Consider the following 288,358-nt stretch of genomic DNA (forward strand, 5'->3'; position numbering starts at 1 on the left):
TTTATCAGAATGCAATATTAATTTATCTTAGCAAGTTTAAATGAACATATAATAGACCCTTAGTAAATTTTAGAAAATTGATTTCAAATATATGGGGGGTAAATCTTTGTTTTATTTAAACAAATTCATGGGTTAACTATAAGGTAAACGAAAATCTTCTTAACTTGAAACTTACACTAGAACCAAAATGGAAACCATGAATTTAACCCAACCTTGTGATTTAAAACAAACCAAAACATGTACTTGCATCGTGTTTCTATATGTTATCTGTGTTTGGGGTTTTGGGGTTGACTACATTATTGACCAATTCTAGGACGTCTACTAGAGGCTTGGGAGTTTTGTGAGTGTGGTATCATGCTAACTCGATCTTGATTACTTTTACTTAACCATGTGTTGTGGTATTCACAATGCACGCCCCATTCCTCACTAGGAATAGGGACCCCCTACCTTTTTTACTCCCGGACTCACAATTCGAGAGTTGGAAGAAGAAAGAATTTGTTTAAAAGTTGCATCCCAAAAAATCCAAAAAAAAATCAAAAAAATCCAAAATTTGAAAAAACCTCCTGCATGCGCGCATTGAGGCGCGACACGCTTTACTTTTTAGAGAGAGAGACAAGGTTATCAAACCCTCCCTCCCCCTTTATCTTATTCATTTGTAACCAAAGAGCAAGGAGGGAGAGGTAAGAACACCCCCCAGTTTATCGCGCACCCTAATGGGCATGCGCGCGCTGTGCTTGAGTAGCGCACCACTACAGCACCACAAGCAGCACCCTTTTTGGGTGCGCACACGGCAACCTTACGATGCTCCCATGCAGTGCATCACAACCATTTGGGTGCGTGAGCGACACCTGTGCGGCCCTTTTTGGGCGTGCGCACGACACTTGCGTGGCACCCTCACGGTCGCACCGCTGCGCAAGAGCCCTTGCGGTATGCGAGCGGTGTTGCACGGCACGCCAAGCCTTTGCGCTGCCGCGTGAGCGCCCTTGCAGCACAGCATGCAACACCCACGCGGCTCCCTTCGAGGTGCCAAAGTGGCACGTGCGCACGCACGCCCACACCCTTGCATTGGCACTCACACCTACGCCTACTCCATAATTCAAATTTTAAAAAATAAATTAATAAATAAATAAAATAAAATAAAATTAAAAATATATTTTAAAAAAACAAAACAAATAAGTCCCTAAGGGGGACCTTTTTTTTCTTTCCTCTTACTTTTTTTTTCCTTTTTCGATATCCAATGATTAATCATGTTTTCTTTTTCCCATGATGTGCAGGTAATATAATCAGATGGTGTCCACATCCGGATCGACAGCAAAACCAGTTGTTTACAAGTTCCAAGGTGTAACCCCAAAATCATGGTTACACGATGAGTATGCTGAAATCAAAGACACAGACCTCGAACACACAGACATGGGAGAGTTCTTGAGATTTTGTAACAGTCCAACCGAAAGGTCATCCTTGAGGTCTGCCCTAATCTATTATGGATTAGTAAATGCAGCATCACATCCCGAGACCGTGCAGTCAGCTGAATTGATTATGACCCTATCTCAGCATTTTGTTACTGATGAAAGGGTGGTACTAGTGCATTTTACCCTAAATTGCGACCAAAAATTGTGACCAAGTATTTTAAATGGGTTGGTTGGTCGAGTTATAAAGCAATTTTTTGTCTTTTTTTTATAACATGCTCATGTTGGTCGCAATTGCGACACACACTACAACATAAAACAAAACAAAAAGGGCAAAAATATAACATATTTCATTTGGTGCGAGGGTTGTTGCGAGTCCGGAGAACAGAACAAAAGGGCGGGCTTTCGATGGTTCGCAATTGCCATATAATTCTAGGCATAGAATTGTATGGCAATCGCTAGAATACTTCTTGATGTGCCGGTGGTCAACCTCCATTGACCCACCATTTCAACTCATTCACTTCCAGCATTTCACTCACAGGAGGGCAATGATTTTCAAGGGCGAGTTCTGGAAGAGAGGACTTGGCATTGTGTAGGGACCATTGTAATAGTTAAGAGTTTAGCGCTATATGGTTTTCTTTACCACGGCATTGTGTAGGGTTGTAATATATAAAATTTTAGTTGATAAGGTTTTTTTCTAGCTAATTATGTATGAAATCCTTGTGTTTGAGGTGTAGGGTTAACCACTGATTACTTCCCATATATACCCAGGGTTGAACATAGAAACTTGTTATTAAAAGCCTTGCAGGCTTTCAAACCCTTAATAGGACTCTCATGTTTAACTATTGTTTTCTCATAAATGTGTGTACATTTGGAGTACTAATTATTAGATACATGTGTTCAAAGAGATCAGAGAAGGATTCTTCAAATGAGGATGGGAGTAATTTTTCCAAACGATCACCACTCAGTAGTGAAGAATGTTCTACCAAAAACATTTAGATTTTCTAAACCTATGTTATGATTGACTTCATTGACTTCAACTATTTCACTATTTTAAGCTTCATGCAATAATTTGGCTCACATTTTGTATCAGTTGTACAATGCAATTTCTTTTAGACACTCCAATGGTTTGAATCTACAGCCTGTGACCGTTTGTCTACCAATTACTTTGGTTATTGGTAAAACTGATGAATAATATTATGTATTTGGAGAAGTTATTATGGATTGAAGAAATCTTAGCTTGTTTAATAATATTTTATATAGTATCATGAGCTTTAGATTGGAACTTTTTATATTGGGAGCAACACAGTAATTATATTTGTTATTTGATATGGAAGTAGAATTCTTAGAGTGAAAATTTTTGGATTGACACTTGAGAATGATATTTTTTTTTTATTGGATATAAGAGTATGAGTTCTAGATTAATATTTCTTGGACAAATAATCAAGAATAATAATAATTTTTTATTGTTTGATATCAGAGCATGAGTCTTAGATTAGAGCTTCTTCAATTGTAAGCTAAGAGCAATAATTGTTTTTGTTCTAGTCTGTATGGGAGCAAGAGCCTTAAACTGAAACCTTTTCAGTTGAGTGCCAAGGACAATAATTATTTTTGCTACTTGGTATGGAAGCCTGCGACCTAGCTTGAAAAACCTCTTTGATAAGAACCAAGAACCATAATTGTTTTTGTTACTTGATATGAGAGCACAAACCTTAGATTGGGATATTCTTAATTGGTAGTAAAGAACACCAATCATCTTTGTTACTTGGTATGGGAGCGTGAGCCTTGTACTAAAACCTCTTAAACTGAGAGCCAAGAACAATAATTGTTTATGTTACATCACTAAGGGAATTTCCCTCTCATTTGCTTATAGGCCCTCCAGAACTGGTGGAAATCAAGAAACTAATATGCTGATTGGTTTGAGATTTGTTTTCTTCTACATTAAATGGAATATGCTTGAAACTTAATGGAAGTTTGGTGCTTTCGCTAATTGCATGTTATTCACAGGGTTACAAAATAGTGTTAGCAAAAAATTTCTAGTTGCATTTGAGATGCACAAATCTTAGCTTTTTCAGCTAGTTATGGGTATTTGTAAGGGTAATTAAAAATGTCACATTCATCACTTGTAGTGGTGCATTGACCGGCTGGATTTGGGGCATCATAGAAGTTCAATTCATTGACTTTATTTTAATGTTCTCCACAAGCAATTTAGTGTGCCTATTTAACAATTTTCTCCTATACTTCTTTCCTTCTCTTATGTGGCCTTATCTCACCAAGCTTTTCTTCTTAGCTTTTGCATTGATCTGTGTCTTATCAATACATCTGTATTTTATTGATGGAAACTTATGGCTTAGAATTAGTGTTTTGTGTTTTAGTGAGGAGATAATGGAAAATGTAGAAGTATCCTTTTGAATGGAAATGTTGAAAATATGCTTTGCATATATAAAGCTAAGCTAGTCTTGATACCAAGGATGTCTATGAGATAAGGTAATATCTTCCAAAACTCATAACACGTTTGTACATGATCCATAAATAAGCATTACAACAAGTGAACAATAAGGTAAAGGCCATGTGAGATAAATGTACATTTAATATATAGTAATTATTCTATTACAATTTGAAATGATTAGAACTCTTGAGTAGTAGTATATGAAATACTATACATCTCTAATGTAGTTTGTCTAGCATTTAGGAAAAACACTGGCATCATAGAATATCATTTCTTTAATATTTTGAGAGTTAAAAACTATGGTGAACTACTTATATATTTTTAATATTTCAGAAGTGTCATATAAATGTGGAACCAATTTTTGTTGTGTCTTATAAATGTGGAACCACGTTACAGTGCAAGTTTGGTATATCCCTACCTTACCTTCACCCATTCTGTTAATAGATTTTGACTGCAGTGAAAACAAAACCTTCCATAATTATTAATTATAAGTCAAGTAATATGTTGAATCATAACAATTCTGGGATTTATATACATAAGTTGTCTATTTTTATCTTTCAAATGTGCTTTACCTGCTGCAGTTATTTCTATAAATTATATTTTTTTGAATGTAATTTTTTGACATCTGTGTTAAAACTTAATCTTGTTTGGCATCCTCTTGGGTGATGGAGTTAAACAATCACAATATAGGAGTTATAAACTAGTATAGGAGTAGTTATGCATATAATTTCATACATTTGCACTGTAACTTTCAGAAATGTGGAAGCACAACACTACAATCACAATACCAAATCCAACTCCATAACTTAATATGTCAATTTCAACAGCATTTATCAAAGATGAGATAATTTCTCTATTAGATTTCAAGGGTGGCCTTTATCTTTCCTCAGGTCAGTTATCCTCTTGGTGTAGATTGAATTGTTGCAAGTGGGAGGGCGGTGGCTGTGATTATCATACATCGCATGTGATTACCCTTGATCTAAGCAATCAGTTGAGTGGTGAAATTCATCCATCGTTGTTTGATCTGCATCACCTACAACACTTGGATTTTAGCTGGAATTACTTTCAAGGTATTTCTATTCCTCCACAGTTCTCAAAACTGCAGAGGCTTTCATTTCTTAGCTTGTCAAATGTTGGATTTGGTGGTGAGGTTCCTCTAGTGTTGGGAAATATGTCAAGCTTGCATCATCTGGATCTTTCATATAATTAGGAATTTAAGGGTGGTAAGTTTGATATATGGACCAGAGGTCTAAGAAGCCTTGAATTCTTGGGAATGAATAAAGTGAACCTGACAATGGGCTCGGAGCGCTGGCGTGAGGCCCTCAGCGATCTTCACAATCTCACCCAGATTCAACTATCTAGTTGTGGGTTGTCGGGTCAGATTCCAGATCTATCAAATCTGACCTCTTTGTCCCATTTGCATTTATCATGGAATTCATTCCTGTCCGAACTACCCTCTTGGATTGAGAATGCATCTTCATTGGTTTCACTTGATCTTAGCTATAGTAATCTAAATGGCTTCATCCCTTCCAATTTCATGCCCCGTTCGAAATTAAGAAATCTTGACCTTAGTGGTAATAATGACTTGAAGGGAAACCTTTCTTTCATTTTAGGCCATTCCAACTCACTTGTTGCTCTATCTCTTTCTGGCTGCAATTTAAGTGGAGAGTTTCCCCACTCTACTGCAAACTATTCAAAACTTGAGACCATGGATCTGTCCCGTAATAATTTGGAGGGAACTATGTCGTCCTCTTTTGACAACCTTTTATCCCTTGCACATCTAGACCTCAGTAACAACCAGCTGTCAGGAAGAATCCCAGACTCCAATTCAAAGCTGGAAAGTTTAAGAGTATTGTTACTTAGCCATAATCATCTAACTGGCCAGATTCCACCCTCTCTATGTGAGCTTTCAACATTAAGTAAGCTGCATCTGGGTGATAACCAGCTATCAGGAATAATTCCAAATTCTCTTTTGAAGATGGCCAGTTTAAAAGTGTTGGTGCTTGCTTCCAACAGATTAAGAGGCAACATTTCATTTCAAATGCTCAAAAATCTGTCTCACTTACAAGGATTGGACCTTTCTAAAAATCAGTTATCTATTACTATATCTGCAAGTTGGATTCCATAGTTTGACCATTTGGAGTACTTGGCATTGAGGTCTTGCAATATAGAAGGTGCTTTCCCTGCATTTTTGTCCCAACAATATCAATTGAAGGAACTAGATCTTTCAAGTAACAACATTGTGGGAAATATTCCTTCATGTTTGTGGGATCTTCCTAATCTTGATATGCTCATTCTTTCAGATAACAATCTAGAAGGTTCTCTACCTTGGCAGATATCCCATTGGTTTTTTCTGGTGGATTTGCAAGGGAATAGATTGTATGGAACACTTCCTACTCTGGATTTTGTTTCATTCCTATTAGATCTATCAGATAATATTTTTAATGGCTCAATTCCAAACATTAGATCTCCATCAAATATTTGGGCATCAATCTTTCTATCATTGTCAAGAAATAACCTCTCTGGAGAAATTCCAAGTTCTACTTGCACAAATTCAGATAGAGTGGTTATTTTGGACTTGTCAAATAACAAGCTGATGGGCAAGATCCCTGCAACTATTAGGTTGTGTTCTCAATTAGTGGTTTTAAAATTGGCTCACAATGATTTGGAAGGGGAGATTCCAGAGGAGTTGAGAAATCTCATAGCTCTTCATGCACTAAATCTCAATGGCAATAGATTTCAAGGTAATATTCCTTCGTCCCTTTCAAATTGCATAGGTCTCAAAATATTTGATTTGGAAAATAATAAATTTGACGGTAAAATTCCTGTTTGGATTGAAAAGCTGAAAGATTTAAAAATTTTGAGCTTAACCTCTAATAATTTTGAAGGTAAAATTCCATCCCAACTTATGAGGTTGTAGAATCTCCAAATTCTAGATTTATCGAGTAATTGTTTATCAGAAAGTATCCCTCAAGATCTAAGTAATCTATATGCTATGGTCAATCAATCTCAAATTATTGATGAATGACTTACCTTCTCTTATTTCACTAATTTCCTTATGAATCAAAGTTCAAGGATGAAGTAACAATCTGGAATAAAGGAAGGGTTCAAACATACGAGAAGATAATCTATGCAGACAAGTTCATGGATCTCTCACATAACAACCTCTCAGGCAATATTCCTCCAGCATTAGGAGTCCTCCAAGGTTTAATTTCTCTCAACTTCTCAAATAATCAGCTATGTGGTTCAATTCCTAAATCCTTGGCAAACATGGCTCGTTTAGAGTCTCTAGATCTTTCAAAAAACAAGTTGTCAGGAAAAATTCCTTTCGAATTTTCAAATCTAACCTTCCTTGAAGTATTGAATCTTTCAAACAACATGTTGTCAGGATTAATACCACAGGGAAAACAATTCACAACATTTGAGGCTTCCTCCTTTTTAGGAAACCCCAACCTTCATGGGTTTCCCCTTGAAAATATGACACTGGGTTGTGGTTCAAGTTGCAGAGAGCATCAAGTAGAATGGAATAAGACTACAGTTGGTAGCAACAAAGATATAATGGAGAGTTGATGGTGGGCAGTGGGATTGGGATTAAGTTATGGAGTTGGATTTGGTATTGTGATTGCAGTGTTGTGCTTCCATAGTAGTTATAAACTAGTATAGGAGTAGTTATGCATATAATTTCATACATCTGCACTGTAATTTTATTTTTATGCATGGTTAGAACACTAGCTATAGTTTCTTAGTTTAGGAATTGAAGCATTATATAAACAAGTATGTACAATGTAAATAATATTGACAATTTTTTTGCAATAAAGCTTTATGCAATTGTTGCTTCACTCATGGTGTGAGAATGCTTATATCTATGTCATTTGTTTTTTTTCCACATCTTGCTCAAAACATATAATGCAATCTCATCTATAAAGCATATTAAAAGCTAAGGATTTAAAGTGACTCGTATACAATTCATTTTTTGTCATTTCATTATATGGTTTGAACAAGTGTTGAAAAAAATCAGATTTTTATTATGAATTTTATTTTCACCAATCTATGTTAAACTAATAAGCAAGGTCACTTTCCTAATACATTATGAATTGGATGTTATTCGCAAGGTCAGTTTCCTAATACTCTCTATAGTACTTGCTATTCAATTGAGATAGACACAGCTCATTAGTTTGTTTGTATTCTCTTTGGATTTTGTTAAAGAAGAATGCTAAATGCTATGTGAAAGGTATATTGTAGCAAAGGTATATTTGGTGTTCTTTTTTAAGTGAAAATGTGATTGGAAATTTTGTATATTGTCATATTTCACTTGCAGAAAGGTCAAATTGTAAATAGAGGTGAAGTTGTATGGATTTAAGTTTCTTCTTCATTATTTATAATGCTCTCGATTCCTCCTTTGTAGTTGTAAAATACTTGTTTATTTTCACCTTTCCAGATACCCTTTACCTAGTTCTTCAAGATTCCAAAATATCTTGGACTAACCCCACTCTAGCATGTCCTAACTCCTACTTGGTTCAGAGACCTAACTCCTTTTTATATGTGTCTTCCTCTTACTACTCCATCTGCAGGTTGCAAACAAATCATCCTTCTTCCACCAACGAGTCATTCCATTCAAGAAAGACCATGTCTGACAATATCAACGCACAAAAAAATAGGGAGACAATTGCTAGACTATGGTCTAACTTAAAAAGAAAAGGTGATGGAAAATGTTATTGTCCTTTCAAAATGTGTAAGGGCTTACAAACTCGAAGATATCTAATCGCAGTAACTAGGCAACATGGTCACATTGAAGGGAGAAATGAGTATCGCCCATTGGTATGTATTTTAATAGTTTATAAATTACATAAGACATGATTTGATGATGACATCATGGTCATGGTTAATATAAGGTCATTATTTTCATATAGGTCAACATCCCTGAGTTTCGTGTTATGGACCATGACAATTCGGAGAATGCGGATTTCCAAACAAGGGAACATTGAGGTGTGAATATTGAAGTAGAAGGTAATGATACCATGGAAGAAGACCAGGATGATGAAGATCACGATGATCAAAATAATGATGATGATGATGATGATGACACAAAGCTTGATGTACCTTTACTTGAGAAGGCACACTAGTCCCTATATGAAGGCTCCAAAACAACTCTTCTTGCCGTTGTATTGCTATTGGTAAACTTGAAGGTTATGAATGGTTTATCCAATGTAGCAATGACATGTATGTTAAGGTATGTCATCTTCTTTCATTATTTTACTCATAGTTCCCTTATAATTAACATTGGATTCATGTAGTAATTAATATTCTTTAAATTAAGAAATTATATTTTTGGTCGTAGGTTGATAGGTGAGTATTTTTTACCACCATCAAACATTCTACCTCGCTCGTACCGAGAATTATTTTCCATCATGAAAGATATTGGAATGGAGTATCAAACACTACATGCATGTTTGAACGATCATATTATATATCATAAACAGCATGAATTTACAACACAATGCCCTACTTGTCATATCAGTAGATATCAATCAAATCGACTAACAAAAAAGGTGCCTCGCAAGGTTCTTCGACATTTCCCATTATTCCACGTCTGCAACGATTATTCAAGTGCAATAGCTTGGCACAATTTATGGATTACCATGCATGCAATAGAAGTCAAGATGACATTATGCGAATGCCTGCAGATGGTTTAGCATTTAAGGAAATAGAGGAAAAATGGTCACACTTTAAAGAAGAACCTTGTAATCTCAAGCTTTCATTAGCAACAGATGGTGTCAATCCTTATAGAGAGATGAGATCTACTTACTCGATGTGGCCTGTTTTTGTTATCGACAATTACATACCTCCTTGGTTGTCCATAAAGAGAGAGCACATAATGTTGACACTGATTGTTCTAAGTAATTTTTGATTTAGTGGTCATCTAAATTAATTTATTATTACTAATCCATCAAATGGTCAAAATAATTATGTAATGTTTTTGCTCATTCAACTAGGTAAGTACCAAGTTAAAGATATCAACGTATATATTGAACCCCTTATCGACGAGTTGGTGGTGTTATGGAATGGGGTTACTATGTATGACATTTGTAGACCAATAGGACAAATACAATTTTAATTTCATGCAATGCTTGTATGGACAATACATGATGCCCTTGGGCTAACACATTTTTGTGGTATGTTCTCTTCTTGACACCTCTTTTTTGGTATGTCAAAGTTAATACATTTAATCCAATTATACACGATCTTGTAGGTCTTCAGACAAAAGGTAAATTTGCATGTCTAGTTTGTGGTCCAAAGATGAAATCTCATCATTCAAAATTTTTAAGAAAGCAGGTGTTTGATGAGAATAGACACTTTCTACATAGAAATCATAAGTACCAAATTATCGAAAAACATCTTTTCAATGGTCTAGAAGAGACTACGTCAAAGCCACAGAGAATGACACCTTGCCTATGGAAGTTGGCATACAATAAAATAAATCGTCAAGGTAATGTCATTCCATTTCATGTTTTTTTTTCAAATTTATATTTCGATATTGTGTTTTGTTTACTGATGATGTGATTGATGCTTGTGAAGGTCGTCAAGACATCAATGACCAACTTCTAAAAGGACTAAAAATTTATCCTACGCAATTTACTAGGTTGTCATACTATGAGCAACTCCCAATTGTGCATTTGTTTGATCCTATGCATATTGGAAAGAATGTAGCAGAGACATTATGGAAAATCATGGATGGAAGGCATGACAAAGATCAAATTGTCAAAACTTGTAGTGACATTGAAGAATCCAACCATGAAATGAAAAATGGCATTCGATCAAATAAAAATGGAGACCATATTGATATAAGTGCCCTTAGTTGGTTATTGCTAGAGCAGCAGAGCAATGCTATAAAAGAAGTCATAAAAAAAATATGATTTCCCACAGGATTTACTGCGAACATAAACAATGTCATATCAAATAAAAGTAAATTTGAGCCAGGGTTGAAAACACACGATTGGCATACATTTATTAAGGTAATTCATGTTATTTTTTATTCATTATATATTTATATACCGCATGTAGTTTCAATTGCATTCTTTTATAAAATATTGACAAGATCATTTTGCAAATATTGCAGTATGTTCTACCTCTATCTCTCCCATGCCACTTCACCAACAATGTCAAACAGGTTATATATGATCTTGGAAAATACATGAGGTGGTTGTCATCTAAAGAAATCAATAAAGAAGATATTAAATATTGGAAGAGAAAAATTCCTCTTCTGATGTGTGAAATGCAAAAGTGTCTACCTCCAAGTTTTTTCAATGCACAAGAACACTACCTCATACATCAAGTTGAGGAGATTGAATTGTGTGGACCTATACCAACTAGGTCAATGTGGATGGTTGAGATGCACTTGAAATTTTTGAAAAGCTTGGTTCGATAGAGAGCACATCTCGAGGGTTCTATGGTGGAGGGATATATGGTATACCAGACCATGGTGTACATTAGTGAATATCTTCCTAAGTTTGCAGCAAAGATCCATGTAGATCGTATTTGGGATCCCAACTCAATTAAAAAATTTGAAGGGGAGTACTTGATGGGAAAAGGTAGATCGAGGAAAGTGAGAGGTAAATCTAAGATGTTATTGTAGTTAATTAATTCTTATAAATCTTCAAAATAAGTTATTTTTAATTGGTGTATTTTTTTGAAACAGGTGGTCGAGAGTGGGATGTAATACATTTGTATATTGCAAACAATCTTGATTGGATGATGAAATGGATTGAACAATGTCAAAAAAATGGTTGCTCATTAACATGGGAAGGTGTTGCTTCATTGGTTACAGAAGCTCATTGTAATGGAGATTCCAATGTTATGTCAATGGTAGTTGATCTAGTAAAGGGTCTAAGAGGTGGAGAGGTACGTAGAAATTAATTAATGATCATAACTCACCATATGTTTCATATCAAATCACGATGCAAATAATTTACACACACTTCAAAAATTGCAGGTCAAGCACCACAATGCTATGTACTATCATGGCCACAAATTTCACATAAAAAGGTTGGATGACACAAAGAAAACTTGTGATTCTGGGATAACTACAGTTTTCGAGGTCACCAATATATCATCTAGAAATGACATACATCCTCAACAATATCAAAATCAATACTATGGCATCTTGGATGATATAATTGAGTGTGAATTTAACACCTTCAAAGTAGTTATATTCGTCGTCAAATGGTACAGGTTATGACTAAATCAAAATGATCCAGATAGAATAGTTATTCAACATGATAATAGATTTACAATGATCAATACAAGGTCGTTTGAGCTAGTTGGAGATGAGCCCTATGTTCTTCTAAGCCAATGTGAGAAAGTGTCTTACTCAGAAGTTCCACATAAATAGGGTTGGTCATTTGTTGTTAGACATGATCCAAGAGGAAGGCCGATAAAGTATAATGTTATGGAAGAAGAAGATATTGAAGATGATGAAGATCAAGATGATGGTGATGATGATGATGGTGATGGTGATGATGATGATGATGATGATGATGGTGATGATGATGATGATGGCAATGGTGATGATGGCGATGATGATGGTGATGATGGTGATGATGATGATGATGATGATGATGATGATGATGATGATGATGATGATGATGTTGATAATCAATGACTACAAACGTCGTCACCCCTTCTGTTGATGATCTTGCATTCCATATATAAGGTAAATTTGTTCATGTTTATGATGTTGCATATTATTCATGTTGTCTTCTAAGTTATTTGTAGCATACACGTATCATGTAATTTTTAGCTAACTTAAGATAAATGATTAACATATGCAGAAAATTTGATTAGATATCTATTGTGTTCATTTCTAATGATTACAACATATGTTATTTATAGTTACCAATGTTTATGTTGTGTCTAATTATGACCCTTTTTGCAAACAGTCAATTGACTACAGGTACATCATCACCCCTTCTATTGACGATCTTGCATTCCAGATATAAGGGAAATTTGTTCATGTTTGCGATGTTGCATATTGTTCATGTTGTCTTCTAATTTATTTGTAGCAAACGTGTATCATGTAATTTTTAGCTAACTCAAGGTATACTAATTAATATAGTCACAGTACATTTTTAAGTTTCAGAACATTAGCAACAAAACCTTGGTAGAGTTTGACTGGTTTTAGACATTTTAAATTTTTTTCCAAACTTCTTTTTTGGTCAATTTTGGTCAAGTTGATCCTCCAACCTTGAAATAGATCACTAAAAAGATGAAATGTATCTCATTTTATGTATTTGTTATTCACTATGAAAATTATTCTTCACATGATTCCATTTAATGGTTCTTACTATTAATTATCCCATGACATTTTTTACAAGAAACGATACATTTTATAGGAGGCTTTATGACCTCACGTTGTGAAGATTTGGGCCCACCATATGTAAAAGATGGAACATCATAACTAAACTAATTTTATCCCACTATTTTTTTTCATATCATTAATTGGTGCAACATTTTTCCTTTCATTCGGGTCTTTTCTTATACTAGCTATATCTAACAATTTTTGTTTTTTCTTAAAAGGTGGAACTACCAAGATCAAAAATTAAAAGATAAGCTCATCAAAGATATAGAGCATGAGTTTGGTAGTAATATTTTTTATCATAAGAAATTGTTACACAAAGCTTCTAGACATCTTAAGGTTGTGAGGGACACATATAGAAAGAGCCTCATCCTAAACCTGAAGTACAAGCATCCTCCCTTTGTTTCAGTGAGGGGCTGGAATGAGTTCATTTTGGATGCAAAGGAGAAAGGGGAATGTCCAAAAGAAAGTACACCAGCAAATCCAAAAAGGTATGCAATAGTATTAACTAGTAGTACATTAATGAGCAAATTTAGGGTTCAACTTTAGTATCAACAATTTAATCTATCTATTGATGAAAGGTATGTAATTCATATGCTGACACAATTGCTTATAAATCTCAATCTCAATCTGGGCATAAATCCTACATAAGATATAACTAACACAACTGCTTATAAATCCTAAATTCATATGCTGACACAATTGCTTATAAATCTCAATCTCAATGCTGACACAACTGTATATATCTCAATATGAGCATAAATCCTACATAAGATATAGATAGTGTGCTTATAACTTCACATGTAGCTATATTATGTCTTGAAAATATAGTAATGATCAACTACATGTACCATAGTTGTATGTGTTAGCAGTATAGGTGATGAATGATATTCAGTAATTGTAATGACAAGAACAATTTTTTTGAAAAACTTTGCAAGAATTTTACTAATGGTCATGTTCCTATCTTTGAGGACTGACAACAACCCTTGTAGATTTATATTTATTGGTATTGTGGAGAGATGATCCAGCCTACACTAGGTAAGACAAACTATTTGAGACTTCATTTGGATGACATGATGTATGTTACCTATAGACCATGGCTAAGCATAGAGCCATAAGATGATGTCTTCTCCTAGCTAGGATTCATGTTGGTATCTTAGCCACTAAATGGCCATTCTTCACTGAAGATAGAGAGATTTTTGCTAACCCATGTCTAGAGACAGTTTGACTATCAATACAGTATATCACAGGAGTATTGTAGTTACACCTGCTTCACCAAGGAGGTAAAGAAAGGTTGTTCTCCTAGATTGGACCCAATTAGATGTATGGAAGATGTTAGTGGCCTTACCATTTACAGGTGGGACTACTTTCTAGATGTAGTGAATGATGGTGTCACTCCCTAGTACATAGAGCATTTGGCCACACATTCATTTCCTCATATAATTGATCCTATAGGGGTAGTTAGTCAGGCACCACACCCTGATGTTCAACAACCACAAGAACATCCTTTGAGGGAGGAGAGACCATTATAATGGCCACTAGTAGTTCTTGTTACAATTCCTTCTCATACTATTAGATTGGATCTTAGATTGAGCAACAATGAATAGGCACATAGGCCTACTCATGTGAGAACTCACAAAGAGATGAGCACCATGGGTGTAGTAGGAGGTGATGCCAGGAGACATAGGGTAGAGGATCCACCACAATAGAATGTGGGTGGAGGAGGGGATGATGACATGCCAAATTAGCCTCCACAAGTTTCACCCATAGGAGATGTATTAGCACAGACTCAAGATTCTCTATGACATGTGAGGGAGAGATTGAGGACTTCTCAGAGGTAGGTGGGCAAGTTACAGGTGCAAGTTATAGTTAGAGATGCATGACTAGCTAGAAGAGGGGAACTATGAGATAGTAGATCTTGTAAGGAAACTCAAGTGCGGAAACAGCTTCCTACACTAACCTCTTAAGAGAAGTATGGTGCAAATCCTATTAAAATCTTTTACACTTATAGATTCAATATCATGTAAATAACAATATTACAGCAAACCAAGCATAAATAAAATAGACAAAGAAAGAAACACATAACACAAAGATTTGCCGATGGGGAAAAACCTTTCGATAAAAAAACCCACCCCTCCATAACCTACACAATGTATTATCTTCAATAGAAGGTTATAATACACTTGAAATGCAAGTTCAATAGTGACAACAGAAGACTCCAGTAGCAACTCACAGTACCAACAATACACTTTTTGCATTCCTCCTCTTTGCAACCCTAAAAATGCTTATATCATGCGCTTCACTTTAGGGCTACTCCCAAAGGTAATTGTATTAGGGTTTTACCATTCTCTGAGAAAATAGGAACCCTAAAAAAAAATTTGTCCACTATTTGGGTAGAGTGTACAGTACTCAAATTTATCAATTTCCACATGTCTTCACCTATCATTGAATCTTCCTAACATAGCTCTTATGTGTCATAGGAATTTTTCATAACCGTTTTAGCTATGATCTCCTTATACACAATTCAAGATGCCGACACATCAACATTATTTGCAAGAAATACATTTTACAAAACAAATAATAAGAATAGGAATTAGCCAAGGTTGAGACACCTTATTCCTAACATTCTCCCACTTGTTGAACACCTTGTAACAGCAACAACAACATAACATGAACTAACCGCTATAGGCCAAAAGGCCCATAGACTCTGAACACCATCTAAACTTCTCAGTGCCCACTGGTTTTTTTAATGCATCTACAACATTCTTCACAGTATCTACCTTCTCCAAATTTACCTTTCCATCTCCACCATATCTCTCACAAAGTGAAACTGCACATCAATGTGCTTCGTTCTGGCATGGAAAGTTGGATTCTTCGCAAGGCAAATAGCACTCTGACTATCACACCAAATAGTAATATCTTCTGCATCAATGCCAACATCAGAACACAATCTCTTAAGCCAAATGGCTTCCTTACAAGCATGAGTAGCAGCCATGTACTCAGCTTCTGTTGTGGATAAAGTAACCACAAGTTGTCGCTTGCTCATCCAACTAATGGCACCACCAAACATAGTAAACATATAAGCACTGGTGGATCTCCTACGGTCAATATCACCTGCCCAATCTGAATCCACAAACCCATGAATACAAACTAAATGCAGAGATCCAGAAGAGTTACCATGATAACATATGGAGTAATCTAATGTACCCCCCAAATATCTGAATACTCGCTTAACTGCATCCCAATGTACCCATCCAGGATTAGCCATAAACTAACTCAGGACTCCCATTGCTTGGGAAATGTCTGGTCTAGTACAGACCATAGCATACATAAGACTGCCAGCTGCACTAGCATAAGGTACTCTACTCATGTATTCCATCTCACTAGGAGATTTTGGACAATCATCTACAAGTAACTTTGTTCCCACAGAAATAGGAACACATAGTGGTCTACAATCTGCCATGCTGAACTTGTCCAACACAGACTTTACATACTTACTCTGACTCAACCAAAGTTTTCTGTTAGACCTATCTCTACTGATTTCCATACCCAAGATGAACCTAGCTGCCCTAAGATCTTTCATCTCAAACTGTGCTGACAACTGAGATTTAAAATCAGAAATCATACCCTTACCCTTCCCAAACAGCAACATATCATCAACATATAATGCAACAATAAGAAGATACAAAACCTTTCTAGTCACAGGATCCCAAAGCTTGTATCCTTTTACACCAGCACTGTATCCGATGAAAATACATTTAACAACTTTGTTTTCCAACTTAGATCTTTTCTCCTTTGGGACATGTGCATAAGCTTCACAACCAAAAACATGAAGATGTCTAATTGAAGGCTTCTTACCAGACCACACCTCCATGGGTGTCTTACCAACAAGGGCTGATGTAGGAGATCTATTAACCAGATAGCAAGTAGTGGCCACAGCTTCGGCCCAGAACCTTTGTTCTAAACCAGCTCCACTAAGCATACTCCTAGCCTTCTCCATCAGTGTCCTATTCATTCTCTCTTCAACTCCATTTTGTTGTAGGGTATAAGGAGTTGTCTTATGCCTCTCGATACCTTGTTCTTTACAGAATTGTTCAAACTCTGCTGAGCAAAACTCACCACCATTTTCAGTTCTCACACACTTAATCTTCTTACTAGTTTGATTCTCTACAAGGGCTTTAAATTCCTTGAATCGACTAAAGACTTGTGTCTTACTTTTAAGGAAATAAATCCATGTCCTTCTACTATAATCATCTATGAAAGATACAAAAAATACAAACTTGGAGATTGAAGGAACTTTTACAGGACCAAATACATCTGAATGAATAAGATCCAAAACATCAGAAGATTTGTGAGAACTAGAGTAAAATTGAACATGATTTTGTTTACCATAGACACAGTGTTCACAAAAGTCAAATTCGAGATTGCAATCATTTAACCCCTCAATGAGATTTTTATTTTGCAGGGTTCTGAGACCCTTTTCACCAATGTGACCAAATCTCAAATGCCACAACATTATCTTTTCTTTAGGAAGCTTACCTTCCAAAGTGTTTGCATTGCCATCAGAACCAATAACCACAGTATTCTTCACTGCTTGTTCAGATGGTGAGGATGAAGAACTATTAAATAGAGGAATACATGCATCTAGCTAAAATAAGGTACCTCTCCTAGTACCCCTTGCAAGCACTATCGATCCCCTCATCATCTTGCATCCTTCTTTCAAAAAAACAACTTGCACACATACATCATTCAGCATACTTACAGATAATAGGTTTCATGCCAAACCTGGAATGTGCATAACTCCATTGATTCCCTTTACTCATCCATCAGGAAATTTGATAGTGACCCTTCCATGTCCAACTATCTTTAGGTGAGAATCATCACCCAAGTACACCTTTCCACCATCGAACTCTTCATATTTTGAGAACCAATTTCAATGAGAGGTCATGTGAAAAGATGCACCTGAGTCAACCAACCACACATCATCAGATGCATGGGCTGCCAAAGCTACGATGAATGCATCACCATCTTCTTGAGATCTTTTTGAAGTTGAATCTGAACCTTTGTTCTTCTTTTTTGGCTCTTTGCAATCTTTACAAAAGTGCCCAAGTTTATCACAGTTCCAACATTTTTCCTTGGACTTATCGGAAGTCTTTGACTTCCCACAAGATTTGGATCTACCCTTATTGTCAGACTTATTGTCATTTTTCTTCCCTCTTTCTCTGGATCTCCCATGAATAGTAAGGGCTTCTTTTTTCGAAATGGAAGCCTTTCTCCACATCTCCTCTGATAGCAGCAAAGACACCACATCATCCATTTTGAAAGTGACTAACTTGATTTCAAGAGCCATCACAAGATGGTCCCATGAATCCGATAAAGAACACAAAAGTGTGTAGCAACGATCCTCCTCCTCTAACTTGACACCAATTGATGTCAACTGTGCAGCCAGCAGATTAAATGCATTTAAATGATCCGTTAAGGATCCACCTTCCTCCATTTACAAAGAGTACAACTTCTTCCTTAGGAACAACTTGTTCACCAAAGATTTGGCCTGATACACGGCCCCAAGTCTTTCCCACAAACTATATGTGATTTTCTCATCTAGAACATTCAAAAGGACTACATCGGTTAAACAAAGTCTTATGAGACCCTTAGCTTTACGATCTTTGATATCCCAATCTGCTTGAGCTACAGTTACTAGTCTTGTAGCATTTGAAGTTGCTTCCCATAGGTCACAATCTTCCAACATGTCTTCCATCTTGAGTTTCCACAACTCAAAATTAGTGCCATTAAATTTCTCCACCTCCATTCTTCCATATGATGAACTCGCCATCTCAATCTGAAAATAAGATTCAGGATGCTCTGCACAAGACTCCCACTCAACTTGAGATTAGCTCAAAAAACCCTACCCAACAACTAGGATTAAAAGTTGATCAGGCTCTGATACCACTTGTAAGGAAACTCGGGTGTGGAAATAGCTTCCTACACTAACCTCTTAAGAGAAGTATGGTGCAAATCCTATTAAAATCTTTTACACTTACAGATTCAATATCATGTAAATAACAATATTACAGCAAACCAAGCATAAAGAAAATAGACAGAGAAAGAAACACATAACACAAAGATTTTTCGGTGGGGAAAAACCTTTCGGTAAAACAACCCCACCCCTCCAGAACCTGCACAATGTATTATCTTCAACACAAGGTTACAATACACTTGCAATGCAAGTTCAACAGTGACAACAAAAGACTCTAGTAGCAACTCACATTACCAACAATACACTTTTTCACATTCCTCCTCTTTGCAACCCTAAAAACACTTATATCATGCACTTCACTTTAGGGCTACTCCCAAAGGTAACTGTATTAGGGTTTTACCATTCTCTGAGAAAATAGGAACCCTAAAAAAAAAATTTCCCACTATTTGGGTAGAGTGTACAGTACTCAAATTTATCAGTTGCCACATGTCTTCAACTTTCATTAAATCTTCCTAACTTAGCTCTTACATGTCATAGGAATCCATCATAACCGTTTTAGCTATGATCTCCTTATACATAATTCAAGATGCCAACACATCAACATTATTTGCAAGAAATACATTTTACAAAACAAATAATAAGAATAGGAATTATCCAAGGTTGAGACATCTTATTCCTAACTGGTCTATGGTCTGAGATCATAGAGCTAAAGAGATAGATAGAGTTAGAGTGAGATGAGACCTGTCATCATACCTCTCAGGCTGCTCATTATTATGTAGTATATGAAAATGTAGTACCTCTAGCTCAACATGTCTCAAGGTTCTTTGATTATGCTTGAGCTTTTGATGGTGTAGTGCCTCCTGCACGTGTAGATGTTACTCCTCCTCCTCCTCCTAGTGATGAGGGGGTGTCATGTCCCCTTTTCAAATAATTAAAAAATAATAATCTTTGCTAAGACAGGCAGGCCCAAGAAAGTGAAGTTTCGGAAAAAGGGAGTTAATCTTTGGAAACCGTTGGACTAATAAATGATAATTATTATTAAAATATGTTTCATTAACCTCTCTTGGACGTGAGTTACAGTTATTTCAAATAATTAAAAAATAATAATCTTTGCTAAGACAGGCAGGCCCAAGAAAGTGAAGTTTCGGAAAAAGGGAGTTAATCTTTGGAAATCGTTGGACTAATAAATGATAATTATTATTAAAATATGTTTCATTAACCTCTCTTGGACGTGAGTTACAGTTATGCCCTTTTTAAAGAGGTTTGGAGGCATTTTGGGGGGATTCCAGACTTGATTTTCACTCATTCTTTGTTATTCTTCAGAGGTTGCCAAACCTGTGGAGAAGGAGACCCAAGAACGGGAGTTTGCAGGTTTCCAGGGAGACCCAAGAATGGGAGTTTGCAGGTTTCCAGGAAGGCTAAGGACGGGAGTTTGAAGCCATTCCATGTGCATGCTCATACAGAGTTTGCCTTTGTGCTGAACAGTGCAGATTTGTGAGTTTCCGGGTGTATTTTTGTAAGAGTTTGGTGTTTCCGGTTGAGTATTTCATATCAGTTTTGGTTGCTGCTGTATTTTATAATTTAAGCTATTAAAATAGAGCTGAATATATATATTGGGACGTGATTAAACTTCTGAGATAGATTATTAGTGTTCTTGTGGTGTTTCCGAGCATATTTTGTGCTATTTTGGGAGCCCGATGAGCATAGTTTTGGTCCTACATTTTCGAGCTGTTGTGTAAAGGCTATACGGATCTGGAAATATCAATTTGTAGGCTGTTATGCTGCTGAAAGTTCTGTAAAAATTTCTATTTTCAGATTCATTAATAATTTGTGAAGTTGTGAAGCTTTTAGCACTATTTTCAACATACCCGATTTGGGGTTTCTTAAGGAATTTGGTGGATCTTTGTGATAGCAGTTGTTTGATTTTAAAGATCTGATTAGAGGTTGGAAATATCATGAAAAATTAGAAAAGGGACATTGCAGTGGTATCAGAGCCATGATCTTGCCAGCCTGAGGGTTTGTAGAAGTTTGCATGTCAGTTTTGACAACTACCCAGATCTTGCATGTCATAATTTGGTGGTTGCATGTTGCTTCTAATCAGTTGCATGTCCAAATCTATGGTTGCATGCTACTTCTAATCATTTGCATGTTAGTTCTTGGTGCTTGAAGAAGTTATATCCTATTGGGGTTACACTCTACTTTATCCAGAATGGACAGGTATAGTACAGAGTCTCAGAGGGAACGATCTTGGACAATTGATAGCCAGAGTCAAAATAGTAGAAAGGATGGTTATTTAGACATTCGAGATAAACTTATGAAAATAAGCCATGACATGTCTAAACAGTTGGTTGAGCACCACCGTATAAATGACATGTTATCTGACCCAGCTAAGGTGGATAAGTTGACTGGATTTCTATTTGGCAGATTTTCTCACAGGACAGATGACACAATTCCCAAGAACTTGCATGAGGAGTTTGAGAAACTAGCTGATAGCCAGGTAGTGGTCTCAGATTCTACTTTGCCACAGGAGGTGGTGGGAAAGGATATTACACAGATTGATAGTAACAGTCAACTTGATACTCAAATTGAGACAATTGTTTACAGGTTGTCAAAGGGTGATGCCACAGGTATTCAGGATGGTATAGTTACAACAGGCAGTGACTACAGTGTAGTGGGTTCAGATGATGATTATGAGGTTGTTGTTGTGCAGGATGGTGAGATACCTAGTAGAGATGAGCAGACATTGAGCATTCATGAATTTGCTGAGAAAGAGTACCAGGCGCAGTTAGATGCTTCATCACATGAGGTTGAGGCAGGTAGTATTTCACATGATTTATCCCGCCAGCTGAAGGTGAGTGAAGATAGTATTGTGACTTCATTACCTTATCATGACAGGTATGTGGAGTTAGTTGGTATTGGTCATATTACTCAGGTGAGGAGTTTGCTTGAGTTACCAGTTGATTCTAGTTTACGGATATGGACACGAGATTGTTATATTGGTGTTTGGGATTCAGTTGACTGGAGATCTTTAACACTTTTTGGTCGCAGTGTTTGTTTGGGTGCTATCATGGATTTGATTAGCAGATTACACGGTGTTGTCTTTTCTTGTGCCAGTATCTTGTCTGATGTTGGTATTAGTTTTTATACACCGGTGTTGGGCTTTGTTCATATATCCAGTCGACCATACTTGCTGGAATGTGTTGATGATCTTTCATATTTGGCAGTGTGTACAGATGAGTCCCAGGATCATATTGGCATCGATGACATCCAGGAGGATGTAGTGGGCAATTTTGAAGACTTAGTTTCTTTGGGTACAGAGGAGTTGGACAGCAGTGCTACAAATTTTGATACTCTGTATGTTGATATGAGCTTTAGAGCTGATTCACAGGACATGGATGGTAATACTCTAGAGACTAGTAACTTTGAGGATACTCCTTTAGACAGTGCATCAAAGGAGGTTTGTAGGAGACAGTCAAGCCAATGCCATCATGTGTCTAATCAGTTGAGAGTTAGTGACCGAGACATTGCTATCACTTGCCAACATTTTGATGCTGCTCGTCAATTATTAGCAGTTTATGGATGGGGTTCTCCTACTAGTGATGAGCAGGAAGGAAGTTATCTTTCCTTGACAGAGATCCACTCTTTATGGGAGGCTATTCAGATTTTGAGACAGAATTATATGCAGTTGGTAGCTGATAGAGATTATCTTATGGAGTGGGGTAGTACAACATATGATGCATTGTTGGCCAAGGAAGATGAGGTGAGTGAGCTTACTGAGCAGCTTGAGGTGACTTTTGAGATTCTTGAGAGTACACAGTTGGCTTTCAAGGAGTCACAGTTTCATTTGGCTAAGGTGACCATGGAGTTAGAGCGACTACAGTCTTTATCTGATTCTATACAGTCACAAGCTATGGTGTTTGGTGATTCGAGGATGTCCATGACTGAGATTGTCAGAGACAATGGAGATGGGGATGCATCCATCCTTGATACTAACATTGGCATATCAGGTTCATTCCCACTAGAGTCAGGTTTAGTTGAGTTGGGTATTGTAGCAGATTATTGTATGCCTGACAGGGTGGTGGCCTCTAGTACTGAAGGCACAGAGACTAGAGATGTATCAAAGGTCATGTGTGATGTTGGTGAGTCGACAGTTGGCATGGTTCCTGATAGTAATACTACTCCCTTGGTGATATCTTTGGAGGTAGTAGTCAGTTCCAACATGGTTGATGATCAATTGCAGTTAGTTTCATCTGGATTACAGTCTGAGCCACTGACTGAGATTGGCGCATTCTATCGGCATTACACTGTGAGGTACGCTCATCAATTTACCTTTGATGACCATGTTGATGAGATTATGATACAGAGATGTACTTTGGTTCCTAGTGCTTATCATCAATTATGGAATAGTTTGATGCCTCGAGATGAGAGTTGTGATGGGCACGACATGGCGACAGGTTTTGTAGTTGATAGCTTGATAATACATGACTTAGAGCAGGAGTTTTGGAGTGATGCTTCAGCAAGTGTTGTTATTGATTCTACTCCTTTGGCTATGACATCTCCTGACTTAGCTAGTGATCAGTCACAGTGGGTTGTATCACTTGTTCATGGTGAGTTGTTGACTGAGGTTGGTTTTTTTAATCAACATTATATTGCAAGGTATGTACATCAGTTAACAATTGATCCTTATGCTGAGGAGTTGATGGCAGGAAAATTTGGTTTGGGTTCCATTTCTTGTTGTTTATCTTGTGATGGCTTTTCACCATCAGGGGTGCATGGGAGCTATGGTTATGAGACAGTGGCCAATGATCTACAGAGTTGTGTTGACTGCAGGAGTTGTATAGTGTGTGGATTCTCCATACTTGGTATAGTTTCATTTGAGAGCATTCACCATTGTTGCAGAGTTGGATTGTACATTCCATATAGGCCAGTGGAATGCATTGATGGTATTTACTATGTTGGTAGTCCACTTTACTTGGGTTTTGATATTCTAAGAGTTTGTGTCTCATGGGTTTTTGACTGTGGTAATGGTGATTTTGGAGTTTGGTTGAGCTATAATTGCCAGTTTGATTATGGATTCCTCTTGGTCATATTGCAGAGGATCTTGCAGGAGTCTGTGTTAATTGGTAGTAGTATAGTTCATGACTACATTTGGGATCCAGGAGGATTGATTGGTTTATTGTTCAGCCATTGCTTGAGGACAAGCAATGTTTGGGGAGGGGAGGACTTGTCATGTCCCCTTTTCAAATAATTAAAAAATAATAATCTTTGCTAAGACAGGCAGGCCCAAGAAAGTGAAGTTTCGGAAAAAGGGAGTTAATCTTTGGAAACCGTTGGACTAATAAATGATAATTATTATTAAAATATGTTTCATTAACCTCTCTTGGACGTGAGTTACAGTTATTTCAAATAATTAAAAAATAATAATCTTTGCTAAGACAGGCAGGCCCAAGAAAGTGAAGTTTCGGAAAAAGGGAGTTAATCTTTGGAAACCGTTGGACTAATAAATGATAATTATTATTAAAATATGTTTCATTAACCTCTCTTGGACGTGAGTTACAGTTATGCCCTTTTTAAAGAGGTTTGGAGGCATTTTGGGGGGATTCCAGACTTGATTTTCACTCATTCTTTGTTATTCTTCAGAGGTTGCCAAACCTGTGGAGAAGGAGAACCAAGAACGGGAGTTTGCAGGTTTCCAGGGAGACCCAAGAACGGGAGTTTGCAGGTTTCCAGGAAGGCTAAGGACGGGAGTTTGAAGCCATTCCATGTGCATGCTCATACAGAGTTTGCCTTTGTGCTGAACAGTGCAGATTTGTGAGTTTCCGGGTGTATTTTTGTAAGAGTTTGGTGTTTCCGGTTGAGTATTTCATATCAGTTTTGGTTGCTGCTGTATTTTATACTTTAAGCTATTAAAATAGAGCTGAATATATATATTGGGATGTGATTAAACTTCTGAGATAGATTATTAGTGTTCTTGTGGTGTTTCCGAGCATATTTTGTGCTATTTTGGGAGCCCGATGAGCATAGTTTTGGTCCTACATTTTCGAGCTGTTGTGTAAAGGCTATACGGATCTGGAAATATCAATTTGTAGGCTGTTATGCTGCTGAAAGTTCTGTAAAAATTTCCATTTTCAGATTCATTAATAATTTGTGAAGTTGTGAAGCTTTTAGCACTATTTTCAACATACCCGATTTGGGGTTTCTTAAGGAATTTGGTGGATCTTTGTGATAGCAGTTGTTTGATTTTAAAGATCTGATTAGAGGTTGGAAATATCATGAAAAATTAGAAAAGGGACATTGCAGGGGGAAGGTTGTAGTTAGGTCCATGCTATCTTTTGTTCCTTTTTGTATCTTTATATTGTTCATAAGATTCATTGTATATTTGATGTATCATTTTGAGACTTGAGATATTAATAGTGCTCTGATTAGCACTTAGTTTTGATCTTTTGATTGTATCACCCCTCCGACATGTCAATGATATATATATAACACTAGATGCGAATTGTCCACTCTTAGAAAGCATTAGAATTATTGATTGCAGTTTGCCCCGTAAGATAATGGTGAGCTTTTGTTTACCTAAATGTCTCTATTTCGAAACTGACACTCAACTTCTAGAAAATTTTGCAAAAGTGAAATCGATCAGGAAAATCACCTATTCTAATGATGAAGATTTTGCTAATGTCAAAGTTCTACAATGCTTTCCTTTTTTGGAGGAGTTGTGCGTGCATTCTCCATTATTGGCCGTGTCCCCTACAAGTGTAAGCATTTATGTTATTTTAATCTACATGAAAGCATTTGTTTGCAAGCATTTAAAGTTATGAATTTTTTTTTTGGAAAACTCTAACCCAAATTTCATTCTTATAAATAATGCTGATAATTTCTGTTATTTCTTTCCACTCTATGAAATTTACTATTTCTTAAACTCGTATACCTTATTTATAGGATCAAAATTATGTGGCATTATTAAAGTGAATGGTTTAAACATGATCACATACTAATCTTCTTAATTTCTATAGTAAAAGTGTTAAATTTGACTTTTTACTTTTTTCTATCCTTAATTCTTCTTTTACTATGTGACTTTTAAGAATAGTTGAAGCTTATCTAAACAGTTTTCTATCCAATTGTCAGCTTTGAAATCATTTGTTGTGGATGTAGACTATACAAAACATCCTCCAAACTATGATGTAATGTTTCTGATCTTCTCAAACATTCTAAATGGTGCTCCACTACTAGAAGCAATGAAAATAAACATAGATTAAGACAAGTCTTAAGTCATGAGTCTTCTGTTGGAATAATGCTAGGTAGTTTCTGTTAGTTGCTAGTTATCTTAGCAAATCAGTGGGGATTTTGTTTCAGTTACAACCACCATTTATAAAATTAGTTCCATGTAGTGTGGAGGCTAAAGAAGCACTTGATGCACAAAGGTGATGTCTTCTAAATTGAAAGCAAAAAAATACTTACTTTTTAGCTATGGGTAAAAAGGAATGCTACTAAAATAATCTGAAATCTGACATTCACCCTCAAGTTTATACCTGTTGCAGCCTTGGGGATAAAAACACTTTGAGTGTGGAACCTATAGATACTCTGTAGGACATCAAGAACCAGCAGGTAATGATACCAAGGTAACGCTACCAAACTCATGCCTTTCCATTAAGCGTATAGACTCTAAACTGCAGTTTGAACCAGTGGTTCCTCCATGAAGGCACCCCCTCCCCCCCAAATTTACCAAATGTGTTCACATCCCATTCAACTAAATTGACTTATCTTTGATGGAAAAAAAATTTAATCTATAAAATCTACTAGCTGTTTGAACTTTTAGCTTATCATTTACTTTGTGTGACAATGGATAATATAGACTATCGAAATTGATGTGTAATTTTATGGAGAGGCATGTCAGAATATGGATAAATAGCATGAACTCCATGGATAAATAGCATGATTACACATGTCGATTAAAGGTATGATGCTATAATTTCTTCCCTTTTTTCATATTTTTGGTGGAACATGCTATTTTATGCTAAAACCTTCATACCAATATATAATAATCCACTATTTAGTACTGATCTTTATATCTATATCATCTAACATATTTCAAACTTTTCATATGTTGCAAGACACATCAAAGGCAACAAAGGCGAGGCTAGAAAAGGTTGGGCAGCACAAACTTGGCTCTGGGGGATATTCAAAAATCAAAGCACGTGTTGTAAGTAGCAATAAATGAATTGCAAAGAAAAATTATTTATAAAATGAAAATAATTTTGTTAATTAATAAAAAAATGTAGGGCGCTGATTTTAATCTGGAGGCCACAAAAGAACACAAAAAAATTGCCTTCAAGCAAGGCTATGCAGCGGTAGCTAAATGCCTACGAAAAACTTCCATTGCCCCAATTGAACAGTCTCTTGCATCATGTGCATAGGTAAATATGCTAAAATATATATTAGAAATTGAATACTTGAGCAACAATTTATTTGATAATAATGTGCATGACATTGCAATGCAGCCTGTTAATCGTGACACAGATCATAGGCAGCATCATGAAGCCCCTGATGTGCATTGTATTATCGATGGAGGTGCTCATTTGTTATTTAAAACTAATTATATAATTATTCATATAATTTAACATCTTTAATTGAACTTGGTGTAACTTTTTTGTGTTTAGGATATAGAATCATGTCGTGTTGAACGAGTGCCGGAGGATGTTCAGACTAATCAGCAGGTAGATCATGTCACACATTCAGGTAAAGAAAATCTATGTTTTTTTCTTTTAAATTAATTTTTTGATTTATAGTTCTTTTACTTAAATAAAAACTCATAATTCACTAATATAAAATGGTGTGAATTTAACTCATGAAGTACTTGTTATTGCAGTTGACCCCCCTTTGGTGCAACGGCCTCATGATGTTCCTAAACGGATGAGGAGGAGACATGTGTTAGAACTAGTAGAGGAGGTGCATGACAAGGACATTGATATTCCTCTTAGAAATTTTATGAAAAAAAGAAACGGCAAGAAAGTAAAAAAGATATGATTATTCATGAATGACTTACTCTTGAATATTGTTAATGAATATTGTGTTAATGAATATTGTTAATGAATATTATTCATTAATGTTGGGTGTTAATGAATATTGTGTTAATGAATTATTCATGAATGACTTGCTCTTGAATGTTGCATGTTAATGAATTTTGTGTTAATGAATTATTCATGAATGTCGTGTGTTTATGAATTTAATGTGTTAATGAATGTTATCATGTGATTATAATGATTGAATGTTATATTTCAAAAATGGATGAATTGAATGTTATTAAATGTTAATGGGGATGATGAGGACATCGATATTCCTCTTAGAAATTCTATGAAAAAAAGAAATGGCAAGAAAGCAAAAAAGATATGATTATTCATGAATGACTTACTCTTGAATATTGTTAATGAATATTATTCATTAATGTTGGGTGTTAATGAATATTGTGTTAATGAATTATTCATGAATGACTTACTCTTGAATTATTCATGAATGTTGTGTGTTTATGAATTTTATGTGTTAATGAATCTTATCATGTGATTATAATGATTGAATGTTATATTTCAAAAATGGATGAATTTAATGTTATTAAATGTTAATGGGGAATTTAGAGTGATGTTTGGTGGGGGGGGGGGGGAAGGGGCCAAATGAGCTTCCACCTTCATGTGGTTGGCCCTATTAAGTAGAGAATATTTAACTATTCTCAAAACCAAGTGAAGCTCAAACTTTAAAGATAAGCTTATAGTTAATAGTGACAACCAATTAGAAAGTCAAAATGAAGTTCTTCGTTTCAGGTACCTTTTTAGTTTTTAAAGCACAATATCATGTTTTAATATTGTATAGTTTTTTTTCTTAAGTTAAAGTATTCTTTTACTATAACAACATAATTTATGACCATTTTAGTAACTATTCTAACATCGCTTTATGACAAATCCTATTTTGGCAAAGATGGCGATACGTGGTGCTGTCTATTCCTTGGGAGATTGGATTGCACAAGTCTATATCTCAACATCAACATGGAAAATGGTTTGAAATTGCACTTTCCTTAGTCGTGGTTGCATACCTACTACACTCTTTTGTTTGAAAAATGAATAGAAATACCATATCTAGTAGCTTCTCTATGTTGTATTCATTTATTGGTAATGATTCAATGTCAAGCCATTTGATGGTAGCTTCTAGAGTTTCATTTAGTTGTAAGGTGTGTCTTATCTTTTCAAGTTTGTATACTCTATTTGGTAGTTTGGTATTAATTGATGATGTCTGGGATCTTCTACCTTCACTGTAGTCTTCATCATCATCCAACTTGTTGTTTGGTATTTTCCATGTTATCCTCTATTTCCATGGTCTTCAGCATGGTTGTGTATTTTATCTATCTAGTTCAAAGACTCTATATGCCTAAGGTGGAAGCCATTTAGAACTAATAGTTGTCGAGATCGTGTTTCCCCCCGTAAAACTAGAAAATGTCATGAGTTTAAGGTCAAGAAGGAAGAAGTCATAAAATATTGAGTAGAAAAATATGCTTAAAATTACATAATTAGTTGATTCTTTGGTGAAGTTTCTTATTTCAATTCAATTGATTTTGGTTGTCAACCAAATTCCTAACTCCAATGTATATTGTATTTCAGTGCTACATTTTCATAGGGATCTAAGTAAAATGATAGTTGACTATTATTTATATTTGAGAATTTGTGTTGTGCCTTACGATGATCCTCTGATAATAAAGGAGAAATCAATCTGAATTTGTTTCTCATGTCCCATTTTGGATGCTTCTTTTTGTGTAACTAACCACTTTTGATGTGGGTTATGAACTCTGATGCTAGTATGCTATTACACTACCAATTTATTATAGAGTAGATATAATAAGTATCTCTGAATATACTGTAAGGGTCTCTAAACATGAGTAAAGCAGTATTATATAATGTAGATATGAACTCAAAATTCATGATGTCTTCCACTCTGGAGAAAGAGGGAAACTTAATATACTCGTAACACACCCCATCAGAAGAGATCCATTGGATGGTTTTTGTTGGGGTTTGACTCTCCTAGTGTAGCACTAAGCTAGGCTTCTAGGTGCTAGGATATTTGCTCTTGTTGGTGGTTCTAGACCCACTGAATGCTCTAGATAATTGTCTATCAAATTTTGGTTGAAGGAGCTATGCTTGGGCTGTCAAGTGTTATGCAAAGTTTGTCCTATTTTGTGGTGATAACATGGACTTTTATCAGTGCAGAAGTATGGTCTATAAATTCTTAGAGTCTGTCTCTAGTGCCTCTAAGGTTTACACCGTTGGGTGACTAATTCTTTGAAGTCCCTAATGTTTGGTGACATTGAGCTATACCTATGTGAGTTATGTTTAGGTTTTCCTTCCTCATCTTCATTTCACTTTTGTGAGTTGTTTTGCCCGAGGCTATTGGAAATTCCCTTTGCTAGTTCCTAAAATTGGATGGATCTAGTACAATTTTGGGCTATTCTATGTTTGTATTCTAGTTGAAATAGAGATCTCTCCACTTCAATCATGGTTGATGAGAGGCCATGGGTGAAGCATTGAATATGAGGGTTTTCCATTTTGTTGTAGAGATTCCATCTCTATAGGATACATGCCTAATGATTGCCATTTTTTGTTGGATAGGTGTTGTCACTTGATGGAGGGCCATGAAAAATGACCATTTGACAATTAGAGCTTCTAATTTTGTTTTAGATTTCTCTTTTGAGGACTTGTTTTCTAATGAAGAAGAAACTTTTTTTTATTATATTGATGCTTCTCATGTTGTTGGTCTGAGCTAGACTTCTATCGCTTCCATTCTTGTCACAATTTTGGATGTTAGACTGTATTTCAGGCATGATGCCTGCTAGCCTTGTGGCCTATGTTGTTGAAGTTACTGCTTCCACTTCTATTTTGAAAAAAAAATCTACTGATAATGCTGACTCTTAAATAATCACTCTTGGGCCTTGTTGACAAGTTGTAGTGGGGTTTCCTTTGTTGCAATCCTAACAATAGCGTTTCTTAGACTTTTTTCCAAGTGCATAGGAAGAGGTTTTTTTTGTTGTGTTGTTGATGCCCTATGTTTATGCTTTCATCCCTTGTTTGTGTAAAGGTTAACAACCCCCTATTTTGGCTGTTATAGAAAAACACCATATCAATATCATCCTTTCAGATTGAACAATACTAGATGAGTAATGATACTATCTTGAAAAATACAAGAAGCCAAGACTACAATATACACTCGTTTGATGTAGCAAATAAAATCCTTCCAACAATAATTAGTCAGAACTATCAAAGTGAATTTTTAGGATTGTATAAGCACAATTGGAAAATGGATCAAGAAGATTTCATGTCTTTCTCATGGAAACTTTGGTTATTATGTGTAAAATTGGCCTCATTCTTTTAACAATTATTTTCATGTTATCCGTAGAATTTTTTTTATCATTTAAGTTTCTTGTTCTTGCAAGATGAACTACGAGATGTAGTGTTACTAGTGTTTGCAAATAAGTAGGATATTCCCAATGCAATGAATGCTGCAGAGATCATGATAAACTTGGGTTGCATTCTCTTAGGCAGTGACACTTGTGAGTATTACATTCTTTATAATTTTCTGTATTAAAAATTGTAGATACTAATCATCTATTATGCTGCGCTATTTCTACTTTGCATATAGTTTATCATCACTCTAGTAAACAAGAAAAAAAATGGAATGTTAAGTGTTGCTTGTGAAATAGCTTGTTTCATGTCCTAAGGTATATACAAAGCATCTATGATAGTTTGTTAGAAATAAATCCTTTTATTTTAGTTCTTATGGCTTTTGTTTTATTTTGCAGGTTTGAAAGATTACAGTGGAATAGGGTTCAAGAATTTTGTATTACAAAAATGTCTTATTTCTTTATTGATACAAATAGATTGAGGAGGTAAAAATTTAGTTTTGATGCATACTCATATGTAGGATGCAAACTTATTTTGATGTGACATTATGTGTGTTCTCTTTCACATTTTACTATCAATTTTCTATCCAATTTAATGACCCAAAAACTACTGAGAAAAATTGTGAAGGTCACAATTGCTATTAAAATCTTGTACTACCTTTTTATGTTTATAGCTTACCTATCTGCAACTCCACAATCGATATTGACAGTCTCTTTCCGTCACCATCCAACTGAACTACTTTAGTTTTATTGATGCAGCTGAACTACGAGTGTCATTTGTGTTCTGGACAAATCGTAAGCTTTCAAATTTTGTGAAGCCATTACAGATGCAAATGAACAACTGGTGAGGTGTCAATTTAAAGGCAATTTTTTGTTTCTATAATGTACAGTTCAATTGCTAGAAATATTTCATCTAGATTTTTAATTGATAAATTAATTAACTTTTCATGTCATTTTCTACTTTGGTTGGGTAGTTCTCCTTGCATTTGTAAATCGTAAATCTTGCTGCAGTCTTTAGCCTAATGACAGTTTGGTATTACATCCAGGGCGATAACATAGTTAACTTAAAACTTTGCATTAAAGAAAACATCAAGGGATAATATTTGAATTGTGGATATTTGTAAATTATATTGGTTTTAGACATAGTTATAGTTATAGTTATATATGCGCTCTTATGATGATGTGATTAGGACTGTAAGTTTTTTTGTCATGTTTATCTGTTTGAAAAATAGATGAAATTATTGGCTTTCATTCCTGATAAATAATTCTTTCCTAATTTTATTCTTCCTTGCAGGAACCAAAATTTAGACGTGTTGTGCCAATTATTGCAAAGGCTTTTCTCTCATAGGAGCCTTCTAATTAAACTCCACAAAATTTGAGTTGTAAAGCATAATTGCTCGGTGGAAACAAGATATCATGCACATTTCTTCCTCCTTCCCATTGTTTTTTATAAAATAAATCATTTGACGAATGAAAAAATGGTGTGGAGGTAGAAATGTGCATGATACCCTAACTCTCATGCATCAAGCAATTACGCTTTAGAATCAAGTTTTGTGCAGTTTTAAAGGCTCTTGTGAGAGAAAAGCTTTCAAAATAATTGGGACAGCGCATCAAAATTTCTACATATCTTGGTGTTAATTGTGACACCAAACTAGTCGCCTTTGACACTGTGGGTATGGCACCGGCGTAGAAAAGTAAGGGGTTTGGTTCAGAATTCAAACGCCAAATTGATGTAGGTTTACGTTGCAATTGCAACCACCTGTGCCCACAAATTAGAAATAACAGTTCAGGTTGACTAGAGAAATTTACGAAATTCGTGTCAGTAATTCCACCTTTATGAAGTCAAAATTGTGACTCAAAATGAATGTGGCAAAAAACTGACCAAAAAAGACCGACAACAAGTTTCATGGCTTTATCGACCTACTCTTGTCGAAATTGTGACCTTTTCGCATTGAAATTTAGCCCTAAATTTACTAGTGTAAAGAGTGTCACTAGGGAAGTGGTCTTGGATCTACAACCTGATAATATCGAGAGGGTTTTTCATCTACCCAAAGCCAATCAGTTCATTAGACTTTCATATGAAGCAATTGAGAGGTGGCATAAAGATCATTACCAAGAGGCCATCGACATCATATATTCCTTATACTTCATTGAGAAGCCACCTCGGTGGAAGACAATCAGCAAAGTGGATATGACTCGAGGATACATGAAGGATGACATCGGATATTCAATCATTCTCCTGAGCAGAGTTATGGGATTGCCTACACCAGGTCATCTTGCTCCATTCATGGTCAACTTCATTGAGACCATCAGACACACAAAGATGCCACTGGATTGGGCCACCACACTTAGTGAGAACTTGTGTGACCAGTTGTGGATAGTAAAAGACAAGAAGAAGTTCTATATGACTTATTATGTGGTGTATCTACTAGCCGCAAGGGCAATTGACTATCTTGGGTTGTACAAGAAGGGCAGTATGCAGGACCCTAATGCATGGTCGTATATAGTTTATCCTCATCTGGTGAAGAAGAAGCTCTCACCGTAGAGCAAGGAGTACAGAATTGTGAATGATGCCTTCATCTTTGCCATCATTTGATTCATTGAAGGGGATTATGGAAAGAGATTTTTCGATGAGGCCAAGACACATATCATAGCTCTCGATGCATATTTCATCCATTTTCAAACATTCACATACATTCGGGTAGGTGGTGCATCCATCAATCTGAAGAAACTCCCACCCAAGTGACAAGTTGGTCTTGATGGAAATATCTTGACAGATTGAGTCAGCTTATGAGAGGATCAAAAGACAATAGAGGCCTTATTGGGATTGGCCTTTTGTAATAGGAGCATACCAAGTAAAGAGAAAGTAAGATATCTTGACTTTTGAGTGGGAATGGGAGAATTATCCTCTTGAAGAATATAACTCTCCCCAGCCATTCTTCGACAATGTTGGTAAAGTGGAAAACCTAGCAGGAAAGGAGTTCTATCACAAAGACGCCATTGAAGATCATTGGATGAATGCCACAAATGACTATGATGTTCGTATCAGAGGCTATTGTAGAATGACTTTGTATTTAGCAGAGAAGGCTCTCCATTTGACCATCCCGGATGAGATAAGGCTACAAGACTCGCAAGAGCTACTGGACCCCCTATTCAATACAGATAAAGTTGGCAAGAGGCCCATTCTAAATGTAGAAGTTGATAGAGAGGAAGGAGATTATATTAATCATCGAGCAAGAAATTTCATTAGAATGACAAAGAATTGGATCAAGAAATCCTTTCCACTTGATCAAATTTTGGATACAGTGATCTTCCATGCACATGCTCACCCAGAAAGGGGAAAGGGAAAGAAAGTCACAGTTGATATCTTTGCGCTCCAGTCTCCTATCAGGCCAGAAATAGTCTACCAGCTTGATAGTCAAGTGGGATACTACCACCCTCCAAAGAAGAAGGGAAAGAGGAAGAGAGCCTCTCCTCAGAGGTTTCAGGCAGAGCATGTTGAAGAATAGGCCCCTTCCCAGCAATTGAGATCCAGTCCCCAAGAGCCCCGAGATGGTGGAGCTTCTCATATCCAAGTTGAATTTCCATTGCCTTCTATTTTGTCAAGTCAACAAGAAGAGGGAGAAATTCTAGAGACATCCATTCATCTGGTGCATGAAGAGCTCGCTTCTCCTATGGTTCCATAGAAACAAAAGAGGATCAAGGTTAGAATGAACAAGAGGCAAAGAGTTCATAAAAGATTAGTGCTTAATCCATCTATTCCTGAAACCATTCCCGAGGAAGAATCAGATGAGGAAGAAATAGAATCAGATGAAGAGGAGGAGCAAGTGCCTCTACAAAGGAGAACTCGGCTGGCCAAAGCCACAAAATTAGAAAGAAGGAAGAGTGTCACAAATACCCCACCACCCACCCAAGCTGAAATGCTAGAACTCTCTTCTTCGAAAGATGAAGTACAACAATGGGTGAATGAGAAAAGGCATTTAGGTGATGATGTTCTCTCCATCCCTTATTTTGATTTCATGCCTATGGGTACAAAGTTAGTTAGAGATAAGATCAGAGATACCCCTACAAGTGAACTTCAATAGCAAGATTGGATGTAGATGCCACTCGAGACTAAGGTCTTCATCTCACTCCCCCATCTTCACCTTAGGCTATGATGGTAGATCAGGTTTTAGTAACACCTCCACCTCTGAGTTTAGAAGAACATGTTCAGAAGGAACCGTCGTTACAAAGGCAACCAGAACCAATGGTTACTGATGAGCCATCAAAAGGGGCACATATAGTAGAATTTATACAACAACCTTCTCAAGAAGTTGAGGATCAAACTATGGGATCTACAGAAACCGAGACTATAGAAGAAGAATCCCCACAATAGGAGACTCCAAGCAAGAGCAATAGAGGGAAGGAGGTAGTTTAACACATCCCTTCATCATCTAGAGCCAAGGTTATAGAAAGAAATACTCCAAGATGGTTTTGGAAGGAAATAATGAGAAGTGCCAAGCATCAATTTCGTGCTTCAGAGGATGATATTTGTGACATTGCGAAGATTTTGAACAAGCCTGAGTCTCCATTACATGATGCAATGTCATTTGCATTCATTGCTACTACATGGAACCAGGACTTATTTGCACAAGTGGCTCACCCTCTGGAACGTACAGATGTAGAATCTGTTAGCCTTGAAGACTATGAAGTGAAAGATATCATGTTAGGAAAGCCTACACAGGATACATCCTAACAGATGATGACTATGGGAGTCAAGGAGGTTCTCAGCCACATGGAACAAGATGAGATTGAAATTAGAACACTTCAAAGGCAAGTTGAGATCTTAAAGGGATATCTCGCTGAAGTTATTGGTCCTCTTGATTCTGAACACCCTAAGGAGACTTTGAATACCATTCTTAGAGAAGGGGAAGGTGTACGGCTCAGTCCATTTTTGAGAGCTTATCAAGATTGGCGAGACAGCCTTGAGGATAAGGGTGTCACTATAATCATAGGAAGTCTAAAGTTATTGCATGCTACACAAGAGAATTTTGATAAGATCGTGGCAATTTTGAGGCACAACTTCAGTATCATGGATGAGGTATGGGCATGGAGCAAGGATTTACAAACTTTACAAGCCATAAAAGGGCAAAGGTACCGCATTCTGATTGATGTATATACCAGATAGGAGTTAGACATGATACATGATTGGATAGAAAATATTGCAAATGGAAATAAAGTGATGGAAACCTTGCATGATGAGATACATAGGCTCAAGGACCAAGCCTGAGGGTGAATTTTGGAAGTAGAAAAGTTGTACAGTGATGCATTCTTGGATATTTTTGAAGATGAAGAATGAGAGAAGCTGTTATCAGTTGAGGTAGTTATGGAAAATTTTAGAAAGACTTTAGAGGAAGCATCCAGTGATGAAGACATCAGACAAGCCTTCAGGACAGAGGAAGCACTATTAGAGTTGGATACCAAACTCAAAGATTTTGTAGAGACTCGAATTGAGGTGGATAACTACAGATAGAAGGTCAAAGACAAGTATGAGTCTTTGGATCTTCCATATGCTACTAAGATTACTGAGATTATAGAGAAATTCAAGAGCAAACATCTAAACATAGCTTTAGGATAAAGATGAACAAAACCCAGATGCCAAAATTTCAATTTTGACACTTAGTAAAATTTTGAGATTTTGACCCAGTCAAGGTCTGCAACCCCGTAGCTCCGTAGGTTCGTAGTTGTGTAGCTCCGCATATCCATAGCTCTGCAATTTAGAGGTGCACTGACAGTTGACTTCCAGTTCCAAAAATAGCACTTTCCATGCATTGGGAGCACATTCTGGTGACAAGTTAACCCCGACACACATCTAGTGAAGGGGCAGCTTCTATTTTTGGTGGCTGATGGCTTCCTCCTACTTTCTCTCTCATGCTTTCTTATTTTTAACATGTAAAGGACTCATGCATCCAATTAATAAATAAAATATGGATGGAGTCCCTCTAAGCACCAGTTAGATTGTCAATTTGTATATATTTAGTTTGTTTAAATGGTTTTAAAAGCATTTTATTGCATCAAGATATCTCTCACTCTCAACAAAAATTGAGGAGATAATTTCTTATAAATACCCCATTGTAAAATGTAAGAAGGGTTGTCGTTATTATGCAATAAAATTATGCTTTTGGTGCTACCATTCGGAGTGTAGTTATTCTTGCTTGAATGTGTCATTGTTTTGTGGATTTTATTCATGAGATTTTGATTGAGCCAAAGGTTTATTGCATTGTTTCTGGATATGAGATCTTTTAGTTCTAGTGTTTGCTACAGATATATGAATTTCACTAATGTAACGAGCTTGAGAAGAGATCACCCGATTGTGTCTACATAGCTTTTTGTCTCACATGAGCGCACTTTCAGTGGCCTTGTGATTTGATGAAGAGTGAAACATCATTCGATTTGTAAAAAATTCTCACCAATGATTGCATCAGTGGATTCTAGGAAGTGTTGCTCCTATTTTCATTGGTTCCCTACCAATTTCTTCGAAGGTTTAACTCACAGCGTGTTGTGTCCTGTGGCTTATGTTCATTTAGGAATCTCAATTGCAAGTCATTTGATTTCATGTTATTTTATTTCAATTTTTTTATTTGCTTTGCTAACCCCTTGTTAGAGTAGGACCTCATAGTAGCTGCATTGTTAGAGTTGTATGCATTGAAAAACAAAAAAATACAAAAATATTGTTCTTTTGGTGTGATATTTTGAGACAGCAAACAAATTTTACTTCAATTTCAAGGTAAAAGAGTTTTTTTAGAACCAGCGAAGGCCTCCTTGTGAATGCTCACATTTATCTTCTACTGAACAAATTTTGGTACGTCGCAAGACAAATATTAAACCTTGGAGTGGATCCTTTAAAAGATTTGCTTTTCAAGAGAGGGATTACGCAATGGATTCCTGTCGTTGACCTCGTGCAAAATGAACGCCCAACACCATGGTATGTGATGGTATGCTCTATGTTGAGTATGTTTATATTGCTAACTATTGTTTTTAGAGCCTTATGAGATCGCAAGATTTATGCTATGAGATATCTGACTTAACCATTTTTGAGTCCTCGATCAATTATATTTAGGTTGCTTTCTAGTCGCTTTGATAGGACTGAAGTGTTTGCTAAGTTCTTAATGATATCATGTTGTGACATGTTTGACTTAACCATTTTGAGTCAGTGATCAGTATTATTGGGATACTTTTTGGTTGCTCATTGAGAACCAATGGATATTGTGAATTATCTATGATGCATTCCAGTCACTTTATAGGACTAGGGTGAATTTTACTATGATTTTGTGATTTGTGATTTCATGAGCCTAGGATAGGAAATCTATATGTAGTGTGAGACAGTGGCTTGCAATGGGGGTCGGGGCCCTAAGTAGCTACCAGGATAACTCATTGTAAGTTGTTTAATAATTGAAAACATTATGCTAAATGAGATTAAAATGAACCTAATAAGAGTTTTTGTATCTTCTTTCCCATGTCTCGAGTGCTAATATAGACTAGGATGGGAGTAGAGAGAATGCTTGGTTGCGACCTTGCATTCCATAGTATGCCTTGTCAATACGAGAGGATACTAATGGCCGTATAGAGATCACTAGGGGGTCGGGGTCCTAAGAGACTACTAGGGTAACTCTAACATGATTCATGCAATGACACTTACCCGCTTACATAGTAGGTTTCCTATGTGTCTTGTGTGCCTCTGGGTATAGATGTCAACCTATCTTGGAACCCTTTGAGTTAGAATACTTTTAGGATTTCTTGGACTTAGACAGTACTTTTGATATGTGGATTGATATCTTGTTTGGGACTTGAGACTATCTCCTCAGCACAGTGGGAGTGGACCATTTAGGTTCCATGCAGTCGGGTGGTAGTGCTTTTTCACTCTTACCATTAAGATTTGCTTGTAGTCACTGTGGCGAAAACTTCCTTGTCTGCATTTACTTTCATTCTTTCTATGTATCATTATGATGGATGGTTATATTTTATGATGGATGGATATATCATGTATGGTGGATGGTTTCATTTATTTTTATTGTACTTTGTATCATGGATCTGAAGGGGGTGATGTATTTCTATTTCTACATATGTATATATTCTTTTAAGCCTTTCATACCCTGTGACATGTATAGTGGATGATTGAGCATTCTGAATTTAATTTGCCAAGAGGCATTTGGAACAAATGTATATTATTTAAATGGACATTGGACTATAATTATTCTTTCGTATGGATGTGGTATTGATGGGCTTAGTATTAGATTAAATTTATATGTGATTCAACATCTTGGGATCCTTAAGAAATGTAACCTGTTATGTATGCTTTAGTTGATTGTACGTTATTACTTCCACTACTATGTGTTTGATGTGTATGTTATTCTTTCTTGTATCAAAAAAAAATGCTACCAAACTTAGTAAAACTTTAGGTTATTTCTTTTGGATCCCTTGGCGGGGTGTTACATTGGCCACCATTATGCTCTTCATCTCAATCTCTACTGATTTTGTCTCACTCGGATTACACTGGCTTGCCTATTCTTCATTGCTCTCAGTCAATACTACAACTTTCTCTTCAACTAGCTCAGTAATTACTACTACTCAACTAATATTTTTCTACTTGGTCATTACTTAAGTTCCTTAATCTTATGCTTTAACTTCTTCATTGACCATGGGTTCTAGGTCAAACTTGTACTTTTCTCACCTCTTCCATACTTCATACAATGATCAAATAACATATTATTTTGTAAAATACTAACTGATGAAATGCCCATTGTCATTCTATCAAACTTAACTCTTCTTTTTATCTACAACTTTACTAGATCACCTTGTTATCTTCTCATTTCAAATCCTCTTCATCAATCAATTGATATGGCACTCTACATTGTTAGAAAATATCTTGCCAGTAAGGTTTGACATTAGTGACAACATAACAATTGTTCTAATTGTACTTTCCAACAATCTCCCTCTTTGGCATTGATGACAACTCCATTAGTTACCATGCAAATGCAAAAGACTTTCTCATGATATTCACTATTAGCTCCCTTTATGTTCTATAATAGAACTTTATTAATATCCTTAGGCACCTTAATGTATTCATTATCCAAGTAGTATAGTGAAGAGCCTCCAACTCTTGATAGATGCAATCTCATCAGAATTTCCATGTTGGGAAGTTCTCTTCATTCAACTTGGGTACCTCTTTCTTGTACATCTTGGTCTTTAGCTTAAGTCCCTTAAAAGTTTCCTTACAAGCACCAATGCTCTAATTCAAGTTTTTAGAATATTTAGAATAATTGAGGGGGTTGGGGGGGTGAATCGGTTATCCTCAAGTCTAGATGTACCAATTCAACATTTAACAACTCCAAACAGCTTATTCAAACTCATAAATTCACTTGACCATTTTATCAATTCATCTGGAATTCAACTTATTCATCTTGCACTAGCTCTCTCCTTAGTATATATTGAATAAAAAAATATAACAACAAATAGCACAAAACATGAAAATAACATTCACACATGTATGACACTAGGATTTAATGTGGAAAGCCAATTTGGGGAAAACTACCAAGTAACATGCTACCACTTTTCACTCTTTTGAAGTGAGCTCGGTTAAGAGCTAACCCTATTAAAGGTTATAAAACACATTGTTAGGTGTGACATTGTTAAATGATTTAATCACCCTATTAGGATGCCTTGTTATAGGACTTTAGATCATTCCATTAGAATGTCACTTAATTAAAGGATTTACAATATGACTATTAGGTCAACCTTGATTAAACAATTTTACTGCCACAATGGTTAGATAGTAACAGCTAGCTTTGATCTCATTAAACATAACTCACTTTACAAATTTAGATCTCTATTTGGCTTATTTCTAGTTCATTTATTAGACTTCATTGTACTCTCCATCTGTGATCTTCTTGGAAACCCTTTAAGTGATCACTCTTCACCAATTTCTCACTTTTCCTCTACTAATATGTTCTTCATAGGCTCTTCACAAATTCACCAATCAACAACCATAATTTATATCTTGTGCCTCCTAAAATAGGTATCTTTGATCTTTTGTTTCTTAAACATTACTGTAGATCTTAGGGTTTGATTAGATTTAATGAATCTATCCATCATTTTTTTCTACTCCTTCCTTGAAACTTCTAGAAACATCTCCTTGAATCCTTGCCTTAAATCACTTAACAAACTTAATTCATACATTAAATACACTAGGTCATCAATCCTTATCATTTATGTGTTTTCATTCATCTATAAATTCAACTGTGTCAACCTCAAATCTGATTCTTTTGTAAATTGTTAATTTTTTGACACTTGGTCATCACTATGTTCTTCAACTCAGTCTCTATTGATTCTCTCTTGCTCATGTTACACTGGATTTCTTAGTCTTCACTATGCTTGGTCAATACTACAACTTTCTCTTCAACTATCTTGGCCATTACTACTTAACTAATAAAGTTGTGCTCTGTCATTACATAAGTTCCTTAATCTTATGCTTCAACTTTTTCATTGATTATAGGTTACTAGGTCAAAGTGTTAGAAACTCATCTTGTTTTCATTTTCATTGAATTGTAAACCTTGCTTTTAATCCTAATGTGTTGGTTTTGAAGTTTAAAAGACACAGTAATCAATGATTTTTCAATTATTCCATGATCTTAATGCTATTGACTTGTCCCCAACTTTGCTCAACACTTCAAATTTTGAAATTCTATGATTTGAGTCTTGAATTGTGATAGGTTAATGAAATGAATCTAAACACATAATTTTGATGGAAACATTAACCTTTAATCTCTAAGAGATTAAGGTTCATGGTACAAAATGTGTGTTTCCTCTCCAAATCTTAACCTCTCCCCCTAAAAAGAGTTAAGAAAAACTTCTCAAACACGCGTTATGAACCTCAAACCTTAACTTCCAAAGACTAAAAAGGTTAAGTGTAAGGCCCAAAACATGCGTTTTGGAGCCAATGCTTAACCTCTTTACCCAAAATCTAGAGGTTAGAAATTGGGAGGTTAATAAACCTCATTTATATTTAGTTATCTCTAGAGGATTCTCCAAGAAATGTTATTTCATGCAGGAGACATGGGTGTATATTTGAGGATGCAGATTGAAGACAAAAATTTGAAATCATGTTGTGAAGAATTTGATTAAAGTCTCAGGGCCAGTGTGACTTCATTCCATCCTACATGCGGATGAAGTATGTTAAATTAGGCAGTCAATAATATGGTGTGATTCACTACAAGACATAACATCTTGGAGAAGAAACTCATAGCATATTGAATGTGGTTAATGGAAGAATCCAAAGAATGGATTTGTGAGAAGTTAATGATCCTTATCTATAGTGAACCTCACAAGGACAAAGAAATTTTTAGATGTTGGTATTATAAAGAGAATGTTACCCATGATCAATTGACAAAAGGTACCTATGTAGTTTGTGGTGACTGATCAGGGAAGTACTATACATACTCCATAATTCCTTGGTGGGGTTTGTGGCCGAGCCAAACCCTGATCAAGGGTTTAGGGGCAGAAGCCCCCAATACAGTCGGGGTTGTTAGGCCATGATTGTCAGGGGTTTGAGGGCGGAGCCCTTGAGAATGTTACCCATGATCAATTGACAAAAGGTGCCTATGTAGTTTGTGGTGACTAATCAGGGAAGTACTGTACATACTCCATAATTCCTTGGTGGGGTTTGTGGCCAGGACAAACCCTGAGCAAGGGTTTAGGGGCAGAAGCCCCCAATACAGTCAGGGTTGTTAGGCCACGATTGTCAGGGGTTTGAGGGCGGAGCCCTTGAGAAAAAAATTTTGGGGCTATTTTATTGGTATTTTATGGCTGACATGTTGTAACTAATTTTAACCCTAAAGCAGCAAAAATACTTGTATAAAAGGGCTTAGGGTTAGGGATTATTTCATTATGTGTGATGCAAAATTATTTCTTGTGATGGTATTGAGTTGTAAGGGATTATAGATTTTAATCAGGTTGTAATCACTAGATCATAAAAATATTAGACTTGTTGTTTGGTGGACGTAGGCCAGGGTTTGGGTGAACCACATTAAATCTTGGTGTCTTGTGTTCTCTTCTATGTGATCTATTATTTTTTGATATTGTTTATGTTTGCATGTAATTGTTATTTATGTCCATGGTTTCATCCTAACAGTGCCTAAGTGATGCTCACATCTTCCTTGCCTTGTGCACTGATGATATTTTCCTTAATCAGCGTGAGTCATAGAATGTTATATTTCTTAGCAATATCAATTGATTCATCAAGACATTAGCATCATATTAATGGAAATAGCTTCTATGAAGACCACGATAGTGATATGGAGTATTGGTGGGATATGGAATCGCTAATAGAAGAATTTTAAATCTAAATGCCACCAACATTGCCTTTGATATTGGGAGTATGAATAATATGCTTTTGAATTGTTTGATTGAATGCCTCTTAGGGATACCATAGTCAATACATAGTGATTAATAAATATTAAACATGGACAATATAGCCCACAACTCTACATGTTAAATGTGAAACAAAGAGAGAAGGTGGATGAATTATTTGAGAGGATAGTTTGAAATGGTAGTATTTCATGAAATATGATGGTTGCAAATAAGATGTAAATTGCATTGAACTCACAACCGATCTTTGTGCAAGCCACAATACACGTGCATTTAGAAAATGGGGAAACACAATTGAATCCTTTGGAGTATGAGGAGCATAGATAATGAATTATTGCTCAAATTGTCTGGAAAAACATCCAAGCCAAGTGTGCCACTCCACCATCTTGGTTATAATGCCTCATATCCATGGACTTTGTGAATGATGGAATCACTTTACAAGAGATAAGAGAGTTGTCATCCGAGGTTGAGTGATATTTGTTTAATAGAATACATGGTATTCAACATAAAGCCAAAGACAATGCACCCATATTTTTTCACAAGTTACTTCGAAGAAATGTGACCTTATTTTCTATTAGTAATTGTGAGTATACTTCAGCTATGTTCATTATTTGGGTGGATACTCCAATGAATGTCGATGCACATTGACTTAAAGATACATGCAATAACTCCAGTCGCAGAAACATATAAGTTCATACTTCTTGAGAGCCTCCAAGAAGATGAAAAGGGGTGTATAAAATTAGTTTATCAACCATTCACATCACTCTTCCCACTGCTACAATGAAGCAAAGACTTCACAACAAAGGTATCAAGAAGGTGTTTGACAAATGGTGTGACATTTAATGCAATCATAGAAACAAATATGTAATGCAAAAGGTTTGACACCATGGAGCACATCAAATAGGTAGTAAAGTATCACCTATTCCATTTGAATATGGGCCTAAAAATATCTTATGATAGAATATGTAACATAGAAAAGATGTGTGAACTATGTGACACAATGTAACGAAGGGAGAACTTCTTGGGCATTAAGATGATTAAAAAATTCACAACATCATTAATAGGGATAAAAGACAGTAGTGGAAATACAATTGCATATTATCAACTACCTCAATAGTATTAAAACCTACCTCAAAGCTAAATTATTGATGAGAAGATGATTCAAAATTTAGGCAAGCTTCTAATGCCCATATTAATGATCCAAGAATTTTTCCTCAAAGTTTGCAAGGTTTGAAAGTTTCAATTGCATAATAATGACTTTTGTCACTTTTGGTCAAAGGTTAAGGAGTTGACCAATTTTTGGTTAATTTTGTATAGGTTAATTAACCTCTCCCAAACACATAATTGGGAGGTAGTTATTAACCACAAAAGAGTAGTTCTTAACCTTAGGTCTATATATGAGACCTTATTGCTTTGTAAAGGGGACTTTTTGAAACTTGAAGAATTGAGAGGACAAATTTATTATAGAAGTAGTATTCCTTCATGTATTGAGAACCAAGTTAATTTGAAAGTATTTTCAATACCTTCAGTTTTTCAAATTCTTATCAGTTATATTCATCGTAGTAGGATATAACATTTTATTCTCTCTCTTTTGTAAAGGCAAGTAGTCAGTTGACAATCTATTCTATGCAATCAAGCATGTTTCTAGGTATCTTGAAAATGTGCCCATGATATATAAAGTTATAGTTACTTCATTTGATACATGTATGTGTAGTTCATTGGTATTTATGATGCAGTTTGAATCTTTATCAGTATGAGTTCTTTTTAGGATTTTTTATATTCTTTGAGCAAGAACAAAGTGTGGCAAATCTTAATACTTTTTTTTCCCTTTAAACATTTTAAAACTCAAAATTTACATCATATGAGGGAGTTGCCCCTCTTAACACAAAGGAAGGTCACATATCAAGGGCCTATCCAACTATTTGGAATAGTTTTCCACATACACTTCATTGAGACAAGTTAAATCATTTTCAAGTGACAAATATGTTTACCAACATATTTTTGGCAACACTATTGGGGACTTGAACAAGAAAGATTAACAATCACCTATGATGAAGAAGGATATTACTACTGTATGAGAACTTATTTCTAGTTCTCCAACCAAATTTGGGCTTTCAAAACACCCAAGAAGACATTATTTCATATTTAAACACACTTTCATGGAGGTGTGTAAGAAGTTTTCAATAATATCAAAAAGTGAGTTGGGTCTTAGAACAAGAAGAAGAATTTGGGGAAATCTTGTGAAGAGCTCCTATGGGTCAGAATGTTGTGGTTCTTGAAAGAATAGTTTTTCATTCGAAGAAGGAATAGGAAAAATATTGGTCACATCCAAGGTCAAGTAAACAATAATAATTAAGTTGGTTGATAAAAGGCACCTTCCTGTAATGAAGATTGGTGACTCTATTTAAAGGATTTTATATTGGTGATCTATTCAAATGTGTGAATTCAGAATTATGGTTTGGTACAAAAGAAAAGTTGAAAGTAATAGTGATAGCAACAGTCATGATGAATATTTTGCATGGAAGAAGAAGAAAGCTCGTGATAAGCCCATATAGGTTGATTTCTTGAAGGGTTTCTATGGTGGAATGAGGTTAGATCCTTGAATGGTCCATCCCCACTTACTTCAAGTTTTGCAAGAGATTGAAGAAGATGGAAAAGATTATGGTTTTCTTTCTTGTGATCAAGAATCCTTTTTGGAAAAAGGTTCAACATATAAAGATAAAGAAGGCCTTGTTGAAAAAATCCTTTCATCTAAATCAACAATGATGAATGATAAAAATGTCTCCCATACACTTATGTCTCAACAGAATGAGATTCCAAATGATCCTAAACAAGCAAGCTTCTTAAATAGTTTCTATGGTGGTTGAAAACTAGATAAAAAAAAGATTCATCCTTCTCTCCTTTTAACTTTGAGATATATTGAAAAGAAGATGGAGGAAAGAACCAGTTATTTTCTAATGATCATTCCATTAAACCAACAATCCTCAATAATGATGATGTTCCTTCTACTATACCTTCTTGTCAAGAAAATCAAGATTTGGATAATCCTAAGAAAGTGGATTTTTAAAAAGATTTTATGCCAATAGGAGTCTTGACCCTACAAAATTCCACCCATATTTCCTTTAGAAATTGTAGAAGATTAAATAAGAAGATAATGACAAGAATCATTTTCTTGTTGATGGAATATCTTGTGAGAAAATTGTTGAAAAAGATTCATCAGAATGTGCAGGTGTGAAAGAAAATGGGGATTCTATGTCTAATTAAGAAGATGGTTAAGAAATAGAATTTGTAGAAGAAGAAGAGATTGTTAATGTATTAGGACATCACCATGTAAAATTCAAAACTCAGGAGAAAGATTTCAATCACCTTGATCACAATGAAATTGAAAAAGAGACATCAGGTATTTCTCAAGAAAGCACACAAGAAGATGGAGTGTTAGATGATGAACCTCACTTAGTTGTCATTCCAACCTAGTGTTTGGATGCCTCAGATGATGAATTCCTCTATGGAGAAGACCTTCCTATTCATTCACCACTACATTGAAGATGACAACTCTGATGGTGAATTCAATTCTTTAAAATCTATTACACAATCTTGTACTATTATCATTAATAAAGAAACAACTTCAAGTGAAATCTTGTAGACATTGTCATTATCTATAGAAATGGAGGTTTTTACATTCAAAGATATTGAAGAATTTTCAGCCAATGACATGATCATCATAGGAGTAGAAGATCATCTTGAAGAGAATGGTGATGAGTTGTCAAGAAATCCTTTTCAAGGTTACATGCAAGTGGAATATGAAGCTTTCCAATTTTGTAAAGATGGTAACCAATAAGAACCAATTAACCAAATTTTTGCAAACATTGATAAATATTTGATGATAAGTACAATGGGCGTCGAGATTAAAGATAAGCTTCAAGTAAGGGAAGATGAAACATCAATTCCTCACTCTTTGTCTCTTATGTGACCTTAATTTGTAGTATTTGAGTTCACCAATGGAGGTTATGATGAGGAAGCATCAAGAAAATAAATATATAATTTTCTAACTCTTGAAGCTTTCTATTTTGAAGACATGTTTTTAAAAGATCCTAAAGTTACATCTTGATGTTCAAGGTCTTGTAATGTTGATTTCATGAAGGAGACAAATGAAGTGGACATAGAGGAATTTTCTTCTAAGGTGAACAACATGGTAAAAGATGGTAATGTGATTGGATCAAATAGGGAAAGTCATGCTTTATTGTCTCATTCATAATCTCAAGAAAACATTATGATAGCATCTCACACTACAAAAGCATTAGACCCTGAAAGGATGTGTTATAATCAGGAGATTAAAAATGCAAAGATGAGGGTTTTGATGATGATGCTCTTTTAAAAGCATTTCAATTGCATGAATTTCAACCTATGATCAATTCTCCCAATGAGATGGATTTATTAGAGGATATCTACACCAAATGGGAAAAAGTGATTGCTTCTTCTCATAAGTATGATCAAATGGATGTCTAAATGGGACAAAAGGAAGAAATGCATCATGAAAAAATCTAGTTTGACAAGGATGTCAATTCAAATTAGAATTATGATATAAAGAATTCAATCACAATCATGCCAATGGGAGAAAAAGACCATCTAGTCTTATAGAAGAGTCAAAGTCTCCATGATGACCAATCTCTAAAAATTCAAGTAGCGGGCTTGTCAAGTAGAGAAAAATATCATAAATGCATTCAATAACTTGAGAGTCTTATACTTAAACTCTTTCAAAATGAAGTCATCAATGACATGTGACAGGAAGAAGAGTTGATTCTAAAGTCAGATATTTTTAATGAGGCCTAGTTATTTTGATAAATTATCTTATCCAGAGATGTGGAGCATACTAGGAATCTCATATTTGGAATTCAAGGAGCGAGCTTATATTTGAGTCTATAGGAACCTAACAGTGACCATCTGATATCTCAACATGGAATATATTTTTCTCTATCAGTAAATGGATTTGTGTGATTCACCAAAGTCTCTTTAAGGTAGGGATACTTGCCTTGTACATAGTCCAGTTAGGAGTTTTTATTGTGTGTCTCATTTTTGGCTTGCCTCTAATTTCTCTTGTTAGTCCCTCTTTGTTGTTTCCTTTTTGAGTGACTCTATATCCCAATGGATAAGGCACTATTATAAGATATTATGGGTTTGAGCTTTGTCCCTACTAGTCCTCGTCCCTAGATAGAGAATATTGTTTCCATGTTTTCATTTTTATTTTTTTGTCAAACTTGTTTTTAATCCAAATGTGTTGGTTTTGAATTTTAAAAGACCTTGTGGTCAATGATGTTTCAAATTATTCCATGATCTTAATGCTACCAACTCGTCCTCAACTCCACCCAGTACTTCAAATTTTAAAAATCTAGCATCTCAATCTCAAATTGTGACAAGTTAATGAAATGTATCTAAACACGTGTTTTTGATGGCAACATTAACCTTTCATCTCTAAGAGGTTAAGGTTTGTGGTAGGAAATGTGTGTTTCCTCTCCAAATCTTAACCTCTCCACTTAAAAAGAGTTAAGGAAAACTTCTCAAGCATGCATTATGAACCTCAAACCTTAACCTCCAAAGACTAAAAAGGTTAAGCATAAGGCCCAAGATACATTTTTTGGAGCCAATTCTTGAACCTCATTACCCAAAATATAGAGGTTAAAAATTAGGAGGTTAATAAACCTCATTTAGAGTTAGTTATCTCTAGATGACTCTCCAAGAAATGTTATTTCATGCGGAGACATGGGTGTGTATTTAAGGATGCAGATTGAAGGCAAAAAAGTGTTTCAAATCATGTTGCAAAGAATTTGATTAAAGTCTTTAGGGACAGTGTGACTTAATTCCAGACCACGTGTGGATGAAGTATGTTAAGTTGGGTAGTAAATAATGTGGTGTGAGATGCTATAAGAGATAACATCTTGGAGTAGAAACTTGCAGCATATTGAATGTGGTTAATGGAAGAATCCAAAACATGAGTTTGTGAGAAGTCAATGATCCTTATCTATAGTGAATCCCACAAGGACAAAGAAATTTTTAGATGTTGGTATTTAAGGAGAACATTACCCATGACTTGTTTGACAAAAGGCACCTAAGTGATGCTCATGTTTGCCTTCCCTTATGTGTTGATGATATTTTTCTTAATCAACACAAGTCCTAGAATGGTTGGATGTTTAGCAAATATCGATAGATTCATCAAGCCACTAACATCATATCAACGGAAATAGCTTCTATAAAAACCACGATAGCAATATGGAGTATTGGTGGGATATGGAGTTGTTGATAGAAGAATGTTAAATCTAAATGACACCAATAGTTGCCTTTAATATTGGAAGCATGAATAATATGCTTTTGAAATATTTGATTCAATGCCTCTTGGGGATACCGCAGTCAATACATAGTGATGAATAAATATTGTTCATGAATAATATAGCCTATAGGTCTACATGTTGAATGTGAAATAGAGAGAGAAGGGGTGTGAATTGTTTGAGAGGACAATTTAAAATGGTGGTATTTCATGGAATGTGATAATTGCAAATAATATGTATAATGTGTTGAGCTCATAACCAATCTTTATACAAGCCACAAAATAGGTACATTTAGAAATATGGGGAAAGGGAGTTGAATCCTTTGGAGCACAGAGAGTGTAGATATTGAAGTATTGCTTGAATTGTCTAGTAAAACATCCAAGCAAAGTAAAGTGTGTTATTCCACTACCTTAGTTATCATGCTTCATATCCATGGACTTTGTGAATGATGGAATGAATTTACAAGTGATAAGAGAGTTGTCATCCAAGGTTGGGTGATAATTGTTTGATAGAATACATGTTATCCAACATAGAGCCAAAGATGACACACCCATATTGTCTCATAGGTTACTTCGAAGAAATGTGACCTCATTTGGTATTATTAATTTCAACTATGCTCATTATTTGGTTTGATACTCCAACGAATGGTGATGCATATTGACTCAAAGATACATGCAATAACTCTAGTTACAAAAATATATAAGTTCATACTTCTTAAGAGCCTTCAAGAAGATGAAAAGGGGTGTATAAAACCAGTTTATCAACCATTCACATCACTCATTCCATCGTATCAATGCAGAAAAGATTTCACAAGAAGAAGTTGTTTCACAATTGATATGGCATTCAATGCAATCATAGAAACAAATATGTAATTCAAAAGGTTTGACATCATGGAACACATAAAATGGATAGTAAAGTATAACCTATTACATTTGAATATGGGCCTACAAATCTCTTGTGAGGAAAGAAAAGTTTGTGAGTATCTTATAAAAATAAATGGGATCATTCGATTTAATCTATGAGCACCAACTGTCATGTAATATTAGCAAAAATGGCAATATAGAAAAGATGTGTGAACTATATGACACAATATAAGGAACAAATAACTTCTCAAACATCAAGATGATTGATGAAGAGGATTTTAGAAGAAGGACATACCAAAATGACCTAGAGGAAAGGTAGAGTTATAGTAAGTACAATGGGCACTTGATTAGTTAGACTTTGACATGATAAAGTGATTGTTTAATCCTAATCTAAGTGAAGAAGATAGTTGCATTGAAGCCTAGAAGAAGTGATCAAAGAATGACCAAATGTGTAGGCTTAACCAAGCAAAAGAGTAAAAGATTAAGGAACTTGAAGTTTATGCCAAGAGATTCTAGTATCGACCAAGCGCCAATATAAGCCAAGCAAATATAGTGTTGATTGAGCATCGATATCGACTAGTGGCAGTATAAGTGATGCAGGGTGCTCCTCTTAATACCATAAACTCATAACATAAACAAAGAAACAATAGAAAATGTGAGAAAAAAATATGGAATTCTTATTTGTACTGCAAATACAGAATTAAAAAATTAATAAGTATAATATGCTAACCCACATGGGCACCTTCATTACAATAATTTGCAAGACAAGTTGGGAACTATCACCTAGAGTTGTCCTAGAGAATGTTCGGGCCTTTCTTAAATAGGTACTTTTATGCCGCCTAGGAAGGTTCTAGATGCTCAAACTTAATACCTAGGGCCAACAGACCCTAACAATACACAGAGTCAGCCAAATACATCTTTTACAAATTATTTTAGAAATTTTGGTAGCCGAACTTCTGAAGGCCATAACTCATGAACCATTGCTCTGATTGGCTATTATGACCACTTTTTAAAAATGCAACTCCTAATCTACAGGCTTGGAACCATGCTAGCACCCTTTTGTTGAGTTTTTGGACTTCATATGGGCACTCTAAGGCCTCCAACGGTGAGCCTAAAGATTTTTCTACAAATTTTTCCACCAAAAATCTACAATAACTTCTTTGATACTAATGCTTGAGAAATGAGATTTTTATGGTACGCTTACAGCTCTAAAATGAACCATCCTGTGGAAAATGAGAACATTATGAGCTTGTATGACAAACTTACTAAAAATAGTAAGTTCCCATAAATAGTAACCACCCTATCTACTAGTCCTTATTAAAATAGAAAACGCTGAAAATAAAATATTTTTGGGTGATGCAAGATTGCCCTTGCACCCAAGATGCTCCTGCATCAATAAGTGTTAAATAGAAAAGTGGGTAGCAACTAAATAATACAATGATGACTGAGTGTTAGAACACAGCATTGACCAAGGGACAACATTTTATAGAATATGAGGAAATCATGATTTCCAGTTGACACTATTGATTTCTTAGAATACATTAAGTTTGTTCAAATAAGGATAGATGAGCTAGACCATTTAATTCAAGGGAACCATGTTTGAGTGTGTCTATGCAAAAATTCAAGGAGAAGTTTTGAGAAATTTCTAGAAGAGAAAAGAGGACATGAAATAATGGAAGGATTCAATGATTCTAATCAAACCCTAAGATCTGCGATGATGTTTAAGTGGCTAAAGACAAGAATTACCTATTTAAGGAAGTACAAGGGCTAAGACTAAAGAGGTACCCACTCTGACAGTACCCACTCTTCTAATATATCTTTGTAAAATACTGAGCTCCACTCAAAAAGTCCATAATATCATCCATCCTTGGCAAAGGAAATCCATACTTGATGGTGATCTTGTTGATAGCATGAGAATCTATGCACATCCTCCATTCTCCATTCTTCTTTGGTGCTAACACTATTGGTACAACACATGGACTCAAACTCTCTCAAACCAACCCCTTCTACAACAACTCATGAACTTTCCTGTTCAACTCTTCACTTTCTATTGGTGTCATTCTATGCGCTGCCTTGTTTGGAAAATTGGCTCCTAGAACCAAATCCATCTAATGACTAATCTTCCTCATTGGGGGTAATCCATCAGATACATTATCTAATACAATATCAGAAAACTCTTCCAACATATCTACAACTTCTGCAAGTACCTCCTCTACTTCTTCTTTACTGTCTTTAGGAATTATAGCACAACACATATGCTCATGTTTCATACCTTTTCTTCTTTATCCTTCAACAACTTCAACTTATGTTTCACTCCATCCTTAGTTAGAGTGTAGGTATTTTCTCACCCATCATATACAACATGCCTATAAAACTGCCACAACCTACCCAGCAACATATGACATATGTCCATAGGTATGATATCACATAGTATCTCATCTTGGTAGCTTCCAATCTTAAATTTCACTGAGCACTGCTCATTGACCATGACCTTGTGGTCATCTTGCATCCAATCAATATGGTATGGACGCGGGTGTTCCTACCTCTTCAACTTCAATTTGGTGACCATTATTTCTTACAACAAATTGTTAGTACTTCCATCATCAATGATCACATCACAACACTTATCTTCACATTTGTACCTTGTGCAAAACAAGCTCCTCCTTTGCTCAGGTTCATTCTCACCACTCAACAGGACTTTTTGATTAAATATGACTTCTCCTCTTTTAGTATCTTCAGAATGTGAGGATCTGGCATCTTTGTCAACATGTACAACTCTTGCCTGGCATTCTATTCTTTGACCTGTCCTTCCTTGGTGTTGGGTACATTAAAATGCTCTATGCCCTTCTTCTCTATAATGAAAACATTTCCCACAGAAGCCTCCTCTTCCAAATCCTTTTCCTCTACCTCTTCCTCTCTGATCTCTATTGTTCTGATCATGGAAATGATTGGCATTATTTCCCCTCTGGTTCTGATTGCTACTTCTAGCCTCATCCTTGTTCTTTTAATCATCATTACAACCACCATAAGATCGTCCACCAGATCTTCCACCACGACCTCTTCCACTATTCTTATTGTCAAAATTCTTGCTCAGTTTCTCCTTGACTCTTAGGGAAAACTAGTATGCCTCCTCAGTACTATTCATTCGAACCAGACTCAGCTCATCCTGAATGTTGGGCCTTAACCCATTAAGATAATGGGTGACTTTCTCCTTATCAACTTATGCATGGTTAGTTCTAATGAGAACTTGGTAGAACTCTTCGGTATACTCTTGAACAAATTTTCCTACTTTCTTCAACCCTTGCATCTTCTTTAATAGATCAAGCTCATAATCCATGGGAATGAATTGTCACTAAAATTTATCTTTCATCTGATCCCATCTAGTGATTTTGTCCTTTCCCTTTCTATTTCACTCCAACTGAACCTCCTACCACTAGATCTTCACATGTCCCTTCAGTTTTGCCTTTGCAAACTTGACCCTATCAGGATTATCAATATCTTCATACTCAAAGTACTCCTCTAGTTCATTGATCCAATCAATTAGCTCCTCTAAGTTAATATTTCCCAAAAAATGTGGGAACCTCAAACTTAGGTTTTTCTCCAATCTTGGAGATGGCCTTAAAAAGCCTCTCTTCCTCTAGATTTAGAATTGCCTTTGCTTCACCATTTTCTTCTACTTCATCCTTATCCTCATTTTTATCTCTTATAGGAAGATTTATTCCTCTTCACATTTTTTCTTCCTATGCTTGTGTTTGCCTTTGGAGGGCTCAGAAACCCTCAAGTGTAACACCTATATCTCTTCTACCATGCTCTCTTTGTGGAGGCATTTTTGTGCTTCCACTGAAACCCTAGTGCAACTACCTCACAATCGATGATCTATCTACACACTTAGCCCAAACCACAGTCTTGGTGCAAACTGCGTCATAGTCAGTGATTTGTCAACACACTCAAGAACTCTAGCTCTGATACCACTTGATGTAGGGTGCTCCCCTTAATACAATAAACTCATAACATAAACAAAGAAACAACATCAAATGCGAGAACAAAATATGCACTTCTTATTTGCACCACAAATACGGAATTACAGAATTCATAAGTACAATATGCTAACCCACATGGACACCTTCAGTACAATAATTTGCAAGACAAGCTGCGAACTATCACGCAAAGCTATCTTAGACAATGTTCGAGCCTTTCTTAAATAGGTAATTTTGTGCCGCCCGGAAAGGTTCTAGATGCTCAAACTTAATACCTAGAGCCGACAGACCCTAACAATACACATAGAGTCAGCCAAATACATCTTTTACAAATTATTTTAGAAATTTTGGTAGCCCAACTTTCGAAGGCCATAACTCACAAACCATTGCTCTGATTGGCTATTATAACCACTTTTTGGAAATGTCAGCTCCTAATCTACAGGCTTGGACCCATGCTAGCACCCTTTTGTTGAGTTTTCAGACCTCATACAGGCACTCTAAGGCCTCCAACGGTGAGCCTAAAGATTTTTCTACAAATTTTTCCACCGAAAATCCACAATAACCTCTTTGATACTAATGCTTGAGAAATAAGATTTTTATGGTAGGCTTACAACTCTAAAATGAACCATCCTGTAGAAAATGAGAACATTCTGAGCTCATATAACAAACTTACTAAAAATAGTAAGTTCCCATTAATAGTAACCACCCTATCTACTAGTCATTATTAAAATAGAAAAGACTAAAAATAAAATATTTTTGGGTGGTGCAAGATTTCCCTTGCACCCAGGATGCTCCTGCATCAATAAGTGTTAAATAGAAAAGTGAGTAGCAACTAAATAATCTAGTTATGACTAAGTGTTAGAACACAGTATTGACTGAGGAACAACATTTGATAGAATATGAGGAAATCATGATTTCCAGTTGACACTATTGATTTCTTGGAATACGTTAAGTGTGTTCAAATAAGGATAGATGAGCTAGACCATTTAATTCAAGGGAACCATGTTTGAGCATCTCTATGCAAAAATTCAAGGAGAAGTTTTGAGAAATTTCTAGAATAGAAAAGAGGACATGAAATAATGGAAGGATTCGATGAATCTAACCAAACCCTATGATCTGTGGTGATGTTTAAGAGGCTAAAGACAAGAATTGCCTATTTAAAGAGCTACAATGGCTAAGACTAAAGAAATTAGCATTGATGGTGAAGACAAAATCAAGGTTGGAACAATTGTTGATGCTATGGATTGGCAAACTTGAGCAAAAGACAAACAAGTATTGTGAAGAGGCAAAGAGTGATTGCTTGAAGAAGTGCAAAGGATATCAAATACAAAGATGTCAATTAAAGCCAATCAATGGATCAACATGTGAACCAGATTGTGATATTTGCATAGTGAATTGTTTTTGTCAAATCAAACCTATTGTTACTTTCTAACCATTGTATCAGTATTGAAATCCTTTAATAAAGGTTGACCTAGTAGTTATATGTAAATCCTTTAATAAAGGTGGCATTCTAATGAAGTGTTCTTAAGCCCTCTAACAAGGCCACTCCTAACAGGGCGATTAAATCATTTAACAATGTGTTTTGTAACTTTTAATAGGATTGGTTCCTAATAGAGCTCACTACAAAAGACTGAGAAATTAGTGACATGTTACTAGTGGTTTTCCTAAACTAGGTTTCCACACTAAATCATGTTGTCATACTTGTGTGGATGCCATTTGGTATGTTTTATTGTTAATGTTTAACATTCTCCAAGTTTGATAACTATTAGGATAGTGGACTGCCAATTTATGTTATTGATTGTTTACTATAGAGATCGAGCATTTGAATGTTTAGATTTGAAGTGATTAAAAGTTCAATTGGTACATCTGGACCTTGGAAAAACTTATTCAACACCCCCTGCCCCTCCTCTCTTATTTCTTCTAAATCATTTTAACAATTGGTATCAGATCATTTTTCCTTGTAAAGAAAAGTTTGAAGGTACTTGGAGCTAAAGATCAAGATGTACAAAATGGAGGTGCCAAAGTTGAACAAAGAGAACTTCCCTGCATGCAAGAGTTTGATGAATTTGCATTAAGTAAAAATTGGAGATGGTGCAATTTACTAAACAAAACATGTACATGTAACAATAATAGTTCCTCTAAAAGCTCAATAGATTAAAGAAAAGAAAAAACACAATCACACTGTGTTGGAGATTGCATTAGTCTTAAGCTATGCCAAGTTTGATGATATAAAGGATTGCATTGCTGCTAAGAAAATGTGGGATACAATGTAGACCATCTATCGAGGCAATACAAATGTTTTGAGGGCAAAATTAGAAAGATTGGAAAGATTGAGAGGTAAATTTGATTAAGTAAGAATGATGAAAGGTGAAAATATTGTTCAATTTTGTAGTAGAATCAAAGAGGCGGTAAATGCTATAAGATGAGAAAATGGGAAGATTAGTGATTAGACTATTATAAACAAGGTATTGAGAACTCTACTTCTATCTATGCTATTCAAGTTACTAGAATACAAGAATTGAGATGTACCCCTAGTAATAACCCAACTTTGGAAGGTGTAATTCGTAGGCTTGCTACTTTTGAAATGTCAAATTTTGATAATTTCACTCCAACTTATGTTGAATCTATTTTTAAATATCAATCGGTTATTAGTAAGAAAGGAAAAGGAAAGTGTGTGAATAATCATGGTAATGCATCTAATGACGAACTTAATGAGCTTGAAGTACTAATGGTTAGAAGACTTTCAAGAGGTAGTGTAATGCCCTGCCAAGGGATCCAAAAGAATTAACCTAAAGTCTTACTAAGTTTTCCAAGCATTTTTTTTTTAAACAAGAAAGATAAATCATACACATCGAATGCAAAGTAGCGGAAGAAATAACATACAATCAACTAAATCATACATAACAAGTTACATTTCTTAAGGATCCCATGACATTGAATCACATATAAATTTAATCTAATACTAAGTCTAACAACTACCACATCCATATGAAAGAATAGTGAAAGGTCCAATATCCATAATATACATTTGTTCCAAATGCCTCTTGGCAAATGAAATTCAGAATGCTCAATCATTCATTGTACATGTCACAGGGTATGAAAGGCTAAAAGAATATACATATGTAGAAATAGAATTACATCATCCTCTTTGGATCCGTGATACAAAGTACAATAAAAATAAATGAAACCATCCACCATACATGATACATCCATCCATCATAAAACACAACTAACTAAGTGCGCAGTTCCTCCCAACCATCAATAGCATCATAAGACCATCGTGGACCCAAGCCATCCCCCATGCATAACATCCCAAACAACCAATTAGATCATCAGTACTATAGTAATAGGGATGTCACTACTAAAATATGCTACAACATAAGCATAAGGAAATCTAACATGCAAGAATAAAGCATAAGATGATCCTACAAAGTAGATAAAATTACCTATCACATGCTAATCATCAATATAAGGAAATACATCAGTAAATAACATCATCTAAACATGATAAACAAGCATCCCAAGAAGCTCCAGCTACGGTGACTTCGAATGGATCTCAATTGTAAGAGTGAAAAAGCACTACCACCCAACCGCATAGAACCTAAATGGCCCAAATCTCAAATCTCAAATAGGATATCAAACCACATATCACAAGTACTCTCTAAGTCTAGGGAATTCTAAAATCATCTAACTCAAAGGTTCCAACATAGATCAACATCTAGACCCAGAGGCACACAAGACATGTAGGAAACCTACTATGTAAGCAGGCAAGTGTCATTGCACGAATCATGCTTGGAGTTACCCTAGCAGTTTCTTAGGACTCCAAGGTCCCTAGTGATCCCTATGCAGCCATTAGTATCCTCTCGTACTGACAAGGCATACTACAGAATGCAAGGTCGCAACCAAGCATTCACTCTACTCTCATCCTAATCTGTACTAGCACTCGAGGTATGGGCGAGAACATACAAAGACTCTTATTAAGTTCATTTTAATCCCCATTTAGTGTAATGTTTTCACTTATTAAACAACTTACAATGGGTTATCCTTGGAACCACTTAGGGCCCCCAACCCCCATTGCAAGCCACTTCTCGACACTACATATAGATAACCTACCCTATGCTCAATAAAAGCACAAATCAATAATCATATAAAAATCACCCTAGCTCTATACAAGCAACTGAAAAGCATCAAAAGATAATCCACAATATTCACATTAGATCTCCATGAGCAACTGGAAAGTACCAAAAGATAATCATAAAATAATCACAACAGTTCTCTACGAGCAACTAAAAGGTATCAAATGATAAATCACAATATCCATCGGTTCTCAATGAGCAACCGAAAAGTATCCCAATAATACTGATCAAAGACTCAAAATGGTCAAGTCAAACATGTCACAACATGACATCATCAAAATCAAAGAAAATACTTCAGTCCCATCAAGGCGACTGGAAAGTAACCCAAGTATAACTAATTGAAGACTCATAAATGGTTAGGTCAAATATCTCATAGCATAAATCTTGCCATCCCACAAGGCACTGAAAATAGTAATCAACAATAGAAACACACTCAACATAAAGCATACCATCATATACTATGGTTGAGTAAAAATAATCAAGATCGAAATCAACATCAGCATGCCATCACAAACACATAATCCCCAAGCCTCTAGTAACAACCTAAGACTAGTCAAAGCTAGATCAACCCCAAACCCAAAACAAACAAGACACATAAAACAGAGTGTAGGTATCAAAGTTTTGGTTTGATTTACAAACCCATGGTTGAGTTAAAGTAAGGTTTTAGGTTCTCCAGTTTTCATATATGTTTCCAAGCAATAAGTTTCACAATTAACCCTTACCACTAACCCATTTTATTTTTAAATAATTTGCATGATTATCCCAATTCGACTTTAAATCCATTTCTAAAATACTCCAAGAAAATTTATTTATTTAAATTATGTATTGATTTCCAATAAATCAATTTACAATTTATTTTTTAAACTCAATATTATCGATAGCAATAATTAAATAAATTAAAAAGTTCATTTTATAACATTCTTTATTAATTGACCTTAATTAAACTAAATTCAATTAAGTTAATTATTAATTTAAATGCAAAACTATATTAATATTTCAATAATTATCCGTCATTAATAATTAATAAAATTATCCATAATTCATTTTTTTAAAATTAACTAAATTCAATTGCATTAATGTTTAAACTAATAAACAATAATAAAACATATTAATATATCTTATTAAATAATAAAGTTAATATATTAAAATTTATTAATAAATTTATAAATAATATTTAAAACTTATATAAAATTATTATTAAATAATAATAAATATTAACTAATTTTTAATTTTTAAAACTTATAAAAAAATCATACATTGCACATATATTTAAAAGCCGCTTGGCTTAATATAGCTGTGCGGTCACAAACAAGCTCATGTTGCCAGTAGCAGTACTAACTATTGTCGCGTGCAACAACTGCCTACACACACCAGCATTAACTCAGCGATGGGAGGAGAAAAGGGGGGTGGGAGGGTGGTAGCCCTTGCCCACCCTAAATTATTTTTTTTATTATATATATTTTTTTTTAATTAAACTTTTAAAACAATCCCCATTGCATAAAAATATATTTTATTTTATTTAATAAGTCTTATCCTTTCAAAATCAATTTCACCTCCTCTAAAATAAATTTTATTTTATTTAATAAGTCTTATCCTTATATATATATATATATATATATATATAACATTTACAATATTAATCTGATAGGGAAAATAAGTTTAACCATTAAAATTTCTAATTAAAAATTTTCTTTTTATTTCAAAACCCTTCCTGAATCAAATTCTATTCTCTTTAATCTCTGAAACGAGGATTCTTTTATTACTTTTCCAATCTCTACGCATGTAGAAGATATTGGCTAGCATTTAACAATTTACAATACTAAAATGTTTAAGTATTCATCACAGAGAAATTTGAATTCACAATCCATAGGCACGAAGAAGACAGGGAAGGAAATTGCGTAATTAAATTGTGTGAATAATCACAAGCATCTACCTAGACACTGATGCTAATTTGCTACACCCAAGAATATTGAAGAGAAATCCCTCCTCTCAGAACCCTTTCATTTTCGAAAATTCCTTCCTCTTCCAAAATTACGCTCTCTAAATTTGCGTCCCTCAAAAATGAACCTTCAATTGGTGATAAGGAGTTCTCTCCTTAATTCGGGGCACTAATTGTGCGTTCACCTGGGAGAACTTTGTGCTTACCAGACTCGAACTCCTATTAACTTTTATTAATCTTTTCTTTTATCTTTTCTCATGCACGTTTAATGAATTATTAAATAATTTTATTAAATCTTCACTTGACTTCGCTTTTAATTTATTTATTAAATTTAATCCCATGCACACTTTAAATATCTTTATTAAATATACTCATTTTATCTTCTTCTTTTTGAAAAAAAAAATCTTATATTCTAGTCTCATGCACGCACCATGCGAACTTAAAACTTTTAATTAATTTATTTATTTTCATTTTTAAAAATTTATTTTCAAAACTTAATTGATAAAATATTTATTAACTTAAATAATAATAATTAGCATTTATTTAAAAATGAACTCTAAATATATTATTACTAAATTAAATAAATATTATCACATTCCAAATTTATTCTTATAACTTTTATCTTCAAATTTAATTCTTTTTATTTAATTAATTAAATATAATTAAATTTTAAAATATCATAATAATTTTCTATTAAATTAAATAATTAATTTAATCTTTTAATTAGACTTAATCAATAGAAAATTCACCAAAGACTCATAAAATAAAATATGAAAACCCATCATAGAAAAACACATACAAAATCAAGCTAAAGGGTTATAATCATGAATTAACATCATCTGACGCATTCAGAGGGTACACAACTCAAATACTTGTCCTAATTTTTAATTAGGACAAATGGCTTAAAGGTTTGGGATTTGGACTTAAGAATTTATCTCCCCTCTCTTAACATTGAGATAATGTGATAGGGTACGCTCATCCTGACAATTTAGGGAAGTCAATATCTGGTACTTGCAACCTGCATAAAATCCACACATGTACAAACACAATATTCTAAGTTAAACAGGCCATGGCAGGAAGTGATGCATCGTGTAGATCTCGACTAGCAGGTGACTACGACTCCCTTCCTTAACCACATTAGAAATTCCATACATAAAGAAAACAATGGGGTAAGTATCCCTAAGAAAACACATATGATAATCCATCTAGCTAATCATCATCAATAATTGAAAACATTGTATTAATCATCATGCATACATGGAATATAGAGTACCAAGTAATCTCATCATATAATCAACTGAATGTAAAACAATATCTGATAATCTCAAAACAATGCTGCTAAACATCAAGCATAAAACAAGCCTAAAAGAGTTTGGCAATGATAACAGAAATGCAAACTAGGAGCAGACACTACAAGTAGAGGAAAATAAAAATGTAAACTTCCTATAATCTATTTTTCATGTAACAGAGTTAGTCATATTGCTGCAAGATGTCATGACAACAAAGACAAGGATGAGGAAAGGGAAAGCAAGTACAAAGGAAGAAGAGATGACCAATAACATAGGGAAAAAAAGGACTACAAAGATAAATGTAAGAAAACTTAATTACATTATTGAAGAAGAAATTGATAATGAGTTTGAAAGTAATGATGTTGTCTATGGTGCTATGAAAGAAGATTCTAAGAAAACTAAATTAATCTCATATGTGAGTAAAGGTGATAGGTGGATACTTGATGGTGGTTGTTCACATCACATGGTTGGTGCTAAAAGTAAGTTTGAAACCATGGAACCATATAAAGATGGTTGTGTTAAGTTTGGTAATGATACATGTCTTGTGAAAGGTAAAGGATCAATACAATTGAGTGACAAGATAAAGTGTTATAATGCTTATTGGATTGAAGAACTTAACTATAACTTGTTGAGTGTTGCACTGTTGAAGAAATCAAGATACAAAGTTGAATTTCATCACAAGAAGGCCAAGATATTTGATGCTACTAGTGAACTGATTGGAAGTGTTATTAGACAAGAGGTAACTTATTATATCTAGATCTATCTATTAAGACATGTTTGTTTGCATAAAATAAAGATATATGGTTATGGCATAAGAGGTTGTGTCATGTGAACTTTGATGATTTGGTAAGCATCAGTAAGATGAAAAGAGTAAAAGGGTTACGAAGATTGAAGAAACCTGATAATATTATGTGTAAACAATGTCAATTGGGAAAATTAACAAAGTCTAGTTTCAAGAGCAAGGCCTATTAATCTAATGATATTTTAGAATTGGTTCATACTGACCTTTGTAGACCTATTGGAGTACAAAGCTCTTGTGTGTTGGAAATACAATAGGAAAAGCAAACTCTAAGGGGGGGGGGGGGAATGAATTAGTCCTTCAAAACTTTATCTCTTAAAACATTCACCACACATGCATCTCAAAATTTTCATGTAAATTGAAGTAGCTAGCTAAACATATTCATCCATAGCATGCAAGCAATAAACATTCAACACATATATGACACAACATATTTGGTTACCCAAAAACCCTCCAATGAGAGGGTAAAATTGGGGTGGGGATGATACGCACAAATCTTCACTATTGTAGTTGTAAAGTGTGTCTAATGAAGGTTACAATGTTTTATCATAAACTATGATCTACCCTGTGAAAGGTCTTCCCTATTAAAGGCTTACAAATATTGTTAGATCTTACCATGTTAAGGAATTTGAACACCCTGTTAGAAGTGTGTCTGGTTAGAGGACTTCAACTTACAATGAAGTAAGCACCATGTTAAAGGATTTACAAAAGCCTGTTAAGACTACTCGGTTAAGAGATTTTACTGATTTACCTATTAGAATGCTTGAGCCTTGATCCTTTGGTTAGCACTTCTTTGCTAGATGACAAATCACCTCTTTCTTGATGTGTACTTGATCCTTTCTGATCAAATGTATCACTTTTGTCCTCTCCTTTGCTTTGCTCTATTCTCTCTAACCGATTCTACAATACATATATCAATTTACAACTCCTTAGTCACCATGAATGCTCTATATGTACATGCAAACTTCTCTCTTCACTCTTTTTCATCTTTAGGGGTTGTCCTCCTTAGGAAGACCTAGGTGACTTAGGGTTAGGTAAGAACCAACGATTGTGATTCACCCATTTTGTTGCCTAGAACATCCCTCAATCTGATTGGTTGCATGTATTGCATAGGGATTCATAATATATCTATGCATATATCTTCTATAATCACAAAAAATCCTCAATTCAGCTCAAAAGTGAAATTTATATAGGAGTTTGTGTCATTACAAACAACTATGTCCAAAAATGTTTACTTGACACTTGAAGCCTCTAATGCTTGGCATCCACTATATCTTCAATGATGTAACTCAGCCTCTGAATAACTCGGCATCTGAATCATTCAACATATACTAACTTGCTTAACTCTGGATTGACTTGGCACTAACTGTCTGCTTGGCACTTACTGGTGCTCGACACTTACTATATATCTTGCTCAGCATGTACTATCTGACAACTTATGCTCACCATGCACTACTTACTCGGCATGCACTTTATGAACATGACTAAGTGTGTAGTCACTCATATGTCAAAATCAATATAAGATTAGCAATCTCCCCCTTTGACATGAGTGGCAAAAACACTTTCTCATGCATATATATACTTGACCTTAAGCATAACTCAAATAATCTAATAATTCTAATCAACTTGCAAATTTTCAAATTTTCAAAATTTTGCAAGACTTGATGACTCGTCAATCATACCTCAAAACTTCATAACTCCCCCTAAGTTTATTATTCTATATGGTATCTGAATTTGTTTCTATATTTACTCCCCCCTATGAGTAATCTCTTTATTTTTGTCTCAATTTTTCCCTTGTTCTTCACTATCCCCCTTATTTTCTCAATTACCCCTTTTTTGACACTTATGTCCTAGGTGGTACACAAATAGTGTTTTTGTCCATAGATGTTTGATGGACCTCTAGTATAATCTTTAGTGTTGCATCCCAATTGTTGCACACCACCTCTAGTGATTGAAATTGTACATTGAACTTGGCAATAAGGTCCACTAGGCCTTCATGAGTAAAAAGATGAGCATCTTTCTTCACCAATATTTCTACAAAGGCTAGTTCCTTGTGCAACACCTCCATGTGTGGGGCCAACATGGCTTGAATGTTTATCAAAGTAGCCCTGGTATTTGCATCTTATGCATGTAATGAACCTAGATGACCTTGAGTAGATAATAACCTTTGAAAGTGAGTTTGACTATGACTAAGAGACAACTTAAGAATATTACCTGTTGTCTTTAAGTCTCCCTACAACTGGTCAATAACGCTTTGTGCTTCTTGTGTGAACAAAGTTGCATCACAAAGCTTTCTGTATGGAGAAAATATATTCTCTAACACCTTTTTCACATCTTCCATTTTGGTTGCTAAGTCAACTTGTCTAAGTATAATGATGCTAGAAATATTTTCATCCAATTTTGTTAAAAATCTCTTCTTAGACCATTCCAAAAGTTTGGTGTTCGTGTCTAGGTCTGCATCACTAATTGTATCCACTAAATTCACTAGTTGCTCAAGAATAGGTTTACATGTATTGGGTTCTAGGAGGCTGAATGCATCAAGAAGTATGTATTTGATGTCATATAGCACTTGTCTTTGCTTGTGCTTCCTTCTAAGTAACTCATGATTCTTTTTCCTTGCTAGAGCATCCTGCAATATGCTCATCTGCTCTATGGTGATTGTTGTTAGATCAAACTTTGGAAGCTCAATCACCTCATCTAAGGTGACATCTCCATAAGTTGTACCTTCACCAACCTTAGATATAGTAGGACTAGGCCTTGATGACTACAATGGTGTAGCATCTACACTTGGCCTTTGAAGAGTTTGACTAGGAAGAGGAGATGTGGAGCTTGGTATGGTAACCAATGTCTAGATTACAATATGTTCCTCTAGCTTCCTAGTCAAAACTAACTCTTCAGTCCTATCTTTCTCCTCCACTATGTTGTCTTCACCTTGAATCTATGTTCTAGATGCAAGACTACCTTCTTGACCTATTTAGACTTGTGTCCCATCCTTCTCAACTATTAAAACTACTTGTATTGAAGCATTTGGCACCAATGTGCTGACATTTGGTGTTGTTGGGTCCTTTCTTTAGTATATCACAATGGGCATTGGAACACAAGTGTCAGTGGTGACACCCAATTGTTCTTCTAGACCTCTTGTCTCTATAAGTGAAAGGAGTACACTAGATGTTTCAGTGTATTGTTTCTCCCCTGTTGATACTTTGTTAATTTCATCAGTGCTAATTAATATAGGATTAGTGCAAAGTTTAGCAGCTAAATTTGAATCCTATAGAATCCTCTTCAAATCATCCTCTATCAAAGGATTGATGTTCTACATAGTATTATCAGAAACATCCTTTATCTTGATAATATCTTGTTGACTTCCTTGTTCCACATGAGGAGGACTAGCACTCAGCATGTGTACCTCAAGTACACTTTAATCTTGTGGTTGCTCTTCTTCAGTTGTTGCCTTTGCCTCTATTTCCTTTTATGTTCCTCCTTCATGACCATCCTTGATATTTCTATCCTTTGCAACCTCAACTACCTCTTGGTCATCTTTATCCTCACGTACCTCCTCAAGTGCTTGCTTAATAGTTGTTTATGTTTGAAACCAATAGATAACCTTTCATATCTAGGTGCTTTGTTTGAAAACTTCCTCAATGTTATTCTGCAAAATTTTGAAGGCTCTATGTTTGGGATCAAATCACCCCTTGTATTTATTAATGGCCTTAGTCATAGATGACTTTTCCAATTCTGGCATTACTCTAGCTAGAGTAGTCTCTCTTATATTCTTTTCAGTAGTTTAACTATATTGCTATCTTTGCTCAACTCTATCATATAGACTTTTGGGTAGAGAGTTGGCAAGCTCAATAGGAGTTTTCTTGAATATGGCCATCATATTGTATATGTATTAGTCAACCTTATTCATTTGTATCTTTCCTATTTTGTCAAACTCAACACATATAAACCCAAAAAAATCTACATTGTTCTTAATATTATCACACAAGTTGTCTAAATCAAAAGAGGGACTATGGCTTACCACTTGGAATTGACTATTTTCATCTGACTTGGTCATCTCCTCATCTGATTCATCTGGAGCTATATTTTTTCTCCTTTTAGGTTATTCTTGTTGACTCTGCTTTGTAGTAGTAGTTAATCTTTTGCCTCTAGGTTTATCATCTTCATATGTTTTCTTTGCAGCAACCCTTGTGCTAGCTCAGGTGACAAGTATTGTTGGCTTTTGTTGTGTTGGCTTCACAACCTTCTTTGGTTTCTTTATTGCTAGCTCCTTGTATTTTCTCTTCTTCTTCTCTACAGGCTTAGGTGCTTCATAGGCTTCTTCTCCCTCGACACCTTCATCATGTTCAACTTTCTCTTCTTCTTGGTCTTCTCCTTGACCTTGTGTTAGTGCAAGAGGAGTTGATCAAGTTGTTCATCTTCTTCATGCTCATCATCTTCTTCTTCTCCACCTTCACCAAATCTTCTTCAAGCTTCTTTATAATTTTGTTCTTCTTTCTCACTACAGAAGTTGTCTTCAAATCTATGGTAATTCTGGATTTGGCTTCCTCATAGTTTCCAAATGAGGTTGCACTCTTGTCCACTTCCTCTGCAAGTAAAGCTATGATGATTGTTGATGCCTCATCCACATTAATTTCATAGGGAAAAGGCCTAAGCCATCTAACCCTAGGAACAAATGCTTGTACATTTGTAAAATCAACATCCACTAGAAAACAAACATCATCATAATATTTTTATACTAGTGACATTGGTATCCTTAGTCTTAGTTTCATAGACTTCTTAAAGTCTTCAAAATAGCTTGTCACGACTGACTCAAAATTGTCTCTAAGTTTATCTATGAACTCTCCAATTTGAACTGCAATTGACTTATTGGTCTTCCAAGCAACTTTTCCAAAAGAAGGGAATGTGTTTTACACATAAAAGAATATGCACACTTGTAATGAACTGAATTTACATTGTGTACTTTTTGTCTTTCTTATGGCTCCCAATTTTTCTAATAACTGTTGTAGTTATAACTCAACAAGGCCATAAGAGTGATCCTTCTTTACTATCTTTTAGCCCAAATCCACAGCTATACAAGATACACTGTCTAGATTGAAAGAACTTGTGAGCAATAAATCTCCCTGCAAATGCAATTAGGGGATCTGAAATTGTATCAATTGTCATCCCTCTTTTGTTCCATACAACCCCTATATTCTTTTCAATTTCTTCCTTCACATCACTTCGCATGGTCTTGGGTCTGTCAAGTGTAGGATACCCTGTTACATGTTGAATGATCCTTTTAGTGATCTTGGTAGGGCCATTTTCCAACCATATAAAGTGATCATGTATTCTGCTTAATACTATCTTAATTCATTCTCTATTAAATACATCTAGAAAATGTAGGGCATGGGTTAACCCTTTTCTCTTTACAATCTTGTTTTCCTCCTTCACCACTCCATCAACGCATAGTTTTCCATACAATTCTCTAATTTCCATGTCTCCAATACTTCCAACTTTACAAGTGTAACAACATCTTACATCTTGTATCATCAAAACCTTTAGTAGTATCATAGATAACACACCAGTTGGATCTTCCTTGTATGCAATATTGGGAATAGCTTGGAAGGGTGGTTGTGAACCTCTTTGCTAATTAATTAAACATTTAAAACCTCTTTTCCTTCCTTTCTAACAACAGTAGAAGGACTAGATGCCATATCAAATAACTAGGGTTTGCGGTAATTTAGACAATGTGACTCGGCACACGATAAATACCTTATGAATTTTATGATTGGTGGCAAGTACAGCTGAATCTAGTTCACAAACACTTGAATCCTTCACTTCAATTCACCTTAAGCTCTTTGTGCTCTCTTTGATCTTGAATGAATGCAAATGAGTTGAAAATTGACCATATAGCCCTTAAAACATGGCAATAAATTCTTAGTGCTTACACAACTGTAAGCTCGACTATCTTAGTAATTTCAACTCACTCGGCTTACACGTGATTTCTTCTATGCTTGGATACTACAATGAGCTTGATCAATACTATCACTAATAATTACTCAACACCAACTATTTTTTTTTTATGCTCGGCAACAACATGAAAACTAACATAACTTATAGATTTCTTCTAGGTTCTAACCAATACATTACATCTTAACTCATGTATATGTGATCTTTTTACAACTTACATACTTGGAACTCATGTAAAAAATATCAATGCAATATCAGTCCCACGTACCTTTTGATTTCCTAGTTGGGGGTGATGTGATCACCTAATCCATTGGATGAAGTGACCTCATCTAAACTTGATGTGCTACAATATTTCTTTTTCTTCCATATCTTATTCTTTTGTTCTTTGATATTCTCAACATCAATCTTCTCTTTTCCTTTGTTGAATTCACTACTAGGTGCTTTTGACCTTGTTGGACAATTCTTGTTGATGTGACCAGTGTTCAAACAACTAAAACATGTAGTTTGACTCATTCATCTACTGTAATCACTTATGAAATGTGTTCTAATATAATTTTCGGCAACATGTCCATACTCTTGACAATAGTGACAATTATACCTTGTATTGTAATCCCAATTGTAGGGTTTTCCATTGTGTTGTACCTTTGTCAGCTTGTTTGTTGACCAATTAGGTTTAGATCTGCACTCATATACTCTATGTCCATACTTCTTACAATTATAGCAGTAAGCTTCAAAACTTTGTGTGATTATAGTCTTGGTCTTGCATTCATGTGCTCGATGTCCTTACTTGTTGCACTTATGACCACTACCCATGAATTTCTTCTTAGGGTTTTGATTTGCATTGTTGCTCCTGCAAACATTTGATGTATCACCTATCTTTCCACAATTATGACAAGTGGATTTGTAGTTCTTACCTTTGTTGTCTCTTTGTTCACCACTTTTAGATGATTATCCTTCCTCAGTACTGGTGTATCCCAATCTAGTAGTATCATTGTTAGATCTAGGAGATCTCATTAGTTTCTCGAAGTACTTGATGGCTTTACTAGGTTTGTTGAAACTTTTAGTAAATTTTTTCTCTCTTCTTAGATCATTTCTTGGTTGTTCATTCTGTAATTTCAGAGTTGTGATCTCAATGTCCTTACCATTCAATTCATGATTGGAAATCATCACTTGGTTCATTATTTCCAATTGCATGCTATCAATCCTCTGTACCTCTAATGTCTTCTCTTCCAATCAGTTGGCCAATATCCTTTTGTTATCTTCAATCATGACTTTGTCTTCCTCAACTTTCTTTTTCTACTATGTCACCTCACATAGAAATATTGATAGGACTTCATATTCGATCTTAAGGTTTCTAACCTCTTCAGTTAGGGATTCATTTGAGTTTCCATCTGCAAACAATTCAACAATGTCTTCCTCTTGATATTGTGTGGCATTCTCCTCAATAGCTATCTCTTTCCTTATCTTCAATGAATGCTTCAACTCATCTCTTGCTTCATTTAGTTGATGTAGTGCAAGCTCGACTTCAATCTTTTGATTACTTTTAGACTTCCATCTTCAAGATCTTTCCTCAAAGATGCAAAGCTTTCCTTTTCAGAGAACTAAAGCTCTAATACCAATTGTTGGAAATACAATAGGAAAAGTAAACTCTAAGGGGGGGAGTGAACCAGTCTTTCAAAACTTTATCCCTTAAAATATTCACCATACATCCATCTCACAATTTGCATGTAAACTGAAATAGCTAGCTAACAATATTCATCCATAGCATGAAAGTAATAAACATTGAACACATATATGACACAAGATATTTGGTTACCCAGAAACCCTCCAATAAGAAGGTAAAACTAGGGTGGGGATGACACCCAAAAATCTTTACTACTATAGTTGTAAAGTGTATTCAATGAAGGTTACAATTTTTTTTATCACAAACTATGATCTACCCTATGAAAGGTCTGCCCTGTTAAAGGCTCACAAAGATTGTTAGATATTACCTTGTTAAAGGTGTAAGAATTTGCCTTAGGGAAAAATGACACCAAGATCAAGAAGCTTAGGAACAACGTGCAATATGGACCAAAATATGTATGATCATAATAACACTATGAGAATGAATGCATGTACATGTACACTAGAAGTGCCTATATATAAAGGCCTTCAAAAAGTCTTGGAGTTAGCAAAGTGATAAGCCTCACAACTAAGCACATGTCTACCAAGAGTGGATTATCCTCCATTGAGCATAGGAGCTTGTGCGATGGTGAGAGGATAAGCTTACATAGGTGTATCACATAAAAAAGATGTTGAAGAGACCATGTGCTCAATTAGAGTACAAACAACTATGTTGTCTACATGACAACTCAGTTGAATATGCAAACTCTTGTGTTGTAGACACCATGTGCTAAAATGAGTTGCTAACTCTTGTGTTTTTAACAAGACAACTCATATGAGTATGCATACTCCTAACATGAAAACTAATAAAATAATTCATTTAACTTAAGTAAACTTAAGTAAAGTGTAAATAATAATTAATTATTTACACTAACACCCCCTCTTGAGTGCAACTTAGGGGAATGCACTTAAGCTCACAAAAGCTATGATGAAAATGCATGATGGCCCAATTACTAGGCCATGTTAGGTACCCATTTACAAATGCAATTCTCTACATATAATGCAATGCAATGCTCTATCTGAAAATGGAGAAAGAGGGAAAACCACATGGGAAGAACCCTCCCCCAAAAAGAGAGAAAAGTATAATAAAGAAGAGAAGAATCATGTGACCCCCTGGCGAAAGATCCCATGCCCCCAAGAGATCTCACAAATGAAGATACTTGACCTCAGTGAAGGGCTTGGTGAAGATGTTGACAATCTGCTACTTTATAGGACAATATTGCAATGCAATGACCTACTCATGAATCAACTCTCTAATGTAGTGCATATGAATCTCAATGTGTTTTGTGCATTGATGTTGTACTAGATGTTTTGAGATTTCAATGGCACTCTGATTATCACAATGTATGTCTGTGGGTCTAGGTAGATCAAAACCAAACTCCTTTAAGATTTTTTGTAACCAAATAGCTTATGTCACTACAGTCACAACTCCTCGATACTCAACCTTAGTCAATGAAAGAGCAATAGTGTTCTATTTTTAACTCTACCAACAAATAGGGCTGAAATCAAGATGAAACATATATGCTGAAGTGCATTTGTGAGAATCAATATCTCCTACATAGTATGAGTCTATATAACCCACTAATTGTAGTCCAGTACCAGCTACATAGCATATCCCATATGTATGTGTACCCTGGATATAGTGTAGGATGCATTTGGCTACCTTCTAGTGAAGTTCATGTGGCTCTTGCATGAAGCAAGAAACCATGCCAACTGCAAATAAAATGTCAGGGTGTGTATGTGTCAAGTAGATGAGGCTTCCAACCAACTGTCTATACAAAGTAGCATCAACAAGTGGAGTGGAACAATTTGCTTCTAACTTAACACTTGAAAGGAATGGAGTAGATGTAGCCTTGCAATCACTCATGAAAAATTGAGCAAGTAGATCAAGAGCATACTTGGGTTGTGATAATGTGATCCCTAATGAAGATTGATGTATTTTGGTACCAAGAAAATAATGAAGTAGACCCAAGTCTATCATCAAAAATCTGTCCTGCAAAGTAACCTTGACACTATCAATGATGGATGTTGTACTCGTTGTAATGATCAAGTCATCAACATAAAGCACAAGTAGCAAGTGAGAATCATCCCTCTGAAGAATGTAGACATTCAGATCAGAATGACATCTGGTGAACCTTGCTGAGAGAAGGAAAGAATCCATCTTGGCATACCAAGCTCTAGGAGCTTGTTTAAGTCCATTGATAGATTTTTTTCAGTTTTTAAACCAAGGTAGAATCGTAAAGGAATCTCTTTGGTTGCTCCATATAAATCTCCTCGTAAAGATCACCATTGAAGAATGCGCTTTCCACATCCATCTAATGAACAACCCATCTCTAAGTTGTTGTTATAGCTAGTGTCAAATGAATGGAGTTCATTTTTTGCAACTGGTGCAAAGGTCTCAATGTAGTCAATGCTAGTTACTTGAGAGAAACCTTTTGCAACAAGTCTAGACTTATGTTTATCCAAACTTCCATCCGCTATAAACTTGGTCCAATAGATCCACTTATGTCGAACTAATTTTCTTCCCTTAGGAAGAGAGACTAAGTCCGATGTGTCATTTCTCAAAAGAGAATTATATTCTTCCTCCATTGTTTTATCCCATTCTAGAATACCTAAAGCTTCTTTGAATAATTAAGGATCGGAAGCAACTGCAATATAAGCATGAGGGAGTGAGTTGTGTTGTGATCTTGTCCTCCTAGTATCTGAAGGATTCCCTGCCAGTGGTCTTGCTGCATCCAATGTCTGTTGAGCCCATTTAGGTCTAGTGGAAGAAGATGTAGAAGGTATATCCTCAACCTCATCTAGTTGATACCTATGTTTAGGTCGTGGATGAACATCTTCCAAGTCACTTTCATCATTGTCACTTTCTTCAATGAAGGAGGAAGAAGGAGGAGTTGAAGAAGTAAATTTGAGACAACTTTCTTCAAAATGTACACTCCTCTCATAGAAAATTTCATGTGTCTCTAGATCCATAAATTTGTAGGCTTTATGTGAGTCTACATAGCCAACAAAGATGCAAGGTTTACTTTGAGGTTCCAATGCCTTACATTTCTATGGAGGTTTTTATGCCCATGTTGGACAACCAAAGACTCTAAAGTGCTTTACAGAAGGTTTCTTGTCAGTCCAAGCTCAAAAGGAGTTACACCATCCAAAGCTTTATGAGGACTCATATTCTAGATGTAGTTAGCACAATTCATTGCTTCAACCCAAAAGACTTGATCAAGATACTTATGTAGTAACATGCAAGTGGTCATCTCCTTGAGGGTTTTTTTCTTCCTTTCTGCAATACCATTCTATTGTGGCATGTAGGGTACTGAATGTTGAAGGTCAATTCCCTCTTGAGTACAAAATTCTATAAGTCTTGAGTTCACATACTCCCCTCCATTATCTATTCAAAGGACTTTGATGGCTTTCTCTGACTGCTTTTCTACTTGAGCCTTGAAGCTAAGAAATCATTCAAACATTTACTCTTATGAGCCATGAAGAATACCCAAGTATAGCGAGAGTAGTCATCAATGAAGGTGAGTGCATAGCAAGACTTTCCAAATGATGGCATTGGAAATGGGCCCGCCACATCACTATGAAATAGTTCAAGAACACATTGTGCTCTCCAGACTTCCCCTTGTCAAAAAATTTTTCTAGATGCTTCCCAAGTGTGCAACCTGAACAAACACTTTCTAAAAACTAGACTTGAGGTAGACCATGAACCATGTTCTTGTTGCTAAGCTATTGAAGATACCTATAGTTGTGATGTCCAAACCTCTCATGCCATAGTTTGCTTTTTCTATTTGAATGCATTAACAAGCCTTGTGCATTAGATTTAGGAACAAAGGAAGAGAAAGTGTAAAGCCTTGAATCATGATTAGCTTCACCTATTTCAACCATAGAATCATCCTTGATGCTTTTCACCACAACTGAATCTGGAAGAAATTTAACCTTATTTCCACCTTCATAGTGAGTGATTTGGTAAACTAAAAAAAGGTAAGAGGTAAGATTAGGAACATATAGAACATCCTTGAATGCTCCATTTTCCATCTCAACTTCACCTTTTCCTTCAATTTCCACTTTGGTATCGTCTCCTACAAAGATTTGAGGTACCTCTGAAGGTGTCATGGAAGAAAAATATCTCTTTGAAGCACCTATGTGATGTGTGGCACCTAAGTCAATAATCCATTCTCCATGATTAATAATGTTTGTAAGTAAAGCTTGCCCTTTGTTTTTAGAATCTGAAGATGAAGACCCCTTTTCCTTCTAAGCAATAGGTAATGGAACATTGTGCTTCTTCATGATGTTTTTCAATTCATCAATCTGCTTGTGATAACACTGATGTTCATCATGACCAGTTCTCTTGCAATAGGCACACTTCTTCTTTTGTTGATTAGTGTCCCCCTTTTTATTGGTATTAGGAGAAGACTTGCCTTGTTGTTGATTTGACGTTGGAGTTGACTTTTCTGTGTTCCCTTGTTTGTTATCTTTCCACTTCTTCTTTTTCCCCCTACCTTTGTTTGAACTTTCACCAGTTGAATATTTAGAACTCTCTTTGTTAGCCACCAATGCCCTAGACTTCGAAGACTTGAGAATTCCCATTGTTGTCAACTTAGCTTGTTCATCCTCTAACAACTGAGCATAGTCATCAAAAGTAATTTTCTTATAGGAAGCCCCTAAGATATCCTTTGTGGTGTTGAAAGAAGAGAGAAATGTGGAGCATTCAGATGACAACTTATTGTGAATTAGATAAATCAACCTATCATCTTTAATGGGACTACCAAAATCATTAAGTTTTGTTCTCAACTCATTCATCTTAATGATAAAATCTTGGATAGAATCAAAGCTTTTAGAATCTAGGGAGATAAGCTCATCTTCAATTTTGTAGAAATCCTCCTCAGTCACTTTCCCATATAGGTTTTTAAGGGCATCCCAAGTTTTCTTGAATGTTTTATATTTTATGATTTGATAGAGGATTTTGTCACCAACCCCTAACCTAATGAGTCTTAGGGCTTTCCTATTTGTTGTTTACCAAGCATGAATTTTACTTTGATATATTTTATCACTTGTTGGTTTTGGAAAAGAGCCATTTGCATATTGAGAAACTTCTTCATTCATTAATTCACACCATTTTTTAACAGACCGTGTGGCATAGTTATGTGGTGTTAATTTTGGAAGCTTAAGGTTTCCCATAATGTAAGGAAAGAAAGATAACAACAAGACAAGAGGAACACAACACCAAGAGACATCCCCCAATTTTCCACTTAATCAAAAAAACTCCCCCCAAATGAATGAATTTGGCACTTTATACTTAGTGTGTTTACAATAGCCACTTGCTAATTTAGGCCTAAGTGGACTTCTGATTTTGTTGTTTACAACCTCCTCTTGGAGTTCAAATTTGGTACTCAGCAATGTAGCTCAAATATACAACAATTTTGAAGTTTGATCAGAGCAATACAATGCAAAAAAGGACCTATTTCTGAAGTTGGTATTTTTGTCCACACAAGCCTATAATCTAATTGTAGATTTGGAAAGTAGACAAAAAAATTGTGCACTCTCAAAAGAAATGGAACTTGAAAATGTGTCCAGATGAGCCTGTACGGAGCATTTGAAGTTGCAAAATGCAGGATTAGAAAGGTATAGTTGCCAAAAATTGAAATTTTTTGAAAAATTCATGCACTAAAACCAAAAAATAATAGCACCACTAAAAAATTTAGGAAATTCTAGCCAAAAAAAATAAAAAATTACACTCGATTTGAGTCTAGATGACTAAGATATGGCCTCCCGAAGTTGGATTGTCAAATCAAAACTGCATATGGTGAGGGTCTGCTCAGTAAAACACTATGTTAAATTTGATGTCCAAACAACTATTATGATTGTGCAATTTGGCCTGTTGTGATGGTCAAACAACCATCAAATTTAAGATAGTAAAAAGATGATGCCAACGAAAAAATCAGCCTCTTGGCTTACGTGGTAGTACAGATGATGATGTCAGATGTTGACGTATAGGTATAGATTGTCCAAAATTGTGACATGTCAGGGCTGACTGTGCAGGTATGGATTGATGTGGAGGCAAGTTATGTGTGAGCTGAAGGTTGTTGTCGTGTCACCTAATATGCTTGGACTAACTAGTTGGGGGGTTGATGTGGGTCCAAGGTGGAAAATAGCTAACATGTTCTTTTGGAAAGGTCGCCAATAGTGAGAATCTGGCCGATGAAGTAGATAATGGCCAGTGGGAGGTCAAAGGATAGCTTTTTTCATCAACAAGTGGCTTGAGCTATTGATGGTGGTGTGGGATTTGTCCCACATGCATCGAAGGAGAGAAATATGCCTTGTCTAAGAGCCATAGACACCGAGAGTTATTTCAGCTTGAAAGCTGCCATTATTGATCTGCCAAGTGTTATTGAAATGTGGTGCAGGTTTGTGCTAGTGGTTGAGCTAATTTGGTCGATCACTGTGATGAGCCAGTTATATTGAGAAGATCACTGATGTGTGATGAACACTGAGTATAATGTGCAGAAATATGGAATATTCTACAGGTGTCAGGATTTGATCACTCGGTTTCTTGCAATAAAAGACTTCTCCTATAGGCTTGATGGCCAATTTTTTTTCAAAAATACAAAATCAAAAAAATTGTAGAGAAATTACAAATCCGAAAAAAATATAGAGACACTAATTAAAATATGTAGATCTAAAAATCAAATTGCACATATCTAAAAAATCATACCAAATTTGCAAATTGGGCCTTTAGGTTTCAGTTTTCAAAAAAAATTGCCTCAAATTTGACTATAGCCTAGGGTAGGCAAATTCATAGTCAAAATTCACCAAATTGATGCTCCGAATGCAATGGTGAGGTTTGTTTGGCTCTAGACGCTCCCAGTAGTTGCAGATACTCTGGATCTAAATCGTGGTCCTTTGAGAGGTGTTGGTGAACAAATTGTCCTTTCAACCAATTTATCAAGTTTACTCTATGCCCAAAATTATGAAAAGTACAAAAATATTCAGAATAGTTAAGAAAGTTTCATATTGTTTAACTTTCTCTTTGAATTTCTAAAGGTACAAATCCCTTATTAGATTTGCAATGGATTTAAGGTTATCTTTACACTTTTACCTGAAAGTGCGTAAGGATCTCTCGACTACTCTTAGGCAGTGAGGTGAATATCAATACAATTTTCTCAAAGAAACATCCATTTGAGTTTACTCATACAAAAAATCTACTTCAAAGAATGAATTATACCACAAAATGTCATAATTCATTCTAACATCAGAACTGAAATAAACTTACAAAGTGAACAACAATCAAGATCCCAAATTGTCAAATCAACATTCACAAAGTAACAATGATTGAACACTCTGAACACCAAGTTCTAAAGTAGAATCCAAGGCGATTTATATATGTAAATTAAACCTTCCCATGCACACAGTCATTTCAAAGCCAAAAATCCATATATTATCCTTGATCACTGCTTAAAGTTATCTACTTTAACAGAGTTTTTCTATTATCTATCTTCTAGCTATCTATTGCTCGCCTTAAACCAATTCAATGCCCCAACATTTATAGTTTTTCCAAATCTGAAAGGCCTCCATCAAAACCCAGCTATTCTGGATTATACAAGAAACAGTTACAAAAAGAGAAAGCAATTATTTAGAAAAGGGCCCCAAAAAGTAACTAAAGCAACAGTCCGGTTCAGGTATCTTCACCAATTTTCTCCTCCTCACCAATGGTCTAACGTACCAACTTCCAACTTTGGAACATGCTCCTAAACTCCTACATCACTTGGGAGTGAGGGTTCTTTAGGCTCAGCAACCAAGCCCTACATGCATCTTTTTTCCACTTGTATTCCTTTACCTTCAAACTCTGACGTGGCATCAAGTTCTTATTGAGATGCAACATTGATTCAATACTTGCCAATGCAGTGAAGTCGTCGGCACTTGGCAATTCACTATCCCTGATTTGTCCCATGGCTTCATTGAAGCTCTTGATTAGTGTCTCAGTGTCCATGTTCCCTTCATCAAACTGCAATATCCCTGTGGGGTTCACAATCTTCATATCCTTCAAGAGCTCTTTGTGCATCTCTGCAATGCTGCTTTCAATACCCTACACTTCTTTGATTGTCTCCTTGTAGACTGATTCTTTCCAGCCCATATTGTTCTTTAGAATGAAGAAACATACAAGGATCCACATTTTTCATTGGATTCTCATTTAAGAACTTGAGGACCCTGAACCATTCAACTACGGTTACTTGAAAAATGACTGCTTGGCATCGACCTAGTTTTGTTTCCCAAATTGGAACCAAGGTTTGAATCTCTCCTAGCAATGTTTCTCCCTCAACGTAGACACTAGTAAATTAAGAGATGAATTTATTACCTTCCTTTATTATGATGTCCACCTAGCTCTTCACAGCATCGGCTAACAACTTTCCCCTCTGCATTTGCTTCATCAATTATTAACTTCCTGCTGAATTGGGATCAAATGGCTACAAAATCTGAACAATTGGTAAAGCTCCAAGGTTCATTAAGGAATCAATGTATGCAACCATTTTTATTACCATTCCCTTTAATTCCTTCTTCTCTTTACTATCTTTCTCAGATTGCATAAGCATATGGGCAGCAGAGAATTTAAAGAAATTGTTGTCAGTGCTTCTATTAATAGTTCGCAATTCAACAGAGGTAAACTTAAACCCTTCATCATCAATATCCCTAGACTCCTCCTTTTGCTTGTAGGTAGCTATTTCGGTAGTAATTTTTCCTATTACTGGATCCTTGGTAAAGTGAGCATTTGTTTTCAACTTCTTTACCTTCGAACCTCTGGCTGCATACCTAGTGACAATATCTTTCACCAGTGTGAATACTGGTTGCAAATTTCTTTTCTTGTTAATTTTGCTTGATAACCAAGAAGGAAAGACAGGGTTCATGGACAACACCTGGGCATCTCTGGTTGGAGTTAGGAATCTAGGTTGATCTACCTTGGGAGCTTCAATTAATTGAACATTACCATCTACACTGTCAGAGAAATTGAGGCCATCACCCTAATCTTGCCCCTGAGTAGACATTCTCTCTTTTTGAACTTTATGATGCTTCAGGGCTTCAGACTTAGATTGAGACCTTGTTCTTGGGGTCGTAGTTTACAAGTGAGGAGGCAACTTCTTTTGTTTATCTTGAACCAATATATTACTTGCAACAGGAGAAAGTGGGATGTCAGATGGAAGTGATTCGGGGAAATAAATCACCTCTGCAAAAGGTTCATTGATGATTTTCTTGTTCTTTCTCTATAACCAATCATCTGTGAAGGTCAATATGAACCTAGCCCTTAGATTAATATCATCCTCTTCATCCTTACTCCAGTCGACTGCTAAGGACTTCAATTCACTAGATTCCTCCCAGCCAAGTTCAACTATATCCAAGCCATCCTCAACCACTCCTTCTATTGTGAACTTCAACCTGAAGGAATCAATTTGCTACAAAGTCAGCCTTGAATGATCTTTCCTTAGAACTTCTCCTTCATTCCTAAAATCTTGCCATAGATCTTCCAACTGAGGGGTTGTTGGAGGTTGAACTTCAAGACCAAGAATTTGGACTACGTATCCTTTACTGTCAAAGTTTCTCCTGCTATGGTAGAAGCTGAGGTTGAACCCAAGTAAATTATTTCCAATGATGGAAGTGCTATCCATGTTATTACAAACCAATGAGCCCAACTTAATAGGGAAGGTTGTTTCCCAATCTTCTTGCGGTAGATTATATTTTATAATGGAGAAGAGTTGTCTACATATTTCGGCCAAAACAAAATAGTCTAAGGCATACCGAGGCAACTTCGTAGGTTCATCCTCAAACCCACCAATTCTCAAATATGTGAACCTGGGGAACTGTATAAAGTAGCTACCATATTGCTGAATTAACGTTTGAGCTTCAGGGGATAGTCTCAGCATGGGAACTTCCTTTAGGGACATATAAACCTTTTCTATCAGCAGGTCATGAACTTTCCTTGAATCTTCCAAGACTCTACCTTTCTGTAGCAGAGGGCAATATTGGAAAATTATCATTTCTTCACTTCACACTACATGAGGAAAAGTAAAGGCAATATAATAAGTTAAATAAGAAGCCATATAAAAGTCCTCTTGGAATTCCTTAGCATGTCTAAGTTGAGACCTCATTGAATTGGCAATAATCTCTGCCCAATCCATCCATTGTTCACCCTTCAAAATGATTTCTATATACCTATACTTCCATTCTTCAAAAAGAAGCACATCAGCTGAACCTTTTACCCTATGCAATAACACTACTAGATCATGAATATGGGGTTTTAGGTGATCTTTAATGATGACCTTGGGTAGCCTTGAACCTCCACCATACATGGTTTTAGTCCATTTCCTAGCCATGGTATTGTGGAATTGATTTGGGGTCTCTTGGTATTCAACCCAGGCTTGAACAAGAGAAAATGCAGCATAGGTATTTTCTGGAAAACACAACATAGAGGCAATAGTGTCTCTTGAAATTGTAAGTATCGCGTTGCCATTTTTACTTAAAATAGTCTTGCTTTTAACATCATAGTGATCAATACAGATTTATGGGAGTTCAAGACTCACAAAGGCCGAGGAGAAAGCGATAGCCTCAACCAACCCACTAGTTAAGACTTCCATACATCCATTCACTTCATTAGCATATTCAAGAAAATTTTCCTGTAAATTCTCCAACTTCACCCCTTGCAAATTTGTATCACAAATGACCGGTTTTCTACATTCTAGGCTTGAGACATTACCAAAGAAATGCAATATTGACCTCATTCTCAATCAAACAACAAGGCTTCGAACAGCTAAAGCTTGGAAAATACAGAGATTTGCAGAACAAAACAAGGATTGCTAAGTTCTCACCTATATTCCGCTAAGAAATCAACAATTTTCCCTATCTCCCTTAACAACTCCTTATCCACACTTTCAATTCTTTGCATGATAATTAAAAAGGAAATTGAATGAGTTTTTCTTAAAAGAAAGTATTTACATGCGAAAGTATAGGATGATTATTAGGCATTAATGACACATCACCTCTTGTTAACCTTCACACGTTTGAAAGCCTTGTTGCATGAGTTTCTATTTAATGATTTCTTTTTCGGATGTATTGATAATGATTAGCTTAATGCAACATCCAATCACTTTTTTGGTTGAAGATTTCCCACTTTCCCTGATAATGATGACTTCCTTCCTTGGAAATAAAAATGTCCTTTTTATCATTATTCTCTAACACGATCATTAATTGTCTCACGGGATGACGGCACACAGTGCTTCAGGATTTGAAATTGCCAAACATCTCCACCGTTGAACAACTTTGAACTACTTCGAACAGAGGTTCAAAGTGGTTCAAAGTGATTCAGAAGAAAGCTCCATCGGGTTGATGTATATCACCTACCAAAAAGATCATTAGTATAAAACCTTTGGTTGAACTGCTTTGAACTACTTCGAACCGAGGTTCAAAGTGGTTCAAGGGAAGGGACTGTGACTGCGGGCACTAGTTACTTCAACCATTCACTTTGGGAGACGACAAATACATGAGTGACAAGAGAAGGACTTCAATAATTGAATGGAAAAACATTTGAAGGAAAAACCTTTGGAAAATGGTGACTCTATATGCAACTAACAAGAGGTGAATAAAAAATGGTCTCCAATGGCTATGAAATGATGCTCCTATGGTTCTGATACCATGTAAGAATTTGCCTTAGGGAAAAATGACACCAAGATCAAGAAGCTCAAGAACAAAGCACAATATGGACCAAATGATGTATAATCATAATAATAATATGAGAATGAATGAATGTACATGTACATTAGTAGTGCCTATATGTAAAGTCCTCTAGAATGACTAGGAGTTAGCACAGTGATAAGCCTCACAACTAAGCACATGTCTACCAAGAGTGGATTATCCTCCATTGAGCATAGGAGTTTGTGCGATGATGAGGGGATGAGCTTACATAGGTGTATCACGTAAAAAGATGTTGTAGACACCATGTGCTCAATTAGAGTGTGAACAACTGTGTTGTCTACATGACAACTCAGTTGAATATACAAACTCCTATGTTGTAGACACCATGTGCTAAAATGATTTGCTAACTCCTGTGTTGTTAACAAGACAACTCATATGAGTACGCATACTCCTAGGTGTCTACATGACAACTAATAAAATAATGCATTTAACCTAAGTAAACTTAAGTAAAGTTACAATAATAATTGATTATTTACACTAACAAAAGGATTTCAACACCCTGTTAGAAGTGTTCTTGGTTAAAAGAATTCAACTTACAATGAAGTAAGCACCCTATTAAAGGATTTAAAAAAGACTATTAAGACTACTCAGTTAAGAGATTTTATTGATTCACCTATTAGAATGTCTCAGCCTTGATCCTTTGGTTAGAACTTCATTGCTAGATGACATATCACCTCCTTCCTGATGTGTACTTGATCCTTTATGATCAAATGTATCACTTCTATCCTCTTGTCTACTTTGCTTTATTCTCTCTAATTGATTCTACAATGCATATATCAATTTACAACTCCTTAGTCACCATAAATGCTCTGTCTACACATGCAAACTTCTCTCTTCACTCTTTTTCATCTTTAAAGTCTGTCCTCCTTAAGAAGACCTAGGTGACTTAGGGTTAGGTAAATCAACAATTGTGATTCACCCATTTTTCTGCTTAGAACATCCCTTAATCTAATTGGTTGCATGTACTGCATAGGGATTCATAATATACCTATACATATATCTTCTAGAATTTCAAAACAATCCTCAAGTTGGCCCAAAAATGATTTAGATAGGAGTTTGTGACATTACAAACAACTATGTCCAAAAAGCTTCTAATGCTCGAATCCACTATATCTTCAATGTTGTAACTTGGTGTCTGAATGACTTAGCATCCATTGTTCACCCGACATCTGAATCACTCAACATATACTAACTTGCTTGGCTCTAGAGTGACTTGGCACTAACTATCTGCTCGACACATACTGGTGCTCGACACTTACTATATATCTTGTTTGGCATGCATTTTCTAACAACTTAAAGCTTGGAATACACTAATTACTCGGCATGCACTTTATGAATATAGCTAAGTGCATAGTCACTCATATGTCAAAACCAATCTGAGATTAACACTATGGAGACAAATATTTCATTCTATTTGTTGATGACTATTCTAGAATTATGATTGTGATGTTTCTTAAAGAAAAATACGATGTCTTTTAGTTGTTTAAGTGGTATTTGGCTAGAGTTGAAAAGGAAACAGGTAAGAGTCTAAAGTGCTTGAGATCTAATAGAGGAGGTGAGTTCATCTCTAATGAATTCAACATATTTTGCAATGATTGAGGATTCTAAAGGTAGATGTTAGCACCTAGGACCCCTCCCAAAAATGGGTTAGCTGAAAGGAGAAACAAAACAATCATGGATTGTTCTAGAACACTGATAATGGAGAAGAATGTGTCACAAAAATATCAGAGGGAAGCTATAAGTACAACAGTCTATACTTTGATTGGGGTGGGGATGATACCCACAAGCTTTAGTACTATAGTATAAAGTTGGCTTGTTAAGGCTTATAATTGACCACTTATGGCGATCTGCCCTATTAGGAGCAATAAGGACTGTTAGGTCCACCTTGTTAAAGGATTTACAAGCATACAATGAAGTATGCAGTCTATTAGGAGATTTAGAATAAGATGGTTAAGTCCACCTAGTTAAAGGATTTGACTGATGCACCTATTAGAATGAATTGCTGGTTGAAGTCTGATCTACAACTTTGATTTGTTGAATGAGATTCTTTGAATTACAATGACTACCTTACAATGATAGATAAGTCTCTATTATCCCTTATACTAGTTGTAGTTTTCTTCAATTCACACTCATCTACTTCATCCTTCTTCACATACTCATACTTTATATCTTTCTAAATTGGATATGATATAATACATTACATATATACCAATCCACTTGATTACCTTCTAGAGTCAGCTACAATACCAAATTCATCATAATTCACAAAGTTGGCCCAATGCTATAACTTGGGTTCAGAAGACAAACTCAGTGATGTTTTGACACTCGACAAACACTATCAATGTTTGACATACTTTGGCACTTATTAGATGTTGAAGCTCCATCCATACTGATCACTTCGAGTATTATGAACTCGATTAGCATTGTATGACTCAATGAACATTGAGAAACTTGGTAGATACTAAATCACTAGGTTGACACTACATAAATCAGTCAACATTGATTTCTCTTTGTTAATATTGTAAGCTTGGTAGACACAAGATATGCTTGGCTAATAGAACTCGGTTAACACAATATACTACCTCTGAAGCTCGATATGCATTGTATAACTCAATAGTCACTATAATCTGTCTTAGATGCTTAATGGACACTCTGAAGCTCAACATGAACTAAAATCTAATTGTTTAGCTTAGTAGCAACTAAAACACTTGGTTAACATTGTTGGATGAATGATAAGCTTGGTAGTAACTGTAGAGCTCGTTAGCAATGTAACCATTTGACTAAGTGTTGAGTTACTAATAGACGAATTGACCTTAATGTCAACAATCTCCCCCTTTGGCATTAATGACAAAAACACTTATCATACCAAAAATCTAAGTATGCAAAATTATAAGTCAAAAATTCCTTTATTAATATTTTGTGTCTTCAACTCAATTTTGACTTACTACTATTGTAGCTCGATAAATTACTCCATTTTTTTATTTTTCAAAATTGCTTTTGTAAATATATTTTCTACTAATTTGTACATCTGCTTCATAGTACTGCTCCCCCATACATATCTCTCTCCACCATACATATATTTGGAGTATGATAAGATTTTCTATACAAATAATCTTCTCCCCCTTTATCAATAATATTCTCCCCCTTTTTGACATAAATGCCAAAGGTACAAACTATTTACATTGGATATGATATAATACATTACATATATATACCAATCCACTTGGTTACCCTCTGGAGTCGACTACAATGCCAAATTCATCATAATTCACAAAGTCGGCCCATTGCTGTAACTCAGGTTCAAAAGACAAAATCGGTGATGTTCTGACACTCAACAAAAATTGTTAATGCTTGACATAATCTGGTGCTCAATTGATGTCGAAGCTTTGTTCATACTAATCAGTTTGAGTAGCACAAACTTGGTTAGCAACTATAGAGCTTGGTAGCAATATAACCATTTGACTAAGTGTTAAGTCACTATAGGAAAATTGACCTTAATGTCAACAATCTTCCCCTTTGGAATTAGTGAATAAAACACTTATCATACCAAAAATTTGAATACTCAAAATTATAAGTAAAAAAATTCCTAGAGGAAGAGGTTGAAACCTCTAAGGTTGAGATTGATCTAGAGGACGATATTGTAATACCCGATTGGGATCTTTTCAATCTGACATCTGATCAAATGGATACCCTAGGAGAACTTTGGAAGAAGAGGGCTAAGAAACATGAGCTTAGAGAAGAAAGGAAAAAGAAAAATCAAGTCCTTGAGGACATCAAGATCATATTTGTAGATTCTTTGACCATTGAGGTTGATGAGAAACAACCCATTCTGGATTAGTTAGTTGAAATTGTCCACAAGTACAATGAAGAAATGAATGGACAAGAAAAACTATTGCAGAGAGAAGAGGGAAAATTTGAAAATAAAGTTTTGGAGCAAGTAGCATAGAAGATTGCTTTTGATCAAGTAGAGCTGTCTTTTATTCTTGCTCCTCTAGAAACATTTGTAAATAATGTTGTTTCTTTATTTATCAAGTTGAGTGACACATCTATCTTTACTAAGGAAATCAAGGATAAATTATCCAAGATAGATGAGGATATGAAGGCAAGTGCACTCAACTGTCACTTGATCTTAGTTGTAGCTTTGTCCACTTTACAAAGATCAGATACTTAACAGATCTACAGGCAGAGTTGTTAAGGGAAGAAGCCAAAATTAGGGCTACACTTGCAAAAAATCAAGGCATGATTCTTCTAAACATGGATGCACTGAAAAAGCACATTGCACATGCAAAGACACTCATCCATGACAATAACTTCTCCATAGTTGGCCACATGATGGAACTATCAATAAAGGTATAGATAGCCTTGCATGCATCCAAGGCATTGCAAGGGAATTGGGACAAGATGATGACAATCATTCTAAAGGTACATAGTGATTTCTTGTCACATTTTGGTATTCACTTGTGAATATTTTGCACCTTTGGCATTTATGTCAAAAAGGGGGAGAATATTATTGATAACAGGGGATAAGATTATTTCTATAGAAAATATTATCATACTCTAGATATATGTGTGGGGGAGAGATATATATGTATGGGTGATTAGTAATATGGAGACACATGTACAGATTAGCAGAAAATGAGTTTACAAAAGCAATTTTGGAAAAACAGAAAAACAAAGTAATTTACCGAGTTACAATTGCAGTAAGTGAAAACTAAGTTGAAGAAACATAATGTTGATAAAGGAAGTTTTTGACTTATAATTTTGAGTATTCGATTTTTTGGTATGATAAGTGTTTTTTTCACTAATGCCAAAGGGGGAGATTGTTGATATTAAGGTCAATTTGTCTATTAGTGACTCAACACTTAGTTAGATGGTTACATTGCTACTGAGCTCTAAAGTTGCTACCGAGTTAAACAGTCAGATTGCAATTCATGTCGAGCTTCACAGAATCACTTGCATGCAAACACTTGTCACAACAAGAGAGGAGCAAAAGCTATGGAGGCTAGAATTCCCAAATCCACAGATGAGACATTCTTGATGAGAAAATAAATAAATTGCTATTATCAAAAGTGAATGAAAGTATTACAAAGAGATCAATCCTTATAAAAGGAGATCAAAACCCTAATAGGTAAAACCTAGGTTACATGATAATAAATAATAAAAGAATTAATTATTATATGCCTAAAGTTTAGCTAAGTAAACTAGAGATAATAAGTAACTTAATAATTAAATCAATATGATTTAATTAAAAAGAAAATACTTTATGACTCTGACACACACACACACAAAATTTCTCATGTAACAATAACCTTGTATCTCAAATATAAAGAGCACATACATAATAGGTTTATCCGACAAAAGCTATCAAACATTAACAACTTTAATATTTGTACTATTGTCTCAATGTAGAGGGGACATAAAATTAAGATGAAATTTCATTTTATTTTTTAATAGTCCATATATCAATAGGTTGAAGTCTTTTTCTATTGTATATTGATGTTCTTTTCCATCTCTTATGAGTCACATCAAGTAATATTCTTTTGAGTTTAGGCTATATAGTATCAGGAGAATTCAATATTATTTGTGATGCCTTTACCAATGATACTTTGGAGAGCCCCCCAAGGAATTAGAGATTCTATGATACAAAAGATACCATTTGACCAATAGTCCTATTTAAAAGAAAGTTGGTAATGGATTTTGTCTCTTGAAAAATGAGTTTAATGCTTTATCTTGTCTAAATAAGCCATTATTCCATCCATCTACATTTTAAAATAACCATCTAAGGGTGTGATTTGCTAAGATGAAGTTAATTATAATAGAAGAGTCACTCAATCTCATTTAGACTTTTTTTCTCTAGATTTAAAACCCCTCCAAGTAATGCAAAGATTTCAACAACATTATTGGTATTGCTTGAAATTTTAATTAAGCTCACCCATAGGAACCTTATGAATATTATTCCTAATAATGTACCCACTCTTGGTGTACCTAGGCTGGCCTTAGATGTGCCATCAAAGTTCATTTTGATATTTTCAGTTGGAGATAATGTTTGATATTTTGTTTTTTTTTCGATCTTGGACTTGAAAAAAATGCCTTTTGATTGGATAAGATGCCTCCACACATTTATCATTTGATCATCCCATAAAGAAAGGAACTTTTATTTTTTGTTTATTACCTTTGTGTTTTCTTGCTTTCTTATCACTATTTCAATTTATTTATGATCATTTAAATTGACATCTCTATTTCTTTAAAAATTCTTGCAATTTTCTCTTTCCATGATTTCCAAATGATCATCGCTCAAGTAGTTGTCCATAGAATATTCAATAATGACACTTTCTAAATGACTAGTAAACTAGAAAATATGGCTATAATGGTATTAGGGAGTGGACCATGTCATCTTAACATTCCTTTTATTTTCTCAAATAGTCTTGAGTGAATTCAAATCTAACCAAAAGATGATGTTGGATACAATTGTTAATTGTGTATTATCTTTGATGTTACACAAATGTCATATTAGTCATTAGAAAAAGTCTACCAAGCTCAGATGATCAACAAAGCAATTTACAGTGTCTACCGAACTTTCCTAAACATTACACAGTAAAGTTAGTTCTTACTGAGCTCACTCGGGCATCAAAGGATTGTGTAGCAGAAAGCTAGTGTTAACCGAGCTCCCAAGGTTAATGAAGAAAAGTTAATGTCTACCGAGCTCACTCGAGCATCAAAGGATTTTGCAGTAGAAAGTTAGTGTTAACCGAGCTCCCAAGGTTAACGAAGAAAAGTTAATGTCTACCAAGCTCACTCGGTCATCAAAGAAAATGTGGCAGAAAGTTAGCTTCTACCGAGCTCACAAGGTCAACAAAAGAAGGTTAGTGCTAACTGAGTTCACTCGGTCTCCAAAGGATTTTTGCAAGGTTTGCAGTGTTTACCAAGATTTGCTTGGTTAACACTAGAAAACCATTCTAGAGCAGTGGTTACCAAACTGGGTTGGCCAACGAAAGATTTTATTGTTTTGATATTAAGTTTAATTGTTTCGTGCAATAAATGTAGCCGACTGATGTAATGATTTTTTCAGTTGTTGTAACTTATATTTGAGCCGACTTGATAATTTGAAAGGTATATATAGATGTTTAAGTTGTGAATTCAAGCGTAAGAGTGAATATATGGATGAGGATGGAATAAGCGAATATTGAGCGAATTTTGATGAAGGATTAGATATCCTGGAGGAGCTACAAAGTTGTATTCAATCAGTAAGGATCTAGTAAAGCATAAACAAGATCTGTAATTAGCAAAAGATAAGTTGCATATCATTTAGGTCACTTCATTGTTGCTTTCTAATCATTGTAACAGTGAATCCATAATCTCTTTACATAGTTGGTTTAACAGCTATTTTGTAAATCCTGTAACAAGGTGACAGTTCAGTTGAATTGTTCTAAAGACCTCTAACCAAGCCACTCCTAATAGGGTGATTAAATCCTCTAACAAGGTCACACCTAACAGTGTGTATTTGTAACATTTAACAGGGTTGGCTCCTAACAGGGCTCACTTCAGAAGAGTGAAAAATTGGTGAATAGTTACTTGGTGGTTTTTGCCATATTGGGTTTCCACGTTAAATCTGGTGTCACTTGTGTTCATGTTATTTCTTTTATTCATACATGTTAATCACTTTGAATGCTTAATAAGTTAACAACACATCTACAAGGTTTCAACATTTATCTACGTGGCTACCAAGTATCAACAATGATCAAATATTAAGACATCTCAAGGATCTATGGTTTTATTTTTGTGGTAACTGATTCACCCCTCCCCTCTCAGTTACTTCATCTATATTTTCAACAATTGGTATCAGAGCTTTTGGTGCTTACAGGATAAGATTTCAAGGATCTAAGCCAAAGATCAGGATGTCTTATAAGAGGGAAATTCCAAGACTTAATAGGGACAACTTCTCAGCATTGCAAGGGTTGATGAGACTTCATCTCGCTTCTATTGGAGATGCAGGACTAAAATACCTTGATGAAAAATATGCAGAACCAGCTGGTACACTATCTGTCAATGATATTGCTAAAAAGAAGACCCACAACATTATGATGATAGATATAGCATCTGCTCTAAGTTATGAAGAATTTGATGACATCAAGGACTGCAAATCTGCCTTTGAAATGTGGGAAAAGCTGAAAGAAATTCATGGAGGAGATGATAATGTAAGAAGAGCCAAAGCAAAAAGTCTGAGAGGACAGTTTGATCAAATGAAAATGACAGAGGATGAAAACATTGCCAAATATGTTGAAAGAGTCAAAGCATCTGTTAGTGCAATCAAAGCATCTGGAGGAGATATCAAGGATGAGACAATTATAAGTAAAGTTCTCAGAACATTACTACCCATTTATGCAATTAGAGTCTCTACAATTCAAGAAAGAAGATGTGAAGCAAATCATAAGATAATCTAGAGGCCATAGTTGGAAGATTAACTACATTTGAACTAGACAACTTTGACAACTATGTTCCAGCTTCCAAGAACATTGAATCGGCATTTGAAGCCAAGCTTTCACTCAAGGAGAAAAGAAAAAAGAAAAAGGAATCTCAGTCAGAAAGTGAAGATGAATAATACCAAAGTTCAGATAGTGATCTTGAGGTGATTGAAGCTCTACTAGCAAGGAAATATCCTAGAGGTAGAGGAAAATATAAAGGTAAAGTTCCTCTAATCTATTTTTCATGTGAAGAAGTTGGTCATATTGCTGCAAGGTGCCCAAACAAGCAAAACAAAGATGAGATGAAAGGTTGCAAGTACAATGGAAAGAAAGACTTCAAATCATTCGAGGATAAAGGTAAGAAAACATGTTTTATGGCTAAAGATTCTAATGATTATAATGATGATGAAGAAGATGAAATTGTCTACATTGCTATGAAAGATGATTCTGATAGTGACGAGGAAGATAAGATGGCACTTATTTCTCATGTAAGTAAAAATGATACATGGATTATAGATAGTGGTTGCTCTCATCATATGACCAGTGATAAAACTAAGTTTGAACATTTTGAAGACTATGATGGTGGTAGTGTAAGGTTTGGTAATAATGAACCTCGTTACATAAAAGGAAGAGGAAGAATCTCTCTAACCAAAGAACTTATATGTGATAATGCCTATTGGGTTGAAGGTCTCAAACATAATTTGTTAAGCGTGGCACAACTACTCAATATTGGATTCAAGGTGGAATTCATGCATGGAAAAGCAAGACTGTTGAATAACCAAGGAAAGCTGATTGGATCAGGCACTCAAACTAAAAGTAACTTGTTCTATCTTGAACTAGGTGAATGTTCATGTTTTATTGCTCAAGTTGAAGAAAGTTGGTTATGGCATAAAAGGTTGTGTCATGTCAATTTTGATAATTTGGTGAACATAAGCAAATTCAAGAAAGTAAGAGGCATTCCTAACATAAAGAAACCTAAGGTCGGTCTATGCAAGAATTGTTAGATTGGTAAAATGGGAAAGACTAGTTTTAAAAGTAAAAACTATCAGTCTTAAGATATATTAGAAATTGTGCATACTGATTTACGTGGACCCATTGGAATTGAAAGCTATACTGGAGAAAAGTTCTTCATTCTTTTTGTTGATGATTGTTCAAGAATGATGACTGTCATGTATCTAAGGAACAAATCAGAAACATTTGAGAAATTCAAATGGTATTTGGCCAGAGTAGAAAAGGAAACAGGGAAAAGATTGAAATGCTTGAGGTCAGACAGAGTTGGAGAATTCATTTCACATGAGTTCAATAACTTTTGCATTAAAAGAGGAATCAAAAGATAGGTATCAACCCTTGGAACTCCTGAGCAAAATGGAATAGCTGAAAGGAGGAACAAATCTATCATGGATTGTGCAAGAACCTTAATAATTGAAAAGAGCATTGTTATCAAATACTAGAAGGAAGCTATCAGCATTGCAGTTCATACCTTGAACCAAGTATAGCTAAAAAAGGACACATTCAAAACTCCCTATGAGCTATGGTATGGCTATAAACCTAATGTAAGTTATCTAAAAGTATTTGGAAGTAAATGTTACATTTCGAAAGACTCTAGAAAAGGCAAATTTGATGTGAAAAGTGATGAAGGAATATTTTTGGGATACTCTTGCAAAAGTAAAGAATATAGATGTTTGAACTTGTCTACTTAAAAAGTCATAGAAAGTGCACATGTGAAAGTTGATGAGTTTGCAGAAAGGACTGAAGAAGAAAGAAAAAGGGAACCAGAAGATTATAAAAGGTTTATTTTCATTGAACCTGATACAATACTAGTCAATCAGAAATCTTCTACTCTTGAGCCATCAGTAATCGAGCTACAAGAAGTTCAAACTGAGCTACAACAACCCGAGTTACATTCAGATGCTGCCAAGCAAGTGTCTACCGAGTCTGAAGGACCCAAACCAATATCTACCAAGCTAGAACAACCAGAACCTGAAGTTGAAGTGCAAGAGGATAACAATGAAATTCATTTAAAAGGCAAGGAACCTGTATTAGCAAAATATGTCAGGAGACATCATTCAGCAAATCAGATCATTGGAGACAAATCTGAAGGAACCATGACAAGAAGTAAGTTGAAAGGTACTTGTTTACTTGCTGATTTTGAACCTAGAAATATCAAAGATGCATTGGGAAATGATAGTTGGATTGAGGCTATGAATGAAGAGATAGAGCAGATAGAGAAAAACAAGACATGGACTCTTGTACCTAGGCCTGAAGATAAAAATGTGATTGGAACTAAGTGGGTATTTAGAAACAAGCTGACTGAAGATGGTAAGGTATCAAGAAACAAAGCTAGACTAGTATGCAAAGGATATGCTCAAGAAGAAGGAATAGACTATGGAGAAACTTTTGCTCTTGTTGCAAGATTGGAAGGAGTCAGAACCTTACTTGCATATGCTAATCACAAAGGATTCAAAGTTTATCGGATGGATGTCAAGTCAACATTCCTCAATGGTATACTAGATGAAGAGGTTTACATTGAACAACCTAAAGGTTTTGTTGATCCAGATAAGAAGAACATAGTTTGCAAATTACACAAGGCATTGTATGGTCTAAAACAAGCCCCTAGAGCATGGTATGAAAGATTGCATAACTATCTTATTCAGATTGGTTTTCAAAGAACTAATGATAATAGTAGCTTGTATATAAATGAAGGACCAGATAATAAGATTGTCTTGGCAGAAATATTTGTAGATGATACTGTTTTCACAGAGAATGATGATCTTTGCAAAGAATTTTCAGAGCAAATGAACAAAGAATTTGAAATGTCTACGTTTGGTGAGATCAAATTCTTTGTTGGTCTTCAAATTCAGTAGAATAAAAATGGTATCTACATCACTCAATCAAAATACATCAAGGAGATATTGAAAAAGTTTGGTATGGAAGACTGTAAACCAGTTGGGACTCCTATGTGTACTGGATTAAAACTTACCAAGGAAGATGAATCAAAAGAAGTAGATCAAACATTGTATAGATCTATGATTGGAAAGTTGCAGTATGTAGTTCATACCAAGCCAAATATTGGCCTTGCAGTTGGTATTGTAGCAAGATTTTCAGCAAAACCAAGAGAAAATCACATGATGGCAATCAAAAGTATAATGAGATATTTGAAAAGAACTAAAGGTTATGGTTTATGGTACAAATTTGGAGGTAATCTGGATTTGAAAGTGTTTACTAATGCTGATTGGACAGGAAACCTTGATGACAGAAAAAGTACAAGTGGAGGAGCATTCTTTCTTGGAAAGAGGTTGGTTTCTTGGACAAGCAAAAAGCAGAATTGTACATCCCAATCTACAGCAGAGGCAAAGTATGTTGCTGCAGCAGTAAATTGTTTTAATATTGTTTGGTTTAAACAGTTGTTGGAAGGCATGAAGGTGAAAATCAAAGAACCAGTTGTTATGTTCTGTGATAATACAAGTGCAATCAACATATCTAAGAATCCAGTGATGCATTCCAAAACCAAGCACATTGCAATAAAATATCATTTGGTTAGAGAATTGGTGCAAGATAAGGAGATCATATTGGAATATGTCCATACAAAGGAACAAATTGTTGACATATTCACAGAGCCATTATCTAAGGATGCATTCTTGTAGCTAAGAGGTAAGTTAGGGGTCACTCCCCTATCTGAAGTTCATTAAAATGAAGTTTTAGTGATGCATCAATGCATTCCAAGTTGAAGATCTATCAGTTGATGCAACATAATTAGGAAATATTGCATATGAATCAGTACTAAAGGTACATTAAAATTCATTTGAGTTGTGTTGTCTTTGGCATGTGTTGTCAAAGAGGGAGAGTTTTACTGTCATATCTTTCTGAAATTTGTTTGAGAGGAAGAGTTTGCTATGTAATTCCTTCACAGAGGGAGATTACTGAAAGAGGAAGAGTTTGCTATCTAATAGAGAAAATTATTCTAAAAAAAAAAAGACTTGTTTTCAAATTTCATTCTGCTATGACATGTTGTGTTGCCATCAATGCCAAAGAGGGAGATTGTTGGATACAATTGTTAATTGTGTATTGTCTTTGATGTTACACAAATGTCATATAAGTCATCAGACAAAGTCTACCAAGCTCAGATGATCAGCAAAGCAATTTACAGTGTCTACCGAACGTTTCTAAACATTACACAATAAAGTCAGTTCTTACCGAGCTCACTCGGGCATCAAAGGATTGTGTAGCAGAAAGTTAGTGTTAACCGAGCTCCCAAGGTCAACGAAGAAAAGTTAATGTCTACCGAGCTCACTCGGGCATCAAAGGATTTTGTAGCAGAAAGTTAGTGTTAACCGAGCTCCCAAGGTTAACGAAGAAAAGTTAATGTCTACCAAGATCACTCGGTCATCAAAGGAAATGTGGCAGAAAGTTATCTTCTACGGAGCTCACAAGGTCAACAAAGGAAGGTCAGTGCTACCTGAGTTCACTTGGTCTCCAAAGGATTTTTGTAGGGTTTGCAGTGTTTACCAAGCTTCACTTGGTTAACACTAGAAAACCATTCTAGAGCAGTGGTTACCGAACTGGGTCGGCCAACGAAGGATTTTATTGTTTTGATATTAAGTTCAATTGTTTCGTGCAATAAATGTAGCCGACTGATGTAATGATTTTTTCAGTTGTTGTAACTTATATTTGAGTTGACTTGATAATCTGAAAGGTATATATAGATGTTCAAGTTGTGAATTCAAGCGTGAGAGTGAATATATGGATGAGGATGGAATAAGTGAATATTGAGCAAATTTTGATGAAGGATTAGATATCCTGGAGGAGCTGCAAAGTTGTATTCGATCAGTAAGGATCCAGTAAAGCATAACAGAGATCTGTAATCAACAAAAGATAAGTTGCATATCATTCAGGTCACTTCATTGTTGCTTTCTAATCATTGTAACAGTGAATCCATAATCTCTTTACATAGTTGGTTTAATAGCTATTTTGTAAATCCTCTAACAAGGTGACAGTTTAGTTGAATTGTTCTAAAGACCTCTAACCAAGCCACTCCTAATAGGGTGATTAAATCCTCTAACAAGGTCACATCTAACAGTGTGTATTTGTAACCTTTAACAGGGTTGGCTCCTAACAGGGCTCACTTCAGAAGAGTGAAAAATTGGTGAATAGTTACTTGGTGGTTTTTGCCATATTGGGTTTTCACGTTAAATCTGGTGTCACTTGTGTTCATGTTATTTTTTTTATTCATACATGTTAATCACTTTGAATGCTTAATAAGTTAACAACACATCTACAAGGTTTCAACATTTATCTACGTGGCTACCAAGTATCAACAGTGATTAAATATTAAGACATCTCAAGGATCTGTGGTTTTATTTTTGTGGTAACTGATTCACCCCTCCCTTCTCAGTTACTTCATCTATATTTCCAACAGATGATCCATTGTCTCTTTGCATTTTTTGCACAAGGGACATCTGAAGAGGCCCAAAACCTCATTTGCATCAATCTATCCATTGTAACAACTCTTTTATGTAAAATTATCCACGAAAATCCACCTATCTTTCAGAGGATATTTTGATCCTAACACAATGAAATTGACCACCAACATCACTCTTCTTTCCTAGTGATCACTATACAACCAAGCTTAGTTGTGCGATCTCTTGTTTTTTCCATGCACTGAATGATTTCATCATCATCATTCAATAAAATAATAGGTCTTTCTTTCTATTCATCTCTAGAAATTGTCATTTGTTAGGTGGTGAAGGATTTCCAATTGAAAGAACAAACTCAATCTACCCAATATATAAGTAGCAATTATTCAATCAAATGAATATTAAACTAATAAAAAATTAGCTCATTAAAAAATCTTCCATTTTTCTAGAAATAATTTACATTGGAAAAAAAACCCAAGTTATTTTGGAAGAAACTTCAACCTAGAAAGAAGAAAAGTAAGAATAATATTATCGAGACATAATGATTTGATTATGCAAGACAATTCTATGAGTAGAATATAGAGGTTGTCCCTCTTCCTCTAGTCAACACTACAACAATGTTTCTCACTATGCAAGATGTGATATAGGTATTAAGAAGTTGGGAGTTGGAAAAGTCAAGGATTTGATTGATCTTCAAGCAAAGTATCTAAAGTGGGGATGAGATTTCTCGTATCTCACATACCAAAAATATTCAACAAAATCATTTAGCAAGAGTTTCGTAAGGAGTGGATAACTAGTCTAGTGATACCTCTTTTTAAGAGCGATGACATTTATAATCCTTCTAATGATATAACAATTATGATTAATCTGATGTTTACAAAGATATTTGGTAATATGATATAAAACATATTTAATATAAATGTAGAGAGGTCGAACTTTGGGATTGAAATGCTATCTAGGTTCTTTTTGGTCTTTTATTGCTCACAATTGTACTTTATAAATGTGAATGTGGAACAACAACACTTCTATTTCACAATGAAAACAAATTGGGGGATTATAAAAGCACTTGATTAATTATGATATTTTTTTGAGCGAAGTGGGTTACTTAGTCCCCATTGAAGCAATTGTTATGATGTGTCACACATGCTTTTTAAAAAGAATTCAAAGCATGGAAACAAGTAGACAACCAAACATTGTTTTCATTGATAGATTCAACAAAATAAATAAGACTAAGATACAATAAAATAATAGATGGATGTGCTAAAGGACTATACTTTTGAACACACACCCCTCTTAGACAACAAAGAGATATACACTTATGTTCTAGATAAAAAAAAATTCTAAATAAAAAAATAACAAATATTCTCAGGGTAAAGTGCTCGTGAGAGAAAAATTCACTATATTGAAGAGTTCAATCCCACTAGTGATCTTTTTACAAAAGTGTACATAAAGCCTATGTCTTGTGGAAATCCAAAATTCTCATTGGTCAATTAAGAACTAACTCTCATCAACTTTGATGTGAAATTGAGAAGTGGAAATAACTGATTTTTTTTGGAAAAAAAAGTGTGTGAGTACTTTCCACTTCTTGAGTAGTTTAATCTCAAAGACATTTCATTTTTTATTTTTTTTTAAATTAAATAATTGAGAGAACAAAAAAGAGGTACAGTATCAAAAGAGGGGAGGAGGCAAGCCTCAACCACCCAGATCAAAGTCCAACAATTAGCTAGAAATAGCCAACTAACACATTAAGTAGCAGTTCTAGTGAGATAACAAAAAGAGGAGATAGAAAAGCTATTCCAAAATATCATCATGATCATCGAACCAAGTTGTCCATCCCAGCTCTCCTTCCATCCACACGACTTTCTTCCGCTCGAAAGTGTGAACATTAGAATCAACTATTGTAATAGCTTGATAGTTAGATCATGATATAAAACACTATTGGAAAATTGGGAGAGCTCATTATGACCCTCCATTTGAAAATAATGGAACTAGTCAAAAATGAAGTTTGCAAAGATTAACCCTACCTTTCGTGTAGCCACATGAATGTTAAAAAGTAGTTGGTGTTCTTCTACTATAATACAATATTCTGATTTTTTCTTAAATATATTTTGTAAGAAAAATACATAATACGCATTCGCTATTATTGTTATTGTTAATGTGTTGCGCTCGCCATTTATAAGATACTTTTTTTTGATGAATAGTCTTTTTCAATTAATAAAATTTACTAAGATTACAATTAAAAAAAAGGCCGGGGTTACAGGATCACCCGTAATTTATAGGGTACGTTCAATACGTATTGCTCTCCCTACTTCGGAGTAAAAGAATCTGGTTGCCCACACGTCACGAACTGGAATTGCAGCGATGGATAGAGGGCCTAGGCCTGCTACTGCTGCGTCTACAGATGTCAACCTTGTACAGTTGCTGGTGTTCATCTGCACCATGCTTTCCGCGGTACTTTTTTAGCTTTTTTCATCCCTGCACTACAGGCAAACTACGCAAAATTGGATGCCTGAATGTTTGAGATTTTACTTTTGGATTTTTCAAATTTTTACTATCGAACTTAATTTTTCTACCTCGATCACATGTTTGGCAACTCTTTTTTCGTGGCTCTCTGAGAAATAGCTTTCTCCTATGAGCAAAATACATCATTGCTTTCAATTTTTTCTGGCCGATGTATTTACTTTTGAGTTTGAAGAATTGGTTAGGTTTTCCCAATCACATAGTTCTGTGAAATATTCGTGTTGGCATCTTTTGCAAAATGCTGCCGACAAATCACAGGGTTTGCGAATTAATGAGTATTGGGGACAAGATCAATTGCTTCTTTCATAAAAATCCCGAATACCACTTCTGTTCTAGGTTTTTTTAGCTTGCAGGAAGTGTTGAGGAAGCTGTGACTCTTTGCACAAGAATTAATTTTTGTTTTTTCCTGTCAGATACTAGTGCCATCTTTTTTATCACACTGGCTTCAAACTTTTCCCCGATGATTTGGCCCTCTAGAGGGAAACCGGAAAAATCGCTCAATACTAAAAGTTAGGCAGTTAATTTCAGAATTTTTATATTCTTTTATCAAGCATTGATGTCATCAACTATTTGAATTTGCTGTCTACTCGTAGATTGAAAATGTTTGGAATGGAACTGGTCTTTAATCGTTTCTTGTAGAATGCAATTTTCGTTGTTAAGTTATTTTTCAAATGTTAAGGCTGTACTTGCAGCTTCAGACTGATTCTTGTAGCTCACATACCGTATAGCACTCTCTTCTACGGATGATACTTTTATGGAAGTATTAGATAAGACCATTGGCGTCTGACAGTTCTTTCTATCATACGTAAATTTGAAGAATTTCCCACAAGTCACAGCCTGGCAGGAAAATTAGCTCTGATAATATCCGCAGTCAATATCTTTGGAAAATAACCTTCAATTATACAAGTTTTAACAATGCTCTGATACAGCTGTAGCGTCATTAGGTTAATCCAAATCGATAAAGATGGATTGGAGATTAGAATTTATAAATGTCTACTTGAATATAACAATTCCAGATTTAAACATTTTGACCACATGGAAATATTTTAATATTGCTCAAAAGTTAAGTATTCTAAGCAAATCTGTCCGAACCTAAAACTTTGTAACACAATTTACCAAAATAGCGATTAAATAGATTGTAAATTGGTCACACAACGGAAAATGATTACAGAAATTATACTTCCATTAAATAGTATTGAGGTACAATAACCAATGCTGCTATAGCAACACCTATAGCCTATAAATACAGTGTGAAATCCTTATTTGACTGAAATGGTAATATGCTAAAATACAATGCAATAACAATGGAAATAACATTGGAAGTATGTTCAAAAGACATTACAATTTCAACAAATACAACAGTAAATAGTAGAGTCACACCGAACAACAAATAGCAAATTATGTAATCTGTTGCAGCTGAAGATCATGATCATGAAGCTCATGTTTACAACCCTTGACTGAGATCGTCTGACCAATTAAATGGTTTTCATCCTCGTGCCTAATAAACAAAAGGATTTTATCCTTTGGATTCCTACAGATTTGCGAGCTTCCATTCCCAGATTTGCTTGTTCGAACGCTAGTGCTTAGAAGATTGTCGGTTTTTTTTTTGGAGAATAATGTACAATAGCAAAATAGTGTAAACATAGAAATATATCTTCTTTGGTGTATCTGAACAACATGGGGAAGAGATCTATCGCGGCTCGCTTTTGACATCATTAACATTTGTGGTGTCATTCATTTTTTGTGTGCAGATTGGAGAAGAGCCCACAAAGTCTTTGAAATGGCCACCAATCCTCAGTCATTAAATTAATTAAATGTGGCTATTATTATCCTCCAAGCTGCAAGTACATTTATTTTTTGTCCTTCATCATGAATAATTGTTTTTGGGCGGATGTAAATGTAGATTCAATTTTTATCAGATTATAGTATTGGATGTCTTTGTGCTTTCAGAATTGGTTGATAACTAATCTCTGATTACTTATTTGCACAATTACGACCAGCAAATGTAGTTCTTGCTCTTATGTCAACTATGAATGCGATACAAATGTTATGTTATTAAACACCGAATATTTGTAAGTTTGAATTATTTCTGGTAATGCCTGATCTGCTCTAGATAGAATATTAATTGATTTCAATATCTTCTAGGCAGATTGGGTCAGTCATATATATATTATTTTGAATGGTCATGTCCACGAATGGACAAGTCTCCACTCGGTGGGGACATGTCCATTCAGGACACACCTCTTTGAATGCACCGATTCATTTCCATAGCAAACCCGATCACTAATTGAGGTTATTTATTAATTGTTCTTAACAACAATAATAATGTATATGAGATCGCCAATCAGGGAGGAGATTAATCAGACTTAATCTGATATAATACCTGCACTCAGTCATCAAGAAGAATATGAAATGACCACCTTGAGTCAATTATAATCTGTACGTACATATTTGACAATATACTTGGTATTCGTTATGATACTTTGATCGAGTTTGTGAATGATAGATGATTTCAAGCAATATTTGAAAATATATATGTTGGAAATCTGGTCAGCGTTCCCTTGAGGATTCGTGACAAAGGCTTAACCATCTCTTGTTGAGTGGTTGTATTGGGCATTGATAGATCAGTCTTTTGGTGCAACGGTAACCCCACTCTAACAAGTGGTATCAGAGCTTGGTCATAGGTTCGAATCCTCAAACCCTCGAGTAATGCTAAGGGGGAGATTGTTGGAAATTTGGTTAGTGCTCCCCTCAAGATTCGTGACAAGGGCTTAACCGCCTATTGTGTACTATATGTTGAGTGGTTGTATCGGGCATTGACAGATCGGTCTTTTGGTGCAACGACAACCCCGCTCTCTCTCTCTCTCTCTCTCTCTATATATATATATATATATATATATATATATATATATATATATATATATATATATATCATACTTAAACATTCCCTCTTATCTAGGGAAGATATCTAACAAAGTATATATATGTATCACAATAGGCTTATCTATTGTACAAAGAATTATCATCTAACTCATGATATCAAAGGATATAATATGCTCAAGAATATCAAGTCTCACGACACTCTTCTTATATATCCATGTTACGGTATATGCATTGACATCATGTCCCATGATGACTACCACAACAAATCATGGCATAGCCATGGAAACACTTATCCACCACGATTATCTCATAACAGATCGAGTCTCATGATATTTATCAAAATGTCCAAGAGATACTATCATGACATGTCCACGAATATCAAGTCGCATGATATTCATCATGATAGAGAGCTAATCATTGTAAAGTCATCACCTAATAATGATAAATACAAGTGTTCATTATCTTAAAGATCATCACCTTTCAATAATGTACACAGGGGGCCCATAAAGTCACAAAGTCACACATATGACAAAAGAGTTTACACATTAGACATCTTTTATACACATATATTAGTACAAATAAACAATTTGAGACTTAGTTTCAACAAATTACAATTCAATCGTACCAAGTTTCTTCCTGAAGTGTTCAACTTTCATTCTGGAGGAGGCTTGGTGAGAATGTTTGTTGTTTGATCGCTTGTACTAATATACTCCTATTGGATCACATTCCTTTCTACCATGTCTCTCACATAATGTTAAGGAATCTCTTTGTGCTTTGATTAATGATGGAATATTGGATAAACTGAAAGCTTAATACAACTCTGATTATCGCAATGGATAGTAGTAGGTTTCAGGGGCTCTCCAAATAATCTCACAAGCAATTTCCAAAGCCATACTGCTTCTCTTGCTCCCATGGTGGCTGCAATGTATTCAACTTCTGTTAAACTTTGTGCCACTGAAGACTAATTCTTGCTTATCCAATAGATCGTATTTGATCCCAAATTGAAGCAACATCCTAATGTGCTTTTCCGATTAGTTACACTTCCAACCCAATTTGAATTGAAGTATTCATGTAGATCTAGGTCAATATTTTCATATTTAAGACCATATCCAATAGTACCTTGAAGATACCTCAATATATGCTTTGCAACAACAAGGTGCATCTCTCGTGATTTGCACATAAAATTGCTTAAAGCATTAACCACATACCAAACATATAGTCTAGTGTTAACCAGGTACATCAATGATCTAATTAGTTGTCTATAAAGAGTAGGATCTGCAAATCTAGATTCTACAACCGCTTCGTTAAACTTATGTAAGTTGGTTTCCATGGGTGTAGACATCGATGTACAATTTAACATCCCAAATCTCTTTAGAATATCATTAGTATATTTCCTTTGATTCAAAAGAATACCATCAGGTTTTTCCCATACTTCTGATCCAAGAAAGTGAAGTAAAATGCTCAAGTCCTTCATATTGATTTCAGAAACGAGTTCCTTCTTACATTGGACAATAAGGTGATCTTCCCCTGTAATTAGTAGGTCATTGACATATAGGATTAATATTAACATACCACCTTTAGCAACTTTAAAATAACATTATCAAATTTCCACAATCCATTTGTCATGAGTTTTTTTGTTTCTGGATTCAATTGTGTATGTTTTTTAATCATCAATATTTCGGATCACACTTCGTGATCCATCACCAGGATGAGAGAATGCAAGAATAAAATAGCAAAATATGTGATCCGAAACATTGATGTTTAAAAAAATACTCAATCTAACCTAGAAACAAAAAAACTCAAAACTTTAAAATAGAGATTTGGGTGTGCATCATTCTTTGAAAACCCTAGTTCCATAAGATAGTTGTCGATCCTTTCATAGTAGGCTCGGGGAGCTTGCTTGAGTCCTTATAGGTCTTTCGTCAATTTGCATACATGAAACTCTATCATGAATCACAAAACCTTCGGGTTGTATTAGATAGACTTCTTCAATAGTGCGATTCAAGAGTGCAATTTTCGCATCCATTTGGTGGATCTTCCAGCCTTTAGCTGCTGCAATAGCTATGACTGCTCTAACAAAAGTATATTGGGCAATAGGAGCAAATGTCTCTTCGTAATCATTACCTTCCTTTTGTGAGAACCCTCTGGCAGCAGAATGTGCTTTGTGTTTCTCTATACCGCCATCTGTAACATGTTTGATTTTGAAGAGCCATTTGGAAGAGACAACAGATTTGTCTTTAGGTCTAGGTGCTATTTCCCATACATCATTTTTCAAAATGAATTGATACTCCTCTATCACAGCATCTTTCCATACTTGATGCTTGAGAGCCTCTTTTACACTAGTAAGTTTTGAATTAATGATTTTTCTCATTAAGGCAACATTACCTGAGAATCTGTTGGGCCTCTAGCTTTCTTTGAAGGTTCCTTTTAGTGTTGAATAATTTTCAGCTTCCTCAATCATCCTTCTAGCCCAAAGTGGTCTCTTTTTGTTGTTGTTATTGGGATTCTCTTCTTCATACTCCCTCTAAATTTGAGGAGCAATTTGGTTTTCATTTAGGGTTTCTTTTGGATACTTCCTTAGAAACTTAGGAGCAACATCCTCCTCCATATTCTTAGATGAATCTTGAATTTTTATATCATTAGAGCTCTTTGCCCTCTTGAAGGCAATGTCCTCAAAGATGACATCCTTGCTTAGTTCTATTTGTCTTTGTCTAGGTATTTATATTCTGTAGGCCTTTGAAGTTTCACTATAGCCTACAAAAATTCCTTTCCTTCCAAAAAGTCCTAGTTTCAACCTCTTCTCTTTAGGCACATGGATGCAAACAGGGCAACCAAATATTCTTAGGTGACTTATGTCAAGTTTCACACCAGTAAAAGCCTCTTCAAGAGGTTTGCTATCAAGGTGTGAATGGGGCATTTGTTTTGATTGTAAACGTCTGTTCTAGATGCTTCTTCGCAAAATGAGGTTCTTTAAGTTTTGGTCATACAACATTGCTTTGGCAACCTTTACAATAGTTCTTTTTTCTCTCTCAGCGACACCATTTTGTTGTGGATTGAGTAATCCATGCATTAACACAAAATTCCTTAAAATTTTCTGAGGTGTATTCCTTCCCATTGTTGTCCTCAGTATTTTAATTTCCCATTTGGAAGAGTTTTTTGTTAGGTCTTTGAACTCCTTGAACCTTTTAAGGATTTCTTCCGACTCTTTACACTTAAGGAAATATATCTAGGCCTTTTTGGAGAAGTCATCAACAAAAATTACATAATATAGGAATCCTCCCACGGAGGGTACAAACATAGGTCCACATAAGCTAGATTGAACTAATTCCTGCACATTTTTGGTCCTACTCAAATTATTTTGGAAAGTCTCATTAGTGTTTTTTCTAAGGCACACCTTGCAAGCCCCAATTTGAGTTTGATTTAGTTTAGGTAGTCATGGTTAAGGCATGAAAATGAATGCATCCTAGTCTTTTATGTGTTGGTTAACAATTTGTCTTCCTTGATATTTTGGTTTATACTTTGACTCTTTACTTGCCCAATGGCTTATGGGAAACACAGAAGTTAACAACAGAATGGGTCAGTGTAGTAATCTATCAAAGACCCTTGAATTGAAAGGTACAACTCCCTTATGAGTGCAAGATATGCAATGAATTTATCTTTCGGGTTTTGGGGGTATGCTCTTAACCAGAGAGTAGAAGAGGCAAAAACCAAGTTGCTCAAAACTTTAAACAACCTAGGCAAAGAAGGGGGATTATCTCACAAGATGCAATCTACTCAGACTAACAATGCAGAGAAATGGAAACATGTAGGACTAACTACGATAGCGGGAAGAAAGGAAAGATAGCTAGATAAGTAATTCTCGGATTACAGAGTTAGCCAATGTTTTGACAACACCTAGATTGTCTATCCCTTAGCTGCTCCATGCACCAGTTTCCAGCTTCCTCATGCAAAGAACTAAACTAAACACATAGACCACGGCGAACAACAGAAGTAACAAAAGACATGCTTATGCTGAAGAGAGTAAAACATACAATCTATTGAACGAAGGAAACAAAGCCAAGTTTATTCACATTCATTCAACTTTCAGCGTTAACACATTCATTCCATAAACTCCACTTAAACTAAATGAACAACAAAACTTAAAATGAACTCAGAGTCTCACACAGTAGTCCCAGCTATAGGGGTTCGCCCAAAGTAAATTTTGCCGATCTTATTTACATCCTAAAAGGTTACATTTATAGGCCTTCTCAAAAATGGCCGATTACATTAGATGATTGCTCAGCAGAGCATCTCTAGACAAAATAATCTAAAAATAGGACAATCTTGAGTCATTGTCCGTTACAAAGACTTACGAAATGCCAATCAGTAGCTACAAAAAGAAAGAGACGGGAAGAATGACAAATGTCTTGTGAAGCATTAGAATCATTATGCCTTCGTAGAAGTAACTGATTTAGCCTTATATTCTTTCATGGCTTCAATTACTTTATCCAACTCTTCGACACCTGGAATGAGGATATTGTCGGCTTGGATCATCCAGTAATCATGCATCTTTGTAAGTTCATCGATTTTGACCACCCTTGATTGGATCTTCTCCATTTCTCTCTTTATAACTGCATCCGCTGCTGACAGTTCCTGGATCTTGGACACTTGGAAGTTGAACGGGTCAACGACTTTGTCAACAAATGCCAAGAACTTGGATTTCATTCTTTCGATGTCCACTAGCTTGATTAGTAGACACGAAGGACTTTGTGTGCAAGATCTTCAAATATTGAAACTTGTCAATGATTTTTTGCACTAAGTTGTGCACATCCTTGAGTTCGTTTGTAGATCTCACAGAGCTTTCTATGACAAACTCCAAGGATTGCTTCCAGTGGAAAACTCACTCTTTGCCAGTCTTTAGAATCCCGTGAGCAATGGCCACATTAGTCTTCGTGTCTATCACTTCTTGTAGAAGGGCCAATTGCTTTGTTAGATTATTTGCTGCCTTTTGTATGGTTGTTTGATGATTTGAGGCTGCCTCTCTGAGCTTGTGAGCATCCAACACTAGGCTTCCCAAGTTTTGAACTAATGGGGGCACTTGTGCCTTGATTTGATCTACCCATTCCCAGCCTACTTGCTCGAATTGTCTTTCTTTTTGTAGGTTGAGGAGTAAGTTCTTGTTCTCCTCTGCATTTGGGTCAAATTGACTAGAAGAAGTACTCCTAAGTGTGGACTTTATGTACTCCACTAGCTCTCTGTTTGAGGCCTTTAATATCTCCTTATCTGCTCTTAGCTCTTCCAACTTGTCCTCAATCTTCTCATTAGTTGACTTGCACCTGTTCACCATGGAGTCATGAACTGGAATGCCCAGATCCAATGTTTTGGTTTGGAAGTCATCTTTTGAGAGCTCATGAAATCTTCCTTCTTTTTGAGGCTCTACGATCTCAACTAGCATATGGTCAGTTGCTGAATCTATAGAGAGTGTTGCAATGGTCTTCTACTTCTTTGTCTTTTTTGATGGCTGAGAGGAGGTGACTTGTGTGATCAAGTCCTTTGATGGGGTTGCATCCTCGTATCTCCTCTTCTTCCTATCAATGGTCTGAATCTTCAGCTGTATATGAGGATGAAGAAGCATCATGTGAAGACAATGATGAGAGTTGTTGCTCGAGTCAAGAAGAGGATAATGATAGTACATGCTCGTCTTCATGTGAATTTGATGTGAATTGGGAAGAAGAAAGTAATGACAGAAGTAAGTACTCTTATGCTAGTAGAGGTATGAGTTCTTTTTCTAAATCTAAAAGTGAAGTTCCATTTCAGAGTTATACAAGTCAGCTTGAGGTTGAAAGTTGTGAAGAAGATTTGTCTACACAATATGAAGACAAAGAGATTATCTATAAGGATGGAGTACCTAATTGTGTAGATGAATGTCTTGAAGATGCATGCAGTAGTAACCAGCAGTATGCGAATGATTCTAAGGTTAGTGCATCAGCATCTATTGGTGAGATTAATGATGATTGGTTTGCAAGACATTTCAATCATCTTAATGAAGACAATGCAAGTAATATTGACTCATATTCTACATGCTTTGTTGATGGAGTGAAAGATGTGTCTTCTTGTGATGATTCTGATTTTTCGTCTTCATATGTTGAAGGTGTCCATGACAGTGATGTTAGAAGTGGTTTCAAGGTTTTTACGAACCTGTTGTATGGTGAAGAGTTTGATGTTGATCAGCACATTACTTGTCAAAATGTTCAAAGAGGATCATTACATGGGGTTATCAATCCGCTGTTTGAAGAAGACATGGAATGTTCAAATTTAGTTGAGGATGATCTTAATGATGATACATTACCCTACTGCCATAAGAGATTAGATTGTTCTTCTTCCGAGTATGACAGTGAAAATGATAATGATGTTGTATCTCATGAGATTGATAATAAGGTGTTTGATAAAGTTATTATTGAAGATCAGTGTGCACCTTGTACTAAGTTTTATGATGAATACACAGCTGAAGACTCTGAAGAGAACACATTGATAACAAGATTGTAGTGTTGTGGGGTCAAACAACTTCCTCGGAATCAATGGAGTTGGCCTGCTCTAAGAAGCAATAGGGAAGGTGGCTACCTTAGTTACCGAAAGGGCTAAGGTATCCCCTTGTTGAGATGCATCTTGGTCCTGGCCATCCATGGGATTAGTATCGCCATCCAAATTGATGACTTGAATAGGCGAGGATGGCTTAGCCATTGATTTCTCTTGTTCCTTCCCCTTATCCTTGTCATCTTCCTTCTCTCTAGTCTTCCCAATGTTCAGCAGAGGGCCAACTCTGCAGGTGGCAGTGAGTGGCACATTCTTTTCGGGAGGCTGGTCTCCTCCTTGGCCAATGGATTGAGATGGGCTTGCAGATGTTGATGTTGTGGCCATTGTGGTTGTTGCTGCAGCTGATTGGGCGGCTTCAATTGATACTCCATTGGTTGAAGTGGCAGTTTCAGTCTGATTCTTCCTCTCCCGAGTCCACTCCACCCATTTGTTTGTTCTCTTGATTATTCCTCGCATGAGAACCTCCATTGTGTTGATGATTGGCTTTGCAGGTGGGAAAGACAGAATTGGTATGTTGTTGATCTTCTCATAAGATTTGGGGTTTATGTAGGCTCCATCATTTGTAAGGTCAGAGACATCAATATAATCATTATACAATTCTATTTCATCAATAGTTAGTCTTGACCAAAATCTCTCCCGAGTTTGGTACTCATTGAGATACCCAGATCAAAAATCTTCAATATCCGAGATATGTTGATAGAATATCGGCATATCCCAACTTCAGATGATCCCTTACAAAATTCACTGGATCATATTGAGGCCTGAGCACCTCATAATCTAACAATTAAATCTTTCTTTTAAAACTCTATACCAGATTTCAAGCATATGATCTGGAGGCACATGGATACGGGCCTACCACTATGGGGAATGGAATCCTGACAATTTTCTTCGCATTTGAACACAGCGTGTTCACCTCTAGGATTTGTTGACACAGAGCTAGGACTACCTTGTCCTTCGGATATTTGGGCAATCTCTTGGGAAATCTATCATAGGCTCCTATTCGCAAACAGGAGAAGCTCGAGAACTGAATGAATGAGCAAACGAATTGGCTTACGGCTGAAATTGTCTCTGGTGAGAATCACCTTTCAGAGCACCCTTGTAATTCTCGGCACAACCTCATTGTAAAGGCATCATTGACAACTCCATACTCCTCATAGCTCCTTTGCAGTTGCAGATGCAGGTATAATTCATAGACCTTGGTGTGCTCATCATAATTTGGGATGCTAGGGAGACTAGGCCACAAATAGTGTGTTGCCAAAGCATAAATCAAATAAGAGGACATATAGAATTGTTTGAATCCTTTGGTAGAATTCAACCATGAAGCGAGCTCATCACAGATGATTTGTGCCCAATCGACGTTCATATCCTCAACACTTATCGTTTGTACTAGGAAGAAATGGTGCTCGATGAACTCCAAAATCTCCTCTTTTCCCTTCAACCTGAGGAGTGCGAGGATATCCATGCTCGCTTGCTTTTGATTTGTGCCAAACAAAGTCTTCGACATTTTTCTCTTCTTTGAGCGAGCAGTTTGGAACTAGGTCCTCTGCATGTCTTCCCGTCTGAGGGTCTTCTTCTCATTAAACATGGACGCGGAGGACCCAAAATCAATATCACAATACTACTCTTGCGCAAGGATACCAAATGCTGACTACATCAACGCCTTGTTAATTGACAAGAGAATGGACTGGTTTGGAAACAAAATATGCTTTGTTTTTGGATTGTATTTCTCTTTGCACTCTTTTACTAACTCAAGTGCATGAACTACCATTGGAAAGCCGGCTACTTCTATCAATCCACTCACTTTAAGCTTCTGAGTGATTGGGTGTATGGGTTGAGTGTTGAGCCTCCTATGAAGATCGCCAAGATCGTAGAACTTGAAGGATATATTTGTAAGCTCTTTTAAATCACTCTCCAAGCCAATTAATCTTTCGTAACCAGCAGCTCTGATTGCCATTTGCTATGATTGCACAAGATGCATTTCTCGATAAATAGCTGTTAAAACATACTTGTAGAAACCAATTGCATGCAATTTCGATGAAATAGCTTTAGGAATTAGAACATTGGCGCCACATGAAGCAAATCAAGGTTGGCCAATGATTATAACAGCCGGATTTGCATTCAATTCCATGAGTAACGACTATTTAAACTTTTTGTTCATTTGCACATAACATACTAAGTTCCTGAAAGCACTCTTACTTTACTCAAAGTAAAGTGATATGACTAAGAGTCACTTAACAGTACAAATACTTTGGCTTTACAGGAAGTGCCTTACTTTGCTTCAAAATCCGAAAAGCAGATATGCTTAACAATATTAACATATGTGGTAGAGAAAGAAACACTTAGCTTTTACGCAACGTTATTTTCCTTTTATTCAGAATCGTAGCATGGGGAGCAATCCTTTTGCTAGCTTGCGCACTCCGATCTTCCATTTTCCACCTAAGGCTTTTAACACTGCTTTTCCTTCGTAACGGGTTCGCATCTCCAACACTAACTTATCCGGAAGTATCCTTTGAGCATCTCCGAGGATATTCAAATTTTAGGGTAACTTGACTTTGTATCCTCAAAGCCCTGGAAAAAATAGCCCATTTTGTTACCTTTGGGCGGAAAACTCCTTTCTTAGCAACATTTTCCGGATTGAGGCACAACAAACAACATTCAACTTTTTACTTCAATTTGTTGCTTGAATGCAGATCTCGAGCATGCCTCACTTATTATGAGCATTTAAATAATTCTTTGAACACTATGCTGACTTTAATTGATCATTCGTACTGAGAATTGGCTCAGGTTCATACAGCCACAAAAACAGCATAAAACGGCTTCATTTCCATGAATATGCAGCAGCAAAACTATAAATTTGTATTTCCTAGCAGCACTTGATCTTCTTTTCATAGATTTGAATGAGACATACCCTGCCATCTATCCACAGCTTCGTAAATCCTTGGGCATTGACAAAATCATATTCATAGCCCTTTTAACCACTTCAAGCTTTAGATTCACGCTTGGTGTAGTTTGCTTGATGGGAAAATCAGCTCGAAAGCTCGAAAACCGTGAAATTTGATATGTTAAGGCAAAATTATAGATAGAAAATGCAGAACACTTACTTCTCATCAGGAGGATGCAAGATCACACCCCAACCATGCCCAAATCACCTAATCCCTGTGCGCACCGGAAAAATAGGAAACCCGCTTGGAAAGATTAGGTAAATGTATTGCAACAAGAGACCTGGAAAACAAAGTAAGTAGAGCACTTGGGAAAGATGAGAAGTAAGTGACCTAAACATACCTAGACACCACTCTCTTTCATACACATATTTACTTCTACCAGTGACCTCAAGCTTAAAAGTGGGAAGACTAAAACTTGGCAACACTATGCCAGATTTCATTTGAGTCAGAAGTCTCATGAATAAGGGCTTGATTTATCTTAGTACAAAGTTTGTATAGATACCTTTGTCTTATACCTATGGTTTGAACTTTCTTTATGGTGGATGAGCCTGATTTTAATTTGATGTTGCAAATTCCAACTCTTTTATTGGATGTGCAGAATCATCCCCAATCATTACTTCTTCATCAATTTCTTCTACCATAGTGTCTAGGTGTTCTCTGAATCCTGTGATGTGCTTTGATGAGCCACTATCAATCACCCAGGTGTTAAGATTGTTTGATACTTGGTTTGATAATGTTGAGTAGAAAACAAGTTTTTTAGAATCATGTTCTATATTTGTTTTTCAAACCTTAGCAAATGATCTTGTTGCTTTGTTCTGTCATGACATTTGATTGCATAGTATCAATACTGATCACATTTAAAACATTGAATTTGGGAAACATCTTTCCTCTCCTTGGACGAACCCTTTCCATGAAAATTTCTCTTTCTTTTGAAATTCCTCTTCTTACCTTTCTTATGAGAATTGGTGTTTAAAACATGAATATCCTCATCTATAGGTTTCTATTGTTTCCTTTTGTCATCTTTCTAGTTTCTTCTTGTAGGCAATCAGATCTCAACTGATCAAATTTTGGGTGTTTTGATCTTGCACTTATTCCTTGAACAAATGACTCGCATGAATTTGGTAGGCCATCTTAAGTTATCAGTGTTAACTCTTTGCTATCAATTTAATATCCAACTGTTGACAGTTGATCCCTTAGCTCAGCAATTGTCATGAAGTATGCATTGATGGATTCTCCCTTGTTCAAGCTTATATGATTAATTTGCCTCTTTAGAGCAAGGGTTCTGCAGGTGTTATTTGTTTCAATTGTGCTTTCAAGGGATTTAAACATAAGATATGCAGTCTCCTATTTTGCTAATATAGGTACTATACGATCCCTGACTGTATCTAATATAAGTTTCATGGCTTTTTCATTGTTCCCAATCCATTGAGTTTTCTCTGGGTCATTTTTAGGTTCCGTCTTCTTTTCTTTCACAAACGAGTCAACTAATTCTCTTTTAGTATCATCACAATTCTGAGCTACCATGATGTGAAGTTGTTTGCACCTTCAAGAGGATCCTCATATCTGATTATACTTGACATTATGAAGAATGAAATGTGACTGTAATATCAAGAGAGAGTAATCTGAGATATCAAGAGAGAGTAATCTCATATCTCAAATTTAATCGGATCTTCCCTAGCAAGGCTCTGACACCATGTAAATGTAGATTAAATTTATATGAGATTATAGTAATGGATGTCTTTGTGCTTTCAGAATTGGTTGATAACTAATCTCTGATTACTTATTTGCAGAATTACGGTCAGAAAATATAGATCTTGCTCTTATGTCAATTATGAGTGTCATACAAATTATTAATTAATTTCAATATCTTCTAGGCAGATCGGGTCATATATATATATATAATTTTCAATGGTCATGTCCATTCAGGACACACCTCTTTAAATGCACCAAATCAAGTCCATGGCAAACCTGATCACTAATCGGGGTTATTTACTAATTGTTCTAAACAACAATAATAATGTATATGATATCACTGATCAGGGAGGAGATTAATCAGACTTAATCTGATTTAATACCTGCATTCAATCATCAAGAAGAATATGAAATGATCACCATTGGTTAATTATAATCTGCAAATACATATTTGACAATATACTTGGTAATTGTTATGATACTCTGATCAAGTATGTGAATGATAGATGTATATGTATATACTCTGATCAAGCAATATTTAAAATATATATGTATATACTCTGATCAAGCAATATGTGTGTGTGAATTATCATTCACATATCTGACCATAGCTATCATACTTCAACAACAGGATAATCCATTATGGAGAATCCACATGATTAAGCTAGCCATTAATGGTGATCTTATTCATGCACGAGGAGGTTAGGTGAGCAGTGTAAAAAGGTGGGAAGGCTAAAGTTTGGTGGTTGGGGGTACTTTTTTGACTCTTACAGCTTTTTGGGTATTGAGGATGAGGCATATTGGTAGGAGGAACTGTGTCTCTTCGACAAGACAAGGGAAGGGAATTAGGGGCAAAGGTAAGGGATGTCATGATGGATAAGTCCCGTTCTTTCATAGGGATAGAGGAGAAGTGGAGTTGGGTGGAAAGGCATTCAAGCATTGTTAAGCTTGAAAATTCAACAAAAATCAAGCAAAAGTGTTACTTACATGGAAATGCATGCTTGTATGATCAAAAGTTTGACACTTGCAAACACTTATGACTAGGAACACTCCACACTTAGAATATTTGAATGCTTTTCCTCTTCTAAGACATTGGTAGCTATGCTCCATGGAGTTTCCGGGACGAGGACATTTTAGGGGACGGGAACGTGTTTCTGGTACGAGTACGGGTCGAAGCCAAAATTTAGGGGATGGGACCTCAAGGGACTGCTGTAAAATATAGGGGATTTTAAATTTTTTATATATGGAGAATTAGACTTCTTTAGATATATATTTCTGATATGCATACCATAACAATGATAAATCATAACATTGATAAACCATTCACCATAGAATACATGGAAATTGAAAACTATTAAGATTAAAATCAAAATGAGAATATAATATGATGATATATCCGAATATTGCATACAATTAGCAAAAATGCCCAAAGGCTCCAAGTATCAATCTATCATCATGATGCATGAAATGAAAATCAAAATGACATGATGAAAGTAAATACTAGAAGTGTAAATGAGATGTCCAACTCCATAATAATCAAAAGCAATAATGTATTTGAGTATCTGAAAAGCGGAAAGCCAAATATATGGCTGTCCTCTAGGAATCTAAATCTCTATCTAAATCAAGATCATCATCAATCTCATCCTCTGAATCACTGGCAGGGGTAGGCAAAGGGTCCTCATCCAATGGAACACCAAGCAGCCCTGGGGGTGTGTTATCCTCATCAATTTGCAATGCATCCTCAGGATTAACATCCCAACGCAGTGCTGGAGTCTGTCGATACTCAAGACTCTGTCGCTCTTGTAGTTGCAATACACTATGAACAGCCACAAGCTTCTCCGATCGTCTAGAGGTAAGGTTGTTCCTTTTGACCGATTGAATGAAGCTATATGTAGACCAATTCCTCTCTGCAGCAGAGGAACTCGCAACTTGTGAGAGAAGATGGGTGGCAAGGGCTTTCAGCTCAGGTGCGTCCCTACCATGCCATGTCCACCATCCAATCAGGTCCTTTTGAGCTAATGTAGCTCTATCAGTCCTCGCCTCTGGTCTACCAAATGTTGGATCATGAAGATTGGCAAAGACAAGCCATTGCCCTCGAATTTTTGCAGCATCCTTTGCACTATACATTTTTGAAAGGGCCTTGAAGAAGCCCTCCTTCACCTATATTGAACAAACAAAAACTAATAAGTGAGAACTTAGAGTTAATAAACTTTACAAATAAAATAAATTTTTTAAAAACGTGTAATGTCCCCTTTTGGACATTAATTGATTTTCCCTCTTATTTGTAGAAGTCTTGTCGTATTCTGTATGATCTCCCTTCCAGCATTTGATATTCTATATTTATAAGTTTATTTCAAAGAGTCATGTCCTTTTAATAGTAATTATATTAATGATAATATAATTAGTTATAGATTTACATCAAATAAAATTAGTTTGATTAATTAATATCATAATGTATACTATATACATTATTTAATAATATATCAATTATATATATATATATTATTGTATTATAATACTTTATATTAATCATATCTTAATCATTATAATAATAATATCATTATTATATAATCAATTTCATACTTCCATATTGTTATTATAATGCGATAATATTATTATATAATATTACTTATAAAATATTATTACTTTAATATTATTATTAACATAACTTTATATATAATACTAATTTATTATTTAAATTATATGTTGGAGTGGGGACATCACAGTCCTCCCCTCTCAAATTTGCTTGCCCTCAAGCAAAATCTTTCATACATAAACTTTGTCATAGACACAAAACACATTTGCATTCAAAAAAACCAAAAAGATTTATGAAATATGCATTGAATGAAAACATGAAGCATACACAATGTAGACAGATCATGAAAACATGAAGTAGACACGATGTAGACAGATGAAGACACGGAGCAAACACGATGCAAACACATCATACATTATTTTTCACAATGAAGTAGAGCAAAGGGAATAATTTATAAAATATACTTCCCCAGTATGCTTTTGATCATAGATCCTGCAACACAAACAATTATTAGCATGTACATGTATATAATAGCTCCAAAGAAGAGTTGAGTCATGATAAATTAGTTCTAAACCAATATCTTACCAAGCCCAAGAGTGGAACTTTGGCCCTCTTGGCCTTGATGGCAGCCATTGACATCCATCAAGGTGGTCTACTTGGCAAATTCTTAACTGAATAGAGTTGACATGATGTCAAGTCTTAATCAATCTAAGCCCAGGAGCGGAACTTTGGCCCTCTTGGCCTTGATGGCAGCCATTGACATCCATCAAGGTGGTCTACTTAGATGGTAATCTTATTCTTCCTACCTAAGCCCAAGAGCGGAACTTTGGCCCTCTTGGCCTTGATGGCAGCCAGTGACATCCATCAAGGTGGTCTGCTTAGGAGGTAATTTTATTCTCCTTAAATATCCTATCTAAGTCCAAGAGCAGAGCTCTGGCCTTGATGGCAGCTAGTGACATCCATCAAGGTGGTCTACTTAGGAGGTAATTTGATTCACCACTTTATATCATTTCTATCTCGATATTTTATTCTTCCTCTTTGCCTTAAGATTGGATCTTGTCATCCTTTAATTTTGATGGCAAGAGGACTCCTTACAACCAAGATCTGCCTAATAACACAATTTGCAAAAGTTGTATTAGTGATTTGGTTATTTAATGTTGTTAAATAAGATTGAAAATTTAATAGTAACTCTTACTTAAGATTACAATATCTTCTAACTAAGTAAAGATATTTATATTCAATATAAAATAACTTAAGGAAATAGAACTTATCTTTATTTAGAGAAATGTGCTTGAAATTATGCAGGTCATTGTAGATTTTACTATTTTATTACATATCCTCCTCCTCAAAGCTTGATAAGATCATTGTACAGTGATTTTGTTATAACTTTGTATATACTTATTAGCGCTCTCCATTTTCCCTTGCACTATATAAGATCATTTTTAATTTTATTTCGATATCCCTAAATATCAGTGCTGACGTTCTCTCTTTTCAAACGCTTGGGCAATGCACATGTGGTTCATTGTCCAATATAGGTATTTGTTATGACATATCACCTTCTATCCTTAGCGTATTCACCCATCTCAATGATTGAACTAATTTCTTCCAAATAGTATCAATTTAATCTGGACAAGAAGGACAAGTGTCCCTTAAAGCCATGCACAATAGTGTTTATACTGAACCACATGGTGTCCTCTTATCTTCTTCCTACTAAAATTCATGAACCTTTGCATGATGCCATTCACAAGGCCTGATCTACAGCTGTAGTAATGACACTATTATGTATTTATATTCTTACTACAATATTAGTACATATATGATCTGTATTGTCCAATGTCAATCTAGAATTTCAATCTAGAAAATATTACTATCTTCGGTGATTTGGGTTGACAAACCAAATGACATCTTACACCACAAAGAGTCATTGGGATAGAGAGACTACCATTAGGTTTTTTATTATTTAATAGACAACTCCCAAAACACAAAAAGTTAAGTTTGGTGGAGATAATCAACCAACACCTATCAACGTATATTAAGAGATATATGGGCTTATCCTTATAATTTGGTTGTTGACATGCTTCCTTGCAGGATAATATAAAAAAATTATTCCCGACCATTGCAGATCGATACAAATGTTTGAGACTTTCTTGCAGACATTATCAAACATTGACATCATATGATAGATAGCCAAGAATTGATGCATATACATTGGGCCAGTATTCACCGCTGTCACTTATCAGATTACAACTTTCATATATGCGGCTTATTATTGGCAGAGTACGTGCTCCTGATTATAATTTCTTTTAAATTCTGTGTCCCCAACTTCCAGGTCTGCAGTTTAATCTGATCTATATCGAGCTGATGGTTGTTCGCTATGAACTCTTTCTACTGTTGTCACAGGTGTACCTCTGATTGCTATTCTTTGTTTGAAGTTATATTGAATCCGTCCTTTGTAGTATACATGGTGTACTGTCTTCTATCTCAATTGCTCTTTAAGTAGCCTTGTGATTTCACTGTTTTTTAATTTGTAGTGAAATATCAGTGTGTGATCTCACTAATTCATTCATAGCAATTCTCCTTCAATTTCTACTCACGCAATTATTTATCCTTTCTACCAAGAATTTATGGATATGGTTCTTAGATTGCAGGCATTCGCCAATAGTTTATCCTACAGGCTGGCAGAATCATGCTCTGATACCACTTGTAATGTCCCCTTTTGGACATTAATTGATTTTCCCTCTTATTTGTAGAAGTCTTGTCGTATTCTGTATGATCTCCCTTCCATTTGATATTCTATAATTATAAGTTTATTTCAAAGAGTCATGTCCTTTTAATAGTAATTATATTAATGATAATATAATTAGTTATATATTTACATCAAATAAAATTAGTTTGATTAATTAATATCATAATGTATACTATATACATTATTTAATAATATATCAATTATATATATATATATATTATTGTATTATAATACTTTATATTAATCATATCTTAATCATTATAATAATAATATCATTATTATATTAGATTATTATATAATCAATTTCATACTTCCATATTGTTATTATAATGCGATAATATTATTATATAATATTACTTATAAAATATTATTACTTTAATATTATTATTAACATTACTTTATATATAATACTAATTTATTATTTAAATTATATGTTGGAGTGGGGACATCACAAAACGTATTATAAAATCAGAATTTTTTAATAAATTAAACTCACCTCCTCATCATTAGATGGAGGCACTCTCCCAGGCCTTGGTGCATACCATTTTGGATTGACTGCATAGGCTGCCATATGAAGTGGGGTGTTCATAGTGTTCCACCTTTTCATTGCACTGGGCTTAAGATGCTCCTCATAGAACTCCAAAGTAGGTTCCTTATCTTTAACAACTTGCTTGATCTGCCCAAGCATGCTATCAAAGGTCTCATAAATCTCTCCAAGGCTAGGAGAGTCAGTATCAACATATCTAATAACCTGCACAATAGGGTCAATGAAGGAGCAAATGTATCTGCAAATGAAAGAAAATTGCAAGTGAGAAACATCATATGTCAAAAAAACCAGCAAGTGCTTAAATCAGATTTTTTTTTTATTAAATCAGCAATAATAACAATTATGATGTCCACCAATTCTTAAGTTTCTTACCTCATTGTGGTCCACCAATTTTCATCCAGTATTCTTTGTTTGACAAGTCTTCCATGTGGGGTGCTTGATTCATGCCATCTATTCCACTCTGCATTGACCACCATGGATTGTAAGGCCTCTTAGACCTCAAGCATCCTCTCCAACAAAATGAAGTAGCTAGCATATCGAGTCTCCATAGGCTTGAGGAATTCTTTTTTGGAAAATGTCCTAAATAATGCAAGAGATGTGTGATGATTGCAAATAAACATTTGCACGTCTCTAGCCTCAAACACCATAGTCTTTATCCAATCAATTTTTCCAAAGTCCTTCAAGGTGTTATTCAATGCATGTACACAACATGGGGTCCAAAAAATATGTCTGGAGGTGCTCTCTACTATCAATCCAGCTGATTTACACACTCGGGCTGAATTAGTGACTACTTGCACAACATTTGAAGCCCCTACCTCTTCTATAGCATCTTTCAAAATCTGAAATTGGAATGATGCGTCCTTCTTTTTTCCCGAACAATCAACGGCTCTAAGAAAATAGGCCCTTGCTATACTAGTGACAATAAAATTGATGAGTGGCCGATGTTTGATATCGGTCCAAGCATCCATGATAATAGAACATCCATCACTCATTTATGTTTGCCTCATATCCTCCATCAAAATGTTTACTTTTGAGTACTCTTTGTCGGCAACGTCTATACAGCCACGAAAATGCACTTCCATACGAAGGAGAGGACTAGTCAATTTTTTAAAAAGTTAGAAAAAGCAATGTAAATGAAGTGCATTTTCGTGGCTGTATAGCCACGGGCCTCTTTATCAAGGATAGTGGTGCGTAATTTAGTCTCTCCTGGTGGTACAAATGAGGGACCAACATCATAAATATCTTTGCACATTTGTTTATAGAATGAGGAATGAGAAACATGGTATGGTATGCCATGAGCAATAAGAAATCTGCCAATGGACTCTTCAGCTCTCTCTTTTGCTTGTATGTTAAATAAATCAGCCACATTGGTATCTCTCTTAGTCTTGGCCTTTCCCTTCCCTTTACTAACAGTGCTAGTGGGAGTCAATGAGGGTGTGGGTGTGCTACTCGTAGGACCCCTGGATTCCAACAACTCCCCCTCCACATACAACATATTGGCCTCAAGTTTTTCTTCCTCTGTAATTTTTTTGCAACCTTTCACCCCTTGCCCACCTATCCATAAAAGATGGCAATACACTCTTGTGTAGCTCCCAAAATAATGCTTCTTACATATATGACACTCCCATTCCCTACAACCCCCCGAATTTTTCTTCTTATTCTTGTCTACTTTTGTGGCAAATTGTAGGAGAGGTTTTTTAGGGTTGAATGGGCCTTTGGCATATTGTTTTAGGGCTTTGGAAGGGCACTCAAATGGATTAGGCATTGCATCTTCCATAGGGACATCGACATTAGGCTCATCAATGGCTGCCCTAGGTCTTTTTCTTGGTCTTTGTAATTGTGACACTTGAGTTTCTTGCATGGCAACTTCCATGCTATCCCTACTTCCCTCACTCTCACTGCTGCTCATGTTTTTGCCTTTGGATTTTACAATGATTATAGTATATTGCTGCAAGTTATAGAAAAACAAAATATTTCAATGTTCCATTAACATGCCCTCCCTATGTCATTGAAAAAAATGAAAAATGACAACAAACAACAATGAAGTTTGAATCAAACAAAAAGAAAATAAAAACCATACCTGGAATGAAGTAGAAATAAAGGCAAAACCTCCTCTTCCATCTCCAAAACACACTCCTCTTTTGTTGTTGAATGTTTTCCTCTTCCTCTTCCCAACTTGCAAACAACTCCAAATGAGCAATGAACTCCAACTTTAACTATTTAAGAAGACACATTAGGGTTAACATCCATGTGGGCCCTGGGCGGAATAGAAAAGACTAAAAAATTAAAAAAAAAAACCTTTAAATTTTTTTTTTTTAACTCACCCGCAGCCGGCTGGAAAATAGGGAACGACATGGGCAAAAGGGTACGGGCGAGAGACGGGAACACCGTCCCTGTACGGAAATCCGTACCCAAGTTTCCTATGAATTTTTTTTTGGCATTTTGGGGACCGTCCCCTTTTCGCTGAAAAAGGGATGTCGCAGGGTATGGCCAAAATCTGTACCCACGTCCTCGTTTCGTACCCGGTACAGGTACTAGGGTACAGAGGCAAGGGGTGCGTCCCCGTGGAGCATAGATTGGTAGGCATTTGGAAATGACAAAGACCCATGCTTAGGGCTTGGCTAGCCTAGTAAGGAGAGGGATTGGGCTTGCATTTCATTAGCACAAATTGTTGAAAAAGGTTACATTGGAAAGCAAGTCATAGAGGAGCTTGGGGAACAAAGGAGGTTGGAGGTTTAAGACATCTTGAACTAGCGAATTGCTTTGAGATGATAATTAATTTGAGAAGCGAGACAACATTTATGTCTCTTCAAGTAGCAAGGGGGGGTTGGGTAGTTTTTGTGGATAGGGTTCCCTTTGATTGAGGGTGGGATTTGTGGATCTACACTTACTCATTTTCTGGATGGTGTAACCTTTGAAATAGGTGGGGTTAGGTCCAAGGGGTTTAGCTTGGTTGAAGCAATGAGTTCTCATTGTGGACACCCTAGTTCAAATCCCAAGAAGGACATCTTGGTGGAATTCTAAGTTGCGACTCTTGGTCTTCTATTGGTTGTATTTGTGTCATTGTAAGAAGTAGATTCTAAGTTGTGACTCTTGGTCTTCCAATTGTTGTTTCTAGTGTGATTGCTCGAAATGAGCTTGAATAAGTTTTAATTGTTGCTCTTAAGGAGCACCCGATATGTAAACGATCTTAATATAAGAAATAGATGGGGTTAGTGTGTGTACATTGTGTTGTTGTAAATGCACACGCTTCATTGCAAATGGTGCCCCCCTCTGTTTTCTCGCTTTGTAGATTACTGTTTGCTTATGTCCTAAGCATGGCAACATTTTCAGGTTTATTAGTCTCCTAGCTCTTAGGGAATGGGTGAGTCAAGTCAAGAACTCCTAGGTCGAGATTTGAAAGGAAGAAACTTTCTAAAGATGAGTGTCAATTTCAATATCTAGGTTTAACGAGCATTTCCACCTACAGTTCAAGGTTCCTCTTCAATCCTTTGCATAAATTGAGATAATGATGTTTTGAAATATCCATGTTCGAAGTATGAAATTTGTGAAATGATGATGTGAAAAAATGTATATTTTGAAAACAAATACCAAGTGCAGAGAAATAGGAAAGTTCCAAGTTTGAGAGGGGAAAATAAGGAAAAGACACAATATTATAAAGAAAATCCTTGACTAAAATTGAAATTCTACGTTTTGTGTAAGAAAATTTAAGGTATTGTTGAATTTCCGCTTGGAAATCATTAGGCAAAGCACCATTTCATAAACAATCCTTAAAAAGGCAACATTTCCTCAAATCATCCTTAAAAAAATCATTCTCTTCTTAGGGATAAAATTGAAAATCGTTTCCTTTATAGTAATAAAAATGAATATGCTTCCCTTCGTGGGATAAAAATGAAAAACCTTCCTTTCATAGGGATAAAATTGAAAAATCAATCTCCTCTATAAGTATAAAATCCAAAAGCGATCCCTTCTTAGGAATGAAACTAAAAAGAGATGTTTTTCCATGGACAAAAGATGAAATTGATCAATTCTTAAGGACAAATTTTAAAATCGTCCGTGGATAGATTACACAATTGATTTTATTCTTAGGGGAAAAAAATGCAAGATTCAAGTGCGAATCACATGTTCCAAGGTTGGCCTTGTCAAGGAGAGAATAATTTCTTAGGTCAGTGGTCATGTGAAACGGATTTGAAGTGCAAATTAATTCATTCCAAGAGTCAGCTCCACTTGATTAAGGTTAGGTTGCATCCCTTGGGAGGTGGGTGATCATATAAGCGAAGGTGGCAACATCATTCAAGCATAACTCAAAATGAAATCAAGGCAAGTCAAGTGCAGATGAGACATAGATAAGTGCGATTTATAGCAGAAGTAAGGTGATTTTGATCAGAAATTAAGATGAAATTTAAAGAAATTGAAAGATCTTTAGCAACAAGACTAAATCGAAGGAAAAATCAGAGATAAGTGTGACTTTTAGCATAGATAGGCAATTATCAATCAGAATTTTAAGGCAAGTTTTGTTAGGATTAACCTCAGACAGAAATAACAATTACATGCAAATATAAACAATATTAGAAAATAATAGATCGCAGAGAAGAGAACACAAGACATCAAGATTTAACGTGTTACACTTAAACCCTGGGCTACGTCCACCAAACAACAAGTCCAATATTATTACGATCCAGTGATTACAACCTGATTACAATCCGTAATCCCTTACAACTCAATACCGCCGCAAGAAGCAATTTTGTATCACACATGATGAAAGATACCTGACCCTAAGCACTTTTATACGAGTATTTTCACTGCTTTAGGGTTATAATTAGTTACAACATGTCTGCCATAAAATAGCCCCAAATTTTTTTTTCTCAGGGGTGGAGCCCCCGAACCCTCAATAGCTATGGCCTACTAGCCTTGGCTATATTGGGGGGTGACACCCCCAAACCCTCACTTGGGGCCCACCTTGACCCCGCCCCAAATCCCACCGAGGAATTATGGAGTATGTACGGTACTTCCCTGATCAGTCACCACAAAATAACAAGTTTGAAGTAACAAAGGCAAAATATAATCAGAAATAAGGCCATTTTTGCCATAATACAGGAAATTCATCCAAGAGACCAAGGGGCAGTTCCTAAGAAAAGGTACAGATCAGAGGGAAACAAGGCAATCTTTGCCCTAATTGTAGTGGATTATAGAAGAATTAAGCCTTTTCATTTCCATGTCAAGCATTCATGAAGAAGAAAGGACTTGGTAACAAAATCACGAGGAGATAGGTGTTCTAAGGGAATCCAAAGCAATATACCCAGTCTTGATTTTTAAGTCCGAATAAAAGCAATTTTTAGAATTCTGAAGCAATTTCTAGGATTGAATGGTAAAATCCAATAGTGTTTACACAATTTGAAGGGAAGTGTTTGGGGAGAAAGCTTGTGTGAATTGGTGATTTTGTTTCACTTTTACATTACACAAGTTGATAATGCAAGGGCGCAAATTTTCAACTTTTTTGATCAGTAAAGTTTTTGTTTTATTTGAAGTTTTCGAAAAGAGCATATTTACATGGAAGCATTATGAAACAATGTTCTTCTACAATGCTCAAAAGGAACAAAGCTAGTACCTCCCTCCCACAAATCACATTGAGTTATCCTCTAGCCCATATTTTAAAATACAATCAAATAGCCCTAAATCACACATATTTTGCTGATTTGCATCACATAAATCTGATTCACGAGTCAGGATATACAGTGTCAAACAGTTAACTCAAACCAGAATCCGACCAAAACACAAATTTTGAGCTCCACTAGTCAAAATACCATTACTATGCTTAATTTTGATGCAAGTAAGGCTGAACTAGAGGAGCTAAAGTCCAATTTGGTCTAGGTGAGTTCTATAAGGCAATATTGGGTTAGGCAACATGGATTGAGTGTATTGGTCTTTCCACAATCACCAAACACCCCCAAGCACTCCTGTTCCTACTGCCACAATCGCAACTCCGCCCAACTCCAACTTGACTCCTCAGTGCCCTTCAACCCTTACTAGCACCCCTAGAATCTTTCACCTCTAACACCTCCAAGGTAGCTCTTACACATAGTAAGGACAATAAACATCTCATATGACTTGGGTCCATGCATTCCCAGAGTTTCAAGCACCAATTCAAAAACCCACAACATGGAAATAGCAGTTAGGCCTAAGACAAACTTAATTCAATTTTGCCTTCTATTCAAGTTTTTGGCTAATAAATCCTGACTTCTCCAAAACACCTTCAAAACCAATTTGTTATTTGGATACCTATGTGGGAGCTCTACAAGATTCCAAGGTTTCAAAGTCTCAAACTGCTTCTAAAGCACAAAATCCCAATTACCCAAGAAATGAGGGTTTGAAGTAATGACAACCCAACTCAACAAACCTCACTAACATTTAGGAGACACCTCATACTCACCCTCTTACACCTTCAATACCATTCTATAGTTCATTTGACCTTTGCAGCTACACGTTGTTATGCAATATCAGGTTAGTCACATTAGGATGCCTAACCTTAAAAAGCTAAGTTTAGCCAAGAGATGGTGTGTGGCAAGCAAAATGAAAGCATGGTCTTAATCCACACTAGGCTACTTCCCTTATCACAAAAAACCTCCATTTTTCAATGGTGGGAACTAGGGGAAATAGCCCATTCTTGATGAAACCCTAGGTTTAGCCCAAAATAGGGCCAGTGAACAAAAGAAATTTGTTTTAACCTTTAAGCCCAACTACCACAATTGATCAATGCATACAAAATGAATGAAAAACGATATGCCTTGTCCTCAATACCTTGATAGGAATAAGTATTCAATGAAAACTGAAAATTGTAAGCAAATCAATATTTACTGTTCCAAGCATTTCTTCCTTAAACTTCACAAAATGTCTTCAATCCATCTTATAACATCGTAGCCGATGACCTTACAACTTCCCCAAAGCATTCACAGATTTACAAAACAAAATGTCTCCAGCTTTTGCAACTTTGGAACATGTTCTTCCAAAGTTGCGACTTCTTACAATTTCCACCCGACCCAACTTAGAACCCCAACTAACATGTCCACTTGGCCCCAAAACATGCCAATATCAACTTTATTACAACACATGCCAAAATTCACCTTTGATTGCCCTATTGGTCAATGTTGACTTATGTTGACCAATGAGCAATAGTGCACTATTGTAACAATAGGTTTTTTCCACTAACTAAATTCATCAGTTATCTATCAGATTTAACTTCCTATTCTCAAGATATGGAAATCAAGAAAAATTGTTTGAAAATCTGAGAGTTAAATCTACATTGCTCTTTAATTCTAACAAGTTTAACAATGTCAATTTAATTAATATAATTAACTGAAAATAAATCTAAATTAATGAAAATAAACATCTAACTAGATTTTCAGATAATATTTTCCCTTTAAGTAAAATAAACTTACAATTTTGAAATGAAAATTACTATACTTTCAGGTGAGAATAAACTTACTTTTTAGTTGAAAATCTTTCTGATTGGTTGTTCAAGCTCTGACTTTGGTGAGAGGAGAAGCATTATCATAGGCTTAACCTCCCAACTGCAGACTTTTTTACGTATCCTCACAAGTTCTAAGTTAATAGAACGGCCCTCCCTACCTCGAGGTCGGGCATGGGACAATGGGTTGAGGTCTCAACAACTATTTAGAAGAATAACTGAAGCATCAGGACAACAACACGATCAATTTGCTGTGGCAAGTATGCCCTTTTTATCACCCTGGCCAAGGATTTCATGATGTGGGTTTTTAACCCGATCTCCACCACTCAAGCTTGACAACTAACTTCGAAAGTGGATTTTGCATGAGCTAAAGTTATTAGATTATTTGAAAGTGCTTAGTTACTGATTCTTTTTATGCTTGTTTTCTTTAACAGGTTCATCTACACCTCCTCACCATTAACAGGCCATCAGGCCGGTGTATCTTTGGTGCCTGAACCATTAATTTCAACATGCATGTACTCACAAGATTCTAGCTTTGCAGCGTATAGTTTTCTACTATATTTGGGATTTGACTTATCTCAGATTTGGATCATTAATCTATAAATCAGAAGAATACTTTTCAGGAAAAATCTACAGAGTTTTTAATGTATATATGGTGATGGAATAATCTTATTTTCAAGAGATGGCAATCAGTTAATCCTCATAAGTTTATATTAAACCAGTACATCATTCAAAGTCGGCTATTTCTTATGAATTAGACATAAGTACAGATACAAGTGTATACACATTTCAACTCGTTTTGTTAATGATTGGAGAACATATTGATTAACTGCCAACTCAGCTTAATAAAATAAGAAAAATGTAAAAGAAATGTTTTCTTACGTGATTCAATGCTTACAGAATCGTGGACATGGTTGCTTCCAAACGACTAGTATTTCAAGGATAAGTCTAAGGAAATACGACTCTACTTACAAAATGGAAAGAAAATAAGAATTTTTTTTGAAAAGAACAATATCTCCTTACGTGACTTTCTGCCCTGTGGATAAGTTATTAATACTGGCTAATGCCTCTTGCTGCTTCCACGGGAACAGTGACTTGCGAGTCTGAGGTGTATGGCTCAGGAAATAAGGCAGATAAACTTCCTCTGATGTATGAATTCGAGTTGCAGAGTCGTAAGAGTTCTGGGACTATGGCAGAGTAAGTAATAGACGGAAATCTTTTGGTGTGTGTCTGAAAACATCAAGGCAAACATATTAAAAGATATTGAAATGGCTTTACAGCTTCTGCTGTTACTCGAATTCATACATCAGAGGAAGTTTATCCGCCTTATTTCCTGAGCCATACATCTCAACTCTCAAGTCACTGTTCCCGTGGAAGCAACAAGAGGCGTTAGCCAATATTAATAACTTATCTGCAGGGCAGAAAGTCACGTAAGGAGATATTGTTCTTTTCAAAAAATTTGCTTATTTTCTTTCCATTTTGTAAGTAGAGTCGTATTTCCTTAGACTTATCCTTGAAATACTAGTCGTTTGGAAGCAACCATGTCCACGATTCTGTAAGCATTGAATCACGTAAGAAAACATTTCTTTTACATTTTTCTTATTTTATTAAGTTGAGTCGGCAGTTAATCAATATGTTCTCCAATCATTAACAAAACGAGTTGAAATGTATATACACTTGTATCTGTACTTATGTCTAATTCATAAGAAATAGCTGACTTTGAATGATGTACTCGTTTTGTTAATGATTGGAGAACATATTGATTAACTGTCGACTCAGCTTAATAAAATAAGAAAAATGTAAAAGAAAAGTTTTCTTATGTGATTCAATGCTTACAGAATCGTGGACATGGTTGCTTCCAAACGACTAGTATTTCAAGGATAAGTCTAAGGAAATACGACTCTACTTACAAAATGGAAAGAAAATAAGCAAATTTTTTGAAAAGAACAATATCTCCTTACGTGACTTTCTGCCCTGCAGATAAGTTATTAACACTGGCTAACGCCTCTTGCTGCTTCCACGGGAACAGTGACTTGCGAGTTTGAGATGTATGGGTCAGGAAATAAGGCGGATAAACTTCCTCTGATGTATGAATTCGAGTTGTAGAGTCGTAAGAGTTCTAGGACTATGGCAGAGTAAGGAATAGATGGAAATCTTTTGGTGTGTGTCTGAAAACAACAAGGCAAACATATTAAAAGACATTGAAATGGCTTTATAGCTTCTGCCGTTACAAGACTCATATGCATTTTAAATTCCATCGATTGGAAAGATGAAACGTTGGAACAAAGGTGAAAAAGTTTTATTAATATTATTTAATGTTATACTATTGTCTTGGTTAGATTATAATTGAGTATTTACAAGGTGACATTATTGTATTATAAATCCTAATATAATAATGCCACTTTGCAAATATTTATTTGTGATTTTAATCAAGAGAGTGATATAATATTAAATGATATTATTATTTAATAAATAGAGGTAAGAATTTTATTTTATTTTAATAATTGTATTGTTTTTAAATTTTTAGCTCATGCAATTTCCACTTAGAAATTTATTGTCAAGCCCTAACAATCTTGCCATGGTGACTTTTTAGATCAAACCTGATATTCCTGATGACTAGATCGTATGATTATCCCATTTCCGGATGATCTCGTTTTGTAATGCTTCCCCTCTTTCTCTGGTCTTTATCCTGTAAACATTTTCAACAATATTCTTGCCAAAATATCAATTCAAGATTTATAATTTGTTAAGCAAAATCATCAAAAGATCGTTAGGAATTCTCATTACATAACGGTTAAAATTAACTAATTCCATTTCATATGAACACAACGTATAAATTTAATTGACTAGTTTCATTTAATAATCAAATCGATGCAACGGCTATAATTAACTAATTCAATTTCACATGAACACGATCAAACTGAAGCAATGGCTAAAATTAATTGATTCAATTTCACATGAACATGAAAACTAAATAACGTTTGGAACTAACATGATATATCAATGGCTATAAACAACTTAAAATTTTAGGGCAAAAATTTGGGATGTAACAACTATTGATGCAAAAACATGACCAATGCTTACAACTTGATATGAAATGACTCAAACATGCACAACGCACCTAAAGATCACCATCTAATGACCACCAAACTCCAAAATTTGAAGGGAAATGAGCAAGATCATCCATGATGCTCCTGCACCAAATTTGAAGGTCTTGCCCCACCAGACGTTATCCTCTCTAGCTTGGTGCTTTCCACTAGACAATCTAGTTGATGCTTTGTCTCTCCTTGACCCCTTGTGATCTAGAGCCTCTTTGATTCGGAGATAGTCCTTTATGCTACTAAGACCAATGTCTGTTAAAGTAGCATGGATTGTTTTCTGCAAATGTACTAACATGGCCATTGTAATTGATATGTGGTGTAGGGACACTTATGAATAACAAGCAAGCACATGGGAATGACAAGCAAACTATGGAGACTATGAAGGAATGGAAGACACTAAATGAAAATCAGAGGTCCAAGGAGGTCAAAGGAATCCTAAATGATGAAAATCATATCAACTATGATGTATTGGCTCCTATAATGGTTTAAATACCATGAAATGGCTTTGAATAGTATCCTTGAAAGGATTAAATAAATGTAATTTGGAACATTAGTGTCCCAATGTGTCCCAATGTGTCTAGGAGGTTTTATGAGGTTAGTTGAGTTTTAAATAAGTTTAAATAAGTTTCCTAAGTGTTGGAAACTCCTTAATGAGCAAAGTTCATAAGTTTTAGTTCATTTTAATAGTTTAAAACTTTAAATGTTCAAGGCATAACAGCTAGTAGCCATTTAGAAGAGAAATGGACTTTTGGTGGTTAAAACACTTAACTACTCCCTCAAACCGATTGGAAGAGGTTGAGGAAGTTAATATTCAATGTTATTTGTATTTTGAGACTCCATTGTAAGGGCAGAAAGGGAGAACCTGGAAGTGTACGGCAAGAACAAGATTTTCAATAAAATCACAAGTTTAGTTTGCAATCCTTGGGTTCTATGCATTGTTTTTAGGATCCATTTCTTTTGTTTTGATTTTCAGATACAAGATGGAATAGCAATCAATCTAAAACATTCATTTACTGAATGCATTTAGATTCACTCTAAACTCTTTGTTCTTGCATTTTGTCTGAAGCAACTTGACTGTGTCAGCAAATGTATTAATATATTCGAAGTTCTTTATCTTTTCCATGTACTCCTGATTGGATTAAGGAAGTGGAAGATCAAATAATACATTTGGAAGGTGCATTAAATGTTTTGAAAGGCTTTGAAGAGTTTTTAGCATTATTGTGCCATCATCTACAGTGGATTAATCCTGATTTTGTTAAGTTTCCATTTGTTTTGAAGTCTAATTTGTAAACTATAGCCTTTCCATGGACCCAAAGGCTTGGACCCATGGAAAGATGAATACTAACAATGTATTATAAGTTTCTAGTGATCTTACTTGCAGAAAGTTTGAAGAAGTAAGTGATCACAGGTTGAAACAGGGTGTGGGTGCATTGAAAATGCTGGTACAAGTACAACAGCAAGAGCTTGGCCTTAAGGGCAAGGTGTTTGATGATTTGGATAATCATATATTGACATATTAATGGTGAATCAATCACCAAATAAGTCCTGATGGGGACTCAAATAAGGTATTTCTCATGAAGCGTTTATTTAATATGAAAATGGCAGAAGGTGGATCTGTTGCAGATCATTTAAATGAGTTTAATACTATTACTAGTCAATTATCTTCTGTGGGTATCAATTTTGATGAAGAAATTAGGGCTCTCTTGATTTTGTGTTCTTTGCCTGAAAGTTGGAATGGCTTGGTAATGGCGGTGAGTAATTCTGTTCTTGGATCTAGTACCCTAAAATATGATGATGTGATCGGTGTTATTTTAAGTGAGGAAACTCGTAGAAAATCCTCAGGTGGATCTACATCAGGAAGTGCTTTAAATGCACAAAGCAGGGGCAGAACGACTGAAAGAGGAAGTAACTCTGGAAATCGTGGGAAATCAAGAGGAAAGTCAAAGGGGAGGAGGTCTCAATCGAGAGGACCAAATGATTGCTGGTACTGTGGGAAACCAGGGCACAAAAAGAAAGATTGCTGGAATCGAAAGAGAAATGAAGGAGATAAATCAGATGGAGACAAGGAGGCAAATGTGGTAAGTAACAAATCCGAAGAGGATGCTTTGCTTCTGTCTTTAGAGATTGTTGATGATTCATGGGTTTTAGATTCTGGTGCTTCATTTCATGCTACACCTCATAGAGGTTATTTCATTGATTATGTCCAAGGGGATTTTGGGCTTGTTTATTTGGGGGATAATGAACCCTGTCAGATTGTTGGAAAGGGAAAAATTAAGATTAAGTTGCAGAATGGGAATCATTGGCTACTACATGAGGTAAGACATGTTCCAAAACTAAGTAGAAATTTAATTTCAGCAGGGCAACTCGGTGATGAGGGTTGTGTAGTTACTTTTAATGATAAAAATTGGAAGGTTTCAAAAGGTTCCCTTGTAGTAGCAAAAGGTGTGAAAGTAGGCACCTTATATCTTTGTACAGGTCATATTGTTCCTTCTACTTTGATTGTTTCAGAGAAAAATGAATATTCAGGAACAATTACTACAGTTGAGCAGGGAGAACAAATAGCTGCTATAGATTCTGATACAGCGCTGTGGCACAATAGACTTGGGCACATGAGTGAGAAAGGTATGAAAGTACTTCATTCAAGGAAAGTTTTACCAGGTCTAAAATGTGTGAATATGGATTTCTGTGAAAGTTGTGTGTATGGAAAACAAAAGAGAGCGAGTTTTGTAAAGACAGGGAAGGAAAACAAAAAGGAGAAATTAGAGCTTGTGCATACAGATGTATGGAGACCAGCCCAAGTATCTTCCCTTGGTGGCTCTCATTATTATGTTACATTTATTCATGACGCAACTAGAAAAGTATGGGTTTATTTCTTTAGACAGAAATCTGATGTATTTCAAACTTTTAAGAAATGGAAATGCTTGGTTGAAAATGAGACTGGTAAGAAATTAAAATGTCTCAGATCTGATAATGGTGGTGAGTATTGCAGTCATGAATTTGAAGATTATTGCTCCACTAATGGTATTCGTAGACAAAAAACTGATCCAAGGACTCCACAGGAAAATGGAGTGGCTGAACGCATGAACATGACTATAATGGAGCGCGCAAGGAGCATGAGGTTGCATGCTGGGTTGCCCTTACACATGTGGGCAGAGGCTGTCAATACTGCAGTATATTTGATTTATAGAGGTCCCTCTACTCCTTTGGGCTGTGGTATTCCAGAGAAAGCATGGACTGGTAAGACGGTGAGTTATTCTTTTCTCAAGACCTTCGGTTGTGAAGCTTTTGCTCATATAGACTCTGAAAATAGAACCAAGCTAGAAGCTAAATCAAAGAAATTTGTCTTTGTTGGATATGGCATTAATGAATTTGGTTATAGGCTTTGGGATTTTGAAAATCATAAAATTATAAGAAGTCGAGATGTCATATTCAATGAAAAAGTGTTGTACAAAGATCTGTTGCAGCAACATGAGAAGAAAGAAGATGATTATGTAGTGCTGGATGATACTCCAAAAGCTGATGTTCCAACCATTCCTCATGATGTGCAACAACCGCAACAACAAATACCACACACACCAGTGAATGTTAGACGGTCAACAAGGCAAATTAGACCTCCACAAAGGTTTTCTCCCTCTTTGTATTCTATTTTACTTACTGATGCTGGTGAACCTGAAAGTTATGATGAAGCTGTGCAGGTGGATACTAAGATTCAGTGAGAGTCTGCAATGAAAGATGAAATGGACTCTTTGCTGAAAAATAAGACATGGAATTTGTGCAAGTTGCCTGCAGGTAAAAAGGCTTTACAGAATAAATGGGTTTACAGGTTGAAAGAAGAGGAAGGAGGTAAGAAAAGATTTAAGGCCAGGTTAGTTGTAAAAGGATTTGCACAGAAAAAGGGAATTGATTTTGATGAGATTTTTTCTCCTGTTGTTAAAATGACTTCTATTCGTACAGTTTTAAGTTTTGTGGCTACTGAAGATTTGCATTTAGAGCAGATGGATGTTAAAACAGCCTTTCTTCATGGTGATTTGGATGAAGAAATATATATGGCTCAGCCACAGGGTTTTGAGGTCAAAGGTAAGGAGAACTTAGTGTGCAAATTGAAGAAAAGTTTATATGGCTTGAAGCAAACACCTCGACAATGGTATCTGAAATTTGACAGTTTTATGCATGAGCATGGATATAATAGGTGTCATTCAGATTACTGTGTTTATTTTAAGAGGTTGGATGATGATAGCTACATTATTTTATGTTTATATGTTGATGATATGCTTGTAGCTGGGTCTAACATGTATCATATTAAGGGGCTGAAACGCCAATTAGCACATGCATTTGCTATGAAGGATTTGGGGGCAGAAAAACAAATCCTTGGTATGAAGATTTGCAGAGATAGGAAGAACAGAACATTGACGCTATCTCAAGCTACTTATGTTGAGAAGGTGTTGCAACGTTTCTCTATGGAGAATGCTAAAGCTGTCAGCACACCTTTACCTGGTCATTTGAAATTGACTAAGGAGATGTGTCCCAAGACACAAGAAGAGGAGGATAAGATGTCCAAGGTACCCTATGCTTCAGCTGTAGGAAGTTTGATGTATGCTATGATATTGCATATGCAGTGGGAGTCGTTAGCAGGTATATGAGTCATCCAGGATTTGAGCATTGGAATGCTGTCAAGTCGATTCTCAGATATTTGAGAGGAACATCCAATAAGTGTTTACACTTTGGGGGCTCTACTACTGATTTACAGGGCTATGTTGACTCAGATTTGGCAGGGGATATTGATACCAGGCGGAGTACTACAGGTTATGTCTTTACTGTTGGTGGGGCAGCTGTGAGCTGGGTTTCTAGGTTACAGAAGATTAATGCTTTATCCACTACAGAGGCAGAGTATGTTGCTGCTACAGAGGCAGCCAAGGAGATGATATGGCTTCAGTTCTTCTTGGAAGAATTGGGACATCCTAAGAAGGATAATTATTTGTTCACAGATAGTCAGAGTGCCATTCATCTTGCTAAGAATTCAGCTCTGCATTCTAAGACCAAACACATACAGTTGCGGTACCATTTCATTCGGTCAGTTTTGGAGGATGGATAGTTAAAGCTGGAGAAGATACATACCAATGACAATCCAGCAGATATGTTGACAAAGGTTGTAACAAGGGAGAAGCTGAACTCCTCTTCAGCTTCGGTTGGTCTTTTAGACTGAACATGAATAAAAGAACAGTTGAGTCCAGGATGGTTTGATCCAGTGGGAGCCCCATGTGGTAGTGGTATTGCTAAAGGATCAATCTCCAAGTGGGAGATTGTTGTTTAGTATGGAGCCTGATCAGTCCCCAAGTGGGAGATTGTTAGATTGTGGTGACTGATCAGGAAAGTACTGTACATACTTCATAAATTTTTTTTTGGGTAGTAGCTGACATGGTAGCCGACATATTATGGCCGACATATGGCCGACATGTTATAACCCTAAAGCGGTTTAATAGTTGTATAAAAGGGCTTAGGGTTGGGTATTTTTCATAATGTGGTGATACGAAATTGGTTCTTGCGGCGGTATTGAGCTGTAAGGGATTACGGATTGTAATCAGGTTGTAATCACTGGATTGTAATAAGATCGGACTTGCTGTTTGGTGGACGTAGCCCAGGGATTGGGTGAACCACGTTAAATCTTGGTGCCTTGTGTTCATTTCTGTGTGTTCTATTATTTTCTGTTATTGGTTATATTTGCATGTAGTTTTTATTTCTGTCCGTGGTTTATCCTAACAAAGAACAGAATGGACACAATAGAAAAGGGGGAAATTATATTAACTGAGAAAATAAGCTAGTACAAACAGTACAGAGAAAATAAACTTCAAAACATGCCCTAAGGGCTTACAATAGCATAAATCTGGAGATAATTTCTCCTTTCAGTACCTCCTCTCAAACTCCACCCCGAACTGCTTTTTACAATACCAAAAATTTTCTTAAATAGACCCCGAAGGGTTAAGGACTAGGAATACATTCTAGAAAGTGCTAGTAGGCATCCACCGACCAAATAGAAGGTTCCAAAAGTTGCGTTAGAAGTCGGTGCAAATCTAGAAGAATCCAAAAACGGTAACCGAACTTTCGGGAGGCATAACTTTTGAACCGTAGCTCCGATTGACGAACCATTTACATTTTCGGAAAGCTCTTGAAGCGCTCTATAGCCCTATGGACCAGCTTTGCTCATCCCCCATTTTTCGGCCCTTTTCGAGGTCATTTAATGCCCCTAACCTGACTTTGAAGCATTCTTAGGAGGTCTCCAAAACTCGAAAAATTGCAATAACTTTCAAACCGTGGGGCCTTTTGACTTGATTCTTTTTCTGGAATGCTCTAAATTACAATTACATTCATCTGGCCAATTCACACCTTCTAGTTCACCAAAATGATGGCCCAATTACATGCTCCTATTTTTTTGGGATTTTCTAGCACATTGATAGTGGAACTGTGAGAGTTGGAACCTTTATTTGACCCAAATGGGTGTCCAAAAATGAAAACACATGAAACAGAAACTAAGTCTAAGTACATTTTTTTGGGTGACACATGATTGCCCTTATACCTCTGGATGCTCCTGCATCAAGTCTAGAAGAGTTTGGAGAAGAAAGATTGGAGAGACCATCAAATCAAGAGTTTGAAGCCATTAAATTGGGGTTTTTGATGTTACAAGTGTGCCAGGTTGATTTCCTCTTGGATTCAGAGGTTTTGAGTCATTTAATGATACTGTCCAAGGTTTGAGAAATTGGAGGTTTGAGAACTTGGAGATATTTCTACGTGGTAGTTGCTTTGTTAAATCACCCTATTTTGGTGCATTTTGGGGTCACATAGTGAGGAAAGTCATACATGGTCCAAAGGAGTCCATAATAATCTTGTAGTATGTTGTGGTAGGGCCAAAAGGGTATCCAAATATACCATGTATTTGTTTCATCCTTTGGAAAAGTTTTGTGTTAGGAGGCAAAAAGGGCAAAATGCTGATTTTTAGGTCTCTTTAGGCTAGTTTAGAGTCTTTTTGCTATTGTAAGTCTAGGAACTTTAAAACCACCTTAATCCATCATTATATACATGAAACATTTCAAATCTATCATTCTTTTGCATTGTGAAGGGTCTTGGTTGGGTGGAGTCTTATAAAGCCATTGTGCACCTTTTGGAAAAGTGTGGGTTTCTAAGCCAAATTTGAATAACCTATCTTGTGTAAAAGGTTCATCACCCTTTCCTCTGCATCAATATGTTCCAAATGCAGATTTGGATCTCATATAAATATGAGAGGAGACCTTTCTCATGAAGAGATTTGATCATCATTTAGTTAATATATTTAATAATAATAACTTTTATTATATATATGTATATATAGGAAGTGATGATTTACCAATAACAACAATGTATCTCAGATCAAATTAATCCGACTGAAGCTACAACTTTACACTCCTTAGCTAGGAAGGATTTATAGAACACATTATGCTTTCAATAATATGAAGAGATATCATCTCGGTATGATATTCAATTCACTATGAGGCTAAATTTCTCACCTTTCATAACACACAATTGAAGCAATTTCCATAACTTTAATATAAGCTTAAACACCACCTTAAGTGTGGTCTATAATAGTAACTATGTCATGGTGTCCGACAAGATCCGGCCCAATGAACCATAACAAGTTGGTTATCATGGTGTCCGACAAGGTCCGGCTCAAAGAACCATAACGAGTTGGTTATTACGGTGTAGCAAAATCCGAGCCAAAGAACCATGATGAGTTGGTTATCATGGTGTTTGGCAAAATCTGGCCCAAAGAACCATGATGAGTTGGTTATCATGGTGTCTGGCAAAATCTGGCCCAAAGAACCATGATAACACTTGCTCCTAAACATCCAACACATTTAGGTGCTACAAGTTAATGTAGCGTATCTAGGAGATAGGTCAAACTATTGATAAGGTTGTCATCTTACAATAGTGACCTTTTACACATGAAAAATCGTTACCTTTCATGACATATCATATGCAAAATAGTAACCATCATAAACCAAGTTAGAGGGTGGTACAAAGGCTTTCACCTCAATTCTCTCTCATAGAGAAGAATGCATTACAAGGAATTTCACTTAAAACTTCTCATAGAGAAGATATCATTTACAAAGGATTTCACCTCAAAAATTCTCCCTCTGAACAATGATCTTAGGAAGTTAGGTCCTCTAGTTACTCCCTTAGAAGCTCTTTCCCCTAGGGATTCTTGTCAGACTCACTCTGAATTTGATATCAATTTTCTGGTGATAAGTCATCACTTCCTCATGATATACATAGGAGTAGGCCCATCAACATCATGCAGTCACACACATGTATTTCTAGACTCCCTCTAAGTATCAATATTCTAAGCTCCTGCATTGCCTTAGAAGAAGTGTCATACTCTCTCTTAATGTAGAAGGATCTCATAATCTCAATCATCAAAGATGTTTGCTTCAAGAGCCTCACTTTATCCATCTTGATCATCAGTGTCTTTGGAGCTACTATCATTAGATTGAGTCTGCACAATATTTGGTAGCATATGTAAAGTACCAACCTTCTTTTCTTGTAAAAACATCCTCAACATAAAGGAAAAAGATCAAGGCAAATAACCCTTATAGTATGTATAGAATTACAAATAAGAGAGAGACTACAATGAGTAGATAAATGTAAAAGATACTTATCTGCACATGAAGATTCAAAAATTGTTTTCTTAGATTATTTGAGAATAGAACATCTCCCCTCTAAAGAAGGTTCAAGTGGGAATGGAACATTGACTATTATTCTCCCCACAATGTAAAATTCCCACTCATTCTTATATTGTAGTCATATTATACTCGAAGTCAAAAGGAGTTTCGAAGTTAAAATTGTGACAATATAAGGTGCTTTATGTGTCTGTAATATGTTTTCTTTATTCTCTTCACTGTGTAGTCTCATTCCTTAGCACGATAACAATAATATTTACTTAGAAATTATGATGTATTGCAAGATGGATTGTCTCTAATTCCGCATGGTTGTCATCACTCCATTTCATTCCTATTCTCTCTTATTTGGTGCCCATTGGAGAATCATATGCCATTTCAGGAATATATCTCAGTGCTATTATAACTCATAGGGATCCAACAAAAAATTATGCTCCATAGCGTACTTTCTAAGCATGGATAAAGATGATAGCTTTCAATTATAGAGAAGAGGAGATTTTGTCAATACAAAAATCTTTCCTTGAAGATAAATCCTCCTTTGATTGATTTCCATGAATTTGTACTACGATGAGACTTCAAGAGTCCATAGTGCTGGGAGTACCGTCTATCAAACTCAACTCTATTCATTACTTCTTCCCTATCGTCAATGCTTGATTCTTTATATTTGTTGTGCATAATGATATTCTTCCATTTGCTGATAGGATTTGTGTAGATATTATTCTCTTTACTCTCACAAGATTGATTGGTATCACATCTCCTCCGTGAAAACTTATAGTGTTTGACTGAAATTGGTCTGCGAAATTCTCCTCATCTAATGGGAGAAGAGCGATTAGGCTACTCCTAGACCCATCTATGATTGTTCCACACCCATGTTATATGTATTGTCAACAATCAAGTCTTTCATATCAAGAATCTCTTCATGATGTCAATATATTCATGACATTGCACAACTGCTGATGACTCGGCAAATATATCATTACAGTTGTAATCAATTACTATTGCTGATTAGGCCACTACCACTATATATGCTAATTAGTAGGAAACTCCACTCCAGCAACCAATTATGGTGTTATTCACAACCTGTATATCCATTTATCGTTTGGCGTTCATATAGTTTAGTTTCCGTTAGGAGTTCAGCAATGTTCTCGTTCAATTGTTTTAAATCTCACAATGTCTTCGATTCTCCTCATTGTTTTATTGACGCCTTTCCAATCTTTGACTCTCCACAGTCCCCTTCTTCCTTTTAGTTATAAAGGCATCACAATCTAGAGCATAGTAGGGTATTAATCTTTGCAAATCTTCTAAAGTCAATGTTGTCATCAACATACTTTCCACTACTCTAAAGTGAGAGAATTGGCAAAGGAGCTGGGCAATGTGGATGATGTCGATTTCTATGGATCCCACAGTAATTCCAATGAGATGACGTCATCACAACTAGAAATAAAATTTAACACCATAAAGTATCAATGTGATACAAACAATATAAAGTATGTGGTATAATCGGTCATCAATGATGATAAAAAATGTGCTCATAATCAACTAAGGCATAAGCCAATAAAATTAGATGTTATCATGTTATGAATAATATTTGAATTGATAAATGAGGTGGTGAAAATATGACATCAAGAATTATTAACATTAATCATGAAGAATGATAGAAAGAGTGATCTATATTGGAAAGGCATGATGAGACCTAGGTAGGATACAAGATTCATTAAGAAGAAAGTAAGAGTAAACAAGATATAATATAAGTGGTAAGACACTGGGAAATAGGGGTCCAATCAACATACGATAGTGGCATTAATACTCTGGAATTATTAAAAGTCAGCGAGCAGTGGAATATTTAACAAGACAATACAACAGGCATTCAACATAAACAAACATCAAGCCAATGTGATGAACATTACCAAAGGGAAGTAGACCAAGATATTATATATCAATGAGCAGTCAGGTTACAAGCAAAAGTCTAAGGGAACATTCAACTCATTTCACATTACAATGACACAATGTTAGGGCTCTTAGAATGGTCAACAACGACATCTATGTGAATAGAACTTGAAACATTTATCCTTTCAATGCAATGTCTTTGTATTTTCCATGAACTATCTTCTTTAGTTGTCCTTCCTTTAAAGTAATAATTATTGTAACTATCATTTTAACTTTAATGGTAGATGAGCAAGACAACTCTCACAACAGAACTTTCAATAACAAAATCTCCATATTTTTGCGTTGTCATGTAGATAAATCTGCCCAAAGTTAGTGTCATTTTGAGTTCAAATGATTTTATTGTTCTGACACCAAAGTTTGGATGGGGACAGAGAAATAACCAACCAAATTTATTCCCGTAACTTTCTTCCAGTATCCTTCAACGTGAAATGCATACAATACAGTTAATGTAAGTGAATTATGAGCCCAATGAAGAGACTCACGGATACCAGTCTTACAGTGACTCATCTTCTTCAGAGACAACAATAAACATTGAACCACGACCTCTGCTTTTGAATAGATACCAGTCTTACACTGACTCATCTTCTTCAGAGACAACAATAAACATTGAACCACGACCTCTGCTTCTGAAATCAATCTTCATGGAAAATGATATTTGGAATAGCTTATTTAGATTCTAAATTTGATGCGGCACCACACGACACATTTATGTTACCTCCTAAAATATTCAAAGATTTCCCACACTTGCAGTTTGGCTTTGATACCATGTTAAAGTAACATGGATTGTTTTCTGCAAATGTACTAACATGGCCATTGTAATTGATATGTTCCAAATGTAGATTTGGATCTCATATAAATATGGGAGGAGACATGTCTCTAACGTTTAATCATCATTTAATTAATATATTTAATAATAATAATTTGTATAATATATATGTATATATGACTATATATATATATGTATTATATATAATATAATATATATATTATATACTATAATATATATATTATATACTATAATATATATTATTATTACATGAATACGTATATATATAGGAAATGATGATTTACCAATAACAACAATATATCTCAGATCGAATTAATCCGACTGAAGCTACAACTTTAACAATGCCCACAACTACCCTGTGCACTTCTCGATTTTCATACACATTCAAAATGAGAAATGGGTTAATTGAAGGGTTCCCTTCTCCAATTTGGAACTTGTCCTCACAGGCCATTAGTCCCACCCTTGTCCTTGCACTGACTAGTATTTCTTCTTGACCGCATGTCCATAACTCGCAAATGCAGGAAGTAATTTGTAATGTCCTCTTTTTGGGATGACATGGTTTATGATTGGATTAGCCTATTATTAGCCCTAGTATGGTTAGAGGGTCCAATTGGTAGTGTCAGAGTCTTATTCCCATTCTAGAGGTTAGAAGTGTTCTGGATTGCTCTTCGTTTGATTTAGTTTGGCACATTTACTATTCATGGTAAGTGAGCATGTTAGGGAAAGTTAGGATTACTAATTATAGTAGGACACTTGAACAAGCTATGTTTGTAGTTTCTGTCCTTGGTACTATTGGTTGATTAGATATTTAGGGACTAACTATTTATGGTAAGTAATGGTGTAGTTAAATATTCACTAATTACACTTAAGTTTACTTAGGATAATGCATTGCATAGTAATTTGCATAAGAGACACCTAGGAGTTTGTACCTATATTACACACATGATATAGGAGAGAGGATTCCACTTTAGCTAGAGATACTTGTTATCACATTCCATTTTATGTGTGAGATCCACCTTTAGTGCACATATCACATTATCATCCTCATCATATGACAAGTACTTTTTTGAAAACAGATTGACACAAGTATGAATATATGTTTCAATCATTGTTTTATCACTAATGTCAAACCTGCTAATTGTTGGTAAGACAATTTCTTATATGATTTAAGTACTATCATTTGTTTGATTGATGAAGAGGATTTGATCAAATGAGGTAATAATAGCACCTAGAGGAAAAGTTGAGTTATGATATGAAAAAGAGTACAAGGATCAATTAAGACAGTGATATTATAGTGCATTGATAATCTACTTAAGGTTGCAAAGGATGGTTACACTGATTAAGTTTAGAAGAACAAGTGAAATGAAGTTTGTCTGCCAAGCTTAACATTCTGCACAGCAGGTGCCGAGCAAAACATCAGTTAGAGCCGAGCAAAGTCAATTTCAGTGTAAGCCGAGTGAAACAATGTAAGTGGAGTAAAGTTTAGTTGATGCCAAGCACCAGTAAACTTTAGTTTGTGCCAAGTGTTTTCACAGGGGATGCCGAGCAACGCAGTATGTGCTGAGTATCAGAAGCTAGTTGATGCTGACTATCAGCATTATGAGAAAGATCGTGAATTCAATGAATCTGAGCCGACAAGTTTGATTTCTTGGATTGTGTTAACCGTGTGGAAGATAAGCTTGATGAGCTGGTGGCACAGAATTCAAGATGAACCGTTTTGAGGCGAATTCAAAGAGGATTGAAAGGAGAAGTTTTTAGAAGGGAAGTAATGAAGTGAAGGGTAGATTCATTGAATCCTACCTAATCCAACCTAACCCTAAAATGGACGATATAGGATGAACAACAAAATATCTTAATTCTCTATTTATAGAGATGGCTGGTCAGAAGCAAGGGTTGTCATGTGCGAGAACCTAAGGAAAAAAAGGAGTCTAGGGTATTGCTTCATTCAGTGACTTGAGAGAAGAGACTGCATTGGCAAGCAAAGCAAGAAGGCTTAAGGGTATGGATGCTTGAAGGGTGAATAAGCTATCAGAGATGAAGAGTGTGAAAGCCAAGCAGAATGGAGGACTAAAATAGAGATTTGTAATATGCAAATGGAGTTGTAAGTTGTTATTAGATCAAACCTTACCGTTACCTTCTAATCATTGTATCAGTCTAGGGTAAATCCTTTGGATTAAGGTTGACCTAAGAGTCATTTGTAAATCCTTTAACCGGGTGACACTCCAAGTGAATGATCAAAAGTCCTCTAACAAGGCTCACTCCTAACAGGGTGATTGAAATCCTTTAACCGGGTCACATTTAACAGTGTGTATATTGTAACCTTTAACAGGGTTGGCATTCAACAGGGCATCACTTAAGAAGAGTGAGAATGAGTAGCATGTTATTGGTGGTTTCTCAAATTGTGTTTCCATGTTAAATCATTGTGTCAAATGTGTTATTGAATTTGTTGTGTTTCATGTTTACATTTCTACAGATTGATTTGACAGTAACCTACAAGTTTAAGTGATTGCATAATCTAATGGATGCGTGCATGATTAATATGTTTTATGGATATGGGTTCGCTAAGTTGTGAAAAGTTTTAATTGTACATCTGGACCTTGGATAATTGATTCTCCCTCACCCCCTCTCAGTTATTCCAAAGAATTCCAACATACTTCATTGCATGATGGAGAATGGTCGTCTTTAATGGACATGGACTCCACCTTACATAGGTGATAACTTATCTTCTTCTTATCATTGTCTCTTATTGCCTTGCCACATTATCATCCTCATCATATGACACATACTTCATTTTATGATGGAGGATAGTCAACCTTTAGTGGACATGGACTCCACCTTACATAGGTGGTAACTTATATTCTTCTTATCATTGTCTCTTATTGCCTTGTGTGTGATATCTCTGTCAAAATAAGATCTATATAATCAAATATAAATGAATAAAATAATAAAATAATATTAATAATGATAATAGTTATATTTATTATAATTATATTATAATATTGCATAATATATGTTATGTATGAGAATTAAATATTATTATATAAAATGATAAAATATAATATTATATGATTACTAGATTAACAATCATATTAATATTAATAATAATAATATTTATTAATATTCATAAGTAGTATAATTAATTGAATGAACAGACACACCTTTTCTAATATCACTGCATATAATAAAATTTTAGACATTGAAAAAGATTTACAAGAGGAAATAAGATATATCAAATTAGATCTGAAAAAGTTCAATAAAATAATTTTAATTAAATTATGAAAGATCACGATTAGGAACATTACAATTGGTATCTGAGCAATGTATTTTGCCAACTTGTGTGGTTATTGAAAATTATTTATCAAAAATCCTTATTAGAATTTATCAGGGGCAATTTTTGCAGACACTGATCGACAAAACGTTTATCAGAGGAAAAGTTTCATTATATGATTATAGGAGAAGTATGAGAGATATTGACTGCTGAAACTAATAGAATGAAAGTCTTATTATTTGAAAGGATGGAAATATATATTTTTGGGTTCCAATTAATTTAAAGGTAAATGATTTTTCTGGTAAATACTTTTTAGTAGAAAACATTTCTGATGTAGGAGCATCTTGGGTTGCCTTGTTATCCTGCTCATTTTGTTCATTCTGCATGTTGATACCGAGTTACCCAGTGTATGCCAAGTGACTCTTCATTAACCTAGTTACCCAGTGTTCGCCAAGTGACTTCATTAACTGAGTTACCCAGTGTTCGCCAAGTGACTCTTCATTAACCTAGTTACCCAGTGTTCGCCAAGTGACTCTTCATTAACCGAGTTACCCAGTGTTCGCCAAGTGACTCTTCATTAACCGAGTTACCCAGTGTTCGCCAAGTGACTCTTCATTAACCGAGTTACCCAGTGTTCGCCAAGTGACTCTTCATTAACCTAGTTACCGAGTGTTCGCCAAGTGACTCTTCATTAACCGAGTACCCAGTGTACGCCAAATGACTCTTCATTAACCGAGTTACCCAGTGTTCGCCAAGTGACTCTTCATTAACCGAGTACCCAGTGTACGCCAAGTGACTCTTTATAAAATGAGTTACCCAGTGTACGCCAAGTGACTCTTTATTAACCGAGTTACCCAGTGTATGCCAAGTGATTCTTCATTTGCCGAGTTACCTAGTGTACGCCAAGTGATTCTTCATTTGCCGAGTTACCTCATGTATGCCAAGTGACTCTTCATTAACCGAGTTACCCAGTGTACGCCAAGCGACTCTTCATTCGCCGAGTTACCTAGTGTACGCCGAGCGTCAGCATTTGAACGTGATTTCTTCGAGCCGACTTGCGGGATTTATTTTGTTCGCGACATTTATGTTAAGATATTTTTTTGGGATGCGTCCAAACCGTTGTTGGGTCGGCCTTCCTCTTATGTAATGTTCTAGAATAATCTGTAAGCCATTTGGCAAGTATATATAGAGTGTTTAGGCTTAGCGTTAGGTAAGCTTTTGGGAAGAAGATTAGAGAGCAGAATTGAAAGTGCGAATTTGCAGTTGGATCTTTGAATGTGAATGTATTTGTAATTGGCTGTAACCCAGAAGGTCTTACAGCTGGGCATGTATGAAGATATTTTGATGAATCAATAAAAGTAATTCACTCTTCTTCCTCCTTTGGTTGCTGTTCTTTGTGTTCGCTTCCGTTGTGTTAACTCTTGTAGGGTGGTTTGGATAGCTGGGAGAGCCTTTGGCCCTAGTTATACACCCTTTGCCTGCGTCAATTTCGTATGAATCTCGACAACAAATAGTATATTTGCCAGAGTAAAAAGTGAAAAGTGCACAAGTTAATTTATCCTAAATTTTATATTGGCTAGATGGATGCATGATATTAGATGGTGATTTTCACGACATAAATTTAAAAAATCAAGGTTTCCATTCTTAGTTTTAGTGGGTATTGTCTGTGGGTCCGACTCTATCTATTTGGAATACTTTTGAGCCAAAGATTTTAATATTTCCGAGAGTGGGAAAAGACTCATTGTTATTGCTCGAACAATTAAAAAATTTCCTGTTCAAACTATAGGGAACATTACGAATGGAATTTCTTCTTGGTCGCATGCAAGCAACTATAGAGGATAAGTTAATAAAATTGCAGCGACAAAGAAATTCCTATGTGGAATTTTGAAGTTGAATAATGCCTGGTGCCTAAGGTTGGGCAATACATTAATGAAACAACTATAGGTTATGCGGTAACCTATGAAGGTCAAGCCGTGGTTGTTGTTTGTACCATTACAATAAAGTAGCAAAGGAGGATGTTTAAGAGTTTTGGGTTCACGAAAGCATTGATAATGGTGCTGGTAATACCCAACAATAATTGGAAGGAGATATTACGGCATAATAGGAGTTTTGCAAAATCTTGATTACATGAATTCGGTAGGGAGAGGCATGACTCATTCAACATCGGACATTCCAACTCATCTATTGGCTGGGTTGTCATACTCACATCTTTCTTAGTGAGTTTGGGAAGCCTCTATTACCATGGGGAAAATTATTATAAAACAAGGAACCCAACGATGATCCAATGCAAGTGATTGTAGACTCAGTGGTTTGATCTATCCAATGGAAGAACATCAAAAAAAGATGAATGGGTACACTATGTTTATCTTCAAGCGCTCACCACCATTTTTGTAGGAGATTCTTCTTTATGGGGGAATGTTATGTCTCCTTATTTCCTTCCAATGGGGAGATACTTGATTGTATATACATGATGTATGTAGTCTTTGGGGGGTCTTGAGTCATCCATCCATGCATCTTGTTCTCATCTCTTTTTGGAAGGGAGTTTTGCTCCATGAGGTTTTCTACCTTTCTCCTCTTTATGTGAGATTCCAGGTCTTGCATTGCATTTGCATATTGTACTTGGTTACCTTACATGCCTTAGTAGCTACGAGCTTGGTCCCATCTTGCATTGTGAGTTTAGGTGCGTTATCTTAAGTTGCACTTATAGGGTTGGTGTTATTAAATATTCACTAATACCCTTTACATAAGCTCACTCAGGATAATGGCATAGTGATTTACATATAAGACACCTAGTAGTTTGCACCTATAGTATTATTAAGCACATGGTAGAGGAGAATTCCACTTCAAGTGGTGTATACACTAAAAATCGGCTTGATAAATTAATTAAATAGTTATTAATTAATTAAGTATTTTACTCTATTGTGAAATAAATTATTTAATATATTTAGATAATTCACATAGTTTTTCCTCTTATCCTAAGTCCTCTAATTATTCATATTAAGTAATGTTATAAAATTACTTAATTACACATTCACTTCAGGACTAAGCCATCTTAGTCCACCTTACCTGACACATCATTCTTAACTAAAATAATTATATTATTTTATTGATTAAATAGCTTATTTTCCCTCACCCATGAGTACTCTTCCTAAGGGGTCAAAAAGGGGTATGTGGTCTTGTGAGACTTGGTCTCATGACCACATGTCCTCACAAGACCTAGTCCATACCACCTTGCCTATAAACTAGTGGCTTGTTAGCCACCTCATATGGTCAGAGGTGACTCATACGATCAGAGGTGACTCATACAAATACTTTTGCAAGGAGTTCTAGTGAGGAAAAGATCCTTCTTCCTCTCAAGGGTCATGGTGAGACACATAACATCTCTCTTTTTCCCTTATTGACGTCCTCCTTGCCATTGTAGGAGAGAAATGGAGATGAGCTACTAAGAGTAAGTGAAGGTAAAACTTGTAATTTAATTATATTTTTTTAACAAAAATCATTTAAATAATATTTGTATTATTTACCTCATAATGTTCATTTAAGTCAATGTATCTCTTCACTTTATGTATCTTCTGATGTATCTAGTCAATTAGATAGTTGAGTACATTTCCATTTCAGTTCAGAGTTAATGATTGGTTTTGGTATTTCCTGATTTAAGGAGCCTTCATCTCCTATGTAATCATTTCATTTTCGTTTAATCAATTCTCATTTCATGGTATGAGAGCCCATAGTTTTTTTTAGCAAATGTTAAGTTTTTAGTTTTATACCTAGAATAAATTTCTAGAAGAACCATTTTTTTGAAAAATGTGAAGAATTCTAGAAATGATAAAGATTTTGAGATTTTTTTTTTCGATATTTTAACAAAAATCAAAGGTTTAGAAAATGAGGGTTTTTGAAATTGCAAATGTCAGGGGATTTCTGTAGGTGTCCTTGTTTGATGTATGGTTTAAAAATATATAATATTTAAATTAATAGAATTTTTAATAATATTAAAATATAAATTAAATAAATAAACAACATAGTATAATATAAACAGTACATATTTGACCTCATCATATATTATAATATAAATATAAATATTATATTTTATAATAATATCAATACTATATATAGTTTATACTTAAAATATATTAGATTGATATACTATCATACATCTAAAATAGATATTAATTAAATATTAATATAATACAAAAACTATATTATAATATATTAATTTGATATACTATAATACAGATATGAAATATATATTACGCATCAAAGATAAATATAATTTCAAAACACAAGAACCTAACATATGAAATATCTATCTATCTATCTATCTATCTATCTATCTATCTATCTATATGTAATATTACATATCAAATACAAATATTATAAATATTGTAGCAAATGTTATATATATCGAAATATGAAATGGAAGCAGCATATCACAGCAAGCAAGAGTTACGGCTGCCAAAATGCAATGTTTGACCTTGAACGGCCACAACCTTTGAAAGGTCACTTATCTCCCTTCTTCCCGCGTTAAGTATAAATGGGGAGAGAAATGACAAAGGGGAGGCATTGATCAGCATTGGCCTGTTAACATCTACTCAGCAAAAGCCCCTCCAATCAGGTATAAAAATTGTTTCCAGTCATTACAAACAATATTTCAAACAAGAATATGATACAAACTTATTTGGGGTAAAAAGAATGGAATTGGGGCTGACTGACTATTGGGAGTTTGTAATCAGTTGAAACCAATGCCTTAGCAGATAAAATCTCATCATGGAATCAGTGTCTTCCCTGGTCCAGTCAGCAGTAAAGACTTGAATCCAGTCAGCAATTAAAATTATAATAATGGTCAGTCCAAACATATGCTTTAGCAGATAAATTCCCATCATCGAATCAGCATGTTCCCTGGTCCAGTCAGCAGTAAAGACTTGAATCCAGTCAGAAATGAAGACTATAATAATTGCTGTTGGCAGTGGGCCAGCATCTCTCTCGGGGTTTGTAACATGGCTTAACCGCCTCTTGTGGATTCTGTAAGTCTAGTGGTCATATCAGGCATTGACAAGTCGATCTTTTGGTGCAATGAAAACCCTAGCTTGTAACAAGTGGTATTAGAGCTTGGTCACAGGTTTGAATGCACACAGGCTGCAGCAAGTGATGGTGGGAGGGGGATTGTTGGCAGTGGGCCAGCATCCCTTGTGGGGTTCACAACATGGCTTAACCACCTTGTAATGTCCCCGTTTTAGCAGTTGACCAAGTGTGTGTGCGTTAGCCTTGTTCTACATGGTCCCGAGGGCTAACGAAGGGTTTAATGGGATCTTGGAGTGTTTTGGCCTAGTCATTTCCAGTTTGGGCCAAAACGAAGTTGATTTACTCAGTTTCAGGCATACTTACTATTTTTAGTAAGTCGGCAGGACACAGTACAGGTCAATTTTGGTGATTGGATTCGATACTCCTCGGTGAGAGCTTTCCGATGAGCTATCACTTGCATTATTCGGAGTTCGATTGCTAATACATTTTAATGCCTGAAGTTTTATTAAAGTAACGTCTAATTTAATTGTAAAATATTAAAGTGTTACTTTAATATTTATTTTATGGTGATGTGTACCCAAGGGAGACATAAGGGGTATTTTAATATATGTTTTATATTACACATCTTTTATCCCACATTGCCCATATGAGTTGAGCGGACCCGTGGGAATAGAATAAAAGGAAGCATCTGTGGCTTCATTAGGGAGGTTGAATATGAGAAGAAATTGGTGTGTGAGTTGCAGCTTTGTTCTTGGCATTTGAGGACGTCTATCCTCTCTTGTAACATTCTAGACGTCATTCCCTTGGGGTTTGGCCTTTGGAATTCTTTGTTATTAGCTTCATTATCAGGCAGTTTAGTTGCATTTCCGGCTACAGGTAGATTTGATATTTTGCTCATATCTTCTTCACTACTTGTCTGACGCTTATGCCGCTTGGAGGGAATGATATTATGAAGGTAGTGGACTGATTGGAGGACAAAGTATTGTAGCAGCAAGTTCGTAAACATGGGCTGGAGTATTATGACAATATTGTTAAAGTAATTAGTGAGTTGATAAATCTGTTATGTATTTGATTTTATGAATTCTGAAAATAACATTTTATTAGCAGCAGTTCATTTCCACTTTGCATATCATTGTAGTTGCTGTCTTGTTTATGTTGTATGATACCAATTCCATGCACGAAACACAACAAACAATAAACGTTTGATTTCCGGAATTATAAGGGGTTTAAAACAGTAAATGGAGAAATAAGAAGTTGAATGCAAACTGTTTGACATAATTCCTTTCAGCAATTTGGTTTAGTTTTTTGGGACATCCAGGGGTGCCCATTACAGTGGTATCAGAGCTTCCTTGCAAAGTCTTTCGTAAAGTTATAACCGGTGGGTGCCCATTACAGTGGTATCAGAGCTATAAGTCCTGCCATCCTGTGGAGGTCTTATAGGGAATTTGGAACAGTCGGATAGAGGGAAAAAGTAAGTAAAAAACACAGGCTAAGCATTTATGTTTGAGCATGCGACAGGGGTCTTATAATTTTCGCGATACCAGAGCAAGACAAAATAGGATTTCAGACTTGCAAAGCAAACAGTCTAGTACATCCGTGCAGGGGGACATTGAATTCAACCATACAGACACAGAGGAGATATTCTGTGATCAGGACAATAATATGGGTGATCGAGATGACAGGAATACAGGATTAGGCGGAGGCAGAAATGCTGGTCCAGATCAGGAGGAGGTACTGTTCCGACAGTTATTGGATACATTAGAGCAGGGGCAGCGTATGCAGCAGGAGCAGAATAGGCGAATGGACATGATGTTGCAGCTCATGGCTAGACAGATGGGTGTCAATATTAATCCAGCTGATGCCAACAACAGAAACAATAACAACGAGGGAAACAATAACAACGGGGGAAACAATAACCATGAAGGCCAAGGCAACAACAATGGTCCTGAGAATAACATTAATGGTAATAATGGACACGGCAACAATGGGAATGAGGCTGATAACTTTAGACACGTTGCACGCCCAGCACGGACTGCGAGCTCGAGACCTCTTCTACCCACTTTTCCACCCAGAGATCCGGTTCATCCAGTAAATGAACCGCAGATTACCGAGTTACAGGATCAGTTCAGGAGGGACTGGGAGGCTAGTGGACCAGAGTTTCAGGCGGATATTTCTCTTAGAGATTATATGGACTTGAGGATGAGACACATGCCTAAAGCAGAAGGGAGGAATCAAAACTTTGAGCTGAGGAAGAAAGTTGGAAAACTTTCTTTACCTTATTATGATGCTTCAGGGAAGATGACTGCACGAGCTTGGGTGCAGAAGGTAGATACATACTTGCAGCTAAATCCTATGCTTGAGGAGGAGGCTATCAAGTATGCGGCTATGCACTTGGATGGCATTGCACATGAATGGTGGCATCATGGCATGGTGACTTTGGGGCATAATCAGATTACATCCTATGAGGAATTCACTGAAACATTGATTGGGAGATTTGACACGAAGGATCTCGAGTTACATTTCAAGGAGCTAGCACAGTTAAAACAGTCAGGTTCTGTGGATGCTTACATTGCCGAGTTTCAGCGCTTGTCTGTACTTGTTACTGATATCTCTCCTAGGAGATTGGTGGTGTTATTTTGTGATGGTCTTGCTGATCCATTACGAGGTTGGGTGAAGGGACATGATCCACTCACGTTAGCTGAAGCAACTAAAAAGGCACGAGATTTAGCCCCTTCGGTATACAAAGGAAAAAACCATTCAACAGATTCTTCCTACCGCAAGGACAAAGACAAAAAATCATTTCAGAAAGAGTATAGCAAACCCAAAGAAGAATCAAAAGGACTAGACAATGAAACCTTGAATGAACTTCGAAAGAAGAAGCCGTGCTTCCATTGTAGAGAGCCTTGGGACTTATCTCATAAATGTTCTCTCAAGGCTAAGGCAAATCAAATGGAGTATTTTTCAGCAGAAGAGTCAGAGTCAGAAGGGGAGGATCAGCACTCTGATTCAGATGAGGGTAACACTATAGAGGAGAGCAACATTCCTAAGGATGATAGATCGTTGGCACCCTTGACAGGGGCCCAAAAGGCAATCACATTTAAGGTCAGGGGTACTATCCAGGGGCAGAAAGTGATATCTCTTATTGACACTGGGGCTACACATAACTTCATAGATGCACAGTTGGTAGCCAGGAGAGGGTTACAGACAGAGGAGCATGATGGGTTTAGAGTCATGGTGGCTAACGGTGATAAGTTGTTATGCACTCGAAAGATATCTAATCTTCGCATCAGGTTTGGAGATGGCTACAAGTTGGAGGATGAGTTCTATGTTGTGGACATGGGAGATTATGATGTCATCCTCGGCATGACATGGATGGCTTCACTAGTTGAGTTCACACTCAATCTAGCGAAATTGGAGATGAGATTCCAGCATGAGGGGAGAACTGTGGTACTTAGAGGGCTTTCAGATGGAGGTTGCAGAATAGTGTCCTTGAGGAGAATGCAGAGACTTTTTCGTCATGATGACATAGAGTGGGCGGCAGAGTGCCACATTATGCCAACTTCACCAGAGCCACAAGAAAAGAGTCATCCACTAGATGTCCAGAAGATACTTGATAGACACGCTAAAGTATTTAGCGATATTCCTCATGGGGTTCCTCCTGACAGAGGGATGGAACATGTTATTGAGCTTGAGGAGGGAGCCAAACCAGTTATGATTACTCCCTATCGTCATCCTAAGAAACACAAGGATGAGATAGAGAAGGCGATTAAGGATTTGTTGGAGATGGGGCATATCAGGCCCAGTAAGAGCCCTTTTGCTTCAGCAGTAGTATTGGTAAAGAAGAAGGATGGGACGATGCGTATGTGCATCGATTGCAGGGCACTGAATAAGAAAACAATTAAAAACAGGTATCCCATTCCTAGGATTGATGAGCTGATTGATGAGTTGCATGGGGCATGCTTCTTCACCAAAATTGATTTGCGATCCGGATACCATCAGATCAGGATGAGAGCAAAGGACATTGAGAAAACAGCCTTCCGATGTCACTATGGCCACTTTGAGTTCATGGTTATGCCATTTGGTCTAACCAATGCACCTGCTACATTTCAAAGTTGTATGAACCAGGTATTCAGGAAGCAGCTGAGGAGATTTGTCTTGATCTTCTTTGATGACATCTTGGTCTTCAGTAAGACCTGGGAGGAGCACTTACATCATCTAGAGGAGGTGTTATCTATTCTGGAGAGAGAGTCATTGTATGCCAAGGAATCTAAATGTGAGTTTGGCATATGAGCTCCTTTACCTGGGGCATATCATTAGTGCAGATGGCGTTCGGGTTGATCCCGAAAAGATTAGAGCTATTGTAGAATGGCCTACTCCCACAAACCTTACACAGCTTAAGGGATTCTTTGGTTTATGTGGTTTTTATAGGAGGTTTGTTAAGGGATTCTCACAGATTGCTACACCCTTGACAGATCTTACCAGGAAAGGAGCCTTCGTGTGGACAGGGGTAGCACAGAGGTGTTTTGAGCATTTCAAGCAGGTAATGTCTTCATGTCTAGTTCTAGCTCTATCGGATTTCACGAAGCCTTTTGAGCTTCATTGTGATGCATCTGGTGATGGGATTGGAGCAGTATTGATGCAGGAGAAGCATCCCATTGCATTCGAGAGTAGGAAGCTCCGAGGAGTTGAGAAAAGTTATTCTGTCTATGACCGGGAGATGTTGGCCATAATGCATGCATTGGCCAAATTTCGATCATATTTGGTAGGTGGACGTTTTGTGATCAAGACTGATCACAACAGTATTAAATACTTCATGAGCCAGCGTGATCTTAATGACCGGCAACAAAAATGGGTGACTAAATTGCAGGCTTATGACTTTGACATAGAGTTTGTCAAAGGTAAGAAAAATGTGGTGGCTGATGCCTTATCTCGGAGACCTCACTTATGTGCTCTGGCAGAGATTTCAGGAGATTGGAGAGATCGGATTATAGCAGAGAATGTCGGAGATGCTTGGGCTTCTGGATTGATTTCAGGTACCATACAGGATGATCGCTATGAGGTGATAGATGGATTGATCAAAGTTCAGGACAGGGTTTATTTGATTCCGTCATCACATTTGAGAGAGGCGATACTGAAGGCATTTCATGATGCACCCACAGCTGGACATCCGGGGGTCTTTAAGACCTACAGGCAGATCCGAGAGCGGTTTTCATGGAAAGGGCTCAAGGATGATGTTCAGAGGTATGTCAGGGAGTGTGTGGTTTGTCAACAGAATAAGGGAGAACACACATTTCCTGCAGGTTTATTACAGCCCTTGCCCATTCCTGATAGGAAATGGGAAAGTATTTCGATGGACTTCATCACTGGTTTACCACGAGTACAGGGAAGGGATTGCATCTATGTGGTGGTGGACCGCTTGACGAAGTTTGCTCACTTCATTGCTATTCCATCCACTTACACAGCAGCACAGGTGGCAGAGCTTTTCTTTAAAGAGATATTCAGGTTACATGGGTTGCCCAGATTCATTGTCAGCGACCGAGATAGTAAGTTTATGAGTGTTTTTTGGCAAGAGTTGTTTAGGTTGTGTGGTACAGATCTTACACCTAGCACTTGTTATCATCCGCAAACAGATGGGCAAACAGAGATTGTGAATAAATGGGCGGAAGGATATTTGAGGAACTATGTAACTACACAACAAAAGGCTTGGATCAGATGGTTGCATATGGGAGAGTATTGTTATAACACCACTTATCATATGTCCATCAAGATGACTCCTTTCATGGCACTCTATGGTTATGAAGCACCTAGCTTCATGGATTTAGTTTTGGGGGACAGTAGAGTGCCCAAAGCCAAAAACTTATTGCAGGATAGTCAGGACATCCTGAAAGTGCTCAAAGAGAATATACAACAGGCCCAGAATCAACAGAAATTGTATGCTGATCAGCATCGAATAGAGCGCAGCTTCGAGGTAGAGGATATGGTTTACTTGAGGTTACAACCATATAGACAGTCATCGCTCAAGAAGAGCGGAGCTGAAAAGTTGAAACCTAGATTTTATGGTCCATACCGGGTGATTCGCAAAGTGGGCAAAGTCGCCTATGAGCTTGAGCTTCCAGAAGGCAATCGAGTGCACAATGTGTTTCATGTGTCTAGGCTTAAGAAAGCCATTGGTCAGAGTGTAGTGCCTTCTGCAGATTTACCCCCTTTGGATGAGGAGGGGAAGCTTGTGTTAGTACCTGAGGCTATTCTGGATACCAGAGAGAGGAAGCTTAGAAGCAGGATAGTGAAGGAGTATTTGGTCAGATGGAAAGACCTGCCGGAGGAAGATTCTACATGGGAGAGTGAGCAGGTTATTCAGCAGGCTGGACTGAGATTGTTTGAGGACAAGCAATTTCAAGGGGGGCGGATTGTAATGTCCCCATTTTAGCAGTTGACCAAGTGTGTGTGCGTTAGCCTTGTTCTACATGGTCCCGAGGGCTAACGAAGGGTTTAATGGGATCTTGGAGTGTTTTGGCCTAGTCATTTCCAGTTTGGGCCAAAACGAAGTTGATTTACTCAGTTTCAGGCATACTTACTATTTTTAGTAAGTCGGCAGGACACAGTACAGGTCAATTTTGGTGATTGGATTCGATACTCCTCGGTGAGAGCTTTCCGATGAGCTATCACTCGCATTATTCGGAGTTCGATTGCTAATACATTTTAATGCCTGAAGTTTTATTAAAGTAACGTCTAATTTAATTGTAAAATATTAAAGTGTTACTTTAATATTTATTTTATGGTGATGTGTACCCAAGGGAGACATAAGGGGTATTTTAATATATGTTTTATATTACACATCTTTTATCCCACATTGCCCATATGAGTTGAGCGGACCCGTGGGAATAGAATAAAAGGAAGCATCTGTGGCTTCATTAGGGAGGTTGAATATGAGAAGAAATTGGTGTGTGAGTTGCAGCTTTGTTCTTGGCATTTGAGGACGTCTATCCTCTCTTGTAACATTCTAGACGTCATTCCCTTGGGGTTTGGCCTTTGGAATTCTTTGTTATTAGCTTCATTATCAAGCAGTTTAGTTGCATTTCCGGCTACAGGCAGATTTGATATTTTGCTCATATCTTCTTCACTACTTGTCTGACGCTTATGCCGCTTGGAGGGAATGATATTATGAAGGTAGTGGACTGATTGGAGGACAAAGTATTGTAGCAGCAAGTTCGTAAACATGGGCTGGAGTATTATGACAATATTGTTGAAGTAATTAGTGAGTTGATAAATCTGTTATGTATTTGATTTTATGAATTCTGAAAATAACATTTTATTAGCAGCAGTTCATTTCCACTTTGCATATCATTGTAGTTGCTGTCTTGTTTATGTTGTATGATACCAATTCCATGCACGAAACACAACAAACAATAAACGTTTGATTTCCGGAATTATAAGGGGTTTAAAACGGTAAATGGAGAAATAAGAAGTTGAATGCAAACTGTTTGACATAATTCCTTTCAGCAATTTGGTTTAGTTTTTTGGGACATCCAGGGGTGCCCATTACAGTGGTATCAGAGCTTCCTTGCAAAGTCTTTCATAAAGTTATAACCGGTGGGTGCCCATTACACACCTCGTGGATTTTATAAGTCTAGTGGTTGTGTTGGGAATCGACGTGTTAATCTTTTGGTGCAACAACAACCCTAGCTTGTAACAATGGCATCATAGATGAGGAAGAAAGAAAAAACTCCAATGCAAGGGAAGGGAGGTACAAAGATACCATCCGAGAGTACCATAGTCAGCAACATACATAAATATTGGAATTTATTATGAGGAAATCATATTTCGAATGCAATTGATCTTATCAATCCTTATACTGGCAACATCACTGAGTATAAAACGACGACTCAGTTCTTAATGATATCAAGACATACACAGCAACAAAAGACCCAATCCTTAAGGTGGCTATAATGAGCTACAATATATGTTAACAGAATACAAATGGGAAAGGATGAAAATTTGATTAGGGGAGAAATGAAGGGATTAACAAAGAATGAATTTGCACAACTAAGTAGATGCAGTAATTTAATCAAGTAATATGATTCGATGAGAAACCCAGAAGATGATTTATAAACAAGACAATTCAGAATTAATAAACAGCGTTGAGATCAGTTAATATGAGATGCCAATAAGAACATACACTATATTTGATACTGACTATATCGAAGGGTGAAGCATAAGGATAGAATGTATATTTAGTGTATAAATGGGATCTCAAAGAGTATGAGACCATCAAAGGTATTATGAGGTTTTCTGATCAGAAGATTCAGGGAACTACAGAACTATAAACATAGGAAGAAGATGCAGGGAGTATAAATCTGAAGTATGTATTAGAATTATATATCTGAATGTTCTAACGTTTATATTGGTGTATATCACAGAACATCATTGCATTTTCCATTGCATACTCCATCTTATCTTTTCAACAAGAAGATCAAGAATGTTCATTTCAGCTCGTCCGCTCAGCTTGTAATATTGGATGACTGTATAATGACTAAATTTATTATGATACTAGTGTTGGAGTATATATTCTATAAGGATAACTGATGATAAAGTATAAGTTATCATCCCTATAATAAGCAACATCAACTATCAATATCAGCAATATAAGCTTGCAAGAATAATTGGGCTATAAGTAAAATCTTGATTAGAAAGAAGTTTTGAAATTAAACAAATCAGTTCCAAAGTCCCCAATAAGACTGCAAAGGGGTCATTACAATTTCAGAGCTTTTCTTTGCAGATTTTGAAGGCTTCTATACTAAGCGCAAGAGTTTGTTGTTTCAAAACAATGTTTTTTGGATCTTTTGATTTTTTACACAAAAAATCATGGGTGGAGGGTTTTCTGATTTTTGTTCTTGAGGTGGGGGGAGAGTTTTCACATTTTTCTTTCCAAAAAAAAAAACATGGAGAGCTTTGCGTGATTTGTCCTAAAAATTGTGGTCTTCTAGTTTCAGATTTTTTTATTTTTTATTTCCAAAAAAAATCAAGATGGGTTTTTTGTTTTTTGTTTGATTTTGTCATACAAAAATTGAGCTTTTTTTTCAGACTTTTGAGTTTGTGGGTTTTGCTTATTTTTCCCCCAAAATTGTTGTTTTCTGTTTTTTTTTTCTGACAATTTTTACAAAAATATAACATGGGTTTCTTTCCATTTTTCCCCAAATTGAAGATTTCTGACAATTTTTTAACAAAATTGTGGCATGTTTGACAAAATGTTTTGACAATTTTTTTAAAAAAAAAGTGGTTTCTTGCAAAGTGTTTTAGGTCGTACTTAGGGTTCCACGAGTGAACATTGTTCTTACAAATGTACTGGAGTATACTAGTGTTTGTGGGCGTGGCTGCATTTGATAATTTTTGGCAAATTTGTTGTTTTTCAGAGTTTTCCAGTTTTTTGAAGCTGATCTCAGTGTTCCTGGACAAAGGGGGTGCTAGCTTTGTTACGGGACACCATGTCAGAAGAAGTATGGCGAAGTTGGTCATATCCAAAAGTTTTGGAGCCTGGAGGCTCTCAGCAGCAAGCTCATGTCACAGAATGTTTTGAAGAGAAGGGAGCAATTTTCTATGCATTCATGGCCAAATGACTTGCAGATTTAGTCTTTTGTACTGTAGTTAGTTAATAAATTGATTATTAAGGGAGGGTATAAGAATAATGTATCTATTCAGATAGTTTAGTATATTTCTATATCAATTTTTAATTAACGATTTTTTCTTGTAGAAACATTGTCTTTCTATTTCTTTATTTAAGGATCCGTTGTCTCTTGTGTAATTACTTCATTTTCAATCAATCAATTATCATTTCAAAAACAGAGTATAAATATTGGAAAAAATCTTTTACAGCTCTACTTATAGTGTTTCTATAGGATTTCTTCCTATTTGATTGAGACCTATCGAGAAGGTCAATCATGCTTCTATAATAAAAATAAAAATAAAAATATTACAGATGTCAGAAATTTGTGCCAAATGTTTTCCTTTGCAGACAATTTACCTTTGAGGAAAGGTGCAGAAAAACTATAGGCCTTGTTTTCGTAACAAGAAAATATTCGAAACAACACAAATATACTAGTCAGGATGTTAGGCAGTATTCTGTTATCCATGTATTATACAGTTCAGAAGGTTATCAAAGCTTCAAACTGAAAAGCTAAAACTTAAAGATAATTAAGAAAGGGATGAGTGCTTAAATCAGCAACATAAGAACTTCAAAAAGGCCATTTGTGACATGCTGCTGAATTATAAATATACCAAATTACTGACAACCAGGGTTATATTGTAGAACCCAGAGATAAAGATAGTGTAGGCTTCCATGTTACCCTAACAATCATTTATCATCAGAATCACAATATAAAATGCATAAAATTGATTTTATAATGACACTTCTATTGCTGAAATGCTTGATAATTTCAGTGCAAGCTCTCAATATGCCTTATCACAGAAGATCCTCTGTTTACACAAGGAAAATACTCATGTACATTACCTGTGTTAACACTAGGGATGATCTAATTGGCAAGTCAACAAATCAACACTGCTTTAAGAGTTGTGCATCATGAAACATGGTGAAAACCCCATGTACGTTGTTGCTAATCCTGCATGCAACTTTTCTTATTTTGAGACCTTTGAAAGCTTAAAATTATCTTCAAAACTTTGAAGAGAAATCAGTAGGTTCTGAATGAACTTGATGTCAGTGTTAGTCCTTTAAGGGAATAAAACCAAAAAGATTAATTGTTTTAGCGTACCTTTTGTTTGTTTCTTAAATTTCAGAATTTTAGCTCATTATTTTACCCATTTTGCATATGCTTAGATGTAGCATATAATGACTTCGTTCTCAATATGCATGTGGCAGTTATCTGTTCCAGCATTCAGTGGCTTTTTTGGATTTCTTCATGAAGTTCCTGAAGGACATGTTGGTGTTTATTGGAGGGGTGGTGCTCTATCAAAAACAATTACAGACCCTGGTAGCATATGCAGAACTGTACATTTTAAGAATTTTCTAGTCATTTATTCTGGCCTTTTAAAGTTTTTCCAAGTTTCCATTTATATATTACCTTGATTTTTAAGGTTTTGGTTTTCTAGGGTTCCATTTGAAGATCCCTTTTTTGACTCGATATGAGCCAATTCAAGTTACGATCCAGACAGATGAGGTAACGTTTAAATTCTAATCTGCATGATTCAATCTGGTATGATGAAATTAAAGTCGCTGGTATCATATCTTTTAAGAACTTCCCATATCTCTTAAAAGCTTCTCAGAATCCATTGTGAATACAGAGTAGAACTAGAAACTGTAAAGAAACTCTGCTGAAGTGAACACTGAGCGTTTCAACCATAAGGGCATACAGCTTATAGAGCCCATGAGGTTCTCCATAATGCTGAGATGGAATTATGAATTTTATTGGCAGTCATCTGTTATGCATTTGTTTTGGATCTTGAATCCATGAAATTCTCTATGTGCTAATGGGTTCATGTATTCTAACTTATGTTCAAATTTTCAAATATACAAGTTCTCTCAAAGTTACTAATGATATTTGTTGTAGACGTGGTATGATTGATCACGGGCTGAAAATTTTGTTACCTTAGGTTCAATAGGTGGTTGCTGTGATCCGTATATGTTGTTAAGGGAAAGCACAATATTCATTATTATTTCTTTGAGAAATGATGGAATATTGAGATGGTAAAGATAGAATTTTAGGAAATATGTGGGTTTCCATTTACACCATCTTGTCTTCATTATTTTAACTCTTTTGGGTTTCTATTCACAATATATAGTCAAGTTCTGTATTTAATATCAACTTCAAGATAGAAAAGGGAAAACATATTCTGAAGCATTCCCGTTTCATTTGCATTACAAATAATTTTTGCCAAATACAAAAAATTAGACATAACAGCTTGGGGAAACAGACACAAGACAGCTGTTTGTGATATATAGATTCCAAACTACTTGCACTTGACTTGTGATGTTGGGAGAGAGTTTCTGCCAATTTTAACAAGTATATTCTATATCACTGCCGTGACCATCATGTTCTTGGTATAACATAATCTGCATTCCTTTTTCTCTTAAAAAAACTTCCTTCCAGGTTTCTCTCCTTAGGAGAGTAATTTTTTAGCCTTACCAATCGTCTTTACCTTGGTTCAAGGTTTTCTTTTATCCATTTCTACTCTTTGTTTTGTCAATTGAGTTAATTTTTGGCTTGAATGGTCCTGAGATCCTACACAGGCTTAAATACTGCCATCTCTGCTCTTTCCAAGGCTTCCATTGTCAATATTCCACTCTGTATTTAGTACATTTGAAGCATTATAATCCCTTTTTATGTTATATGAATAGCACTCTGCAGTCAGTGGCTTTAGAAATTCCACCTCTAGAGTGACAAAAAACTAAACTAAAATTATAGTGACATAGTAGAACAGAAAACAATATAATTTTAGTTTATAATTCTTGTTTCGATTTGATTTTGTTTTGTCATTTGGCATGGTCCTGAGGCCTCCATATGAGATTTTTTCGCTGATGTGTTAGGTGAACTTATTGTAGACACCATGAATTCGTCTATGCAATTAATTAAGTTCATGTCCCTAGTTGCTCTTCTGAGCCTAATGATTAATTAAATACCTTTTAATTAATAATTATTCCTTGTTGATCTAATTGATTTGAATAATTAGTTACGTTGCCCCTTATTCTTCAAAAGCTCATTTGATTTTATTTAACCTTTGGAGCAACAAAAAAACTAAAATAAAATTATAGTGACATACTAGAACAAAAAACAATATAATTTTAGTTTATAATTCTTGTTTTGATTTGATTTTGTTTTTTCATTTGGCGTGGTCCTGTGGCCTACATATATCAGATTTTTTCGCCGATGTGTCAGGTGAACTTATTGTAGACATCATCAATTTGACTATGCAATTTTATTAAGTTCATGTCCCTAATTGCTCTTCTGAGCCTAATGATTAATTAAATATCATTTGATTAATTATTATTCCTTGTTTATGTAATTGGTTTGAATAATTAGTTATATTGCCCTTTATTCTTCAAAAGCTCAATCGGTTTTAATTAATTGAACAATTTTGACTATATCTCATAAAGTTTAACTAATCTTAATTAATTAGGCTTAACCTTTAGACTAAATGCCATATTTCTTCGTAATCCTAATTTGTTAACTAATCTTTGATTAATTGACGCATTATGTTGATTCCTAACCCCATTAACATTTCCTCTGTCGTTGCTGCTCTATTCTCTGTGGAGTTTAATTGGTTTTGGAGATCAATGAACTTGGGTGCTCACTTCAACATGGTATCATAGTTTGGGTGATTCCAACATGGTATCGAAGTTTTGAATCTAGCAACCCTCTTCCTTTTTAGTGAGTTTCTATCACCAAGTATTGTTTTGAGTTTCTAATATGATCTTGGGAATTTTTGTATGCTCTTTTGTTGCATTTTAATACAATCTTGAGAATCATAAAGGGTTTATATAGATGGACTAATACTATATTGCATGTATTTCTTTGGGAAGATTTAGTGATTGGATCTCTATTGGCTAGTATTTTTGGTTATCTCAATGCTTACAAGAGGCTCATGAAAGCTAGATTTAGCTTTTGTTTGCCTCAATTTGCCCACCATTTGCAACATTGGCAAACAAGGGTTTGAAGCTCAAACAACTTTATTTGGGATCATTTTTGGCCCAACTAGACCCTTATATTGTGCTTAGAAGGTTGAACATATAAGTATTGACTATAAATGTCTTTGTTTGATGAAAGTCATTTGTGCAATATCTCCAATAGATATTTACCCGATTTCTTTCTCAAAATAATATTCAGAACATAAAATATGAAGATGTATTATAAATCAACAATATAAAACCGTAGATTCTCATAAAATCCCTTGAAATATGCTATTGCATTATACATCAGCAATACAATAACCAACATTCAAAATTTAATCTTAAAACACAACTTTACAGTCAAATTGGAATACTAAGAAAAGAACTTGTAAGCACATGCGAGACACCTTATATGACGTTTAAAATTGCGTTCATATACTTTATAAAGTTGTACGTTTCAACTTATAATATTGACTCTGATTGCCCATTTAATTAAACACTGCTCTTTTATTCTTGATTCATAATCCATATGCTGGCAACTGTTTCATTTCTTTCCATTGAGGAAATAATATATTCATTTGTTGCAATCATCTCTAATAATCACTTTTATTTAAAAAACTCTCATATATTCTTTTATTATTCTTAATTCGTAATTCACAAATTGAAGTTTTCTATATTTCTTGCCATTAGGAAAACTTTTATTGTATTTTTGTTTTAACTGATTTGCTTTAAGCATCTTGGATATAAGGTTGTTGTCTAGGATCAGGTACACTCGCCTTGGTTTTGCAGAGCCGGAATCGCAGGGGACTTGGATCGCATCGTTCAATTCTGTCAAGTTGGCCTTAACCGGTTGGATATCCTAGCATCGAGCGGGCAAGGCTCCTAGGATTCCAATCTGCGGTTTTGGGAACCAACACACTAATCATAAATATGGGTCAATAAGTTTGATCTAAATGCTATTTTGTGAATCTTGATAGAATGCGACATAATTCATCATTTATTGATGCATCATGAAAAACTCCACTTGATAATGGATGAGCCGAAGAGCTTTAGAATGAATGATTTGAAAACTAAGTTGTCGGTTTGAATTTTGGTAAAGGGTCAAAGTTTGGTACACAATATGGCAGTCTTTTTTCCTAGGCGATACTTGCATGCTTGAATCATCAATACTTCATAGGAGGCTACCTTATTTGTAAAATTTGCAGCAAGTGTTGTGCCTTATGAATGCTTTGTTTTGGAACTTCTTAGCTCATTCATTATTATGGCCCAATGCTTCAACTATGTGAGCATCACCAGGATTCAATTGAGTGCTAAGTAAATTGTTCACTCATGAGAGATGGGTTCTTGGTAATCACTGATCATAAATATGGGTCAATAAGTTTGATCTAATGCTATTTTGTGAATCTTGATAGAATGCGGCATAATTCATCATTTGTTGATGCAACATGAAAAACTCCACTTGATAATGGATGAGCCAAAAAGCTTTAGAATGAATGCTTTGAAAACTAAGTTGTCGGTTTGAATTTGGGTAAAGGTTCAAAGTTTGCTACACAATATGGTAGTCTTTTTTCTCGTATATTTATAAATATTAAAAATAAATGAAAATTGTAATACAACCTATTATAGTTTATATATACATATAGATATATTAAAATATATATAAACAATAATATTTGTATTTGCCAAAAACCAAATAGATATTTGCAGAAAAATGAAATACACTTAAAATTCACAATTTATTGATTTTTTCAAATGTCAATACAAAATATTGCAATCAATAATCTTCATATTACCCTTCATTCAGAGCATCGAATTCAACACATGGTTACTTCGAATCACAATCAGCTGTAGTGCCTCTCCTACCAATTGTAACATACCATTTTTCATATACTGGAAAAAGAGATTAAGTCTAGAGATAAACCTATCCATCATAATTGAATGACATAAGGCGGTTATATTCATTACTTCTTTTAGAAGAAAAACTAACAACTGATTTTAATGTACAAGAAATGTCAACAACAGTTAAGAACAATCCTTTTCCTAGTTACATGAAAAGAAACTAATATAACTTCTAGAACTATTTCTAACATGATCATTTCATACTATGATGATCATAACTAAATACACTTCAAGGAATAACATGAAAATAAGACGAGAAACATACACTAGTTCAAGAATTATACAAGTGTTGGTATATGATATTGTGTTGTGCAAACCTCGACATTTGGTGAAGAGGAGAAGCATTGGCATAGGGTCAACCTCCCAACCGTGGAACTTATCTCTGCACAATCTCTTATGAGAAAGGCCCTCCCTACCTCGGGTTTAGGTTTGGAGCACCACGGTCCTGCCATCCGAGCATCTTGATGTTAGAGTGTCAGCTAAGCAAAAGACAAGGCAGTGGATATCCTCCATCGACCTTCCCCTCTATCAGCTAACACCTAGACCTCTGGTGATCAAATGCGGCAAGCATGCCTCTACCTACCTTGGCCAAGGATTTAGATGGGCAATGTGTAAGCCCGATAACCCACTGATCGACTTGACAACCGAAATATTTATACAATTGGACAATCATGAGTTGACCTGACATATACAATTTTAAATCGTTTATTTGTTCCCATACTGACATTTAAAATTATTGTTGCAAAGGTACTTCTCCTCCTCACCCATTCGTACTTGACCTTTCCTAGTCTTGGGTGTATCCTGGGAGGTTTCAAAGAATACAACACATTTCATTATAGTAAAATAAAATTCTCTTCTCAAGTTTGGTTCTTATCTCCATGGTATGTAGACTATACCACTATATAATCTAGATCTCATAAGTAATATCAGGACAAGCTCCTTATGTTTATTTGTTGTTCATAGTACACATTTAGCTATGATTACTAAGCAAAAATAATAGAAGTGAAGAGTGATAGTTGATCGGGTCTGTACATTCTGTATTATATGAAAAGAATAAAAGAATACCTCCCATGCTCTCTAATTCATTATTCAAGGCCTTCGGATAATGCTAGTGTTTCTAATCTATGATTTGTGAATGCAAGACATCAGTAAGATCATTCATTTATAATGGCATGTTTGAAAGAAAAGGCTAAATGCATGTAAAAGTGAAACATGGCGGATTGTAGCATGACTTGAGAATTGATATTCACGTTGGTGATCGCAACACGTCACCAAGAGCTTCAGTCACAACTTGCTTTCTGAACTATGAGCAATCACTGATTATTTTGTAGTTCAAGATGTCGTGATGCAACAAAAATGGTGGTATATCAATGCTGCATATATTTCTCTGATCAGTTTTCAGAGTTCTTATGATTATGAAAAGAGATAGGTGCACAAAAGAGGAAGCACATCTTGGTAGCGGAATGCTCACATATAACATTGCTCCCTCCCTCCATTACAAGAAATGGAGTCGTGTAGCATGATCATCCATCGATAATTAGTAACTCCTCATAAATCTTCAAATGATTTTTTAAAAGAAGATTATAGCCGATAGAAAGGTGGCAATATCTCAACGTCATGGAACCAATGAAAGACATATAACTATAATTTCTCAAAGTTGATATATATATATATATATATATATATAAAATATAATTATATATTGGCATCATGTTATTTGATATCACCTATGGTTGTACATGCACCTATGCCTATGTGTATATAGATATGCGTGTGTAATTTAAAATCGTGTGGCTCTTTTGTTTTCTTTTCAATATATTATTTATACATACACATGTACGTATATATAGCCATACATGTAGGTGCAATTATAGGTGTTAAAATACCATGGTTTGAATATATAGATTCACATACTAACGACAACTGAATGCTACAACAAAATTAAAATAAGGTAACATCTCCCTTCCCAATAATTATTTAGATGTTTACTTGTTTTAAGAATTGACTGGGTAGCTCATGATTGTCCAAGGTACATTTTGTGTTGCCTAGTCGTTAAATCTTTCATCAAGGTGTTTAGAGCTCATACTTGATAATCTGTGGATGGACCTGTTTTTTTGTGTGCCTCATTCCTTAAATCCCTTTTAGCAATGCTTCCCCCCTTTATTTGCTCCTGCATCGAAAAGAATATTTCCACAATAATAACATATTCCTTTGTTTTAGATCAGGATAGCTAAAAACAACAATAACTCATGAGTGTCACAACAGCTAACCATCATTACCACTAACATTTATCTTAAAAGATAAGCTTTCTTTTTTAGTTAAAATAGCAACAAACAACTAACAAATTATTTTCACATGAATCAAATCAGTTAACTATAACTTCCATTTCACAAGATCATGACATTCAAGAGTTTTAACTAACCATTACAATGGCTATAATATTATTTTAAAAGATCAAGAGTTTGGGATGTAACACCAACCCTGTCATATGTAGAATTTGTTCCATCTAAAGAGATTATGGCAAGCTGTGCAACATAGGCTGTTAAGTTGGCATACTTAGGAGTTACACCCAATTCCTAAACCTCTTGTTGTTATCTTTTGTCCTATGTGACAAGAGCTGTGAGTTGGACTACGCATGGATGAAATCACTAGCATTTTTCGCAGAGAATTGGTTGAGTTCTGTTGAGTAGATTTTTTGTACTTTTAACACATTTTTTTCATGACTGCAGCCCTACAGGTATGAAGGCATGCATCGAGTCTCTGGGATGTGGCCCAGTTATGTACAAGGTGTACCAAGGCCTAGATTTGTTGGGGGCCAAGTAGGGTCTAGGTCTGGGTAGTTGGTAATGTACAAGCGCATAGACATGCATAACTAGTAATGCATATCAGGCCGTGCAAATGTCTATTGGGATTAATAAGTTGATGTGAAGAACTTGATACCCAAAATTGACAGATGGGTTCTTGAAGATGCTGGAATTTGCTAGCTGCAATATCAGAAATATCTGATGCATTTACCTAGATCATGGAAATCCAAATAATTGAATGCCACCACCAATGTGTAAGGGCACTAGAACTGAGCATTAAGCCATGTCAATTAATTGGCCGCAAAGGACTTCCTTTCCATGCGTTGAGCCACACAACTTAGCCTTATCGCTGGGAGAACCATTTTCATTTGGTTTTATAGGCGTACAGTCATACCAGCTTGTGATGTTACATTTGCCCTTGTGACAAGAGCCACCTAGAGAAATTAGATTTATAATTTTGTATGCACTGAATAGAATGCAATAGTTTTCTCTCATTGTTTAGCTTAAATGTAACAAAAATTCATCTGTTAACCATGATAAATGCAAGCAAAGAGAAGTTTACCATGATCATCAAGCATAAGCAAGTAGTTAAATAATAAGAAGTAAATGTGATTAATTCTAATAAACACAATGGCATTGGAAATTACCAATTTGTGAGGCATATAATTTCAAACCCAAGGAATGTGGTAAATGCCAACTGAAGACAACCAAGGAAGATGATTGCAGGTGATCTGTAGGCTTGATCACATAAAAAGTATGGATTTTGTTGATGCGAGTTTTGTGTCACTACATAACATATTAGTAATTGGATGCTTGATACAGAATATCAAATACACAATTCCTCTCTTGAAAAGTTATCTCTCATGGGACATGAGTATAACTCCAATGTTCCTTACACCGTTGGATACTCGCTCAGTTTTATCAATGTGATTTGCTGGTAATCACGTAGGCGGCCTTACGTTTTCTTGTTTGAGAAAAATTTGGATCTTGGTGAGAAAATGGAGATGGTGGTTCGGTGTGAATGCTAGATGATGTTGATGGCGCGATGATGGCAATGTAGGGTGAATGGCGATGGAAAGTGAGAATGCCGATGTTTTGGTTTACTTCTCTAACTAACCTCTTCTAAGCATGAAATTTGGCTACTCAACTACTCCTACTCCTAAGAATGGAAGGTTAGCAGATGGACGGGGATCGAATCTAATGAAGGCTAACCAGCGGCCCTACCTCCATAGATGCAACGCTTCAAAGGAAAGTAAACTAGATCACCACACAAAGCCTCCCAACCAGCCGCTAGGATGCTAGTGGCCTAGTGTTGACCCCTATCAAACATCTACCAAAGCTACCATGCAACTATCCATTTTATTTTACTCTTACTCTAACAACTTGAAATGAAATTGCTTCAACTTGAAAAGAAAATTTAACTATGTGGAAGTAGAAAACATGCAATAACACCCAATGTTCTTAGTCAACATGCAATGAAAAAGAGAGCACTTTGGTATTATTTTCGCAACAATTTCTCCAACCCCCCTCCTCTACAAATGAGAGCCAATGGCCTTATATAGAGGTCCAAAATACAATGGACGGTAGAGATCAAAACAAGATCGACGATCCAGATTGGATCCAAAAACCCTAATTAGGGTTGCCACCCCATCGGCCAATGAGAAGATGCCACCTCATCAATGGACCAATGAAAAAAGTACAAAAATGGCAACCAATGAGAAGGCACCAAAATGGTGGCCAATCAGAAACAAACACTTGTCCTATTCTAGAAGAAAGAGAAAGTTGCCACTTGGGCTTACATAAGATGATCTTCTAATATAATTCTTCCTTTTTCTTTTGTTCTTTTAGCTAAGGCAATGAACTTAGCTAGCCTTTCGTTAACTTCTTCCATAGGAGGACAAGGTGTGTGCTTCGCTCGGAGTTCTGCTGACTTTGCCACGCTGTTTGCTGCTTGTAGTATCCTTTCGTGATCCTTCTCATATTCCTTTGCAAACCCAATAAAAGCATTGAGTGAGGAAAGGGTGTTCAGATGTTTCCTTTTGACGGCAGCCTTTCCTAACTCATCCAATCTCGATCCAAATCCTGTCTCACTGACATCCTCCTCTCTAATACCCTCAAAATCAAGCGCCACCCCAACGTCGCTCATCATGGTCGAAATGGAAGTGTCGACGCTTGGGCCGTGTTGTGCAATCTCATCATGAATTTCTTCAAGTGTTCTAAATCTGGTAGTCAATGCGACATACCAAGATTCAACTATGCTCAATCCTCTCTCATCAACCAACCGGGCTCTTTCCAAATATGCCTCCGGTAGCCTAATGAACGCCTGCAGCCTAGGAATAATCAAATCCTTGATGGGAAGAAAATTCTTCCATTTCTCTTCAAATAATCTGAATTTGTTTCTAACAGTCACCAATGACTGGAATGTTGAGATGAAGGAGGGCAAGAAATTTCGCCCATCTTGGATTGTATCATAGATCCAACCCCTTACTTCATGTAACTGAGCTGATACCTCTTCTGAATTGCTCCCGCTGTCTTGAGGAAGGGCTGCCTGATGCAGCTGTTGGATTGGCTGGCAATCTCTCCAATATTTGTTTTCGGCCTCCAACTTTACTATCTTTTCGTTTGCCTTCCTCAATCTTTCTCTGATTGATGCTATGCCTTCTTGAACCTCCTCACATTCCATATCATTTGTATTTCTTCCCAAATTATGTTCTACTATTTCGTACTCCTGGGCTGCAATCTCATCCGCTGCCTTATTGACTGTTGGTATAGCAATCTGAACCCTTCGGTGACCATCACTGTCGCTTCTGATTACCCTTGCCACCGTATTTGCCATCTGTTTTTGGTTCTCGCTATCATCCTTTTCTATTAGTCCTTGTATATCATCAACTGCGTGAGCCATTACCACCTCGCCTCTCGGCATAAGCATTTGCCTTAACCATAGTGGTGCAGTGCATCTCCCCAAATCCGGATTCGGTTCGACCAACAAAGCATCACCAACGGCCTTAGACGCCTGACTTATCTCTTCAATATCAATCGGCCCATCTTCTTCTCTACTAGTTTCTGCCATATTTCCTTGCTGGTTCTCCGAGAGTGGGGAGTACTCCGTACTTTCACTGTAGCCACTTGATTCCGAATCAGAGCTCACCTCCACTGCGGCCCCTTTATCACTCGAATTGACCTCTTGGCTTCTAGCCTTAGTTATACTCTCCCTTGACGGCGCTGCCCGCTGTCTCTTGGCTGGAGGTTCTGAACGTTCTTGGCTTTTCTCTACCTCCAAAGCCCTCTTCTTGCTATTTCTAACTGTCTCCGATTGCCGGCCACCTCCTTCACCCTTCTGTCTGATTGATTCTACTAGACCTTCCTTCGGTTTCATCATCTCCTAAGTAAGGAGAACCTTTTGTCTTTGTAGCTTTCTCAACTTGGCATTATACCACAACTCGTTATGCCAATCTACTGTCCTTGTGACTGCCTCCAAGGAAGGATCCTGATGATCGTCCCAATCCACTGGATTCAACTCTGTTCCAACTACTGTCTCATAGTCTTCTCTCAACACACTACGATCATCCTCCAATTGATCGGGAATATCAAGGCCTCTCCATCTGATATCTCTCATCATGTTCACCGACAATCTCGAGAAAGCTAGCTTTCTCACGTGAAAATCATCCTTTGCATTGGCCCAAAAGTCCTCTATAGTGGGAACATGCTTAAATTCGCTTTCATGAGATGCCTTGATAAGACCAACAGGGTCGAATCCCTGCCTTGCTCTGTACCATCCTAGATGATACCACTCCAATTCCTTTTCCGCAGCCTCAAAGGCGGCCCGATTTGGGCAACTATCATTGCCAATTATAATTGAGAAGGAAACGCTTGTTTTCCCCTCATTCCTCATTACTCTATCATAGTGCTCAAGCTTCCTAGCCAATTCCATCAAAACTACCTTGTCGGGCGGGTATCTTGGAAGCCTCTTGGGACAAACTGTACTTCCTGCCACTCTAATGTATGTGAATTGCGGGAATTGGATGAACCAACTCCCAAACTTCTTAATCCTTGCTTCTGCTTCCGATGAAAGTCTCTTAGCAGGCGCCCCTTGTAATACCCTTACTGTCTTCATGGCGAATGCATCGCAAAACATCTTGTAATCCTTGTTATTGTGCAAATGAAGCTGTGGATAGCATTCATGCACCAAATATTGCCCCGGCCCATTACCAATCTCTCCTAAGGCCCTAAGTCTCGGACTCTCATACAATCTAGCAATTAAGTAAAACAGATAGGATCCCATGTAGAATTGCCTTTGGTTTTGAACTGTTCTAAGTTGCAACTCTAAATTTTCACTTATGATCCTAGCCCAATCAAATTTTCCTTTTCCCTTTTCAATTTCATCAATGAAGAAGTACATCCAGTTTTCGAATTGCATAGCTTGAGCTAGGCCCATGATCCGGCTGAGAAGAACAATGAGATCGCCATATTCCGGCTTGAAATCTGCCACTGTAAGCCTTGTTGATTTGTTAACTCCTTTCCTCCCTTCGTGTATCCAATTCCGCTTTAGATGTGAGAAGTAGGCCTCTTGGTTACCTTGAAATGATTTGGCCGCCTGATCCATCATTACAACTGTCATGCCCTTGCTCTGGGGAATATTAAATGTCTCTTCAATTGCTTGTTCGCCAATGTTGGCCAACACTCTCTTCCCTTCGCAAAAAATGATGGATTTACTATCTAGATCAAATCTGGATGCACACTCCATAATCAATTTCGGACAAGGCAAAGTAGGAGGAAAAGCTGCTGCATGTACAATTCCGCTCTTGTATATCCTCTTTGCCAAGGGGGATTGTCCTTCCTTTAGTCTGTCCCTCATCCGTATCATGTCCACTGTAGCGATATTAGTATCGGTTATTTTCTTCATTTTCGAGAAGAAGGAAGTTTTGGGCGTCATATCCTCTTTGTCTTTCTTAGCGTTTGCCCGCTTGGGATTCTTACTTGCACTATCATCCTCCATGCTCGTCGCCCTATTACGGGATGGTAGAGTGGTGGACCAAAAGGCAAGAAGAACCAAGTAGTGCAATTCTTAGAAAAGAGCGAAAGAATGGATGTCAGCTTAAGCACTCCTTGCAACTCTAGATGATGACTTTCACCTTAACTAATAATCTTACAGCAACTTTTCGGAACCCGGGATATGACATCAAAGAATTACAAATCCCTTTGCAAATTAGAAAACAAAGCCTCTAAGCTTATCCAACACTTGCCTTCTATGCAAAAATCAAACTTTCATATGTATCTCTTCTCCCAACAAAATTGCCCAAATCTGATATAAAAATTGCAGCCCCTCTAGAAAATCAGAATTTTGTCTTCCACAAATTTCGGCCCCCACAAAATTCGGCTCCCACAAAATTCGGCTAAGCATGAAAAAAAAAATCTGCCCTTCCACAAAATTCGCCCAAGCAAAGAAGGAGCAAAATCTGTAAAATCTGCCACCTAGGGCACAAATCGCAGCCCACAAAGTGGAGCAAAAATCTCCAAAAACGCAAAAAATCTGGCCCTTAGACAAATCGCCCAACAATGGCAATGGAGAAATTGCCCAAAAATCGCCAAAAAACTGCCTTCCACCAATTTCGCCCAAGTCTGGAAATCTGCCCTTGCTTCAAATTCGCCCAAGCATGAGGAGCAAATGAATTGATGAAAATGAAATGGGAGGGGACTCCCTTTATAGCAGCTTTCACCTTCCTCCCAGGCTGGCCGACTTGGTCTTATAGAGGAAAAAAAAAAAAAAAAAACCAAAATTAAAGCTAAGTTAGTGGCCCACTTTAAATACTTTGCCAAAATTTTAATTTTCTAAAATGAAAACTGCACTTTTAATTTACTAATTAACCATAAATTGCAAAACGAAATTGAATGGTGCCTTGGGGATGCTAAAAATTTCTATTTAATGATGGTTTGCTAATTAATACATCCTTGAAGTTGAATTTTGGCTAACCAAAAGCCATTTTTTAATATTAATTTACCAATTTCATTAAATACCAAAAGCTTTCAAGGCAAATTTAATCTATTAAAGCCAATTTTTGCAATTTTCCTCTAAATCGATTTTGCTAAATAATTAAAATTTTATGACAAAAAATAAAATTGCCTCTAGAGTAAAAATCGATTTTGCAATTTAACTTCATCTTACAAAATTAAATTCTATTTCACCAAAAAAATAAGATTTTCCAAGAACCTAAGTCTAACGAAAAATTTCCTTATTTGAAAATCATTCAAATTTACAATTAAATCCAAATTTTCAAAAGAAATCGTCCAAGTACAAAATTCACAATCTTATCCTGCCAAGTTGAAATCAATTTTGAACTTATTCGGCCTAAGGATAGAACTGATAGCTCTGGAAAATCAAGTTGAAACCGGGTGAAAAATACATCTAACCTTCTCCACTGGCCCTAAAGGCGATTAAAAAGGGGGTCCCCAAGATTTTGGGGCGATGTGTGAAAACCTCACAACAGATTTTTATATGCTGTAATTGATTAGAGACCTGTGAAGAATGAGAGAAAATAAAAAATAAGTATGCAGGCCAAACATCTGTGTGCTCTCCAATCACAACAGAATATCCAATCACAACATATTCTGTTTCTTATTTAGTCCCTTGGTATAGACTAATCAGGCTATTGAAATATTCTTGGCTGTATAAAAGGTTACTATCACCCTAAAAGTATTATCTATTTCCAGTCAGAAATCAATTCAGTTATAATTTTCATTTTATAGAGAATGCAGAATAAACCACATATTATAGCTCTCTATGGAAAAAATATACATTTCTTTGTATTGTTCTTATCTTGCTAATGCTCAGCGGGTTTGTTCCTAAGGGTGCATACTTGCTAATTTCTACATGGTAGAAAGTAATTAAGACTCACTTTCAAAGCATCTCAATCGAAAAAGTGTTTTCAAATGAAACCCTAATTTTGAAGAATCACATATATCTTGCATAAAATTTTATAATGATTTTTTAGAGCAATTGAGAATTTGCATAAGGGAGCTATATTTGACATTGTCACTCTATGATAAATATAATCAAGTGATTGTGGTCTTAGGGTTTAAAAACATTTGCTACTCAACTTGCACTTTCAGATTTTATCTTATTTGCTAAATTTTTGGAAATGTAAAGAAATTCAATTTCTATTTGTTCTTTGAGATTTTGGAATTGAGGCTGACCTCAATATGAAATTGTATAATCAAAGGCTGGTCAAAATTGAGTATTCATACTTCCATATGCTACCTACCCAATAATGATAAGATTGTTACAGATCTGAAGTCTAAAGATATAACATCTACAAGAAGAAACACATCTGGAAGAGGACAAACATCAAGGTCATGGTACTTCTTGACATGAGAGGAAGCAAGGTATGTCTCATTTTTTCAAGTGTGTTTATTGTGGAAGATTTGACCACAAGCACATAGATAGTCAATCTCAGTTTTAGGATCTCAAAAAACAGGTTTGGGAAATAAATGGTAAATAATTGTCTTTAGAGATACCCTCACATGCCCTGTTAAGTCCTAACAATATATGCGAACGTTGTATTCTTGGGAAAATCATTAGTGGGAGTTTTTGGAAAAACATATTATCACGTTTCAAGAGCTTCAAAGATTATTCATAGGCATTTTGGTCCGTATATAGGAGCCAAGAATCTCTCCTTAGGTGGGTCCAAATACTACATTACTATCAATGATGATTTTTCTTTCTAGTGTTGTATGGCTCTTTTGCATCAATTGTAAGTATTAAGCCTTCCTTAAGCTTAAGGAACTCAAAGGATGTATTGAGAACCAATTCAGATCGAGGGGCCAAGTATTTTAGCAAATAATGTCCACAATATCTACTAAATTCTTTCATCTTCAAGCAGCCATGCATTTCCTTTAACATGTCAGCAGATCTCTAAATCTTTGGTCATTGATTTGCAGTTATTGGGATCTACTTCAAGAGGGACAATCTACAACAGTCTCTATGTTCGAGCTCCCTTTTGGGGGGGTGGGGGGGAGGGGGTGGGTGAGTAATTTTGGAGTCTGTAAGCTTTTTTAATGACCTTAGAAGGAAAAGTTCCTTATTTAGGTCAGACTCTATTAGATATGTGCCAGATCAGCCTACTTTAAATATGCACACTGATGTGTACAACCTAAACCCCCATATTTGATTATCAATAATATCAAGTGATAGTAAGTGCTCTTTGTCACATTTTTTTTGTGTTGTTAAAGTTTTGTCTCCACCTTCCTAAGAGCAAATACCTCTAAAGTTGTACATGGTGTTCATTTTTTGTGGCATAGCATGCTTTGGTTACCTATTTGAGACTATAGTGTTTTTTGACAAGTTGATGTATCTTATGTTGTGATATTGCTATTAGGATTTCACTGTGTGATTTTGAGTCAAACTCATTGACCCATGTTTCATGAGTAGCGATTCAACATGAATTCATCTCTCATGAGAATAAATGGAACACTTAGCACTCATTGGATCTAGGTGATGCTCACAGGGGTGAAGCACTGAGACTTCTCGGGAGGTCACCCATCCCAGTACTATTTCGGCCTGAGCGCGCTTAACTACGGAGTTTCCTCCATGGTTAAACCTAAAGCTTGCAACCCCATTTGCAAAACCTTCAGCAAGTGTTGTGCCTTATGAACCCTTCATTAGAAAGCCCCTTAAGCTCATAAATTGATAAGTAGGAGATAATTTCCACAACAAGTCAAATTGTGATATTGCTATCAAGATTTAACTGTGTGATTTTGAGTCAAACTCATTGACTCATGTTTCATGAGTAGTGATTCAACATGAATCCATCTCTCATGAGAAGAAATGAACACTTAGCACTCATTGGATCTAGGTGATGCTCATAGGGGTGAAGCACCGGGACTTTCCGGGATGTCACCCATCCCAGTACTATTCCCGCCTAAGCGCGCTTAACTACAGAGTTTCCTCCACGGTTAAACCTAAAGCTTGCAATCCCATTTTCAAAACCTTCACCAAGTGTTGTGCCTTATGAAGCATTCATTAGAATGTCCCTTAAGCTCATGAATTGATAAGTAGGAGATAATTTCCACAGCAAGTCAAATTGTGATATTGCTATCAGGATTTAACTGCGTGATTTTCAGTCAAACTCATTGACCCACGCTTCATGAGTAGTGATCAACATGAATCCATCTCTCATGAGAATAAATGGAACACTTAGTGCTCATTGGATCTAGGTGATCTTTACCCTTTTCTTCAAATTCCTACTACTAGACTTGGTTTATGGTTGCCACATTTAAGTTAAAGATGAGAAACTTTGTATTGGATTTAGAACTAAGTTATTTCTCATAAGATGACCATTCATAGATTGGATGAGCTATTTAAGCCATATGGATCGAACATGGTCTGGACTAAATGGATATGTCAAGAGATTCTAGAAGATAATGCCGATAATGTTTCTTGTGATGAATTCATTTAAATGGATAATTAAAGATTGGTCTATTCTGCATGCATTAAGAGAACAATTTGTCTCTTCATAAAAACCTCATTTTGTCTCATCTCTCATATCATTCTTACCACGATATTTGTGGAACAGGTAAAAGATATTCCATGTGGTACTAAGGGTGGAGTGATGATTTTCTTTGATAAGATTGAGGTACAGACCATACTTATTTTTCAATAATAGACAAGTTAGTTTTTCTGATGATTTGCACTCGCTTTGTACTGCATAACAGATTGCCACATTAGATCATATTTATATAATTATATTAAATTTAATATTTATAATTTTAGTTAAATATACTGTCATCTAATACTTTTAATAGTTTAACTGCAGGTTGTTAATCGCCTTCGCAAGGAGTATGTCTATGAGACCATGTTAGATTTTGGGGTCACTTATGACAAGACTTGGATTTACGATAAAATTCACCATGAAATAAATCAGTTTTGCAGTGCACACACATTGCAGGATGTCTACATTGACATGTTTGATCAGGCATGTTTTTGCTGATTGTAGTCCATTTTTTATAAGCATGCTTCTTTGACAAAAAGACATTCAGGTTCATGTGAGTTAAGTTTGATAGCTTCAGAATTCTTTCAAATAAAATATATAACACTGTATTTGAACACGCTGCAACTGCAAGGATTGGAGTTGTTTATATAAAACAAACAATTTTTGAAAAAAAATGCAGATTGATGAGAAGATGAAAGAAGCTATTCAAAATGATTGCACTATTTATGCACCTGGCATTGAGATTATAAGTGTGAGAGTAACAAAACCTAAAATACCAGAAGCCATTGCCCAAAATTATGAACAAATGGAGGAAGAGCGTACAAAGGTATGCCTATTTTAGTTTTATGAGTCAAGAATTTTGCTTTTTCTGACAACAAATCTACTAATCCAAATGAATTTGAAACCCAGTGACACATGTTATCCAATTCTACTTGTTCAAACATATGCATTGATAACTAGAAAAAATAATTTCAAGGTCTCTGTCTTTTTCACTGGTTTTAGGTCTTGGATTTATCCGCTTGATTTTACTTTTAACTGTAGGATAGATTTTTTATGTGCTTGTATATCGACATGTTTCTATTAATGTTGTCAGCATTTATATGATTTGATTGTCTTGATTACAAAATAAGCAGGGCAATAAATAACCTGATGACTCTAGGTCTTTAATCTATTAAAACATGGGATATATTGTATATACTGTTCTAAGTCAAGCGGCCGACTCAGTAATTGGAAGTGCGTTTTGAAAAGCAATATTATATATATGCCTCTGAATGGCACATATGGTATGGTGTCATTTCACTACAAGTGTATTTGAAATAAGCTGAATGCTTCCTAAATCAAAAAATATGCAGTGAACTTATTACTCAGTTCGCAGAAGGAAATTATGAAATATGTTTCTGATAAAAAATGTGAATTCCTCTGACATTTGGCGCTCTTATATTCCCGTCAACTAATTACCAACCTAGATATGCTTTTTATGGAACTTAAAATTCTGTTTTTTGCAAGTTAGCAGTGTTGTTGGTTCCTTCCAGTTTTGGTGCCACTGCAGGACTGAATTTGTTCCAGTGGCACTGGTATGTAGATACCGCACAAGGTACTTAGGGTGGCAGGCCCATGCTGTGATTTGCCTTACTGATCCCAATTTCACCTAAGAAATCTTAAAACATAAACGCTATTCATTTTACTCTAAAGGATTGCTCTTCATTCATTTTACAGTCACAAAGCACAAAAACAATCAATTTTATTTCAAATTGCTATTTTTGCATTCACAAGGTTTGCAATTTTTTTTCCAGTGTGAAAAATTGCAAAAGTTCAGAGACATTTGTTAAGTGCTATAGCAGGGAACAAGCTTTCACAAAAGAGATTTACCACTTAGTAGACATAAAATACATACCAAAGGTAAGTATTTTTAGTAAAAATTTTGAATTTGAATTTTAAATTTTTTTATTATGTTTTTACATATTGCAAGGTTGTATTTTTGTTTTAATTTTATTTTTCTGAGTACATGTATTCTAGGGTTGCATTTCATTTTTTTAAATATCGGTTATAACAATAAACTTTTTATAATGGCCACTAGTTCAAGTTCAATGGGCCTTGATTTATATAGATAATCCAAATATGATTAAGCATTACCTCTATGATAATAGTTTTATGGTGACTGCACAACAACTAGGAGGTGAGTTTTGTTTTTGGTGTTGTAATCATTGGGATGTTGAGTATAAGAGTTTAGGTAGTCAAGTGAAAATCTACCTAAATGCTATGATTGGCTATGGAATTAAAGTTTGTCACAGGTTGAACAAGAATAGGTTGTTGGAGGAGCAAATTGTTATATTAGAAAACAAGAAGCTATGCAGTGGATTAGTAAAATTAAAATCTCATGTTTTGGTGAATAAAGGATCATGGTTTACTTCAATAGTGGCTGCCCACATCGTTTTGGAGACCATTTATTTAAGAAGATTCCTCTATCTTCCTTCAATTGAGGCCCCATTAGATAAGACAATTTAGAATGAGGTGAGGGGCAATGTAGATGAATATATTGCACATTGCATTTATGTCGGTGGTCTTCCTTTCAATTTAGTGAAATCACTGTAATGTTAGGAAATGGCGATGAGAATCAATTAAACTCCCTCTCATCACACAATTGTTTGGCATCATATGGTGCATACCACATTATTGGCCTTTCCTTTTTGTATTAATATGAAATGATCCCATACAATCATTTAAGAAAAGTATTATTGTCCAAATGCATAAAACCCCACGGATGTGATGTGTCATGTAATAGTAATTAGCATAATCACTCTCTAAAGAACACAAAACACATAGATCAAACGATTATTAGTTAAGCTAATAATATCACAAGACAAGGGCAACTAAATGTGTAGGGTAGAGTCCATAAACCAAAGATTGATTCCAATTAGAAGGAGGTTAGTTAATATGTCTGAAGAGTGATGTTTGAGGAGATACAATTCCTCTCATCAAGACCACTTTAGAGATATTAAAGGAGGATTGAGTTCCATTTAGGAAGCATGGATATGGTTATTCTTTAGTGTTCCATCGGGTTGTTAGAAAGTAAAGTCCACCAAGATAACTGAATTATTGAATCAAAACAACATTTATTAGCCTTATCAAATCTGAGACATGTAATCAGCAAGTGCAATAACCACAAGAAGATAATCATACACAATAACACCATATTTGTTAACTAGGGAAACCCTTGATTAGAGGGAAAACCCTGGTGGGGATGGTAGCCACAAAATGATGCTCTAATAAATAAATTCCTTACAAGAGGATGGACCCCGTGAGGAGTCAATGAAATACATTCAGTACATATCAGTCCCTGTTACGAGACTAAGTGTCCTCACAGAGACTCTTATCTGGCCTATTGCTCTTTTGAGGTGGTTGCAGATATTGTTTTCGCTGGTATGGGCCATTGCTGGTACGTCCAGACCTTTGCTTTGTTGTGTTTGGTGGGGATCGAGATGGATCATCTTCCTCTCTTTCAACTATCTTTGGATGCCTCTGCTCACCTCCTTCCCTTTCAACAATAGCTGAATGAGCACGTTAGACTTGACATCTACAAATTGAATATTATCACGACGTGGAGTAACTGCCATGGGGGACTCCATTCGAGGATAGCCTTTTATGTTGAGCATTATATGGATATTTAGGATGGGATTATTGGGCACCCACTGTACCTTTCAAATCATTAGACTCATGAACTTTGCATTTCCTTTCTTTCAGAGTGGGCACCCACAAACTTTGTATTTCGACAAATCATCAGATTGATAGAAGACCAAATCTATTGCCTTTGTCTTCTGGGGAAGGAGGAAACTGAGGTACACTTCATTTTTCATTGCCCCATCCACTATGAGATTAGAGGGAGATTTTACTATCTGTTCAGAGAGTGCAGGTCCCTTTCTTCATTCTTTAGATACATTGATCAATAATGTCTTGTGTTGTACCTTAAAGAGGCCATATAGCTTTGAAGGCACACCTTACAGCTTTGGTTTACATTGGGACAAGCTTTAAATTGAGTCAACTTATCACCTCCTTTTACACGATCGTATCCTTCACAAGGAGCATGAAGCGGTCGTGCAACCCTCCTCATTTTGGTCACACCAGGTGTGTGAGGCCTAGCAAAGGTTTGACTCAACAACAACCCACATCCATTGTCTCCTTGAGACGGTCCGAGACATTGTCGCCCCCCCAGACCCTATCCTTTGGTTTTGGACTACTTTTTCTTGACTGTAAGGGTTTAGTTGTTTCCTAATCGGTTCTTGGTTGGTTCTTTCTTGCTGGTTCTTTCCTTGGACATCGACTGGTGTTCCTATTGTTGGTTGTTGTATGTTTTCTAGTCCCTTAGACGCTCTCTGTGGTCTCTTGTTGGACATTTATAGGTTTATCTTATCTAGTTGTAGCTGAAATAGGTGCTAGAATATCCCGCTGTGCTCTTGTTATCTCATCCTCAACACGTCATGATACTCTATCAAATCTGAAATATTGAGCTCACTGGGTAATTCTACTAAATAAGCATTTCTTGAATCATGCTTCTTCAAAATCTTGAAAGATCCAAATTTCTTCATTTTCAACTTATTGTATGTCCCTACTCGATGTTAATGATTTGTAGCTTTAGTCGGATTAATCTAACTGATGAAATCAAATTTATAATTGGCCTATTCATCTTGAACATTTGATTCCTATGTCATAACCCCATAATAACATATGACTAATGTAAATATCTTCAATATATATATTAGTCTAAGATATAAATACATGTATGCAATTCATTTGTAAATATTTTGTATAAATAATAATAAGCAATGTGACACATTTATTATTATAATTTACATTGATACAATATAAATTCACATAATTAACCAATGTGATAATCAATCATTAAATACCATATTGAAATATTACAGATATGTGAAACTAGGAAAATGATAATAATAAAATCAATTAATAGTGTAACATACGAATTTTCCTAACCAATTTAAGAAAGTATTTATCTATCAACTAATCCCATTCACATGACAATGATTTCCATTAACTAATTATAACTGGAAATAAGTAACTGCTACCTTATCTAATTGTATTTAAATTCAATGAATGTAAAGGAAATAAATAAATGATTACTTTGATATCATTTAAATCAATCTAACATGTTCAATTGAAAAATAAAGTAGCAACTACCATTTCAAACATCTAATATATTCGTGCATATTTTCTACACTATCTATTTATGCTTCCATGATTCCAAAGGTAAAAGTGCAAAAGAACATATAGATATGATGGAGAATTCCCTTTGTCTTGTTGTTCAAGCCTCGACATTGGTGAGAGGAGAAGCATTGACATAGGCTTAACATCCCAACTGCGGACCATACTTATCCTCATACATCCTAACTTAATAGAACGACCCTCCCTACTTCGGAATCGACTTGGGATGTTCTTAGGTCCAGCCATTCGAGCAATCCGGTGGTTTGAGTGTCCCATCAGTTATTCTTGAACAACTGAAGCATTTGGACAAACAAAAAGATCTCATGATCGACACATCTGCCTATTTCTACCTTGGCCAAGGATTTCAAATTGGGTTCGTAAACCCGATCTCCACCACTCGACTTGACAACAGGTTTCATCATTAGGACATGTATGAGCTATTATATGTGTTTGTTTCTTAGTTATTTGATCTTAATCTTGATTTTGTTTGCAGGTTAGATTTTACACCTTTTCACCAATCATTGGCCTTTCTGCTAGGTGAATTCCTTGGTGTCAATATAATCTAATTCCATGCAAGGTAGAGTGTTTAAGCTTTGCAACATTTGGATACCCTCCAATATACATAATTACCTCGATTCCAAAGGCTGAATAATTGATGTGAACTCAGGGTATTATTGTTAATTGAAAAATCATAAATACTTCATATATCAGCTGATGGCATACTGGATTATCTCTAACATTTCAGTCTTAACCAACTGAGGATATTAAATCGTTTTAGATTGAGAAAGAAGAATTAAAGGTATCAGATGGATTATGCATGAGAATAGATATTGATTTACTATTCAATCGAAATCTCAGTCTTCCGCATTCAGATTTTTGATTAATCAATGTAAAACAAGAACATAAATTTGGACTACTTTGTAAAATGATTTCAACTATATTCTCCATTTAATATTCGGCTCAATAGCATCTACAGCATCAAGGTTTCTTAATGTCAATTGCGACTTCTACAGGGGCACTGATAGTTTTTCAGATTGAATGATAATGAAAAACTGACTAAAAATCAAACCAAGAAATGCATAACTTGATTCCCAATTTGGGTTTCTCTATTTGCCAACTAGGATTCTTGATTCCCGCCGAGTATGGCCTTGATATGTTCTAATATTGTGGATTTAAAAGAAATTAAAAGATGATTTCAAATTGTAGAGGTAAAGTGGATTATCAAAGAGGATGGGATTCTCAGGTTTTAAAGATGATGTAGATCTCGGCAGGAAGGAGGATATCGCAAAAAGGAGGATAATGCTCCCAAATGATCTCAAAATGGACTTTTAATGGTCAGCTGTGACCTTTAGGCTACCATTAGTTATCAAGAAGCTTTTTGATTCCTATCTAAATTCAAATTTTTGAAAAGAAGAGAGAAAAAGAATTAAAAGTTGAAGGGTTCAATCTTTATTTTATTATTATTATAAGTCCTTATGTACGTTTATGTGTATATCGATGAGATGACATCAATAGATTATATAATTATAATTTATTGGTGCCACTTCATCTTTATATATATATTCGTATTTAAGAGTTTATGATAATGATTAAATAAGAAATTGTCAAAAATAAATCTTCCAAGGTATGATTTATATTTAATTTAAATTATTTAAAGTTTTTATTTTATTGTTTTTCCTAATAGCTCATGCGGTTCTATAATGCAATCTGTGGTCAAGTCTTCGTATCCTTTCCAAGGTAGTCTTAGGTCATACCTGTCGATCCTGATGACTAGACCAATCGACCATCCCCTTCCGATGATCTTGTTTAGCAATGCTTCCCCTCTCTTCAGTCTTCTTCCTACAATCACCCAAGCAAAACATTCTTGCCAAGACATTAATTCAAAAATATATTGATCGTTAATTCCAATCAAATAATTGTCAATCATCTAATGACAGTCATTTCACATGAACATGAAAGAAATGATTCGTTATCGGTTGGTACAATATATATAATTAACAACTTGTTTTGCATGATCAAGAAAAGTAACAATCTGTTAACAATTGATACAACTTATATAATTAACTAGTTTCACATGACTAGGAAAAGAAAAAAGTAACAATCTGTTAACAATTGATACAACTTATATAATTAACTAACTTGTTTCACATGACTAGGAAAAGAAATAATTTGTTAACAGTTGATACAACGCATATAATTAACTAACTTGTTTCACATGAACATGAATAATTTGTTAAACCAATAGTTATGATCAAATAGAAAATTAGGGCAAAATTTGGGATGTAACAAATAGTAAATTGACAATAAATAATAGGCAAACCTTAGTAATATATAATAATAGGAAACAATTAAAATAAATGGCAATGCTGAAGGACACTTCTTTTGACATGTTTTAATACCATATAACTACAATAAAGCATATCAGGAGGAGAACATAGGAACTCAACGAATAATACTTGAAGGAGGTTTAAGAGTATGAAGAACGCAACAAGACATTGAGGGAGCACGAAAGATAATAAGGGCATATTCACACCAACGTGCCAATAGGAAGGCGATGTCCAACATTCGCTAACCCACAAATTACTAAGTCTGAATCTCTAACGGACAAGGGTAATGTCAAACCAACATAAGCCATCAGGGGAGTGGAGACATCAAACCCCATCCACGTGAGTTAAGTACTTCCTCTTACCACGCTGTCAGTCAAACCAGCACCTTGTATAGTGAGTGGAAGCCATTACTTCAAGGTACTCGACTTAAGTTAAGATCGTGACCCATACATGCCTTGTCACACAGAAAGTTGAAGAAATCAAGCATTAATACATAAGGTATGGAATTTGGGTTCTTTTGCCTACTATGGAAGCTATGTAATATGTTTATATATATGTATATATATACATATATACTATAATAATATTAACGGTTTTGATATGGTACACTTATTCAAATTGATACTTAGAGATTGGAGCCCTTTAATTGTACAAAAGATTAATATATTTTTCTTTAGGAGAAATATTTGATTGAGTGCTCATAGTGCTAGTGTAGGAAACTTGTATATCTTTCGTATAAATGGCTAATAGTGCTAGTGTGAGAGGACAATACAATCCCTGTATAAATGGCTAGATGAGAATGAAATCTCATAGTGCTAGTTCATAAGGTTTGTTCCCTTGTATGAATGGTTTATAGTAGTTGTGCGAGAGGTCACTACATCCCTTGTATAAATGGCTAGATGAGAATAATAAATAGAATCTCAGAGTGCCAATGCAAGAGGTTAGTATAGTCCTCATATAAATGGCTCATAGTGCTACCGCAAATAATCAATATGACCCTTGTATAAATGCTAGATGAGCTAAGGTCCATAATATTATGATGATGTCAACATATGTATATGTGAACCTTAACGGTTGCACTCCACAGAAGATGGTCAAATAACTAAGGGTTAGGAAACATGATCTAGATACGTCTTTTAAGGTTTGGGTCAAAATGGGGGTAGAATAGTATAAATTAGATTCATTATTATTATGATTCTGATAGTTGGTTTGCACATATTACTTGTCCCAAGCCAACCTTAATACTAGGGACATTATTGTGGTATCAGAGCATAATCCTGCCACCTTGTGGAATTTTTGTTACTTTACACATCTAAGGAATGATGGCCGAACAACTAGCCCAAGAATTAAGAAGCTTTGTGGAACAAACTAATGAGAGGTTTGAAAGGACCAACAAAAGATTTGAAAGCTCCAATAAAATACTACTTGAAGCTGTCCAAAAATTAAGCAGCAACAACAATCAGAGTGAAAGACCTAACCTACAGAGGGATTGTAATTCTAATCACGAGGTAAATGAGCCATAATCACAAGGCTTAGTTCCATGAGATACCTTTACTTTGTTTGGTTTGGTGGGGATTGAGATGGATCATCTTCCTCTCTTTCAACTATCTTTGGATGCCCTTGCTCACCTCCTTCCCTCTCGACAATAGCTAAATGAGCACATTAGACTCAACATCTACAAATTTTATATTATCACGACGTGGAGAAACACCCTGGGCGACTCCGTTCGAGGATAGCCTTTTATGCTGAGCATTATATGGATATTTAGGATGGGATTATTGCGCACCCTCTGTACCTTTATCATTGTCAGACTCGTGAACTTCACATTTCCTTTCTCGTAGAGTGGGCACCCATAGACTCCATATTTAAACGGACCATCAGATTGATAGAGGACCAAACCTATTGCCTTTGTCTTTTGGGGGAGGTAGAAACTGAGCCACAATTTATTTTTCATTACCCCATCTACTATGAGATTAGAGAGAGATTATACTATCTATTCAGAGAGTGTAGGTACCTTCATTCTTCAAATACACTGATTAATAGTGGCTTGTGTTGTACCTTAAGGAGGCCACACGACTTGAAGATAGGCTTTGAATTGAATCAACTTATCACCTCCTTTTTCATGTCCGTGTCCTCGACTTGGGGTATGAAGCAGTTTCACGACCCTCCTCGTTTTGGTCACACTAGGTCTATGAGGCCTTGCAGAGGTTTCACTTGACAACCACACCACACATCCACGTCTCCCTATGACGGTCCGAGACCTCATCTCGCCCCGGACCCTTACCTTCGGTTCTGGACTGCTTTTCCTTGACTATGAGGGTTTAGTTGTTTTATATTCGGTTCTTTTGGGTTCTTGGTTAGTTCTCTCTTGCTTGTTCTCTCTGTGGGCACCGTTTGGTGTTCCCGTTGTTGGCTGTTGCTTATTGTATGTTTTCGAGTCCCTTGGACCCTCTTTGTGCTCTCTTGTTGGACATTAATAGGTTTATCTTATCTATTTGTAGCTGACATAGATGCTCGAATATCCCACTGTTCTCCTGTTATCTCATCCTCAACACCTCGTCTCGCCCCAGACCCTTATCTTCGGTTTTGGACTACTTTTCCTTGACTATGAGGGTTTAGTTGTTTTATATTTGGTTCTTTTGGGTTCTTGGTTAGTTCTCTCTTGCTTGTTCTTTCCGTGGGCACCATTTGGTGTTCCCGTTGTTGGCTGTTGCTTGTTGTATGTTTTCGAGTCACTTGGACCCTCTTTGTGCTCTCTTGTTGGACATTAATAGGTTTATCTTATCTATTTGTAGCTGACATAGATGCTCGAATATCCCATTGCTCTCTTGTTATCTCATCCTGAACACCTCATGATACTCTATCAAATCTGAAATATTAAAAACAGGTGAAATATTAAATTTGCTTGGTAACTTCACTTAATAAGTATTTCCTATATCATGCTTCTTCAAAATTTTGAATGGTCCAAATTTCTTCATTTTCAGCTTATTGTATGTCCTTGCTCGATGTTAATGATTTGTAGCTTCATTCAGATTAATCTAACTGATGAAATCAAATCTATAACCGGCCTATCCATGTTGAACATTTGATTCCTATCTTTCACTGATCTGATTATCTGCAACATCGTAAGATGATTATGTTTATCATAATAATCTCTGCTATTTATGATTTTGGTCAGTGATATTCACCAATTATACACACACATACATAATAGTGATTATATTATTATTGATGATCATATTGATCTTATCGTATCAATATTAATATCGATTGTGATTAATATTTATCTTGTTGAGATATATAATATATTGATGAATGATCGTTATTGTTAAACATAAAGTATCGAATCATGTCTCACATAGAGACATGACTCTATGCGAGACCATATGGTTTGTGTAGATCCATGTCTCTACGAGAGACATGGTCCCTCGATCATATATATATTGGAGGCCATTTTCATTGCAAAGCAACGATTCAGCAGTTCCCATAAATGTATCTCACCAACATTACATATGTCAGATTGATATCGATATTGTGGTTAATACTGATGGATATAAATTCATATCAAATTGATATTGATATATATCCAAGTTTAGTAATATTGTGATCAATAAAGGATATTGAACATTGTATTGTACGATTTGCAATAAATAAGCATATACATCTGTAGAACATTGATTAAAATTAAAATTCCTATAAATCGGATCAAAACTTTAACATGGTGTTAGAGCTAACATAAGGAAAATCCAAATCAGATTTATAAGAGATCATCTAAATTGCCATTAAATGTCTTTAGATTTCTCTATATACTCTACAAAATGGTGAATGGCATCAGATTTGAGGATCGAGTAAGGAGCATCAGACTTTGTATCTTGGAAATTTAGGACAATGCTTGCCTTAAAAGAGCATGAGTCAGATTCATTTGTAGAAAAGGAAACATCTATACCTAGCGAAGACAATGAGAAAAGCCAATGGATGAAAACAATAACAAAGCCATGAAGATATTAGTGGATGCTGTAAAGGATCATATAGTTCCAATCATATCAAAATTTTATACTGCATATGACATGTTCACAACCTTAGAAAGCATGTATGAAATAAATAATACAAGCAGGTCTCTTGCTCTAAAACAACAACTCCACCATGTGAAAATAAACAAAGGAGAATCCATCATATCTTACTTCATAAGCATAATAGAATTAGGAGATCAACTATCAACTATCCACCATTGGTCATTAATAGATAGCAAGGATTAACCATGTTGGCTGTCAATGGACTAACAACATCTTGGGAATCATCATTCAAGGGATAAGTGCTTGATCTAAACTTCCCAAGTTTGATCGTTTAAAAACTAATTGCATTCATCAAGAGTCAAGCCTGATCACAAGCGGGATTGATCGAAACTCCAGCAATGGAGATATCCAAGTATTAAATTCTCATTCTCACAAGAAGGGTAAGAGATGAAACATCAAAAGGGAGAAAGAAAAAGACTCAAAATGGAAAATGCTCATCTAAGAGAAGGAGGGACATGTCTAAAGTACAATGCTTTAGATGGGACAAATATGGTCACTATGCAAGGAAGTGTCCAAGACTCTAAAAAGGCCTAAACTTGAAGCCGCCATTGTTGAAGTGAGTAAGGCGAGATCAGAGAATGACTTTGAAAGACTTGTATTTTATTCATCACTGTTAAGTTTGTAACTATGACAATCTATATGTCTGAATGTGCAGACCGCACTTGATCTTCTCCATCTTAAATATCATATGAATGGCATTAAGTATATTCCTATACTCCTCTTGTGATAGGCGGCGACTTCTTAAAGGAATGTTTGATATTTAATACTAATCTAACACATTGTGTTAGTTGGTGATTAATTATTAATCATCTTGCAGATCGCCGATTTCTGGGAGAGGGTCTGTGCCAACTTAGGAAGGGACATGTCCCTTTGAGGGACATGCCCTTTAGTAATGATATTTAGGAAGGGTATTATTGCAATTTGAAGGACACACAAATACATTAAGTCTGCTCCCTCAAGCAACAATATCTAGTCGATTTATTGTAGAGATAAAACTACTTTAGAATTTTAAGAAGTTCATTTTCAGCAATAAAGGATAGATTACAAGTGTGATTAGAGGCACAAAATTTGCAGAAACTTTACATGGTATTAGAACCAAGTTGTAGAACCTAGGCTCTGCAAAATTTAGTAATTAGACTTTATATATATCTAGCAACTATCTCCTATCTTCAATGGCATACAGAATCAGACTCGAGGACAGGTTTGATGCGAAAAAACACTTTGATGCCTGGAAATTCAGAATCATGATGATCCTTGAAGAGAATGATGTAAAACAATTTGTTGATAAAGCGTCCAAACAACCTCCAGTTGAACCTCATAAATCTATTTGGAGCAAAGGAAATAGAAAGCAATTCAAATCATATTAGATGGAGTAAAAAATGATATTGTACCCATGCTTACAAAACATTAGACAACATTTGATATGATGAATGCATTAGTAAATGCATATGAGGTCAATAATGCAACTAGGGTTCTCACACTGAAAAAGGCAACTAAATCACATTCAAATAAAGAAAGGAGAATCAATGAATTCTTACTTCTTAAGGGTTGCAGGCATTAGAGATGAACTATCAAGTATAGGAACCATTATTAGTGACATAGCATTAACACTAATGGTGATAGATGGATTAACAGAGTCATGGGAAACTTTTGCATAAGGAATAAGTGAGAGAGATAAACTTCCTATTTTTAATAGACTTAAGGGGGTTTGTCTTCAAGAAGAATCCAAAAAATTAAAGAAAGGAGGGAAACTGAAAAGAAAAGATGAAGAACTTCATGTTCTTAATACAAACTCCTATAAGGGCAAGAAGAGCATTTCAAGAACAAAAAGGGAAATCAAAAGAATGGGAAACCCAAGAAAGATTTATCGAAAATAAAGTGTTTCAAATGTGAAAAGTTTGGACACTACAAATCTAATTGTCCTGAGAATTCTAAACAATAACTGAACTGTACAAGTGTTACTAGGGAAGAAGATAATTATGATCTTGAGAATCGTGTATTATATTCGTCACTATCAAATGAAATCTTAAATAAAACATGGGTAATTGATGGTGGATCTTCTAGACATATAACAGGATACAAAGGAGCACTAGACTCTATTTTAGAAAAAGGTCAATAGCGAAGTTACCATTGGTGATAATTCAACACATCCCATTGAAGGAATTGGAAATTGTACCTTGAAACTAAAATCTAGAAATTCTCTTCTTCTCAAAGGTGTACTCTATGTACCAGGAATTAAAAGAAATCTAATCTCGATTACAACACTTGAAGATGATGGGTATAATGTTGCATTTGTGGACGATAAAGTAATAACTCGGGCAAAGAACTCCTTAATCAAGAAAGAAATTTGATCGGTTAGAGAAAAGGGTATTTGTATGAATTGAATTCAGAATCTAGTCGACCTATTCAAGCCTTAATTCATGAAGTTGAAGGCAAATGAAATTTGGCACAAAAGATTAGGGCATCTAAACTTCAAAACCTTATCAACTATGGTGAAGATGGTTATTGGTTTACCTAAACTCAGTAAAGACCACTCAAGCACATGCAAAGGGTGCGCATTGGGTAAGAACACCAGAAGTCCATTTCATGATAGCACTAGAAAAACAAATAATGTTTTAGAATTAATTCATTCAAATTTATGTGGACCTATGTTTGTTCCTTCTCTTGGAGGATTTTGGTACTATATTTTGTTCATAGATGACTTCTCTAGGAAAACATGGATTTACCTCTTAAAATGCAAAGAATCAGAAGAAATCTTAAAGAGATTTAAATAATTCAAAACATTAACTAAAAACTTATCAGGACATAAAATTAAACCTCTTAGAACTGATAATGGAGGATAATATACCTCAGATTTGTTTAAAAGGTTTTGTAAAGAAACATGAATTAAGAGGGAATACACCGTTCCTTATAATCTAGAACAAAACGGGGTAGCAGAAAGAAAGAATAGAACAATAATAGATGTTGCTAGAGCTATGATATTTGATCAAAATCTAGGATATTATCTTTGGGCAGAAGCCTCTTGTACTGCCATCTTTATTCAAAATAGAAGCCCACATTCTTACCTTAGAGATAAAACTCTTGAAGAAGTATTTACTAAAGTCAAATCTAATATAAGTCATCTTAGGATTTTTGGGTGTCCCATATATATCCATGTTCCAAAAGAAAAGAGAACTAAACTAGAACCCTTTGGGTTGAAAGGTATTTTTGTAGGGTTTAGTGAAACATCTAAGGCATATAGGATTTTCATACCTTGACAGAAAAGTATTGAACTTAGTAGGGATGTAATTTTTGAAGAAAATCTAGCATTCAAAAAAGCACTAACTTTTGAAGAACCTTCTCCTTTGCTTAGTTCTGAAAGAAATAGTGAGTCTGAGTCTCAGAGGGAGAACTTAGAAGAAATTGAAGATGAAATTCAAAATCTAAATCTTGAAGAAACTCAAAATTCAAAGAAAAGACCACTTTGGGCCATTAAAACAATAGAGGAAGTACAAGACTTTGCTGCACCTTCTAGAATAGTGAGAGAAAGTAAAAGATCTAAAAGATTTTCTAGTTATAAAACAAACATGAATGATTTGTTCAAAACAGAACCAACTAATCCTTCAGATGCTATTAAACATACAGCCTAGAATGAAGCTATGACAAAAGAATACCAATCTATTATGAAGAATGATGTTTGGGAAATTGTTCCAAAATCTAAAGGAAAATCTGTTGTTTCTTCCAAGTGGATATTTAAAGTAAAGTATGCTGCTGACAGTAGCATTGAGAAGTATAAAGCTAGATTTGTAGTCAAGGGATTTTCTTAGAAAGAAGGGATTGATTATGAAGAAACCTTTGCTCTTGTTGCTAGATATACCTCCGCAAGAGCAGTCCTAGCAATTGTAGCATCAAAGGAATGGAAAGTACATTAGATGGATGTAAAAACAACATTCCTAAATGGAAAGATTACAGAAGAAGTATATCTGAAGCAACCTGAAGGATTTGAAACTCATGATCCTAACGTTTTTGTTTGCAGGCTCAAGAAAGCTTTCTATGGGCTTAAGCAGGCTTCAAGGGCCTGGTATGAAAGAATTGATAAGTATCTCATCGGCTTAGGATTCTCCAAGAATGAAGCCGATCCAAATTTATATTATAAAAGAGATAAAGATGATATGGTAATTCTAATACTGTATGTTGATGATTTACTAATAACAGGTGATGATCATCTTATAGATCAATGCAAGAAAGATCTAACTAGAGAATTCGAGATGAAAGACTTGGGATCAGACATTTTGAAAAGATTTGGAATGTGGAATTGCAAGTCTATGTCTTCTCCAATGGAGACTAATCTACATAAAGAAGCAACAACACAATCACCTTCCATAGATTCGACTCTCTACAGACAGATGATTGGGTCCCTTATGTACTTTGTAAATACAAGACCTGATATTTGCAATGCTGTTGATGCCTTAAGCCAGTTTACGTGTGAGCCAAAGGAGATTCACCTAGTTGTAGTTAAACACATTATGAGATACTTACAAGGCACTCTTAATTTTGAACTCAAATACGAGAAGGTTGGCTTAGATTTACATGGATTCACTGACGCAGATTGGGGTGGAAGTGTTAAAGACAGGAAAAGTACTTCAGGATGCTGTTTCAGTTTAGGATCAACAATGATTTCTTGGATATGTAGAAAGCAGTCTTTAGTAGCTCAAAGCTCCACAAAAGTTGAATACATTGCAGCAGCAATGGCCTGTCGAGAAGCAGTTTGGCTAAGGAAGTTACTTGTGGGATTATTTGGGCAAGCCATGAATCCTACAATTATTCATTGTGATGATTAGAGTTCCATCAAGCTTTCAGTGAATCCAGTTTTTCATGACAGGTCCAAGCATATTGAAATTCCTTACCATTATGTAGACATTGCTATGTCTATGAGTCACAATATGGATAAAGGAAGAATTTTATTATTCTCTAGGGTTTATCCTGTGTTTTGGTAGATCTTAACTCAAGATCGTGTTGTGATATTGGAATACTAGTATCTACGAGTCACAACTTGGATAAATGAAGAACTTAAATTATTCTTCAGATTTATTTTATCACTAGTAGCAGTGATTTGTCATATCATAGGTTTAGTAATATGACATTGTATCATGTGTTCTATGATACCACATGCTAAGAAGATTCAAATAGATATAGAGTATCGATTCTTGCTTGTTCATCTTTATTGATGTTGCTAGATATGATATCTTTCTGTATGATTATCAAGTTAAGAGGGAGTGTTAAGTTTGTAACTATGATAATCTACAGGTCTGAATGTGCAGACCGCACTTGATGTTCTCCATCTTAAATATCATATGAATGGCATTAAAAATATTCCTATACTCCTTTTGTGATAGGTGGCGACTTCTTAAAGGATTGTTTGATATTTAATACTAATCTAACACATTGTCTTGGTGATTAATTATTAATCATCTTGCAGATCGCCGATTTCTGGGATAGGGTGTGTGCCAACTTAGGAAGGGACATGTCCCTTTGAGGGACATGCCCTTTAGTCATGATATACAGGAAGGGTATTATTCTAGTTTGAAGGACACACAAATACATTAAGTTTGTTCCCTCAAGCAACAATATCTAGTCGATTTTTTGCAGAGATAAAGCTAATTTTAGATCAGAATAAAGGTTGACAACTACTCCATACTTTAGAATTTTAAGAAGTTCATTTTCAGCAATAAAGGATAGATTACAAGTGTGATCAGAGGCACAAAATTTGCAAAAACTTTACAATCACTATCAAGACATGTGTCTCCCAGTCTTAACACATAAGTAATTGATAGTGGAGCATCTCGTAATGTCACAAGATTTAGAGAATGCCTAAATAGTTTAGTTGAAAACTCAGATGAGGAAATTACCATTGGAGATGGATTCCAAGTACCTTGTGAAAGGAATTGGAACTTGCACTATACAATTAAAATCAAGCATCTCTCTCCAATTGCCAAGTGCATTATTTGTACCAGGTATCAAATGCAATTTGGTTGCCATTCAACCCTTAAAGACAAAGGACATCGAATTACCTTCATGGACGGTAAAGTTCTTGCATGGCCCAAGAATTCAAACATCAAGAAAGATTACAGTATAGGAGTTCGACATGGATGCTTATACAAACTTTGCACTTCTCTTTCTTAAGCCTTCATTCATGAATCTTCTAATACATGTGAGATTTGACATAGAAGATTAGGGCATCCTCATTTTTCATGCTCTACCTTAAATAGAGAAAATGGTGATAGGTCTACTTAAACCTAAACAAGAACATGGAGGAACTTGAAAGGGTGTTCCTTGGGAAAGAACACCAAGGGAACCTTTCATAATAGTGAAAGTAGATCTAAAGATGTATTAAAACTTATTCGTTCAGGTTTATGTGGACCTATGACAGTAACCTCTTTAGGAGGATTTTTGTACTATGTTAATTTTGTCAATGACTTCCAGAAAAAACATGGATATATTTTTTGAAATGTAAAGAGTCTGATGAAGTCATTATGAGGTTTGAGGAATTCAAGACTCTAGTAGAAAATGTTAGGTAAAAGAATCTAAACCATAAGATTAGATAATGGGGGGGAATACATCTTTGTAACTTCAAAACCTTTTGTAATAATGCTAGGATTAAGAGGTTTATTGTTCCTTATGACCTTCAACAAAATGGGGCAATGGAAATGGAAAAATAGAACAATTGTAGAAGCAACCAAAACCATGGTGCATGACCAAAACCTTAATATCTCTTTTTAGGCTTAAGCTGCTAGTACTGCTGTCTATATTCAAAATAGACATCCTTAGTACCTTTTGGATAACAAAACCCTTGAAGAAGCATTTATAGAGATAAAATTTGATATAAGCCATTTGAGGATCTTTGGTTGTCCTGTTTAGATTCACATACCCAAAGAAAAAAGATTCAAACTAGAATCCTTAGGGAAAAAGGGAATATTTGTTGACTATAGTGAAACATCTAAAGCCTATAGGATTTATATCCCTGGGCAAAAAATTAATTGAGCTAAGTCGAGATGTAATCTTTGAAGAAAATGTTGCATTTAAAGATCCAAAACATTCACGAAATAGATATTGAAGATCAAGAGTCCCCTCAAAATATGGAAGAGGATCATGCTTACGAGATTTAGAGGGAAATCCATGAACATATGGAAGATGATATTCAAAACGAACCTACGGATTCTATTGACAAGCCTAGAGACAATATTGTGAATCAAAAATGCCTCTATGGGCAAGGAAAATGTTTGAAAATGCTGAAAATTATGCAGCACTAAAAGGAACCTTCAGGGAAAGAAAAAGACCTCATAAATACTTCAGTTATCTTGCCTTTATGAGTGAAATAATCAAATCAGAACCTTCTAATGTTGAGAAAGCTTTCAAACATCAAGTTTGGAAATATACCATGACAAAAGAATACCAATCTATTTTAAGAATGATGTTTGGGACATTGTACCTAGACCAAAAGATAAATCAGCGTTTCCTCTAAATGGCTCTTCAAAATCAAACATGTTGCAGATGGTGGTATTGAAAAATATAAAGCAAGATTTGTTGCTAGAGGCTTTTGTCAAAAGGAAGGAATTGATTATGAAGAAACATTTGATCTAGTTGCTTGATAAACCTCCTTCAAGGTTGTGATTGCTATTACCGCATCAAAAGAATGGAAAAGTCACCAAATGGATGTGAAGACTGCTTTTCTTGATGATATAATAGAAGAGGAAGTATACCTAGAGCAACTTGAAGGATTCACAATACATGATAATGGTTCTCATGTTTGCAAATTGAAGAAGACTCTATATGGTCTTAAACAAGCTCCTTGAGCCTGGTACGAGAGAACAAATTACTATCTTGCAAGCTTAGGCTTCTCGAAGAATGATGCAGATCCTAATCTCTACTTCAAGGTAAATGTTGAAATGTTGATTCTCATTCTTTATATTGACAACTTATTGATTACATGAGAAGATCATCTCATTACAAATGTAAACAAGATTTTGACATGAAGGATTTGGGCCTCCTGCAATATTTCCTTGTTTTATAAGTATGGCAATAGGCTAATGGTATCAATTGCAATCAAGGAAAATACACTATTGACATCTTGAAAAGGTTCAAAATGATTGATTTTAAGTCCATGACTGCTCCATGGGAACAAACTTACATAAGTTAAAAGAAGCTGCAACGAACTAGAACCAGTAGACTCCACTCTCTACTGGTAGATGATGGGATCCTTGATGTACTTGGTCAACACTAGACCAAATTTTTTTGTGCAGTAAATGCATTTAGTCAGTTCATGAGTGAGCCAAGACAGTTACATCTAGTTGCAGGAAAACACATTCTGAGATACGAGTGTGATACAATTGGATATGGTTTAAAGTATAATAATGAAGATCTAAATCTGCATGGATATAATGATTCAAATTGGGCTGGAAGTATAGTTGATTGAAAAAGCACTCTAGGGTATTGTTTCAATTTAGGATCAACTATGATCTCCTATTTTAGTAGAAAACAATCTTCAGTTGCACAAAGTTCCACAAAAGCTGAGTACATTGCAGCATCTATGGGAGCTCGAGAAGTTGTATGGTTAACAAAACTTCTTGTTAGACTATTAGGACAATCATTGGATCCAACTATTATTCATTGTGACAACTAGAGTTATATAAAGTTTTCAATGAATTTTGTATTCCATGACATATCAAAAGTTAAAACACAGAGAAATTCCTTACCGTTATGTTAGAAACATGGTGAAGAGAAATATTACCCAGCTGAGATATAGTAGTGTTAGTGAAAAAACAACAAACATTCTAACCTAGTCTCTATCTAAGACAAAGGTGGAATAGTTTAGAGGTAGGCTTGGTATGGTAGAAATGTAATTATATCTGAGATTGAGTCTCAACAATATTTATTTGTTGTACTAATAAATTTTAAAGATGTTTAATGTGTAAACTCTTTTATTGTCATGTGTGTGACTCCATGACTTCATGTGCCCATGTGAATATCATTGAGAGGTGGTAATCTTTAAATGATGAACACTTGTACTTCTGGTTGCTATTGTAAGGTGACAACTTTACAGTAGTTAATCATTCTATCATGATGAATATTATTTGACTTGATATCCGTGGACATGTCATGATAATTGATATCTCTTAAGTTATATCAACTCAATGGTGGATATCATGTGAACTGATGTTTATGGATAACCATAATGAGTTATATAATTGGGATATTCATGGTGGATATTAGTGACATAATCTTTGTGGATATGCCATGAACAAATATCCTTATGGTAGATATCGTGTGACTTGGTATTTATGGACATGCCTGTGCACATATCATAACAGATATTGTGAGTGATGATAAATATCATGTGACTTGGTATTCATGGACATGCCATTACTCTTGATACAACAATGAGGTGATATCCTTCTCTCATGCGATTATGGTGGATATCATGGGACTTAATATCAGTGGATATGCCATAACTCTTGATATCACAATGAGGTGATATCTTTCTCACACAATAATTGGATCTATTGTGTTTACATTAGGATAGTAATTATCATGGATACACCATCTTGGGAGATAGGGGGATGTTGGCACGAGGGTACAAGTTTTCTAGGTAGGGGGTATAGAGCGGCCCCAATTTGGGGACGGTGGGGGATGGGAGGGAGGAGGGGAGGTTGCATATACTATATACTATACATGTTGTGCTTAAAATGATAGTTATGAAAATATGTATAACAATATAATACATAAAGATGTAAAATACTAATTTACTAAAATTTTAAATACTTGAACGTTGCATTGAACATTGAACATTAACAATAAATATTAAAATGTTAAATACTTGAATGACCAAATGGAAGAGTTTTAACTTCTATTAAATAAATATTAAATAATAATAGTCATAGATATCAAAAGTATGAGTATCTCATCATAAAGATGATTACATTGAGCAACATGATATGATATTCAATATGACTTCTAACTTCAATATGTCCAATAGAATATAAAAAAGTTTTATTTTTCTAACTTCATTTTGTGTGGAACAATGTCTTTCATTGCACTTGTTCATTCTTATCATTTAGCAAGGCTGTTTCGGTGACAAGGACCTCTCCTTTCTCAACATCTTCAGAATGTGATGACCTGACATCTTCGTCTACATATGCAAACCGTACATTATCGTCTGGTCTTTAGTTTGTTCTCCCTTGATGTTGGGGACATTCATAAGCTCTATGTCCTCTAGAATGGAAACACATTGCTTAAAAACCTCCTCTACTCAGTCTTTGCCCTCTTCCCTTTCCTCTTTAGTCTTTCCTATTTTGATTGTGAATTCCCTTTTGATTCTGACCTACTTGAGTCATCATTCTTTTTGTGGTCTTCATTTTGGCTTCCATAAGATTGTCCACCAGATCTTCCATTACAACCTCTTCCAGTTTGTCTACTCTCAAATTTCTTGTCGAGTTTCTGTTCTACCTTCAAAGCAAATTGATATGCATCCTCAATGGTAGTCATTCTATCATTATCAGCTTTTGTTAAATACTTGGTCACAACCCATTTATGTAATAGGTAACCTTATCCTTGTTGGCTTTGGAATGACCTGTTTTGATAAGGACTCGATAAAACTCTTCTATTTATTGTTGAACAAATCTTCCCGTTTTCTTCACCTTTGCATTTTCTTCAACAAATCAAGCTCGTAGTCAACATGAATGAATTGTCTCTTCAAATTTTCCACCATCCGATCCCATTTTGTTATCCTTCTATTTCTTTCTAAGTGAACCTTTTTTAAACCAGATTTTGGCAAGACCTTTCAACTTGGCCTTTACATATTTAACCCTCTCAGTATCTACCACTGCTTCATACTCAAAATACCCTTCCATATTATTGATGCAATCAATTAGTTCTTTTGGATTCATGATTCCAAAAAATGTGGAAATTTTAATTTTAGGTCTCTTTCCAATTATGGAAATAACCATGAAATATCTCTCTCAGGGTCTTTAATTGCTTCTGGTTGCTCTTCTTTAACTTGTCCTTATTCTACTAATGCATTCTTACTTTCATCCCTTTCCCTAATATTGACACCTCTATGCAACTCTTCTTGCAATGCTTGCGCTTGTTTCTACAAATTGAAATCCTACAAGTCTTGCCAACTTGATGTTGGGATATCCAACTGGTTTTGGCCAACTTGACAGAATTGAACAATGATTTGAGTTCCCTGCACTTTTGGCTCTGCAAGGCCAAGGCGGGTGCACTTGTGTTGGCTACAATTGACTAATTGTGTGTTGTCTTTGATGTTACACAAATATCAGTCAGTGTTTACCGAGCTCACTTGGTTAGCAAGATAATTTTCCTTGTCTACCAAGCATTCCTGGAGATTACTCTGCAAAGACAGTGTCTACCGAGCTCACTCGGGTGTCGAAGGAAATTATGGTAGAAAGCAGTGTTAACTGAGTTCTCATGGTTAACTAAGGAAAGTTGGTCAGAGTCAGTGTTCATTGAGTTCACTCGGTTGCCAAAGGATTTTGCAAGTTCGCAGTGTTAACCAAGCTTCTGTTGGTTAACATAGGAAATCATTTTAGGAACAGTGTTTACCAAGCAGGGTCGGCCAATGAAGGATTTTGTTGATTTGGGATATGAAGTTTAATTATTTCAAGTATTGATTCCAGCCGACTGTGGTAATGATTATTGGTCATTGTAATTTGTAATTGAACCGACTTGATAATCTAAACAATATAAATATAAGGTCAAGTTGAGGTTCTAATGTATGTGAGAGAATGCAAGTGTATTGATTGATTGAGAAGAAAAGTGTGTGAGTATGTAAATGTTTTTATTGAGTGAGAAGGCAAATGTGAGCGAACTTGAAGGAAGGTCAGATATCCTTGTGAAGCAGTAAAGTAATATTTGATCACGAAGGATCTAGCATGAAGCAGAACAAAGATCTGTAATCAGCAATTTAGTTGCATCTCATTCAAGTCATTTCATTGTTACTTTCTTACCATTGTAGCAGTGATTCCAAAATCTCTTAACAGAGTTGGTTTAATAGCCAGTTATAAATCCTCTAACAAGGTGACAGTTCCATTGAATTGTTCTAAAAACCTCTTGCAAGGCCACTCCTAACAGGGTGATTAAATCCTCTAACAAGGTCACACCTAACAGTGTGTTTTGTAACCTTTAACCAGGTTGGCTCTTAATAGGGCTCACTTCAGAAGAGTGAAAATCAGTAACTAGTTACATTGGTGGTTTTTCTGATATTGGGTTTCCATGTTAAATCCTGGTGCCTCATGTGTTCATGTTATTTCTTTTATGCTTTCTAGTTAATCACTGTGAATGTTTAAGATCAGCGATAAATAGATCACACTGCTTTTACCGAGTTACAACATTTTTTGTGTGTTTACTGAATGTCAGCAGCAATCAGTTTTATTAACATCCAAGGGATCTGGAATATTTTTTTGTGGTAACTGATTCACCCCCCCTCTCAGTTACTCCATCTATATTTCCAACAATTGGTATCAGAGCTTTTGGTGCTTGCAGGAAAGGTTTCAAGGATCTAAGCTAAAGATCAAGATGACTTACAAGAGAGAAATTCCAAGGCTTAACAGAGAACTTTTCAGCATGGCAAGGACTCATGAGACTTCATCTGGCTTCCATTGGTGATTCAGGGTTGAAATACCTTGATGAAGAATATACAACTCCCATTGGTACATTATCTGTTGGAGACATTGCTGAGAAAAAGAACCATAACACCATGATGATAGATATTGCATTTGCTCTAAGCTATGAGGAATTTGATGATATCAAAGATTGCAAATCCGCCTTTGCTATGTGGAATAAGCTAAAAGACATCTATGGTGGTGATGACAATGTCAAGAGAGCCAAAGTAGAAAGCCCTAGAGGACAATTTGATCAAATGAGAATTAGAGAAGATGAAAACATTGCCAAATATGTTGAAAGAATCAAAGCAAGTGTCAGTGCAATCAAAGCTTCTGGAAGATATATCAAAGAAGAAATTGTTGTAAGTAAAGTTCTCAGAACATTGCTTTCTATCTATGCAATTAGAGTATCTGCTATTAAAGAAAGGAGGTGTGAGACAAATCATAAGATAACTTTGGAGACCTTAGCAGGAAGATTAAGATAACTTTGGAGACCTTAGCAGGAAGATTGATAGCCTTTGAGCTAGATAACTTTGACAATTATGTTCCAACTTCTAAGAATATTGAATCTGCATTTGAGGCCAAGCTTTCACTTAAGGAAAAAGGCAAGAAAATAAAGGACACTCAGTCAGAAAGTGAAGAAGAATCAGAGGAAAGTTTTGATAGTGATCTTGAAGTTGTTGAAGCTCTACTTGCAAGAAAATATTCTAGAGGCAGAGGAAAATACAAAGGTAAAATTCCCCTAATCTGTTTTTCATGTGAAGAAATTGGTCATATTGCAGCCAGGTGCCCAAACAAAGAAAGCAAGGATGAGAAGAAAAGTCACAAGTGTAATGGTAACAAGGATTTCAAAAATCACAAATCATTCAAGGACAAAGGTAAGAAGACATGTTTTATAAAATTACTCAATAATTCAATGTCCATAGGTTTGTTCAAAAACCTATTTCTTTTCCAATGAAAGAATATAATATATCAAATGTGTTCGATATGCACCAAAATTTGGGAGTAATATGAGTTGTATGAATTGATCCCCTTGTTTGATTTTACATCTTATATTTATAGAGCACTGAACATTACACCTCTTCTATACAAATAACTAATCGATTGCTAAAGATTTAAATTCTTGTTTGATGAGTAAATGCCTCTATCCTTAATGAGTACGAAAGTTCAATTTGAATAATCCAAGCTAAGTACGTGAATCTTCCATCACATATGTTCTTCTTCATATTTATTTGCTAGATATAATAGGTGCTGAACTCAAATAAAGACATCCTTTCTTCAGTCTTTTATGTGGCATCGCATATGAATTCCTATTGCATGGGTAAACTCCCTCTAACGCATTACAGGCCTGCATCAAACACATAACATTCGTTAGATATTGATAATTAAATAAGATTGATAATGAATAATACAAATCCATTGCTTTAGTGGTTCTGGAGAATTTTGCCACTGAGATCTCAATCATCGCGGTAGACAAAAAAATGCATAGAACATAGAGTTCTTCAACGAAGACAAAGTCCAGCATATTTTTCATGCTATTTGCGAAAAAAAATAGTCTTCTACCATCGGGTCCTCCTTATTTGTTTGTCATTTTGATGAAGTATAATATCTTAGGCTTTTATGGCAAATACAATCTGTCATTGTTCCATGTCATTAGCCCCAAACAATCCCTATTGTTTGTAAAAGATTCTTTTCCAATTTGTTTGGCTTTTGAAGTATTTATTTTATCCGCACTATCCACTCTAGTATGTGTTTCATTTTATCCTTGTCTTATATCTCTGACTTGTACACATATTGTTGTTGTCTGAATATTTATATCAATGCATGATTTGAAATAAATAACAAACTATGTTATTCTGTATTTTTGATGGCAATTTCTTGGCAGCAAATCCCTTCAACGTCTTTGGTGGACATTCTTCTCCTATATTTTCATCGCTGGAGAGAAAGTCTTTGGATATTGCTCGCTTCCAGTCTATCCTCCTTACTATCTGCTCAATATAACAGTTTGGGCATGTGCACTTTGTAATGCCCTCTTTCATTTACATTCTTGTGTCAAACAATGAAAAGAAATAACAAGGACATCTTTGGAATGATTTTTTCAGGATTCTGTAAGAAGTTTTTGATGGATCCATATTGAACCAATATACTTTGCCTTGCTTGCTCCAAACAATTAGATTATCTCCTTAAGGATGGATAGCTATGGACGAAACGTCATGCAGATCGGGGGTCAAGAATTTGGGCTCCATTAGAAGCATTTTTTCATTTATCACTCAAACCCACAATCACAGTCTTGATGCAAATTGCCTAATGTTCAGGATCTGTCTACATTCTGAGAAACTTCTGCTTTGATACGACTTGATGAAGGGTACTCTCCTTGATAACACAAACACACACAACATAGCAGAGAAATAAATGACAAATTGTAAGAATCGAACAATCGCAAGAATATGAAACTTGCTTTCTATTATTTTCATTGAAATGACATTACAATATTTAGAGATATGATGCTACAACCACATGGGCATTTTCATTACAAATATCTGCAAGATAGAGCCACCACAAACACCATCAGAACTATCTTTCATAACCCTATGGGCCTCTTTCAGACTGACCATTATTAAAATTCTATTATTTATCTTTTTCAACATTGGAATAGGCCTATAACAACTTTGGGAACTCAAATGAGTTTTTGAAGGAATTTTATTTTTCTATTCTAAGTAGTGCAACTTCTGGATACCATTACTGTGCATCTGTTGATTTCGTTGACTATTAGAACCCCATTTTGGAAATGGCATGAAGTGTTATACATGCTTGAGTTATGAAACACCACTCATGCCAAGGTTTGACCCCTTTTCGGAGCTTCTAAAGCCTTCAAACCTGAGTTAAAAGTTTTTGTACCCTTTTGCCAAAACCAACATTTTTCAATACCTTCGAAACCAAACTTTATCTTGCAATGAAACTTTAATGGTAGGCTGTGTAATAATCTCTGCAGGGTTTGATCAGAAATATGGAACTTGGACTAATGAGAATTTTGTCAAACAGTTGTTATGCAAACAAGTCCTTAAGAAAAATTACTACTGTCATGCCACTGCACTGATTGCTAACATAAATGCTATGAAATAGTAATGCTAAACTACGAAATCGTGCCTTTTAACAAGTCTCTAGATGGTGGTTCGAAAACACAATGTTGCAATAATGAATTGTAACCATGCTTATACACCAGCAACTGTTATACAATGTGCTGGTGACAAACTTCCAACTTCATATAATAATCAACATACAGTGATTAGAATGCGGACTGGGTAGTTATCATACAGACCCGTTATCAAAGTGAGTATCAATATGGAGGTCCGATTGTGCTCTGAATGTCCTCCCAGCTGCCACGTCCAGATATCAGGTCTTAAATGCCGTTTGACACCTGTAACATGCTAAACCCGACTGAAACTTATTCACCTCCGCTCTCTCTAGGACTCACTGTGGCTTGCGTATGCTGGTATATGGCCTGGCGAAATGGTGAGGGTGTCTCTTCGATGCCGAGTTGCTGCCTTCAAATCACTACCAAGGATACTAACGTCCTTACAGACCCTTCAACCTTTGTGAGTTATGCCTGGTATTAATCCCGACCTGCTACTACTGGATGGAGATAATCACGTGCAGGATTTACCATGGAGAAAACCTGAATGCTGTCCAGTTACTCCCATCTGTTACGTATTCCACTACTGTAGTTTGGTGTTACACAATGCTGTTACAGCCTAACTGAAATTGGGAATGGTACTTACGTAGGTGACTTCTATTCTGCCGTGGGGTGACTGACCTCTCCTTGTCGTCCAAACTCCAATTACCAATACAATGACCTGTGTGTGTTATTAGGCTCTATTGACTTCTATCACCATTCTGCTATGGAGCTATAATCTCCTGAGATCAACGTATCAGTCCAGTCCTTAGTTCTGAAAGTACAATGTGAGTGCCAGGTTTGCATCCAGCCTCACTATTTTCTTTAAGGGGTTTCGTCTTTAGGAAATATCCAGTCACATTTAAGCAACCTTTAGGATTTTGTAGAAATATCATATATTCGTGGTAACAATCCCATTGCAAATGCTTTCTTTTATAATCTCAAAGTGAGGAGAGATACGAACAACTTAGCAATATGGGATAAAAGACTATTTTGTTTTTTAGTCACTTAAGTCATTTTTTCATAAAGTGACTTTAAATAATAAAGTACCTTATAATTCAACTTAATAAGATAATGCTAAGTTGGTGGTTTGGGTTCGGTTCCAAGTTTGAAGTTCGAGAACTGGTTCACAAGTTTGACAAAATTTTGGAAAGAGGTGTGGGTTTGTTAGTACAAAAATATGTAAAAATTATATATATATATATATATATATATATATATATATGTATGTATGTATGTATGTATGTATGTATGTACATTTTTATGAAGCATGAGTTAAAACTAGAATGTAGCATAGTAGCATAAACACATTTAAACAACAAAAACTTTAAAACACCATAAACAGTTAAATCTGTAATCATAGTGATCATACCATCATATAGTAACATAGTTCAATCAACTTCAACATCAAAGATTCAAAACATTTAAAATATCAAGTTCAAGTATCATTGTTTCACGCTCATTGTTTAACAAATGGAATGAAAATCTATTAATATTCTAAACGCTTAGTTCTAAGTTCTTCAATCTTCATCTTCTTCATCTTCTTTTTCTCTAGCATTACTTGTGCTGAGGCCAATGAGATCAGCAGCAGAATCAACAATGGTATTGACATCAAAGTCATCAAAATCATCAACTGTAAGCTGAGCAGTGGAAGCATCCAAGTCCGCAATCTCTGCACCTACATCCCACTTCTTTGTCTCCCCTTGTTTGTATTCTTGACTCTTGTGCAAAAGAAGGCACAAGTTGTTATGCAGAAATACTAGGTTCTTTGCTTTTTTTGATTGCAACCTGTTGTGCTTCACCGAGTGGATGAAAGAATAGGTGCTCCAATTTTTTTTTGATGCAGAAGAAGTAGAAACCTATAAAGACAACATAGGGTAAGCAATTAAAAAAGAATTAATTCAATCTTATAAAAAAATTAAAATCACTTTCTAGTCATGATTCTTTTGAAGATAAAGTGAGCTAATTTTTTAAAAATAAAACTTACTTGTGATATAACTTTTATTGCAAAGGGCTGCAATGTTTGGAATTTTTGGCCATGGAGGTACCACCAACCATTAGCATCCTTATTGAACCAATGATGAAGAGCATCATTACTTAGACCTCTAGCATTGACAAACTCTATGAACTCATCCATGATTACATCTCTCATATCATCATCAGGAAATATTCTTCTAAATGCTACTTGGTACCCGTTGGACACTTCCATAACTCTATATGGTGGCAACCTTCTTGGTAGATCACAATATTGTGAGCTATAGTATTTGGGGGTCAAGGCATAGGCAAGCAAATGTAATGGAGTGGTCATTTTGTTCCATCTTTCATCAATAATTTTTTGCACTTGTTTGAAAAAGGTCTCTTGTGGATCTTGCTCCTTCTCATTTATAATTTGCTTGTTCTTCTCAATCATTGAGCCTATGCCATCATAGATCTCTCCAAGGCAAGGCCTATCCATGTCAGTGTACCTAAGCATGCTCATAATGGGTACGGTGATCTTAAGGAGATATTCGACATGTTCCCATGACTCAGCCAATAGCCTATCCTTTATTTTGTTTGCCCTTTCAGTGTTCTTTTGCTTCCATACACTCCAATTGTGGCTGATTACCATACCTTGAAGTGCATCTTTCACTTGCACAAGTCGTCTTAAGACGATTATATGTGATGCAAAACGGTTTCAGCAACTTGTGACATAAATTAGAGCAAAAAACAAGAACTATTAGATAGATATTTTAGAGAAAAGTGTACACATTGCACAAGCAAAACATGATTTTTTTTTTTTTGTCAATTATTAAAAATTAAATTACTAAATTCAAATAGAGTTCAAGTTCATTTACCTTCAATAGCTCCAATTTTGAGTAGTTCTTGAAAAGAGATTGAGTCATGTGGTGGTTTGTGACAAACATTGTATGTCCTTAGCATCTTCATACTTGTTTTGATCCACTCAATTTGGTTCCCAATCTTTTGTAGCATAAGATTGAGTGAATAGATTGCACAAGGTGTCCAAAAGATATATTGATATTGTGATTCAACCAACAAACCTGCTGCTCTACAATTTTTGCATTGTCCATTATGACTTGGATAACGTTTCTTGCACCCACTTGTTCAATTGCCCCCAATTAGGATATCAACACTAAATGGCCCATCTTTTACTTTGCCCTCACAATCCACCGCTTTCAGAAACATTGCCCCTTTAGGGGACACTGTAAGGACATTGATCAAGGGATGGTTCTTGGAATCCTTCCAGCCATCTGAAACAATTGTCACTCCTATCTCAACCCATGAGTCCTTTATGGGCTTCAATTGATTTTCAATCGGTTGGACCTCGTCATCCAACAAGGTGGCGCACACTTTCTCATCCCTAGGGCCACAATACCCTTTTGGAGCTTCATTGGCACCCCTCAACATGTCCTTCCAAAATGGAGTGCGGAGAACATTAAATGACAACTTATTTGCATACAAACACCTTCCCACCTTAATGTCAGCAATTTTTCGACCCTAATTTTGAAAAGTAGTTTCTAGTGACCCCTTTCTTTTTGTACAATGGGGACAGATTTAGTATCAGTGTCTGTTGTAGTACTAAAGGATGGGTGGTTTTGTACTATAACATTTGGGGGGGGGGCTACATTCCCTTTGCTCTTTTACTTTTATTGGCATTTCTATTGTGTTCTACTGCCCTGTGTCCTCTCTCTTCTACTGCCTCATGCTCTTCAATATAGTTTAACATAGTTTGATTTGGTATAGGGGCACCTTTTTTGCCAAGGCATTTCTTGACTCCTTTTCCCATGTAACCACATAAATGACCTACCACATGATAATAAAACCTATTTCTTTCTACACCACATCCTCGACATCTCCAACAGAATGCACCACCTCTTGGAAGGGGTTTTAAAATGTCTACATACTTCCATAGTGGAGAATCAGAGTTGGGTTCCATTCTTTGTTCAGTGTTGCCTACTGATGAAGAGGTAGATGACATTCCTTTCCCTATGGCAAGAAATTCGATACATGTTCATAATTTATATGCAAGAAAATGATAAATTTTGGAATAGTGGAAAAGATTCAAAAGAATATATGAAGATTGAAAGAGAAACGGAAAAATGAAAAAACTAGAACAAAAACAATAGCAAATGGAATAAGATCTTACCTTTTCTAGCCATTGCAAGCTTGCAAATGTGTATGAATGATGCACAAACACTTGAAGAACACCAACAAATCATTCTTCAAACTCCTCCTTGCACAACCAGATGCTTGCTCAAAAACTTATGTGCTCTCCCTTAAGACAAAATAACCTCTTTAGAAACATAAAATGACAATGGGAGGGCACAAAACCAATTAATAACACCTTTTAAGTTTTATGGACGCCAAAATATTATTAAAAATTGCAAATTAAACACCTTTCAAGCCGTACGTCTCTGCAGGTTCAAACTTTGTTCAAACTTGGTTTGAATTTTTTGATGTGGTTCGCCTGGGTTCGAACTAGATCGAACTAGGAGTGCAAAAATCACACCTTGGTCAAACCAAGTTTGAACTAGGCCCGAACTTCGAACCGATTCTAACTTACCTTGGTCCGAAGGGGGGGGGGGGGAGGTAACCTCCCCATGCAACCTAGAAATAATGTGACTTTAACCTTAGAATTTCCTTTTTAAAATCTCCTCAATTGAGACCAAAACTCCTGTGACTGGCTGGTATCCTAAATCATATGCTGTTAGCCTGTCCGGATGGAAAGATAGACCAACTAGGCACCATTATGGCTAGCGCAGAGAAGGGGACATTACAAGCTGATATAACTAAAGTGATTCTTTATGGAAGAAATTAGAACATTCTAAAGTTCAACGGATAATTTACTATAAATAGTAAATTCCCAAAATAGTAACTTTGCACAAAGATAGCCCTTATTGAAAAACTGGGCAATGTTTTTTTTAGTGATGCAAGATTGCTCTTACACCCTGGATGCTCTTGCATCAATTATGAGTGTGGTTAGGTTTGCTAGTATAGATTGGTTATTTTTTGGGAGAAATCTATGATGAAAAGATTCCATGAGTGAAAAGCAAAGGCCATAGTAGTAGATAAGGAGAATGATGGTAGTAAAATGTTTTGGCCAAGGGTGAAAAAAATGTTATCGACTCTTGGAACAATTTGACCACACACATACATTTCTTTGCATTTGCATTGTCTCCCAATTGTTATAATACAAAGATCTTTATTTGTAGAGAACTAGATAGTACAAAGACAATGAATTTGTTGAAGGGTAAAAGAAGCATTTTAAAGGTTTTTTTTTAAATCTAGAAGTGGAGTGAGAATGGTAGGTTTATCTTGTCAAAAGATCATGCTATTTGTACTCCAATGAGAAAAAACAAGACAAATGCTCATACATGGTGGTATCTCCATGGAAAAGTTATATGTTTCTCTAACCTCTTGCAATCAAAATTCTATCATGAGCTACAAGTAAGCAAATTTTATTTACTAAATGTTCTTATTGTTTTTTCACATTATAACTTGTGTAGAATTTTTCTCCAATTGCAATAGGTTGAGTTATATTACTTAGTGAAATTGGAGTTCATGCATTTTTATCCACTTAAGCAAAACTGTTGGCTGAAAAAAGGAAAGGTCTTATGAACTTTACAACTTGTGCCTTATATCACATCCTTCTACACCTTAGCCTTGAAAATAAAGGAGGCGATGGGCATTAACTCTAGTAACACTTCTCAAAATTAAAGTTTACTAAAGTGGTGCTTCCATAACCTAGCAGCCTCAGATGCTCTAGGCATTACTTTAACTTAGTTGTGAATTGTTTTAAAGTGGACATTAGATCAAAGGGACCCTAGCATATATTTGTAGTATTCTGAAAGGGTAACCAATATTTGCACTTCCAACTACTTTCTTTAATCCTTTGCTCCTCTAGTTGGATTACTAGGTGCGTGATTAAATTCAATTTCTTCCTCAACTCCAGCCTCATGAGGCTCAACCTCATCTTCACTCATTTTGTTAGCTATCATACTCCACATTGTAAGAAACAATAATAAGATTTATAAAAGCCAAAATTGAAACCACACATAATGCAGGGATTAAGACTGAGGTTTTCTTGTTATTTTTCTTAAAGTCACACGAAGCACATAAGCAGAGGATACAGATATAGGAATCCTTGTTCTTAACCTTGTCAAATGAGGATTTCATGCTTGTTTTTCTTATTTCAAGTTGCAGGAAGAGCAAAAGCAGAGACTACAAAAAAAGTTACAATCCTGATTTAAGAAAAACATGGACATTTTAATATTGCTATTATAAAATTACAAGGAAAAATCTGATCATTATTTATTTTTAAAACAAATATAATGAATTAAAATTAATTTTTTTAACAATGTAAATTGTAAATCCCTAATTACTAAATTTGTCAACTATAATTAGTAATTCATAATTACTATTAGTCATTGACTTGAACAATAAACAAAGTTCAAAAGTCATGAAGGAAGCCTATTTTGAGGCTTGAATATTGCTTTGAATTTTTTAATTCAATCTTGCGTTGATGCCACTATTTATCAATTAACTCAATACTAATGCCCTCACAAGCAATCTTTCTGATGGTGGCAACTTGATCTTGCAACTTTCAACTTTGTGGTTTAAACTTGCGATTGAGTTAGAATGAGGCTTGGATGCCTGTTTGTAATTTTTTTGTGTTATAAGGGTGTTGCTGAGGCTATACGCTATTAGGGCTTGTTGCACATAATTAACAGATAATTTTATAAAATAAATTTTGATTTATTCTATTATAGGGAACACTTGGAAGTACTTGGAATTGTTGGGAGACCCTTGGGATTCCTTTGATGTCTTACGGACTTCACAGTGTCCTTAGATGAAGGGGATATTTCAAAAACATCTCCAAGTTTTGAGTGGCAGTGGTAGGATGATTGGGGAACATTCCCTCCAAGTCCCTGCATCTCAGGGATGTGGGTATTTGGTGGGTGGGAGGGATCTGTCCCTGTGGACTATTGCTAAATACTTGCAATGGCGAGGGGAAGACTATTCTTACTTTCTTTTGAATACAAATTTGTTTGGTTGAACTTGTGATCTCAGTTGTTTCTTTGACTCCATTTTGAGTTTCTTGTCTTCTTTCCTAGCCTTATGTCCTTTGAGTACGTCTCTCATGTTTATCTTCTTCATCTAGCATGGATGCTCATAGAGCTTCAAGCTATGACAATTAATAATTGAGTACATCTCCATGAAAAGGACAGATCAAGTTTGGATGTGTTTTCACCTAGGGCCATCAAAGTTGTGCAAGGCTCGTATTTTAGTAGCTTAACTTTGTTAGCTTGCCCTAGTAAGCCTCAAGAAAGCCAAACTTTATGCTATACATTAAGTTTTTGTTCCTTCCTTTGTTTATCATGTGTTTCTTACTATAATTTTTCTGTTATTTTGAGTTGATCCTTAAATTCAGATTGGTACAATCTTTTCAAGAAACTTTGATGCTTTGATCATCTCAATATTTTGCCCTGCTCGTGTATCCTACTTATCAAAAACTACATCAAGTAGACTAGAAGGTAAATATCACAAGCATAACTCAAATAATGACTTAGTAGAGAAGAATATAATGCTTTTTCACAATTTTACAAGAATGCTGAATGTAAACTCTTCAATAAGGACTCAAATTAATAAATTTTTAAATATTAGTTGCTACTTGTTAATTATATTAGAAATGATATTTTCTTTCAGAGGAGAAAAATATCCATGGCACACAGCTCAATTTTTATCTTGGGAAGTCCCAGTGCAAAGGAAGAACAAGTCTTATAATAATAACTAGGGCCTTGTGACCTCTTTTGTTATCTTGGAAAGACAAGTACAAGAAGTGGGACATCTTTCTTCCCTCTAATTTTGCCTTTTCTCCTTAAATGAAATACCAATTTTTTTTCGTATCCTTAAATAGATCAAATCATACTTTGAATTCAACTTTTACTCTATATATTTCCATGGATGATAGGTTTTTCCCGACCCTAGGAGAGTTCCCAGATTTAGGAAGTTGAAATGTTAGTAGTTCAGTTGACATTACGATTTAATGTTCTTATTGTTGGTTAACATCAAACTGGCCGTGGTTCTGCTAAGTTTCCTACTTTGATTGTGGTCACGTCACAATAGTTTGATTCCATTTGTCAAAACTTCAATATTTCCTGAAGAAAGTGCATATTCAGGTCCAATTTGTTGCATTCTTGTAGCTATTTTTTCTTTTTCTTTGACTATGTACTTGAGTCAAATTTGCATTGAACAAGCACATGTGCTGCAGTAAACTTGAACAGGTTTGAGAATATAATACATTGGTTTCCTAAATCCCTCAAATATGTATGTCTTCAACAAAGATATATTGAGAATTATTTCACATTTTTTGATGATCTAATAGGTTTTTAGTAGGAACTGGTTCATGAGCTGGTTGAACATATGGTGATAGAATATATGGCATTGTGATGTTCCAATTCTTTATGATCAAAATCAAAATCTTGTATTATAGTTTTTCATTTATGTCTGATTCGATTGCAAATCAACTTTGGTAATTTTTTTATCTTTGCTTTATAATGGGCCTTTGCCACTCTACTCTAGATACATAATATATGTTATCATTTGCAGGACACATTTTAAATATCACGTGAAACAAACATTTTAATATCACAGTTTCTAAATTTTCTAGTGTACACTAAGTCTTCTTCCCTCCTAAGCTAGACTGATGGTTTGTTTAACTATGGATATGATTGAAATGATCTAGGGGGTGTTTGTATATTGACAATGAATTTATATTCTGCTTGATCCTAATGGAGGTTGTTTGGATCACATGACATAGTTTCTCATAGAAATAGAGAAGCAAAAGGTGGCAGAAAAGGAGGCTGAAACACAAAAATTGAAGGCAGTGACAGAAGCTGAGAAAGATGCACATGTAAGCAAGATTTTCATGGAGCAACGGATGATGGAAAAAGAAAGCATCAAGTTGCAACAAAAAATAGAAAATGAAATGTACTTCGCTCAAGAGAAAAGTATTGCAGATTCTAATTTTTACAAGTATGCAACTACAGCTCCATGATATATACGGTTGGTTCTTTGTTGGATCAAGTAGAGCCTTGACCATAAGGAGTCTAAGCAAACATAACTGTGGATCACATTTTTGTGCCAGGTTTAAGAAGGAAGCCGAGGCAAACAAATTACTGTTAACTCCAGCATATTTGGAATTAAAGTTTATGGAGGCTGTTGCAAATGATACAAAGATCGTTTTTGGAGATAAGGTAATGCATATACCACAATATTCATTATTAGTTTCTTTCTTGATGGTGAAGAATTTGGATCTTGCGTCGATTCTCATTTATTTAGATTCTCAGTCATTATATATTCTTCTGACTCCCAGGTACCCAACATGGTTCTTGACCAGAGACTTCTGCAAACAGATTCAAAAGAGTTTAATGCCTGAAAATATGACAGCTCCAAGTAAATATGTTGAAGTATTGCAATTTTGTTCTATTGTGAGACCATATATTTTCTTTTTCTTTAATAGCTAGGCAGTGTTGGGCTTCATATTAATTAAGTGTAACAAATAGTTACTAAAAGAAAGGAAATGAATTTTGTTCATGTTCTATCATCGATGGCTCTTTGTACCATATATAAACAGTTTTGGTTGCCTGTGCTGCCATTCTATTTTCAGTGTGATAAATGGCATTGACTATTAGTGTTTTATCTGTTTGGACTTTGGACCAATAAAATGAACACAGTTGTGTTTCTTCAGCAGAACTTATAACTCAAATTTCTAAGCTTGCAGCCGATTATGAATCCTGATTTATTTCTAATCTAGAGGAAAAATTCACTCCTAATATTTATATCTTTTAAGAAGGGTTTTTGTCTAACGATATTTATATTGCTCTGTATACTTTACAAATTTCTCGTGAAGCTAATCTACTGCTGGAAAGAAAACTAGAATTTAGTCATTGTAAAAGATGAAACAGATATACTATGAGAGGGAGTCTGTACCATTTTGTAGCTTCCCTATAAGCAATGAAATAAAGTTATCACAATGTTTATAAACAAAGAACATTGTTCTTTTATACATAATTCAACATCGTGATATTAATAAATATTGTTATTGTAATATTAAAATTTGCATACAACATGTGGTTTCATCGTTTTTCCCTCCACTTCTGCTCATCTCCTTTGGTGAATAGCTAAACCCTCTTTATAATATTTTTCCTTATCCTCGAATAAGCTAAATCATTCATTGAAGACATGTATTCTCTTTGTACATTTCTTTAAATAATATGTTTCTCTTGGGCCCTAGAAGAATTATGCAGGTAGAGTTAAAATGACTGCTCAATCGCGACTCGTCATGGGTGAAAACTACAGTGGGCTTGATCTTGATTCTCTCTCTGTTATGACTTTGGTGGTGTCAACCTATGTTACTCCGAAGCTGCCTCTTTAACTCCTCAAATTCATTTGTCACTTTTGCATTGAAAAAAGCATAGTTGCCGCATACAGATTTTGCACAAGTATGGTACATTATTTTCCTTCACTACAAAATATTGATACATCATTTTCCTTCTCAACTTAAAAATATTTCCAAGTTTAACAAAGGGGTGTTGGAGAATTATCTGTCACAGTTTGTGCTGATATGATAGGTAACATACTGTGAACAAGTTTCATGAGCTGGTTGAACAGTTTGCTAATTGGATTTGGCTATGTGCCTTGTTCATTTGTCACTAATGTTTGAATTGATCATGAATCAACTCTGATAGGATCTTTATTCTTCTGTAAATATGGGATATTAAAGAGAAATTAAATTATAAGTAAAATGAAAAACAAACAAGACTAGTGCACCATATTTATCGTGGTTCACTACAACTGTGGCTACGTCCACACCGAGAGCAGAGCAATTATATTTATACAACAGTCTTCAACAGAAGACAAAGAGTCAAACAAAGAAATTAACAGTCAGGTAAGATGAAATGAAGAGTTGGACGTCATATCCAACAATCTCTCAGTTGAAGTTCAACTCATGCTGCAACCTCATATCTGAACAACCTCCCACTAACATGGCAACATGACAACATAATCTAACATCTCCACAAAAGAAGATCACATGCTCCAAAGAGCACAATCTATTAAGAAAACTTGTTTCATGTCAACACTCTAACCTGGAATCTATGAAAAATTACAAACATCTTCATATCACACGAAGATAACCATCTCGTGACAACATAACTCTTACTACCAAATAAAAACTTCCATTGAAGTATGACACTGAACTCTCCATGGTATCAAAAATAAAATCAGAAAACCATATCAAACATCATACTGAACAACTATATTTCAAGCTGCAATTTGTCCATAATGAGCCAAACCAAACAACACCATTATCAATTAGTGCTCCCAACAAAACTGTACAGTTAAAAAAACACAACCCCAAAAACCACCTCTCCGCCCCTCATCAAAATTAGATCAACACCAGTCTACACTACCAAAAAATACACCAGTCGTTTGCAATCGTAGCTACCTTGAATAATTACCACACAAGCTAGCATTCACTCTCCTTCACGACTACACAAATTTTTTTTCCTGCTTTCAAATAACAGAAGACCCCTTAGAGATCATTTCATGCTCCACTCTCTTTCCACAGCTCGTGACAAGTAAACTTATTGCCTCAAAACTAGGAATGAGCATCTCTCTTCTCATCCTCCAGCCATGCCTTAACCTTCAGATTCACAGTCCAAACTTATTTTATTATTTTATAATCTTATGACCCTTTGTCTTCCTTCCGTGATCTAGCATATCCTCTGCTAATCCTTCATCCATAGGCCGCCATGTTAACTCGGGAAAAAGCCTGTAACAGTTAGAGAAATGCATGTGCTTCGAGAAAGCTAACATTCGAGGGCTTAATGTTGACCTTCATTATTATACGGCTTTGTCAGGTTCAATCCACGACCGTCCACCTCCAAGACTCAACTTTTTTTAAACACAGGAAGGCCATGTCCAAGAGCAAGAGTATAGTGAAATCTTCACGCATCTGCTAATATCCAATACCGATGTTGATGTGGTTATTATCCTTCACCGTCTCTTCCAGATATAGTGCAACGATAGTAACTTTTCTCACAAGTGGTAACAAATTCAGCTCTACGCAACATCTCTTCCACTTTTCTTGAAATTCCACGCAAAAATTGCTCACATAAATCAGAACTGGAAATAAGATTATTAAAATTAAATTGTTGAAGGCGAACTAAACAGAATTTCAAGAGTATACACAAACATGCCTCTTCAAATTCCACATAGACTTGACTTTGGCGTCAAACCCCTTCAGACCGCGTTCTCTTCTAAATCCTGATATAACAATATTTGGTCTTTCAAAAATTAACTCTCTTTGCTGCGGGTGGAAGCCCCAAACCTTTGGGCACCTATCCACAATGTGCTTTATGATATGTCTTCAATGACACTTTGCCAACAATAATCAATCACTTCCAGCTACATTCAAGTTTTTTTATTTAGTTATCAAGCAACTTTTGTGTGCACTAATCCCTCCTTTCAAAAGATTTCTTTTCACCCATCAGGTCTCTAACACGCCCATCTTCTCTCCTGACAGCGATACACACTGTCGTTCTTCAATTTTCTGGTCCCTCCAAATTCAATAAAAATTACTTTGAATAGGCAATGCTTAAAGGCTCCTTTTAATTTCTTCTGCATCACGTTCAATACTCTGCTCTCTTTGATCTTTTCTAGGCTCTTATAGTCTGCTCTGCTCCCCAGGACCTTAAATGCTCTGATATCAACCGAAGATGAATTAAATTATAAGTAAAATGAAAAATAAACAAGACTAGTGCACCATATTTATGGTGGTTCACCACAGCTGCGGCCACATCCACACTGAGAGCAGAGCAATATTTTATATAGTCATTGCAACTTAAATACACAGGGCTTTGCCCTTATATTTATACAATAGTCTTCGATTGAAGACAGAGTCAAACAAGAAATGAACGGTTAGGGAAGGTAAAATGAAGAGTTGGATTTCATATCCGACAGATATGACACTGTACTTCAAATGCATAATACATGTCATCAGTCGCAGAAAATATACCAAACTACATTTGAAGTTAAGTTCAACATCATAAATTTCTCTTGCACTGTGTCCCTTTCCGATGTATGCTAGACAAATCATTTGTTTGTTTAAGTACAGGTTATTATTTTAATGATCTAGAGGTTATTTGCACGTTGATGATAAATTCATATTTTGCTTGATCCCAATGGCCTTTGTTTGGATGATATTCTATAGTTTCTCATTGAAATAGATAAGCAAAAGGTGGGATACAAGGACACTATGAAACACAAAATTGAAGGTTTTGGATGAACCCGGAAAAGGTGCACATGTTAGCAAGATTCTTACGTAACAATAGATGATCGAAAACGAAAGCACGGAATTGCAATTAGAAATGGAAAATGAAAGAACTATTGAAATTTCTAAAATTTAGATTGTTTCTTTTTTGAATCTGCTGAAGCTTGGGTACATAAGAATTCTTTTAGGTGGATATCTGTGGATCACATGTTTGTGCCAGGTTTAAGAATGAAGCTTAGGCAAACAAACTACTATCGACTCCAACATATTCACAAATTGAAGTTAATGGGTCCATTGCAAAAGGATAGAAGATTATTTCTGGAGAAGATAATGTATATAATACAACTTTCATTACTTGTGCCTTACTTATGGTGATAGTTATGGATCTCATGTTTTTTCTCGTTCATTATAAATTCTCAAAGTTGCTAGTTTGGGTTCAGGTTGAAGTTGGTTTGGAGAACCAGTCTGTCGGTATGATGAAAAAAATGAGGGGTTTGAGTTTATCAATAGAAAAACTTGTAAAAATTATATATATAGACACATGCATTATTTATGTAGCTTAGAAGCATGAATTAAGATTAGAATGTCACATAGTATCATAAAAATAACAAAAATACTGCAAGTTTGTGATCATAGCATCATATCAATATCAAAATCAGAAAATAATAATAATAAGTTCATATGTCATTGTTTTGGCTTTCAACAATTGAAACATTATACTAAGTTTCGGTCATCTAAATCTTCATCTTCTTATTTTTCTTCATCGAAGACTTTAGTTGATCCACAAACAATGACAATGGTAAAGGGATCAGCTTGTTAGAGAGCTTGTTTATTACTTTTTCACGGTAGAGAGCTTGTTAGTTTGTAATTAATATCCTGCTTGAAAACTGTTAAAAAAGTAGCGTGCAACTCCCTTCATCTATTGAAAATATTGTTTAATGTTTAAAATATAATTTATCACTATAGAGAGCTTGTAATTAATTAGATGGGTCATGTTCAACTATTGGATATAAAAAAATTATTGCAAGAAATCTTTGAGGGCTAGTTTAATTTGATGTAACAAATATCCAAACTTCAACAAATTTTGTTTTTAAATGTTAAAGATCTTATTCAAATTTTGTAATAATTATTTCCCTTGCAAAATTATAAAATGTTTCTCAGTTCAAATGTACGAGGTTTGCACTTGGTTTACTTGGGTTTGCTCTAGTGTGACCTAGTAGGGACAAACTAGCCTACCTAGGTGTGAATCCTGTTTGAACCCACAAATGAACTTTACTTTGTAGTAAACTTTGAATAACTTTTACGCACTCAACATGGTTCTCGAACTAAAAACCTTTTCAAACATATTCAAAGAAATTTAATATCTTAAAATATGATTGTTGGATAGTTAAGTCAAACAGGCAACTCTATTGAGTTAAGTCAAACAGACAACTCTATTGGACTCTCTGTTATATACCTTTTGGCATTCCTCTTTCAAAGACTTCTATAAAGCAATATGGATATTGTAGTTATATCATTTCATTGTTGAAACATGCCTACTATTATATCCATAAAACAAAACATAAATTAATAACAAATATATTATATTCTCCTTGATGTAATCAATATTTCCCTTGCCACTTATGGATGTAATCAATTTGGTGAATTGCATAAAGCTGATGTTTTGTGTTGTCATCCGTCTTTGTCTTGCATTCTTTATTTTTTATTCTACTTATTATTTTTGATTAAGTAAAACAGGTTTTGAAGGGTACCTGAAACCCTTTACATTTCAAATTTTTTTCAGTGGAGCCCAAACAAAAAATACAACAGACTAAGGGAGAAACAGGTCATAGACCAAAACAAGTGACTAGGGTGGTCATACAGATAACACAATTCACTTCTGCCACCAAATTACAGCTACATAAAACCATTTAGGACCCTTTAGTCCCAAAAGAGTGAGATCAAAGATGCCGATCAGAGGACTGTTGGGATCTTTTGGATTTTTTCTTCTTTAACCTTTGTCCAACCTTCCTCCACTAAAGAAGTCTCCTCCCAAACTGAAGCATCGATATCAAGCCCATCCAGAGACACAGGCAATACGATACTAGAGAGATTACCCATAGGTTCCTGACCCACAGAGGGAGGGGAAACCACTATATCCTTATACAAGAACATACCATAAGCTTGGTCAGACGGGGAAGAAACACAGACACTCGAAGCAACCACAAGTGCAGGGAAAACCAAAGGAGCAGGGTCTTTAAAGATAGAGTAATCCTAATCCAAAGCCCCAGCCCACCAAGGTCTTTTCTTTGATTTCCTCAATTCTATAGGGCAGCACAAAGCCACATGTCCGATTTTGGAGCAGACCTTACAACAGAATGGAATACCTTCATAGTCTAGAGTCTGAATCCAGGAACCATTAGGGACCTCAAGTTTAATCTTCTTAGGGAGGCCCTTTGCAATATTAACCACCACAAGAATGTGAGTGTAAGTAGTATGAAAAATATCCGAAGATCAAGAATCCACCATTTGGAAGACTTAATGGCATTTCTCATAGCTTCAAGAAACGGATCCAACCACAGATGAAGGGGGAGATTTGAGAGCCTGACCCAAAGAGGCATATGAGAAAAAGATTCAGAAGAAGGGTCAAAACCCTCATGCCAGGTTTTGGCCAGCAAAGGGTGAGGATCTTCCTAGCTGAAGCGACTACACAAAATAGCCCTCCTATCTTTTGCAACATAAAATTATACTATGAAAAACCCTTGGTCACAGGGTGAATCTGGACAGATTCAGAAATCAACGGGTCCTAATGCTTAGAAATCCAAGCATGAAGAGCCGAAAGGGAAGGCAAGAAGTCTCTAAATCTGAAAATCGCTGCCTTCTTAGAGAAGTACTTGATCTTTTCAGTCATGTCTTCTACAACATCATCCTCCAACTCCAACCGGATTGGATTGTAGACCTTGACAAGAGTCACACTCGATGAGAAAATCAGACGATCTACTGCCGGAACCCCTAAACCATGGACCTTGGCCTCAAAAGTGGCCACATCTACAAAGGGAACAACACAACAATCTACAGTTGAGGTAGGAACCCTGTCCCATGACCGACTGTCAGAGATAGGTTGAGAAACGACCCCAACAACTATCCGCGGACCAGGCGAGAAGTGGATGGGAGCAGCGAGTGGGGAAGTACTTATTATTCTACTTATTGTTATATTTGTGCTTCATATTCAATAATTGTTGAATTTAAGGAGTACATAAAATAAATATAAACAAAAAAGCTAAAATAAAGATATCAAAATTAGACATAATAATTATACGGGTTATCATTAAAGTCTAAATCAATAGGAAAAGAAGGACAATATCATCTATCAATATTTCTTAGATACACAATACATGATTTGCACTTGTCCTTCTAAACAAATACTCCAACTCTTCAAATATGAAGATATAACAAAGAAATCAAGAGAGAAAAGAACTGAATGTCAAATGGCCATTATACTTCTTCTTTTTCTCATGAGAGATGGGTTATTGTAAACCACTACTTATGAAATATGTGTTAGTGAGTTTGACTAAAAAACTACACATTTGAATCTTGATAACAATATTAAAACTTGACTTGCTATGGAAAATATGTCTTGTTTATCAATTGATGAGCTTAAGGGGATTTATGATGAATAGTTTATAAGGTACAATACTTATTGAATTCGTTTCCAAATGGTGTTGCAAGCAAATTTAACTTACCTTAGATGAAACTTTGTGGTTAGTGCGCTTGAGCTGTAGTATTGGGATGAGTGACCTCACAGGAAGTCTCAGTGCGTCACCTCTGTGAGCATCACCTAGATGCAATGAGTGGTAAGTGTACTATTCATATCTCTTGCTTATCAATTGATGAGCTTAATGGGCTTTATATTGAATAGTTTGTAAGGTACAATACATGTTGAATTTTTCTCAAATGGCGTTGCAAGAAAATTCAATTGTACCTTAGATGAAACTTCGTGGTTAGTGTGCTTGAGTTGTAGTATTGGGATGAGTGACCTCAAAGGAAGCCTGGATGCTTCACTTTTGTGAGCATCACCTAGATGCAATGAGTGCTAAGTGTGATATTCATCCTTACGAGAAATGGGTTCGCACCACTACTCATAAAACATGGGTCAATGAGTTTGACTCAAAAACTATATAGTTGAATCCTAATAGCAATACTATTGTTTGACTTGTGGAAAATCTTTCCTAATTATCAATTGATGAGCTTAAGGGGCTTTATATTGAATTGTTTATAAAGAACAATAGTTGTTAAGGTTCTGCAAAAGGGGCTGTGAGCAAACTAGGCTTAAACAACTATTCATGAAACATGAGTAAATGAGCTTAACTCCAAAATTACACAGTTGAATCCTAATAGCAATAGCATAATTTGATTTGTTGTAGGAAATATATCTTACTTTTCAATTGATGAGCTAAAAGGGCTTTATAACGTTTGGTTCATGACATTGCTTGCTGAAGGTTTTGCAAGTGGGGTTGCAAGCAAAGTGGGCTGAACCTTGGAGGAAACCTTGTGTTTAAGCATGCTTGAGTTGGAGTAGTACAAGGATGGTTGACCTCCCAGGAAATCCCAGTGCTTGACCATTATGAACATCAATTAGGGAAATGAAGTACTAGTCATGTGTCAATGAGTTTGACTGAAAAAGTACATAGTTGAATCTTGATATCAATATCATAATTCACAACAATGATAACCCCAACAAAACATATATAAGTTTTTCCATTTTCTTTTGTTAATTGGAATATAATAATTTTAGATTATTTTGGCAAAATATACATGTTTTTGATTAAGTAAAACATGTTTTGAAGGGTGCCTGAAACCTTGTACAAGTCTAAAGATTTTCAATAAGTACAAGAAGCAAAAGTACAACAGACAAACAAGAAACTGGTCACCCCCCAAACAAAGGATAACCAAGGTGACAGAAAAGCCCTATCACCAGCCAAAAACAAAGACCCAGCTAGAGGGCAATAGACTGAACCGAGAACCAGATACTACAATGGAGCTCACGATTTTTCCTTTGTTTTAGAGCCTCCCTTGCACGATCGGAGGTTCATTTTTAAAGGAGCAGATGGCTTAGTTTTCTTTCCTTTTACCACAGTCCAATCATCCTCCACCTTAGTTGCCTCAACAATCCAATCCCCAGAAGAAATTGAACAATGGAGCCCAATGGAATTGGAAGAAACAACAATCTCCCTAGGAGAGCCTATAGCCAGCTTGCCCCCAATAGGACTAGGAGGACCATCTGATACAGTGGCAGGGGCAGGAGAGGGAACAAGGTCCTGGCTCCCGATAGGACCAGGAGGAGCATCGAATGATCATCTGCAGGGGAAACATCCATAGGTCATTCACAGGATCCAAAGGTGCATCCATGGACTTAACCATCGTGTAGTGCTCAGAAGATGCCCCTGACCAACAGGAAGGTGGTTGCCTTGATTTAGTCTTCACATCAACACAACGAGCAACAATGTGACTTGTCTTATGACATTTTCTACATCGAAAAGGGATACCTTCATAATCCAATATTTGGGTCCAACAACCCCTCGAGGATTCCAAACAAACCTTTCTCTGGAAGGCCCTTTGAAGTATCCATCTCTACAAGAATTTGTGCACACGTGGACTGGAGAATATCCGAAGTGTCTGAGTCCACATATAAAAAATCACCGATAACATCCTTAATAGCTTTGCAAATAGAATCTAGCCAGAGATCCATCAGGAGATTTAGAATCCAGAGCCAGATAGGAACCCTATTAAAAGATTCTGTAAGCGGATCAAAATCCATATGCCACGATTTGGCCATAAGTGGATATCTGTCCTGCCATGAAAAACTGTTATCACACAAAATAGTCTTCCTGTCTTTAACAGTTTTAAACTTTACTATGAAAAATCCTTTAGCCATCGAAAAAATGTGGACATCATGGTCTAAGATTGGTTCTCAATGCTTGGTGATCCGTGCATGAAGATTAGCAAGAGAGGGCCAAAAACCTCGAAAGCAAAAAATAGCAGCAAAGGTAGAGAGCTCTTCTGCCGTACTATAAATATCGTCAATTGTATCTGCATCTAAACGTACCCTTATAAGGTTTGATACACTTACAGGGGAAACTTCATGGGGACGAGAAGGCCCAGCATGAGCAGCTCGAACAACACCATGAAGACCTACTTCGAATGCAGCCACATCGACATAAGAGGTAGCCTTACCCCTTGAAGGCATAGGAGCCAACCCAGATCCAGCTGAAACAGTGATAGAAGGCATAAAGCCAACAACCAACAACCCCAGCACACAACAAAACGTGAGAGAGCACACGACAACTAGCAGCAATACACGCGAACAACCAGATTCCAAAATGGTTCCAGAAATCAAGCTCAATAATCAGAAAAGGCAAAATCAATGACTAGGGCACCATGACAGTGGACGGTAAGGGCACTCAGCAAACATGAGCACCTCTGATCCCTGCTCACAGCAAATCGGATTGAGCATGAGCAGAAGCACGAGTAGGGGCTCAGGTGTGTGCATGGGGCCTACGACCGTGGCTAGGGCAACGGAGAAGCGCAACGAGATAATTTCCAACCATGAGTAAAGTTAAAATTGGTAAAATATACATATTAATCATAATAATTGAATGCATTATTTCCCATTGATTTTGCTTCATTTTTAGTTTATTTCATCTTTTTCTAGCATTTCACCATATGTTTGTTGAATTTTCATATGAAGAGAACAAATAACATCTCCTAATGTAGAAATTGAGTTGTAAGCTTGCAATCTACGAGCTTTGGAACAATGCATAAAGGATATGGAAGTTTGTTTTCTATTGTAGTTTTAATTGCATGAGTATCCATTTATGTAAAATATGCATGGCACATAACAGCTAGATAAAATGCCTTCATGATATGTTCTCTCATAAACCACTACAAATTCAAGATAGGTACAAAATGGATTAATAAATTAGGCTCTAGTTACTTTCAAGTAAATCAAATGGTAGTCATAAAAGCTAATTAAACAAACTTTTCCATCATTCACCTAACCTGTATGAAATGAGAGTATTGAAACATGAAACCTTAGAAAAGATCTGTCTAGAAGACAAAGGGACATTGAATGTTAAACCATTTGAGAATTTAAAAGATAATTAAATCGGCACAAGAAGTCATTAGATAGTGGGGGGACATTGAAGAGGCCAAACCATTGGCATAACTAATGCAATGATGCTAAGTGTTTTGATTAAGTGAAAAACAGGTTTTGAAAGGACCCAAAACCTTGTACAAAGAGAAAGGAAAGATATAGCAATGAAGGATCTTAACACAATTGTGGTACACCACCCAACAAACTAGAGGGACACACCATGGTACCCAACAAGAGGGCTAAAAACTAGCGCAAAAAAAACAAAAACAAAAGACCATCAAGATTTACATTTTGGTCCAGTCTTTTGAGAACGTAAAGACATATCAAACAAAGGTTTGGAGGATTTGACTTATTTTTCCTTTAACTGATGTACATCCATCTTCCACCTTTCTATTGATGCTAAATTTTGCATTGATGAAGATTGCTATATATATTTGACGACAAGTGAATCATATATTAGGTTGTTATTGATATCAACTGATTGACTTAGTGTTTTCAATATGTTACCATATATTGTGTGAATAAAGTATGAGTTGTAGTATGTTTCTAAAGTTGCTACTCTAATGGAAGACTGTTATGTGTCACAATGATATGTTTGTGATCGCAACCTTTGATATGAAGAATTGAGTTAGTTATGTTTGATGAGATCAAATCAAGTAACTGCTAAAATAGTCAGTGACAGATAATAAGTGATTCGAATGTTATTTCAGATTGGTGATATATTTACTAGAGTGACCATAGGATATGATTGATAACGATGTGCAGAAACTATGTCCCCTATCACAACTTATATTGTGGATAGGTAAAGGTAGTTTACTGGACTAGAAATGGTTGTTACTGAATGAACATGGAAACTAGATCAAGTTCTCGAACAAGTGATGAAGATTTATAGATTGGTGAAGAGATTCAAAATGACAATGGGATTCGTGATGTCTTTTGTGAAGTTGAAAGGTACTTTCGTGATTTGTAAAAAGGATTTGACATCACATTGTCCGAGTTATGTGTTTGAGGTGGATTCTTGAAGAAGTTTATTTTGGTCAAAATGAGTGTAGAAGATGGTTCAATTTCCAAGGTGAGATTTAAATGTGAGTCAATGTAGTCAAAGAAAAACAATTTATGAGTGGTTAGATACACTGTATCTTACCTAATATGATTTGGATAATTTGTCTTAGATCTATAGTTTATTCTAATGTAGTTGAAGAAATTCTATATATTAGAAAGTCAATTTTTTTACTAATTGCGAGTTGCAGATGAATACAATGATTGAGAAAGCCAAGGAAGAGTATAGGTAATGAAGAAGATTTTCGAAGCTTAATAGGATATGATTATGTAGAGGTAGTTCAATTTCATAGATCACTTTATTTGTTTCTTTCTAACAATTGTAACAGTGAAATCCCTTATCTAGGTAATTCTTAACAAATTCTTAGTGTAAATCTCTCTAACAAGGTGTCATTCAAGTAGAATGTTTAAAGTCATCTAGCAATGATAGGGAAAAGATTCTATCAGATCTAAAGGAAAATCCCTTAACCAAGTAGCACCTAACAATGCTTTTGTAACCCTTAATATGATACACTCACAAGGCATATTCCAAAAGAGTACAAATTTGTGGGTACCCACTCTTCGTGTTTTTTCCCACATTTGGTTTCCACGAGATCACATATGTTGTTTACATTGTGTGATTGATTACTTGTGGATGAATGTTTTGAAAGTTTTATTTTTAATAGTTTTTGATTGAATGTTTTGGGGATTAAAGTTTAAATTGTTGATTACTAATTCACCCCTCCCCTCTCAGTAATTATGCTTGTATTAACAATTGGTATCAAAGATTTGGATACTTAAATGAAAAGTCTAACAATTTGAGGAAAGAAACTAGAAGATGTATAAAAAGGAAGCACCTAAGTTCACTATGGACAATTTCTCTACATGGGCAAGCAAGATGAAGCCACATATGTGAGGCATTAGAGAGAAAGCAATGGATCATATCAGAACCAAGTATACTCAACCTACTAGAACCCTAACTGATGAACAAATAAGGAGAAACATGGAACATAACTCTATAATGATGGAAATAGTAAGTGCTTTAACTGATATTGAGTTTGTGGATATCAAGGACATTGACAATGCTAAAGTCATGTGGGATACATTGACAACAAATTATGGCGGTGATGCTCATGTGCAAAAAGAAAAGGTGGACAATGTCATAGGAAAGTATGATGAAATGAGAATGCAAGAAGGCGAGAACATTGCTTAATACACCTATAAGATAAATTATGTTGTTTCCATAATCAAAGGAGCTGACAATCAACTTAGAGAAGATGAAGTGGTAAGTAAAATCCCAAGAACCCTATACCTTCGTATGTTATTAGAGTTTCTTCTATATAAGAGGCAAGTCTTATTAATCCTACAAATGTGACTCTAGATTCCTTTCTAAGCAAGCTTACTTCTCTTGATGTAAGCAATTTTCACAACAATATGCCCAGAATAGAATCTGCATTCAAAGCTTCCCTAACCATTGCCTCATCAAAGAAAGGAAAAGAAGTCTCTTATAGTTCTAAAGGATGTCATGATTATGATTCCAAGGAAAGATAACACGAAGATTTTGAGACACTACTAGCAAGGAGATTACCTAGAGGAAAAGGAAACTACAAAGGTAAACTTTCCTTAGTATGCTTTACATGTAAAAAGATTGGTCATATTTCCTCTAAATGTCTAGACAAGGATACAAAGGATAAACACAAGAGATTTAGGAACTTCAAAAACAAGATAAGAAGGGATGTTACCTAGAGAAGAAAATGTGAGTGATTAAGAATCATATAGAAGGGAGGATGATGAATACATAGTCTTTGTTGCAGTCAAAGAAGAACCCTCTACTAATGAAGATGGAGTTAGTGAGAAGAAATCATTGATTTCAAGCATAAATTGCAATGACGACTAGATAGTAGAAAATGGATGTACACATCACATGACCGGTGATTAATTTCTTTTATTTCAATGGAGGAATGTGATGGAGGTGTAGTTAGATTCGATAATGGTTCTCGAATCTCCATATGTGATAAGAGATAAAGGTTCAATAATACTTAATGGTAACATCAATTGTGATATTGCTATCAAGATTTAACTGTGTATTTTTTGTGTCAAGCGCATTGGCCCAAATAATTGTGATGATGTTTCTTGGGTTGATGGATTAAAGTATAGACAAGTAAGTGCTTCTCATCTTAAGAAAGTTTGAACAATTGATTGCTACTAGTGAACAAACTAGAGGTAACCTATTCCAATTGAACTTTACTAATAAACACTTCTTGATTGTTAAAGTTGAAGACTATCAACAATGGCATCAAATATTTTGTCATGTTAATTTTGATAACTTGGTAAAGGTCAGTAAACAAAGACATGTTTGAGGTTTTCTTACTTAAGCTAAGCCCAATAATTCTATGTGTAAGGAATGTCTATTGGGAAAAATGACTAGTTCTAGTTTACTAGTAAAGTTTATTCATGACAATACATTGTTGACTTTATACACATTGGCTTGTGTGGACCTATTGGAACTTAGAGCTCCTATGGAGATAAGAACTTTATTTGGTTTGTTGATGATTACTCAAGAATAATTTCTGTCATGTTTTTAAAGGTTAACAATGATGCATTTACATGTTTAATTTGTATAAGAAAGAGTTGGAGAAGATGTAGGAAAATCACCTAAGTGTCTAATGTAATGCCTCGCTCAGAGATACTTGGAACAAGGATAAATATAAGCCAAGATATTTTGTTTTTTTTTAGAACAAGTATGGATGTACAACACATACAACATACAGGGATCACAAAGATCGCAATGGAAGACTAAACAAACATCCAAACATGAACGGATCTCCAAGTGCCACTACAGACCAAAAACAACAACCATGAAAGATCGCAAACAATTTTGAAGCTGAAACATTCTGAATTCGAAATCCAAAACCAAGGGATTTAAGAACATCATAGAGGGTAGTTAAATCACCTCTCAAAAACTTCCAAAAAAATCGAAAAGTGTCTGTTGTCCACTCAGATAGGGTTTCCTAAGACTCAAGCTACACTTTCATGCAACACCATGCGATACTTTCCAGTATCATACAATATTCCTTCAATAGGCGTATGATACTTTCAGAGTTTGGGCGAGACTTCTCCTAAGGCTGTGCAATACTTCATAAGTATCATACGATAGTCTCACAAAGGGGGTGGGATACTTTCAAGTATCGCGCGATATTTTTCCTAAGGGTGTGCGGTACTTTCTAGTATCACACAATTCTTCATCTTTGGACATACAATACTTTATAAGTATCGCCCAATGCTGACAATTATCACCTAGGAAAAAAAGAAATGCTTTAAGGACAATTAGAGGGATAAAACAAGAAGTTAGAACCTCCACACCAGGGAGTATTAGATCCACAATCAAGGCATAAACACTTGAACAATATAACTACAAGATGGAAACTAAATCTAACTATCAAAACATGGCAATGAAGGAAAAGCACTGAAAGTAACATTGCAATGTACAAAAATGATCATAACAAAACTCATGCGTAGTTCCTCCCAACAATAACAACATCATGAGGCCTCAAAGGCCCTAGCCATCCCCCACGAGTAACATCCCAAGCTGCCAACTTGATAGTCAGAGCTGTCTTATGAGGGTGTCACTACTAAAGCGTAATAACATCATAAGAACAAAGAAACCTAACATGCTAACAAGTAAAATAATAGATAATCCAACTAGTCAAATCACATCATTTAATCATATGCTAAACATCATAATATAGGAATGCGTCAAATAAACTAATATCATCTAAACATGATATCTAAGCATTCCAATGAAAACATAAACCACAAGAAAGCATACTCTGACACCTGAAGTACTAGGTGAAAACATCTAGCAACGGTCACACTAGGACAATAGATCGTCTCTATACACCAGTCCCTAGTAGTGGTATAGGTAGCTATGCCTCCCAACCACGTGGAACCCATAGGTGCACTCCTGTTGTGCTGATGGAGATAATGATCCAACCACAAACACACATAAAACATATGTCCATGGCTAACACTCACGTTAAGCAGTAATGATGACTGAAACCAAGATCATGAGACAATGCCTGGTCAAAGACTCAGTGGGTTACTATGTAGGGGCTGACATCATGGAGAGTCACTTGGCATCAAAAAGCCCAAGCTCGGATCATGCTGTTCAACTCCTCAACGGAAGGCTCTCACATTTTTTATTATCTTAAGTTTTATTACCACTTAGTGTTTTTTTTAGTTATCACTTGTTTAAAACTTTCTCTGCCAACCCTCTGGGCACAATGATCATTAGGCTACGAGATAGAAGCCCCACCCATATGCTACCCTACCCTGCTTATGTTCATCCAACGATGAGTGCCAGTAGGCATGCATATTCCCAACCCAACCCCAAATGATAATAACTCCCAAAAATACTATGAAAGATTGGGCCTCACAAATCACCCGACCAATGCATGGACACATGCTCATGTGTGGTGCACCACCATCACAAAGATCATAACACAAGTACTGGATGAGGACACAATGCAAAAATACACTCAACCAAAAATAGATTCAGGAGGACAGATGCAACACACATCCCAATACAGCATAAAAAGTGCAATAATGGTCTGACTGACATCTTATAGATGATCTAAGTCCATGACCAACACCATGCCAAGAAAATCCGAGAAAACTAGGTGACGCACAAATTGGGGTAAAAACCCCAAAATTGGAAAACTTCAAAATTAAAACCCATTTGGTCTTTGCACACAAAAGTCATGAAAATCCAATAAAATTTGGGTTTGAACACCATATGCAAAAACAACCAACATAACAGTGTGAAACTCCAAACCTTGATCCCAAAAAAGGGAAAATGTTCATACCTAATCAACCGAGCAGAACCAACAAATAGAAATAGAGGGGAACACTAGTTCTCAGCCTCCTAACAAACAACTACTAGAAACATAACTAGAAACATTGCTAAAACACATAAACAAGAGAGCCCTACCTGACAGCAAAAAGGGTAGAAACAAGAACCAACACAATAAAATAAATAACCTGAATGAGCTAGCAAAAATCACGACGAAGCAAGGTCTCCCTGAGATGAATCCAACGAGACTGACCTTGCAAAGATCCTCTGCCACAACTCTCACAATGAACATAAACATAATCTTGTAGAAGAGGATTTTGGAAAAAGCTCTCAAATTCTCAAATTCCAAAAGTGACAAGTGAGGAATTAATTTTCTCTTTCAATACTTATTCACTTTTTGAGTGAATAATTGATTAGGGTAAATAACCGGCTAATCTAGTTAAACCCATAATCGACCCAAACAAAAATACACTATTCCAAGTAATTGAAATTCATCTGTGGAAAAGCTGCCAGAAATTAAAAATCAATTAAATAAAGCTTGAAAACTCAAAACCACAGAAATTTCCCTAACAACTTCGCAACAATGTGAAACTCTAAATGCACAGACACATTCACTGGTCTAATCACATAATGTGGATGAGTTTGGATTTATCAAATCACCGTAAGGTTTAATTTAACATTAAATAAGATACATCAACCATACATGGATGACATTGGTAAAATGAACAAGTGAATCACTAACTCCACATGCCACTGCAAGGGATATAAGTCATGCACACTAAAACACATGATCAAGTGTAATTGCATATAATAACACAGTTGAAGTGATAAATGCATTAAATCACCTAATTTAAACATTTGTTCAATTATATTGAAATAATCCATTTACATCACTAAAGTTTGCATAAAAAATAATGAAGTAAATAGCCCTAGCATTAAATCCATCACATAACATAATCTGAGATATGTCCAAATACCGGATAACCAGATATCATCATAAAACATACCGTCATCTCAAAATGACATCAACACGCAAATATGATCAACTGAACAACATAGTAATCTATCATCTATGATACTGAAATCAAAGTATAACATCCAACCCTAGTTCATCTCAATGTAGAAATAATAACATGAGTACAAGTATCGAATCAAAATATAACAAGGCACAAACTACAAACACAAGAGGCACTACATCTAATATTTGATAGAGGAAGTTAGTTCACTTCACAAGAGTTCACAACATTTTGTGAAGAGTGGTGGGTGTGCAATTGAGTCTCCTTTTTATATCTTTTCATGTGTTTTATTATTCTTTAGTCCTTCCTAGAGTCCCTTTGTGCCATTAATTATTAAGGAAATAGTGCATTTGATAAAGTGGTAAGACAAAAGATATTTTTTGAAGAAACCTTCATAAGCACAAAAAATAATAATAATTGATTGGTTATGCTATAGGAAGGAGGATAAGGATGGGAAAGATGCTAACTGACCAATCATAAGGAGATGATACTAAGTCTAAACAATGGTTGATTGCCAATTTAGCAAATACTGTTTTCGAATTGTGGCCATTGGCCAAGAACTTTATGTTTTTATTACTATGATGGTTATACAGTTAAACATTTGTGGCTTGCAACCAAGACACAATATAAACATGTTTAAGTTTAGTACCAACTGTAACAACCTAACTATTAATCAGTTAAAGTTTTAAAGCTATATAAACAAGCATGTATACATAAGACATCTATATGAACATAATATAAACTCTATTAAAAAATTCTAAAATTTGTCTCTATGTGGATGTATCAATTGGGAATATTGAATTTTTCGTAGAAATTGTGTATTTGTTTTCTCCTCACCACAAGAATTGAAGGAAGGGTCCCCTTTTAAAAATCTTGGTGAGATCGTTTAGTTACTAGTGTGATTTCATTTATATATTTGTGTATGTAATTGATATTTCATTTGATTTATTTTATTGTACTAGTCTTAGTTATAAAACAGAGAATTTGTGGTGGATGGATGCTTGTTGATTTATTTATGTGTTAATGTTTGTGATGGGAGAAAATGAATCTATGTAATTCTCATTATTCTAGTTAAGTTGGTTTTGTTCAAATGATTAATTGTTCTCTAAACCATCGAACTGCCATTATCTCATTTTCATTTATTTTACTATGTCATTCATTTCCACTCACAACAACTTAAACTTCATGTCACATTCTATTTCCCACCTTACCACCTCTCAAACAAAGTTTCTATGACCCTTCCTTCAATCGCATGTGAAACCACACTTCCCATCGCTTGTTATCGCTATGTCTATCAACCTCTATTGGATACTTCTTGTCGCAACTAAACTCCTTGCCGCAAATTGAGTCCATCCTACTCCTTATGGTTGATATATATTTCAGAGCAGTAATTGATTGCGATTTTTAGTAGTAATTGATTAATTGAGTCTGATTTTCAATGTTGATATTTATTTGATTAATTGTTTGCGATTTTTAGTGCAATCTTTAGTTTTGATATTTAATGTGTGATTAAATAATTAAGAGTGATTATGTTCTTAGTCTAGTAATTGATATAATCATATTAGATTTAAGCGTGGAAGTAGATTTCATCTTATAGGTGTAAATCCTTTTATGAAAGTGACTTTTGATTCTTTTTGAGTGTGAATTTCAATTCACTAGTTAAAAGCTTTGAATTTGATTCTTCAGTGTGTGAACTAGATTGCATTCATAACCAATTGATATACTATCTTCATCCCTTGAGTAGACAACCACTATATCTCTCATCAGCTTACAAGTCCTAGATTGACACTCTCATGGTATTCCCATCCGATTTATATCTCAAAATAACTCAACAAAGTAAACCCCAACTTTCCCTACATTTTTCTATTGTTTCCAGGGAGAGATATTCAAGGCGTGAAGCCATAGTAAGTCAAGTTAGGAATAGTGCACCTTAGGGAGTGTCTAAACAACTGTCAACCTTTGTTAGTCTGGTACCTTAGGTTTGTGTTATAGTAAATCATTTAGGTGCATGAATAATGTTGGAAATATGGTCGGATAGATATCTTGAGAGTTGTCATTTATGGTAACATGTATTCAACATTTTATTTATACATTTAGAGTTAGAAAATTGTCTAAGTGGTAGACAATTTGCAACAACATAGAGATAGATATGATGTATATGGATGCCACACTTTGATTCAACTTATGCGCAGTTGAGGATATAATTATAACCATGTCATGATGACATAGTTAAGTGCGTAGATGTGTACAAATAATATGACGCGAGTTATGATGAAATACCAGTACAGGTATTTGACAGAGTAGAACATAACATATTAGAGAATTGAGTTGTATGACTTAAGGAATTATTTTGGTAACAACATAATTACTAAGTCATGATGAGTCGACATTGTGGATATTATTCCATAAGTTATTTTATATTATGTCAAGCGTGTGAAGAAATGAAGGTCAACTGAGCAGGTATTTACTAATTTGTGAAGTATAAGTAGAGATCTTATCTGTTGGAAATATAAGAGGAGTAACTAAGAGGGGAGGGTGAATTAGTTACTACAAAAACAAATTCTAGATCCCTTAGATGTTAGTACAAAATAATCTTCTAAAAATTGAATTCTGTTGATGCTCGACAAACACACTGAAAATGTCGTAACATGATAAATACTATAATTGCTTAGCAAACAGCTAACATGAAAATCTTAAGATGTTATCAGAGATTACTTATTACTTTAACTTAGTTGCAAACACATAAAAGAAATAACATGAACACATTTAACACCAAGATTTAACATGGAAACCCAATTTGGGAAAGACCACCAATTGTAACTAGTTACTGACTTTCACTTTTATGAAGTGAACCCTGTTAGGAGCCAACCCTGTTAAAGGTTACAAAACACACTGCTAGTTATGACCCTATTGGAGGATTTAATCACCCTGTTAGGAGTGGCATTGTTAGAGGTCTTTAGATAATTCAAATTGAAATGCCACCTTGTTTTAGGATTTACAAATAGTTGTTAAGCCAACTCTGTTAAGAGATTTAGATCACTGCTACAATGGTTAGAGAGTAACAATGACATGACCTGATTTGGATGCAATTGAAATGCTGATTACAGATCTCAATTTTAGTTTGTATACTTGATCCTTCCTGATCAAATATATCTTTTCATCTTCACAAGGATATTTTGCTTATCCTCCTAATTCACTTCCTCTTTGCATCATTAGATCTTCAAAATCTTCCATGCATTCAATATACTTCACACTCTTGCACTTTCTAATTCTCAACTTTGTTAGTGTAGCTTTTTATTTTTCCTATTTTTCTAGATTTTTCCTACACTTTTAATAATCTCGCTTAGGTTAATAAAGCATGTCTTATTAGGTAAATGCTTGTGAGGTGTCACCTTCCTATATGTGAACATCCATTAGCTATCTTGGGAAAATACTTTTCTATCTTTAGTCTGATAGATGGTTGCTCCTCATTGGTTGGTGTTGCCACCTCCTCCCTCTTCCTAGCCTATATAAGCATGCTACCTGGCCTGTATTTGTATCTCTTATTTTTGCATCCTCTTAATGCTATTTTGCTTCCAGCATTTGGATTACTCTCTTGGAGACTAACTCTATGATGCTATTTTGATTTTGTATCATTTGCATTCATAGTTTAGATATTTATTCTTTGCACTAGTTTTCTGGGTTATTAATCTTATCAGATTCTAACATGGTATCAGAGCTTTTCTATGTGCAAGAGTAGATTTTAGTTTCCTTATTTGAGAGATTCGGGGGGGCTAATAAAATTTATTGTAATTTTTTGAAAAATGAAGTATGCTCTTCTCTTGCATCTTTGGATGATCTTGAGAATCAGAAGAGTTTTGACAAAAACGATTTTTCTCTGGGGTTTCAATCTCAAATCTGACAACCAACTTGCATATTTGGAGGTTTCAATCAGTTTTGCAGGTTCCAACATGCCATTGATGGACTTAGGAAGCTGATCCAGCATTTGCATGTCATATTTTGGTTGCTCGGGTCATTTTTTGATTTTTGGAGCCATTTTTTACTGTTAAAGGCATCTGATTTACACTACAACAACATCTTTTGTACATCAACAAGAAAAATGCTTTCTGGGTTTTGTTCGCAGCCCCGAAAAACCATTTGGGTATCTTTTAGATTTTGCATGCAAGTTGTACATTTTGTAGAATCAAGCATGAAAAGCTACAACCATACCCCTCTCCATTGGTAGTCGCAGATTTGAATGCAGTTTTCAAATGTCTCGTTCTTGCTCATACGGACTTCGATTTTGATGATTCTTGTTATGAACTTGGCTATTTTTTTGTGTTCTATCCACTAGTGGAGTTGTTTTTTGATTTTCGTGCATGAATTCTTCAGAAATTGCAGATTCTCAGCCGTGACTGTGCACAGTTCTCGTTTTGGAAACTTTGGAGGATCATAACTTTCTCATACGACCTCGTATCGAGGCAATTCTTTTTTTGAAAGTGCATGATTTTTTCGAGTAGATCGCAGTGGTGCTATTTGTTTCCTTGATTATTGTGCCCAAGTTTCACTTTTAGCATATGCTCTTCATGAGGAGGCCCTGTCAGTTTTTCTTCCGTAACTTGAGCATATAGACGTATTTTTTCGATCTGAAAAATGCGTCGAAAAGCTGGTTCTGAGACGGAGATGATGGTACAGGTTTTTTTGATTTTTGCTATAGCTTGGTTGCCTATTTTGGTAGTCAAAGCCAGATGTTCTATTTTGCCTTTCGGGAGCCATATCTCGCTCATTCAGACTCTTTTCTGGGCTCGCCAAATATCGTTGGAAAGCTAGTTCTGTGAGTTATTCAGTTGCAGAGGTCTTTTATCTAGATTCTGCTCTGGGTTCTTTCTCCTTCAAGTTTTTCACTTTCGCACTCTGGTGGATTACTTGGATTCTACAGTTCCTGAAATCTCTTCTTCTATTATTTTGGCTCACTCTTCTTTCTGACTTCTGAGCATTGTATGCTTCTATTCTATTGCATTCCTTTTTCTGTAAACGCACTGAGATAAAGTGCCTACTTTTGCATATCTGGGATCTTGTACACCTTGTGTTTGTTTGTACTCGCACTCAGTTATAAAGTGCCATGGGGGGTCATGATGTTTTGCCATTTTGTGCTCATCCACCTTTGTCAAGTGAATTTTTCTTCCATGACATCAGCCCATGCAATGTGTCGGTGACACCGCCCTTTATCCTGTGCTTGTACTTCTATTGCACTATTGGTGTTCTTGATTCTTCTTCTTGCAGATGTTTTTGGCATTGCATTTTAGTGTTCTTGTCAGCCCTCTCCCTGTTCAGCATTATGGGGGGGGGGGTTCACCTGTTGGCTCTATTGCTTCTTTGGTTCGGTTGAGTGATCTATGTATTCAATTTTTGTTCCTATGTACTAGGTGGATGCAGTGGCTAGGCACCTATGCATTTTGGTGAGATGGTTCATCTACTATATAGACACTCATTCATTCCTACCTTTGGAGGTCACCTCTTCGATTGATTAGCTCTTCAGACTTTGTCTTCTCTAGCTGGTCATGCACTATTTCAATGGGGGTTCCAGCAATTTCTTCTGACAGTGTTTGCAACTTCATGCTTTGGAGATGCTTCATGCTCTTCTTTGTTCCTCTCTTTGAGACATTTCCTAGATTGGAGGCTTAGTTTCTTTCATCTAGTTCTTTTTCTTGTATTGGGTATCTGATCAGGCCTTGTTGCCGGGACCCATTTTCCTGCTTTTATAGCTTTGCTAGGTTAGCATCCACCTAAGCTTCGCTTATGGGGGGGTGCTAGTGTAGTTTTTTATTTTTCCTATTTTGCTAAGTTTTTTCTACACTTTTAATAATCTCGCTTAGGTTAATAAAGCATGTCTTATTAGGTGAATGATTGTGAGGTGTCACCTTCCTACATGTGAGCATCCATTAGCTATCTTGGGAAGATACTTTTCTATCTTTAGTCTAATAGATGGTTGCTCCTCATTGGTTGGTGTTGCCACCTCCTCCCTCTTCCTAGCCTATATAAGCATGCTACCTGGCTTGTATTTGTATCTCTTGTTTTTGCATCCTCTTAATGCTATTTTGCTTCCAGCATTTGCATTACTCTCTTGGAGACTAACTCTATGATGCTATTTTGATTTTGTATCATTTGCATTCATAGTTTAGATATTTATTCTTTGCACTAGTTTTCTGGGTTATTAATCTTATCAGATTCTAACAAACTTGACCTTTTATATATATCTTTTATATTGTCAAGTTGGCTCAAATACAACTTATAATAATTAATATTCATCTTCTCAGTCGGTTGGAACCAATAGATAAATCAATTGAACTTAATATGCAAAAATAAGAAAATCCTTTGTTAGCTAAGCTTGCTCGGTAGTCACTAACACAAAAATGATTTTTCTATGTTAACTAAGTGAACTTGGTTAACACTGCATACTCACAAAATTCCTTTGGCAACCAAGTGAGCTTGGTTAGCACTGGTTCCATCCAACATTTCTTTTAGTAACTGAGTGAGCTCGGTTAACACTCATCTTTCATAGACTTTCCTTTGGTGCCCGAGTGAACTTGGTAGATATTGCCTTTTGAACTAGGCAAACTCAGGAATGCTCGGTAGCCATAGAAAATTGTCTTCAATGCCCGAGTGAGCTTGACATATACTGACTAATAATGATATGACATTTTGTGTAACATCAAAGACAATACACAATTAATCAATTGTTCCAACAATCTCCCTCTTTGGTATTGATGGCAACAATTTATCATAACACATTATTCTTAGTTTCATTTTGATTCTCATATATGAGAACTCCCTTTGTCAGTGTGAACTCTTTCTGCCTTCAATTTCTCCCTCTATCAGAAAACTTCTATCTGCTATAACTTCTGCCAAGTACATTGTCCCTCTTTGACAATTCACTCTATGAAAAAAAACTTTTGTCTTTTCAACCAAATTTCTATAAGATATGATAGTAAACTTCTCCCTCTTTGACATCTCATGCCAAAGACAATAATCAGTGGATATTAATGTACCTCAAGTACAAATTCATTTGCAATATGCACTTGCAAATTCTGCATCAACTGAGTGATCTTCAACTAGCATCACTAAATTTCATTTAGTGAGCTTCAAATAGCGTAGTGACCCCTAGCTTATCTCTTAGATAAAGAAATGCATCCTTAGGTAATGGCTTGGTGAATATGTTTGCAATTTGTTATTTTGCATTTACATATTCCAATCTGACTTCTTTATCTTACACCGATTTTCTCAAGAAATGATATTTTATAGCAATGTGCTTTGTTTTGGTATGCATCACTAGATTCTTTAATATATTAATTGTACTAGTGTTATCACATTATATGACTACTAGATCCTTGATCTCTATCTTCATACTTATCAATAGTTGTTTGAATCAAACAATGTTAGAATAATTAACTACTGCTACCATATATTCTACCTCTACTGTGGACTGAGAGATACAATTTTGTTTCTTACTTCTCCAAGACACTAGTCTTTTACCAAGAAAGAATGCTCCACAACTAGTGCTCTTTTTATCATCAATACTTCTTGCCTAATCAACATCTGTAAATACTTTTAAGTCCAAATTGCCTCTTATTTTGTACCATAAACCATATTCTTTAGTACCTTTTAGATATCTCATTATTCTTTTGACTGCCATCATGTGATTTTCTTTGAGATTTTCTGAGAATCTTGCCACCATATTGACTACTAATGCAATATTAGGCCTTGTGTGAACTACATACTGTAATTTTCCAATCATTGATATGTATGTGGTTTGATCTACTTCTTTAGAATCATCATTCTTGGAAAGTTTGTCTAGTAGATATAGGGGTTCCAACTCGGTTTGAATCCTCCATTCTAAATTTCTTTAGTATCTTCTTGATATATTTAGATTGAGTAATGTAGATACCATCTTTCTTCTATTGAATCTGCAATCCAACAAATAATTTTATCTCTCCAAACATAGACATCTCAAATTCTTTACTCATTTCTTTTGAAAATGCTTTGCACAAGTCATCATTTCCTATGAATAAAGTGTCATCAACAAATATTTCTGCCAACACAATCTTCTTATCTAGTCCTTCTTTGATATACAAGGTACTGTTATTATTTGTTCTTTGAAAACCAATATGTGTCAAGTAGTTATGAAGTATTTCATACCAAGATCTAGGAGCTTGCTTGAGACCATATGTAATTTGTAGATCATGTCCTTTTTGCTAGGATCTACAAAACCTTCTGGTTGTTCAATGTAGACTTCCTCATCAAGAATATTATTCCAGAATGCAGACTTTACATCCATTTGATAAACTTTAATTCTTCTGTAAGATGCATATGCTAGTAAAGTTCTAACACTTTCTAATTTTGAAACAAGAGCAAAAGTTTCACGATAATCAATACCTTTTTCTTAAGAATAGCTTTTACTTACCAATCTTGCTTTGTTTCTAGGTACCTTTCCATCTTAGTTTGACTTGTTTCTGAATACCCACTTTGTGCCAATTACATTTTTGTCCTTGGGTCTAGGAACAAGAGTCCAAATTTTATTCTTCTCTATTTGTTCTATCTCTTCATTCATTGCTTCAATCTAACTTTCATTATCCAAAGCATCTTTAACATTTCTAGGTTCAAATTCAACAAGTAAACATGTACCTTTCAATTTTCTTCTTGTCATTATTCCATCTAATTTGTCTCCAATGATCTGATCAGGTGCATGATGCCTTTTGACATATCTTGCTAGCACCGGTTCTTTGGATTTGGAATAAGTGAGTATCAAGCTTGGGTCCATTATTTGTGACTTGGGTCCATTAGACTCGATTTTCTCTAGCTTGGTAGCCTCTGACTCAGGTCCTTCAGATTGTGACTCGAGTTGCACTGTCTACAACTCGGTAGCTGTTGGAGATTTTAAGGACTCAGGAGGTGAAGCCTCCTTTCTTTAGATAGATTTGGCAGGGTATTAGGTTCATAGTAAATAAATCTTCTATAATCCTCAGGCTCTTTTATGCCTTTTTCTTCACTCTTTTCTGCAAACTCATTAATTCTCATATGTGCACTTTCTGTGCTTTTATGAGTAGACAATTTCAAACATTTGTATGCTTTACTTCTACAAGAGTATACTAGAAATATGCCTTCATCACCTTTGACATCAAATTTTCCTTTTCTAGATTCTTTCAAGATATAACATTTGCTACCAAATACTTTCAAGTAACTTACATTAGGTTTGTAGCCATACCATAGTTCATAAAGATTTTGATTTGAGTCTTTTTTCAGCTGTACTCTGTTCAAGGTATGAACTGCAGTGCTGATAGCTTCCTTCCGATATTTGATTGCAACATTCTTTTCTATCATGAATGTTTTTGCACAATCCATGATGGATATATTCTTTCTTTTACCTATACCATTTTGCTAAGGTGTACCAGGGGCTGATACTTTCTTTTAATTCCCTTTTCAATGTAGAATTCATTGAATTCATTAGAGATGAATTCACCACCTCTATTTGATTTCAAACATTTCAATTTCTTTTTCTACTCTTGCCAAATACCACTTGAATTTTTGAAAAGCTTCTAATTTTTCTATTAGATACATTATAGTCATCATTTTAGATTATCATTAACAAAGAGAATGAAATTTTTTTCTTCACTGTAACTCTCTATTCCAATAGGTTCACATAAGTCTATGTTCACAAGCTCTAACACTTCTTTAGAAAGATAGTTTTTGCTTTTGAAACTAGTCTTTCCCATCTTACCAATTTGACAATTTTTGCATAGACCCATATTAGTTTTCTTCAAACTAGGAATACCTCTTACTCTTTTGTGTTTCCTTATCTTAAATAGATTATCAAAGTTTACATGACATAGTCTTTTGTGGCACAACCAACTTTCTTCTACTTGAGCAATAAAACATGAACTTTCACTGAGATCAAGATAAAATAGATTAACTTTTTGTTTGTTTGCCAGATCCAACTAGATTTCTTTTTCCATTTAGTATTTTGGCCTTTCAATTCATAAATTCGACCTTGAATTGAATGTTGTTCAACTATGCCACACTCAGTAGATTATGCTTTAATCCTTTAACCCAATAAGCATGATCACATACAAGTTCATTAGTCAAAGAGATACATCATCTTCCTTTTATGTTACAAGGTTCATTGTTTCCAAATCTCACACTACCACCATCATAGTATTCCATATGTTCAAATTTTGTTTTAACTACAATCATTTGATGTGAACAATGTCAATAGTCCATGTATCATTTTTGCTAACATGAGAGATAAATGTCATCTTGTCTCCTTCATCATCAGATTCATCTTTTACAACAATATAAACCATTTTATCTTCACTATTATCAAAATCCTTAGCCATAAAACAAGATTTCTTACCTTTTTCCTTGTGGTCCTTGTAGTTCTTGAATTCCTTCTTGCCTTTGTATTTATTGCTTTTGTTTTCATCCTTGTTTTCTTTGTTTGGGTACCTAGTAGCAATGTGACCAATTTCTTCACAAGAAAAGTATAATAGAGGAATCTTGTCTTTGTACTATCCTCTACTTTTGGAGTATTTCTTTGCAAGTAGGGCTTCAACAACTTCAAGATCATTGTTAGAACTTTTTTCTAATTCTTCTTCAGTTCTTGATTGATTGTCTTTGATTTCTCGCTCTTTTCTTTGAGTTAGAGTTTGGCTTCAAAATGCATACTGAATATTTTTGAAACTAGGAACATAGTTATCATAGTTATCCAACTCAAAAGCTATCGGTCTACCAACTAGAACATCCAAAGTTATTTTATTGTTTGGATCACATCTCATTTCTTGAATAATAGACACTCTAATTGCATAAATAGGTGTAGACTCAAAAGTTGTCACACTCTAAACCCTTCTATCCAAGGGATTCCATTAGTTAATAATTCTTGGATGCTAGCTTAGAGCTCCGTATCCAAGGAGTGCAAGAGAGTATGTTTAAAGAATAAGAAGGCTCTCAGTTGAGCCTTAGAGATACTCTTTTTTATAGTAAACCATGCAATGAGAGGTTCCGATGACTAGATGCAAGAATGCAAATGTCCACAAGGATGCAATGCAAGTATGAAGATTAATCTAAATGAATATGCAAAATGCAGCTATTCTAAGAAACAATGAGAGTGTTACAATCCAACTATTATACTATGTGAGCTAGATTATAGTAAAGGAAGCTAAGCTATCATGCAACTATGCTAACATGTCATATGATCTTAAACTAAATGTGATGGAATGAGAGAATGAAGACAAGAAATGGAATTTCTCCTCAAAGCTCCAAAGAAACCTATCAGAAAATCTACAACATAATAATATTCAAATGGTGGATGGATCCCTTTGAGAGGGAGAGGGCTCTCTCTTTTAAAGTTGTACAGATGGTAGAGATCAAGGTCAAGATGATGAATGATCAACGGTGGAGTTTGAAAAGAGGAGTGATCCATGTGCACACACAAGTCAACCAATAGAATGTAAGTTGACTTCCCATATAAGATAAAAGCCGCAAAGCCTTTTCTTTTAATTTGTAAAATAGAAAAAAGAATTTATGTGTGCACTTTAAGTGGGTTTGAATAATGGGGTCTTTTATTTAATAAAAATGGGACATGGTCTTTTAATCAAATAATGAACTTAGGATAGCATAGTCAAGCTATAGGTTATAATCAAATTAATTAATTATTAGCAATTTGGTCTAGGTAAATGATTAATTAAATTAGCCAAAATAATGAGGGGGCTAATAGTCCAGATGACCATTTTTAGGCGGTTACATTTGCCCCTCTTTGACTAATGTATGATCGATTTGGGAACACATTATGTCAAAGAAAATAGAAGCCAAGTAGGCAGCAATCGATATAAATATCTGATTTCGAAGAAAAAAATTACAGAAGGAGACAACAAATCCTGAATGTACAACTTGATAGTGGTAGTACTGAACACTAGGAAAAAGATGATGTCAGAATTCTAGAAGAATGCTAACACTTAGCAAAGCATATAGATCAAGAGCAAATAAAAAGATCAATCATACGCTCCTAAGAAATAGATAGCTATAGCAAGCCATTGATAGAGTATTTCACACTCTAAACCCTTCTACACTCAATGTACACTCAAAAGATGTTACACTCTAAACCCTTCTATCCAAGGGATTCCATTAGTTCAGAATGATTGGATGCTAGCTTAGAGCTCCCTATCCACGGAGTGCAAGAGAGTTTATTTCAAGAATAAGAAGGCTCTTAGTTGAGCCTTAGAGATACTCTTCTTGCTAGTAAATCATGCAATGGGAGGTTCCCAAAACAAGATGCAAGAATGCAAATTTCCACAAGGAGTTCTTCAAGGATGCAATGCAAGTATGAAGATTAAGCTACATGAATATGAAAAATGCAGCTATTCTAAGCAATGATGAGAGTGTTACAATTCAACTATTATGCTATGTGAGCTAGATTATAGTAAAGGAAACTAAACTATCATGCAACGATGCTAACATGTCATATGATCTTAAACTAAATGTGACGGAATGAGAGAATGAAGACAAGAAATGGAATTTCTCCTCAAAGCTCCAAAGAAACCTATCAAAAAACTTGCAACATAGAAACATTCATATGGTGGATGGGTCTCTTTCAGAGGGAGAGAGCTCTCTCTTTTAAAGTTGTATGGATGGTAGAGATCAAGGTCAAGATGATGGATGATCAATGGTGGAGTTTGAAAATAGGAGTGATCCATGTCCACACACAAGTCAACCAATAGAATATAAGTTGACTTCCCATATAAGACAAAAGTCACAAAGCCTTTTCTTTTAGTTTGTAAAATAGAAAAAAAGGACTTTATGTGTGCACTTTAAGTGGGGTTGAAGAATGCGGTCTTTTATTTAATTAAAAGGGGACATGTTTTTTTAATCAAATAATGAACTTAGGATAGCATGGTCAAACTATAGGTTATAATCAAATTAATTAATTATTAGCAATTTGGTCTAGGTAAATGATTAATTAAATTAGCCAAAATGCTTTGAAGGGGGCTAATAGTCTAGATGACCATTTTTAGGTGATTAAATTTGCCCCTCTTTGACTAATGTGTGATTGATTTGAGAACACATTATGTCAAAGAAAATAGAAGCCAAGTAGGCAACAATAGATATAGATATCTGATTCTGAAGAACGAAATGCATAAGGAGACAACAAATCCTAAATGTATAACCTAATAGAGATAGTATTGAACACTAGGAAAAAGATGATGTTAGAATTCAAAAATAATACTAACACCTAGCAAAGAAGATAGATCAAGAGTAAATGAAAAGATCAATCATATGCTCCTAAGAAATAGATAGCTGTAGCAAGTGATTGATAGAGTATTTTTGCCCCCTTGGGATCAAAATCAAAATGAGGTAAGGGGATGCAAAAATGAGCAAGATATGAGAAAATCAAGATATAATAGTGTCCAAGATGACATATAGATGGCTAGAACCAAAGATTGACTATAAAGCAGTGATAGAATGCTCCAATTTGACCAGAGTTGACCATAAAGGATAAAGCATAAAAATTAGGTCAAATCAAGTAGAAAGGTGATTTTAGGCATGAAAAGGTGAATTTGAAGTAGATAAGAAGCATAGAAGTGATGAAGGCATGAAGAAATGAAGATGCCCCAATGATGACTCGAAGATTAGACCAAAGAAGATCAGTTAATTGTGCAGAAGAAGGTAGAATTTTAAAATACAATTTTGATTATCAAGATGAAATCAGATTTTGATTTTCATCCCAAAAATGGATCCATGATGTTGAAATAAGCTAGGGGTGCAATTTTTTTTAGAGATGTGATACTAGGTAGCAAAGAATAGAGATGAAGTGAAAGATCAAGAAGGTGAAAAGACATGATAAGAAAGCAAAGAAAGATATGAAAGTTGTTCGTTGACATGTCTGAAAAAGATGAAGAGAGAGCTCTCCCCATATGTAGGAATGCAAGACTATGCTAGAGAATGAACCTATAATGCAAGCTAATATGCAAAGTGGTTTACCAGCAAGAAGCACATAACATTTAGACTCTTATTCATCATTGAGCATTTATCAGGGACATCATGAGATCATATAACCATCACTAGTATAACTATGCAGATATGAATATGACCGATATCAGATAGGTATGTGGAAATCCAATCTAAGCATTAGAGACATGTAAGTCAAGATAACTATGCAATTGGATTCCCTAAATTTGATTTAGAAAGATTACACCTGTATCAAGGCATAAGTGCCGGGATAACCCCCGAGTGTGGTCTTGCAAAAATAGTCAAGGATGATATGTTTGTAAGTCAAAGTGTCAATAAGACAAGCCTAAATGCTTCGAAAACACCTTTAGACAAACAAAGTATACCCACAAGAAGAAATCAAGCAAACATGCCCCATGCCCCCAATCTTCTAGTCAATGACATCCTCAAAAGACTATTAGGGAGGGAACACATAGCAAAGAAATCAACATAGATAGTGCAAAAAGAAAATAAATATCAACATAGTTCAGTGGTTTAAGTGTTTAAGTGCATGTGCGTAAGTCACTTGGCCATTTCTTCAAGACTTGATTTTGATAGTGAGAGATATCGCGACACCGAAGATCATAGGTAAACTATCTAAAAAGTGTTGAGAAAACTTGATGTCAAGTTGGGGGGGGGGGGGGGGGGGGTAAGTGTTGAGAAACATTATTTTGTGAGTTGCTAAAGAAACCCTAATGCATAAGGAAACCTCAAGTAGGCTAAGTAGTTGTGCCCCCGAGATGAGGACAACAAACAATCCCAAGCTAGGAAATGTGTAGCGAAATGGGTGATTGAGACTGATAGACATAGGTGCAAGGGTCTCAAGTAGTGCCTATTTCCAAGTTTTCACCACTTGGCAGATTTTATTTTTACTTTTTAAGAACTTTTTTCAATTTTTTTGTATTTTTTTGGTGATACATCAAAGTGCCTATTGCTAGGTTTTCACTAAGAGGATCATTTTTTTAGGACATTTTCTAATTTTTAGGATTTTTTCAAGATCAATAAGTATGTACAAGATAGCTAAGTAGTGAGCCTCTAAGCATAGAACTTCTTCAAATGTAGGACATTGATAGGCTCTACAAGTTCTTCACCTCTAAGAGTAGACAGTTGATAAGCACTAGACCCAAACACTACTGTGATAATGTATGGGCCTAACCAATTAGGTTCAAACTTTCCCTTTTTCTCTCAATGCTACTAATTTTTTGGATTCTCCCTAAGCACAAGTTCACCTACTTGAAACTCATGAGGGTGAACTTTCTTGTTATACAGAGTAGACATGTGCTTCTGATAAGACCTCATGTGATCAAAAGCAACCTTACAATGTTCATCAAGAGTATCTAATTCCTATACTCGCATAACTCTATGGTCTTCATCAGTTATCAACCCATGTAAGGAGACTCGCAAGGAGGGGATCTGAACTTCTAATGGGAGGATGACCTTAGAGCCATAAAGAGGAAAGGACATGGCCCTTGTAGGAGTACAAAGGGTAGGTCTAGAGGCCCAAAGTGCCAAATTTATCTATAGGTGCCAATCTTTCCCAAACTTGTGAACTGTGCGGTGTAAGATCTTTAACAATTTTTTGTTGAAGGCCTCAACTTGGCCATTTCCTTAAGAGTGATAGATAGAGGACCAATGTTGTTTGATTCAAAATTTCTTGCATAGTTGTTTAAGGCCCTTATTCTTGAACTAACCTCCATTATTAGTAACAATGGAGGAAGGAATACCATAATGATAAATGATGTGGTTCAATATAAACATGGCAATGTGTTTTCCTATAGCAGCAGATTGTGGCACAACTTCCACACGTTTGGTAAAATACTCGGTTGCTGTGATGATGAACTTGTGACCACTAGATGAACTTGAATGAATTTTTCCTAGCAAGTCAAAGTCCCATTGTTTAAATGGCCAATATGTCACAGAGGGAATCAACTCACGTCCAGGAGCATGAATTAAGTTGCCATGAAGTTGATATTTTTGACAAGACTTGGCATAACAAACAACATCAGCTTGTATGGTTGGCCAGTAATAACCCTCCTTAAGTAGTTTTTGAGAAAGTGTGAGGCCATTAGAATGTGCCCCACAAATGTCATTGTCAACTTCAGCGAGTGCCTTTTAAGACTCTTCTAGCTCTAAATACCTAAGAAATGCTCCATTTAGACTCTTCATATACAGGTCACCCGAGACCAAAGTGTAATGTGAAGCATTGTAGAGGAATTGGCATTTTTGGATGTGCGTGAGGGTTTTAGGAATAACCTAATCACATAGGTAAGAGAAGATAGCCACATAGCAGGAGGAATCGTGACCTACAATAGTGCAGATCACTTGGTTATCTAAGGAATCATAGGCAGGATGATGTAGTTCTTCCACCGTGAACTCAAATCGTGATTCATGTTCTTGTAGTTGGAGGATAGATGCTAAAGTGGCCATAGCATCGATAACCTTGTTTTTTACTGTAGGAATTTGTTGGAATGTCACAAAAGTGAAATAGTTCCTTAGAGCATCTATTAACTTCTTTTAAGGGATTAACTTGTCATCCTTTGTTTGATATTCATTGTTCACTTGGTTTATAACAAGTTGAGAATCTCTATAGATGTGCAATTTAGTTATTCTCCATTCAAGAGCCATTTTGATCCCATTTGTTAGTGCCTCATGTTCTACAATGTTGTTTGTGCAAAGGAATAAGATTTTTTAGGATTTGGGGATCGTATATCCATGAGGGGAAACAAACAAGACACCTACTTCAGCTCCATTTTGTGTATGAGAACTATCAAAGAACATTTTCCAAGTTCTCTTAGTGATGTACATAATTGAGGCATCTGGAAACTCAATTTGCATGGGTGTTGTGTCCTCTAGTGGAAAACTAGTTAATTGGTCAGCTATAGTTTGTCCTTTGATGGCTTTACATTCAATATATTGAATGTCAAATTTTGAAAGAATCATCATCCATTTAGCTAGATGACTAGTAAACACAACTTTTCTCAACAAATATTTCAAAGGATTAATTTTAGCGATCAAGTGAACTGTATGTGCCAACATGTAATGTCAAAGTTTTTGAGAAGCAAAGGCCACTACAAGATAGGCTTTCTTGATACTAGTGTAGTTCAATTCATAAGCAACCAAAGTTTGACTGATGTAATATATAGCCTATTCTTTACCAGTCTCATCACTTTGGGCTAATAGTGCTCCTAGAGAAGAAGTTGTAGTTAATATATACAAAATCAAAGGTTTTACTAGAATAGGTGGCATCAAAACTGGAGGTTTAGCCAAGTACCCTTTGATTTGGACAAGACTTTGTTAACATTCATCATTCCAGATATGAGTAGAGCCTTTATGAAAATTCTTGCTAAAAGATTGAGCTTTATCAACCAACTTAGAAATAAATATTCTTATGGATTGTTGACATCCTTGCACACTTCAAAGTTGACTAATATTTCTTGGAGGACGTATTTCCATGATAGCCTGGACCTTTTTAGGATCAACCTCAATACATTTTGCTAAGATAATGTAGCCTAGCAATTTTATAGATGTGACACCAAAGGCACACTTTTTTGGGTTTAGCCTAAGTTGAAATTGTTCCGTATGGTCCAATATTTGGCAAAGGTCTTCAAGATGTGTGTCTCATTTTCTAGATTTTTCCAGTGTGTGATCAACATAGTCTTCCATTTTTTAATTCATAATATCATGGAAGATGGTGGTCATTGCTCTTTGATAGGTAGCACCAACATTTTTGAGTCCAAAAGGCATGACATTCCAGCATAAAGTACCCCATGCACATGTAAAGGCTATCTTCTTGTGATTAGCTAAAGCTATCTTAATTTGGTTATACCCAAAAAAGCCATCCATGAGGGAGTACATTTCATAATCCACCGTCATGTCCACTATCATATCAATGTTTTGTAGTAGAAAGTCATCCTTGGGGAATGCTTTGTTAAGGTCTCTGAAATCAGTAGAAACCCAGATATATTTATCATGTTTAGATACAGGTACTATGTTGAAAATCCATTCTACATAGTCAATAGCTTTGATAAAGTTTACACTCAAGAGTTTTTCTAACTCTTCTTTGACCAATAAGGCTTCATGTGGATGCATCTTTCTTAGTTTTTGTTTAATAGGTTTGATACTAGGAGAGATAGATAAATGATGCATGATAAGATCTGTGTCAAGCCCTGGCATATCTAAGTATGTCCATGCAAAATTGATCCTCTTGTCTTGAAAGAATTTGGAAAAATGCTCTTTTTCCTTAGTTGATAATGATTGAGCCGCATGGATAATTTTAGCAGATTCCTTTGTCCCCAAGTTGATAGGCTATGTAGGTTCGATAAGAACCAAAGATCTATCTTGAAAATAGCTAGGCAGACTACCAAGTACCTCATCCACAGGTGCCTCAATGAGGTTTTCACCATTATATATCTCTTTGTTTTTACCATTTTTAGGTTCAAATACCGCCACAATGTGGTCTTTTCCATCTGAGCATTTGTTTTTTCTTTTAATTTTATGACTAAGGTACCTGATATCTAATTCTTTCATGTTAACCATAGGTTCACTGGTGGAAGAATGGATGGGTTCAATGGCATTTAGGTAACAAATGATCTTATAGTCATTTTGAAAAGACTATGTTTTAGGTCTTTGATGTTGAATTGAACAAGCTATGAGATTAGGGTGAATCAATGAGAGTGAGGTGGAAGCTTCAAGGTTGTTAATGTAAAAAGAGTCACATCTGGTGACATGCAAAGTTGAGTCTATAGTGAATGTTACAAAGGAGTCCAGATTAGGAATAGAGCTAGAGGGACTAGCATGATCCACTAAAGCAGTTTGCGAGCCAAACTCATCTAAACCTATACTGGATTCTTTGACTACATTCAGTTGGGTTGCATAGGCATGAATAACATTCACTCCTAGTTCATAAGATGCATCTGACAGGATTTCCCATTCATACTCGTGAGAGTCTATACTCTGATCTCTAGCAATTAGACGAGCAATATTTTGTCTATTCCATCCTCTATATATGTCTTCATGGGTAGATTCTTCTTGTTTTGACTGTTGAGAAGTAGAAACTTCAGCACCATTATTGGTAATTAGTGTTTCTTCTCCCCAAAGGAGAGAAGCTATAGGCATAAAGTCCTCATCTTGCAAAGTGACAACAACAAAGGGAGGATCATCATCCTCTGATTCACTAGACATGGGTGTGCTTTGATCAAATGTTGGTATATCATCTTCTAACCCAAAATGTAGGCCAATAGTATCTCAAGTATCACAACCTTGAGTATGATTTAAATGTTCGACTAGAGATTTTTTATTACTAGTTAAGGACCCATGGCCTTGATAGCCCATGTTTGCAAGAATTTTATATCCTTTTTCATAACATTTAGGAGAAATAGGAGTAGTGACTGTGACTTCCTCCTCATGTTCCTCTACCCTATAGATCCAATCTTTAATTGCTTGTTCTTTCTTTTCTTATGGGGTAATTGAGGACTACACAAAAGTTTCGAAAAGAGTCAGAAGGCTTCTTTTTGATAGACAGTTTCCCATAAGACCGAGGGGAAACAAGTAAAGCAACAATAGAGTCTAGAGTTTATTTTACCATACCAAGGCTCATCATTTTTAGTTTATATTCACACTCTGCAAAGGATGATGTTAGTTCATGAGAAGAGCAATTGTGTTGAACTAGTGTTTCTGCAACAAATAACATGTTGATAAACATTGAGTTGTTTCTAGGGACAATAATTTCATTACCATTAAAAGGGAACTTGATACATTGATAGTATGTAGAGGGTACTCCTTGCATTTCATGAATCCATGGTCGTCCTGACAACAAATTTTATGCAAGTGGTATGTCTAGGACTTGGAAAATGACATCCTTCTCAACTAGACCAACTCTAATTGGAAGCACAATTAGACCTTTGGAAAGTCTTTCGACCTCATTGTAGGCTTTTATAGTGATCTTGCATCTAGTGCACCATTGTCTATCAAGACTCGACAAACATGAGTACAAAAGATTTGGACTTCGACATGGAGAGCAAGGTTGTGGGGATGATTGAGAGCTTGGTCATATTTTTTAGAAAAGGTGAGATAATGAGGTAAAGAGATATGGTTGACCATAGCTTGGAATTATTCCACATCAATATTTGTGGGAACATTGGCAGAATTAAATTTTTTTTTGAGGATATCCTCGTGCAAAGGGGACAACTCTAACAACTCGAAAATGGAAATTTGAGCCGGGGTACATTGTAGTTGGTTGAGAAGGTCATAGTTGGAAATCCTAGAAGTAGTTGATTATTTAGAAGATGAAGCATTTTTAGGATCATGAGAAACTTTTAGGACAACCTTAGATTTCCCCCTAGTAACTACATTAAGTGGTTCACTCTGTGAAGAGGAAGGTTCAGCCACTTGAAGTACCACCTAAAGTCTAGTATCATTATGGTGTTGAGGAGCATTTTTCAATTTTAGGAAAACTTTCAGTTTTACATCCTCATCATCATAATTGGGTTTCTTTTCATCATTAGGACTAGCCATGCAAAGATACTCAACGAGCTCAAGCATGCCTATAAGGTATTCTGTGTCAGCATAGGCATATCTGATTTTGGCATCATGATTCTTTTTAGCAGTTTTGGAGGTCTCACGTTTCTTGTGTTCTAGCAAGGGTTGTTTAAAAGATTTTTGGTTAGAATTTTTGACGAGGCCATTTGTGAGAACTTTACCAACCTCAATGAGATCTTGATTTACATCTTTGAGCTTGAAACAATTTTTAGTGTTGTGACCCTTTGGTGATAACTACAAAGGTGATCCTCTCTCCACCATGAGGGTTTGACGGGTGGGTCATAGGGACAAGAATTATCTGGTAGAGTAATCATCTTATTTGAAATTAAGGATTTTAAGATCACTTTATAAGGCTCAACCATTGGTGTATAAACACACAATTTTTTAGTAAACTTAATGCTCTTGTCAAATGTTGGTGGTTTGGAACTTTCTTGTATTTTTTGTGTGTAGATAGCATTAGAAAGGTTAAATGTAGGTTCCTTGGTATTAGGAGTTTCCACTACTCCATCATTGACAACATACTTTTTCTATTCCAAGGTTTGACTTTGTCTTTACCGTTGCCATTGTTATTTTTGTCTTTGTTTACAACAATGTTACCCTTTTTGATAGCAACATCCTTAATGCGATATACACTCTCAACCATGGTGTTGAAGGATGTAAATAACTATTTTCTTAGATCAAAGTATAGCTCAGGTACAAGCATATTGACAACAATGTCAATTTTCTCAGCTTCAGGAACTTGATGAGGGTACCGAGAGTATAAGGATCTCCATCGTTGAAGGTATGTTGCAAAAAGTTGTAGTTTTTGTTTAATGTTGCATAAGTCCAACACAGTTACAAGGTGTTGAATGTTGTAGGAGTATTGCTGGATAAAGCATTTTGTAAGCTCATGAAATGTTATAAGAGGGGGACTCAATTTTTTGAACCATTCCATGGCTTGCCCTCTTAGAATTTTAGGGAATAGATGCATAAGAAAGGTGTCTTCATGCATAAAATCCATGCTAATAGAATAAAAATGCCTCACATGATTGTGAGGGTCACCATTTTCATCATATTTTTCATACTTAGGAACCTTTATATACTTAGGAAATGGTAGCATGCATAAAATCCTATCAAATGGAAGAGCACATATTGATTCAACAAGTGAAGTTTTAGGTGGCTCTTTTGAAGTTTGCAATTGTGCAAATTGTTTCCTCAGTTCTTGTATTTCTTCCCTTGAGATTTTAGTCTTGGTGGGCTCTCTTTTGTGGATTATGCATTCAACATTGAAACCTTGAGGGAGTTTCCATCCCCTTACTACCATGTATCAGAAGTATTAGTCTTTTTTTTCCTCTAAAGCTTTGAGCATTAGTTTTTGAGCAAAACCATCTTGTTGGAATTTTACAACATCTTCACTAGTTAGTTCTTCATCACTTTCATGATGGGATTGTCTAGGTGGTGAAGGGCATGTACTTGCAATGACTCTAGGAGTCCTGGGAGGCATGTTGTTTCCATCATTGCCATAAAAAGGATTTCGAGAGCAAGTCCCCCTATTCCCCTCATGGCGGGCATGATTATCATTTTTAGCTTGTTGATGTTCTTTCTTCCTAACCTATATTACTTCTGAGGTCTTTTGATTTTCACGCGCTTGTTCTTTTAAGTAACATAAGACTTCATTAGGGTGCACCATAGTGATCAAATTGTTGTCACCCTTAGGTGTCTCAAAGGGTGTACTAAATGGATTTTAAAAGCTATAAAGTGGATTATGCCAAACATTGGCTATTTGTGTTTGAGTAGATTCAAGATCTTCCACACAAGGTTTTCTGCGAGGGCAACTAGGTGGTGTCTCCAATTGCTTGAAGATTAAAGGGGTACGACTACCATTACCAACTTGAGATCTAGTTCTAAATGACATGTAAGGATTCATCTTTTCTTAATAGGAAAAGAAAAGTGTGTCAGATTTGAAGCTCTTACAATAAAGATTAGTCACTTATCAAAGTATAACAAATGACTTGTCAAACAATGTTCAAGAACTTACAACACTGGTGACTTGAGCTAAGCGAGCGAGCAAGAAGCTCAATAGTGAACAACTAGTATAGAATGGTAATTGGATTTTGACAAGTGATTCATCAATGGTGTTTTGAGACTTACATTTGATGAACTAAACCCATCTTTTCAACTTAGGACAAATCCTAACATATAGATGTGCAACTAGGACTAGGACGGACTAAAGTGACAAGACCCTAGATCAGATAAAGTAGAACACAAACTCAGTTTTGGTAGAAAATAATCTTAGGCAATACTTTCTTAGAAACTAGACAATAGTAGGACAACATAATGTATTGTACAACATAGTTAAAAACATCTGTACGACACTTTCCTCCTAGGTGATAGTTCACACAAAGTGAGGTGATAGATCTCAGTATAGTAGAGTGATAGAATTTGTAACAACAGGGTGACACAATTTGTGAAAAATACTATCATGTGATATTTATCTAGAGAATAGGTGATAATGTAATAGTTTTGTGCAAAAAGACAAGTTTTTGACTCCAAAAGTTTATGTTTTAGTTTGAGAATCAGGTAGTTTTCAGATCAATTAGTGTGAGATTTTAGTTTGTGTTGAGTAACAACAAGGTTTGCAAACAATAGGGATTTTTAACATGTCTCAAACAATTGAACAAGGGTGAAAAAAACCTTTCCAACATGCATTGGTGATATCAGAAAAACCTTCCTACCAATGCTACTGAGATGTTTGATTTGTAAGAACATTAGCATTGGTCAACACATTTGAAAATAGTAGCCAAGAAATCCACCTTAGAGTCATGGTTCATTACTCAATAAATTTTCCCATGCTTGATCCTCGTTCGCCTCACAACAAGTGGTTTTCCACAAGAGATATTGACTTTTTCATGGAAGTGCCATAATCACAACGAAGGGAACACATATGGTGAGTGTAAGATCTTTGGGTGATCCGGGTAGTCCACTAGGATCGATCCTTGCACCAAGAAGTTGAGCAGAAAAATAGGGTAGCTACTAACTTAGAGTGTTTAGAAAGGGCTTCTATTCATAATGTTCCTCTTGCACCCAATTAAGGGACACCCCACCTTGTGGTGGGTAATAGACCTCATGATCACAAGAGCATCTCAAGTGTTCTTGCCTAGTGATCTCCTTATGGTTAAAATCCCATAAGCGATCACCCTAAGTGAAGAAAAACACTATGTCTACCAAATTTTTGTGTCCTTGATAGCCTTGAGTTTATAGTGGGTTGGAAGAGTCAGGTATTAGCTTGTCCCCACTTGGGTCATTCCTCTTAGGTTTTCCAAGAGAAGGGCCTCTAAAGGATTCTAACTACCATAGATTGGATCCACTATCAAGGGTCAAGATTTTTAATTCACCACAAGGGTGAAGAGAATACTCTCCTATCTTGATTGCTTCCTCCAAACATGCCAAGAAGATCCAATTATCCTCTTGCTTTCAAAATCCAAAGGAAAGTCAAGATTTTTGATTCACTACAAGGGTGAAGAGCATACTCTTCTATCACCAAAGAACCCCAATCACAAGTTTAATGTGCCAAGGAAATGAAAGCAACTAGTAGAATGCCACACATAGAATAAAATAAATATATGAAAGTTTGGTTTTTATGTTTTGGGCAGCCTTTCAAAAAAGTGTTAGTAGCTCTTGTGCATTTGAAGCTTTGACATGCATTCATTTTAAGGAAATCTAGCAAAAATTTCTATGTAACACCCTACAATCACAACTGTTAGCCCCACAAGTTAGCTTCAAAACAATATGGAATCTGTAAATGAACTTTGTAAAATAGCTAAAGACCTATAAATACTAGTAAACAACAAGCAACAACTAAAAAATTGACAAAATCACCCAAACAAGAAGAAAATTCAAGTTAGGCAACCATTTTTTCAGGAAGTTTGTCGTGCTATACTTCTTAGTATATCCATTGATAGAATCTCCCTATGTGATATTTCTACCTAAGCTAGGTGACATAACTTACCATACCAAGGTGACATTTTTTAGTATAGTTGTGCAACACTATTTCAAAATGTATTTTCTGATAGTTATGATAACTATTGTACGAAATTGGAAAAATGTTGCTCAAAATCTATGACTATAAAAATAGAAAACTCACAAACAAAGTGCAAAAAATTTGGAAATGCAAAAAAAAGAAGAGCAAAACTATGACGTTCTGCCCACGATGGGTGCAAACAATGTAGACTCAAAAGGTGTCACACTCTAAACCCTTTTATCTGAGGGATTCCATTAGTTTAGAATGCTTGGATGTTGGCTTAGAGCTCCCTATCCATGGAGTGCAAGAGAGTATGTTTCAAGACTAAGAAGGCTCTCATCTGAGCCTTAGAGATAATCTTCTTGCTAGTAAACCATGCAGTGGGAGGTTCCAAAGATGAGATGCAAGAATGAAAATGTCTACAAGGAGTTCCTCAAGGATGCAATGAAACTATGAAGATTAAGGTACATGAATATGCAAAATACAACTATTCTAAGCAATGATGAGAGTGTTACAATCTAGCTATTATGCTATGTGAGCTAGATTATAACAAAGGAAACTAAGCTATCATGCAACTATGCTAACATGTCATATGATCTTAAACTAAATGTGATGGAATGAGAGAATGAAGACAAGAAATGAAATTTCTCCTCAAAGCTCCAAAAAAACCTGTTAGAAAACTTGTAGCATAACAATGTTCAAATGGTGGATGGATCCCTTTGAGAGGGGGAGGGCTCTCTCTTTTAAAGTTGTACAGATGGTAGAGATCAAGGTCAAGATGATAAATGATCAATGGTGGAGTTTGAAAATAGGAGTGATCCATGTGCACACACAAGTCAACCAATAGAATATAAGTTGATTTCCCATATAAGACAAAAGTCACAAAGCCTTTTCTTTTAATTCGTAAAATAGAAAAAGGACTTTATCTGTGCACTTTAAGTGGGTTCAAATAATGGGGTCTTTTATTTAATTAAAAGGGGACATGTTCTTTTAATCAAATAATGAACTTAGGATAGCATGGTCAAACTATAGGTTATAATCAAATTAATTGATTATTAAGAATTTGGTCTAGGTAATGATTAATTAAATTAGCCAAAATGTTGAGAAGGGGGATACTAGTCTACATGCCCATTTTTAGGGGATTACAATATGAAGAAGAGTTCTAAGTACCTTGCTTAAAACTATTTTGTCATTAATTTCTCCTCCAGATGCTTTGATTGCGCTCACAGTTGCTTTGATTCTTTCCACATATTTTGCAATGTTTTCATCTTCTCTCATTTTTATTTGATCAAATTAACCTTAGAGACTTTCTTCTTGGGCTCTTCTTACATTGTCATCTCCTACATAGATGTATTTTAGTTTCATCTACATTGCATGAGCTATTTTTTACTCTTTTACTTCATCAAATTTGACATAACTAAGAGTAGATGCAATATCAATCATCATGATGTTATGATTCTTCTTTTCAACATTATCTTCAACTGATAATGTTCCAGTGGGAGTCTTATATTCAACATCAAGATACTTACAACCTAAATCACTAATAGTCACCAGATGTAATCTCATGAGTCCTTTCCATGCTATAAAATTTTCTCTATTCAACTTGAGAATCTCTCTTCTATAAGACATCCTGATCTCTAGTTTAGGTCCTTGAAACCTTCTCTGCAAGCACCAAAAGCTCTGATACAAATTGTTGGAAATATAAAAGGAGTAAAAAAGAGGGGAGGGGTGAATCAGTTACTTCAAAAATAAATTCCAAATCCCTTAGGTGTCAGTACAAAATAATCTTTTAAAAATTGAATTCTACTAATGCTCAATAAACACACTAAAAATGCTCTAACTCGGTAAACACTGTAACTACTCGACAAACACTTAACATGAAAATCTTAAGATGTTATTAGTGATTACTTATTACTTTAACTTAGTTGCAAAGACATAAAAGAAATAACATGAACAAATTTGACACCAAGATTTAATGTGGAAACCCAATTTGGGAAAAACCACCAATTGCAACTAGTTACTAATTTTCACTCTTCTAAAGTGAGCCCTGTTAAAAGACAACCCTGTTAAAATCCAACCCTATTAAAGGTTATAAAACACACTATTAGGTGTGACCATATTAGAGGATTTAATCACACTATTAGGAGTGGCCTTATTAGAGGTCTTTATATAGTTCAGATTGAAATGCCACCTTGTTAGAGGATTTACAAATAGCTATGAAGCCAACTCTATTAAGAGATTTAGATCACTGCTACAATGAGTAACAATGACATGAATTGATTTGGATGCAATTGAATTGTTGATTACAGATCTCAATTCTGGCTTGTATACTTGATCCAACATGATCAAATATATCTTTTTAGCTTCATAAGGATATTCTGCTTATCCTTCTAATTTTCTTCCTCTTTGCATCATTAGATCTTCAAAATATTCCATGCATTCACATACTTCACACTCATGTACTTTCTATTTCTCAACTTGACCTTTTATATATATCTTTTATATTGTCAAGTTGGATCAAATACAACTTACAATAATTAATATTCATCTTCTCAGTCGGCTAGAAACAATAGATAAATCAATTGAACTTAATATGCCAAAATAAGAAAATCCTTCTTTAGCCAACCCTGCTCAGTAGTCACTAACACACAAATGATTTTCTTGTGTTAACTAGTGAACTTAGTTAACACTGCATATCGTACAATTCATTTGTAATCAAGTACGCTCAGTTAACACTGGTTCCATCCAAAATTTCCTTCATTAACTGAGTGAGCTCGGTTAACACTCATCTCTCACAAACTTTCCTTTGGCACCCAATTGAACTTGATAGATACTACATTCTAAACTAGGAAAACTCAGGAACACTTGGTAGCCATAGAAACTATCTTTAGTGCCCGAGTGAGTTCAACATAAACTGACTGATAATGATATGACATTTTGTGTAACATTAAAGACAATACACAATCAATCAATTGTTCCAACACTTATCTTGCACAAATAAGTGTGCTATATGTGAAAGTTGTATGATATGTGAACTATAGTATGAACAACTTGAAATATTTATGAGCCTTATGTGATGCAAGATCTGATTTATGATCAGAGAAAGTACAAATTACAATAGTAAAAAAAGTATTGTATGTATATCTATTCTTGTGAAGAACTTTATTGTATAAATGCATGTTAGGGTAGTAGGCTCTTCTTGCATACATTGGCTGGAGATTGTGATCACTAGTTTGTGCTCATGTATGTCATGTGAGAGATGACATGGTTATTCCTTTATCTCTTTCCTTTGTTGGTTGTAGAAATTTGAGGGAGTGTTGAAGACTTTTTATGAGAGTTTCTCTTGGAGGTTATTGGTTCATGTATTGTGTATGTCTTTGATACTACATGGATTCAATTCTTTGAGATGTTTTGAGTGGATTTTGCAATGGGATCTTCTTGGTATATATGTGGTAGGTATTTATCTTGAGTTTTGTGATTACAAGTTATAGATTGGATATGTTGATGATGTGAGATTCATTTGGTATACTTTTTGAGGTATGTATAGTTAGATAGATTGATACTTGCTATTGGTGTTATTTTAGCTATGGATTTTGATAGCTATGGATACATGTGATTACCTTTGGACTAGGTGTTTGTGCTTGGAATTTTATTTGGTATAGGATTTTATGATCTTCTAATGCAACAGGATGGGTGGATTTTATGTATGCCTGGTGGAAATGACACAATAGGAGGTGAGATCATTCATGTTTGAGATGCTTGATACTTTGATTTTTTTGCATGTACTAGGATGGAGCACTTGGTTTACTTTGATCCATGATGGTGGATGTGCTAGGATAGATTGTTTTCTTATTTATTTATGTGGCTACAAATTGACCCTATTCAATGTATACAACAAGTGGGAGATTGTTGAGATAATGAGTGTTGCACACATTGCATAATATTGTTATATTGTATTATTTTATTTTGTTATGTAATGTTGCACCTAGGAGCACCTAGGTGGATGTACAACATGTAAAGATTCCCATGGAATATACTTAATGAGTTGTATTATAAGATTGTGATAATATTTAATATTGGGGAGAATAATTAAATGGTCAATATTAAATGTGGGGTCAATAGGTTAGGTAGCACATGGTTAGTGTAATAACACTTGGTGGTTTTTTTGGACTCGCTACTATATAAGAAGCCACAAGGCTAGTTGTAGAGACTAGAAAAAAGGTGAAAAATAAGAGTAGAGCAAGACAAAGCTTCACAGGTTAGCCAAAGGGAGCATTTGTGAAGGTTGGAAGCATGAAATGGGATGTGTAGATTCATGCTTGTTCACATGGATTGTTTGGTTGTGGCTATGACTTTGAAGGCTTCCATGGTTGTATTGAAATGGTGTGTTTGCTCAATAATACATGGTGATGGATGATTTTGGAGGTTGGTTTTTTCTCCCAATGAGAGATTCCTAGGGTATATCTTGTGTCACATTTTTGTGGGTATGTTGTCTATTCTCTTGCATGTGGATTTTAGTTGCATATTTATTTTAGCTCTATTATGGGTTATGTAAAAATAATTATATTTTTGTTGCAAATTTCCTCATAGGAAAAACAAAAATCATTACCTTTTTTCAACCAATTTGGGGGATATCAGTGTTGGAAACAATCTTCACGACCAACACAATTGTAGACATCCTTCCAATATTCACAATGGATGCCACAACCCCTAGTTGCACATCAATTGAGGCAACAAGAATGAAGACCACAACCACCATAATCATTTTTATGATCCCCAATAACCATATTCATTCCCACAATACCAGTCACCTCCAATAATAACCCCATATTATCCACTGCAACAATTACTACCATCAATTCTGCCACCTCCCAATCAACCATCCAGTTCTTCTTAACCACCTAAAATGACACCTATGTGACACAACCAACACCAAATCCTAATAATAAGGTGAACCAACTTGTATACAATAATGAGGTGATAGGTAATCCCACCTATCTAAAATATTACCATTGGTGGAGTTCAACTATGGCTTGGTAAGGCTCTTCAAGGCCCAACTATTATAGATATTGAGGATTCACCTGAATATACTGTTGAGCTTGGAAATCACAAAAAAGTGTCTAAAGAACCTCTATTTCTAGAAAGATTTAAGGAACAACCACAAGCATCTTTGAAACCACTATGTGGATTTTATTTCATGGAAGAATTAAAGAATGTTAATAGTTGAATTCCTTATCATAGGAAATTCAAGATGTACTAGTCTATGCCAAAGCTATTAACGAATTATGTGGAAAGAAGAAAAAGAAGAAGATCCCAAAAGTGTCCAAGTCATTGGACAACTTGTAGACCTAATGCTAGGAAAGATTTCTATTCCCAAGTATGCAGACCTAGGGAGTCCAATGATTAAGGTACACATTGGTGACTTAATTATTCCCAATACACTTGTAAATCTTGGGGTGAAAATAAATGTAATGGCTAATGAAACCACCAAGAAATTATATTTACAAGGGCTTAGACCTACTGTCACGGTCTTATAAATGGTTGATTTCTCTTTGGTAAAGGTCGAAGGTAGATTGAAGATATTATTATATCTATTAAATTTTAGGAGTATCCAAGCAATTTTATGATATTGTAGCCTAAAATTAAGTTGGGGGGATACCCCCTCATTCTAGGAAGACCTTGGTTAGCTGCTGCTAATGCTTTTATTAGTTGTAGGTTTGGAAACATGGTGATATCAAATGGGGAACTTACAGGAGTATTAATCTTTGTATTCTCCAACACAACCTTTGGCAGAAATAGAAGAACCATTGTGGGTTGACAGTGATATGGAAGATTCTTTACCTATTTTGACTGTAGAATAAAGTAGGATCTTAGAAGGTACTTCTAAGGACACTGTCATTAACCATTTTTTGCAAAATTGTAATGAGGTTGATGATGTTTTTGAGTTAATGAATTTTCTTACAAATGCCAATAAAACTTGCTCATTTGGGGACTTTCCGCTAGTAGGCAACTTATTATCCATTCAACATTTTATTACTCTATATTAGTTGCTACCACACACTTGTGAGTATAGTCAATTTTTGTGTCTAGTTCTAGTTTACAACTTCATACTATAGAAGCTCCTACATAGTCTCATCCCATTGAAATTCTTTTGGGAAAAACACTCAACCTTAATAGAAATCTAAGTGAATCCCAAACTAAGGAATCAATTGAAATGCTATGCAAATATAAAGAAGTGTTTGTTTGGGATTATCAAGACATACATGGTATACATCCTTTGAATTGTACTCATCGTATCTATATAGATGAATGAAGTAAATCAATAAGGAAACCTTAGAGAAGGTTGAATCCAACCCTTAGGGAAATTGTTAAATTATGTCAATGAGCTTTGGATTATGTTGGGGACTTTTTTCTAGTTGCAACTTATTATCTATTCAACATTTTATTACTCTACATTAGTTTCTACCACACACTTGTGAGTATAGTCCATTTTAAAAGTTCAATTCTAGTTTACAAATTCATGCTATAGAAGCTCCTACATAGTCTCATCCCACCAAAACTCTCCTTGGAAAAATACTCAACCTTAATAGAAATATAAGTAAATCCAAACTAAGGAATTGATTGAAATGCTATGCAAATATAAAGAAACCTTTGTTTGGGATTATCAAGACATGCATGGTATACATCCTTTGAATTATACTCATCATATCTATATAGATGAAGGAAGTAAATCAGTAAGGAAACCTTAGAGAAGGTTGAATCCAACCCTTAGGGAAATTGTGAAATTATGTCGACAAGCTTTGGATTATGTTGGAAATCTTCTATTCTTGAATCAATACAATTCTCACTCTCGAGTCAAAATGTACCCATTACATCAACTAATTTTGAATTTTGTTGTTCTAATGGGGGTGATTCTTCATCAATGGTGGTTGATGAACAATCAATGTATATTGTAGGAACTATGGTGTTCGATGATTGTGCAGATTGAACTATTGTAGTTTGCTTCACTATCCTTACACTTACTTGCATTGCCACTCTTTTGACTCTTTTTCCTTAGCATTTACACTAGATTTTCCTAGTGTCATGAGATGTGAATAGAAACCATTTTAATCCTTCAATATTTTCATAACATGAGGATAAATTTTAGACCAAAATATAGTAAAGTATCAAGCTATTTTGCAAATTGTTCCAAAAATACTAAAGGTTATGAAAACCTTGGCAATCAGATTCAACTCCATGAAGTTAGGGGGTGCAAGGATATGTGTATCCTTTATATTTGACTAATATACGAGGCTGGATCAATGTGTTGGAAATTTGATTGAAAAGCTCATTGTTGTTGAAGATCAAAGAGGGAGATTGTTGTAAAAGAATGTTTTCAATCATTGTTTTTCCATTGATGTCAAACCTACTATTTGTAGGATGATATTTTTTTATAAGATCCAAGCAGTATCACTTAGTTGATTGATAAAGAGGGTTTGATCAACAAGATGTGACAAGAGCACCTAAAGTAAAGGTTGAGTTATGATGTTGTAATTGTAGACACCTAAAAACCTTTAGAAAATAAAGTATTTTTATTTTTTGAAAAATTCCTGATGACATCATCATTTATTAATTAATTAATTTATTTTATGCCATTAAATCCCTTTATCTTAATTAAAAATATTTAATTAAGGAATCCCTCCCAAAAATGTTTAAATCTTATTTAAACATTATTTCCTTATTTATTAATTATTTAATTAATAAATTGACCAAAAAATCCAAAATAAATAAAAAAATTATTTTTTGCCCAAAACTTAGCCAATTTGCTTAAGACCACTAACCTCTTCCAAAATCTTCTAACCCTTCTTTAATTTTGATTAAAGGCTAATCCCATCATTTCCTACGCCTAATCCAAACTCAAAATATTTAATTAAGATTAAATATTAATCCTTATGTTTATTAAAAAAGTTTTAATAAATATCTCCTCAACCCAAATCCTTGAAATAAATAAAACTTTATTTATTTCCTAAAAATCTAATTTATCCTCATCCTAAGAAGTTCTAGACTCTTCTAGAAAGTCTTCATCCTCATCCTAGGAAATTCTAGACTATTCTAGGAAGTCTTTATCCTCATCCAAAGTCTAGACTCTTCTAGAAGATGTCTTTAAACCCAATCCTAATCCCCTCCTAACCTTGTCACATTCCCTAAAAATGGGTTAAGACTTACTAACCCAAGCCAAAGTTAACAAATATCTCCTCCTTCACCCACCCTCATTAAATGCCATCCACTTGCCTATCCCTAAGCTAATCCTAAACCATCCTAATCCATTCTCTAATCATTTGCACAAGCCTAAGCAAGCTTAAAACCCTCCTAATCAAGCCCAAGTCGAAATTTCTCTCATCTCCCTCAAAATATCTCAACCATAAAACTTTATGAAGTCCACTAGGCCATAAATGACTCTTCCAAGACCTTTTATTGCTCTTACAAGCCATTATGAGGGTCTTTATGAAGATTTTATCCCTTGAGCCTCCTTTGTTGACTCATCCTTCCCCTTTCCTCCATCCTCTCACCATGTGACATGTGTCACTCCTTGATTGGCTGTAAGGAAGCACAATCCATGTGCTCTCCTCTCATGCAATCTGAGCCCTCCATGAGCTTTTTCCCATCCTTGCATCTTAGCCCTCAATCCCTCAAGCCTCTTGCCTATAAATTGGATCCTTCCCCTTTGCAAAATAACACAATCCATGAAGTAAAGTTATAATGCCATTTTAAGAAGCCATTTTACATCAAAACCATACACTCACACCCAAATTCCAACTCCATTGGAGCCCTTTTTGAAGCATAAAGCTTGAGCATACATCCTATCTATTTAGACAAAGCTACTCAACAAGAGAGCTTCTTATTGAGAGAGCCCATTAATGGCTCATATTCTTAATTGAGAGCCCATCTTAGTCTATCTTGAAGTTTATGAATTTTTTTTAGTTTGTAGAAACTTTATTTAAATTTGGTTTCTATTAGCATACTAACATTGCTCATATACATTTTGGAACGCCCTGTGGGACTCCACATGGGTCATCTTCATTAGCTTTTTTAGTCAAGTTTTGTATGTTATTTTCTAATTTTGGCTAATTTTGTTTGTTTTTGTGATTGGTAGGATTGTATAAATTGGTTTTGTAGGTCCACATGAGCATGAAAAAGACAAAGGAACTCATAATCTATCTCATAGTGTTTAAGGATTTTTCAAGCTTATAGGTGGACAAAGCACTTGGAATTCTTCTTCCTCTTCTTGTCTATATTCTTCTTATTCCATCTACTACTTCTTCTTCTTCTTGTGGGAGATCTTGGCCATTTTTTTTGAAGGAAGCAAAATCATACACACTTCTTTTTAGTGCTTAAAATGAACCCCTAAATCATACTTAAATCCATTAAAAACTAAAAATTTGCAAATAAGAAAAAAATCTTTTAACAAGTGAAACTAAACCAATCCAACCATTTGCATCCTTGCAACATCAAGGTTTTAGATGCATTCATGCAAAGTTAGGAACACTTAATTTTTAGAAATTTAAAAAGAACTTCAAGTTTCCATTTCAAAAGGTTCAAAATCAACACTAAGTGCACACTAAAATCTAAATCAAACTCAAAGCATCAATCAAGGATAAAATGAACCTCATTTGCAAATATTTTAAAGTTCTTTTAAAAATCTCATGAAAACTAAGAGTCCTAAATGGTTGCCAAAAATTGTTCTAAAAGCTTTGTTATTTGTTCCAAACAAATGTCTTGTTGCAAAATCTTGAATGTTTCTTAGGTTTTTCATGCATCAAAACAATATAGGAATATCATTTTGTGGGCTTAAAATATGCAAACTAGAACACAAAATCTTGAATGAAAACCAAAGTTCAAAGAGTCATTTTCACTTTTGAGTCCAAAAAAATCTTGAATGATCTAAGGTTAAAACAAAGCACTTCAATGTTCTTAAAACAACACACAAAATCTCAATCTTGAATGCTCAAAGGAAAAAACTTGAATGTTTAATCACTTGTCTTTGAATGCATGTTGCTAAAATCACTCTTGAGTGCCATGGATTAAAATCAAGTTTTTTTATTTTTATGAATGCATGATTAAAACAACAAATCCAATCTTGAATGCCATAGATCAAATAATCATCTTTTGGGGCATAAAAAGAATCCACAATTTTGAAATCTTCTAAGTTATAAAAACTAATAAAGATGCTTTGAGTAAGTTTTTAGTTGGACTCACCCTCTTTAATCACCCATCAATTTAACCATTGGTTGCAATCTCAATGCCATCTATGGGGATAGGTCTACCTAAGAGGGTGTTAAGTGCTCCACAAAGATCAAACTCCACTCACTTGGGTCTTTAGTAGCTTTTCTAAGTTAAAAAATTTCTTGAATGTGCATTAATCTCGCTCACACTTCATTTGGGCATAAAAATTGGACAAATCTTGATGTGGAGGACCTTCGGGCGCGCGCTTGGCAATTGAGTTTCACACATCTTTGTTTTGGGCTTAAAAAAAACTCACACTCAATCTTGAATGCCTAACAATCAATGAACATTGCATGGTTTGGATGCATTTTCAATGACACTCGCATTTCTTATGTTGACGATCTCTCGAATTTCATTATGCTGACGATGCTATCAAATTGGAATGAACATTGTATGCCATAATCACAAGTGTATTCAATCATTGCTTACAAAATCTAAATCATCAATTGGAATAAACGTGTGTCTTTAGAAGCCCAAGATCATGTATGTGGTCTTGTTTTACACTTTTTAGGAGGCCTGCTTGGGGATTTCATCACCCCTTGGGACAACCTCAACTCCAGCGTTCCGATGGAGTATAAAAATTGGGAGGTGAATCCAAAGACACCTCTCTTGGAATCAAAATTTTGTCACTCGGGCTAAGCCTCAAGGAACTTTATACCCTTGAGAAGTGAAAGAGGAGAAGTGGGTTACCGCTTCTCTCGGCTGTGTGACATCTTTTTGGTTTCATCTACGGATTTGGGCCTCACGTACCTTGTGTATATTGAGGACTCCCTAGCTATAACAAATTTCATCCTTGTAGAAAGCTTCCTAGGATGTTGGTGTGTTTGACGTGCTTGCTCCAAAATTTTGTCTGCTTGTTTGTTCATAGATTTTGAATGAATGTTTGCCAACTTTGGTCAAAATCCCAAAAAAGTAGACATCTCCCAGCTCAAGGCATACTTAGCGTAGTCACTGCCTCATTAGAAAATCATCCAAGCTCCCCTGCTGCAACCGGATCTATCTAGTTCCTTGCTTTAGAACAATCCCAAATCCAAAGTCTCTCCAAATCATCCCCCCCAGCCAGCTAGCAACCCAATCCAAAATCACACCCAAGCCTTTAGAGAGTTGTCATTTTTCTAGAATTTTCTATCCAATCAATTCGACCAATCCACCAACCTCACCAAGGTTATCCCTTTGATAGAGCTTTGTCTAGGGTAATCTAGCTTTGTCACTTGTTATCCCTCATCACATTGAGCTAAAGGTTGGGATCCACAAGTGGTCAATCTCGTGTCATGCCCATAGGATCATTAGTCTATCCTTAAGTTGACACAATCTCCACCAATCCAGCGCATAGGAAAGAAAAACTCTCACTTTTTGACAACATGCCCTTGAAGTCTTCCATCCACAGGAAAGCCAAAAATCTCCAGCCAATCCTCCTTAGGTCTGTCATACAGCTTTGACTCTCCCTAGGAAATCCTTCATCAGCCAATCCAAAATTTGCGCTTAATCCAAATCCAACCATGAGCTTCCATGTTCATCCATATGCCAGACCCCATCCCTATCCGACTCATCATGAAAATATGAAATCCCAAACCTATCATGATGTGTTCGGTCATATTGTCCTTGCTCCCGCTACATCCTATTCCAATGATGATGAAAATCTTATTGACTATGATGGGTATCTTGAGAGCCTTAGAGGCCTTCCACCAACCATCCCCCAAAATCCAAGAGTTATTCCAAACTATCTAGTCATGCCATCTGATATCCGAGCTTCTCCTCCATCACCCAATCAACCAAGCTTCCAATCTTCTACCCTCATCACACTAGCTATTCCTATCAATCCACCACCTCCACCTCCTACACATGAGTCTCCAAGGAATCTCCTAGAGGAAATACAAGAAAAGCCGCCTCCAACAGTCGATAAGCCATGTCATCTAATCCGACCATGTGAGGTAGTTAGGGATGAAGCTTCCCCATCTATAATATCACCCCCATCTCCGATAGCTATCATCCCCATACCATCCATCAAATTGCTTAAAATCCTTCCACTTCCCGCAAGCATCAAATTCCCACCACCCATCGAATCGCTCCAAATCCCATCCACATCTCCTCCTCCAAGAATTATCCAAATCCCATATAATGAACCTCATGCATCCACTCCCATCCATTCCTATCAAGATCTTGTCCAAAAGCATGTTGAAATATCCTTCGACAAAAAAGTAGATCCCGCCATCCCACTTATTCCCCTACATGATCCACTTTTACCATCCCCTCCATATCTAAATCCTACCATCTTACTTATCCCATCTCAAGATCCCTTTCCCTCAGCCCACCCAACTCAGGATCCTATCCTCCCATCTCCTCTGCTTCATGATCATACATCTCCCATAATCCATGACGATAGATCCATCAAAGAAGAACTAATTATCATATTCGAAGCTCCAACTCCTTCAGCTAGTAATGGACTCACATCTTGTGTTCCAAATAATGAACATCATATTGAAAAAAAAAATGAAAATGTATTTCTAGATGTTGGTATCCCCGCTATTCCTGCATGGTCCCAAGTCCTTCCATCTCCACCCCAAAGTTCCCATCCATCTTATTCCGCATCTATTTTGGGCCCTCATCCTACTCCTTATCTCCAAACCTCCATTTTGGGTCCATATATCCCTTATCTAAATCCCACACCCTTTCCATCCATTTTGGGTCCTTACATACCTAATATGAATCCTTTATCCCCTCCATCTATTTTGGGACCTCCACCTTCCCCGTTTCCATCTATTTTGGGCCCATATCCTTGCTTCCCTCCATCCATTTTGGGCAATTATATCCATCCATATCCTATGTTCCAATCTATCCTTCCATCCCCTCAAATCCACCAGCTAGATCATCAAAGGCACTCACCCTTGAATCCCTTCTGACCTTTAAACCCTATCACTCCATCAATTATCCCTCCATCTCCTCCATGCTCTTGTTCCCATCCCATGGCTAATAGAAGCATATTGGATGCCAAAATACAAAAGCATAAATCCAAAAATCCACAAAAATCCAACTCTCAACATGTCCCTTCTAAAATACATGTTCAAAACAAGAAACATTTAATCCCAATCAAAGAAAAAGTCAAGAGGCCATAAAAGCCCAAGATAAAAAAGTCAAAAATCATGTGGATACCCAAGATGCTCATAAAAGAAATTTATCTCAAAGAAAAATCTCAATTGGCATCCATTCATGCTACTCAAAAAGCCTCATCCATCCATCCTTCATCCAAATCCCCATATAAGCATCCTTCATCCCCCCAATCCACTTTTAGTCCATATGCTTCTTATCCTAAATTTCCCATCCTCCATCTTCCAACTCTACTTTTAGTCCTTATCTTTCTCTTCCTCCATTTTCTCCTCAACCTCGCTCAAAACCATCTTTCCCACTACTTTATCACCTCTCAAGGTGTGTGCCAATGATGATCTTTCCATTTTCCTCATCCATTTACCCACAAGCCTTATGTCTTTGCATCCATTATCTGTCAAACTCCCACCCACCATTCCACTTGTTCAATCCAATCCTTTTTCATCCATCCTACCAACATCTATGAGCCAAAAATAGCTGAAGAAAGCCAAAATCATTCCAACTAAGTCCAAAGTCAAAAATTCAAAAAATAATAAAGAAAAATAAAATGTCCACTGGTAAAAACTTGGCAATTCAAGCGCCTTGGACAAGTACCATGATGAAAACTTGGCAAACAAGCGTCATGCATAACCCTGCCATCCATAGCTTAGCCTATCACCCTCATGCTTTTGGTCATCTCTTGACATCCAACTCTATCTTCCAATCTATCCACCTATCCTCCACCCTCCATCTTCCATCTCACACCATCCACTTGTCTCCTGCAGCTTCAACCAACCATCCTAGCTATCATCCATCTCCCTAGCCCCTTCAACTTTTTCCATCCTAGCTTCAATCCTATCACATCCATCATAAGACCTCCTTCCGCATGTTATCTTCTGATTGGGGGCACTATATTCCTTGGAGATCTTGTCTTGTCCATCCTCCCTTATCATTGGTATCTAGATCTAGGCTATCCTCATGCAAACCCAATGTCATCTCTTTATATCCATCATAATCCTAGCTATCTACCATCCTATCCAGCCATCTCATCCTACTCCTCTAGCTATCCTTGGTCACAAAATCTCTCATCATCATTGGACGCATCCTGCCAAATTCATATCTTTCACTATCACCCCACCCTTAGCTTTCGCATCTTGCATAACATCGAACCATCCCGCTATCCTATCATCCTGAGCTTTTTCCTGCTTGTAACTATCTTGGTCAGCTTCATCTTGTAAATATCTTGGTCCATCAGCTTGTACATCCTCTTTAGCTTAGTACCATTGTATCTATCCAACTTTCATGTCAGTTCCTCCTTGATTAGCCTCTTGCACACATCGCACAACCCTTGGTTAGCTATTCCAATGCATCCTTTAGCTAGATCTCCTATCACCAAAGTGTTATCCTTCTTAGTTCAGCTTTCCAAATGCATCACTCATCCAAAACCACTAGCTTAGGTTCTCTCTGATAGATCCTTGTAGGATATAGCTTTCCTCATGTCTGATCTTGGTCCGTTAGTACCTCGTCCTACCCATCTCATTGGCAAACAGTTCTCTTTTGGATTTTCACTTTCTTTTGATTTGGAATCTTCCCTTTTGGGCCTTGAAGTATCTTTTCCAAACAATCTCCTTGTTCCCTCCTCAAGGTTTCCATGATCTTCCATATCATGGTATACTGCGAATGGGGCAATCAGAGCGTAAGTTCTTGATCATGTCTTTTGTTTGTTTTTCTTTTCTGCTTGTGGGTTACCCAGTGTCGGTTCCACTCTGATTCTTTTGAGATTCATGTGTGATGTTGGGGAAATCCTTGCGTGTTTGTTTTGAGTCAGTCTATCAGTCCTCTGGACAGTTGGTGAAAAGGCCTTGATGTTCTAAATCTAGTGCTCAACTACATGGTGGTACTTCTCTTTGAAGTATCCCCCTGCTCAAAAAGCTTCAATGGTTTTCCTTCGTCTCCATTATCCCCCATCCATATCCAACATCCGTCTCTCCTACCCTAGCTTATGCATCAGTATCTCTTTGAATCACTCCTCACCTTTAGCTTTAGGGATCCACAATCCTAGTCTTAGGGATCCACCAATCCAAATCAATCCACCAAGCCTCATCTTTCGAGATCCACAATCCTAGTCCTAGGGATCTTCGAAACCCATCTTCTGCCAATCCGACTCTTTGAAATCCTGTTGCATTAGCTTTTTAATCCCCTCATCCATCTCCCCATCTTGGACTTCTTTTATAGTGCTCTGCTCCTTCATCCTCTACAATCCCTGAGATCTTAAGCTTGCTTCCTCTTGTGCCTCTGATTCTCCCTTTATCATTCTCCCATAGTGAGAGTTTGTGCTAACTAAATTTCTTCTCTTAAGCCAATCTGAGTCTTCTTGCTCATCTCGGATTCTTGTACTTTTCAAGAGGTTGTCGAGCCTCGCTTTCTCTCCTCGCTGCCTTCTTGAGGGGGCATCTTGCAGTCCATTCTCTCCTCTTTTGCTCTAGCCTTGGGCATCTTATTTTCTTATCTTTGATGCCATGCCACTTGCGGCATCACATCAAAGAGGGGCAAAATGTAGACACCTAAAAACCTTTAGAAAATAAAGTATTTTTATTTTTTGAAAAATTTCTGATGAGATCATCATTAATTAATTAATTAATTATTTAATTAATTTATTTATTTTATGCCATTAAATCCCTTTATCTTAATTAAAAATATTTAATTAAGGAATCCCTCCCAAAAATGTTTAAATCTTATTTAAACATTATTTTCCTTATTTATTAATTATTTAATTAATAAATTGACCAAAAAACTCAAAATAAATAAAAAATTTATTTTTTGCCCAAAACTTAGCCAATTTCCTTAAGACCACTAACCTCTTCCAAAATCTTCTAACCCTTCTTTAATTTTGATTAAAGGCTAATCCCATCATTTCCTACCCCTAATCCCAACTCAAAATATTTAATTAAGATTAAATATTAATCCTCATGTTTATTAAAAAAGTTTTAATAAATATCTCCTCAACCCAAACCCTTGAAATAAATAAAACTTTATTTATTTCCTAAAAATCTAATTTATCCTCATCCTAAGAAGTTCTAGACTCTTCTAGAAAGTCTTCATCCTCATCCTCAAAAATTCTAGACTATTCTAGAAAGTCTTTATCCTCATCCAAAGTCTAGACTCTTCTAGAAGATGTCTTTAAACCCAATCCTAATCCCCTCCTAACCTTGTCACATTCCCTAAAAATGGGTTAAGACTTACTAACCCAAGCCAAAGTTAACAAATATCTCCTCCTTCACCCACCCTCATTAAATGCCATCCACTTGCCTATCCCTAAGCTAATCCTAAACCATCCTAATCCATCCTCTAATCATTTGCACAAGCCTAAGCAAGCTTAAAACCCTCCTAATCAAGCCCAAGTCGAAATTGCTCTCATCTCCCTCAAAATATCTCAACCATAAAACTTTATGAAGTCCACTAGGCCATAAATGACTCTTCCAAGACCTTTTATTTCTCTTACAAGCCATTATGAGGTTCTTTATGAAGATTTTATCCCTTGAGCCTCCTTTGTTGACTCATCCTTCCCCTTTTCTCCATCCTCTCACCATGTGATATGTTTCACTCCTTGATTGGCTGTAAGGAAGCACAATCCATGTGCTCTCCTCTCATGCAATCTGAGCCCTCCATGAGCTTTTTTCCATCCTTGCATCTTAGCCCTCAATCCCTCAAGCCTCTTGCCTATAAATTGGATCCTTCCCCTTCACAAAATAACACAATCCATGAAGTAAAGTTATAATGCCATTTTAAGAAGCCATTTTACATCAAAGCCATACACTCACACCCAAATTCCAACTCCATTTGAAGCCCTTTTTGAAGCATAAAGCTTGAGCATACATCCTATCTATTTAGACAAAGCTACTCAACAAGAGAGCTTCTTATTGAGAGAGCCCATTAATGGCTCATATTCTTAATTGAGAGCCCATCTTAGTCTATCTTGAAGTTTATGAATTTTGTTTAGTTTGTAGAAGCTTTATTTAAATTTGGTTTCTATTAGCATACTAACATTGCTCATATACAGTAATGAAGTACAAGGATTAGTTAAGACAATGGTTAAGTAATGTATTGATGACATACTCAAAGATACAGAGGTTGGTCACACTTAGATACATTAGAAGAAGAAGTTGTAACAAGGTTGACTAAAAAGCTTTAACTAAGATCATCAGTAGGTGCCAAGAAAGTTGGTTGAAACCAAACAAATTCTTAGTAGAAGCTGATTAATAGACATTTCTAGTGTGTGCTGAGTGATCTTCAAGTGCTAAGTAAAGATCAGGTGCTGAGCATCAAAAAAAATTTAGTTGATGCCGAGTGATCTTCAGGTGCCAAGCATCAGGAAAAACATAGTTGATGCTGAGTAACACAATATGTGCTGAGCACTAGTATTTCAATAGTGCTGAGCTACTGCATTATTTTAGGTGATGAAGATTCGCCAAATCTAAGCTGACATAGTGGTTGCATCAAATTTTTTGAATGAGTTGGAAGATAAGGATGATGAGTTGTTGGCACATAATCTTATGTAAACCATTTTTGGGAAAATTCTAAAAGATTATTCAAGAAGTTTCTAGAGGAAACAGAATGTGGGTTAGATGCAATAAATCCTACCTAATCCATGTGAATTGAAATTGAAAAATGGAAGAATCAAGTGGGAAAAGGAAGTTCAAGACTTCTATTTAAGAAGTCATAAACCAAGAAGCAAAGAGCTATTGATACTATTGCTATTGAAGTGCCAAATCTACAAAGTGGTTAAAAGGGTGTCAAGAAGGAGACATCTAGGAAAAGGAAGAGCACAAAGGCTCTACTTCTATGAGTGGTCATGAAGAGATGATTGTATTGATACATTGAGTATGGAGACTCAAGGACCAAGCTTGAAAGAAATGGCAAGTTGTTAAGAGTTGTAGAGATTGAAGGCTAGGCAAGGGTATGAGCTAAGAAATGATCTGAGATCTGCAAGATAAGTTGTATGTTGTAGTCAGGTCAAAATTTTCTAATACTCTCTAGCAATTGTATTAGATTTGAAAATCCTATAGACTTAGGTTGGCCTAATAGCCATTTGTAAATCCTTTAACAATGTGGCATTCCAAGTGAATGTTCTAAAGTCCTCTAACTAGGCCTACTTCTAATAGGGTAGTTAAATCCTCTAACAAGGTCACATATAATAGTGTGTTGTAAGCCTTTAATAGGGTAGGCCTTTCATAGGGCATCACTTCAGAAGGGTGAAAATTGAGTAGCATGCTACTAGTGGTTTTCCCCAAATTGAGTTTCCATGTAAATCACTGTGTCATGTGTTGATTTCTTGTGTGTTTTAATTGCATGTTGATTTACAGTAACTTGATGATTAGATAAGTTAAAGCTTCTAGATTCCATATTTTTCATCTCCCTTCCTAGATTTGCATTCCATATTTTTTTTTTCTCCTTGATTCTCTTGCATCCTAATGATGGATCATGTAGTATGATCCAAAATGTTGATGATAAAAAAACTCACACAATCATGCCCAAAAATCAAATATGATAGTATTTATGGATTGTGGAAATATGATAGCTTTGATAGATAAGTTAAAGCTTGGATGGATGAATGGTTGAATGATTTCACTATACTTTGTGAAAAGTTTGACTAGGACATTTGGACCTTGAATAATTGATTCACCCCCCCTCTCAGTTATTCTAAAGAAATTCTAACAATTGGTATTAGAGCCATCTCCTGATTTAGTTTCAAGATACTGGAAGTAGGAAGATCAAGATGTCCAAGAGAGAAGTTACCAAGCTCAACAAAGACAAATTTGCTACATGGCAAAGTTTGATGAAATTGCACCTTGGATCAATTGGTGACTATGCACAAACCTCAATTGGAATAGAGCATGTAACTCCAACAGGACCTCTCATTGTAGATGACTTAAACAAAAGGAAGGAGCATAACCAAGAAATGTTAGAAATTGCATTTGCACTTAGCTATGTTGAATATGATGACATCAAAGATTGTAACACTACATTTAAAATGTGGAAAACCTTATCAAATATCTATGGAGGTGATTAGAATTTCTAGAGAGAAAAGAGAGAAAGCCTAAGAGGGAAGTTTGACTACATGAAGATAGAGGAAGGTGAAAATGCTACTTAGTATGCTACAAGAATAAAAGAAGTGGTGAGTGCAATGAGAAGTCTAGGTGGACAACTAGAAGAAGAAACATCCATCAAAAAATACTTAAGAACTCTGCTCCCTATCTATTCTATAAGAGTTTTATCCATCCAAGAGATGAGGTGTGTACAAGGGAACACACTAACCTTTGAAGAAATAGTTGGAAGACTTACTGCATTTGAGCTATCCAATTTTGACAACTACAAACTTAAGAAACTTGAATCTTCTTTCAAGGCCAAGATGACAATAAAAGATACTGAGGAGGACACATCAAGCAAGAGAAAAAGAAAAGGAAAACATGCATCTAGTGATAACAACATAGATGAAGAAGATGTGGAATAGTTAGAAGCATTACTAGCCAGGAGATTCCATAGAGGTAAAGAAAAATTCAAAGGTAAGCTCCCTATCATATGTTTCAATTGCAATGAAGTAGGTCATATAGCTACAAGATGTCCATAGAAGAAAAATTATAAAGAAGGAAACAAGTTCAAGAACAAAAGAGAAGATGACAACAAAGATTACAAGGAGAAAGGTAAGAGATGCTACATTGTTGAAGAAGAATCTAATGAAAATGATGATGAAGTAGTCTATGTAGCCATGAAGGATGAATCAGACAAAGATGAAGATGAAGCAACAACATTAATTACCCGTGTGAACAAAAATGTCAAGTGGATCATAGATAGTGAATGCTCACATCACATGACAAGAGATAAAAGTAAGTTCATTACCTTTACTCAATATGATGGAAATAGTGTTAGATTTGGTAATGAAGCTCCATGTCAAATCAAAGGAAAAGGCTCTATCAAACTTACAGAGAAAATTTCATGTGATAATGCATACTATGTTTAAGGATTCAACTACAACTTGTTGAGTGTATCACAATTAGGTAATGTAGGTTGCAAAGTTGAATTTGGAAACAAAACTACAAAGATTTATGACACTGATGGAAATCTAATAGGAAAAGGTGAACAAACTAGGAGTAATCTTCTTTACCTAGATATGGAAGAAGCAACATGTCTTGTTGTTAGACTTGATGATGTGTGGTTATGGCATAAAAAGGTTGTGTCATGTTAACTTTGATAATTTGATTAGTATCAAAAAGAAAAAGAAAGTCAAAGGATTGCCCAAGTTGAAGAACCTAAAAACACAATGTGTAAACAATGTCAACTAGGGAAATGACAAAGTCTAGTTTCAAAAGAAAAACATACACTTCCAAAGAAATGTTAGAGTTAGTTCATGCAGACTTATGTGGCCCAAAAGAAGTGCAAAGCTACCTAGGAGACATATACATAATAGTATTTGTAGATGATTATTTCAGGATGATGACTGTTATGTTTTTTAAGAAAAAATTTGATGCATTCCAAAAGTTCAAGTGGTATTTGGCTAGAGTTGAGAAGGAAACAAGAAAGAACCTGAAATGCCTAAGGTCAGATAGAGGAGGTGAGTTCACATCAAGAGAATTTGAAAATTTTTGCAATGACAAAGGTATCAAAAGGTAAACATCAGCACCAAGAACTCCACCACAAAATGGTATTGCTGAAAGGAGAAATAGGTCAGTGATTGACTGTGCTAGAACCTTGATGATGGAGAAAAATGTTGCACTAAAATATTAGAGAGAAGCTGTAAGTACTGTAGTCTACACACTGAATAGAGTTCAAGTCAATAAAGGTAAAAATGCAACACCCTTTGAATTGTGGTATGGTTATTCACCTAATGTTAAACATTTCAAAGTGTTTGGTTGTAAATTCTATATTCTAAAAGACACTAGAAATGACAAGTTTGATGCAAAAAGTGATGAAGGCATATTTCTTGGATACTCCACCAGAAGTAAGCCATATAAGTGTTTGAATACTAAGACTAACAAATTTGTGGAGGGTGAAAATGTAAATTTTGATGAGCATGCAGAAGTTTAGGTTGATGAGTCAAAGAACATAGAGGATTATAGATCCTTTGTATACTTCTATGAAGGAATGATAGTTGAGACAATGTAATCAAGTTGGGAATCAACAAAAAACTTTAGTATCTGTCGAGTGTCAATTAGTGAATGCCGAGTTACATTTAGAAGCTGAGCTGTAGAATGTAGAAAATGCACATACTGATTTTGAAAATGGTATGCAAGAAAAAAATGATGAAATGCCAGATGAAGAAGAATGAAATGACTTTGAAGCTGAAGGATCAAATATGGAGAGAAGGACTGAACCCAGATTAGCCAAGTATGTCATAAGACATCACCCTGCAGATCAAATTATTGGTGATGAGGATGCTAGACCAATGACAAGGAATAGACTAAGGAATGAATCATGTCTACCAAGCAAGGTTGAACCCAAAATAGTCAAAGATGTACTACAAGATGATGACTGGTATAAGGCCATAAAAGAAGAGATAGATCAGATTGAGAAGAACAATACTTGATCTCTAGTTCCTAGACTAGCTGATAAGAATGTGATTGATACCTAATTGGTGTTTAGAAACAAACTTGATGAGAATGGTGAAATAATAAGAAACAAAGGCAGTTTAGTTTGCAAAGTCTATGCACAAGAAGAAGGACTGGATTATGGAGAGACATTTGCCCCTATTGCAGGAATGAAAGGAGTAAGAACATTACTTGCATATGCTATATATAAAGGTTTCAAAGTCTACTAGATGGACATGAAGTCTACTTTTTTGAATGGTATACTAGAAGAGGAAGTCTACACAGAACAACTAGAGGGATTTTTTGATTAGAAAAACAAGGACATGGTCTGCAAACTACATACAACACTTTATGGATTAAAGAAAGCACCTAGAGCATGGTATGAAAGGTTGCACAAATATCTTGTAAAGATAGAATTTGAAAGAATAGATGACAACAACAATTTGTACATCAAAGTTGAGGAAGGTAAAGACATTTTGATATCAGAAATATTTGTTGATGACATAATATTTGGAGGAAAAGAATTTTTATGCAAAGATTTTGCTGATCAACTAAAGCATGAATTTGAGATGTCAATGTTTGGAGAAATCAAATTCTTTGTTGGATTACAAGTACATCAGTTGAATCATTGCATATTTGTGATCCAATCCAAATACATCAAGGAAGTACTCAAAACATTTGGGCTAGAAGACTCAAAACCAGTTAGCACACCAATGGCAATAGGCCATAAACTATCCAGGAATGATGAATCTATTGAAGTAAATTAGACATTGTATAGGTCAATGATTGGAAAGCTGCAACATGTTGTACATAGTAAACCAAACATTGCATTAGATGTTGGAGTAGTAGCAAGATTTTTTGCCAATCCAAGAGAAAATCACTTAATGACAGTGAAGAGAATATTGAGATACCTGAAAAGAACCGATGACTTTGGTTTATATTACAAGAGGAATGAGAAGTTTGAACTAAAAGCTTACACTGATGTAGATTGGGGAGGTAACATTGATGATAGAAAAAACAACAGTGGAGGAGCACTTTTCTTAGGAAAGAGGTTGATTACATGGACAAGAAAAAAAGAAAAGTTGCACCTCATAGTCTACTACTGAAGCTGAATATGTGGCAGCTACTATAAACTGCACCAATATTGTGTGGATCAATTTTTTTTGCAAGGTATGAAGGAAGAAATAATTGAGCCAGTGACACTTTATAATGATAATACAAGTACTATCAATATATCAAAGAACTGAGTAATGCATGCTAAAACTAAGCATATTGCAATCAAGTATCACTATGTAAGAGAGCTAGTGGAAGACAAACAAGTGAAGATGGAATATGTCAGCTCAAAAGAACAGATTGCTGATATCTTCACAAAAGAACTACCTAAAGATGCTTTTGAGTATCTTAGAGGTAAGTTAGGGGTGATACCCTAGCTAAGGCTACTTGAACCAAAAAGCAAGAATGCCTTACATCAAATAAGCTGAATGTTGAAGATTCTACACATTGATGCAGAGGATTTTTACTTTGGGATCCATGCCTAAAGTAGTAGGAGTGTTGAAACTTAAAATCAGTCACAAGCAAGGTGACAAAGGGAGACATTAGATGAACCTGTAAGAGCTACATCTACATATTAAGATGCTAATATGTCTTTAGAATTATTGTCAAAGAGGGAGAAGTGAACAACTGATCAACAACTGTTGAAGATAAATGATTAGAAAAGAAGAGGGAGATTTCAGAGGTTGATCAGAACAACAGAAGATGAATAATATAGAGGGAGAAAGATAAATATAAAGGATATAATAGCAAAGAGGGAGAAGTGAAATGAAACAATCAGAATAATAGTAGGGGATGTGATGTTATAATTTACTTTTTGGCATTTGACTTATTGTTATAACCTAGTAAGCTCTTGGTGGAATAGTTTAGTCTAATGGTTGATTAGTTTGGTTTGCCATCAATTCCAAAGAGGGAGATTGTGGGAAATCTAATTGAAAAGCTCATTGTTTTTGAAGATCAAAGAGGGAGATTGTTGTAAAAGAATGTTTACAATCATTATTTTGCCATTGATGTCAAACTTGTTATTTTTAGGGATGATATTTGTTTATAAGATCCAAACACTATCACTTAGTTGATTGATGAAGAGGATTTGATCAACAAGATGTGACAAGAGTACCTAAAGGAAAGGTTGAGTTATGATGTTGTAATGAAGTGCAAGGATCAGTTAAGACAATGGTTATATAATATATTAATGACATGCTCAAAGATACAAAGGTTGGTCACACTTAGATACATTGGAAGAAGAAGTTGTAACAAGGCTAACTGCAAAGCTTTAACTAAGATCATCAGTAGGTGTCGAGAAAGTTAGTTGATGCTGATAAAATTCTTAGTAGAAGCTAAGTAACAAACATTTCTAGTGTGTGCCAAGTGATCTTCAGGTGCTGAGCATCAGCAAAAACATAGTTGATGACGAGTAACACAGTATGTGCTGAGCACCAGTATTTCAATAGTGTTGAGTTGCTGCATTATTTCAAATGATGAAGATTCACCAAATGTAAGCCAACATAGTGGTTGCATTGAATTTTGTGAATGAGTTGGAAGATAATGATGATGATTTGTTGGTGCAGAATCTTATGTAAACCATTTTGGGGCGAATTCTAAAGGATTATTCAAGAAGTTTCTAGAGGAAATAGAATGTGGGCCAGATACAATGAATCTTACTGAATCCATGTGAATTGAAATTGAAAAATGGAAGAATCAAGTGGGAAAAGGAACTCCAAGAATTCTATTTAAGAAGTCATTAACCAAGAAGCAAAGAGCTGCTAATACTGTTGCTTCTGAAGTGCCAAATCTGTGAAGTAGATAAAAGAGTGTCAAGAAGGAGACATCTAGGAGAAGGAAGAGCATAGAGGCTCTACTTCTATGAGTTGTCATGAAGAGATGATTGCATTAGTACATTGAGTATGGAGACTTAAGGACACAGCTTGAAAGAAAAGGCAAGCTGTTAAGAGTTGTAGAGATTAAAGGCCAGGAAAGGGTATGAGCTGAGAAGTGATATGAGATCTACAAGATAAGTTGTATGTTGTAGTCAGGTCAAGATTTTCTAATACTATCTAGTAATTGTATTAGATCTAAAAATCATATGGACTTAGGTTGGCCTAATAGCCATTTGTAAATCTTTTAACAGGGTGGCATTCCAAGTGAATGTTCTAAAGTCCTCTAACTAGGCCCACTTCTAACAAGGTGGTTAAATCCTCTAACAAGGTCACATCTAACAGTTTTTTGTAAGCCTTTAACAAGGCATCACTTCAAAAGGGTGAAAATCGAGTAGTATGTTACTCATGGTTTTTACCAAATTGGGTTTCCATGTAAATCATTGTGTCATGTGTTGATTTCTTGTGTGTTTTACTTGCATGTTGATTTATGGAAACTTGCTGATTAGATAAGTTAAAGCTTGGATGGATGAATGGTTGAATGATTTCACTAGACTTAGTGAAAAGTTTGAATAGGACATTTGGACCTTGAATAACTGACTCACCCCCCCTCTCAATTATTCTAAAGAAATTCTAACACAATGATGTTTTTTGAATACAAAATATAGGTCAAATTGTTTCAAAGACTTATGGAAAAATTATTGCTTGATTTTTGAAGGTATTAGTCAGTTTTAAGGTTCCTCAGACTTGCAAAATGTTAATAGAGAAAAAGGGTATATAGATGTGCTCTTAGATTTGGGGGATTCTTTGTGCAAGCAACCACTTTTTTGCCAATTTTTACAAAACCATAACATAAATGCTCAAATATGCTATTTCATGACTTATATGCATTATTTCTTCCTTTAACAAGTACTATAATGCAAGATGGAAGTGTTGTTTTAGATGTAGATGTGCTACAAAATTCTTAAGATGCACCTTTAAATGTTTCATATGCACTTTTTTAGGGTTCATAAGCATTGTTTCAGGTTGCATATGCATCATTACAAGATGTAAAGCAACATTTTGATTGAATTAGAGTCTTTCTGTAGTTTTTGTTTGAATTTTCTTGAGAGTTTTACAATTTTAAGTTCTTTACTTAGTCCCAAAACAAGCACATTAAAGTGCAACAATCATAAAAGTGAAAGATCTCAAGCACAAAACTGAAATGTAAAATGACTTACTAACATTAGCTTTTCTTAGGCTGGTAACTACAAAGGTTTTAGTATTATCCAATTATGTCAAAATTCACCTCTCTGTGAAAGAGAGTTTCCCACCAATGTGGGGGAGGCTTGGCGCAACCTCTTTTGAGACTACTAGAGGAAGGCTATATTTTGAGCACAATTGGCTTGTATTCCACTAAGAATACAAGTCTTAAGGCTTTCCTTCTCACTAGTCCCACTAAGGAAAATCTCAGGAGGTATGCCCTTCTATGGCATTTTAATCTATTTATGAAAGAACAAGAAAGACCAAAATCAAATATAGGTTTGGCTATTTGATCACTCTATGAGGATGATAACATATCCCTAATTTCTTGACTTCTAAACAACCAGACATGACCAATTTAGTTCTAGAGACCTTAATCTATGGAAGGCAAGAAGCTCTTAATTAAGCTAGTTGTTTTGTTCATTTCTTAGATAATCATGCTAACAAACAAGGCATTTTTGGCATTTTGATTCACTCCTAAGAATGAAGAACATAGGCCTAATACTAAGTCTAAGATTCAAAATAGCTTTATCTAGGTTAAGTTAGATTTGGAAATGGAAATGCCATAGTTTAAGTACTAGATGCCAAGAGAGTTTAGGCTTACTTGAGTCGAAGCTAGCAAAAGGGCTAGGAACATTTTTGAGCTTTCTTCACTCCTTTTCCACAATTTTGATGATCTGGAAGCTCTTTTTTAGTTCATAAGAGACTCATAAGCACCTAAAAACCAAAATTTCAAATTAGATATGAAAAATTTCAGATTTAATCAAATGTGGTACACAAATACTCATATGCATTATAGAATGATTCAATTATACTATAGAATCTTGTAAATGCACTATAGAATCTTGTAATTGCACTATAAAATAATGTATAGATATTATAGAACACTTTAGATGTGTGATAAAACAATTCAAAAGTATTAAATTAGTGTTTGAAAATGCTAAGCAATAGAGAGATCCCTAATCTAGTATTTGGGAGTTCAAAAGCATCTTCGAAAGGTTGCTACATATGTTATGAGTCTTCCCAAATGCTGCTAAGTTTGCAAGAAGTTAAATTTTCATAAGAAATGTGAGTAACACACATATCTACAAAGAAAGTCTAGTAGCATGAAAATTTAAATAAGAATGAGGCTTTAAAATGAAACCATAGTGGGTGCCATTTTGTACACTAGAGAAATGCATACTCATGAGACCTTGGTGTGAACTACAATGAGAATAGCAATGAGCTAAGATAGACCCAATAAACAACTATACAATAAGAAATCTATGAAGATCTCTTGTTTCCACAACTACTAAAATTTCTCTCAAACCAACATCTTGGTGATAGTTCTAGAATGGGATTATGCTATTTGTGCAGATCTGTAAAAGACTATATGTGATCTAATATGAATGCAAGATATATCAAGATGAGAACTTGAAAATGGTATAGATATATGTATGAATGAGACTAAAAAATGCTAAATAATGCTAGATAATCATTGAATAATGCTAAAATGATTGTAAAAACCTCTATAGTGATGATGCTAAATGGATTTATGAAATGCTAGCTCTAGTATGGATGCATAAAACTTGGGTCCCTTTACTCTTGATCTTCCCTCTTATTTATATGATTTTAGGAAGGGTTGGGGTAAAGATGCAGGAATTACTTTTTAATCCAGGGTAATGGTAAGTTTGAAAATATCTCATAAACTCCCAAAAGGAAAAGTCCAACAGACTTAATTTGTGAGGATAAAAGGGATTTTTCTTTTCCTTTTAAAGCCAAAAAGGTTGATTTTGACTTTTTGAGGGGATAATGACTTTATGTGCTTTATTTAAATTTGCCTTTTCTTCCATTTTGTCTTTTTCTCCTTTTATTTGATTTTTGAATTCCCCTTTTGAATTAAATTACCCTTTTGAAATGATTTTGGAATTTTGAATTGTAAAATGCTCAGGAAATTAGGCAATTAATTGATTAAATTAACTGCATAAATAACTTGATATCGTGATTAATCCAAAAGCATGTTATTTTTCATCATTTTCTTAGATTTTTTTCCTTAAATTTTATTGATTTGATGAAAATTATGTTTCCAAAGTCCTACCAATTTTAGGGTGTCTACAGGTAGCATTTCTTAAAGAAAAGTCTAAGGTATTTGAAAAGTTCATGTTGTTTAAGAACAAAGTTGAGAATGAATATGGAGTAAAGATATAATGCTTAAAATCAGATAGAGGTGGAGCATTTACCTCAAATGAATTTAACACTTTTTGTGAAGTGAATAACATCAAGAGATAGCTATCAACACCTAAGACCCCTGGGCAAAATAGGATTGTTGAAATAATAAATAGGTCTATAATAGAAGCAACAAGAACTATGATGTTTGAGAATAATGTATCAAATATATTTTGGAGAGAAGAAATCAATACAATAGTATACACTATGAACTAAATGCATATCAGAAATGGTACAAACAAGACTCCCTATGAATTATGGTTTGGACATGCACCCTCAATAAAGTATTTCAAAATTTTCAAAAGTAAGTGTTACACAAAGAGAGATGATGTTATTTCTAAGTTTGATTCAAGAAGCGACATGTTGGAAGTCTTATTGGGAAACTAAGATACTAAGAGGGGGGAGGGGGAGGGGGGGCGGCAGGGGGTAGGGGGTGGGTGAATAAGTATCTATAAAACCTTAATCATTCAAATCAACATGAATTTATTCACCACATTAACCATCTCATAGTCACCTTATTCATAACATAACTTAAAATATCAAATGCTGAAATAAATCTAACTATTAATCACATCCATTAAATGTAAACACATAACACAAAAGATTTGTGTTACCTAGAAATCCTCCAATGTGAAGGTAAAACTGGGGTGGGGATGACACCTACAAATCTTTACTAGTGTTGTAACAAAGTTAGCTTATTAGGATTACAAATTTTATCACTTATTATGATCTACCCTATGAGGGGTCTACCTTGTTAAAAGATTTACAAGATTGTTAGGTCTACCTTGATAAAATGATTTAACACTTACAATGAAGTAATTGTTAGGACTACAAATTTGATCACTTATGATGATCTACCCTATGAGGGATCTGCCATGTTAAAAGATTTGAAAATATTTGTTAAAACCATTATGTTAAGAGATTTACCCTAATTCAATCTATCAAAATTGATTCAGTACCCAATCTTTTGGTCTAGACTTACAATGCTGATTATAGATCTCCTTCCATTCTATGATATTATCTGATATATCTTTATTCTATCTTTCATTGCTTTAGTTGGTCACTAAACTCTTGTTGCTTCACAACTTTCACATATAACCTCTAAAATCTAACTCCTTTTCATGTCACATCTCCTCAATTCATCATAAGAAAATGGGGTTTGGATCTACCTATTTAAAGACATCTATAGAGTCTTCTAGACATTTTCCTTTTTGCCTCTTCATCTGATTAGTTTCCCTTCCTTCGTAGGGATCGGTGATCCATGTCAAAATGTGTAACAACCATTGTAACAAAGTCTATGATCATTAAATTTTATTTACATGTTGGATCAAAATGGTTTACCTTAAAGTTTGTAACATTTGAGACATTCTTGTTTACTCTGTGTTACTTAGAACACACTGTCTCTTAGGCTTAGTCATAATTATTCTTCCTATTGTTACTTGGACTTAACTGACTCAAATCCTTCTATATGATGTGACATATATGTGCTTTGTCTGCTCACATTAACTATACTTAGCTTATATAGAAGTACTTGGTGACCAAAGACTTGTATGGCTCCTATGGAGCTCAACTTCTAAATGATTTTTTACAAGTCTTTTCATGACCCAATCTATATAGAGTAGCTTAGTCACAATGATGAGTGAATAACTCTGCCTTATATATGACTAAGTGTTTGACACTAATAGACAACAAAACTTAAAGAAACCAACAGTCTCTCTCTTTGATATTAGTGGATAAAATACTTTTTCAAAATTACATCATTATAGTACAAAAATAATAGTACCCCCCCTATGTTTATGCCTCAGTCCTTATAGGACTTCAAAATTGTTCTTTTACAACATAGTATATAATACATATTTTACATGATTCAAATAGTCTAATTTTTTCTTTGTCATACCTTGTCTAACTTCTACCATTCTGAGCTCTGATTTTTCTTCATTCATTCCTTATCTATCCCCCTTTTACTTTTCCTTTTATTATCTACCCCGCTTGATTTTGTCACTTATGTCTACTGTTAGGGTTTAGTAGGTGGAATCAAACCGCATTTGTCAATGAATGGTTTATGAGTCTGGATAATCATGAAAAGAGTATGATCCCATGTAGGTTTTATCAATTCTAAAACTTGAATCTTTATCTCCAAATTTGTAGCTAAATATATTAAGCTATCGACAATAGAAATATTATGATCTCTTTGAAGTAGATCCTTTGTTGAATCGAACTCTCATTGGATAGCCTCCAAGTGAGGTATCAACATTGGATGTATGGAGATAATTTTGGTTTGCATTCTACTATCTACTATATGTAGCTTGGCCAACCTCCCTTGTGCAAACAAAAATCTATTATAATGAATTGAGCTTGATTCAACTGACTCAGAGATAGAATTTCCTAATAATTTCATGTCACCTTGAATCCTCTGAATGTTTTCTTGAAACTCATTTGTAAATCTTGGCATGTCACAAATAAGATTATAAAAATCTTGTATTTTCCTCACAAGTTCTTCTAGATTCTGTACTAGTTTTGTTAATTCAACTTTTCTTACTACAGTCTCAATAGAAAATTTCTCCAATACTTTCTTTTCAAACTTCCTTTTAGACTAGTCCATTAGTCTTTCATTTGCTTCACTATCTACAGTGTTGACTTTTATAAAACTATTTGCACTAACTAAGAGATAATGGGGGCATGTTCACCAATGTTTTTTATATTAGAGGAATCAACAAATATATCATTGATATCATGCAACACTTGCTTTTGTTCCTACTCTCTCTTCATCTCTTCTTGCCTTTTCTTTCTTACAATATGACAAATTGTTCAAATGTGAGATATTTAAATCCTAATTTGGCATTTCAATAAGTTCATCTAGAGTAACAATAGTACCTAGAGAACTCTTGTTGTTGTTGTCCTTCCTCCCTTTTCCCTTCTTTGGAGTGCTACTGCTCAACACATCTAGAGTCAAAGTAGGTGATGTTAGATACAATTAATTAATTATGTGTTGCCTTTAATGTTACACAAATGTCATAATCATTATCAGTGAGTGTATGCAGAGCTCACTTAGGTAGTGAAGATAGTTCTCAGTCTCTACAGAGTGTTCTTGTGTTTGCCTAGTTTAGAAGGCAATGTTTATTGAGTTCACTCGGGCATCGAAGGAGAAGTTATAAAAAGTGAGTGTTGTCTAAACTCACTTGGGTAATGAAGGAAAGTTGGATGGAACCAATATTAACCAAGCTCACTTGATTGCTAGAGGATTTTCATAAGTTTTCAGTGTTAACTAAGCTTCTATTGGTTAACGAAGGAAATCACTTTAGAATTAGCTTCTACCAAGCAGGATCAACTAGCAAAGCATTTTCCTATTTTGTTGTATTGAGTTTAACTAATCTATCTATTGATTCCACCCAACTAAGGTGATAAATATTGATTATCATAAGTTGTATTTGAGTTGACTTGACAAATGGAAGGTATAAGCATAAGGCCAAGTTGTGATTTCGAAGGAAGCAAGAAAGTGTGCAAGTGAGTGCAAGAGAATATAGGAATTATGGTGATGTGATTGAAGATCTATTGGTAAGAAGAAGAAGCAAATTTGAAGGATATGTAGAATATCC

The 288,358-nt window shown here is 35.5% G+C and overlaps 1 protein-coding gene and 1 pseudogene across 1 annotated transcript; both read left to right on the top strand.

The window, feature by feature from the left end:
- The first annotated feature begins 4,666 nt into the window (after positions 1 to 4,666).
- On the top strand, positions 4,667 to 7,518 carry LOC149570518 (uncharacterized; annotated as a pseudogene).
- A 91,352-nt stretch (positions 7,519 to 98,870) lies between these two features.
- On the top strand, positions 98,871 to 214,297 carry LOC149570519 (uncharacterized). Its single transcript, XM_089823116.1, has 9 exons — positions 98,871 to 99,019; positions 160,167 to 160,278; positions 160,397 to 160,464; positions 177,184 to 177,243; positions 177,424 to 177,582; positions 177,779 to 177,925; positions 213,363 to 213,577; positions 213,690 to 213,798; positions 213,918 to 214,297. The coding sequence occupies exons 1-9, from the start codon at positions 98,930 to 98,932 to the stop codon at positions 213,978 to 213,980; spliced, it is 1,023 nt and encodes a 340-aa protein (XP_089679242.1). The 5' UTR covers positions 98,871 to 98,929; the 3' UTR covers positions 213,981 to 214,297.
- The last annotated feature ends 74,061 nt before the right edge of the window (positions 214,298 to 288,358 follow it).

Source organism: Cupressus sempervirens, chromosome 3 (genome assembly GCF_028749045.1).
Source record: "Cupressus sempervirens isolate cs-2001-9-10 chromosome 3, ASM2874904v1, whole genome shotgun sequence".
NCBI classification, from domain to species: Eukaryota; Viridiplantae; Streptophyta; class Pinopsida; order Cupressales; family Cupressaceae; genus Cupressus; species Cupressus sempervirens.

What these genes read in the sequence shown, in the direction of transcription:
- LOC149570519 (XM_089823116.1), top strand. Translation starts at nt 98,930, where the DNA reads ATGGATAGAGGGCCTAGGCCTGCTACTGCTGCGTCTACAGATGTCAAC. An exon ending in TCTGCACCATGCTTTCCGCG is followed by an intron (nt 99,020 to 160,166) that starts GTACTTTTTTAG and finishes TGCATGTGGCAG; the next exon opens with TTATCTGTTCCAGCATTCAG. An exon ending in GCAGATTCTAATTTTTACAA is followed by an intron (nt 213,578 to 213,689) that starts GTATGCAACTAC and finishes TTTTTGTGCCAG; the next exon opens with GTTTAAGAAGGAAGCCGAGG.